The 288,358-nt window shown below is 38.1% G+C and overlaps 4 protein-coding genes and 8 long non-coding RNA genes across 16 annotated transcripts; 7 read left to right on the top strand and 5 right to left on the bottom strand.

Annotated features, from left to right (window-relative positions):
- Positions 1–44,793: 44,793 nt before the first annotated feature.
- LOC129739328 (uncharacterized) lies at positions 44,794–49,759 on the bottom strand. 3 transcript variants are annotated; one of them, XR_008735821.1, is made up of 4 exons: positions 49,608–49,759; positions 49,405–49,539; positions 45,121–45,370; positions 44,794–45,065 (listed from the first exon to the last, which is right to left on the bottom strand). XR_008735821.1 is itself a non-coding variant. In XM_055730739.1 (3 exons), exons 1-3 carry the CDS (start codon positions 49,633–49,635, stop codon positions 44,917–44,919), a joined length of 312 nt encoding a protein of 103 aa, XP_055586714.1. In that variant the 5' UTR covers positions 49,636–49,759; the 3' UTR covers positions 44,794–44,916. The 3 variants fall into 3 exon arrangements, 2 of the variants coding, with proteins under 2 accessions (XP_055586714.1, XP_055586713.1); XM_055730739.1 differs by lacking the exon at positions 45,121–45,370; XM_055730738.1 differs by lacking the exons at positions 44,794–45,065; positions 45,121–45,370 and adding an exon at positions 46,368–47,331.
- On the top strand, positions 48,381–48,940 carry LOC129739329 (uncharacterized). Of its 2 annotated transcripts, none has more exons than XR_008735822.1 (2): positions 48,381–48,630; positions 48,697–48,940. It is a non-coding gene; the product is annotated as an uncharacterized LOC129739329 (long non-coding RNA). The 2 variants fall into 2 exon arrangements; XR_008735823.1 differs by having other exon boundaries at positions 48,381–48,636.
- Positions 49,760–51,754: 1,995 nt separating the features above from the next.
- Positions 51,755–55,249, top strand: LOC129738837 (uncharacterized). The gene is made up of 2 exons (XM_055730142.1): positions 51,755–51,863; positions 52,541–55,249. The coding sequence occupies exon 2, from the start codon at positions 52,607–52,609 to the stop codon at positions 54,596–54,598; it is 1,992 nt and encodes a 663-aa protein (XP_055586117.1). The 5' UTR covers positions 51,755–51,863; positions 52,541–52,606; the 3' UTR covers positions 54,599–55,249.
- A 13,612-nt stretch (positions 55,250–68,861) lies between these two features.
- LOC129742443 (uncharacterized) lies at positions 68,862–69,665 on the top strand. The gene is made up of 3 exons (XR_008736538.1): positions 68,862–69,147; positions 69,239–69,474; positions 69,602–69,665. It is a non-coding gene; the product is annotated as an uncharacterized LOC129742443 (long non-coding RNA).
- A 9,166-nt stretch (positions 69,666–78,831) lies between these two features.
- On the bottom strand, positions 78,832–79,185 carry LOC129743841 (uncharacterized). The gene is made up of 2 exons (XR_008736699.1): positions 79,046–79,185; positions 78,832–78,980 (listed from the first exon to the last, which is right to left on the bottom strand). It is a non-coding gene; the product is annotated as an uncharacterized LOC129743841 (long non-coding RNA).
- A 16,353-nt stretch (positions 79,186–95,538) lies between these two features.
- LOC129739723 (uncharacterized) lies at positions 95,539–96,734 on the bottom strand. Its single transcript, XR_008735950.1, has 3 exons — positions 96,119–96,734; positions 95,819–96,064; positions 95,539–95,747 (listed from the first exon to the last, which is right to left on the bottom strand). It is a non-coding gene; the product is annotated as an uncharacterized LOC129739723 (long non-coding RNA).
- A 15,443-nt stretch (positions 96,735–112,177) lies between these two features.
- Positions 112,178–223,771, bottom strand: LOC129757123 (uncharacterized). The gene is made up of 2 exons (XM_055754251.1): positions 223,568–223,771; positions 112,178–112,743 (listed from the first exon to the last, which is right to left on the bottom strand). The coding sequence occupies exon 2, from the start codon at positions 112,696–112,698 to the stop codon at positions 112,228–112,230; it is 471 nt and encodes a 156-aa protein (XP_055610226.1). The 5' UTR covers positions 112,699–112,743; positions 223,568–223,771; the 3' UTR covers positions 112,178–112,227.
- LOC129737782 (uncharacterized) lies at positions 119,379–119,783 on the bottom strand. Its single transcript, XM_055728945.1, has one exon. The coding sequence runs from the start codon at positions 119,781–119,783 to the stop codon at positions 119,379–119,381; it is 405 nt and encodes a 134-aa protein (XP_055584920.1).
- Positions 190,228–191,842, top strand: LOC129757133 (uncharacterized). Its single transcript, XR_008739628.1, has 3 exons — positions 190,228–190,334; positions 191,527–191,638; positions 191,700–191,842. It is a non-coding gene; the product is annotated as an uncharacterized LOC129757133 (long non-coding RNA).
- A 4,023-nt stretch (positions 223,772–227,794) lies between the features above and the next one.
- On the top strand, positions 227,795–228,348 carry LOC129740084 (uncharacterized). Its single transcript, XR_008736097.1, has 2 exons — positions 227,795–227,984; positions 228,060–228,348. It is a non-coding gene; the product is annotated as an uncharacterized LOC129740084 (long non-coding RNA).
- A 1,448-nt stretch (positions 228,349–229,796) lies between these two features.
- On the top strand, positions 229,797–230,789 carry LOC129740715 (uncharacterized). 2 transcript variants are annotated; one of them, XR_008736350.1, is made up of 4 exons: positions 229,797–229,927; positions 230,016–230,153; positions 230,216–230,388; positions 230,452–230,789. It is a non-coding gene; the product is annotated as an uncharacterized LOC129740715 (long non-coding RNA). The 2 variants fall into 2 exon arrangements; XR_008736349.1 differs by lacking the exon at positions 229,797–229,927 and having other exon boundaries at positions 229,958–230,153.
- A 51,219-nt stretch (positions 230,790–282,008) lies between these two features.
- Positions 282,009–282,811, top strand: LOC129740708 (uncharacterized). Its single transcript, XR_008736344.1, has 3 exons — positions 282,009–282,201; positions 282,280–282,483; positions 282,586–282,811. It is a non-coding gene; the product is annotated as an uncharacterized LOC129740708 (long non-coding RNA).
- Positions 282,812–288,358: the final 5,547 nt, after the last annotated feature.

Below are 288,358 nucleotides of genomic sequence, written 5' to 3'. Positions count from 1 at the left end.
TCAAAAAGACGTAATCGTATATGAGCTCACAAAAAATTAATCCAATGTCTCAGTAAAATGGACGGCTTTAATTTATTGCTAAATAAATGAAATCAGAGTTACTTTTAACTGGGCGAAATTTCACTTTCTTTATTTTTGCACTACTATGACCGTTAAGATAACTAACAGCTTCGGTTTAAGTTTTCGCACTTCTTGAACAGTAATTTATGTAAGAAAATGCATCACTTATGTCCAGTCAAATACAAGAACATTCTTGACGATCTGTCTTACCCAGCAGTATTGATTCTAGGCATCTCAAAGCGGGTTACTTTCACACATCACTTTAGCATCCAGCTGTTTAAAACTATGTATTTCTAACAAATTTGAAGGAAAAAGATAATATCTAACTTTTATGATTATTTTTTTAATGCAACATGATGAACGTTCGTTCATCAAGTTTCAAACGAAACTTCAACAGCGATTTTCTTGAAGCATGCTAAGCAGCACATACGACCTTTAGAAAACTGACTGAAACTTAGTCAGCTTTGTTTTGACAGTTCTCTTTGGTGTGTTTGGAGTCATCAGGTGGCCCAGCCGAAAGACAAAAAATGGTTCAAAAAGGGTGTTGGGATTTTTACACAACTTTCGTGGGCTAGCTTGTATGTCTGTTCTCTGTGCTATTACTTGAAATTCAAATTAAACGGTTGATTGGCTTTTTATTAAAATTTATGTGAGAGTGTTTTCTTCTCGATCGGTTGCAAAATCTAGATATTATGGCAGAAACATGTACTATTTGTTTATGTGCACGACTCCTTTGCTTGACCTTCACACTTAAATTGGTATCAATCAACTGCCTCCAACAAAATTATTGCACAAAACACTGAACTTTCAATGAAACCCTCTTTTTCTGTCCCAGGGCCCGAAATTCGATAATTGAAACACATTTTACGTTCCTCAAAACTCCCTTGTGCCATTTTTTCTTTTCAAATTATGTGTAAAATAACGTCAGGAACTTGAAAACAGTGAACAGTGAATATAGACGCCCCTTTCGCCGACCCTTGACACGGAACATGCTACCTGGAGTCAATTGCTCATAATTTATAATTCTCATCTGAACATTTTCATCTCAATCCGATGCATGATCACGACAATATCGCGAAAACAGTGAGCGACTGACATGGACGGCCTTTTTTTTGACCACGATTCAAAACTTGACACCTGAAATCAATTATCTTTTCTGTTAACCTCCCATGTGTCAATTTTCATTACAATTCTATGCTCAATCAAGAGAATATCGTAAAATCAGTGCCCCTTTTGCCGATCCCTGAGTCAAGATTTGAAACCAGAAAGCAAAAGAACGTCCCTCAAAACTCCTATGCGGAAATTTTCATCTCAATCCAATGTAGAATAACGTCAAAATCGCAAAAACGTTAAATTTGGGTATGGACGACTCCTTCAGCCAACTTATGATCCGCAATTCGAATCTTGAAATCGATTGCTGGTCCTTCAAAACACTCATGAGCTAATTTTCATCACAATACGATCTATAATAACGCCAATATCGCAAAAACATTAATCAGTAAATATGGATGACCCCTTTGGCCGACCCCTGACCCTAAATTTGATAACTGTAACTGATTGTTCGTCTCTCAAAACACTCATGTGCAAATTTTCATCACAATCCGACTGAAAATAACGTCAATAACGTGAAAACAATATTTGTCTTGTATGGACGATCCCCTTCAGAAGGGGTCGTCCAAAAATCTAAAAACATTTTTCATCATTCCTGGTCCTAATGAGCATCCATGCCAAATTTCAGATCTCTAGCTCTTAAGACGGCTGAGTCTATAGAGGACAAACAAACAAACAAACAAACAAACATACAGATAATTGCTTTTTATATATATGGGTCATTCCATACCAAGTGACCATGAAAATGCAACGACCCTCGTCGATTTCGCTCAAAATCAGTAGGGTGACTTATTGTGTCGCCAGTCCAGCGCTGTAAAATCAGTTGAGCGACAATGGATTTTTTTCGGAGTAGGTACGTTAAACCTAACGTCGGAAGTAGTGCGCTGGAATCGCACGGTGACCCGCCATCCAGCGCACTACTTCCGACGTTAGGTTTAACGTACCTACTCTGAGAAAAATCCATTGTCGCTCAACTGATTTTAAAGTTTTTCCCTGTAACGACAATATTATAACGTTAATAAGAAAAATCCAAAGTCCCCCCCTTTTTTGAAAATTTGGCAATTTTTGCCAAAAAAACTGTTTTTGTTTTTTTAATATCTCAAAAACGGTAGAAGTCACAGAGAAGATAGGACCATCCCTATAAAGAATATATTATAAGCTATCAAATGAGTTGATAGAAAATTTTTGGCAGTGTTGCCAAACCAGATAATTTTGCATTTTAATACTTAAATTGCGATTATCTCAAAATGCCCCCACTTTTATTTTCGATTTGATGGCGCCAATGGATTCAGCGTGAAATTTTACATAAGAATCACTCATTCACTCAAAACAATATGAGCCGTTTTGGAGATATCAAGTTTTTAAGATGGGAAGTTCGTGAAATTTCACCGTTACGCCAATACATCTTATAAATACGCCTCCGAAAGGATGGATCTGCTTCCGCATATACCACAGGGTCCAGCAATTGAACTGCTACATTACTTCAACAGTAATTATTTCGTTGCACGCGAAACAGTATTGAACGACCCCTCGTAGCTTTGTTTTCATAGTCTTAGGCCGATGACATAGTGAGTGCGATGCGATGCGAATTGGCGGAAAATTTACGGACGCAGCCTACGCGAACTCGAGCGGCGGAACAAATTGACATCTGCTTCGCCGCGTTGAGTATGTCAGGTTTAAGCGATTCACATACATTTTCATCAAATGTGGTTCACCGCATTGAATCGCATTCGCCGCATCGCATCGCATCGTATTCACTATGTCATCGGCCTTAGCCTTAGCTATCATAGCACAGTGGTGCAGAACATCAATCTAGCTGTACAAAATTAATAGCGCTCAGGGATGAAGAGATAGACGTTTGATGTCTTCAGCAACATTGATCAATTTAACATGGAGCATATTCTAGCATCAAAATTTTTGCCGAGGGGTTCACCGATAGCGAGATAAAAATGCTATCTTTTCTATTTTTCAAATTAGGGCTTTGATGTCTTCGACAAAGTTGTTTATCTGATCAAAATACATAAGTTTGTTGAATATGTCAAAGTCCTATCACATCACTCTCTGGAGTTACAGTCAAAGTAAAAAAAAAATCTCTTGAAAAAACAGTTTTTTAAACCTGACACGTTGAAGATTGGATGAAATGATTCGCTGTCTTCGAAACAAAGTTGTACCAAGCCACGATCTACAATTGACTCTGGTATAATAATGATTTTAGAAGTTGCTGAAGCCCTACAGAAAGCATTTAGTGTATTTTACTGGCAATTTTGGAAGGGTTGTCCATCGAAAAGTGCACATTTTCACAACACCCCCTCTTTTGTGATTATTGTTGAGGATAAGCGGAACCATTTCCATTTGAAATAAGCGGGGGAATCGGTGGAGCTAATATAGATTTGAACGATCGAAAATACACTTTTTATATAAAAATTTCCTATTTTACTTATAGAAGAAACGTTGAAAACATTAAATTTATTTATAAAGTGTTGTAGTTTGGTTTTAAATATATTTTGTTTTATTAAAAGACATTAAAATTCGATTTTTCAAATAATTTAAACTCCAAAACAATTAATGGAACAAATCTGTTGAATTTGGTAGAGCACTAAATTAGTATTTGATACCACATAAATGAATGATAGAACCGGGTTTGCCAGTACACAGTACACATGGTTCCGCTTATCCTCAACAATAAACACAAAAAAGGGGGTGTTGTGAAAATGTGCACTTTTCGATGGACGACCCTTCCAAAATTGCCAGTAAAATACACTAAATGCTTTCTGTAGGGCTTCAGCAACTTCTAAAATCATTATTATACCAGAGTCAATTGTAGATCGTGGCTTGGTACAACTTTGTTTCGAAGACAGCGAACCATTTCATCCAATCTTCAACGTGTCAGGTTTAAAAAACTGTTTTTTCAAGAGATTTTTTTTTACTTTGACTGTAACTCCAGAGAGTGATGTGATAGGACTTTGACATATTCAACAAACTTATGTATTTTGATCAGATAAACAACTTTGTCGAAGACATCAAAGCCCTAATTTGAAAAATAGAAAAGATAGCATTTTTATCTCGCTATCGGTGAACCCCTCGGCAAAAATTTTGATGCTAGAATATGCTCCATGTTAAATTGATCAATGTTGCTGAAGACATCAAACGTCTATCTCTTCATCCCTGAGCGCTATTAATTTTGTACAGCTAGATTGATGTTCTGCACCACTGTGCTATGATAGCTAAGGCTAAGACTATGAAAACAAAGCTACGAGGGGTCGTTCAATACTGTTTCGCGTGCAACGAAATAATTACTGTTGAAGTAATGTAGCAGTTCAATTGCTGGACCCTGTGGTATATGCGGAAGCAGATCCATCCTTTCGGAGGCGTATTTATAAGATGTATTGGCGTAACGGTGAAATTTCACGAACTTCCCATCTTAAAAACTTGATATCTCCAAAACGGCTCATATTGTTTTGAGTGAATGAGTGATTCTTATGTAAAATTTCACGCTGAATCCATTGGCGCCATCAAATCGAAAATAAAAGTGGGGGCATTTTGAGATAATCGCAATTTAAGTATTAAAATGCAAAATTATCTGGTTTGGCAACACTGCCAAAAATTTTCTATCAACTCATTTGATAGCTTATAATATATTCTTTATAGGGATGGTCCTATCTTCTATGTGACTTCTACCGTTTTTGAGATATTAAAAAAACAAAAACAGTTTTTTTGGCAAAAATTGCCAAATTTTCAAAAAAGGGGGGGCTGCCATTTGGGGGAGGGTGGTCCGATTCCCCCAAAACTTTGGATTTTTCTTATTAACGTTATAATAAGTCACCCTACTGATTTTGAGCGAAATCGACGAGGGTCGTTGCATTTTCATGGTCACTTGGTATGGAATGACCCATATAGATTTCATAGTCAAGACGACTTAAATAAAAAAATATGAAATTCAGTCGTTGACGTTTTGTTGGTTTTCAAAACTAAAAGCAACAATATGCTTAGTTAGCTAAGCATAGAATACATTAATAGAAAAATCTATATTTGTTTTAACTCTTAAGGGTTGAAATTTTTACAAAAAAAAAGTCAAAACTCCGATTTTTTTAGGTTTTTTTTGTATGTTCTCGGCTGTTGACATACAAAAAAAAACATATGTTGAACTGTAATATGATCACAGTCATCCAATTTCATGCGGTCCCTTCTTCAGAGCATGTTGTGTACGAGTGAAGGATATCTAAATTTGGAAATATTAAAAAAGATCACGTATTCTAACAAATATGCATCTATACATTAAGAATTAAAACCTTCTTTTTTATATCAACTAAATGAAAAAATAGAAGCCGTGATGTCAGTGATAAGTTGTCCTTTGTTTCAACGTTTATTTAAATCTCTTTTCAAACGATTTTTTTAAACGTCCTTGGTCCTTGACATCCCTTCTCTGTTCCAAACTACTCATTGGTAGTGCAATTTTCTGCACACTCATTTGGCGCAACACCTTAAACTTGTAAAATTGACCCATTATTGCGAACAGCCGAGATCTGTCAAAAAAAGTGTCGTTTCCTCGAGTCAATTTTACACATTATTTAGAAAAGCTGGCTTACTAAATAAAGGGTAGTTTTTTAACTTGTCATTCAGAATATAGAACTCTTTCTGCCGTAATCGATGTCGTTCGACGATTCAATGAATCAGTTAATGCTGAAAGATCAGTTCAGTTGATTGAGTTGATTGAATATTTTCCTATTCTGTAACAGGAGCATGAAAATTATACCTTGCCGAATACAGAAATTCAAAACAAACTGATTTGCTTTTATTATTTTCTTTCCATCCTTCTGACACTTTAAGGGCTAACATCAAAGGGCTGACATCGCAGAGCGGGCTTTCAAAATAATGTGTAAATTTTACATGCTTACATTACTAATTTTCACCTCTGTTTTGACGTACATGCTGTGTACACTATAAGGGGTACAAGGACTTTACATGAAAAAGGAGTTAACCCAGTCTTTTCCGATAACGGGTCAAAACTACACTATAAGGGGTTGCGCCAGATGAGTGTGTGCCGAATTTTTGACAGTAATATTGTCGCTGAATCCCCAAACCGGAGTTATCGTCAATGAGCGCTGGCGACATTTACACACTCATTTTGCGGAACCCCTAAAACTTGTAAAATTGACCCGTTATTGGGAACGTCCATGATCTGTCAAATAATGGGTCATTTGTAAGGGTCAATATTACACATGTTTTGGAAAAAGCACGAGTACGCTTAAAAACGTGTAGTCTTTGATCTTATCAAAATTTCGTCAGTCATTCGATAAAAAATGGTGGATGAAACGAACGAGGCACGATATATTGCAGCAAGTATTTCAATATTTGTAATTTATTCATAAAAATTCTTTATTTTAAATAGTGAAACATTTATAACTTTAGTTATTGTTTTGCAGGTCTGAAAAAAAAACGATGTGGCCGAACATTCCGGCATTCCGACGGCAACCTGCGGACGTGATTCATAAGAAAAAAAGGACAGATCTTCATTGCAGCAAAAGAAAATTTCGTCTTCCAATGATTGAGGTGAGTTTATTTATAAAATACTTGAATATTCCTAAAATTCTTTATTATGATTAAATTGTCCTCCACTTATCAGGGATCAAGGATTGAAAAACTCATTCAAACGAGCGACGGAACCTGCATCGCTCCGATTTTTGCTCATGAAAATGCCGTGGAACGCGAATGAGATGTGAGCGAGAATCTCCTGTTCTCACGAATTAATCCCGACCAAAACGAAAACACGAACAAGGTTCCTGATTCCTTTTTACTTTGCTTCCCTCTTCGCACACAAAGTCAAGCATCAACCCGACGATTGCGTAGCAGCGATCTGGTTCGTGAAAACTTTTACCAACCTGCTCATGAGCCGTGTTAGTAATGATATTATTTCTTACCGTGGAAAAATCTTCGTCCCTATGCGAAGCTTGAGCTTGAAAAAACACTAACAGCAACAATACTGACGCCAAGCCGTGTTGGCTTTCAATAGCATTGGCCAACAGAAATTGAAAATAAGAAGAACAGTGTGCATACGGCCGGTACAGCCAATCCATGTTAGTGATGTTATTATTCTTTCCAGGCAATTATGCCGAGCCAAAAGAATACTTTTGCTTCATGCTAGTGGCGTTATTATTGCTTCCTACGGAAGAATGTGCGTCACTTTTTGAAGCTACCAGCTTGAAAGAACATCAATAACATCAACAGCAACAGTGTACGCTTGTGTAGGGCTAGCCTTCAAACGATCGGTGCCCGGACGGTACGGACAGTTTGTCTCTGAAAAGGACAAGCTGAAAGATTTCTTTTTCTTTTTCTTTTGAACTGACGTACTTACTCCCCTAAACAGACAGCAAGCTTGGTATCTAAATTTTCACGAAGCAAATACGAGTCTCTCGTGATCCCGTTGCTCAGACTCGCTCATGATTATTTTGTAATACGAGCAACAAAGAAACAGCCGTCGTAGAATCGTTTGTGTTGCTATTCGTGATTGTATTGAGCACAAACGAAAAGCGAGCCGGCGGCGAAGCATTCTCATGTGCGTTTCGATGAGTGAGCGATTGCTTGCTATTTTTAATTTAAAAAATTAAAGGCCGACAAAATGTATTAATTTCCTTATATTTAATAAATAATTTTAATTTGGTGAAGTTGACTTGCTTTCTATTTTATTATTCTTGCACGCAACATTTCATATCATTCCAGCATCTGCTCACATCTCCACCGGGAGCAAGCGTTCGAAATAATGTGTAAATTTGACCCGACGATATGACGTACAGCCTATGTACCCTATAAAGGGTACAAGGCCTGTACACCAAAAAGGAGTTAACCCAGTCTTATTCGATAACGGATCAAAACTACACTATAAGGGGTTGCGCCAGATGAGTGTGTACTGGCGACACTCACTGGCGACAAGTTATTATCAGGACGTGTACAACTTCGGGTGTGTTCTTATACCAAAGATTTTTTATTTCAAAGGAAAGTGCTGCAAAAACAAAGGATTTTTTCCTTTGGTTTTGGTATAAATAAAAAATCCTTTGGTTCAAATGCATTTTCCTCTGTTTCAGAGATTTTTTCTTTTGAAAAATCTTAGATTGAAAATATTAATGCTTTGATACAAAAACCAGCTCATTTGATTTAAAGTTATTATATTTGCTCAAAGGTAATTTAGGTATAGATTTAAAAGCATTTATTCATTGAACCATTTTCCATTTATTCCAATTGGAAGATTTTTACCCTGTTGTTTCGAAGTTCCTATTAGGAGTTTGAATAATAAAAAATACAATTTTAGTTCTTAAATTCTATTTTATTCACAAACACATAAAACACTGGTTCACTATAACCGAGTAGGGTCCTTGATATCGTTGACAAAGTTTCGCATTCTCCGTGGGCCGGTCAATAAACTTCCGAAAGCCACTCCAGCTGCTGGCTGGTCCGACTGGTGATTGCCGTTGAAGATTGGGCCGAAAAAATACGACCGCGGGATTTGGGGAGGTGTTACTTTGCGCAGCTTTCTCCATGTTCGAGAGACTTGGAAATCTATCCGTCGGCCGTGGTCCTTTAACTATACAAGCGTTTTAGAAAACCTTGAATTCACTTAAATATTCAGTATTTATTAACTTACACTTGATTTTCAAAACGAGCGGCCGAACTTTATTCGATTTTTCGGTTTTCTGTTCTTCTTGCAAGTCAATGAAAAATATCTTCTAAGTTTGAAGTTTTTGTTTCAAAAAATTATTATTTTCAGTTTAAAATATTTTTCTTCGGTTGAAAGAAAATTTACTTTGTTTCTAAGAAAATATGCAATTGAACAAATTTCTTTTGAACCAAAGAATTTGTTTGAAATCAAAGTCCAAAGTTATTCAATTCAAAAAATGTATTCTTTCTTTCAAAAATTATTCTTTTCAATCAAAACTATATAATTCATTGATTCAAAGAAAACAGGAGCTGGATTCAAAAAAATGAATGTTTTGAATCAAAGTCAGATTTAATTCGTTCCAAAATTCAAGTTTAGTCTGCGTGAATACACGGAATCGTCCATCTTGTGACAGGCAATCGTAATCATAGGCATGTTAGGCGAACAATTCGCTGTTCAAAAGCGCTCCGTCTCCACCCCCCACCAATGAGAAACTTTTGGTACTCCTTGCCTACTGTTGCTCAATATGCAACCACCCGTAGCTGTATAGGCACGCTGGTTATTACTTTACAAAAGCGTTGCCAGTAATGATATTTCACAACGTCGCTAGTTGGCAAGGTTGCCGATCACCAGCGCGAAAACTTCGGATTTCAACTTCAATGACAATAGTCACTTAGAGACGAATTTCTTTTAAAGGGCATTTTTAAACGTACTCAAAAATCGTTAAAAAAAATCCAGCTATGATAATTAAAGAACAATTCATTTCTGATGCATGTGTCTAAAAGCTCTTAATAGAATAAGTGAATTTATCGGACATTAGATAGGCTGGTATGAATCATATCCTACTTTTTGGTGCAACGATCATGTTTTCTACTTCAGAAATTTCCCACAGGGAATTTCAAACATCACGCTAGTCGAGATAATATTTTAAAAAGATCTGTGAGCCGGTGCAAATAAAACCGGCTTTCCTTCTCTAGAAAAAGAAATTCGTGAAAATGCATAAAAAATCATTAAAATGTCTTTGTTAAACTGAAATAATAAAGATTAGCCGTTAGGATAGAAGCTACAAACCACCGCTTTCATTTGAAAGGGAAAATTTTGATATTTCTTTATTACTTTTTATTTGGTTCATAAATGCTTTTCATATGTGGTCGATTCCAGCCGGTTGCATAAGCTGGGATGCCATGCGTTTTAATTAGAATGGCTTTTCGTTGGTAACAATCTTTTTTTAATTTTTATATTTTAAAATTTAATTTGTTTGGAAGATTAAGAAACTATTTTCTTCATTTATATTAATACTCTACATAGCTACCTATAAATTTCAACTTCGTTTTTAAGGTTGCCGCTACAATTAAAGCAATTGCTTTGCAACCTTTAAAGCATAGCTCGAATGCTATAAATAAAATCATAAAACTTTTTTTCTGCAAAATTGACAAAAAAAAACTTTCGGTAATTCAAAGATACTAAATTTGTAAAATTAGGCTCGGTGGATCCTTATAATTTTAATTCTGAATTTTAGTGTTTCCCAGCTTAGTTGTTTTTGCGGTACTTTTTGTGTTAATATTTATAATAATCAAATATTTAGCTATTCAGATTTTGCTATATTTTTTATAGTTTCTTGTAATGTCCTGAAGATGTGAGATGTTTTTTTCTGGCAAGCACATTAAGCCATTGGAGGTTTTTTGAAGAATTTTGAGCTTGGGCATTTCAATGTTTGCGGTTCTTTTCCATGATTGCAAAACTTTGCATCAACGTTTTTAAGGGATTTTAAAAGTACATTACTGTAGGAAATACAATTTCATAACTTGCATGTCTTAAATCCTCTGAATACGAGCGAGACTCATCAACATATTTGGTCATAAAAAGTTTATGCTCATTCTGTAAAACTTTCATTAAACTAAGACATAAATATTATAATCAGATTCTTACAAGTCATTTTTTTTTATAATTTCTATTTCTTACAAGTCATGATAATACATTCTTCAGAAAGATGTTTTAAAATCAAAACTTTCATTCACAATCAATCAAAACGAAGAACCTCACTCGATAAAATATTAACTGAACGAGATTTCGCAACTTTGCTTTGGACATAAATAAAAAAAACAAGTTCTTATCATCAACCTGATTGTACTGAGCTTTTAATAGTATGTTCTCTATAAAAATGTTTAAAAAAAAGTATAACTGGCCTTTAACATTCATCAAGTACAACTGACAGTTTTTAAAAAGTCGTGGTATGTTCAGCTTTTCTGAACTATAAAACTTGTTTCATTGTTCAAGAGCTTGCACAAATATTATTCCATGGCATCTCTGCCTTCCAAAAAGTAGTTTTTCTGCTCGTGATTCTCAGTCTGAGAAAGCGTTGACATTCAAGACAAGAACCGTTTGTGATACTCACGATGAGATTACCTAGCATCACACTGAGATTCAAAAAGGAAAAATCTCACTCAAAAAAATCTCAATCTCATGAGATTTCGCAACCTTGATTTCAAGTAATAGCACAGAGAACAGACATACAAGCTAGCCCACGAAAGTTGTGTAAAAATCCCAACACCCTTTTTGAACCATTTTTTGTCTTTCGGCTGGGCCACCTGATGACTCCAAACACACCAAAAAGAACTGTCAAAACAAAGCTGACTAAGTTTCAGTCAGTTTTCTAAAGGTCGTATGTGCTGCTTAGCATGCTTCAAGAAAATCGTTTGAAATTCGTTTGAAACTTGATGAACGAACGTTCATCATGTTGCATTAAAAAAATAATCATAAAAGTTAGATATTATCTTTTTCCTTCAAATTTGTTAGAAATACATAGTTTTAAACAGCTGGATGCTAAAGTGATGTGTGAAAGTAACCCGCTTTGAGATGCCTAGAATCAATACTGCTGGGTAAGACAGATCGTCAAGAATGTTCTTGTATTTGACTGGACATAAGTGATGCATTTTCTTACATAAATTACTGTTCAAGAAGTGCGAAAACTTAAACCGAAGCTGTTAGTTATCTTAACGGTCATAGTAGTGCAAAAATAAAGAAAGTGAAATTTCGCCCAGTTAAAAGTAACTCTGATTTCATTTATTTAGCAATAAATTAAAGCCGTCCATTTTACTGAGACATTGGATTAATTTTTTGTGAGCTCATATACGATTACGTCTTTTTGAAAACTGGGCACTTTAAAGTTGATTTGTAACTTTTTGAACGGCGCAATAGATGGCACTGTTTGTAGTCAATTTCTAACGTATTTTTTGGGTGATAGCATTTGAAATTTTACACACTTTTTTGACGATTTTTTGTTCGAGCTTGTACATCTGTTCTCTGTGGTAATAGTAACAGTAGCGACTTTAAACACTGTTGAATTTTTCCCCCAAAATTGTCGAAAGAATGTTTCGAATTCATTTTCTAAACTCATTTTGACGTACTAATGATTTAAAGCGAAACGAAGTTCGTACGGGATCAGCTAGTTATGTTATAAATTGTTTAGCACCAAGGCGCCGAATTTGCAAATAATATTATAAAATTAAAGTGTTGTTCTCAACATTTATAAGGTAGTGTGTTGTGTACATAGACACTTTTTAAAACATAGGTACCACGAGCTTTAACACTTTCGTTATTAAAAAGTTTCAATAAACTCCAATCATTAAAGCGCTCTTATTTTTTTATATCAAAGCGTTTGGAGTCGTTCAACTTGGCGTGTCGCTAGTGTGAAAAGCAAATCACATTATATGATATTGCTGATCCACTCTTTTTTTCTATTCCTGCGATAGCTGATTTGGGCTCCCGTAGGGTACCACTGTAAAAAAAATTACAGTATTCAAGAAAAAAATGAGCATTGTTCTACATAAGGATTATTTATCGACTGAAATCAAAACGGATGAACAAGCGGAAAACATTTAAAGATGATTTAATAAAAAGTTGTCAAACAAACATGTATACCAAATATTATTATCGGATTATCTATTGTTTATAAAACAAAAAATTGTGTTTGCCTTGAGCTTGGTCAATCAGCGGTCGAAATCACGGAAAAATGAATAATAAAAAAAACTGTTTGCGATGGGGTCAATCAGCGGACAAATTCACGAAAAAAAAGAAAACGCTGTAGTTGTTTAAATAAGTTTAGAGTTCGACGACACGGTAGCGATCATTCATTGAATGTTGGATTTCGTGCTATGTTTTGCAGTCGGAGTTATCCGAATAAAGTTTAACTGAAAAGCGTGTAGCGTGTTAGCGTGTAGAAAACCGACAGATTTTATACTGATTTGACAGATCGCACAAGTTTCGCAGTTATGAGTGCGCAGTCCAATTTTTTGCGATGCGAATGGTATTATTTCCTATAATAGATCATTATCCGTACACAACTCCTTTTTTTAACTTCTCATATACGATTTGTTACATTTTAACGACAACATAATTGAATTCGATCAGCATATAAAGTATCAAAGACGCATTTATCGCATCATAAATCTTCGTCATGCCAAATTCGTTAATTCTCAGGCTATGGAAAAATGTGTTTTCGATAGTGTTCAATATTTTTTGTTTTGTCTGGGATTTTAACGCTCGTAATTAATTCAATCTCAATGAATACTAAGAATAATAATATTTCATTCCGATGACTTCATGTTTTGTCCTCTCTTGCAAAATAATGATTTGAAGATTGATTCAAGAATTCACTTCTTAACTTTTCAATGAAATTGAATTTTTTAACTGTGTTTACTGCTCCGGCTAGCCTACCGCACGGAAGGCTACCGTCGCTCGATTAGAAATTTTCCCAGTAACCGCAATACATTCAAATATTCCATAGATTCGTTACAAATTTAACTGTCGTCAAAAAATAGTAGGGGAAAAAGTGGGGAATATAGCTGAAGATTTCTCTAATGGGATTCTGGATTTCTGATTTTTTTCTAGATGTGATGCTCAGTGAATTTCGTTTGACATCGAAAGCTTTGAGCATCACAACGAAATTCATTGTGCTGCCTAATTGATACTCATCACGGTGAGTATCAATTTCAAATGATTATCTGAAATCTTGCAACTCTGGAAGAACCTCACTCGATAAAATATTAACTGAACGAGATTTCGCAACTTTGCTTTGGACATAAATAAAAAAAACAAGTTCTTATCATCAACCTGATTGTACTGAGCTTTTAATAGTATGTTCTCTATAAAAATGTTTAAAAAAAAGTATAACTGGCCTTTAACATTCATCAAGTACAACTGACAGTTTTTAAAAAGTCGTGGTATGTTCAGCTTTTCTGAACTATAAAACTTGTTTCATTGTTCAAGAGCTTGCACAAATATTATTCCATGGCATCTCTGCCTTCCAAAAAGTAGTTTTTCTGCTCGTGATTCTCAGTCTGAGAAAGCGTTGACATTCAAGACAAGAACCGTTTGTGATACTCACGATGAGATTACCTAGCATCACACTGAGATTCAAAAAGGAAAAATCTCACTCAAAAAAATCTCAATCTCATGAGATTTCGCAACCTTGGTTTTCACCATGTAACGGGTTAATAATGCAATACATTTTGTTTGTAAGACCAATATCAAAAACACATTGATTTGAGATAAACGACTGTAAATATTCATATAATTATATCCTTAATAGTTTTACCAAAATAAATAAGCATAAAATTAAATTATTTCAATTCGAAAACGAAAACATTTCGACATTCATATTTCAAGTGCCACCCCGAATACGAAAATATTGTAACACAACAGTTCCTGTAGTCGTTATAAAACGATAAAAAACAGCGTAAAAAAACTTTTAGAAAATGATACCTGATACCATAAAAAACATTGCACTTATCTTGAATTCCAAAACGACGGTCTGTTGAATATGGCGTTAAGTTATGTTACTGTTTAAAACTGTTAAAACCTTTATATGGAGGAACTGTACTACAAACAGTTTAAATAACGTCCAGAAAACGCTATTGGAAAACGTAATCAGACAACCAAACTGTTAATATTACAGTTTTTTGAAGAGTAATCTTTTATCAAAACAGTAACAGTAATAATTATCAAACGATTCAAAATAAGGTTTTCTCCAACGTTATCCAGAACCGTACGTCAATACCGGTCTCACACACACATAGATGGAAATGTTTTGGAAATTTTCGGATGTTTGATATCAATTCAACTTTTTTCACATAATCTTTATCTTTATTACACTTGGTTTACTTACAAATGGTGAAAATTCAAAACCTGTTGATACCGCATAGTTTGATGATTCTTGCAGAAAGATCCTACCCGGCCATGGGCATAGCATATGGATTCTCGTAGCTCCAGCGCTACGGAATGCTGGGAAGCCATCGTCACCCGGGTGATGAACGGACGAGGAAGCTGAAATTAATGTATGGATCATTACTCTTTTTTATATATAAAGAATTTATTACGTTAATATACTTACTGTAATTATTTCCGGTAGCTTCCGCAGAACGAACCAGCCAGTATAGAATCCCGCGATTTCGGCGGAGCGAAAATTGTTGTTGTTTTTTTGTGTGTTTATTTTCCAGTTGTCTACAGTGGTGCCGACTAGACCGATTTTTAAAAATTGTACCGATATGAAATTAAAATGTGAAATTTTAAAAAAAATTCTAACTTTTATGTTTTAAAGTCGGCCTTTTGCATTCATGCTACACTCCAAATTTGTAATTGTTGGTTGTTTTTTTATAACATGCATTATTTTCAATGACAAATGAACTAAAATTGTAATTAAAGCGGGCCACAGACTACACAGCATTTCTACAAATGCGATGAAATTCGATGATATTTTGTCGTTGTGAACACGATTTGCATCGTTTATGGCACTGCTTGAGTGACCGCGCAAATGGTTTGAATACAATCGGTAGGGATCGAAATATTTTGTACATACCCCCCTCTGTGGCATGGAGTTTGATGCTGCTTGTACAAAATCCAATCCATTTACTCAGCCCCAGCCGGGTGGAGGTGTTTTTTTGTTGTTGTTTTTGCTGTTTTCGCCAGCCATCGTTCTGTGTTTGCGTGAAATTTGTTTGTATCGTGTGTGGGCGAACATAGATCAAAAAATCGTCGTGGAATCATCGAATTTGCCTACGCCATTTGTGTAGTCTATGGCCCGCTTAAGTCAATGAATTCGTAAAAAAACTTTTATAATAATCTTACATAATGAGCGTTCTTGAAAGCATCTTGTAAAGCCGATGACATAGTGAGAGCGAATTGGCGAACGTGATCAATGCGAACTCAAGCGGTGGAACAAATTGGCATCTCCTTCGTCGCATTGAATGTCAGGTTTAAACGATTCACATACATTTCCATCAAATGTGGTTCGCCGCATTAATTCGCATCGCATCGCGTGCACTATGTCATCGGTCTAAATCATGAGCTTAACTTCTAATAATAAAAATATTAAATTATTTTCATAAATGTGCACTTATTTTGTACAAAACCAACTGGCATCTCTGATCGGGCGTTTCGTTGATTTTGACGTGCGAGTATGACAGAAGGATGAACGGTTTGTTCAACGGTCCGAGTTCAGTTTTAAGATTAATGAAAAATTTTAGGAAATCGTTCATATCATTCTTTCACCTTTCCAGATACCATAGCACGTTTTCACATGAACGTTCATATTTCGTTTGTTATCGTTGGCGAAGTAAAGTTTAGAAGAACAGCTACGTTTACAGATACAATCACTATTTCTGAAACCGTAGAAGTATCGTAGCGACTGTTGAAAATACGGTTTTTTAGTATGCGGGACCCTAGACGAACAATCATCAAAACCATTAGCACGCTGTTGAAGGCTTTAGATCAACCAACACACTTCCAACTTTAAACGTGTGGCTTGAGACGCCGTCTTTCGTAGACCACCGACGGCAGACTTTGTTTGCATCAGGTGAATGACCTCCTTCGGGATGCGTTGTGAACCTAAAAGTTTGGGGAAGAAAAAGATAGGTTTCTAATCTCGGATTTGGAAGGGGAAGACAAGGGCTATCCGAGAATTCGCGAGAGAGGATTTAATTGTTTAACTTCGCGATTCGACTAAGTCGGATCGGGTAGTTCCGGTCACGAAGTTAAGCTAATCCAGTAAGCCAGATGACGAAAAGATCTCCCGACCCATTTATTCCCGGTGATTAGCGTAGGCAAGATCGGTTATCTTTCGTCTTGAAAATTAGTTAGACTCGGTAAATTGAACACTTGTGATTTCCTTTTTCAGTACCCTCAGTTAATTTACCTTCTCTCGATTAGCCCACACTAGAGCTAGAAAGCATAGGTAGTGCAGTGCAAGTAGTGTTTACGACGTTTGTTCGACCTGAAGGTATGTTGTGGAGGTAATCACGCCAGTGAAATCCCGTGTAAAACGCCGCACTCTTTCATGCCAGATACAACTGCATAACCACCTAGAGGAAGTCGAGACACCACAAGGGTCATCAGCGGCACACGCCCCAGCCGAAGCGAACACCACTATTGCTGACGGCTAGCAGACACCAACACTCTAGCCAGGCAGCGATACACCTTAGTACCACCGCGCCGCGGTCTTCTCGCGACTACGAGAACCGCGGTCATAATTTTCATCGTCGTTGTCAACCGACAGCAGACCACGACGGCTAGCTAGAGTACATCTTCTCTAGCTGCGCCGTAATCGGCCGACCAAAAAGTGTAGCTGAATCACCGCAGTAGAGCTACCACCGTATGACCGTCAACTAGAGGGGTAGGCCAGGAGCGCCGCAGTAGTTCACCGCAGGACAACAAAAACGGTGAGGTAATGGCTGCCCAAAACCCCACAATTTAATTACCGAAAACGTGAGTACTCCCATATGAAGAACATGTTTCTTCTGCGATCGCTTTTAAAAACGTACGTTTTTCGCCCGCAACTTTTGCACAATTTATGTTGCGCGAGCGCGAGATTTTAACCGCTTCATTGAATCAGCGGGTTATAAAATTGTTTGGACTGGCAAGCCACATAAAAGTAGCCCTATCGTTGAAAAATTGTCATTCGTTCCACACGAAATAGTAACAAGTGGAAATGAACATCGGACGCATCTGTATCGTACAAACCACCTAACATCTCCACCACGAACACCACTAGAAAAGTTTGAGAGAGAAGTAAAAGCTTAGGCCTAACAACACACTACAAATGTAAACAAACACGGAATAAATAGAATGTTTTCGCACAAATGTAAGTCGGCTATGATAAGTCTCGAAGGAAACGAGAATCTGAAAATGCGCAATGGCGTATGATTTTTGACACCCTAGTTCACTATTCACTAACAGGTAGCGCTGATCAAATTGGTTCTTTTTGGTAAAACTTTGTATGGAAAAAAATCTACTTGCATTTTTCTTTTTTTTTCGGTGAGGGTGGCACACTTTTTGAAGAGTTCCAAAGATTTCCATTAATGTCCCGCATCATTTGCGCTCGGTGTTGATGCCGAATGAGGTGGTGAAAATGGTTTAAATCGCGAAAAACTTTTCGAATTTTTCCCGGTTTGTTTACTTTTTGGACGGTGGCAAAGTTGCCAGTTGCAGTATGTTTAATTTATTTTCGTAAAATTTTTGCCACAATTAATAATTCCTTAAACTATTATTTCTTTTATTCTAAACATTATTATAACTGAATAGAAACTAACAAACGCTGGGAGCTGGAAAACCGGATTTTATCTATATTTAGCATCTACATTGAAAAAATGACAAAATTTTACAACCGAACTGTGTTAAACTTATTGAATTTTCATATAGAGATACGTCGATTTCTAATTTACTAGAAATACTTTCGAAAACAAAGTTTTTCTAATATTGTAAACTAAAATATCTCAGAAAGATTAAATATTAATCAATTCAAATTAACCCAAAATTTCAGCTTATAGACGAAATAATAATTATTATTATTATTATTATTATTTCATCTGACATTCTGAGTCTACATGAATTCTTAACAAACTAAGGTAATTTAAAACTATACAATAAGAAACATCAACAATTTACATGAGTATAGCTGCGTAATAGATGAGATTTTCTTATGTTTGATTTGAAAGTCTCTGTGGACGTGTGAAAATCGTTTAACTGGTAGAACCAATTGAACACCTTAAACATAGCGCGTAGTGGCTCTTGTTGTCCGTAGTTGGTCCGCTGAAAGTTGATCCGAAGAAATTCCGAACTCCTAAAAGTACGAGGGCGTACATTGATATCGACCTGTCTAAGCAAGGCTGGACAGTCGATTTCTGCATTGATCAGCTTTTTCACAAAAACAGCACGTGCTATCACACGCCTTTCGTAGAGTGTTTCCATGTCTAAAAGGAGGCAGCGGTGTTTGTAGTCTGGAAGCTCGTTTGGGTTGTTCCATGGAAGAAATCGTAGGGCATACTTCAAAAATCTCGATTGAATTGCTTCGATTCTTTGAGACCAGTATGCTGTATGAGGGCACCACACAATTGAAGCTGTTTCAAGGTGGGAACGAACCAGCGAATAGTACAGCGAACGAAGGCAGTATGGGTCCTTGAACTCCTTCGATAGTCTTGTTATAAATCCCAAGTTCCTGTTGGCTTTCGATATAAGACCGTTCAAATGCTCACGAAATGTTATTTTTTCGTCGAGAATGACTCCAAGATCCTTAAACGAGGATACTCGTTCTAGCGCCACGTTAGAGATTCTGTATGTCCAATTAATTACATTAGTTTTGCGTGCGAATGAAATAACAGCACATTTTGACACACTAATTGTCAGCTTATTAATCGTGCACCAATGCTCAAATGTATCAATGATGGATTGTAGTATGGTGCAGTCGCTTTCGGATTTTATTTTGTGGAAAAGCTTCAGGTCATCTGCATAGCAAAGTCGGCATTCATTCGGTAGATTGAGCAGTATATCATTAAAAAAGAGCGAGAAAAGTAACGGGCCTAGATTGCTGCCTTGCGGCACGCCAGATGGATTGCAAAATTCAGTAGATTCATAAGATCCTAGTTTAACCGTCACTTGTCTGTTCTGGAGGTAGGACGCTAGCAAAGTGATGAAAGCTTGTGAAACACCGAGTTTATCAAGCTTTGCTAGTAGCAGTTGGTGGTTCACTCGATCAAATGCTGCCTTTAAATCTGTGTATATCGTATCAATTTGAAGTCCGTTCTCAATATTTTTTAGGCAAAATGATGTAAACTGGGTGAGGTTAGTACAAATTGATCTTCCGGGAAAAAAACCGTGCTGGTCAAAAGAAATGTACGTTTTAATTTGACTCAGGATGCTTTGGGTAATGAATATCTCGAATAGCTTTGAGCCAGCGCACAAAGATGTAATCCCTCGGTAGTTCTGTATGTCCTGTTTATTCCCTTTTTTGAATACAGGAAACATCGTAGATTTTTTCCACAGAAGGGGAAACGTAGATGATGACAGTGAGCGATTGAAAAGAAGCGCTAATAATTGTGATTAATCATTGAAAAGATTTTATTATTTGAAATTTTTTCTTATCAATTTATTGTTTTAAATATAGTTTTTGTTTGGCTTTTAAATGACACTTCAACCCAGCTTACATGAAACCGTAGTAGAAATGGTTACCCGCATGCTAAAAAACCATATCTCAAACAGTCTATACGATACATCTACGGCTTCAGGAATAGTGATTGTATCTGCAAACGTAGCTGTTCTTCTAAACTGTACCCCACCAACAATAAGAACGAGATATGAACGTTCATGTGTAAACGTGATGTTATCCGGAAAGGTGATAAAACGATTTCCTTCAATTTTAATTAATCGTAAAACTGAACTCGAACCGTTACACATATCGTTCATCCAATCTGTCATATATGACGTATACTCGCGTCAAAATGAACGAAACGCACGGTCAGAGATGCCAGATGGTTTTGTTTAAAAATTGGTACCCATTTATGAAAATTGTTTTATTTTTTAACTATCAATATACTAAACAAAGTTTGCACCTGATCAGCTATTGATTTAGGCTGACATAGTGCACGCGATGCGATGCAAACCGGCGAATGGGAATGAATGCAGTGAACCACATTTGATGGAAATGTATATGAATCGCCTAAAAACCTGACATACTATATGCGGCGAAGCAGATGCCAATTTGTTCCGCTGCTCGAGTTTGCATTGGTCGCGTTCACCAATTCGCTCTCAGGCCGATGACAAAGTGAGAGCGATGCGATGCGAATTTGCGAACGCGGCCTATGCGAACTCGAACGGCTATTGACGGCAACGGAAAATTGACATCTGCTTCGAACCGTTGAGTATGTCAGGTCTAAGCGATTTACATACATAACATACATAATTACAATTTTGGTTCATTTGTCATTGAAAAAATGCATGTTAATAAACAACCAGCAATTACAAATTTGGCGTGTAGGCTAGCATGCATGCAAAAAGACGACATAGAAACATCAAAGTTAAATATATTTTTTTTTGTTTTCACATCTTAGTTTTATACCGGTACAATTTTGAAAAATCGGTCTAGTCGGCACCACTGCCGACAACGGAAGAGAAGAACACAAAAAAAAAAACAACAACTCTACATTTTTCGCATTCCCCATAAGTTCTTCCATACCAACGGAAACAAACCAGCAACAAAAGTCCTCTCCGTGCGTCGGATTGAGATTTTTAAGACAAACCGGAAGACCAACTCCTGCGATGTTCGCAACTGGTAAGTTTAATTAGCATTTTGTGTCGATTCAATATATGAAATAGGTTTTTTTTCTTAAATTTCAGCGACGGGAGCTGGAGGAGCAATGGCGACACGCTGGGAGAACCAATGTCCAGCAGTGACAAGCAGCGAGCAGCTGCTACGCTAACGTCCCGCCCGTGTATTCCCGTAAAATAAGGCCTCCTCCTGGTGAAGGAGCTTAAAATGAAATCATATAACCGTAAGTGGTACAAGTGGAGTAAATAAAATTAATATTCATAAAATTTAGAAATGAGTTTGTTTTTCACATAAAGAAAATATTCATTTGCATGTGTGCGTGCTACATTCCCCTACGATTCAGAATACAGTATACTCATACATTGGAAGAACGTCAAATCGAATCGTTTTGCGACTATTACTGTTTAAGTTCAGTTACAAGGGAATTTTAAGAATAACTGTAACAAAAACAGTTCGATGCAAAAAATACGCTTCCGTAAGCGATTATTAGATTTTATCTAAACTGTTTCTAGAACAGTCTCCCCATACAATTGTTTTAACAGTTTTAAACAGTAACATAACTTAACGCCATATTCAACAGACCGTCGTTTTGGAATTCAAGATAAGTGCAATGTTTTTTATGGTTTCAGATATCATTTTCTAAACGTTTTTTTACGCTGTTTCTAATCGTTTTATAACTACAACAGGAACTGTTATGTTACAATATTTTCGTATTCGGGTATCCAAACTTACTTTTAAGACTTATTTGATCACCATCGCAAACATGATAGTAGTGATATTTAGTTTTTGTTGGAAAATTATAGAAATTTTGTCTCTACTTTTGTAGCTATTTGTTAAGTATAGTTTTGTTGTTCCTACGCTAAACCTTGTGGGTAAATGATTGTGAAATCTTATAGAGTTTTTGGATATATTCAGGACAGTGACAAAATCCAAAATGTCACATGATTAACCTTTCCAGAACGTATCCAGGCCGCACAAACCTGGACATATTGACCAAAAATCTTTGCAAAATCCGCTCATTGGAACTCAAAATTTTCAAATTAAAAACCGGGCTAATCAGTCCAAATCCCAATATTTTTATAGAATTTCAGGAATTGCGAAATTTAAACATGAAAAATTATATTTTCTCGAGACACCTGAGTGGCATTGATCTTATTTATAATTTTATAAAATGGTTATAAGTTCAATTTAATTAAGCAAAAATTGTTATTTGACGCAAAAATCATATATCGTTAGTTTTATAGGAGCTCGCCAAAATTGTGGATATATCCTGGGTAAAAATCGAGCTTTTTTCCTTCAAATACATACCACCCCCAAACCTCGCTTTCCTAATTTTTTTTCTTTGAAAATCCGCGTAAAACCAGCCTATCCGGTATCATTACACTAGATACCATTTCTTTAGAGGAATTATCCCAAAGTAATGTAAATCGAATTGTTGCCCAAGATTTTTAAGGAATAATGAAATTTTCATCAAATTGGCATCCCTGATAATGTTTTGAATTTCCGTCACCACGTGGTCGAAAATTGTTGTTTACATAAACACACGCTCCATTTTTCTCACTCATTTTGATTTATTAACTTGTTTTACATTTTACTCACATAATATGTTATTGTAGGAATTATTCATGTAATTTGTAATTTATTAACGCAGTTTGTCGGTTACAATTAACTGTTAGTTCAGGTTAAGGAAATCAAAAAATAGTTGGCTAGATTTTGAATGGTTTGAATCCTGAAACTCAAATGAGTGTTTTATCAGTTCAAATAATACAATCATTCAATCAATCATTCAATAGTTGTTTTTGAATACTGTTTATAACTTACACAGCAAACATCATTTTTGTTTCTTACGACTCAAAACAAATTTTCAGGTGTCTGGTATTCTGAATTCTAATATTTTGGCGCTTGAAAATGCTTAAATTCATTAGTTTCTAGTCAATTAATCATTAGTAACCAGTCTTCAAAGAGCAACCCATGTGCGTTGTGTAAAGAAAGTCATATACACACTTGTACAGTACCATCGAAGTAAGTGTTGAACTTTCTTATGGGTAAACATAGTTGAACTCAAGTGTAGTGTGCAAGTTGAAGTCCATGTTCAAAAATGTTCCAACAACTCAAGTAGGAAGACGGGTGGAAATTTGGTGCTGTTTTTTTTATTGATAACGAAAAGTGTTTAAATCAATCAAAAGTTCACCCGGGAAGAGTTTAGATAAAGAATGGTGATTATATAAAATAAAATAAATACCTGAAATTTTATCATTAGCGATTGCTTCTATTTCTTCATCAGGGCCACGAAAATTTACAAGGGCACCTCTATAACCAAGGTAACATATCAAAAGCCTGCGTCCTAGGTTGCGGCGGCCTCAGTAATCTCCAGGCAAGAATCTGAAAGATGACGGACAAACGAAATGGCTGTCTTTTCACCGTCTCCGGTGATGAAACAACTATGCATTCGGACTGCTGGATTTGGAAATATTTGAAATTGACGAACGCGGTCAATGCAAACTCAAGCGGAGGAACAAATTGACATCGATATTCTGATTCGCTGCATTTAGAATGTTACCTCAAAGCGATTTTTATGTGTGTCATTTGAGTCTTAGGGATTTCAATGGCATGTAAATGGGAAAGGTTTCAAAAGCTTCGCGTTCGCGAATTTTCGCATTCACTATGTCATCGTCCTGCTGATAGCGCAGGCGAGTGCGCTATTTTAGGCGAGATCTGAGTAATCTATAGCTAGCGAGAAAAGTTATCTACTTTTTACACCGATTATTCCACACATAAATAGCGAATATATAGCTGTCAAACTGGAGTTAGATTTTTAATAACCATACAAATTCTAAATTATCAGAATTAGAGGATTAAGTAAAACGTGAGTGAAATCAAAATCATTGTGTTTGTTTTGTCTCCAAAAGTCATCGATCCAAAGTTCGAACCATCCCCATCGTCGTCTCAAGTCATGAGAAAATCATGATAGGTATGCAGCGCACGTAACCATGACTCAAACTAACACTATTAGAATTTGATTAGATGCTATCATATTTTACCAAAGTTTCATTGTATTAAATAAATTTTACCTAAAAAACTAAGTGGAAGAATGTTGGCAAGTTGGAGAAATGGCTGCAACTGCACAACAAATCCAACCATGCAACGGACAATTTCTCAATTATTTGAATTTTTGAATGATTCAATTTATCTATTGACATCCGTGTTCTGATCCTCACACAGAACAATCTATGCCGAATATTCTGATCGAGAAGCTTGAAACTTAATGTTGGGGATGTCGAATACAATTCATTATTAACATTGCTTTTAATAAATGGTTACATTTGTAACTCAAAAATTAATCTGCAACGATCAGTTATTAAAAACTTATATTTCCATTCCATTCTAAATATTCGTAAACTGCATAATGTGTAAAGTTTTATAAATTTAAGTGTGTGTTTTAGATTAAGAAAAAAAAGTCAGCGTGTATCGATTTGAGTATACTGAAGTGAGCGTGCACTGAGAGTGGCGACTCCAAGCGGTCGCTAGTTTAGGGCGCTTCCCGACAAGCCTCATTAATTAAGGTATTGGGAAAAGGGGGTTACAAGTTGTTCCTTTTTTGTTCGCGTTTTTCCATTTTGGAGTTTTTACTGCGGAGACTGGCCGCGAATCCAGTCACGATCATTCCTTTGCTAAACCGGGGTAGAGGGCGGAGTCCTGTACGATGGCTTAAACCCTGGTAGTTTATCTTTGGGCCGAACAACAGCTAACTCCCCTTTCCACGAATTTCTGCAGGGTTTCGTCTCGTCTTCGGGGCGGCCTCAAAAGGGCCGAAGTACGAATCCCTTTTTGGAGACCCTTCCGCTTCTTTCCCAAAATAGGGAATCAACAGGAACTCGCGACCGAGTCTCATCAGCTGGGCAAACTAAGACAGGGTAGGTGGTCTTCCATCCGGAAGTGGCGCTTAAGCCACCCACTTAAAAACGGAAGTGTGTCGGGCCTCTCGTTATATTTGGCGCCCAACAATTCAAGGCATTTTTAGAACATTTCGATAATTTTATTTTGCAAAAGTCTTCAACCCTGATTTTGAGATTTAAAGAAAAAAAAAATCTAAAGGGTTTAGTTCCTAGAACAGTTATTCGGATATATTTTGAAAAAAGTACCATTTTCGATTGTTCATTTTTATTAAAATTTCCGGTCGAAAACACAATCACTTTTAGTTTTGCTTATTTATTTGGTCATTTTTTGTACAAACAATTTCAGTTAAATTTGCAGTTTCTTTTTACACTTAATTCATTACAACCTTACATTTCTATAGTTTTAGTTTCTTTACTCTAAGCATATATTTTGATTAATTGTTCAACTTTGATAACGGCTGAATCGTAAATTTTTTTTGGCACATTTCATTTCGTTTCGTTTTCGAAAAACGTTCTTAGGTTTTTCGTTTCAATTAGCTTTTTCACAATTAAACATTTTATTTCTACGGTTTTTCTCTAAGCTATCTATTTTTTTTTCGATAAAACTACTTAAAACAAAAAAATGGATGAACTCGAATCAGAATTTATATCGAAGGAAGAAGCAGCTTACAGAATACGCGAATACAATCGAAAGATGATTGAGGCATTCGAACGAGAGAAAGAGAAATGGAGGAAAATCATAGAGGAGCGAGACGAAATCATTGCTCATCTATCTACTAAAAGGGTAACGAAGACCGTGCGAAACCGACGTGTTCCGGAACCGGATTTGTACACCTCCTCAAGGGACTACCAGCCAACAAGCACGTCGGAATCTCCAGAGCGATATCCAACCAGAGGATGCGTTCCAGATCAGCTGCTCCAACCGCACGAAGACAACCCGGATACACCACCAACGTCAGACGGCTCGGTCCAAGTACGTCGTCCGGACCCACACGTAAGCAAGGCAGGAGAAGAACAGGGCCATACGTCGGAAGATAGGAAACCCTACTCCAACGGAGTTCCTACAGGTTTGCCAGTAGCAGGTTCTCCAGTTGAAATCAACAAAGTACAACACCGAGTTAGGCTTCCAGAACGACCGCCACTCCGTTCAATCCCGAACAACACCTCATCAGGAGCGCGTTCCACTAGACCGGGAGTATCTGAAAAAAGGATGGCAAATCATTATCAGGATTCAAAACTCCATCGAGGAACTAACTCTAGGTCGAACGGCTTAAAATGGCCCAACATAAAATCCTCATCGAAGCTGTTAAAAAGCAAACGGTTACGATTTCCTTGGATAACGGTAAAGGTACATCAGGGAGTGACGTGGAAGGACACAGGACAACGGAGCCAATCTCGAGACGCCGAAATTCGGGCCCCTAATTTGAAGCATCTCAAGAGTTCGTGTCACCAGAAAGTCGCGAAAAAACTTTCCCGTCTAAAATATCGGTCATCTCAATTTTTCGGAAAATTGTTACCGCCAATTAATAACACCTTAACTATTACAGCTATGCTCTTATCAATTAAGAGACCAGATTAAAAAAGAAACACCGATAGGGCACAGGCGAATTTCCGACGGACTCGCGAGAAAGGTGTTAACTATTCGAGCTGAGGGAACCGGAACCCATCTTCCAAACGACAACGTTTAACCGCGGATAACGAAGCGCGCATCTGTAAATAGTTAGTATTAAGTCCTAGTTCCCTAACAATTAATTTAAGTTAGTTTTAAGCTAGATTAATCAGATAAACAACTTACAGTTTCCCTTTAGGCGACTTTTTTGGCCCCATAGACAGGCTGCAGCACCAGTAGGCAAAGACCTCCAAACGTCTCACGAGCAATTGGATTACGGATATTGAGCCAGTCATCCTCCTAGGTCACCGAGGAAGCGCTTTCGAAGAATGCAAGGTTCATCCAAAAACACCCAGGGCAGCAGTTACTTATACGGTCGACAATTTCATCTGGGAGACGGGAGAAGAAATTTAATGCCGGATTTCTAAGTGGACTTACCTGCGACACAAGTTAAGGATGCATGAAGCCAGCAGTTTTTTTTTTCGCCACCCCCACAGGGTGCCTGTCCGGACGGATCATCATCCACGCAGAATGCACGCGCTCATCGGGTCCCGCTGGAAGAAGTAAAGAAACTGACTTACACCCTAGGTCGGAACGGAATAACTCAACCGACGGTCCTTGTTCCAAAAGAAGAGAACGCCAAGTTTCCATGCGTTGACGGCAAATTTGGTCGCAGCACCAGTTCTGGCCAGCAAATGTTCCAGATAGCTGGAAACTCCGGAACCACAGCACGAACAAATCGTCACGCGGCGAGATTTTCCGAGTTTGTTTTGATTTGGTTTGACGTTTTGGGGTTGCGGTTGCCAGTTATGTTTTTTGTATTTGAATGAGTGTCGGAGTTCATAGAGATGGATTCTGGTACAGGAATGTTTGATGAAAGGTTGAATGATATTTTTTTTTTGAGTGAATGAGTTAGTTTAGGTTAAGGTGGTACATCAGATTCTTAATAATAAGAATCTGACTTTAAGGTTTGGCTTCCTGTGAGTAAAAGGATACTTTAAGTTTATCGATACGAACAGGGAGCAAAATCAGCTTATTTCGCAGGGATGTGCGAAGATCCGTAATCTCGCTAGATGCAGGGGAAGGATATTTCGCGCAAACCTCGATACGTGGTGAGTCGTTGGACCATAAACTCCGGAATCGGTGCATCCAGGTGGTGGAGCGAATGGGTCCATACGACGTTTTCATTCCAGCAGTGGTGAAACTTGGAGCTCGAGGTAGAAGATTTTTCAATCCAGCAGTGGTGAAACTGTAGTATTTAAGGTTTTTTTTTTTTTGTGTATGAATGGGGTAGCCACAACCGCAGAACGTCACTCGGATCAAAACAATCAAGGGAAATCTTCGCAACATCGCAAGCAGAGCATGACATCCATTTTTTTCGAGTTCGAAAATAATTTTCCCTTTTTCTGCCATAGTTTTGTTTTGTTTTTTGGTCTGCTTCGTAGTATCATCGCAGTTTTATAGATTTTTTTTTTTTTTTTTGGCTACAGTTAAAATTCCTTTCTTTTTCACCTTAACAAGTAAGCCGTTAATAAGCAATAAGCCTTTTCTTTCTTCGTATTTTTTTTTTGTAAGTTCACATTTCTTTATTTCCTAGTAGTTAGCATTTAATTTTCCGTAATTTTATTTGGATTAGTATTTTTTTTTTGTAGATACTATTTTGATTTTCTTTTTGATTTTTTTTGCCAATTTTTTTTTTTCTTATCCTTTGTAGTTAATATAGTTGTAAATATTTTCCTCTTTCATGATAGAAACATTAAATTTTCTGAGCAATATTTTTTTCACGATTATTTTGCTTCTAAATCACTCTAGTTTCTAGGTTTGAGTTTTCACCTTTTGAACTAATTTTGCGATTTTCGCTGGAGACCGGAGACTCACGTCGTTGATGGTCAGTGGCAGGCCCGTTTAGGAGCTCCTGTAAATAGCGATGAGTTATTTAATTAACGTTGATTCCATATGACCCCGAAAATCAATAAATTAGTTTGAACTGACAAAAACGAACCTACGAAAAATTTGATTGACTTTGAACCTTCGATTCAAGCCAATCAAATTTTTCGTAACTTTAGCGCGGAATGATGTAACGGGTTAATAATGCAATACATTTTGTTTGTAAGACCAATATCAAAAACACATTGATTTGAGATAAACGACTGTAAATATTCATATAATTATATCCTTAATAGTTTTACCAAAATAAATAAGCATAAAATTAAATTATTTCAATTTGAAAACGAAAACATTTCGACATTCATATTTCAAGTGCCACCCTAGACGAACAATCATCAAAACCATTAGCACGCTGTTGAAGGCTTTAGATCAACCAACACACTTCCAACTTTAAACGTGTGGCTTGAGACGCCGTCTTTCGTAGACCACCGACGGCAGACTTTGTTTGCATCAGGTGAATGACCTCCTTCGGGATGCGTTGTGAACCTAAAAGTTTGGGGAAGAAAAAGATAGGTTTCTAATCTCGGATTTGGAAGGGGAAGACAAGGGCTATCCGAGAATTCGCGAGAGAGGATTTAATTGTTTAACTTCGCGATTCGACTAAGTCGGATCGGGTAGTTCCGGTCACGAAGTTAAGCTAATCCAGTAAGCCAGATGACGAAAAGATCTCCCGACCCATTTATTCCCGGTGATTAGCGTAGGCAAGATCGGTTATCTTTCGTCTTGAAAATTAGTTAGACTCGGTAAATTGAACACTTGTGATTTCCTTTTTCAGTACCCTCAGTTAATTTACCTTCTCTCGATTAGCCCACACTAGAGCTAGAAAGCATAGGTAGTGCAGTGCAAATAGTGTTTACGACGTTTGTTCGACCTGAAGGTATGTTGTGGAGGTAATCACGCCAGTGAAATCCCGTGTAAAACGCCGCACTCTTTCATGCCAGATACAACTGCACAACCACCTAGAGGAAGTCGAGACACCACAAGGGTCATCAGCGGCACACGCCCCAGCCGAAGCGAACACCACTATTGGTGACGGCTAGCAGACACCAACACTCTAGCCAGGCAGCGATACACCTTAGTACCACCGCGCCGCGGTCTTCTCGCGACTACGAGAACCGCGGTCATAATTTTCATCGTCGTTGTCAACCGACAGCAGACCACGACGGCTAGCTAGAGTACATCTTCTCTAGCTGCGCCGTAATCGGCCGACCAAAAAGTGTAGCTGAATCACCGCAGTAGAGCTACCACCGTATGACCGTCAACTAGAGGGGTAGGCCAGGAGCGCCGCAGTAGTTCACCGCAGGACAACAAAAGCGGTGAGGTAATGGCTGCCCAAAACCCCACAATTTAATTACCGAAAACGTGAGTACTCCCATATGAAGAACATGTTTCTTCTGCGATCGCTTTTAAAAACGTACGTTTTTCGCCCGCAACTTTTGCACAATTTATGTTGCGCGAGCGCGAGATTTTAACCGCTTCATTGAATCAGCGGGTTATAAAATTGTTTGGACTGGCGAGCCACATAAAAGTAGCCCTATCGTTGAAAAATTGTCATTCGTTCCACACGAAATAGTAACAAGTGGAAATGAACATCGGACGCATCTGTATCGTACAAACCACCTAACATCTCCACCACGAACACCACTAGAAAAGTTTGAGAGAGAAGTAAAAGCTTAGGCCTAACAACACACTACAAATGTAAACAAACACGGAATAAATAAAGTCTGCTTCATTTAATATTGGAACAAATTCTTTTGCTCATTGTGGCGCTCCTAGTGGACGGATTTGGAAACTTTTTTCACCCACGTGTCGGGAAATTCATTACCTTTCACCATGTATTTATGTCATAACACCAAACGATAGCATTTTGTAAACGACCGCCATGGAAGCCGAACGGAGAGATCAAATTGTGCACAGTTTTCTTACGAGTACGAGTACGAGAATTTCTTCGAAACAGCAATGAATAATTTTTTTAATTTTTTTTTATGAAAGACTAAAGAAAATGCTACATTTGTATGAAAAAAAAATTATGAATTCGTTAATAAATGACTGAACTACACGCAATTGTTTGTGTTCTAATATTAAATGAAGCAGACTTTACATCCGTCGAACTTGGTCAGCACTTGGTCGTACAGCTTTCGAGCACGGATTCTGGCCACATTGTTCTGCTTCAGCGTCCGATTTGGCTGTTTGCTGGCTCGGAATGACCTTATTCCTTCCCGGAGACGAATTCGTCGCACCGTACTGTGAGCGGCCTGGAACTTATTGGCCAAATCGCGGTCTGAGGATTGGGATTCCTCTTGACGGCCTTGATGACTTTCCCACGCAGTTTCCGGTCGACAGTTCCACTCCGACGCTTCGAATGCGGCTTCCGAGCCGTCGTCAATGTTTCCTTGTACTGCTTGATAACACGCCATACGGTATTTCTGAGCATTTTAAGCTGTTTAGCTAGCTTCGATGCCGACAACAATGGATTTTCAAGAAAACTGTGCACAATTTGATCTCTCCGTTCGGCTTCCATGGCGGTTGTTTACAAAATGCTATCGTTTGGTGTTATGACATAAATACATGGTGAAAGGTAATGAATTTCCCGACACGTGGGTGAAAAAAGTTTCCAAATCCGTCCACTAGGAGCGCCACAATGAGCAAAAGAATTTGTTCCAATATTAAATGAAGCAGACTTTAGAATGTTTTCGCACAAATGTAAGTCGGCTATGCCCAAGCAACCAAAAGTCGCGTTTTTACTTAACTCCGAACTCCAAAGTTCACATTTGGCTGAAAAAATGTATTACGGGAACCTCAGGTGACTCTTGTCGCGTAAAAGTTACTCAGGAACTTCCATCGCCCTTTGAAAGGTTAAACTATCGATAACGGAGCTTCTAAGCGCTTTTAATGGAACTTCTTTCAAGAAGGTCGATAGCGTTCGCGTTACATTCCAAAACGCACCATTAAGATACTTGAAGGCGTTTTAAAGAACCTATATGGGAAATCTAAGCGACATGTCAAAAATGTTTTTCAAGAAGGTCGATAACGTTCGCGTAACATTCTAAAGCGCACCATTAAGATACTTGAAGGTGTTTTAAAGAACCTATATGGGAATTCTAAGCGACATGTCAAAAATGTTATTCAAGAAGGTCGATAACGTTCGCGTAACATTCTAAAGCGCACCATTAAGATACTTGAAGGTGTTTTAAAGAACCTATATGGGAATTCTAAGCGACATGTCAAAAATGTCTGTCAATTTCTTGTCATGGTATTTTTTTTGTTTATATCTGTACTGATATTTACAAATGGAATTCAAGATTTTTTCGAATTTTTCTTATAAATGTTTAATAAGATATTCGAATAAATTTTTGATGATGCGAATTTTTGTTATGATTCATATTGTGTACTGAAAGTCCTTTGAAAGAAATAAGGTACCTTCTGTTGACCAACCCACTCAATCATCTCAAATGACATTAAGTTTAAATACTTATCATTACAGTGGCAATTAGCTATTGCTGGATTGGTCGAGAGGCTGGTGAGTTTCATTGCAACCTAGAGAGCAGCGGTTCAATTCTCTAGGCGTGTAAGCAGCTTTTGTAATCAAAACAATACAATTAAAATCAATGAGATAGACCATGATAGACCGGCAACCTAGCAATCTGACAAGTGGTTGTCAGAGCAATCTGTCAATTGGATTTTTTTTTCGGCGCGTAGAAGTTTCTTGACATTCTCTTAGGAGCTGAATAGCGTTCTCTACAGCCCCCTAAACGAACTTGAAAGTAGCTTTAAGAACTTAAATTTTGGGCTGATTAGCATTCTCTTCAGACACAAACGAGAGCTGATTAAGCTTCTATGGAACCTTTTTAAGGGAATTCTGGTTGCTTGGGTGATAAGTCTCGAAGGAAACGAGAATCTGAAAATGCGCAATTAATTAAGGTATTGGGAAAAGGGGGTTACAAGTTCTTCCTTTTTTGTTCGCGTTTTTCCATTTTGGAGTTTTTACTGCGGAGACTGGCCGCGAATCCAGTCACGATCATTCCTTTGCTAAACCGGGGTAGAGGGCGGAGTCCTGTACGACGGCTTAAACCCTGGTAGTTTATCTTTGGGCCGAACAACAGCTAACTCCCCTTTCCACGAATTTCTGCAGGGTTTCGTCTCGTCTTCGGGGCGGCCTCAAAAGGGCCGAAGTACGAATCCCTTTTTGGAGACCCTTCCGCTTCTTTCCCAAAATAGGGAATCAACAGGAACTCGCGACCGAGTCTCATCAGCTGGGCAAACTAAGACAGGGTAGGTGGTCTTCCATCCGGAAGTGGCGCTTAAGCCACCCACTTAAAAACGGAAGTGTGTCGGGCCTCTCGTTATAACCACCCGAAAGTGTTGCACCTTCCAAGCTGAAAACGAGCATGAATCGAGTTTCGCACCCACCTTTGTTGGTGTACGTGAAATCGGCAGTGTCAACAGAAAACATCAAGCTGTCAAAAATCCATTACAGCTGGTATTTGTTTTCGTTTGACTTCGAAAATTGAAATGAAATTTACTTTAGTTGATCATTATCTTTTAAATAATATGAAAATTTTAGCATGCATTTATACACTATGTTGAATTGTGAAGATTTCAGATTCATTTTGCTTGGTAGATTCGCCTCTGGCTCTGATGATAACTGTAAATGGCTCTGATGATAACTGCAAATGATGATCTCGCAAATACCTCGAGTACCTATTTCCGTTTTCAGATGACAAAAGAAAAATTTTTGGAAGTCAAATTGGCGAACTCAGATCGCGGAAATCGGGGGAGAAAATTTTGCTAACAGACCGAAACGAAATTCAAGCTCCCAATGCGGGGGTAGTCTCGAACTACCGTTTTTGAAGGGCAACGGGTGGGAATCCGGGACTTGGCGCAACCGAGCATCGTCACCCTAAGGCACAGCTCGAAGCAGAGTAGCTTCGATGCAGCTGAACGCTTCTTGCTGTGGAGACCAACTTATAGGACCCTCCCGAACAAGAAAACTTTTAGATTTGGGCGATTCCACCAGATCTTTGGGTTGGCCTTTTTGCACTCGGATTTGCTGTTCTTTTTCGGCATCGCCTGGAACTGATTGCAGCAAGCCTTCTGGGCACATTTCTTCTTGGAAGCGTTGTTTGCTTTGGAACGTGCCATCCAGGTGAAATTCTCCGCCTCTGTTGGAAACGGCACTGGTATTGAATCCGGAACAAGTTTCCGTTCTTCGGGATAATAAAGAGAAAAAAACAGCTCGAACGCAATTTATACGGTATAGAAATAAACCAACCAGCTGATATTTGTTTACATCGAGAAGCATGTGCTGTCAAAATTCATGATAGTATTGGTGAGAGCGCAAGCAACACCGAATATTTTCAGAGTGTTCCACCGTCACTTTATGGTGCACTACCAGTGGACTACTCATCCTGAAAACGAGCATGAAAACAGCAAAAAGTGCACTACCGGTAGTGCCCCGGTGCACCACCACATTCCTAACAGCACTGAAATATGATATTGACAACTAAAAAATGTAAATTCTCAACAGCACTGAATGTGTAATAAACTATTTCACATGACCCGGAACGCGGTTTTGTAATGTAAATCAAAGTTGTTGAATTTGTTTTTTGTCACAGACAAATCTGGACTGCTGGCATCCCAGCTGCCAATATGTGTTTACATTTGAGTCGCTCGTTCGAATTTTGTGTTTTCGGATGAGTCGATTCCATGCAAGGGGCTGAAGGAAACAAAAATTCCCGTACCAAGTTTTCAGTCAAGAAACCCGCAGGAAGAAGAAAAATGAAACGAGTGAAACACGTATAGGGGCAACATGGCGTCCTCATTGAAAAAATTTCAACGAGGCATTTTTTTAATAATTCTTAAAATTTTATCTGCGGCTCGGGAATGTCAATCAAAGGGATCTTTGGTAACATTAATAAATTATGGTTGGGCACAAAATGCAGAATTTTCAGCATAATCATTGTTAAAATCGATTCTAAATCTGCAGTATGACAACAACAGATGTGTTTGGCAACCAAAATGTTACCCTATTTCGAGTCTGTTATGGGGTGAAGTGTTTAATTTCGGGAACCACACTGACGTTCTGGTTCCAAAAATTTGGTACGGTTCGTTTGTATGCGATTTGACAGCTGGTTCAGTCCTCTGATTCCATGGATCGGGATGCATCGGGAGCTTGGCGAGTGCAAGAAATGGTGCAAAATATAAAAAAACAACAATAATCATGCCCAGCTAGAACTAAATTGTGTGGACCACTCAGACAACGATTTCGGGCTTGGAGTGTCGACGGTGGGAAGTGCTCGGACAGAACCCGTACAGTTCAACCGCCAGAAGCTTCGCGAAAATTCGCGTTGGATGCTAGACCCTCATACCTAGCCGGTCATTTCTGCTAAGGTATGTAAAAAAACCATCCAATTGTAGGATAATTCCACTTCTTTATAGATGGAAATTCATATTCCAGGTTACTTGGAACGCGAAACTTCCAGAGAATCAAGATCTTTTTTCGGGGTTCCTAAATAATTCCGAAGACATCCCGGCGTATTTGCATTCAACGGAACCATGTCCAGCCCCTGCCAGTACAAAATCCCAAATGGTACAAATGGTAAGTGCTCGCAGCTACCGCTTCCGCCAGAAATGTCGGCGAACATGTCGGCTATTTTTTTTGAAGAAAATGATATGTTAATCAACATTGTCGCACCAATTTTGCATTTATCATTTTTAAAAATAAATGTAAACAAAGTTCAATAAAACCATGGAGAAAAAGAATATAAAATTTCTTATTCTAAACGAAAAGCCGCCACAAAAAAAATCTGTAAAATTACATCACATATGATGCGACCGAGAAGAAGCGTCGTAAGTGTTGGAATTTTCCATGCGAGTTTAATTTTACACGTTTTTGAAATTTACAGACGTGTAATATTCAACTCGCACTGAACATTCCGTCATATATGATGCTTCTTTTTATTTACATCATATGTGATGTAATTTTCCAGATTTTTTTGGTAGTGTGTAGAGTTCAAACTGTAGGAAATATGAATGTAACTACACAGAAAAAAAATCTGAATCCTTAAAAGCACTGAAATTGAAAACCCTTAATATTACATGACATATAACGCGATTTCACACTGTAAATTTCCGTCACATATGATGCTTCTTTTTATTTACATCATATGTGATGTAATTCTACAGATTGTTTCGTAGTGCGAAATATTACATGTCACAGAAAATTACATGTCACAGAAAATTGCAAAAACTGAATCCTTAACAACTCTGAAGATTGAAGAATTGAATCTTACATGACACGGAACACGATTTTCTATTGTAAATTAGAAATGATTGAATCCTTGACAGCACTTAAAATGAAAAAAACAAACACGATAGCAAGTCGTAAGTTTTTTGACCTGTCGGATGTTTGCGCTGCCGTGTTGTTTGATTGTGCGTTCATTGTGGAATGGTAATTTTTTAGAATAAGTGGTTAGATAAAGCTAAATATGCTTCAAACAATTTGTTTTCAATCTAACAGATTCGCAAAGTCCGTTCCGGGAAAGACTCCGCCAGATGGAAATGGTGACGATCGTAGCCATGGTTGGCAAAAGTGGCAGATAAAAAAGTGGCAAAAGTGGCAGGCAATTTCAAATGTCGGGCCAGGTATTGTGGAGGTTAAAAAAATTTCCAAGGGTTAAAAACGTTGGGACCAGCAATAAACTTTTACCAAAGAGAAGTTTGTTGAAAGAAACACTATTTGTACTGAGTTGTGATGTGAAAAAACTGTAAAAAATTAGGTTTAAAATAAATATAATCTGGTATGTACAAAAAGATTGTTTTTTTTTATTGAGAGATCTTCTTTGAATCATATTACTAGAAAGTAAACAAGCAAAAAAATCCAATTGGAACGTTCTTTTAATTCAGTGGTGTAAACATTACATCACTTTTAAATTACACGTCTGCAAATTTTACAGGCGTGTAATATCCAACTTGCACTGAAAATTCCGTCATATATGATGCTTCTTTTTATTTACATCATATGTGATGTAATTTTACAAATTTTTTTGGTAGTGTGTACTTAAAAAATGACATTTGTAATAAAATTTGATAAAAATACAAATATTTTACATTTTGATAATCAAATTTATTTATATTACTATTAATTACCAACCATACCACGAATCGTCCCGCCTAGATGATTTTTTGTCTTTTTATTATTGTTTAAAGATACGTTCTATCGCCATCATTTTCATAGAAGATCATAAAGTAAAGATTAAACGTATCATACAGCCCGGGTCACGGCCGTTTTGGAAAAGAAAAAAGCCAAAAAAATGAATCGTTTATTTACTTAACAACCCGTTCCCTGTATCGTTATTTGTGTCTAAACGATTCCATTTCACGAAAAAACGATCAGTATAATCGTTCTTTAATAATCCAAAACTATTAAGGGAATGTTTTGGGTGTCTTGGGAAGAAGATAATGGGGATCGTTATCGTATGATACTGCTCCATGCGGGAGGAGCTCTACTTAACACAAAAACCGTTTTTAGCTTTTCAGTTTTCGTAAGTGTTATGTCTGGACACTTCCAGAATGAAACTAGTTTATACTGTAAACTATTACACTCAGGCAAATTCTTATTACAATTTTCATAAGATGCATCTTATGAACCGCTATTTAGAGTGTAAAATTGTTTTTCATAAGAGTCTTATGAAATTCTTTCAATTCTCATACGAAGTTCTTATGAACAATAGAAGAAACGGCATTGTGAAAAAATGATGAACACATTCATTCCATCAGTCATGCATTTCGTAGTCGTCAGAATCACTCGACCATTTGTAAAGTTACTGCTTTTACTGAATACTTTTATGTGATTTTATTCTTCTAAATGGTAAGTTTGAGTTGAAATTTATTTTTAGTTGAAAATATTTGTAAGCTAAATGGGAAAATTTTATGTTTTATTAACTTTTCAGCTTGGTTACCGGCAAAAAGCGCGAAGTCGAAGGTCCGAGGCGCAATACAACTTTTTTATGGAACCGGGTGTTAAAAGGCAGCTGATTGTCACCATAATACCATAATGTTTTTTCATACGAATGAAGCAGAAAATAAAATAAAACGAAAAATAATCTTGAATTATTTTAATTTTATGCGACATTTCTTTTCCTATAAGAGTATCTTATGAAAAGCAACAAACCCTCATTGAAACCGGTGTTCATCCTTTGAGTTCATTCCATCATAAGACAATCTTATGAATTTCATTGTTTTTTCTTATGGCGCCACTTCATAAGAGAATCTTATGGCCTACATAATAGGATTTTTCTGAGTGTAGTTGTTACTTTATTGAGAACAAAACTTAGACTAACTTATGTGCTGACAATTTCATCGTTTTTATAATGCGCAAGCTAGTAACCGATTGCTGTGATCAAACATAAATGGAAATTCAAATATGTTATGATTGCTTTGATCTAACATCTCCCCCCTTAAGGCATCCAGTACGGCTCGAATTTCGATGGCAAACGTCGTTCCCTTACGGGAGGTGCAATCGGAAGTGGCACTGGATCTGGCTGAGGTGGATCGTCGTTTCTGCTGTTGTCACCCGAATAGTACTCTGAATCGCCAGAGTCCATGTCTCCGTTGAGTGCTGGATTCGGTCCTACTGAAGAAACGGCTGGAGATGGCAATTTGGTTGGAATGGTCAATCCGAAATCATCAAAGAAAATGGAAAGTGGTGTTGGTGGATTTTCGAGATTGCATTCTGTTGTTCGTGTCTTGAGTTGGTTGATGTGGGAACGGATCAGACGATGTCGCTTTTGCAGGAACACGTTGTAGTTGACCTTTCCTACTTTCTCGATTACGGTTGCTGGTTCCCACTTCCAGGAGTTCGCTTGATGGACCTTGACGTAAACTAAGTCGCCTTGCTGAAATCTTTTGTGGACTGCACCGTACTTCTTGTTGATAGCATCGTCGTTCTTCCGCATTTTCCTTGGTTGAATCAGCTTATCGACCGGCTTCGCTTTGACTTGATTGCAAACCGAATCGATGGGAACTGACCAAAGTCCGAATTTTTCAATCCAGTCGATGCCAAATAGATTGAGATTCGGAGAAACTGTGACGTAGCATCTGGCATGGCAGGTTTTGTTGTTGACGCTCGTCTTGCACTGGAACTCACCTATCAGCTTAAGTGGTTTTCCCGACGCGTTGATGGCTTGAATTGATGGTTCCTTGAGAGTAGGCTTACCCAAGGTTTTCCATGTTTGCTTGGAGATTACCGTGATGTCACTTGCTGTGTCCAGTTGAAGATTGGTTCCGATGCCGTTGATATTCGCCGGAACAAACTTCCGCTTGTTGGGACGCTGAGTGATGTGGTTCACGATGTACACAACATTGGATTTGGCCTTTGGAGATTCCGTTGGTTTCTTTCCCCCGCCTGTAGGTTTGGATTTCGAGAGACAGCCACAGTATCCTTCCTTGTGGCCGACACGGTTGCATTGTTTGCACAAATGATTCGAAAAAGTGCAATTCCGAACATAATGCATCTGACCGCATTGCCAACAAGGAGTGCGTGGCAATTTATTTTCCGTCTTTGAAGATGGCTGCTGCTGGTGAAAATGTTGTCCCTTCTTCTCATGTACAGCGTGCACTGATGGTCTCGAGCTTGACTGGCGCTCGATCATGGTGGTGTCCGCTTTGAGATTAACGAGCCGTTGATATTCGTCAATCAAAGTTTGGAGATTAACGGGAACCTCTGCGGTTTCGTTCTCGATTCGGGCAAGTAATCTGGTTCGGATGTCGGCGTAGCAATGCGATTTGAGACCGCAAATGAAAACCAGACACTTGAATTGGTCAATCTTGACATTTTTGAAGTCAAAATCTTCACAGGCACGGTTGACCTTCCCTCCGTAGCTAATGATGTCCTCTGCGTCTGACTTGACGAGCTGCAGACATTGGTAGCGCTTGTTGAAGATTGAGGTCTGCGTTCCGAAGATTTTCTGAAGGATTTCGACGGTGTCTTCAAAATTGACATCTCGGGGAAGCTCTGGCAGGATATAGTTGCCGTACTGAGTGTGCGATGGTGTGTCCAACTTCCTCAGCAGCAATCGAACTTTGGCAGCATCGTCTAAGTTCTTGGCGTCTGATTCGAAGAGATCCGCATACCGGCTGTACCACTTGTCGAAAGTGATTCCATTTTCCGGGTCGAAGGAAAACTCGCTGATGTTCGTTGCCAAGGCTTCCAGAGTTTGCTCTGGGCTGCTAGGTGGTGGGGTTGGCTGGGCTAGCTTCTGGAGGAGTGCCGCCATCTGGAGTATTGCTTCCCGAATATCTGCCATCGCTTCAGGTTCTTAAATCCTCGTCGCCAATTTGTTATGTCTGGACACTTCCAGAATGAAACTAGTTTATACTGTAAACTATTAGTTGTTACTTTATTGAGAACAAAACTTAGACTAACTTATGTGCTGACAATTTCATCGTTTTTATAATGCGCAAGCTAGTAACCGATTGCTGTGATCAAACATAAATGGAAATTCAAATATGTTATGATTGCTTTGATCTAACAGTAAGATTTATAATGCAGTTTGAGCAAAGGATCTAAAAAATTTAGAACCATAAAATGACATTATCCTCACACAGATTGTCTTTTACACCCTTTACTCCACAACAAAGCAAACGGTCTAGATGCAAAACATTAAAAGGGGAAAAATGCGGAAAGCTATTCACTCACTACTGTAGCGAGAACCATAAGCCTTTGTCAAAAAATAGGGAAAATTTTATCTCCATCTCACTCACACATATGAGACATACAGTACAAAACAAAGGATGTAAAAAACAATTAGATGAATTTCATACTCCAGCTAGGGTCTATAAACAATTGCGAGCTATTTTTCCATGATAATAACGTCGTATCGATAAAAACATATTTAGAATGATCCTACGCATCGTTTTGACCATATAGACTTGGAAGATTCCTCGTGAATTTTAATTAGCGATTAATGGAAGATTGCAAAATTTTCAAACGGGGTTTTCTCTAAACGTCATAAATGAACATAGACCCTTTTCACGTGTTGGTGCTGAAATATGAATTTGAAATGAAAATAAAAACAACTGAAAACAATAATTCAAACCGTGAAATTTCACGGTCCCGGAATTATGATAAATTGTAAATTAACATTGATGTTCACGATCGTTGAACCATTGAAATTCAAGAGAAAACAATGAAATTCACAGTTTCTTTGAAAAAAGTGGAAGCTGAAATAACCATTCACTTCATAGTTTTGCGATTTGAAATGTATGGACAAAAGTTGATTTTTTCATTGTTAAGTTGCTTAACAACCCCCTTTTTTCATGGTAAATTTTGCTAGAACCATAAATTTCACTGTTTAAAAATATGAATTTTAAAGTCCTTTCATGGTTTCATGTACCATGATTCGTATAGTTTCAACCATAAAATTTATGGTCGCGTGAAAATGAAATTCATGGTCTTTTCACAATGTTTTTCTATTCGGGCTATAAGAGTAAAAAGGCCCACCTACAGAAGGTTCTGAAGTTCCCGTCCTAAGTATCCTATACAACAATATAGACTCAAAAGGGTTTTGCTCAAGGCTGGTTTAAGATAATCAGATCGTTTTGCACTGAACAAAAAAATCGTGATTTATTTTTACCGAAAAAAGGTTTTGAAATTGCATTTTTTAAAATAAAATAATCTAATCGTTTTTTTTTTAACCAAGACTTAAAAATTACCTATATTATAATTATTAGGTATAAACATTATAATCATTTCTCTCAGCTACGTTATGAATAAAGTTGTTGCGCTTTTAATTTTATCGATTACTTCTTCAAAAAACTGATGAATTAACCGCGCGCCCCTAAAATTTGAGAAATAGTAAGGTTTAGGGTAAGTGAGCCCTATTTTGACATGGTCCTTTTCTTGGCATGCCAACATATCTTTTCATGTTTTTCAGGTCCAAATTGAGCTTAAAAAATTTTGAATATATTTTCATTGCGAAGAGAATAATTTGTTTCAAATCTGTGCATACCGAATTTTTTGATTGTTTGTACTTTAATAAAGAAGTTATTTTTTTTTCAATCTGCATCCGAGGAAATTATGTTGGAAACCACCGTATGAAAATCAGATGAACTCACCTTTCTAGTGCAACTGTTAAATTCACATGCGCTTTCAAACGCGGACATTCATTTGAAAAATTTGCAATAAATACTCATGCTTACAGTTAAACTCGGCAAAAAATCAAAAAATACTAGAAAGTCTAAAGAGTGAATATTTATTTAGGTTTTGAATAAAAATTGAAAACTAATTTTGTTCCTTTTCTTGGCATGCAACTTCAATCGAAATACACCACCAGTGTTGGAAGCTAGAAAAAATACATGCTCATTAAAGAGGTATTTTTGGGCTGATGTTTTCCCTAAAACTTTATTTAGAACTACACACAAATGTTTTCATACTAATTGGGTTGTGTGATAAGACCGTTGCTATCAACTTAAGCTTCGGAATAAGTTGGAGAACATAAGTAATTCGACTAACTAAAAGTCATATACAAGCATTTTAAATGCAAAAATCGCTATTTGGGAACCATGAATCGAAGGTACATTGGTATGCGTGCGAACAGCATTTGCATTGCAGCGCAGACACCAGCAGCGTTGCCAGATTGAAAACTGCTCAAGTCCGTAGATTTTACGGAAATCGAAAAATGTACTGATTTCGACCAAATGAAACTTGATGACCTTTTTTTTTTTTTTTGGTCGTCAGGTAGAATTTTCATTTAACGCAGAATTCCTTGAATTTTTTCGATAATCCGTAGAAAATCCGTAGGAAATGGTGAAAATCCGTAGATCTCGAGCATCGATCCGTAGCTCCGTAGAAATGTTGAAAATCCGTAGAACTACGGAGAAATCCGTAGATCTGGCAAGGCTGGACACCAGATACCCAGACTGATCAGTGGCGCTTGAATCCATACAACTACAAGTCGCCCAGAATCATACGTCATCTGTCGGGGCATCGTGAAACTACTGTGCTCCATCAAGAAAAAAAATTACACTTGATAATTAACAAGCCAAATGAAAACCGTCTTGATTGAATCACCTATTAGTATTTGACTTCTTTCTCAAATATTTTCACTATCGTTTTTGTCTTCAATGTTAATTGTTTACTTTAATTTACTGTATCATAATAAGAGATGAATGGTATACAAACAATGACTGTTGATCAATTGAGATGAAAAACCCAACGTTATAGCGGTCCTTAGTTCAGAGCCAATTAATTTTGAGCTTCAGTTTTGATTTCAAAATTTATTTATCCGGCTGACTAACAGTATGAAAATTATAATGTCTGTTATAAATAATTAATTGAGTTCGGAATTGTTCGTCTTAATCTGAAAGGTTGACTGCGACCAAAAAGAAAAACTATATATAACTCCTTGAAAAACTTGAATTCTAATTTATCTTAACTGTTTCTTGGCTCGTACCTAGGTTTGAGAAGTGAAATAAGTTATTGACATATATTGAATAATATTTAAATGTGCTGAATGTATTGATGAGATCTTTAATCCTATTTGACGATGGAAGTGTTCGTGATATAATGCTGCTAGTTTCACTAAAACTTATAATTTTTTAGAAAAATAACCTCAAAAACGACCGTGTTTGTCGACCGGGTATTTTCCCTGCTCAAATGTGTGTGAGAAATAACAAAAAAAACAACTGTAATGACCATTTCGCGTGAGCTTTCATTACGTTGTATGAAACATCTTCAAAATTCACAGAAAATTGCTTCAAAAGATCAAAACAACTTTAAAATTTGTATTTCACATATGTTGTCCAGGCTACAAATATTCTAAATGGAAAGAAGTTGCTACTAGTTTAAGTCAATTTTTGTTTTTTTTTCGTAATAAAACTGTTTGTTTACATTTTGTTTCATACGACGTAATGAAAGCTCACGCGAGATTTTGGCATAATTCTGGACTGGACTGGAAAATTAACCTTAAAAGCGATCATGTTTTTAGACTTTTTTCCCCATCTTCATCCGTACACGAGAGCAAGTGCGCGTGAGAAATGTCAACTTAAAAATCTTTTATTCAAAAAAAATTATTGAAAAACTGCACTAAATTTGGAATATTTCAAAATGTGTGTTTCAAATCCATTTCTCTTTGCTTCCGAAATTTTTTCACCTTTGACATTCAACCAAATTCTTTGATTCAAAGTTTTATTAAAACCATATTTCGAAAGTAATTAGTATACTAAATGAATCCATTCTTCAAAAAGCTTTTGAATAAGGGTCCCCGAATACGAAAATATTGTATCACAACTGTTCCTGTTGTAGTTATGAAACTATTAGAAACACCGTAAAAAAACGTTTAGAAAATGTTATCTGAAACCATAAAAAACATTGCACTTATCTTGAATTCCAAAACGACGGTCTGTTGAATATGGCGTTAAGTTATGTTACTGTTTAAAACTATTAAAACCTCTATATGGAGACACTGTTCTAGGAACAGTTAGGGTATGGTTTATAGAACGCTTATGAATAACGTTTTCAGCGCATTGAACTGTTTCTAGAATGAACATGTGTATGCATATTTTAAACGATTTATCAAACCGTTAATCGAACTGTTAAGGAAATCGGAATAATTATTGTACGAATCGTTTGTACTGAGATTACTGTTTTATTTATAGTGCCTTAATAACGTAATCATTTAAAAACTATTAGATTATATCGTTAAACTGCTAATAGACGATAACCTCAAAACCTTTTTAACGCTAAAGAATGATGTTTACCAATCATCAAACTATTTGTAGTACGTCTAAAAACGCTTTATAGTTCCGTATTTGTATGATTCTGTTTGTTCCCCATAAAATTAAACCCCTAATTAACTATTTAATGGATTTTCGGATAAAATATTTCTTGATACAAATTTATCGATAACATTGTTTTATTATTGTTCGCTTTTGTTCTAATTCATTGAATTACATTGTGGTTACTTTAAGAAGTTAAAACTAAACTCACAAATCACTTCAAAATTTCATATTAAAGTCAATCAAGTAGGCTTACAACCTATAAGAGTTCAATTTAATTACCATCCAGTGGTCGACGAACCTTCCGTAAATTCGAAATTTTGTTGGCAATATATTTTTTTATTGTTGCCATTTGCGACGCTTTTCTAATTTTCAGAATATTGTATGAGCCTACCTGCATCGCTGTTCGTTCAGCTACCTTATCTGTAAAAAAATAATAATCAAAACAAATTCTGAGTTTTGTTTTTACAAAATTTACCACATATGAACTCTAGCACCGAACTTGGGATTTTTTCTCCCGCTGGGTACTTTAATGATCCATCTGGGTTTTTAATTTTTAAGAAACGATGAGAGGGCAAACCCGAAACACTCATCTGTCTCAATCGTTCTGCGCTCAAAATATGGATAGCAATCAAGCTGGCAAAAATACTATCCGTTGTAGCCCTTTGATGATAATTTTCGATATCGACACTCGAAATATCGAATTTGTCGTTCTCTGTGAACTTCACCTGCAAATAAATGTACGTGATCAATTCGGTGTTCAATTTAAATGATTGTATACTGTTTGGCATAATGGTCGTATGCGATTCGCTTAACGGTGGTTTGACATACTGGCTGTTTGACATAATAGTCGTTGAGCATTATGGTCATTGGGCATATAATTGAAGGATGATGCATTCAATGGTTGTATCTTTTAATCATGGTTATCGCGAATAAAATCACAATTACAATTAAAAAGTTTTGAATGAAAGTAGAAAAGTAGGCTTATCAAACATATTGACGTTTACTTTTTATGTTTTAGCCATTTGGTATGAAGGTCATTTCGCATAAAGGTCATTTGGCATAAAAGCCATTTGACAAAAAGCCATTTTGCATAATTTCTTTTTTCGTGTGATCACGTTGAGATTCACTTTTCGGAAAACGTTGCATGTCTTCTTTTCTTAAGTTTTGCAGCATTGCCGCAAACATCGAGGATGCAGGGGGTGAGGCGGCCCAAAGCCGCCGAGGCACCCCAATCCGAGGTGGCCGCCGACCCGCCGTCGGAAGCGGCGGCCTTATTGCATTGGTCTAGGTCTACTGGGGCCTCCTAGGTTTACGTGAAAGCTAGGGGTGATCCCTAGCGCGATAGCGCGAAGGACAATATTTAATAAAAGTTCGAACGCGCAGCGTGAGGAGGCTGGTGTTGACTTTTGTAGAACCGCAATAAGTGAGGCGTTTAGACCTAAGCTTGAACCACCTCCTCACGCTACGCGTTCGAACCTTTATTAAATATTGTCCTTCGCGCTATCGCGCTAGGGATCACCCCTAGCTTTCACGTAAACATAGGAGGCCCCAGTAGACCTAGACCAATGTAATAAAACCGCCGCTTCCGGCGGCGGGTCGGCGGCCACCTCGGATTGGGGAGCCTCGGCGGCTTTGGGCCGCCTCACCCCCTGCATCCTCGATGTTTGCGGCAACGGCGCAAAATTTGAAAAAAAAAAGGTAAGTTTATTTAAACAGTCATCACTCGGTAAGCTGAAATTATGCCAAATGGCTTTTATGCCAAATGGCCTTTATGCCAAATGTCATACTCCCCATTGATTATGTGCATTACTTCAGTTGAATGAAATGCAATATTTTGTGCCAGACGACAATCATGCCAAATGACCATTATGCTAAGCGAACATTATGCCAAACTAATTTATACCAAACGATCATCATGCCAAACGACAATTCTGCTGAGATGATAATATACTAAACATTTAACTATAATTTAATATTTCTTTTTTCGCAATTTCTATTTTCAGATGATATCAAAAGTATTTTTTCAATAAAAACATTACCTGGGAAATATTTCGGCGTTCTTTAAGATTCCGGAGTTCCTTGGAGATGGTCAGTGCGTATTCGTCTGTTTCCATTTTTTCCTTTTGTATTCGAACGACTTTTCTCTTTAATTTCGCTATCCGTTTTTTTAGTTTCGAATGTTTCGCTTCAAGTTGTAAGTATTCGTTTTTCCAATCAAGATCAGTGGTGTTTGCATCGTCCTGCATTACTGTGCCTGAACTCAAATGATCAACCATTATTATCCTTGCTGGAGTAATCTGGCTAACCACGAGTTCATCAGCTTTGTCCGAAATTGTTCGGACAGGTTCAATTGATGGTAATAAGCTTTCCTCTTTCAACCACTCGGTGTCTTCGAACATTATTTCAGATGAGATCTGTGCGTCTAAAAGTGCATCTGAATTCACACATACCATCGGTGGCGTTGCTGCTTTTGACACTTTGATCGGTTCGGAAGATGTGCTTTTTTGCGAAAGCTCTAGCAGCGGATCTCTTGAAAAAGCTCCTGAAGAATTGCTAGATAAACCGCAAGCCGAAACATAAGCTATTCCGGCTGGGCTCATTTCCACGCCCTTTGCGAGCAATCGCCTTTGTAAAATAACTTGCAGGTTATTTTCATCTGCATCGTCATTCCGTCGTAGTTTTGTAGCTAAACCAAAACAATATAAAAATAAAGTAAGATAACATATACATGTTTGTTTGTTTATTTGCATGCATGCATTATAACATTATTTAAAACAATTCAATTCACACTTCCGACACACGTCGGTAAATGTTAGTGTGTTCTCCCGATGCTCCGGAAAGATTTTCAAAGTTATGAAGCTTGAAAGCAGCTCAATATTAGTTTGTTTACTCACGGGTTTGATGATTAAAGCCTAGTCCACACTAGGCAACTTGGACTGCGATTTCGGTTGCTGAGACTTGTTTATGTTTACATTTGATGAGATTGTCGTCTCAAGTCTCCCGACAAGTATGGGAGACAAGATGTAAACATAAACAAGTCTCAGTAACCGGAATCGCACTTCAAGTTGCCGAGTGTGGAGTAGGCTTAATGATCATTAACCAGTATATATAATAATAATGTTTATTGGGCTTTTTAACCATTAAATTTTTTTTATTTGAACGTTAAAGTGCGAGAATAACTAAAAATTCATTCAGATTACGGTGATATATGTTGATATTTTTGAAAGAAATAAAGAAGTAGCAGATTGAAACGCAAAGCACCACGGACCAAAACATGGGGATTGTGATATTTTGAAAATTTTAAATTTAAGTTTCCATTGAAAATTAGTTTATTTTGCTTTGCGTGAAATTTGAAATAATATCATAAACATTGAATTTGGTATTGGATTACTGATTCATAAATAATTTTTTTTAAAATTTCGTTTTAGGATTCCAATTTAAACTTTAGTTGCTGATGCTTGGCTTTTAATAAATTTTCAAAGAAGTAATGATGCCTTTTGTAAACTCTACTCAAAACCGCCGAATTAAAAATACGTAAAAAATTCACCTGCAATCATGTATTCGCTTTTTCTTTAAACCATTTATAATGAGATCTTCGTATATAAATCTTTCGATTATAATTTGATCTACAGGTGAGCTGAATTGCGTGAGTGCATTACTTTCATTACTCTCACTAACTTTTATAAACAATTCAACTTTATTTGTTCACAAATTCATTCGATTTTTTTCGTTTGACTCAGTAAGCAGTAAATTTTCGTTTGACGAATTTTTTCGTTTCACTCAGTAAGCAAGTAAATTTTCTTTTAACCAAAGAAAAATGTTTTCAACGGTAAGGATTTCTTTTTTTTAATAAAAACTTAAAACTCGGAAGACATATTGGTTTGAGCAGAACTCAAAATCGAAAAATCGAATTAGGTTTGGCCGGTCGTGTTTAAAATCTAAACCAGTGAGCTTAGCTATATAGGAGGATTCAGAATGAAGAATGGTAAGTGTAGGTACATTAATCCGTCAATCAAAAAGTGATTTTCTATAAGCGCTTACATTGTTACAGAACCACCCCTATTCCTCTCCAAATCCAGTTGTTACTTTCGGCGTGACCTTCAGCGAAAATCACCAGTCAGATGGTGAGTAAAGCCAGCAACCGGAGTTGCTTCCGGAAGTCTATTTAGCGACCCATGAAGAATGCCCTTAGGCCAGAATGGCAAACTTGTCAACAAAATTTATGACCGGATAATTCAATTATAGTGACACAGTGTTTGTGTTAGTCTTTGTGAATAAATGATTCAATGAATAAATGCATTTTAAACTAAATAAAAATTACATTGTAGCAAACGAAAACAATTTTGTATCAAGTGAAACTGTTTTTCTATCAAAGCATTCAGATTTTAATTCAAAGATTTTTTAAAAACAAAACTCTTCCAAACAAAGAAAAAGGCATTTGAAAGAAAAGAATTTTTATTTAGCCCATAATCCAAGGAAAAAAAAACCTTAGTTTTGCGGTACTTTCCTATGAAAATAAAAATTCTGAAGGGGCCGCTCAAATATTACGTATCGCAATTTTCGGTAATTTTCAACCCTCCCACCCCCCTACGTAACACATTTTTATCAGATTTTCCATCAAAAATTCCTAAACCGTAACCAACTGCTATAACCCCTTACCCTTTCCCCCGCCCGTAAACGCGTTACGTAATATTTGAATGGCCCCATTTCCACTGCGTTCAAATTTCATTTTTTGAATTTAAGAAAAAGGTTTACTCACCAGAACGCAACTCATCCGGATCATTTTCGCTGCCGGGGTCCGGGTCCTGGTCGCTCTCCAGGAAAGTTGGCTTGCTGGCTGCCGGTTTGTCACCTGATACCGGATAAGACCTCGGTCTCTTCTCTTTTGAAGATCCTGAAAATAAATAAAAAATATTAGATTAGTTCTCAAGACAGTTAATTAACAATTCAAATTAAACATACCTTGTAGTGTTCCTTTTTTCGGACCCATTTTTAGAAGAAGAAAAATCGCCGCTTTGCTGGACCGGACGCTTTCCTAAAAATGGCCGTTGGTTGCAGTTGGTTGGATAGACGAATGGATAAATTATTACACATACACAAACCAAAAAATAACAATAAACACATTAATTCTAATGTGTGTTAGTGCGATTCTTCACTGGTATCAATCGTTTTTTTCAAAATGGTTTAAATTTTATTTTGAGTCATATAAAAAAAACAAATTTGGAAAGATATAAATTTTGCATATAAATATTTATTTGTAAAGTTAGCTATATGCATTATTACTTCAAATCTATTTTGGCTTAGTATGTGGATTTTTTTATACGGAAAGTTCTCAATAAAAAATTCACTTCCTTCTGAAAGTTTAGTCTCCATAATTTTCAGACACTTTAAACCGGAAAAATTCAAAACTGCGCAATAACATAAAGCAATAATAAAAAGTATTTTTTGTGTATGAAGCATTTATCAATTTCGTGTTCAATCATCCCAATCGATGCTTTGGCTGAATAAAATTAATAAAATATGCTTCCTCAATACCATCCGAAGCATCCTTTTACAGAATTACAAGGCATTCTCAATCTTCAATAGCATATATTATACATTCATCATTGAAAAGGCACTTCAAAATTGAGTAATTTCGCCGTTTAAGTATTTGCATGTATCTATTACTCGAGTATTTCAATTGTAAATGTGCCCCACCCAGGTTCGGAGCTTCCAAAAAAGTGAAGTAAATTGTTTTTTGTGAAGTTGTCTTGGATCAGTTCTGAGTCGGAAGCGGTTCCGAAGCCGGATGATTACTGATCGATGAGCGGATTTCGAAAGTTTAGTGCGATTCAGAGTGCTTCGCTGGGTAAAAGCGTCGGAAACAGGGAACCAAGCCCTAGCCAAGCTGTTGCTTCAGGAGCTATCAAACGGGCAACTCTTTGGGAAAAAATCGGCAGGGTATCGCAGCTCCGATCCAGGCTCACCAGAGAAAGGGAAGAGGAACCATCGGAGGTTATGGCCGTTGTTATGGAACCATGCACTCGGACAGGCTAAGATGGTCGATGAAGATTTCTTTGAGACGGAACCGAGTAAGGACACGACCAATTTCACACTACCAATATTGATGTACAATTTAAACTTGATGGTCGAAATGTGCGAACAAGATTTCGATAAACAGAAATGTTCTGCTAAGGACAGAGAAGAGCAGCTGGAAATTGAGGAAGAAAATCTAATTCTCATTACCCAATTCGGATAGGATGACATCCAGACTTTGGAGGGAGCGCTCGAGTTGGTGAAGGCTTTAGTAGAACCGGAAGACGGTTCAGTTTCACTAGAAGATTGTGAGAAGATCTTTTATCCAAATCCAGTGTAATTATCCTTCCGAGTACAAGGAATTTGGCTTAGCAAATTTAACTCCAGATGTAGTTTCCCCGCTCAAAGCAGCGAGATTGAAAAAAATGGAACCCGTTTATTGATCCCACACGCCGTTTAGAACTTATCAAAAGCTACCATTCAATCCTTGTTTTCAATCAATGTTTTCAGTTTATATTGAAGTACTAACTGTATTAGAACGATTTTTGAGATGAGCTGAAAAATGATGAAAATGCATATGGGATAGTCTTGCGAACAGTGTTAGTTAGTGTGAACATCTGAAAACAGCTGTTTTATTTCGTTTTCGGTACGTACACAGAGTATTCATCAATCGAGCCAACAATTTGCCGATTGCTTTTGTAAATATGCGGAATCCTAGAATGAGCTACGTATTTCGTGACAGTTTTTCACGAAAGAAAGTTTTACGAAAGGTAAAAAAAATTGTGAAAACTTAAGAAAACTTAACACTAATACTGTACATTTATTTCAGAAACAAGGCAAAGTGACCAAACGCAGCGTTACCATTCCTTCGTTTTTGGGTCCGCAAACCCTGCTCAGTACGGAGATTCAATCAAGTTCCGGATCGAATGTTTTTTCTGACCCTAATACTAATATCCGCCCAGAAGTCGTAAGATGATCATTAATGAGAACATAGTATTTCATCAATCCAAACCTAATGGCATTTCATATTTATTTTACAGAAAGACTCAAAAAATGAGGGCCAATGTCTTGAATTAGACAATACATCTTCTTCCCAGTACCTCCAGAATATGGAATCTATGAACATAGATTCAGTCAGAGTCAGAAAGTGTACTGCACGAGGAAAATTTTAAAAGTTCTTCGAATGAAACTTTGGGAACTGATGTAAGTTTGGGAATATTTTAACCCTTTAATGTACATATATAGTGTTGTTTTCCAACAACACTAACTTAAATCAAATTATCTCTGAAACGCGTGAATATGTTAAAAATTTAATTATTTTTTGATGTAAAAGTAAAGGTTTTATCGAGAAAAAAACGTTGTTACTATCCAGTTTGTTGGGCGTTATCAATCATAAACACCCTTTTGTACTCTTTAAAAAATATTTCTAATTTCTAATGAATAGGTAAATTAAAATTTTGACAATTTTGACGAGTTATAACTCTATTAAACATGGACATTGCTACCTTAAACTTATTATGTATTTTTATTATGATGTAACAGTATCAGAACTTGATATATTGATTTAAAAAAAAAGTCATGCTCTAAAGAGTTATTTATGAAACATTTAAGATTGTCCTTTAATAGGTCGTGAGCCTACTAGGTTGAATTCAACAATTGAATAAAAGCAATCATAAATTCTGGTTGAATTAAAAGGAATCTGATTGCTTTTATTCAATCGAATATAACTCTCTGATTACAAATTGTTTCTGAGAAAGGTGTTTATAAATAGCATGCATGCAGTTTTTTATTATTCGTTTTTACAATGTTTTTTCTGGTAATCAACAAATTCAACAATTTATTTTCTTATTATTACTAACCATTATTATTTCTCTTTCCAGGAAGAAACGCCCGACAATGATATCTATCATCCAGGTTTAAACGTCCGTAAAACAGAAATATTATTCATGTTAATGAATATATTCATTAAACATAATTTGACGAACTCTGCTCTAGAGGATATATTATCGATGCTGAATATCATCCTTGGTTCTGACATGCTACCAAAGACGTTCACCAAATTTAGTGAATTTTTCTCGAAAAATGCATTTTCGCGTCACTACTTTTGTGAGGTTTGCATAAAATATATTGGAACCGAAAAAACAAAATGTTACAAATGCGACAAAGAAAAATTACATTTCTTTATTACCTTTGATGTTGTACAAAATTTGAAAGATGTTCTTCTCAAAAATTGGGAAAGTTTTGAATTTTTTTGGCGCAATAACATGAACCACACTAAAACAACCGATATGGTGACTGCCAAAGTAGTTCAAGAGCGCAAGAGAACTGACAATAACAGTATAACTCTGAGTCTGAATACGGATGGTGTAAAAATTTTCAACTCAACGGCAAAAAAATCTCTTTGGCCTATACTACTGTGCATCAATGAACTACCACCGACTGTGCGTTACGCTAAAACAAATGTTTTAGTGGCTGGGCTCTGGATGAGTAACAAAGAGCCGGATTTTCATATGTTTTTAAAACCTCTAAGTGCTGCATTAAATGAATTCCAAACAAATGGTGCAAATTTAAATGGAAGAGAAATATCGACAATACTAATAACTGCTTGCTGTGTCGATACCATTGCGAGATGCAAACTGCAAAATTTCAAACAGTTCAATGGCTACGAAGCTTGTGGATACTGCTTGCATCCAGGAACTATTCTGGGAAGACAAATTCGTTATCCTTACCGGCGGAATGTAACACTTCGAAACGAAACAGACGTGTTAAAAGCAATGGCTATAAGCGATGCGAAAGGACAGGCAGTGAACGGTGTTAAAGGGATATCACCCCTTATTTTATTTGAAAAATTTGATGTTGTGCGAAACTGCCCTATAGATTTCATGCACTGTATTCTGCTTGGCATATGTAAACAACTTTCAAAGCAGTGGTTTGAAAATCCCAAGTGTAAAGCGTACATTAAAGCACGGATTCCCGAAATCGATAATATGCTGATTAATATAAAACATTTTCATGAAGCCTCCAGGAGAGCAAGAAGAATTTCAGACCGTCATAATTGGAAGGCTAACGAATGGCTACAGTGGCTTCTGCATTATAGTAAAATATGTCTTCCGCAATGTCTACCAGGTGCATTTTATGAACACTTCCAACTTTTAGCTGTTTCTGTAGCAGAGCTTCTTCAAGATGAAATTATTGAATCCACATTTTTAAGATGTCAGCAGCGGTTAGAAATGTTCGTAGAACAATTCGAGCAACTATACGGATCAAGAGAAATGACCTACAATGTACACCTATTGACTCATTTGGTGCAATCAGCAAGGGATTATGGCCCCCTTTGGGCGTTTTCACTGTTTCCATTTGAAAATATCAATGGTGTTTTAAAAAAATTTGTTAAAGGACCAAACGAGCCATTGATACAAATAACAAATCGTTGTATAATGGCACATTTACAAAACACATCGTTTGCCCAATTTTCCAATCCTAGTGTTAGGGATTTTTGCTCCAAAAAAGTAACAAATAAGTCGTCTAGAAATGAACTGATGGTTTACGATCTTCAAGGTTTATCGAATAAATATAACAGTCTTCAACAATTCTATGTAATCGATAAATTATATAATTCTAAGTTTTTTTTCAAATCAGTTGAAACAAGAAAGACAAAAACTAACAGAAACGGTCACAACAATTGTTATTTCTCGATTGTTGAAAACGATGCGGAAGTTTTTGGAGAAATCCAAAATATTCTTTCTGATGGTAGCCAATTTTATTTTGTTTTCAAAAAAATCATCATTCAGAGTACAAATGAAGCTCTTTTTAAATACCAAGTTCAAGATGAAATTTCATTGATACGCGTTAATGATACTTTGTCGAAATATTTGACAATTGATTTTAATGGAAGTCGATATATCGTTAAACTATGTTACACATTGTATGTTGATTAGAAACATGTTAATATTGTTTTTTCGCTATATTCTTAGTACCTTTTTGTCATGGTTATTAAATAATGTTTATGACTTCATTTAAATGCAGTACGATATTTCTGTATTGGTCCGAATTCTTCGAATGTTTTTATATAGTTGATCGGTAAAAATCTCCTGATAGCCACTGTATCCTAATCAAATTATATACCGCAGCAGGAACAGTAATCGTCATGTAGGTTTCAAAGCAGGGGCTGCTTTTGAATAAGATATCCAGTTTGCAACATGTTGAAAGTCAATAACTATTTCTAAGGAATGAAAAATTGCAACATAAATTTACACAATTTCACCTCATATATTACTGAAATCAAGGAAGCGCTTCAGGCGACGTTGTGGATTCGACTTAGAATTAGGATTTTAAATTTTAACTGTGTTATTGTTTGATTCTTCAATCTATGACTTCAAATTTTAGTTCCATTCCCTGGAAGCTATCCGTTATGGATCGAAATAATTTTTACGATTAGCAATAATAATGGTTCAACCACTTAATAACGTTTTTGGGAACCGTTACTTTAAACATAAAAGTAAATGTTTAATTTGTATCGGTACTTGGAATTTGGCCAGATAAGGTTTTACTGAACAGCTACGTTCACATTAAAAGTCACTGATTATGGAAGAGTAGATTTATCGTATTGACTGTTCGAGATATAGTATTTTGGCATGCGGGTCATTTTAATGTTCCTTAACCGATGCCAACTAAACTTATATATCGATTTCAATGCCTTTCCACACCACCAAAACGAATTTTGAATGGTAAAAGAACAGTTCTTTCTTGATGCAAACGTGTGACGATGATTAATAATGGCTTTGATGCCACAAATAATACAAACGCAAACATAATTATGATGATGGCAACATTAATGCGTTGCAAAATTCGGAAAAACCCATTATATTTTCCCCAAAAGATAATCAAAAGACGAGCGACTTACATTTATTCCTTTCTGCATGCTGCTGACCCGACTTCCGGGAACCTTTTGTCGGAGCACCTCTCCGAGTGCCCTGCCATCTGGAGGCTGTTGACCAAATTGCGCAATTCGTGGTTCGCTGACACGCGACCCTGCGCGTTCCGGCTTGGGCCGCTGAACCCGCAGATCCTCCTGCTGGATCCGGTTGTTCCGGTGATTCTCCGGAAGAAATGTGTTGTTGTCATCCGATGACCAAGGATGTTTTTCCCCGGTTGCAACCGGGAACGCCTTCCGCTGATTTCGCCGATCCCTCGACGCCTGATGCAGCAAAAACTGAAAACCGCCTGATGCAGCAAAGACTTGCTGAAGATTTTCGGCAAAGGTGGCCTTCTGCCCCAAAAAACGCTCCCACGACTGGCAAGGAGAGTCGAGCACCCGTTAAATTTTCTTTAATTTTCTTTCGTTTCGAGCAATGCGTTAAATCCGGAGCCGAAGTATCAGCAAAAGGTGTTAAAAAATGTGACGAAACAAGTGGCAAAAAGTGTCCAAAAAGGTGTCGAAAAGTATCCAAAAGGTGTCGGAAAAAAATGTGCCAAAGGGGCGTCCAAAAAAGGGGTCCTATTGGGACGGAAAAGTGGGGTTAGAAAAAGGATTTGTTGAAAGAATCCAACCTCTACTCACTTCCGACCCCTTTCCGATATTGCTGTGTCGAGCGCCTTGTGATTTGCTGGCGGATGGTGATTTTCGGCCTGTGGTGCCTTTTGGTGCTTTTCGGCACTTTCCCCTTGGGGAATTTTTCGCCCTGTGTGGCTGACGCGTGAGCGCTACCTGCAATTAAGGGCTGTTTTTGCATTTACTGGGGCTTTTTAATTTTCGACCGCTTACCTTGGTCCGCTCCGGGTGGTCCTTCTTGGCCCTTCTCCCCTTGGGGAATTTCCGGTGCGGATGGATTTTTACGCCGGTTCTGAGCCTATCGCACCCTTTTCCTCTTGGAGGGAAGCCGGATTATTTGGCCCCGCCTGTTTAGTTGTGCTTTTTTGGCACCACGGAGAACCACTCCCGACGCACGCGATACTTTTCCACGCCACTTTTTTTTTTCCGGTGCGGTGATATTTCGCGGTCCGTCCCGAACTTTTCTGCCTGACGCGCAAGTACTGCCAACTTGCAGAACCAAAATCCTCCGCGGGTGACAATTCTCGCCTCCTTTTCTTGTGGCCGACATTCTTGTTGCTCAATCCAACAGTGTACCGATGTTTGGCTGACAAGCCATCATCCCTCTGGATTTCTTTCAGCTGTTTTGGTTCAGTGTCTGAATGTTTGTTTATTATCCCCTAGGGGTGATCATGTGCATTTCAGGTGTGCACGCTCGTGCGCTCTTGAAGGGAAATGGGTTAAAAGTAATAGTTTGCGTATTTGCTCCTAACATCGTATCAAAATTTCTATACATAGAATTAAATGTAACACAACATTGCTGCTTGAGGAGAAATTTTCATGGATCATGATAAGGATCCATGAAAATTTCTAAAATTTCTCCTCAGGATTTCGATGGATTTAAACGACTACTCTCCAGGTAAGCTTGGAGGCAATTCACCCTCTAGAAGGTGTCTACAGCTCAATAAACAAACGATATACAAACGGTACTCAAAACCAACTTGACTTGGCAAATGTACAAACACTAATAAAACTCTAAGCCAACGAATCATGGCAGATTGTGTCGATAATTACCAAGAATATGGCAAATTTTCCATCGAATCCTTATTCAAAAACTTCAACGTTAACTTCCACCTAAGCAGCTTAACAATTATCCTAGATCTAATAGTCATTGTGAAGAATAATGACAGAGATCTAACACTAAGGACTTAACGAAATGAAATTAGGTGGTACTGGTTTTTTACTGGTTAAAATAAAGCAACAGAAGTCTAGGGAAAAGAGGGATTTAGTCCTCTAAGTTACGAAGAGCCCAAGATAGAGGTTTTACCGCGCCTCCAGATCGCGTTCCTTTTGAATTTTCTTGGCAACCCCCTTTGACAACTGTGCATGATCCTTAATATTCGAATATTATGCGATTTCGCATTAGTAGAGACAGTTTGACTGTCGGCACTTATTCTAAACGATGTTCCTCTACGTATTTCATGGCTCTGACCTCAGTAGGTCTCGTGATTCTTGTAGATGATATTGGCAGATTCTTGATTGGTTCGACGACCAATTCCCTGTGACCTGTTTCCAGTCCACAGGGTGCGATTTTTCTCGCTTCGCGAACGGCGCACGCTATGGCGTGTCTAAACGCTTCAATCCGATAGTATCTCGGCTTCCTTGGCTTGCAGTGGTAGTGGCCAAAGGTACCGATGATGTCGTGGACTTAGTCGGGAGGTCTTAATCAGGAGTTCTTTATCGGGAGTTCAAGATAAGTTGAAGATGGTTATGATCGGGTAGTCTTAATCGGGAAGTCTTAATCGGGAGTTCATGGTTGGTTGAAGATATTTTTGATCGGGTAGTCTTAATCGGGATGTCTTAATCGGGAGTTCATGGTTGGTTGAAGATATTCTTGATCGGGTAGTCTTAATCGGGTTGTCGTAATCGGGATTGTTTATAGATGTCGCTATTCGGTTCTTCTTTCATCCAGGATGCTTGGTCGAATCATGGTCCTCCGGACTAGGAGAAAGTCAAAAGGAAACTTGCAACCTCTTTCAAGCAACACTGGGCGTTGTCCTGTTGATACTGTGCTTGTTCAGCAGTGTTCGTGTTTGTGGGATAAGATCGGATGTTGCTGCTGCTGCGAATGAGCTCCCTCAGATGGCGCCTTCTTCCGGAGTCGTCGAGCGTGGCAGATGGTGGTGGTGGTGACGATAGACGTGTTTTTGCATCGACGAGGATTTTGTTGACTACCTTGGGTAGCGGACGTAGCTAGACTTGTTACTGTACTCACGAGGAGGTAGATAAAAGATATTGCTCACTGCGTTTTCCAGATGCACGATTTTTCCCGATCGGCCTAACGGTGTTTCCTGCGCTGTTGCGCTTGGTTGACAGGCTTTGGCTGTGGTCATAGCTAAAGGTTTTGTATTGATTCGGAGATTGTTAGGGTAGGTGGATGATCTCCTAGTTGTAGTAGTAACGACTGGCGTGTTTTGACCTCGAGAGGTTCTTGTTAACTGCCTTGGGTAGCGGTCATAGCTCGATTAGATAGGCGTGTGGGTTTCGATAGTTAGCGAGAGAAAGTCGATATGGTAGTAGCGGCCGTCATGATGTCTACTCCTCACAACTTCTTCGCTTAACTGTATTCTATGGTGCTGAATCCTCTTCGTGATGTCCTGACAATCCTTTCAATTGCAGCGACGTGGTGTTTGGAGCTGCTGTACTTGACTTTCCGAACATTCCAATATCCCGAACCTGGATGGGTTCTCTGCGATGGTGTGTAGCGCCTGGCTACGGTGGCTCACCAGTACTACTATCCCCAGCGCTGCTACGCTGCTTCAGATGACAGGATTGCATTCTGGACAATGAGTGGCGGCAATCCCACGCAAGGTTGCCAGCCCTCTCCAAATTCTGACGAACTTCCTGGCAGAGTTCCCAGAGTCCATTCAGCCGACGCTGGTCCCGCGCAAGGCCGTTGTCTCCTTCATAAACGCCTACTTCGTGGTGTTCGTCGGTGCCCTAGCGACGAATTAGCATCAGCTGTGCTTCATTGAGTTGTTCGTATGGAAGAGTTCTGCATTATTTACTCCGAGTTGTTGGGGGCGAGGTTTCAAAGATGATGTTGGTCCTTCAGCCTTCTCCATTTCGTGTTTTGTGCTCCGAGTGAGCTTGTGGTCAGCGTTGTTGCTTACATAGCTTGAATGATTAATCAGGTTTGATGTCCTTCACATGGTAGCGCCCACGCTTTCCTGTGACGACATCCTCTAACATATACAAATTCGCTCCCAGTTTCTCCTTCACGATGGCAGCGATGAACTTCGGATCCAGCTTCTTGTTTATATGATCCGCCTTCGACGATAGTATAAATGAACGACGCCATACTAGCTCGCCTGGTTGGAACGAGACAATCCGCTTTCGTAGATCGTAGCGTTCCTTCGTTTTCTCGTGGTTTTTCTTGATTCGCTGCTGGATGAACTTGTGAATCCTGTTGATCGTGGACAACCGCATCTCCTGCGCGACCTTTGGATCATCTGACACGTTTAAGTCCTGCTGAGTGTATAGATCCGTATGCAGCAAAAGTTCCCGGCCGAAGTTGGCGAAGTGTGGACTGACCCCAGTGGATTCGTGCTTCGCACTGTTGATAGCGGCGGTGATGGCTGCCAGATTCTTGTCCCATTCGCGGTGATCTTCTTCCAGCAAGGAACGAATACATGTAATGAGAACTCTGTTTACCCGCTCGGCGTTGTTGACCTGCGGTGCGTAGAATGCTGTCTTCATGTGGATGATGTTGTGACGGCTAAGCAGCGCTCGAAAGACTTGTGACTCGAACTGCTTCCCGTTATCCGACAGAACTATCCTCGGCCTAGGGAATTTCAGGAATACCTTTTCCTCGAGAAATTCGACCATCTTGGTTGAATCGGCTGCCCGCATCGGGTGGGCAATGACGTATTTGGTGATCCAGTCGACGATGACCAGAAGAACTGTGTTGCCTTTCTTGGATCTTGTGAGCGGTCCGACGAAGTCGATGGATATTAACTCCCACGGCAGCTTTGCTGGCTTAAGTTTCCCCATCTGCGGCATCATTTGCTTGTTGGGAGCTTTGCTGGCTTTGCACGTAGCGCAAGCCTTCACGTAACGAGCGACGGTGTCCTGCATCTTCGGCCAATAATAGTGTTGTTGAAGTTTGTGCCATGTTTTGTGGAAACCTAGGTGCGCGGCTGAAGGCGAATCGTGAAAACGACGAATCAATTCTGCTCGCTCTTCCTCTGGAACGATCTTCTTCCATCGATGACTGATGACACCCATTTCGTCTTTGACCTGGCAATTCTTGTAGAGTTCTTCGTTTGCTATTCGGAAGTCTGGATACTTTCCGCCTTGATTCTGCACCTGCGTGATGAGGTTTTTGTACCATGGATCGTGTACTTGCGTGATTGAGAAGACCAACGAACAAACTATCCTGGACAATGCGTCTGGAACGATATTACAGCTGCCTTTCCTGTATCGTATCTCGAAATCGAACGCGTTGAGCCTCAACAACCACCTGCTCATCAGGGCCGTTGGATTCTTCAAAGTCTTCAGGTAACTGAGGGCAGAATGGTCACAGTAGACCACAAAGCGTACTCCTTCGACGTAGCCACGGAACTTTTCAATCGCTCGTATTACGGCCAGGCATTCCTTCTCGGTCACGGTGTATTTTCTTTCCGAAGAAGAGAGTTTTTGTGAAAAGTAGCAGATTGGGTGTTCGTTTCCGTCGATTGTCTGCGTCAACACGGCTCCAATTGCCATATCGCTGACATCGCAAGAGATAGAAAATGTCTTCGTATAGTCCGGCATGGCTAAGACCGGAGCTGTTACTAGGGCTGACTTGAGTTTCAGAAAAGATTCCTCGGCTGCTGCTGTCCAACGAAACTTCGTTTTCGTTTTCGTAAGCTCGGTGATGGGAGCGGCAATACGGGAGAAATCGGAGATGAAACGACGGTACCACCCACACATTCCCAGAAACCGTTGGACTTCCTTCCTGGTTGTAGGTACGGGGAATTTGACAATACACTCTACTTTCTCGTCGTCCACCTTCCAGCCTCCTTCGCTGAGAATGTAACCGAGATACTTGATCTGCTGACGGCAAAACTTGGACTTCTCGGCCGAAATAGTAAGCTTTGCTCGATGTAGTCTGGCTGCGACTTCCTTAAGGACTGAGATGTGTTCCTCAAACGATTTGGAGCATATGATGATGTCGTCTAAATAATGGAAAACGTACGGTTCCATGTCCGCAAACAAGTGAGTCATAATCCTCGCCAGACCTTGGCTGGCTGTGCAGAGCCCAAAAGGGACCACCTTGAATTGAAAGTGCCCTCGGGAAGGTACAGTAAATGCCGTCAGAGGCCTCGATTCCTTGTGAAGCGGCATTTGCCAAAAAGCATCTTTGAGATCTATCGACGATATGAATGAACAGCCTCCTAGATTGTTGATAATCGAAGAAATCTGTGGGATAGGGTAGCCCTCGTTAACCATAATGGAGTTGAGATGCCTTGCATCCAAGCAGACGCGGTAATTCCCGTTCTTCTTCTTGACTGCCACGAGCGGGTTGTTCCACGGCGAAAAAACTGCCTCCTCGATAACATCCAACGAGATCATCCTGTCTACTTCGCGGTTGACCTCCTCCAGGACATACTGGGACATTGGGTAATATCGCTGCTTCCGTGGCGTGGCGTTGCCCACATCTATACGGTGTTCATAAAGCTCCGTTCTTCCCAATTTCCCCTCCTCGGCTTTCGGGAATAGCTTAATTGTCTTGTTCAGTATCTGGCGTTGTTCTACCGATAGTTCCTTCATCGGCTCTGCTTCAAATTCTTGCTCAGTAATCATTGAACAGCATACTGCTTTGACTCCGAACGTTTGCCAAAAGTTCATGCCCATGATGGCGCAGTCAGGCAGACTTGGCACGAGAAGGACTGGTAAAATTTCATTTCGATTATTGTATGATATCGGTAGACGTGTGAAGTGATTGATTTTGTGTGGAGTGCCATCCGCTGTCTTGATCCCACCATTCAGTGCTTCCTTTCGCAGTCCAAGCTCTTCTACAATCTGTGCTTTACTGCCACCTAACAAAGAACAGTTCGCACCACTGTCCAACAAAGCTGTGATTTTCTTTCCTAAGATGTCCAGAACGGCGTGTGGACGATTGTCATGTCCGGGATTAATTATAATAGAGTTGATGTTTTGTAAATCGGGGGGTATTGAAGGTTGATTGATGTGTTGCGAAGAATCTGGCCCTTCATCTACCACTTCCTCGCTGCAGCGTTTTCCGCTTCGCTGTTACAAACACGACAGCTGCGTAACGTGTAACCTTTTCGACCGCATCTGTAGCAAAAGAGAATTGCCTGTGCCTTCGTGCAATCCGGAAACCTATGCCCCTCCTCATCGCAGTTCCAGCAAAGCGCTGGACGGTACGCTGTATGCTGAACAGGATCTAGATCGTACATGTTGCTAGCTGCTTGCTGAAGCTGCTGGTTCTGGAGCTGCGGTTGGTTGTGCTGTTGAAATTGCCGTTGAGGCTGCTGCTGTTGAAGCTGCTGCTGCCGCGGCGCCCATTTAGCTTGTTGTTGCAACGGATGTTGTATTCGATAGTTCTCCGCTTGACTGCCTTGCCGATTCGAAAAATTGTACTGACCTGTCGAAGTTGTAGGCGGTTGCAAACGCTGTTCCTGACGCTGTGGAGAGTTTTGCTGCTGTAGCCCTGTGTTGAAACGATTCGGTCTGCGCTCCAGTTGAAGCTTCATGGCACAAACTTGCTCGTACAACTGTTCGTATTTCTCCTGCCAATCGACGAAGTCTTGTGGAGTCGTGTGCTCCTCTGCCTGTTGATAAGACGTAGTCGGTTGCTCCGTTACCACTCTTTCTTGATTATCGGTTTCCACTGCATGAACCCTGCTGAAACGCTGCTGTTGATGCTGCGTCGCTTGTGCACGACCCGGCGCCGGTGTAGCGAAGTTTGGTTCCAAAAGAGCTGTATGGGGTATTGGAATCCTGCGCTGTCTGCTTAACAACAGCCTGGTCTCATCGAAGTTGCTGCATACATCCAATAACTCCACCAGTGTTCTCGGTTGCCGTGCTGTAACGATGGTAGCGTACTCCATGTTCATGTTCTTCTTCACCATGAACATCATTTCCTCCTCGGTGAGTGGCGGCTCGATGAAAAGAAATAATGTTGAAATGTCACGGTAGAATTTGCCAAAGGGTTCATCGGGACCTTGATATCGAAAACTGGCTTCTTGTCGCAGTATTTGTGCATATCCATTCGGCAAGAACTCACGACGAATCTCTCGCTTGAATGCTGACCACGAAAGAAGAAGACCTTGGGCTAACGCCCTGGAATACCAATCAAGTGCGTCCTCCAACAGAAGATGCTTTACTGAAGCAAGAATGGTTCGATCGCTGAGCCCTTCGGATCTGGCGAACGTCTCGACCCTGTCGAGGAAAATGTTGAGTGAAGTTGTGTCCTTTTCACCCCGAAACTTGAATGGCCAGTTGTGAATCGCCTTCACCATCCGCTGCTCCTCGTGTCCGAAGCTTCGGCTGGAGTGTGGAGAACTGCCACCCAAATTTCGCTGCCTCCTCTGCCGATGTTGAAGATCCACACGCAGCTCGTCGATAACGTCTACGGACCTTGAACACCCTTCCGCTTCAATGTTGAAGTTCGTTGGACTCCGGACGTCCTCCTGCACTTGCTGCCTTCCAGCTAACCCTTCGACCTGCTCTCGTGCTGGATTTTGTTGACCTGTAGCACCTCTTCGTCGATTTGGAATCGCTTGACCCCAGCCAGGATTGTCGTCTTCATCTCTGCCTTCCGCTATTTCACTGCTAGGCTCACTTAATCTACCACTTAAATTTCCCGAATCACTGCGCACCACTTTGTTGACAGCGCTGCTGATTTCGGAAATCAACATCTCGACCAAATCGCTTAAAATCTTCCGCGCTTCCTTCACCGAAGAGACCGGAGGTATTATTGACAAACGTTGCCGGTAATGTAGCAGCCTCGACCGAGCGCAAGCCATTTGCTCCGAGTTGCCATTCAGTATTGCCGAATCTACAAGATTTTTTAATTCCTGAAGTGCCATCTGACAGGCTTCAATATTTGATTCCGGAGACATCGCGTATTCTGAACTAACGTAATTGGTTTCTCTTAAAATGTCCTCTTGGACCAGTGCCTTTAATTTGACCACCTTGGCACGTCTGGTGCCAGGGGCTAGGTTTGTTGCATGGCGCAAGGCCAATTCATATGATATTTCCTCGTCATTGAGGTGCAGTAATTCTATTCGAGAATTCATAATAATGGATCAAAACACCAGTAAAAGTGTGTTACTAAACGAAATTTAACGACGAACGATACGATGTTTTTCAAAAAGAGAGCAATAATAATAATAATCAACGAATAATAATAATGATTATTAATTAATGATAATAATCATAAGCATATCCACAAAATAATTACAATATTTGTGACTAGCTCATAGTAAATTCATCGAACAATCAAAACATAACAAGGTTCGATTTAGTTGGGCGCCATTTGTGACGGTGATTAATAATGGCTTTGATGCCACAAATAATACAAACGCAAACATAATTATGATGATGGCAACATTAATGCGTTGCAAAATTCGGAAAAACCCATTATATTTTCCCCAAAAGATAATCAAAAGACGAGCGACTTACATTTATTCCTTTCTGCATGCTGCTGACCCGACTTCCGGGAACCTTTTGTCGGAGCACCTCTCCGAGTGCCCTGCCATCTGGAGGCTGTTGACCAAATTGCGCAATTCGTGGTTCGCTGACACGCGACCCTGCGCGTTCCGGCTTGGGCCGCTGAACCCGCAGATCCTCCTGCTGGATCCGGTTGTTCCGGTGATTCTCCGGAAGAAATGTGTTGTTGTCATCCGATGACCAAGGATGTTTTTCCCCGGTTGCAACCGGGAACGCCTTCCGCTGATTTCGCCGATCCCTCGACGCCTGATGCAGCAAAAACTGAAAACCGCCTGATGCAGCAAAGACTTGCTGAAGATTTTCGGCAAAGGTGGCCTTCTGCCCCAAAAAACGCTCCCACGACTGGCAAGGAGAGTCGAGCACCCGTTAAATTTTCTTTAATTTTCTTTCGTTTCGAGCAATGCGTTAAATCCGGAGCCGAAGTATCAGCAAAAGGTGTTAAAAAATGTGACGAAACAAGTGGCAAAAAGTGTCCAAAAAGGTGTCGAAAAGTATCCAAAAGGTGTCGGAAAAAAATGTGCCAAAGGGGCGTCCAAAAAAGGGGTCCTATTGGGACGGAAAAGTGGGGTTAGAAAAAGGATTTGTTGAAAGAATCCAACCTCTACTCACTTCCGACCCCTTTCCGATATTGCTGTGTCGAGCGCCTTGTGATTTGCTGGCGGATGGTGATTTTCGGCCTGTGGTGCCTTTTGGTGCTTTTCGGCACTTTCCCCTTGGGGAATTTTTCGCCCTGTGTGGCTGACGCGTGAGCGCTACCTGCAATTAAGGGCTGTTTTTGCATTTACTGGGGCTTTTTAATTTTCGACCGCTTACCTTGGTCCGCTCCGGGTGGTCCTTCTTGGCCCTTCTCCCCTTGGGGAATTTCCGGTGCGGATGGATTTTTACGCCGGTTCTGAGCCTATCGCACCCTTTTCCTCTTGGAGGGAAGCCGGATTATTTGGCCCCGCCTGTTTAGTTGTGCTTTTTTGGCACCACGGAGAACCACTCCCGACGCACGCGATACTTTTCCACGCCACTTTTTTTTTTCCGGTGCGGTGATATTTCGCGGTCCGTCCCGAACTTTTCTGCCTGACGCGCAAGTACTGCCAACTTGCAGAACCAAAATCCTCCGCGGGTGACAATTCTCGCCTCCTTTTCTTGTGGCCGACATTCTTGTTGCTCAATCCAACAGTGTACCGATGTTTGGCTGACAAGCCATCATCCCTCTGGATTTCTTTCAGCTGTTTTGGTTCAGTGTCTGAATGTTTGTTTATTATCCCCTAGGGGTGATCATGTGCATTTCAGGTGTGCACGCTCGTGCGCTCTTGAAGGGAAATGGGTTAAAAGTAATAGTTTGCGTATTTGCTCCTAACATCGTATCAAAATTTCTATACATAGAATTAAATGTAACAAACGAAAGTCATTTTTATTTTCTTGTCGTTTTATGGATTGTCAAATATCGTATGTCTGTGTGAGTGAATTCATTTAATGTTTTGGTTTTGATGTGACGAATTCACGTTTGTTTTATTTTACCCATGGATAAAAACAATTACACGTGCGATATTTAAAAAATGATTCGAAATTTAACCAAAAAAATAATAATGAAAAAATAACTTAACAACAGAACATGAAAATATTCTTATTAAACAGACTCGGATAATTGAGATTGTTTGTCAAGAATCATTATATGTCATATGAAATTGTACTAAATTTGCAGGAAAATGTATCATCTCGAAGCCAAAAATATTTTTTTCACAACTGCCTCTTCCAGTGGGCGGTAAAAGGGCTAGTTTGATATCCAAGTTTAGTTTGATATTTCTTTTCAAAATATCTAACTAAACTTGGATATCAAACTAGCCCTTTTACCGCCCACTGGAAGAAGCAGTTGTGAAAAAAATAGGACATTTCTCGAATGTGACTGAACTTTTCATAGAACGGGAAGTTTTAGAATTTATTGTAGAAAAAAGTAAATAAAAATCTGACATAGGTTTTTTGTTGTAGATGGTGACTTAATGGTGTATTTCGTTGTTGCGAATTTTATTAAGCTTCTTCTGTTAACAAAACATTGCTTTACAAATTTTGTAAATATTACCTCTACTTTTGTTTTATCCAGTTTTTGTAAACCTCTATAAATGCGGCAATTCGGCTAGGCGAAGGGTTTTGAGAAACTCTAACTGAAATGATTATTCAACAAAATTTTGTAAGAATCTCATCCATTCAACTGATTTACCAGTTCTAAACAGAAATATAATTTAAAGCCACATTCAATATACTGTAGTTTTGCAATATACAATCAGTGGAATGTTTTTACGATGTCATTTATCGTTTTCTCAACAAGCCCTAGATCGTTTTATAACTATTTACAAATAATTGGGTTGTCACAATATTTTTCTACTTGGGAAACTTGAACTTACCCTTGGCGGAGGTTTCGGGGTTAACGAAATCCTGCAGTTGAAAGTGATCTTCACACATGAAGCCAAAGATGTCATAAAATGGTTATTTTTCAACCACAATGCAATAAGGAAGTGGTGCAGAAGATCTCAAGTTTTCATTCAATTTTCATTTCTGTCGAATTCGATGTATTTTTTATAAGCTTTATGATTGAATTCTAACCACATTTGATTAATGCGGTTTGGTTAATTCAAAAACAGTTCTTCAGTGGTTTTCAAAATATATCGTGTTATTTTTTTCTATCAAAAGTAGGTAATCAAAAACGACCTTGTTCATCGCTAGATGTAAAAAAAACAAATAGCACAATGCAAATGTGTGTGTGATATATCGAGATTATTCCTTTTGTGTATGTGGCCGTTAGTTTCACGATAACCCGTAGATAGCGCTGCGGAACAAGCGCCAAAATCAGCCTTCAGTGGTCAGTCTGGGTATCTGGTGTCTGCGATTGCAGTCTGCCGAGCAAAAGCCACGTGGTCTCCTACAGAACACAGTGGTTCGAAATATTGAAAAAACTAAGTTAAATTAAGCATCTCACAACTTAAGTCACAAGACTTAAGATGTTTTTATTATCTAAAAATTGTTAGATCGATGGCAATTTATGACTTAAGTATATAAAATACATAATTAATTGAGTTTTGGAATCGTTTTCTATTGCTTGGGAACCATATACCTACTCAGATTTTATTTTTTGGAATTTTGTTCTAATTTTTTTCATGGAAACAGAAGTATGAAGTTCAGGAAAATATCGTTTGCTTTCCAATTATTCCTTAAAATATTTTATGTGAGTCGAATTAAAAAAAACTGTTTTAGCAAGGTTTACATTCTAACATCTATTTGACGTGTCAAACCACTGCGCAACACCCCGGGCATTCGAGATCAGGGGTGCCAGGTGGTTTCATCAAAAATCAGGACAACGCGAAGTTAAAAATCAGGATTTTTCAGGACACCTCTTGATTCATAAAATAATAAAGATTTCTGCTTAGATTGCATAAATAAAGGCGCAATGCAGGTGCTGTAAACGCCTTGATTTATGCAACATCAGTACGCAGCGTGTTGGCTGGCCGGTAGTTCATATCGCAAAACATCATATGAATATCATCTGAACCGAAAATTACCATGTGTTAAATGAGTTTAACTATTTTCTAATCTATTTATTCGATTTTCTCATAGTTTAACTACAAATTCGATCAAATTTAAGAAGTTTTTATGAAAATCAGGACAAATCAGGACATTTTAAGAATAAATTTAAAAAATCAGGACAATTCGAGAGTTTTTGAAAAATCAGGACGGTCTCTCGAAAATCAGGACAAATCCTGATAAATCAGGACACCTGGCACCTCTGTTCGAGATGGCTCTTGCTACACGGAAAAAAATGCATGGGCTTTTCAAATACAGAGTCATGATAATTTTACTATATCCATCATTTAGTATTTTCAACCATGATTTAGTATTTTCTACCGAAAATCTGGGCGATAATACTACGACATAGTATTTTTACTATGCGAACTTTGACAGCTCATAGTAATTTTCTCGTGTCTTAATTACCATGCGCATGATATTTTGATATTACACAATTCGTGTTCTTGAAATTACTATGCCCATGGTAATGTTGAAACACCGTCATTTGTGTTGTCAAAAATACTATGCGCATTATAATTCATAGTAATTTTACTATGTGCTTCGTTCGAGTGTTTATTTTGTACGGGTCAGCCGTTCGCGATTTCGGAACGCGAACAAAAATTATCGGATTTTCGGTTTGTCGGATCGGGAAATGTATTCCCTCAGGTGAGTAAATTGTGTTTTTTTTTGTTACTTCTAATTAACTGCTTATGAAATATGCTAACAGAACAATTTTCCTATATTGTTGATTTCCCAGATTGTGTCGTCGACCGGCTGGAAAAGGGCCTCAACGAGCCTTTGAACCCGCACCCGGAGCGGCACAGCAGATTAGTCTGTCGGCGAATGCGCTCGTGTTCCTCAACCTCCCTCGATTTCGGATATTGGACAACGTCGGAGGACATTGTGACGATAGCTGCTAACCGGTGAGCTGGCGCACTGTTTGCGGAACGCAATTTCAGCACATCTGCCGAGCCGTTAAATGCAGGCTTTTAGGTGAGTGAAATTGTGTTTTTATTTTCTAATTATTTTACTGCTTGTTAAACAAGCAAACTGAACAGTTATTGTACGTTTTCGTATTTCTTATAATTAATTGTTTCCCGTTTTTTCATTTTCATTTCAGACGCTAAGTGTGAAGCAACCCCTGTGCCCCATTCGTGGGTGGTGCACCATGAATTGAAGTAAGAAAAATAATTTAAATAAATAAAAATTTTAATTTGTAACAAATGAATTTTATTTCGAGGTCTTTATACAATGCCGCATGGTAATTTTGTGATGTATATCATGATAGGGTACTCATTTTAATGTGTTATTACGATAATGGAAAATTGCAATTTTACAATGCTCGAAGTAAAAGAGCTCATTCTATCATTGACAATTTTACTATGAACGTAGTCAAAATTACTATGCGCAGCCAAAATTAACACAAAGTAAAATTACTATGTGCATGGTAATATCAAGAACAAAACATTATTGACTCAAAAATATGGTTGCGTGTTGTTCATTTAAACCACGGATCTAGTAATTTTACTATGCTTTTTTTTTGTGTGTAGAAGCTCATAATCTCAGCTAACAAATTCAAAAGGGCAAAATTTTTAAATACCATTCAAGGAATTTCTCAATTTCTTACTTTATGAAGCCAAACAATATGAAGACAGTTGTTTGGTAGTGAATCGCATTGCGGAATTTCTGGACTTCCGACTTTTTGAAATGAAAGCTTATTTTGTGCTTCCCTTTCAACCAAATTCCATCAATGTTTTCAAAAGCCTTTTTGTTGTATGAGTGAAGCCCGGTGTTCCATCGTCGCATAGAACTTTACGCTCAGCTGACGTCATTCTGTCAGTGGCCTTATATTCAGGATAGCCAACGATTCTGTTAACTGTCAATTGAGCATTGTTGGAAAAGATCTATTGCACATTGCTGGTGGCCAAGAATCGGATCATCGAAACGGCAAACAATTGGTACGGCGGCCAAGTAATTGGAGCACCGCAGTGAGTACTTTGCATGCATTTTACTCACATTAATGAAAGTTCCATAAAGAAAACATATTTTTGATGAACTCTAAGCAAGTTAGCAAGCAAATTCTTCAAAGGAAGTTATATGGTGCACTCAACAGGAAAGTAGGAATGTCGAAAAAAGGGTAAACCATGCCTTAGGTGCCAAGGTCCGGTACATTTAAAGCTTTAAAGCGAAACAAAAAACTCGGTCGTCGTTCCATCGGATATTTACATAAAATTTTCTCTCGCGCCCTGACCCGACTCGTTCTACGGTGATACGTTCGCGGAGGTGAATTGTTGCCGACCGGGAATATAAAGTCAGGATGGGAGAACATCCTGACCCAGGACCAGGAGTCGTTGAAGTTGTCCTGTGCACGGGCAGGACCCGTACCCTAGCTGTATTCATCAAGACCAAGAACCGGATTTCATCAAACAGAACCATAAGCCATAACATCGACAGAAAATACCAAAACCCGGAAGCCAGAGAGCAACAGGATGCATTTATGTCGATTGGGACCCGAAATCAAACCGGCTGGGAGGAATTCTACTTCAAGAGTAGCTCCAGTTGGAAAAATCTACGGAAAACTGCTGAAGAATTTTTGAATTTTCCGAATCAAAGAGTAGCTGCTGCAGGATGTGGTAAATTAACGCGGAATTAAAAGTTTAACAGAAAAATAGTGATAAATAAAGAGAGATTCAAACAGTTATATAATAATTTAGTGTTTTATTTCTTCGCTAATAAAAAGAAATTTCTTAAGGTAATGAAGGCTATGAAGTTTCCTGGGATTATGATACGAAGCAGAATAAAAAACATTTTTTAGTTTTTGATTATGTTTTTCGTGGAGGTTGAACAACTGATGGAGCTGTTTGAGGCGAAGTTCAACATCTCAGTAATTTTAAAGTACGGCTAGCTGGTGACTTCTTTGGTGTCATTAAATCCTCTCAAATGTTTACCACCAAATGGAGTATTTAAATACTCCATTTGGTGGTAAACATTTGAGACGATGCCACACATACACATTTTGACATTTCGATGGGATTTGGACTGTCATTCCCAAGTAACAATTTTAGTTTTATAATAAACTGAAAGTGTGCTTCAAAACTTTGCTATAAAACAACGTTTGATTATATAAACCCCATTAAAACATCTTTAAAACACCTATAAGTGTAAAAAGGCCCACCTACAGGAGGTTCTGAAGAGAACATTATAAGTGCACTATACAACAATATGGACTTGAAAGGGTTTTGGCGAGAGCTGTTTTAAGGTAAAAAATTCCCGTTGCAGAAAACAATTTATTTTGTGAACTAATTGTTCCGAAAAGGGTTTTGAAATTGAATTTATAAAAATTGAATGATCTGACTCAATACCAAAAAAAAATATGGGCAGAATTAAATAATGAGATTATCATTATGTATAAATAATTATTATGATGTTAATCGATTTTTTCATCATGATTATGGGTAAAGTTGTTGCGCATTTGAATTTATCGAGCAGTTTTTCGAAAAACTTGCAAATAAATCGCGCCCTCCTGAAATTTTATGAAATGAAAGAGCTAAATAGACATTTTCGTTAATATTTAGTTGACTTCGATTCACTTCAATATCATTATTTGTTTTGGTCTATGCCGTATTTAGTAGAATATTCAATTAGAACAAACATTATTTCAAGCATTTTTTGGTAATTTACGCATATACACCAATATTGAATGAGAAAATATTCTTAAATTTTCATGATTTCCTCCAAAAATGGCGGTTCAATCAAAATACCAACTGAGCTTGAAGAAATCATTAATAGACCCAACTATTCTTGAGAAAAGTCATCTGAGGAGCAAACATTCTTTTGCAAAACAATTTTACCCCTTATAAAACCAAATGATCTATTCGCGGATCTCACCAAGAGTATTTATTTCAGTGCAACTGACAGTTCTCGAAAGAGCACAAAAACAAAACAAAAAAGAACAATAAGCAACCCAAAACAAAACTTTCTGAAGAATTTCTCCAGTTCCTACAGAAAATTTGATTGAAAAGATCCAAATTCTCTATTTCTGTGCTTGACTCGAGGATTCAACGTTCTAATAATCCTACGAAAATGTTCAGCAAATTGCGGATGGCTGTTGCCTACTGGAACCACTTTCGTCTTAAACGCGGAGTCTCGACGTTTTTTATTTCCCAGGTAATGTTTAAATGCTTTTTCATATTAAGTATACAGTTTCATAAATTGTGCAAATTACAGGTTCGACTAAAATATGACTCCTGGGGTAGAACTGAGAATCGTATTTTGACAAAAGCGACCACCAAAACCGGTTAAGAGCCCGCTAAATAAACCGGAAGCTGATGGTATTCAATTTTAGGACCCGAGGACACAATTAGGAGATTCTAATCGTTCGCTAAAAGTTAATAAGCGCGATAGGGGTTCCGAAGAAACTCAACAGAGAAAGAAAATGAGATTATCATATCATTATATTTTGTGAAATGTATAGGTAGTGTATAGTGTAATGAACAGGTATTTCTTATTACCTTATTAAGTTTATTTCACCTCGTAACTCTATTGAATATAGAAAACATTAATTTGAGCTTTTCTAGTTTTGTTTTATTCAGAACACATAAAACTTTCTCAATAAACTAATTTGACTAATGAGATTCACGACTGCATTTATATATTTTTTACTTTAAAAGCAACTGCAACCAATCCGGTTTCCAGAGGATTAATCTGGTTTCCAGTGGATCAATCCGGTTTCCTTGTTTTCCTTGTTCGTGCTTGGTGACAAAACTCGAGACAACTGAGTCTCCCGAAACAGCTTCTTCCTTCATCGGGGGGAACATAATTAGTCAAATACTCCATTTGGTGGTAAACATTTGAGACGATGCCACACATACACATTTTGACATTTCGATCGAATTTGGACTTACATTCTTTGTTGGTTTTCTAGAGAGGTTTTATAATTGCTTTGTAGTGCTCTACTAAACCAAAAAAATTAAAGGTTATAAAACATTCTTTGTTGTTGTTTTCTTCAAGGTTGGTTTTCTAGAGTGGTTTAATAATTGCTTTTTAGCGCTCTTCTAAACCAAAAAAATTAATGGTTATAAAACCAACACAAAATTTGACAGGAGTTCTATAAAAAGATTCTATAGTGGTTTTTAAGCTATCTTAAAGGGCAATCATATAGAGTTCCTTGTAAATTACGTTATAAAGCAAACAATACTTTATAAATCCCTTATACAACAACTATTTTTTTTTTATAAAACCATTCAGAGTTTAAAATGTTGCTTGGGATTCTTTGTTGGTTTTCTAGAGAGGTTTTATAATTGCTCTGTAGTGCTCTACTAAACCAAAAAAATTAAAGCTTATAGAACATTCTTTGTTGTTGTTTTCTTCAAGGTTGGTTTTCTAGGGAAGTTTAATAATTGCTTTTTAGCGCTCTTCTAAACCAAAAAAATTAATGGTTATAAAACCAACGCAAAATTTGACAAGAGTTCTATAAAAAGATTCTATAGTGGTTTTTAAGCTGTCTTAAATGGCAATCATATTGAGTTCCTTATTAATTACGTTACAAAGCAAACGATACTTTATAAATCCCTTATACAACAACTATTTTTTTTATAAAACCATTCAGAGTTTAAAATGTTGCTTGGGACGGAAAGTCTGTCCAGATTCTACACCTATGTATGTATGTATGTGGTTAAACCCACCAGTGGCTGATAGGTCTTTCGACCCGAGTCGGTACGGGAAGTCTCGATCGCACACTGAAAATCGAAAATACCCAAACTTGAGAACTGCCACCCGCCAAACCTAAGTTCAAGATTGACAACTTAAGTTTGTGTAAAAATCACAGCTTGCCAATAAGCCAAACTTGTTCTTCAAGCAAAGAACTGTTTTTTTGGGGGGTTTTTGTTGTAAGCGCATCTGATTCTGTTACCTCCATCGTGGCAGATTTAAGTTTGGGGGGTAAGTTCAAAACGAAGAACTGTTTTTTTGTGGGATAACTTTTATTCCCGCTTCATTCGGAGAAAGTCTCACATATACGATGATGTAGCTGCCTCTCTCAACAACTCTCCGGTGGTCGAGCGTTTAGCATCCTGAGATGGTAATCGCAAAGCTATTGCAGGTATGGGTGCGATTCCTGTACCTGGCGAAATTTTTTTTATTTTGATTTCCATTTTATTGTGGTATCAGATTTTGGGGGATGAGTTCTCCTTTAAGAGCTTAACTTTGTGCTATGCCACCAATAGCCAAACCTGTAGGGAGGACGTTTCATTCGGGTTGGCGGGGACAGTTCTCAAGTTTGGGTTTTTTCGAGGTTCAGTGCACGTTCAAATATTGTCCATGCTTAAGTGCACCTGCAACGGTTCAGGTCTAAATATTGGTTTTAGGTATACCAGTTTTAGCAAAATTTTAAATTTTGGAATCGGCTAAAACACGCGCTCCCCACCGGTACACTCAGAAATGAAAAAAATATGAAAATTATTATATTTCAATAACTCCGATATTTCTCTGACATTAATATCCAGAAATATTAAAAAATAACTATTTCAGATATTTAAATTTATGCATCCGAATAATTTCTTGGCGTGTAATGATCCAATGCATAAAATTTAATAACCGAGAAATTATATATTATTTTGTTCAAACAAACGCTTTGTGCGTTTGAGTCCCAACTAAACGGGTATGAGCACATGCTAGATTCTTCAGTTGCTAAATGCCTTTCAACTTGACTGCATGCAGATTCCATTCTCTTTAAATATTTATCTGAATCGTATTTAAAAAGGATGGACTCAATTGCAGCATATAATATTACCAGCGAAATGCACATGTTTTTATGCTATGGTCAATTATGCACATTGACCATAGAACATGGACGAAAATCAAACGATTTTCGTTTGGTTTTTCTGTTTATTTCTGCTTTAAGCGTTTGCCTTTACGTTACGGCTCAAACTTTTATTTCTGACCACCAGATGTCGTTCCATAACATTTCTCAATGCATAAATTTTAATCGCAGAAATATTTCCCAGTGAGAAATATCCCAGTAATTACACCATGAGAAATATCCGTGTGCGTAAAGAGGGAGATATGTGAAAATACCTAAAATATAACTGTTTGATATTTTATTTATTTCTGAGTGTATGATAGCAAATTTAAAACGGGTACACTTTTATTGCAGAGACTCAATAATTGAGAGGAAAAAACTCATTTAAATTGAAAAATTACTAAGTTTTGAGTTTTACACCGTCATTATTCTACCAGGATTTCATTAACTTAAAGTATTTTTAATGAAGTTTGTTAGAAACAAGTAGAATGGATTGATAATTGAATGTTTTTCTTTTTCCAATTGACTTCGACCGATTTCTTCCAGGCCGTAACGAAACCCCCTGTCGAGCTGGATCGGTTTTGACTATTTTGACTAGTTTCAACTTGCTTCATTGACAACGACCTGACTAGTTTCGACCAAAACATTGGCTGCCTGCTTAGTTGGAACAAAAAAAAACATTTTTCCTTCAAAAATTGACTCATTTTGGGGTGCTGATTCCAAATATTAACTTAGTTTATCAGTTCTTGTTTTCGAGATTGTAACAAGTGCTCGGTTAGTAGTGTCAGTGGTAGTTGATCTCTTGTTCGCGATAGAGTTAAATGTGCCAAGAAGACGTTTTGTTTGTGGAGAAGCCGCCCTGCGTCGAAGTTCGCCCCAGAACCCCTACGCACCAACCTGCACGTCAACGCTGAATAACAGGAGTTGGGAACTTCACTACCAGATGGCAGTGGAGTAATGCGGCGAAAAGAGCGAAGCGAATAAAGTATCGGGATGGGGCGAAAGAACGATGATGTCAAACTTTACGCGGCTACGGGGTCAACGAACTGCCGAAAATCGGCCATTTCACTAGTAAAAGCCAAACGGAGCACAACACAGAAAACGTGTCCAAAAGTAAAGTGCCATTAGTGAAAGTATTGGAATCCGCAAGTACCGAATTCCCCGGATATCCAGGTAATCCTAAAACCCATACCCCGTAGCAGCAGTGACCACCGTTCTCAGCGCGTTTCTAAACCCTATCCCGATTTCCTAACAGGACCCCGAGGTTTTACCTTAGTCGCAGACGCCTTTAGTCCTGTGGCTTGGAACGAAATCCGCCATTGCTGCCTTTGCTTCCTGACTCAGCAGCAACACTCACCTGTGCGCTACCGGTCTACCAACGGTTAGCTGTTGATACCTTGGTCCGTCAACAAACCAAGTACCCGTCAGTGAGTCCGGTAAGGTCACCCGCAAGAGCACCCTATCGCCGTGGCTTGTTACCGCCGACTATCTGCCGCAACCGTAGGGCAGCCGTCCACCACCTATAATCAACCTGGTCCGGAATTGGAGTAGGCAAGAACCCACAACCACCGTAGTGCAGTGTCGGAACGTACGGGAATCCAACGACCACCAAGTCCGCAGGTTTGCGACGTAGTGAGGCCGGTTCGACGAAGGAGGTGGGTCGCCATTCTAACGACCGAGGTGCCATTGCAGCAAACAAGAGGTAGGAGGTAGCGATAAGGGGTGGGACAGAGTCCCAAGTGTGCACAAGAAAACCTAAATTCCAAAAGGTGAAAATAAACGTGGGAGGCTTTCTTTGTAAATTAAAGTGTTTTCTTGGCTAGCCGAATCGCTCGTAGCTTAAGCCGACCCTGCCACTCAGAAATAAATAAAATATCAAACAGTTATATTTTAGGTATTTTCACATATCTCCCTCTTTACGCACACGGATATTTCTCATGGTGTAATTACTGGGATATTTCTCACTGGGAAATATTTCTGCGATTAAAATTTATGCATTGAGAAATGTTATGGAACGACATCTGGTGGTCAGAAATAAAAGTTTGAGCCGTAACGTAAAGGCAAACGCTTAAAGCAGAAATAAACAGAAAAACCAAACGAAAATCGTTTGATTTTCGTCCATGTTCTATGGTCAATGTGCATAATTGACCATAGCATAAAAACATGTGCATTTCGCTGGTAATATTACATGCTGCAATTGAGTCCATCCTTTTTAAATACGATTCAGATAAATATTTAAAGAGAATGGAATCTGCATGCAGTCAAGTTGAAAGGCATTTAGCAACTGAAGAATCTAGCATGTGCTCATACCCGTTTAGTTGGGACTCAAACGCACAAAGCGTTTGTTTGAACAAAATAATATATAATTTCTCGGTTATTAAATTTTATGCATTGGATCATTACACGCCAAGAAATTATTCGGATGCATAAATTTAAATATCTGAAATAGTTATTTTTTAATATTTCTGGATATTAATGTCAGAGAAATATCGGAGTTATTGAAATATAATAATTTTCATATTTTTTTCATTTCTGAGTGTGAGGCATAAATACTAGGGAGTTTCAGCACCGCTGAACCCGCTAGCCGACACATATGTTATAAGATACCTTTTGAAAATAGGTAAAAATTCATTAAACATATTTGTGCTTTTGTTTGGGCAAACTAAACAGATTGGCAAACATGCTCCTTTTATGAATTCTTAAGTAAAATTTTCATGATTATCAGTAGTTTGTAATGTAACAGACGGCTTTTTATGTTATCGAACAATATATCATATTCCACGGTTTTTATATTAAAACCGTGAAATATGATATATTGTTCGTGTAGATTTTAAATATTGTTAATAAATTTTGACAAAATCGGTCATTACAATGATATCCAAATTTTTTTATTTTTTTCAAAGTTTATTGTTATTTTGCGTTAATTTCATTAGGATGCTTCTGTTATTTTCTTTTTCTTATTCATATAACGTTTGAACTCGAGAAACGCTGACTGGGCTCACTAATTCATTGAGGCCAAAAGCTATTTATTAACAAATAAAGTCAAGAATAGTGTGACATACATTTTTTCACTTGATACGGTTTTTGTTAACATGTTTTCTCAATTTATGTTACTTATTGACTGGTTTTGGCGGGAAAAAACATTCAAATAATTTCTCAAACAGAAACACACGCAGAAAAATATATTTTAGAAACAATAAGATTTCGGCCAAAAATAATAAAATTTTTGGTTGGGAAAAGGCACAAATATATTTTTGGTAACCCTGATTAAAAATATCGATTTAATTTAAACTTATCGTTTAATTGGAAATAAAAATACACCCTTTTTAAAAATGAATCAAAATTTCTATCGAAATAAATATTTTTTTGGGTAAAACGCATAAAATTTTCTGGAATCAAGAGAATGAGAAACCAAATCAAAATAACAACAGTTTCAAGGTTTGAAATAGTTTTATTTTAAATTAAAATGAAAAGCAGATGAATTTGGTTTCAAATTTATTTTAAATAGTAAGGATTTTCATAAAAGTTTATTAAAAAAAAACCACCAAAAATAACATTTTGTTACTTTATTTACTTCGGTTTTCACTTATATTCTTCCGATGGACATCCACTCTGGAGTTTTGCCTGCTTCGACTTGCACGAAAGATGGGAGGGAAATGCAAAAAACCCATCTCTTAGAGTTGGCCTGCCGTTCATTTTCCTGAAAACAAATTGTTATAAAAATTATAAATCTACAATAAATCTCAAATCTCTTGAATATCTCACCTTAATCGAAGTATAAGGATCCATAAGGAATGAATCCAACGCTCCTTTGGGAACTCCGGGCCAGACCCCCAGCACAAAGAACTCAAGCTCCGTTCCTCTTTCAATTTACAAAGAATATTTTTCCACGCACTTTTTTTTTCTTTTTTTTTACTTATCGTTTAAAAGTTACACGGTCATTGAAAACAATTCTTTTTCGTTTTAAAACAAACCAGATTTCAAATAAAAGTAGCAAAAAATGTGAGTGTACGAATAACAATATTTTTCGTTTATTTGAATTCAGCTTTTTTCTGAAAAGTATTGAAAAATCTGAATTAATAGTATAAAATTAAACAACAATACGTTTTGTTGAAACCAATCCCCGTTCTTTTTCTGCGTGCAATTATTACACCCTATGCTACCCAAACATGTGTGAAAATAATCATCACTGGCTAAAGTTTTCTCACAGTGAACCCTAAACGTCAAAATCGGTCTGTCGTATAATTTGAAATCCTGTTCCAAATAAGGCATTTCCCCACTTGTCAGACGAACAGCTGATTCCTCATGTTTACATTTTCTCGGCATATCGTCGTAGGGTAAACATAACAACAACATTACGTATGTTCAATGACCAGATAGTAACGATATGAAATTGGCAATGCAATTGTAGTGGTTTTGCAAGCGCACCTTGGTGAGGAGCATATAAATTCTTTGTTTAATGATTTGTAAATTCATAACAAGTTGAGAGATGAAGGTTTTTTGATGCTTTTAATTAAAGAAGTTTTTAAAGGAAAGCATTGAACAGTGCTTATCATCAAAGATCAAAATGGCGACCAGTTGGTGTTTACATTTTTCAAAACAAAAACAAAAAGCTACCCTACCACAATCTGTCTCAAGCCTCGTCCACACTCGGCAACTTGAAGTGCGATTTCGGTTGATGAGACTTGTTTATGTTTACATTTTGGTTGCTGAAAGTCTCCCATACTTGTCGGGAGACTTGAGACATGCATCTTTTCGTCTAGTTAAAAATGTAAACATAAACAAGTCTAAGCAACCGAAATCGTAGTCCAAGTTGCCTAGTGTGGACTAGGCTTCAGGAAATACTCTATTTGCATGAATTTGGAACAAAGGCGTATAAGGGCTGTCCCAACGGTAGATGCAAAACACGGTTTTCGACCACGCTAAAACATTTCGGCTGGCACCGGTGGCGTAAATTGCTGTTTTAGCACAGTTATCGATTTCAAAATTCCCAACAGTTATACGCCTTTGTTCCAAATTCATGAAAATTTGGAACAGGATTTCAAAATATACGACAGACCGATTTAGTTCACGGTGAGAAAATTTTAGCGAACAATGATTTCTTTCACACATGTTTGGGTAACATTGGGTGTGATAGTTTCTATAATAGTTTCTTTTTGAGATATTATTTGAATGTTTTTTTTTCACTTCAACCACCCTATACGTAACATAAATTGAGAATAGATGTTAATAAAAACCATATCAAGTATAAATAATAGATGTCAAATTATTTTCGATTTTATAAATAAACTAGCTGACCCGGTGTGCTTTGCTACACCCTTTAAAATCAAATGATATTTTCAAAAATTATTTAAATTTTTATTGTGTTATTGGCATTATTTTATATCAAATTATAACATAATTTCTAAGCACCCGCTGGAGTTTAGAATTGCAATACAAAGATAAATTAAACAAATATTCTAAATCTTGCTCTAAAAATTTGTGTTAAAGATCTGATAATTTGAATCTGTCTGGAGGGTCTCAAATTAATAAAACGCAAACAATCTAACTTATAAAATATGGTTGCTTTTTTTATATGTTCTGGATTTATGCTAAAAAATTGATAAGAGAGTCCCTCCCCTGTCCTTACCTTCACCCCCTGCTTAATGGAGGTCGTGATTTTTAATAATCAGACCTATTTTTTTTTTCGTTTCCAAAAATCCTCTTATATCAAATTGGTTGATAAGGTTTTAGGCTTTATATCAAAACGTATATGGAGCCTTCTCCTTTCTTCCCCTCTCTACACTGTAAAGCGTAATGATCTATAACAATCGTAGAAACATATCTCGTAACCAAGTTCCTTTCCATGCCATATTTGTTTCCATTTGTTGGCTTCGTTAACATAAATTGGGAACTTATATTTACACTATTGTATTGGGCTCACCTCCCTCTTCTTATGTACCTACTCACTGAAAGGAGGATGGTGTGTCAGATAATCATAGAATCAAAGGAAGGAGTGAAGGATATCAAATATTCATAGAAGCATTTCTCGTACCCAAATATCGTTCCATGCCAAATTTGGTTACATTTGCTGTTGTAGTTTTTGAGTTATGCTGTAAAAATTGTATGACACTCTCCTCCCTCTTCCCCCTTTCCTCCCCCCTGGAAGAAGGAAGGGGTCTCAAACAATCATTAGAAAATGTCACGTACCCAAATACCCGTCCATGCCAAATTTGGTTCCATTTGTCTAATTAGTTTTTGAGTTATGTAAAAAATTATAAAAGAGGCCCCTCCCCCCTTTGTTTCTCCCTACTGGAAAGAAGGATGGGTCTCAAATAATCATAGAAATATTTTTCGTATCCATATACCCTCCCATGCCAAATTTGGTTCCATTTGCTTTATTTGTTTTTGAGTTATGTAAAAAAAATATGAAAGAGGCCCCTCCCCTTTCTATTGGAAAGAGGGAGGGCTCTCAAATAATCATTGAAATATTTTTCGTATCCAAATACCTTCCCATCCAAAATTTGGTTCCAATAACTTGATTAGTTTTCGAGTTATATAAAAAATTGTAAGGTAGCCCCCCTCCCTCCTTCCTATCACCCCACTGAGAGGAGGGAGGGGTACCTAATATTCATAGAAATATTCTTCGTTCCCAAATACCACCCCATGCTAATTTGGATACCATTTGCTGGATGGGTGCTCGAGTTATGCAAAAAATTGTCTTTTGTCTGGGAGGCCCCTCCCTCCCTTATTGAGAGAGGGAGGGGTCTCAAACCATAATAGGAACCTTCCCCTGCCTCCAATACCCCCACTTGCCAAGTTTCACGCAAATCGGTTCAGTAGTTTCCGAGTCTATAGGGAACAGACAGACAGACAGACAGACAGACAGACAGACAGACAGACAGAAATTCATTTTTATATATATAGATAAGAAACTTTTCATTAGGGCTCGACGAATTAGTTAATCCAGTCAGCGTTCTAAAATTTGAAAAAAATAAACGAAAAGAAAACTTTAATACTTTTTCGATGAGGTAAAATAAATGTTTATTGTTATTGTTAATATTGAGAGATTTTTAGTTTCGTATGGATTGCTCGGAGTTTTCGTCAATATCAGCATATTTTTCTGTATCCATACATAAATTTGCAAATAGTGAAACAAGTTTTTGTCAAACAAAAATGTCGGCCAATCAAGGGAAAATTTCCTTTGACTTTGGGATAAACATTTCTCGTTTCCTTATCAATGTCAGCAATAACTTGAAAAAAAAAATGCTCTTTCATTTCATTTTAACAAAACTTTATTCCATTGATTCAAAGCAATTTGATTGAATTAATTGAAGAATTGTTTCAATTGACCTTTTTCCCTCGTTGTGTAGTCATTTTTGCTTTTAAATTAATGAAATCCTGGTAGAATAGTTGAAATCATTGTTCTGTCAAAAAGAATATTCGTAGAATTAATTTTAAGACAATTAACCGTGAAACTCAAAACTTATGCAATTTTTCTAATAAAATGGGTTTTTTCTTCTCAATTATTGAGTGTCTGCAATGAAAGTGTTTCCGTTTTAAATTTGCTCCTACACCGGTGGGGAGTGGGTGTTTTAGCCGATTCTAAAATTTCAAATTTTGCTAAAACTGGTATACTTAAAACCAATATTTACGCCTGAACCGTTGCAGGTGCTCTAACTGTTGGGAATTTTGAAATCGATAACTGTGCTAAAACAGCAATTTACGCCACCGGTGCCAGCCGGATTGTTTTAGCGTGGTCGAAAACCGTGTTTTGCATCTACCGTTGGGACAGCCCTAACTCACCAACAATATTTGGGGTCCGTTACAAGGGGTCCGTTACCACTGGTTTGGGATAGGTTTGACTCACCAAACTCTCTTCCGACTGTTCGAAACAAATTTAGAATTATGAAAAGGAACCAGTATCCTTCTCATGATTCCATATTTGCCGAGATACTCCGGCTGGCTTGAACCCACAATCCATTGTATATCAGTCTTTCGTTCGCTTGGTGACCTATCCAACCCCCCACGAATCCCCTTGAATAGAGTTAAGCTATTTTAAATACAATAATATAAAACATTTTAAACATCTTACCTTTTTACCATTTTAAAAGGATACTTATTTTCCAACCATAAAAGGCATCGGGAATATTTAAAGGGTTTGACTGGTCGCAGCATGCCGAAATTGCTGTAGCAATCGTCCAAACATATTTTTTTCCTACACCAGCATTAGTTCACCAGTTTATTTTGAAAATAACAAAATATTATAGCAATTTTAATATTCATGCTTCTAACTTGATGTCTTCATTAAGTAGCATCCAAGGATTTGGACTAACAAAAACTTTTCACTAAATGTGCAAAAATGGAACCACAACCCCTCGTTTCTTTCATCCGTTTTTGGGAAGCAGGATACGAATTTCAACCAGGTGAACATGAGCTTCGTTCAACCGTTGGTAAAAATCGGTTTCAACTGGTTTCTGTCAACTGATAGATGTTCAACGAGCCAATGTTTTGGTCGAAACTAGTCAGGTCGTTGTTCAATGGAGCAAGTTGAAACTAGTCGAAACCAATCCAGCTCGGCAGTAGGATTAGTTTCGACTTGGTAGAAATCGGTTGAAGTCAATTGGAAAGAGACAGGTGATCAACTGTCAATCCATTTCTACTTGTTTCGACCCGTTTCTACTAGACTTCATTGAACAGACATATGATGTGTGTTCAATGGAAGTTAGTCGAAACAGGTTGAAATAGGTCGAAACAAGAAGGAATGGATTTTGACAGTTGGTAATCTGTCTCTTTCCAATTGACTTCGACCGATTTCAACCAGGTCGTCCGTTGAACATACTTAGGTCGAATTCACAGTGAGCGCGGTGCGAAGTGCGAAGCGAATTTCCAATTCGCGCGAAAAACCGCTTCTCATTGAAACACGTTGAAAAAAACATCGACCGGCCACAGTGCAAGCGAATTTTCGTGCGAAGACCCGGCTGGATCGCGCGAATTCATTCTGTTCATCTGGACATACACTGAAAATATTCTCTCGGAAATGTTTTATCGTAAAATGATTTATCAAAAAAATATTTTTCAAAAGTTTATTTATTTAATTATCATTGCCGTTTCTGTGTTAGTAATAAAAAATGTACGGTTTTTTAGCGCGGATTTTCGAAAAAAAAAAACGCGGTTTCAGTCTTTATCAATTGAAACAAATTCTAACTGGCAATAAACGACCGGTGGCATGGAAGCCCCACAATATGTGTATAGGGCGAAGGGGCTGAACGGATAGAAGTTGGAATTTGTTATCCGACGCCATCTTGAAATCCAATATGGCCCCTTCCACTCAACTTTCAAATGCTGGAAGTGACTAAAAGCAGATGAAACTCTTACAATATGGGTATTGGATGAAAGTACTCAATAAGTAGAAGTCGAATTTGGCTGTCCGACGCCATTTTGAAATAAAAGATGGCGGTTCCCGCTTAATTCAAAATGCAATAAAGAACTGAAAATCGTATGGCCATCCACAATATAAGAAATGAGTGAAAGGGATAAAAAATTTGATGAAAAATTACTGACAAAAATTTAACAAAATTTAAAAAAGCATGAAATGAATAAACAAAAATATGACAAGTGTTATAAAACTAAAGTAATATTGACAAAAATATAACAAAACTGTGGGAAAATATGAATAACTATTACTAAAATTAAAAAATATGACAAAAAAAATAGAGACAAATGACAAAACTTTGAATAAAACACGACAAATGTGGTAAAATAATTATGCCAAAAATATGACAAATTTAAAAAAAATAGACAAAAATATGAGGAAAAATTCACAGAAATAGCAGCAAAACTATGACAAATGAGAAAAATAATGTATGGCAAAATTATAATCAAAATTTGACAATATGACCTGACAGAACTAATATAAGGACCAATATTTGTCAACAAATTTACAAAAATGACAAAATAATAACAACAAATTTACAATAAAATCACAAAAATCTGACAAAAAATAAACACAAAATTAAAAAAAAATGACATAATGTTGAATATGTTAAAAATGTAACTCAGTTGGCAAGTTAGTTCCCTCCTAAGCCAATGTCCGTGAGTTCAAATACAAGAGTAATCATCGAATGCAGTTGTACTGGGTAAGACTTTCAGCACTGACCACACTGACTTGACTCTAAAATATTTAATAAATTGATTGCTATTCAATTAATATTTTATAATAACAACTAAATGAAGTCACCAGTAACTTAAAGTTGATAAGAAATAAAACACCTAAAATATGCCTCCACTTCCACTAGTGGCTAAGAATCGAATGACCCATTTATTCTTTCGAATAGATAGAGCGATCAACGCTCTCTCTAATTTTGCATATAATCTTCGGATACAATTCAGTTCGCATAATTCGTTTTATATAAAAAGTAGGATACTACAGACTCTTAGAACAAAAATTCAACCATTTTCTGTCTAATTTTTTGTTGTCAGATTTTGCAGGTTCGCAATACCGACGGCAGGTGGCGAACCTGAAAAATTTGACAAAAAATGCCCTGTAGGAAAAATGGTCCTGTTTAGCCCGATTTTATCGTAGAAATTGCGTGTTTTATTTTTAAAGTTGGGTGGCATTTCCTAACTGGCGAAGCATTTCTTCAAATCGATCCATGCGCACTCTGGAATCGACATTGCGTACTGTTGGAAAAATGATTTTTTTTTGTTTTTTTTTCTGGAAAACTTATCCAGAAAACGAAATCGAGTGTCCAGTCAGTATGGTCAGTGCTTTCAGTATGAAGAGAAGATGTTAAAACGACTAAAATCGAACGAAAAAAGACAAAACTCACAATCAAATGAACAAAAAATCTGACAGAACTATGACAAAAATACGAAAAATGAAAACATGACAAAATTATTACAAAAATTAAAATAAAATGACAAAAATCTTACAGTACTATAACAACCTTTGTCAACTGTTTGTCATAATTTTGTTTTCTTATCGTTGTTTTGTTTAATTTTTATCATATTTTTTCATAGCTTTGTTACATATATATTTATTACATTTGTAAGATTTTTTTCATAGTATCGCCAGATTTTGTGAAAAAAATCTTACAAATCTTTTTTTCATAGTATCGCCAGATTTATGTAATGAGAGAACTAAGCAAGCCTTGGTCGAGTGCGGTGTTGTTTTTTTTTCGCCTGTGCTAATTTTTGCTTTTGAGTGTCCGAAAAAATGAAAATTTTGAAATTTCGTTTATTGTAGGAGTGAAAATACATATATATCAGAAAGTTTTTCGTGTTCGCGTTGAAATACTACCTAGCAGGACATGTGTTTTAGTTTTCAAATTCACTGGAAATGCTATAATTGTGTGCTCGTGATGGGTTTACAGAAATGTGGTTCTCGTTCGTGTTTTCCGATGTTGTCCTGTTTTTACCCCTGTGTTTCTTTTGTAATTGGCGAAATATTGTTCCGAAAAGTTTACTGATGCGGCCGCATTGAAGAATAGTTTAAAGTGATTTTTAACAAAATGAAAAATTCGAAAGCGATTGAGAGATTCTTTTTCTTGAGCTTGTTTATCGATTGTAAATTGTTAATGAAATATTCGCGGAGTATTCAGGAAAGTCTTGTTATAAAATTCAAGCAAGGAGCAATATGAATCAGTTTTTGCGAAGTCTGAAAAAAAAAACTTGTATCGGATTGTTAATTTCAAACCATGTTGTGCTCGTCGTCTTGGTTTTGTGGTGCTGTTTTATCATGCTTGCTAAACGGCTTGCCTTGCTGGGATGCAGTTTGCTGTTCGGTTGCCTTTGCGCACCCAATGCAAAGCTAAGTATTTTGTTTTAATTATTTTTTTCCACATACTAAAAAATATCAGGAAAATTATGCCTAGTAAGCATTTGTTTAAGTTTGCAAAAATCTGAGTTAAAATGTTATTTGAATCAATATCTACCTTAATAAAAGGAAGTACACAGACGACGAAGATACCATATAGATAACGATATATAGCGCTGTTTTATTTTTCTTTACCTCTATACTTTGCTTTGAATTTGAAGTTTTGATTTTAATTGGTAAACCCAATAGTTGCTGATTTTATGAAACTTTTTTCCAGTCATCAATTTTGAACAAAATTGTATATGCATACGAATAATGTAATATAAAAAAGAAATGTTGATCCTTGCAGACTATTGAATGGTAAAGTAAAAGTATGAAAAACTTCTGCTTTTCTCCACTAAACTTTTCGAAACAGTTTATTTCGAAAGATTTAGTGATTGCACTAATCATTATTTCCTATTTTTTTCAAATTTCGTTTCAAGAGCGAGAAAAGGCGCTATAACCAAGGTCCATAGAAATTCTAAACTTTTAATGGCATTTATTATTGATTAAAAACCTATTTAACTAAATGTAAATTTAATTTTTTTTAAATTACTGAAAAAAAAATAATATATTCTACAAAGAAAATTAAAGTTTTCACTGATTTGTGGTTTGAAAGAATTAGAGATGTTTTCGAAAATTTCCGTTGCAGAAAAATTACTAAATGAAATACATATCAATTGATAAGATAACCTTTCAAAAATATATTTATTGCAAGGATACTTTGGTTTTCTTCATCATATTTTTATTATTTCAGATTAAATATGTTTTTAATAAACTTAACTTTCTATTTATTTACTATTGATGAAAAAGACTTCTAAAATGTGAGGCACAAAATAGCATAGAATCAAAGAGTTTTCAGAAATGCAATATTCATAGAAAAACAATTTGGAAAAAAATTGTGTCATTTTAAGTTACTTTCCGTCTTCAACCATTAAAGCCCATTCGTAAACTCTTTGGTTCAACAGGGATCATGTATAGGAAAAAGAGCTAGTTTATCAAGGAAGAAATTTGGATGGTATTGATTTGCCTTCAATATTTTACTCGATCCATTTTATTTGGACGTTTATAAAATGCCTCAGAGAAATAGGAGTTTCCTTAGGAAATGTCTAGGAGCATAGAAGGTGTAGGAAACTCATGATCGCACCATTTACCAAAATGGATCCTGATCTTCACCTTTCACCAACTAACACAACCCCTTCCTTGGATACTTGAACATGGATTCGCAGACGTATAGACGGTTTCCATAGTTTGTGATACTAGCTTAAATCTGGTTCTGACTATTCCAATTTTTTTTTGGAGTGCAGTACCGAGAGGTTGCTGGTTGAACTTAAAGAGTATCTTATTAACAATCCTTCCTTTTTCCCCATTGACTACTAGGACGTGGCCGGCGCTGTTATTAATCATATAAAAAGGGAGAGCATCAGTTTTGTACAATGAGAATGACTGCTAATCCCAAGCACCATTCTTTTGGACTTTGTGCAAAATTGATGGCCTCGATTAATCACGGAGTAGCAACCATTGGCGATGTGGAACTTGTTCTGCTTAGCCACGCCAGCGATCATGGAATTCGAAATGTATAGTTTGAAAACAAATGTAAAAAATACGAAGTTCCTCTAGAATCGTTTAAAAAAAACCTGTAAATGAAGCATTTGGAGTTCAATGATTTAAGGTGGATATGAGTAGTCAACCAAGCTAAGCTAAGCTAAGCTAAGTATCGCCAGATTTATGTAATTTTATTGCAAAATTTTGTCATATTTGTAAATTTTGATAAGTTATTATATTTTTCATATTATTATTTCAATTTTCATATTTTCCATAATGTTGTCAAGTATTTGTTAAAGTTTTTATTTCGAGTTTTGGAATTATTGTTAATTTTTTGTTATTATTTAGTCAACTTTATTAATTTTTGTCAGATTTTTTTAAAATTTGGTCAAGGCTTTGCCATTTTATTGTCAAATTTATCATAGATTTGGTATATTTTTATCAAATTGTAATATTTGTGTCACCTTTGTCATATTTCTATCAAAGTTTTGTCAGCGTTTCGTAATATTTGTTGTTATTATATTGTAATTTTTTTTTTATTATTTTGTCCTAGTTTTGGTAGATTTTTTTTCTTGCGATTTTAAGTCATTTAAAATATTCAAAAGTTGAGCGAAAGCTGCCGTATTGGATTTTGAAATGGCGTTTCATAGCGTCAGACTGCAAATTTCGACTTTTTCTAATTGATTCTTCTCACCTAATATCCATATTATGCTTGTTTTATGCGATTTTCAGTCATTTAAAGCATGTTGGTGTTAGGCTGAAGCCGTCATACAGGATTTGGGTGTCAAAAATCTATTCTCCGACGTACTCATAAAGTCCAGGCAATTCATGACCTTAAGATTCCTTTTCATAATCCCCGCGGTCCTAGAACGCGCAAGGTTTTTTCGCGGTTTTCCGAAGTTGACGTGGTTTTTCGGAATTAACGCGGATTATTTTTTTTTGGCGCGGTACGTATCGCTCGCTCACAGTTTTGATTCTGAAAATTAATTTGCAAAGATTTTTTCACAAGTGATTAATTTTTGCAAAACAGAAGGTTTTTTTTTCAGTGTTGAACCGCTTCGCAATTCGCGTACACTGTGGCCGGCCTTCAAAAATGAACTTGCGAAATTCATCCGGTGAATGAATATTTCGCTTCGCAGTTCGCTTCGCGCTCACTGTGTTCGTACCCTTACACCAATACTAATGCGTGTTTTGTGCGTTTTGCACACGAATTTCTAGACAGACCGAAACAGATCACGCGAAAATTCAGACGCGTATCGTAACGGGCTAGAAAACAAGCTTATATGCATGGAATCCTTAAATGTATTAAAAAAAAAATTTCGTAATATTAAATGAGACTGAACAAGCGATGATGGGACAATCTGAATTTATTGCAGAGTTCTGCGACATTTTGGCGGTTTGCTTTTTGTGGACGTGTTCACATTAGTAGACCATCTTGGTCTTAGCCGTCCGCAAACAAAAGATGAATAACAAAAATTGCGTGGACTTGTTTCAAACGCATTCGTGAGGTAAAACCATTAAATTTCTTATAAATAAGTACTGTGTTCAATGAAAGTTGGTCGAAGCAGGTTGAAATAGGTCGAAACAAGTAGGAATGGATTTTGACAGTTGATAATCTGTCTCTTTCTAATTGACTTCGATCGATTTCAACCAGGTCGTCCGTTGAACATACTTACACCAATTCTAATGCGTGTTTTGTGTGTTTTACACACGAATTTCTAAACAGACCGAAACAGATCACGGGAAAATTTAATTTAGGTTAACAAATTCTTAAATCAAACTCTTTTCACACAAATTTTTCGAGGCCGAAAATTAGCAAAATTTTGCTCAAATTTGACCAGCTAGAGTTTTAGCAATCAATAAAGCAATATTTTTTAACTAATATTTGAGCAAACAATTAAAAAGTTAGCCGCTGCAATTTTTACTAATATTTTTAGCAAAGCCCGGAGGAAAAGATAGCTCGTTAGATCTGAAATTTCAAAATTTATTTTTTTTTTAATGGGGGAATGTTTGATTTATCATTAGAATACACAAATAACTTCATTTTAATTTTATTTTATTTTTTTTTAAACATCATTTTAAACACTTTTTTTTTTATAAGTTCCATTCCTTCCTTCCGGCGAGTGAACTGCCAAATGACCAATCCTATTCCACGATCGCACCGGGGTTGTTCCGGTAGCAGCGGATTCAAATTTCAACTGTTCGTTTCCGGACTGTTGCAAAAAAACCCGTCATTTTTGCCATCGGTTGCAACCTGGAAAGAAAAAAAAACAATTCACTCGATTAAAACTCGGAAAATCTGTACACTTTTGAATCGGACCTTACCTGTAAGCATCCGGTGTTGATTCAGCTACCATTTCGTCATGGAGTTGGCGGTCACCACAAGCACCACCAGCAACGAACATCCGCACTTAATCGCCACCGACCGCCGACTGAATCCAAACATCCAGAGCACTTGACGATAATGAAATGGCGAAAACAAAACAATAACGTGCTCTCTGTCTGACACACACGCTGCATGTGTGTTAATGTGGTAGAAATGAATCCTGCTTTCGAGCTGGATCGGTTTCGACTAGTTTCGATCGATTTCAACTTGCTCCGTTGAACAACGACCAGATCTGTTTCGACCAAAACATGAGCCTATTGAACAACGACCACTTGACAGAAACTAGTTGAAACCAATCGCTACTTACGATTGAACGAAGCTATGGAGTAACTTATCAATAAGCCTTACCCATGGATCTGATTTTCGTGACCCGAAACACTCTCAGCACTTTAAGTTCACAATATTCCAATGGTATTCACTTAAATCACTTTATTTTGAAACATAAGATTTTAATTTTTCAGAGCAAACAAAAAAAACATGCTCTTCGTTTTCTGTCCAGATTCTACACCTGTACAAAGAATAATCCGAAATGTGCCTCCAGATAGGTGTGGTCTGGATTCTAGCTTTTCGATGGTCGAATTCTCACTTGCTCTCCTTTCTTGCAACAATTCAGCTCCGGGAATTGATAAAATAAAATTTAACTTGTTGAAAAACCTTCCGGATGCCGCAAAATTTCGCATGTTAAATTTATTTAATCAATTCTTGGAGCACAACATCGTTCCCCAAGAGTGGAGACAAGTGAGAGTAATTGCTATCCAAAAGCCGGGAAAACCAGCGTCTGATCCCAATTCGTACCGTCCAATAGCGATGTTGTCTTGTATACGCAAATTGATGGAGAAAATGATTTTGTTTCGTTTGGATAAATGGGTAGAAACAAATGGTCTCCTTTCAGATAGGGTAAAGGACCCTGAGACAACGGCTTAAGGAAGCGTTTTTCATTATTTCAATAGAATTGCCTTCCACGTTGGTTTAAAACTGATGTTTAGTAATTGAACTATATTTCTAATACTGTTTTATGAAACTATGAAGGAAAAATATCAATTCATTACGTACTTTTTAGTCAATTTATGATTTATTTTCCTCATTCAAGTTCCTTCATTGTCGTACCAGGTTCCGAATTCCGTCGTACAAGGAGACCGAAATTGTCTCAATTTATTAGACCCTCTTCAGAAATACATTTAAAATTTTGCGGTTGCGATTCATGCAATTGGCATTAGCTTACATCGAACGGATTAACCGCACAGGATAACAGCAGAAGTTCTTTCAAGTAACCAGTCGCAATAAGCCATGAAACTACACAGTAAACGAAAATTACCGAGTTCGGTAATTTTTTTACCGAAATTCTAACATGTGTAAATCGGTAAACCGTTCGGTAATTTTTTCATGGCAGAGATGTGACAGCTGTCAAATGTTACAGCCTTTTTCGGTAAAAAAATACCGTAACTCGGCTGATCATTATTTTTATTTATTTACATAGTATTCCGTCTTACGACATAACTTGACGAACATAATTCCTAAAATTCACTCGGTTCATAGCAACCGTTCTCCAATTTCTCGGGCACCCCACGTTCGCCAGATCACGCTCCACTTGGTCTAACCACCTCGCTCGTTGCGCCCCCGCTCGTCTTGTTCCTACCGGATTCGTAGCGAACACCTGTTTTGCAGGACAGTCGTCCGGCATTCTCGCAACATGTCCCGCCCAGCGTATCCGGCCAGCCTTCACCACCTTCTGGATACTGGGTTCGCCGTAGAGTCGCGCGAGCTCGTGGTTCATCCTTCGCCTCCACACTCCGTTCTCCTGTACGCCGCCAAAGATGGTTCTTAACACTCGTCGCTCGAATACTCCGAGTGTACGCAGGTCCTCCTCGAGCAATATCCATGTCTCGTGCCCGTAGAGAACAACCGGTCTAATGAGCGTCATATACAGGTTACACTTCGTGCGAGGGCTAAGTCTTCTCGACCGCAGTTGCTTGTGGAGTCCATAGTAGGCACGACTTCCGCTGATAATTCGCCTCCGGATCTCACGGCTGGTGTCATTGTCTGCGGTCACCAGTGAGCCGAGATAGACAAAGTCTTCGACTATCTCCAGCTCGTCGCCGTCGATCGTGACCTTGTTATTACTGGACAAGCGGGTTCGGTCGGTCTCGGATCCGCAGGCCAGCATGTACTTCGTCTTGGACGTATTAATCATCAACCCAATCCTTCCTGCTTCGCGTTTCAGTTTGCGGTAGATCTCCTCCACCGCCGCAGATGATCTGCCGACTATATCAATGTCATCGGCAAAGCAGATAAGTTGACTGGATCTGTTGAAAATCGTGCCCCGCATTTCGCCCACCGTTCGTCGAATAACGCCTTCTAGCGCCACGTTGAACATCATGCAGGATAGACCATCACCTTGTCGAAGCCCCCTGCGCGATTCGAATGAACTCGACAATTCACCCGAAATCCGCACACAGCACTGCGTTCCATCCATCGTCGCCTTGATCAGTCTGATCAGCTTCCCGGAAAAGCCGTTCTCGTCCATGATTTTCCATAGCTCGTTACGGTCGATCGTGTCGTATGCGGCTTTGAAGTCGATGAATAGATGATGCGTAGGGACTTGGTGTTCACGGCATTTTTGGAGGATTTGCCGTAATGTGAATATCTGGTCCGTCGTAGACCGTCCCTCCATGAAGCCGGCCTGATGACTTCCCACGAATCTGTTTGCTTGTGGCGTTAGGCGGCGGAGTAGGATTCGGGTCAACACTTTGTAGGCGGCATTGAGGACAGTGATCGCTCGGTAGTTCTCACAGTCCAATTTGTCGCCCTTCTTGTAGATGGGGCATATTACCCGCTCCTTCCACTCCTCCGGTAGCTGTTCAATGTCCCAGATCCGGATTATCAACCGGTGTAGGCAATCGGCCAACCTGTCCGGGCCCATTTTGATGAGTTCCGCTGCGATGCCATCCTTTCCAGCCGACTTGTTTCTATTCAGCTGGCGAATGGCTTCCTTAACTTCACTCATCGTTGGGAGTGGCTCGTCTTCGTCGTTGGCTACGCCGGCGATGTACCTTCCCCCACCGTCTTGATCTCCTGCATGTGCGCCGTTCAGGTGTTCATCGAAGTGCTGCTTCCACCTTTTGATCACCTCACGATTGTCCGTCAGGATACCCCCGTCCTTATCCCGGCACATTTCGGCTTGCGGCACGAAGCCTTTGCGGGATGCGTTGAGTTTCTGATAGAACTTTCGTGTTTCTTGGGAACGATGCAGCTGCTCCAGCTCCTCGAGCTCCTCCTCCTCCAGGCGGCGCTTTTTCTCCTGGAAAAGTCGGACTCGCTGCCTCTTCCGCTGTCGGTGATTTTCCACATTTCGACGGGTGCCTCTTTGCACTACTGCCGCCCGCGCGGCATTCTCTTCGTCCATCACCCTCCTACACTCCTCGTCGAACCAGTCGTTCCGTCAAGATCGCTCCACATAACCGATGACGTTCTCCGCAGCACTGTTGATGGCTGTTTTGATGGTATCCCAACAGTCCTCGAGAGGGGCTTCGTCAAGCTCGCCCTCTGCCGGCAGCGCTGCTTCGACCGATTGCGCGTAGTCTGCCGCGACCTCAGGTTGCTTCAGTCGCGCGATATTTAACCGAGGCGGGCGCCGGTTTCGCGTGTTGTTCACTACGGAGAGTTTTGGGCGCATCTTCACCATCACCAGATAATGGTCCGACTCGATGTTGGCGCCCCGACAAGATCTGACGTCGATGATGTCCGAGAAGTGCCGGCTGTCGATCAAAACGTGGTCGATCTGTGATTGAGTTTGGTACGGTGATCTCCAGGTGTACTTGTGTGGGAGGCGGTGCTGAAAAAAGGTACTACGTTAGGCCATTCGTTTGGAGGCGGCGAAATCGATAAGTCTGAGGCCGTTTTCGTTGGTCAGCTGGTGCGCACTGAACCTTCCAATTGTCGGTTTGAATTCCTCCTCCTGGCCGACCTGAGCATTGAAATCCCCGATGACGATCTTGATATCATGTTTTGGGCAACGGTCGTATTCACGCTCCAGCTGCGCGTAAAATTCGTCTTTGTCGTCACCGGTACTTCCGAGGTGAGGGCTGTGCACGTTGATGATGCTGATGTTGAAGAACCGGCCCTTGATTCTCAACCGGCACATTCGTGAGTTGATCGGCCACCACCCGATATAGAAATATATTTTTGTTTATATCGATAAAAAAGACTACTTGGAATTTAACTTATCGTTAATTTTAGAGTAATATAGGCCCTTTTTGAAAATGAACCATAATATTGCCATGGAAAAAATAAAACTTTGGGTAAAATTCAAAAAAAGGAATTTTGAAAGAAAATTCATTTTTTTGAATAAAAATTACAATTTTGTTTGTGGTTTTGAAAATAAAAGATTGATTTGTAATGATTCAATGTATTTCATATAAATTAAATAAATAATGTTAGTTGATATTTTCAGATTTACATTATTATACAAATGATATTTCTATTTATGTTTCTTTATTTATTACCATTGAAAACGGGGTTTCACTTCCAGTCCGCCTGGCTTGGGAGCAACACAATGGAAAACCGCCGATGCTGCTAGTAGAAAGGCCAACTCTGGAAGCAGCTTTTCGTTCTTGACTTTCAAGAGTCAGCAATCTAGAATTACCGTCCTTGCATGCCAGATCGACGGAATAAGTCCTATGGAGTTGGAGGTCGAGGTCTATCTGGAAAATAAATGATATTCATGGTCATTTAACTAAACTTGCTTTCAATTTTTATTTAAAAACTAACTAACCTTCCATGCAACAAATATGCGGGTAAAAGAGAACCAGTCGTTCTTTCTACCGCTCTAAAAGCCGGACTGTATTCCGCCACGCACCCACCAAGAATATGCGCCCCTTCGCGCCGGCTTCCGAACACTTCCAAACCGGAAAATTTTTCACAGCAACTTCTGCTACAATGAATTCCATTTTCGTAGCGGCGTGTTTCAAATGCTTCCATTTTCCAATCCTGAATATTTGATTATCGGTACCGGGGTTCTCTGCAAGTAAAATAAACTTATAAGATTGAAAAAAATCAAGTTTCAGAATCTTACCGATGACTGGCCCAGAAAAAACAGTTGTCCGGCTTTGTGCCACAAAGCTCGTCGGTCATCTTATTATTGCTTTTGTTCAGTCGGGTGTTCAAATTTTTTGATATTTTTTTTTCTTTTTGTCATTCTCAACTTATCGTTTACACGTATAATGCATAAAACCGAATTTTGGTTTCAAATTAAACCAAATTTCATTTGTAAGTGATAAAAAATGTGTGTGCATAAATAACAAAATTTTGTTATTGATCACATTCGATTTTTCTGTGAAAGTTATCAAAAAATCTGCATTAAAAATATCAAATAAAATAACAAAACGTTTTGTTGAAACCATCCCCCATTCTTTTTCTGCGTGTTGCACCGTGGGACCAGTTGATTTTGTCGACGAGCCGTGACAGTCGCTGGACGTTCTGTTGACGATGAACCAATGTACGACCACAGCTGATTACGGCTTGGATTCCACACGGCTTTCCCGTTTTCGTTCTGGTTGCCGTATCGCCACGGGAGTCGCCCAATGTTGCACACTTCGGTGGCCATGCTTCCGGTTGCTGGGGCCTCACAATTTTTTGCGCTCGTGAATCGTGAGCGCTCCAGTCAAAGCACCACTCTCCTCCAATTTTGCCAAAAAACTGACCCCCGGAAACATCGATGACAGGACCAGATATTTTTCTTTTTTTTCCGTTTTTCGTAGACTGTGGGCTGTCGGGTTTTTCTTTTTAAAGTTCGATACAGTGGGCCAAATCTGGTCGAACAAGTTGATTTGTTTTTGATTAGGGTTGGGTTTCTAATTGTATTTTTGCTCAAATCACACCATAATAAAAGTACTAAAAATCAACTGTAACACAACATTGCTGCTTTGGTAGAAATTTTCATGGATTGTGACAGAAATCCATGAAAATTTCAAAACCACGCCACAAGGAGTTCGAGGGAAAGAATGGATCGACTACATTCCGAGCATACCTCGGAAGCGTAACACCTACTGCAGAGGTGTCTGAAACTTAATACATAAAACATAAACACATCATAATAAACTCAAAGCCAACGAATCTTGGCAAAAATATCTTCACGCCAACGAATTATGGCAAAGATTAAACTAAAACTAAAGACGAAACTCAACGCCAACATATCTTGGCAAATTATGTCGATCTATACCAGCAGACCTGGCAAAAATTTCCTCGAATCCTGTACCAAACGACTAAAAAACTTTCACCCAAGCAGCAAAACAAGCATTTAAAATCATGTAGCCATTGAAGAGAATAATGGCTGTGATTTTACAGTGAGGACTAAACAGAACTAAAAGCAACAGTTATCTCAGGAAAAGAGGGATTTAATCCTCTTAGTTACCAAGGGCCCGGAATAGAGGTTATACCGCGCCTCCAGATCGCGTTCCTTTTGATTTTTCCTTGGAAACCCCCTTGATAACTGTGCGTGCTGTATTTTAGTTCCAATAAATAATTAAAGTTGATTTTAATTGACAACAATAACGAATAAATAACACAAAAATTATGATAAAACAATAATATTGTGTGATATATGAGATGAGCAATAATGAACAGTACAATTATCGAAAACTAAAAAAAGCATGATAGTTGTACGTGGACGCTAAGTCCCTAAAATTCTCGAACTAGTAAAAGTGGTTCGATTTAGTTGGGCGCCATTTGTAATGGGAGGTTTCTATGGTCGTCGCCACAAATGAAAACAACGAAAACATAATTTAAAAATTTTCTAATGGCCACATTTTATTCACCCACCCAAGCTCCCGACTATTCTAGTCAATTTGTTTTGGAGTGTAGTTTTGCATGTTCCACTTACGGTTCTGTCTGCCTCGTGGTTGCCCCCGAAGCGCTCGACGGCCTGGCCATGATGCTGCTGGTGTTGTTGTTGCTGCTGGTGTTGTTGTTGCTGCTGCTGGCACCAATTGCGACGCACCGAATTGTCGTGCCGGATGTTGTTGTTCTGCTGCTGGTGCTGCACTTACCACACAGCCGGAGGTGTGGCTGACATCGAACCGATGGCGCGCACGACATTGCCGTGTCGGATGTTGTTGCCGAATTCGTTTTTCTGCTGCTGGAGTTACCGCAAAAGATACTCCGCCCTGGCGGAACGGACCGTTCTCTTTGCACCGATTGAGTGGAGCTACAGCTGCCGGATCTCTTGCACCGTGGGACCAGTTGATTTTGTCGACGAGCCGTGATAGTCGCTGGACGTTCTGTTGACGATGAACCAATGTACGACCACAGCTGATTACGGCTTGGATTCCACACGGCTTTCCCGTTTTCGTTCTGGTTGCCGTATCGCCACGGGAGTCGCCCAATGTTGCACACTTCGGTGGCCATGCTTCCGGTTGCTGGGGCCTCACAATTTTTTGCGCTCGTGAATCGTGAGCGCTCCAGTCAAAGCACCACTCTCCTCCAATTTTGCCAAAAAACTGACCCCCGGAAACATCGATGACAGGACCAGATATTTTTCTTTTTTTCCGTTTTTCGTGGACTGTGGGCTGTCGGGTTTTTCTTTTTAAAGTTCGATACAGTGGGCCAAATCTGGTCGAACAAGTTGATTTGTTTTTGATTAGGGTTGGGTTTCTAATTGTATTTTTGCTCAAATCACACCATAATAAAAGTACTAAAAATCAACTGTAACAATTACCGAATAACCGGTATTGTTGAACCGAAATGTCTGCAATTATTACCGATAGGCCGGTTATGTTTAACCGAAGCTAGTAAATATGTACCGAACAACCGGTAGATTTTACCGAAATACCTAAAATTATTACCGAAAAAACTGTAATTACATTTGAAATATCTTTAAATTTTACCGAAAAACCGTAATTTTTTTTACCGAAAAACTGTAAAAGCTCGATAATATTTACCGAAAAACCGGTAATTTTTAACGAAATATCGGTAGTTTTTACCGAAATTTCTGTAAATATTACCGAAATTGTAAAATTTTCGGTAATTTCTAACGAAATCCGTAATACGTTCGGTAAATTCAGCATATGATGCAAAGCGCATAACGCGAGATGATTCGAGTTTTCAGAGGATACTTCAAGCAAGAAATTTCAATTCTAAGGAATCATATGGTCGTTAGAGACTCAGTCAAATCGATGTTTGTGCGTAAAGTGCAAGTGTCTTCTGGAAAAAATGTTTAAGCCCGTGTCCCCTCACGTTGAACGCCGTGCGATATTAATACACCGCTTTAGGCAAAAACATCGATCCGACCTTCTATGTCCATCCGTGTTCCTCAGAATTGAGATTTCTTGCTTGAAGTGTCTTCGGGATACTCGAACCCTCTTGTGTTATGCGCTGTGCATCATAAGCTGAAATTATCGAACGTTTTACGGGTTTCAGTCAAAATTACCGAAAGTTTTGCAGTTTTCAGTTTACCTCATATAACTTTTTTGCTTATCCATATTCGACATAAAGTTCACTAACAGTCGTGAGAATTTTCAGAAGAGAAGAAAAGAAAATACATGATGAATTTATTGAAGATTTATTTATTTGAGAATTACTTATTGCAAAGACTGCAATCAACCGTGTTGGTCTGTAAATGAAACAATGTTAAGAAACATTAATTACACATTATTAAAAATAATTCAAAAGAGAGTTCACTCACCTGAATGCTGCATTCATTTACCCCTTTCTTTTCCTGACTTTCCGGTACCGGTCCGTTAGTACGGTGATCCCAGAAAAAGCAGAAATGCAGCGGGATCAAGCTCGACTCAGTGGGGCACTTCTGCGACTCTACGATGTCGCTTTTGCTGCAACTAAGACGGTTCCCGATGGAGCTGATTTTAGTAGTAATGGTACGACGATTTTATTGCTTCCAGGTCCAACTACCGCCCAGCGACAAAATTGCGTTTCCCGAAACAATACAATTTTCTATTTCACACAAACACTATGTTTACAACGGGCGAAGCAAAAGTTTTTAAAATGGCTCGCGCGCGCATACGACAAAATGAATCTTTTCTATTTCACTTTTCATTTTCTACATGACGTTTATCAGAGTGAGACAGTTGCGCTTACAGCTGCCAGAAAAAAATACATCAAAATTTGACTTTTGTGCTGACAGCGACACTGATTTACAGTTTTCGGTGTTTTTTTTACCGAAAATTTTTTGCAAAGCGTTTTGTTTACATAAAAATAAACGAACATCGGTAAATCAAAACTCGATTTACCGAACTCGGTAAAAACAAGACGTCAGATTGGTGGATTACCGAAAATTTTCGAATTACAGAACTAGTTCTGTAAAATAAATTACCGAACTCGGTAATTTTCGTTTACTGTGTAGGATAGCTTTATTGTAAACAGGTCTACCATTGCTTGGCTAATGCATCTGCAGGCAGCAAAATATTATACCTTCTATTCAATTATACCGAAATTGTCTCAAACTATTGTCATTGAAGTTGAAATCCAAAGTTTTCGCGCTGGTGATCGGCAACCTTGCCAACCAGCGACGTTGTGAAATATATAAAAAATATCATTACTGGCAACGCTTGTGTAAAGTAATAACCAGCGTGCCTATACAGCTACGGGTGGTTGCATATTGAGCAAAAGTAGGCAAGGAGTACCAAAAGTTTCTCATTGGTGGGAAGTGGAAACTCAGCGCTTTTTGACAGCGAATTGTTCGCCTACCATGCCTACGATTACGATTGCCTGTCACAAGATGGACGATTCCGTGTATTCACGCAGAGTAAACTTGAATTTTGGAACTAATTAAATCTGACATTGATTGAAAACATTCATTTTGAATCCAACTCCTGTTTTCTTTGAATCAATGAATTATAGTTTTCATTCAAAAGAATAATTTTTGAAAGAAAGAATAATTTTTTTGAATTGAATAATTTTAGACTTTGATTTCAAACAAATTCTTTGATTCAAAAGAAATTTGTTCAATTGCATTTTTCTTTAGAAACAAAGTAAATTTTCTTTCATCCAAAGAAAAATGTTTTAAACGGAAAAGAATAATTTTTTGAAACAAAAACTTCAAACTTAGAAGATAATTTGGATTGACTTGCAAGAAGAACAGAAAACCGAAAAATCGAATAAAGTTCGGCCGCTCGATTTAAAAATCAAACCAGTGAATCGGTGTAAGCTATAAATAAGGAGGATTCAAGATGCAAAGTGGTAAGTGTAAGTTAATAAATAGTGAATATTTAAGTGAATTTAAGATTTTCTAAAACGCTTGTATAGTTATAGGAACACGGCCGACGGATAGATTTCCAAGTCTCTCGAACATGGTGAAAAGTAACAGCTCCCCAAATCCCGCGATCGTATTTTTTCGGCCCAATCTTCAACGGCAATCACCATTCGGACCAGCCAGCAGCTGGAGTGGCTTTCGGAAGTTTATTGACCGGCCCTCGGAGAATGCGATACTTTATCAACGATATCAAGGACCCTACTCGGTTATAGTGAACCATAGTGTTTTATGTGTTTGTGAATAAAAAATAATTTAAGAATTTAAATTGTATCTTTTTATTATTCAAACTCCTAATAGAAACTTCGAAACATCAGGGTAAAAATCTCCCAATTGGAATAAATGGAAAATGGTTCAATGAATAAATGCTTTTAAAATCTATATCTAAATTACCTTTGAGCAAAGATAATAACTTTGAATCAAATGAAACTTTGTATCAAAGCATTAATATTTTGAATCAAAGATTTTTTCTTTTGAAAAGATTTTTCAAAAGAAAAAAACCTTGAAACAACGGAAAATACATTGAACCAAAGGATTTTTTATTTATACCAAAACCAAAGGAAAAAATCCTTTGTTTTTGCGGCACTTTCCTTTGAAATAAAAAATCTTTTTTCTGCGTGTTGGTATAAGAACACACCCGAAGCTGTACACGCCCTGATAATAACAAACTGACTTGTCGCCAGTAAATGTCGCCAGCGCTCATTGACGATAACTCCGGTTTGGGGATTCAGCGACAATATTCCTCCCTCATGAGGTTTAGATTGGAAATTTTGCGGTTGCGGTTCATGCAAATGCTATTATTTACTTCGCACGGATCAACCGCGCAGGATAACGGCAAAGTTCGAATGAGATATCAGTCGCAATAAAATGGTCTTGCCAAGAAATCTCAAGGTAGCGTTATTGTAGCTAGGTATCATTGCTTGGCTAAGGCAATTGCAGGCAGCGCAATATTAGACCTTATCACTCAGAAATAAATAAAATATCAAACAGTTATATTTTAGGTATTTTCACATATCTCCCTCTTTACGCACACAGATATTTCTCATGGTGTAGGGTAACGGACCTATTTTGGACCGCTTTGGGAAGTGACTATGCTATTTTCTAAATTAATTAAGTATACGTTACAATTTTTGACTGTTTTATCCGTTCATTACGAAGATCAGGGCTTATTCTATCGAGACATATCGTCGTTTGTTGTAAAATAACAAGATTTAAGCCTAAAAACTCGATTCTTCGATCATTAGACTGGTCGATATTTTGGACCACCAGGTTTCTATTTTGGACCACCCTTTGGACCTATTTTGGACCACCCATAAACCTAATACGTTTTTTTCTAAATTTTCTTTATTCACTACAGCGATCGATACGCAATTATGCGAATGACTCAGTTAATTTTTCTCTTTGTTATCCTTGTGGTCAAGTTTGGTTTGTTCACGTTAATTCATTCCTGAACTAACTTTCTTCAACTTTTGCCTAGCCACTATTTAGGTACACTTGTTTGTTGAATATTTCTTACACCAATCTTTTTTTTCTAAAACTTATTATATTGTAAAACAATAATTTACGAAAAGATTAGCGTAAAAACCGAAATACTCCTCTGTAAAATATTGTGTTTCATGTTCATGTTTTGAAAATCGCGACAGCATCTTGACGAAATTTGTTCTGTAATGTTAAATACTGGTCAGTTTGTTGTTCTTAGGATCTTTAGGATCAATTTTTAGAACGCAATCTTCTTCAGGTGACCCAATGATAAGTAAATGAAGTCTGACATCATCAACTTCGTGACATCGATTGATGCATTTTGATTTCCAAAACCTTAGCAGATTTGGTTTGGCATCAGTTCTGTAGAATACATAGATTTAAAAAAGACAAAAATGTACGAGAATTATTCGATCTCTTAAAAAATTTTAAAGCCGGAGCTTATATTTCGTCTCTTCCATGTAAAAGTATTCTTGGTTATGTAACCAAGAATATTTTTATCTAGAAAATCAACCCTGAATGGTTGTTACTTTTAGACCAAACTGTCAATGGTATTTCATGAAGGAAAAAATAGGTTGAGCCTAAAAAATAACGCGACTTAGTAAAAAAACGGTGCATGTCCACTCCACATTTTTCAAGTTTTTTAACTTCTTTAAGCTGTAACTTCTGACAACTGCTTATCAAACAGTTGCCATTAGTGTGGATTGTTAAATTATTGTGGTTTAAAGCTTTATAGCTTAGCTAGCTTAGCTTGATTGCCTGCTCACATCCACCTTAAATCGTTGAACTTGAAATGCTTTATCAACAAAACTCAATTTATAATGTATGTATATTCCTCCCTCTTTTCAAAACCTTGCTAGATTTAAAATAAATTCCTTTTATAAAATCATCATTACAAGCTTTGCATTTCAAATCCCACGATCGCAGGCGTGGCTCAGTAAAACGAGTTCTACATCGCCAATGGTTGCTACTCCGTGATTGACCGAGGCCACCAATTTTGTTCAAAGGTCAAATGAATGGTGTCTGGGACTGACAGCTCATTCACATTGCCCAAAACTGATGCTCTCTCTTTTAACATCAATAACGGCGCCGGCCACGTCCTAGCAGTCAATAGATAGATTGGAAGAAAGAGAAAGGGATAAAAGAATGATGTCGTGCTTTAGGACCGAGGTCACCTCTGCATCCTAGCAAAATAATTTTGGTTTGGAGTACGGGTATAAGGATTTGATCAGGAGGCACTTTTGACTAGTGCAAATAGCTTTGGTTGTAAACCTTATCTTATATACTTGTGTTGTTTCATTCAATTGAACAAATTACGAGATCTAGAACTTTTAATTTCTTACTGTTTATTTATTTCGATAGAACAAGGTTTTAAAGGTTTTATTAACTCTGTTAAAGTTTGAAAAAATAATAAATTCAAACCTGATCGAATTCAATGAAACTTTAATTCAATTTTAACTGAAAAAATATTTGAATAAACCTTTCTAAACATTATTTAAAAAAACATACTTCAGAAAATTTTCTTATTTTTACTATAACCAAATAAAATGCTATTTTTGTTGCTTCCTAATCTGCTTTACAGCGGAACACAATTTTGACTTGGAGTTCAAGCTGATCAAGAAAAACGAATAGAACAAATATTTCTAAGGTAAGCCCGTCAGGGATCCAACAAACAATGAAAATAAAGCGAGCCTTGAACCTCATTTTCCATGAACTAAATGAATTCTTACAAACCATGGAATAATAAAACCATCACAGTAATTCAACAAAACTCTCAGCTTAGGAAAAAAATATTTAAAGTAAAGTTCCCACGTATGTGGATATAACATTTGTTGATAGGATTAAATTCCTTCTGTTTTCTGTTTCCCGATTTTTACTAAGTAGCACAACATAAACCATAATTAACTCCAAGCAATAAAAAGCTTAAACTGAAATTCCGAGAAACAAATTAAAAACAAAATTGCAACTGACTACCTAAGCAGGTTACGCAAATTAATACATAACCCACTGAACGGATTAAAACGGGTAAAAGAAACATCCTACACAAATAAATAAGTCGCGGGGGAGTCGGACACTCAAACACGTCCTTGCTCGATAAGTGCCGGGCGAACCCGAACTACTTAATATTTTAAATAACTGCAATTATGAAAATAAAACTCAAAATATTGGAATAAAATAGATAACATTAAGATTGTTATCAAAGTATGTTTCCAGATGCGTGAATGAAATGCCGCAAACACACATCGAGCTGGTTGGCCTTCTTTTAACAAAAACTCTAATGGATTATGGAACTATATTCAGGTGTTTGTTTCATTTTCCCCGCACACAAAGTGTACAACTAAAGTTAATGAAAAGAAAGAGTGAAATTGAAAAATGCCATTGGTTTAAAATCCCTGAGAAAATAGAGAAAAAAAAATGCCATCATGGAATATCCTCACCGGGTTTTTCCGTATTCGTCAGAGAAGTTGCCTTTTCGCCACCCAGTGGCTCATGTCAAAAGGTACTCCTGATCTAGGTGCGAGGCGCAAGGTATCCTTCTGGCACAGTCACATACATCACTTCAACACAACACGAAAAATCCCCGATCAGCCAAACAAAACTATAACTTTTCTAGAAAACACAATACGGCAGGACCAAAAACGAGATCGACAGAAAACGCGACCGTTCTCGAGCACAGCTTGCTGCGAGTCCTGTTAAATTATTGTGGTTTAAAACACAAAAAGTAAGTTAAGGCAATAATTGGCTTGGTTTTATGCCGATTGAAGTAAACCCCGTCTAAAGGCGGGTTTGGGCTTTAGCGAGTTGATTAAATAAATATGCCAAAATAATACCAAAATTCCAAATTTTATTTTCAAAAAGTCCTTGAAATAGTGCACAAATTTTTTTTTTTATATCGTCGTACAACGTTTTATTAATTTCATGAGCATTTAACAGCAAGTATAATACCCTGGTTATATTGAGTGGTCCAAAATAAGTCCCTAAGGAATTAAGTAGGACCTATTTTCGACATGGGTCAAATTACTATCAAAACAAGTTTTTTTGTTCGTCGAGCTTGCAAACTACTTTTCAAGTGTTTTTTCATAGCTGTGAACATGTTTGTAGTTGTTAAATTCATCACAGCTATACAAAAAACTTCTTGAAAGTTGTCTCCAATAATGACACGTTCTCCTGAAATGGGCTTGATTTGGCCCAACTGTGAAAATTCAAAACTTTATATTCAATTTTCTCTCCCTTACCTTCTTAATTATATAGAATGTTAAATATGATTAGAATCATAAGAAGTAGCTTAAACTATGTGTGCTCAAAATTTCCATGATTAAAAAGATTTATGAGCGAAATATTGGAAAAGGCTGAAAGGTGGTCCAAAATATGTACCCGGTCCAAAATAAGTCCATTACCCTAATTACTGGGAAATATTTCTGCGATTAAAATTTATGCATTGAGAAATGTTATGGAACGACATCTGGTGGTCAGAAATAAAAGTTTGAACCGTAACGTAAAGGCAAACGCTTAAAGCAGAAATAAACAGAAAAACCAAACGAAAATCGTTTGATTTTCGTTCATGTTCTATGGTCAATGTGCATAATTGACCATAGCATAAAAACATGTGCATTTCACTGGTAATATTACTTGCTGCAATTGAGTCCATCCTTTTTTAAATATGATTCAGATAAATATTTAAAGAGAATGGAATCTGCATGCAGTCAAGTTGAAAGGCATTTAGCAACTGAAGAATCTAGCATGTGCTCATACCCGTTTAGTTGGGACTCAAACGCACAAAGCGTTTGTTTGAACAAAATAATATATATAATTTCTCGGTTATTGGGATTGGGCCTGCTAAAAAGAATAAAGCCTGCTCTTTACTCTTACACAGATTTCCATAAGAATGACAGCTAATCGGAGTGAAATTGGAGTGAAGGCTATTTCTCTCTCTGTTTAACACACGAGAAATTGTATACCGGGACTGCGAGCGCGCCCATCGCCCATTAAATTTTATGCATTGGATCATTACACGCCAAGAAATTATTCGGATGCATAAATTTAAATATCTGAAATAGTTATTTTTTAATATTTCTGGATATTAATGTCAGAGAAATATCGGAGTTATTGAAATATAATAATTTTCATATTTTTTTCATTTCTGAGTGTACAAATTGAATCCACCCTGCAAATGTATTTTCTACCAACACACTCTCTAACAGACAGGGCTGCCATGATCCAGGATTTGTCTGTAAGATAAAATTTCATAACATTCATACAGACATTTAACACAAATTACAATGCACTAATTTACACAGAAACTACTCATATTTAAAGAACATCAACATTTTTAATAGAACTATATGTTTTTCTACGTAATGAGACTGAATAGTAAGACATTGAAGGAGAGGCAGAATCACATTTGCGTTTTGTCAACATGTGTTTTCTTATACATGTGAGAACCCTGGCGAAGGATATCGAACCAAAACAACGCCACGTTGATGCGTGTAATGCGCATTAGACTGGTTCAGCTCATCTATTCGAGTTTTTTTTTACGAGCGATTAAACTTTTCGACTTTTTCATTCAAACTGTAATATGTCAAAAATGACAAAACATCTTTTGTTGAAAATTCACTGAGAATTCATAAAATATGAAGCAAACATGAGTCAAGTTTTAAAACTTATAGGGGCTGTCCATTAATGATGTCACGCAAAATTTGGGAAAAATTTACCCCCCCTCCCCCCTCCGTCACATATTGTCACAAATTCCGTAACCCCCCTTTTGTATTACGTCACGTTTTCCTACCCCCCCCCCCCCTGGAGTAAATTTTCAACTCATAGAAATTTGATTAAAAATGTTGCTTTTTTAAATTCATCAGATTTATTCAAAGAATTGAAAAAAAGGTTAACAACTTTTAACAAGCCTTCAATCATTGCTTAAAACAAATTTCAATCATGAGTCCAAGGATTATGTTGATGACTTTCCATATCAATGACCAAATCTCTATCCAACCATCCAAATCTAGTTCCTCTTTTTAATCCATTCGCAATCCAAATCTTCTCCACAGGTTAGAATAGCCAACCAATCCTGTTCACGTTTTATTTTTTTGTAATGATAAGTGATGTCACGCTCAAGCTGACCCCCCCTCCCCCCATGTCACAAATAGTCACAAAAATCAAAACCCCCCCCCTCCCCCCTTAACGCGTGACATCATTTATGGACGGCCCCATATGGTAGGAATCAGCATAAAAAAGGGGTTCGATTTTGTTTTATTTTGAACGACTTTATGTACAAAAAATCATATCTTCCGATTTTCCAAACTTGTATTGAGATCCAAACCAGAGACTCGTGAACTCTTATTTCAAAGTTTAAATTATTCATTCATCTGAATTCTCTTGTCATTTTGAACTTCAACGGGAGTTTTTTGCATCGATTTTCCGTGCATCGTCAAAATTCAATAGAAATCGAGGTTATCGGTCCAGGAATTGATTTTGTTTTCCTCGAGTAGTTATTGATTCCCATTTAGAGAATTTCTAAAAACTGAAGAAGTTTAGGTTTTAGTTTTCAAGGATCTCTCAGTGAACATTCTGTAGAGCAAAGCGTTTGGTCGTATGTAAGATATTGCAGTTTGAATGAAACAAGTTGAAAAAGTCTAATTTTCATATAATTGATGTATCTAATGTTGCAAATACTTGAGAGAGGTTTAGTGTCATCAAATAATCGAACCAAAAATAATCAAATCTTAAAATATAAAATTATGAAGAAACAATGTCATTGGAGTTGAACGTTAGAAATGTGTAAAGTTGGAGATATTCTTGCGTGCACTCAAACGTCTATTAAATTATGCACGGTACTGGTAGTAAATAATTTGTAAAACACCAACCACTTAGCTTAAAAAAGCCATCAATTCTATGTTCATTTAAAACCATGCATTATAAGCAATGCTGAATACATTGAAGTAATTTATCAATATAAAAAGACTTTTTGCACTTATCTCCCAGCGCATCTAGTTCCTAGCTTCAAAATTACTTTATTGTGTTGTGAAATACTTAGAAATCAATTATGTTCATTCTCTATGAGTCCGACTGTGGTCAGCAAAAAATAGTAAAAATGAACCGGTCTAATTCCAATTCTTGCAAAACGGTTTCCTATTCCTGTCGCAAAATTACGACGAATTATGGGGGCCGAGCGATTCGATTTCAATCGAATATTGACAAATTTATATAGTTCAGATTAGTTTGAAATCATTTTTCTAATTTTATTTCAACACTTTTCTGTTGAATTTGATGATTTTGATTGTTATATGAATTGACAAGAAGCGTTAAAACAAAGAAACACGTTGGGGGGATCACTAAGTTCGTCTTTCAATATGGCGGAGTGTGCCAGTAATTAATTTCACTTCGAGATTTCAAAATCAAATATCTCAAAAAATAGTTTTAAAAGTGACAAATTTGTGATAGAAAATAAATTCACAGGCGTAAGTTTATCATGTGAAGTAGCCCATTAAAGTGGAAAGTTATTTTTCGGCTCTAAAACATGCATTCATGAATTAAGACGAATAAGAGGGATACGACGGAGGAGGGTACCCCTACCCTACTCAATTTGGGTTTCGAAGGGGCAAAGGGACAAACGATTGTCTTGCTTTGCTGTCTTCAGAGATACAAATGGCGTATGCAAAACGTGAGCAAATGGCTTCAGTGTTTCTAGACATAAAGGGAGCTTTTGATGCAGTCTCAATAGAGGTTTTGTCAGACAAGTTGCACTCCCGGGGTCTGCCTCCTCTATTGAACAACATCTTATACAGCTTGCTTTGTGAGAAACATCTGAACTTTGCTCACGGAGATATTGCAGTTAGAAGAACCTCTTGCATGGGCCTCCCGCAAGGTTCATGTTTGACCCCACTTTTGTACAACTTTTACGTAAGTGACATCGACAGTTGTCTCTCTGAAGGCTGCACTCTAAGACAACTTGCAGATGACGGCGTAGTGTCTGTCACAGGATCTACTGAGTCTCATTTGCACAGACCCTTACAAGATACTTTAGACAGATTGTCTTCCTGTCTTAAGCGCGGACTTGGTCTCCCATCTTGGGTACAGCCTTCGTTGCAGGTCCGGATGGGAATTATGGCCAGAGGCCCCAGGTGGACTTTATGGCGTAGGGGTACATAGTATCATGAGTCGTCCAATTGCACCCATGGACCCAGAGTAGCATACTGGGGGAACTCGGTCGCTCGCCGTGCCTTGGAATGCAATCCGTAAAAAGGATTTACCACCTGGGTGATCAACTAATAAAAAAAAAAGATTGTCTTCCTGGGCTTTGGGGCTTGGGATTGAGTTTTCCCCTCAGAAAACGGAGATGGTTGTTTTCTCTAAGAAACATAGACCTGCTCAACCTAAGCTTCATCTCCTAGGCAGAACGATCACTCAATCGAGGTGTTTCAAGTATCTTGGGGTTTGGTTTGATTCCAAGTGTACCTGGAGAGCTCACATTGAGTATCTGAAAGGAAAATGCCAACAAAGAATCAATTTTCTCCGATCAATCACTGGCACCTGGTGGGGACCCCATCCAGAAGATCTTTTAAAATTGTATCGAACTACGATTCTCTCAGTAATGGAATATGGTAGCTTCTGTTTCCAGTCAGCTGCCAAAACTCACCTCATCAAATTCGAGCGTATCCAATACCGCTGTCTTCGCATCGCTTTGGGCTGTATGTCCTCAACGCACAACATGAGTCTTGAAGTTTTGGCAGGAATGTTCCCTTTGAAAGATCGATTCAATTTACTATCACTTCGGTTCCTCATCAGGTGTGAGGTCATGAACACATTGGTGATTGTAAATTTTGAAAGGCTACTTGAGCAAAATCTTCAAACCAGATTTATGTCTATATACCATACCCTCATGTCAATGCAGGTAAACCCTTCTTTGTATTCTCCAACTCGTGTTTGCAGCCCTGACTACGATAATTCTTCTGTCCAGTTTGATTTGTCTATGCAGCAGAAAATTCGTGGAATCCCAGATCCGCATCGCCCACTTCTGATTCCAAGAATTTTCGAAGCTAAATAAAGACACGTCGATGCTGATAAAATGTTCTTTACCGATGGATCACTTATAGAAGAATCAACGGGATTTGGAGTGTTCAACGAAATCTTCAGCGCCTCTTACAGTCTCCAGTCACCATGTTCTGTGTACATCGCAGAGTTAGCTGCTATCCATTGCGCTCTGGATAGTATCGCCACACGACCTGTTGAACACTTTTATATTATAACTGACAGTCTCAGCTTCGTTGAAGCAATCCGTTCAATAAGACCAGGAAAATACACGCCGTACTTCCTCGAGAAGATACGTGATACGTTGACTACTTTATCAAGACGTTGCTTTACCATCACCTTTGTCTGGGTCCCCTCACATTGCTCAATAGTAGGCAATGAGAGGGCGGATTCTCTTGCAAAGGTGGGTGCGATGGATGGCAACATTTACCAGCGTGAAATCGTATTCGACGAATTCTACTTCTTGGCTAGGAGAAACTCTCTTATCAACTGGCAACGCAGATGGGACGAGAATGAGTTGGGTCGGTGGCTCCACTCAATTATCCCAAAGGTAAGCCTTAAACCCTGGTTTAATAGATTGGACCTGAGTCGAGATTTTATTCGTTTATTTTCCCGTCTCATGTCCAATCATTATTCCTTGAATGCGGTACTCTATCGTATAAATATTGCTGGCAGCAATGTATGCGGTTGTGGCCTAGGTTACCATGACATAGAGCATATTGTTTGGTCTTGTGAGGACCATCTTGTCGCTAGAACGAGTTTCATAGACTCCCTTCGGGCCCGAAGTAAACCACCCAACGTTCCAGTAAGGGATGTGTAAGCTGTGATGGACTTGGACTACATGTTCGAAATATACCTTTTCTTAAAAGCTATTGATCTCCGTCTATAATTCTTTTTATTTTCATATTTCCCTATCTATTTTCTATTCTCTTCAAAAAGTGTTCAAAAAGTGATCTAGACCTAAGCAAACAATTGTAAAAACAAAACGAGTTTGGCTCCTTAAAGCCTCAAGGTATGAGCCGTTTCAAATAAAGAAATTACAAAAAAAAGGACTTCATAAGTTTTATTAATATATTACATTTATTAGTTATTATTTTATAATGTAGTTTATCAGCTGACATAGTCAATTGAAATATATATTTATAAATAAATCGAAAGATTATCAGGAATTCATGATGGCACACTGCGCACATGGTCGCAGTACTGCTCAGTTCAAACAAATTTCAATTCAACTTTTCACGCCGATAATTTATCAAATCGAATCGCATTGTCATGTGCCAACACTGGCTGTATCCTTTTTTCTTTCTGAAAAAAAATAATAGAGTGCCATTTAAATGGAGTACGTTTGGAGAAAAACGAACTGACCTATCACGCATATTAAATTAAGGATTTGAAAAAAAGTATTGGAATCAGGTTTAATTTCCGTCTCCACTGTCACTGTCAGTATCATCTTCTGAAGATGACGACGAGCTGCTTGCCATATTTTCCATGTAACTGTTGACATCGTTATTTAGTTGTCGGTGGATACGTAGAGCGTACCGAGTTATTCTGCGATTCAAATTTGGACTAGCTACAGCAGCTAATCGTGAACTGTTGGCGACTTCCGAGACTACTTGATTTGTTGCAGTTCCTGTGATTGTGGCTGATGAGGAAGATTGAGATGACGACGTGCTACTACGAGTATTGTATGTATTGCCAGTGCTAGAACCACTACTTCCAGCGATAGTTTCTGCAGGTCGATTAGGATTACTGCTCTGTAAGGCGTTCAAATCGTTCCGGCGAATTAGCTGCTGCCGTAAAAATTCTTCCTCGCGCATTTTTTTAAATTTTTTCTGAGTTTCAGCTATTTTTTTAATCATTCCATGGTGCTGCATTACTTTCTTCATACATGCTTCGCAAACGGTTTTCGGCAGTGGGTCTGATGGAGAAATCTGGAAATAGACATAATTAAAAATGTATTCAATGAAATCAAACAATATACACGACGATTCTAAGGCTAAAACCTGGTAAGATTTTTCAACATTAATATGCGCAGTATCTGGAGAATTTGCGCAAGAGCTACAGTATAACACTTTGTAATTGTAATTGTTCTTTATTGATTTAACGTCAGCCCATCGATATAAAATCATAGTTAGGGTCAAGGAAATATAATTTGATAGTAACAAGTGAATTAATCAATTCTTATCTCTTTTGTAAACAGTTTATATGTATATTTGAAAAATATTTTATGCATTATTCAAACTCCTCATTTCATGTGAATGGCGCACGTTTTGTTCACTGTTTAGTTATTAAATAAATTTAATAAGTAATTTTTTTAGATTCACCCTAAACTGATAATTCCCCTTTGAAATAACAGTTGAGTAGCCGCGACGATTACGGCCCCCCTCTTACTAACCCAAAGTTAGGAAAAATACTCCCGGCACATAAAAACTTCATAAGTAAAATGCCTTAATAAAACCATTTGTAAATATAGACAAACATCGTCTCAACCAATTATTTATAGACTGAATAAACGTGAACAACATAAAATTGACGTTAAAAACCCAGTACGAAACGGCAATCGAACCCATGCATCCAGTGGACCTGTTGGCGCATCATGCGAATCGCTCGGCCACCGAGACGTACACTCAGAAATATCCAGAAATATTAAAAAATAACAATTCCAGTTATTTAAATTTATGCACCCGAATAATTTCTTGGCGTGTAATGATCCAATGCATAAAATTTAATAACCGAAATATTATTTTGTTCAAACAAACGCTTTGTAATTTGTGCGTTTGAGTCCCAACTCAACGGGTATGAGCACGTGCTAGATTCTTCAGTTGCAAAATGCCGCTCAACTTGACTGCATGCAGATTCTATTCTTTTCGAATTTGTGAATCATCTTTGAAAAGGATGGAATCTATAGCAGAAAAGAATTTTTAAAGGGAAAGTGCATTTGTTTTGTATGCTATGGTCAATAATGCACATTGACCATAGAACTTATACGAAAATCAAACGATTTTCGTTTGCTTTTTCTGATTATTTCTGCTTTAAGCGTTTGCCTTTACGTCCCGGCTCAAACTTTTTTTTCTGACCACCAGATGTCGCTTCCATAACAATCATCCCATTTCTCAATGCATAAATTTTAATCGCAGAAATATTTCTCAGCGAGAAATATCCCAGTAATTACACCATGAGAAATATCCGTGTGCGTAAAGAGGGAGAAACGTGAAAATACCTAAAAATTAATTGTTTGATATTTTATTTATTTCTGAGTGTACATACATACGTCATTGTGTCATGCCATTGAGCTGCCGCTGAACGAAAATCATAATACAAATGAACACGAATATGTATATGTATATACATATTAATCAGCTATCCGAGATATTAACTAAACAGTAACGCTACAAAGTGCTCCATACAAGAGTTTAGAGAATTTGGGAAGCTTTTAGGAACAGGCATATAATTAAAAGGGAATTAGCTCCTAATGTTATTTTCCAATAATTATTGGGCAAAATTTTGTCATGAAAATGTACTTGCAAGACACGCCGACGGAAAAACATTAGATTTTTTTACAAAATTTTTCGAAAAATGTGCAAACAACTCTCACATAAGAGCAGACATTCCAGAAGTGCGTTTTTCATAAATGAAATACCGCTCTTAAATAAATCTATAAAAAATCTAAATCATTTTAAATCTTCTTCCAGTACAAAAAACAACTCAAACACTCCATTCATTCCAGAAAAAAACCATCAAATTTGCTACTTTGGTTAACAGAAAACAGGATAAAATTCCAGTTTTTTCAACCAGGTTTTTTCCTTGTTAGAATGCTTTCCGAAACAGAACTTTCTTAAATTTAGCTTACAAATATCTCCAATGATTTTTTTTGAATGAATGTTTTTGTGAAAATATCACTTCTTCATTCAAAAACTTTTAAAATACTAAGGTGTGTTTTCAATCGCAAGAAAAACATCAGTTTTTGAAACTCAATTTGTCGCTTAGTAGCTATCAATATTTTTTCGAAAAATATTGAAAACACTAGAAGAAGACCTAAAAGCTAGAGTTGATTCTACTTACTTTTCAAGAGATCTCTGAAGTAAAAAGCCGTAGTAAAATGAGTTTTAAATTCATCGAAAATTTACACCCTTTTGTTTACCTTTTTTCCTAACTACTGTAATATAAATGTGAATTTAATTCAGTGTTCCTACTAATACATACATGTGCATTGTCGTAGGGATCTTTTATGTTCAGCTAGATAGAAACTGCGCCAGTCCTCACTTGCTACTAAGCCAACACGGTGCACTTTTATATTCGTGCTTTAATAAAACTACCGCTTTTAAATGGTTATAGTCGCGTTTTATTACATGGTGTCAGAAGTGGGATATTGTTGAATATCCCACCAGTGAGTTTGGTTTGATAAAACGTTTATGCAAACTCTCAAGTCTAGATATCCCATCTAATAAAAACGATTTTGTTAGTAAGTTTCGAGATATTTTCGAAGGTTTAGGGAAATTTCCTGGTAAAAACTCTATTGTTTTAAAACCCAATTCCGTTCCACAATTGCACTATAAAAAAAGAATACCTCTTGCTCTACATGATCGAGTTAAAGAAGAATTAAAACTCATGGTTGAAAAAGGAATAATTTCTCCAGTAGATCCAACAGATTGGGTTAGCAATATGCAAGTGGTGGAGAAGCCTAATGGCAGCTTGCGAATCTGTTTGGATCCGAAACCTCTAAATAAATGTATCAAAGGGAGCATTACTTAATTCCAACACAAGAGGATTTACTAAATCGTTTGTCTGGTAAACGGGTATTCACGGTTATGGACCTGAGCAGTGGATTTTGGCAAATGGAGCTTGGTACTGAGAGTTCTAATTTGACTACCTTCATGACTCCTTTTGGGCGTTTTCGTTGGTATAGGGTTCCGTTTGGCTTAAATAACGCACCGGAGATGTTTCAGCGACGAATGGTCAAGATTTTTGGGGATATTCCCGGTGTCGAAATTTATTTCGATGATGTCGTTATTGCCGGTGAAAATGAGACTGAACATGATCATATTTTATCTGAAATAGTTGTACGAGCTCGAGAAAATAATGTCAAATTTAATTCTGACAAATTGCAGTTTCGTCAAGAACGAGTTAAGTTCATGGGTCATTTGATTGGTCAAAATAAAATCTGTCCGCTTGATAAAGATGTTCGTGCAATAACGCATATGCCAAAACCAAAAAACGTTACCGATTCTCGCTTGTTGGGGTTACTCAAGTATTTGGCTAAATTTATTCCCAATTTAACGAAGCGCACTACTCATCTGCGTAGTTTGACCCACAAAGGTGCTAAATGGGAATGGAACGATAACCATAATAATGAGTTTGAAGATTTGAGAGAGTCATTGGGGAAACCACCTATTCTTTCTATGTTCAATCCTACAAAGCCATGCAAAGTACAAACCGATAGTTCGAAAGATGGTTTGGGATGCGTACTCCTACAAGAAGATGGTTCTATAGCTTTTGCTTCTCGCACGTTAACTCAAAGTGAACAAAGGTGGGCTCAAATTGAGAAGGAACTATTGGCAGTTCAATTCGCTTGCACACGTTTCCACAATTTTCTGTATGGTAGAGACTTTGACGTGGAATGAGATCATAAACCGCTAGAAAGTTTAATTAAACGAGATATTGATGATGTAACACCTCGACTGCAAAGATTGTTTCTGGCACTTCTTAAATATCCAGGTTTGAATCTTGTGTATGTGCCAGGTAAACAAGTCTTAGTCGCCGATTGCCTTTCACGTGCGTCTTTGCCAAATACTGAAGATGTAGACGAAAAACTTGAATGTATCGTTCATTCATTAACAAAACGCGCATGTATGTCCAAAGACAATTACGATCGTTACATTAAAACTCTTGAAAATGATGAGAGGTATTTGCGTATTGTTAGGTACGTTCAACAAAGTTGGCCCTCGTATCATACATTGGACGATCTAAGTCAACGTTTTTATAAGTATCGCCATGAATTGCATTACGAAAATGGTCTATTATTTAAAGATCATAGATTGGTTATTCCAAACGAACTCCAAGGTCTTATCTGTAAATGGCTTCATGCCCCTCCTCTAGGTGTTGAGAAAACACTCGCTCGTGCAAGAATGCAATTCTTTTGGCCTTGCATGATCAATTGGTAGAGAAATGTATGGTGTGTGAAAAGTTTAAAAGAGCCAACCAGAAAGAACCTCTTGTTCAAGACGCAATAGCCGAGTACCTATCCAGAAAGTTTCAACTGATTTGTTCGAATATGGCGGGCGAAACTGGTTGGTTGTGATAGACGCATATTCGGGTTTCATCTGCAGCGAAAGGTTACAAGATAAAACCATGGCCAGTGTGTGCCATGTTTTCGAAAGATATGCTATGGTTACCCCTCCCAGATACGTAGTGACAATATACCATTCAACTCACTTGAATACGAAAAATATGCAAACAAAAATAACATACTGCTACAATTTTCTAGCCCTCGATATCCGCAAAGCAACGGACTTGCCGAAAAAGGAGTGGCAATAGCAAAAAACATTCTTAAGAGGTTCTATGAAGAAAGGGATGTAGATCAATATCAATATCGCCTACTTGAGTACAATACAACCCCAATTGCAAGCATGCAAATGTCTCCAAGCCAACTATTCTTCGGGAGACAAGTTTAAACTCGTATGCCAATCAATGAATCACAGATAAAAATGAATCTTTGTTGTTAAGAACAAGTGTCGACAATTCGTTCGTTCGTCTAAAACACGTTCAAAAGAGAATAAACCAAAAAACGTATTATGACCGATCTACTAAGCCGTTACCTTTGTTAACACCTGGCCAAAAAATTATGTTCAGGAAGAACTGTCGAGAGTGGCGTTATGGAACGGTGACCCGTGATGTCAATGGTCGTTCATATATAGTGCGTGATAGCTTCGGAAATCACTTCCATCGTAATCATCGATTTATATCCCCAACAGTCAATAATGAAGATATCCAAGAGGAGCTCATTGAAGGTCAAAATTTGCCAAGCGATCGAAACCCATCTTTCTCAGAGGTTGTATGTGCGCCAGAGGGAACTGAAGATTTTGTTCATAAGAGTACGATTGATTCTTCTCCTAGTTATCTCGATTGTAGAAGTGATACAGACGAATCTGAATTTTTAGGATTTAGTAACACTGAACCAGATGATGAGTCTCACTCGTCCAATGCTGCGGTCGAGTCCGCTATCGGTCAGTGGCAATCTTAAACATTCCATCTCTTGAAAGAAAAAGAAAGCGTGTAATATAAATGTGAATTTAATTCAGTGTTCCTACTAATACATACATGTGCATTGTCGTAGGGATCTTTTATGTTCAGCTAGATAGAAACTGCGCCAGTCCTCACTTGCTACTCAGCCAACACGGTGCACTTTTATATTCGTGCTTTAATAAAACTACCGCTTTTAAATGGTTATAGTCGCGTTTTATCACAACTACAAAACGTGAAAAATTTACCTGGCAACGCGGATCATCAACTGAAAAGGGTACTATTAAGAGCAAACGCACCAATACGGGAGTATACGCGGCCCGGTTTTGCTCATTTCAGCAGACCGATTTTGGTATACACACTCGTTCGCGCACCGGGCGGAAGCATTTTTATTTTTTAATTGAGCATTGCACTGAGAAAACTTTTGCAGAAAATCTTAAATTAAATTTTCGGAGTCGATAGTTTTTTCGCTTAAATTTTGATAATAATCATTAATAACTGTTATAACCTATGATTTATGGTTTTACGTTAAGCGTGTCGGTTCGGCCGCTAACGTTTGAGCCGAACAAAACAAAAGCCAAAAACACAGTTGAAGAGTTTAAATAAACTGGCGAGTTAGTTCTGGGCTTCAACAAGTAATAATCGTGTTATAATTTGTATCCGAAAACGTAGAATTTATAGTGGCGACGAAGATAAATTTAAGTGATAGTGAGCTTTGTGGGAGGGGCAGTGGTTCACAAAGATACGGAACGATAAGCGAGGGATTTCGAACGGAAATAATTAAACACGCAGAGTTAGCTTGTACAACTTTAATAGACAAAGAACAAAGCGGGAATGAAACAATGTGTATAAAGCGATAATGGAACACGTATAAAAGTCAGGGTTGTATTTACGTCACCTTCGACCGGGGGTCCAACACTCCTCCTCGGGAATATCAACCCTAGATCGACATTTCGGCTGGAACCGAAATCAGTCCCAATGCTGCTACAAACTGCTTCATCTTCACGGAACCAAGGGGCTTGGTCAAAATGTCCGCTACCATGTCCTCCGAAGCGCAGTACTTCAACTGGATTTGACCTGTGCTACACAGCTCTCTAGTGTAATGGTAGCAAGTATCGATGTGTTTGGATCTTGTATTTTGTCGATCAAGGTTGGCGAAATCCATACAACTCCGGTTGTCCTCCAATATCAGCGTCGCTTGGTTCTGAACCTCTCCTAGATCTGCTAAGAATGCACGGAGCCATACTGCTTCTTGAGCGGCGCAGGATAGTGCGACGTATTCGGCCTCCATAGTTGATGTTGTCACACTATTTTGCTTGCGACTTACTCAGCTAATTGTCGCTCCACCTAGCTGGAAAAGGTATCCGCTGCACGGCTTACGATCACTGACGTCGGTTGCCCAATCAGCGTCACAATAGCCCATTAGATTCAGGTCTTGCTGCTTGGCTCCTAACTTCAAAGCGTAGTCTTTTGTAGAATGCAAATATCGCAGAACTCTGCGAGCTTCTGTCCAGTCCAGCTCCGATGGACAGCTAACACGACAACTCAATATTCCTACGCTAGCAGTGATATCTGGACGACTGTTCACTGATACATACAACAACGAACCAATTAAGCTGCGATATTCCGTGTTGTCTGCTAACGGTTTACTCTCTTTGACCAATTTGTGATAACCAGGATCCATAGGGTACTTGGAACCTTTGGTGTGCTCTAATCCGAATCTTAAAAACATTTTGCTTAGGAACCCATCCTGTCGCAGATTGTAAAAACCATCGATATCCTTCCAAACTTTCATTCCCAAAAACGAACTTATTTCGCCTAATTTGGAAATTTTTAATTTCGTCTGCAGCGATGCTTCAATTTTCGCTATTTCCTTCTCATTTCGACAAACGACAAGGATATCGTCAACATAAATTAACAACATAAAAAAAAAAAAAAAAAACATCTAGAGTTAAAAGATGTAGCAAACTGGGGGGACGCGGTGGCTCGCCGTGCCTTGGAATACAATCCGTAAACCGGGATTTACCACCTGTGGTTACCAACTAAAAAAAAAAAAAACATCTAGAAGCCATCTAGGTGATGTTAACTAGGTGCACTATTTTCATCCCTCGATGTCCAGCGACAACAAGAAGCGTTCGAAAGGTGGACTGCAGTGCCACGGGGGCAAAAACCTCGTCAAAATCGGTTCCAAATCTCACGGTCTCACACCTTAAGATTGCATTTATTCCGCTCGGGACCCTGATCCTCCGAACCACAGAAAAAGTGCTAAAATGTCACGAAATTCGAATGAAAACTCCCCCGAATCTCGTGAAGCTTCGTTTCTCCTGAAATATGGGATTGAATGTATACGAGTGCACAGGTTCTCGAACAATAGTCCTGAACGTTGGGAGAGCAATCACCTGTACCATCGGGGCTTTTCAGTTGTCACGCGTTCCTTGTCATACCGAGTCTTTCTTTCCTTTTCTAGCGGATGAGAATTGTCGCATTTTGTCACATTTACTTTGTATTTAGTGCAGTTCTCGAAGCAAAGCTGAAAGTGGCGCTAAGCAGAGGTGAACAAGTTGCTTGTGGAAGAATTGCTGGACGCGCGATGGCCCATTTGGAAAACGGTCATGGCCCCAAAACAAATAACTGGAAGTTGCAAATTCAAGGCTGTTTGGTCAATAAACGGCAAAGCTGCGTGATCTGCATCAGTCGAGTTCAACACACGAGCCGGACATCGTGGAAATCAAATTAAAAAACAAAATCACCAAAAAGTGAGAAAAATGAAAGCTGCTGATTTTCGTAATCGTGTGAAGTGAAGTTTTAAGTTCGTACGTATCAATTAATTAAAAAATAAATTTGTTTGAAAACTAAACGCTTTTTTATCAATCCTGCATTCTTTTTCGAAAAAAAAAAACCCAAACCGAACTCACAGGACAGTATCTGAAATCCTTGCCAATCACGGGAAAACCCTGTTTCGAACCTGTGTGGGGCATAAACGGATGAACGCATACAACAGCACATTCTCTCTAAGTGAACTAGTGTGTCCTCCTCAGTTAGGACTCGGCAGTCGATCAGGTAAGCCGCGTATTGGCGTGGCGACTCAGGATAATAAGGTGGGTGATTTCCAGTGGATATTTAGGCCTACACATTTGGCGACCGACAGGCGGCATAAGGCAATTGAATATTTCGTCATGGTTTCGCGCTGTAGATGTGCAGAACCTGTTTCGGAAATCACCCATCAAAAACAGAAACAGTTGGTAGGTGAACAGTGTTGCCAAAAAGAAATATTAGTTGTATCATTGTGAAAAAAACGAGTAATGTGATGCAGTGTTGCTAAACAGTTATTCTAAGAGGAAAAAAACATAATTGAAATATTAAATACGAAGAAAGTGTATAAGTGATGCAAAATTTAAAAATTATAAAATTTTAAAAACTGTAATTTTTTTCGAAAAAAAGTGAAATGGATTGCGTATTGCGAGGACCGCAATAATAAATAAAAAGTGTGTTGGGAGGCCCACTTTCAAACAAAGAATCAATCAGCGTGTTGGGAGGACAGCTGAGATCAGATTGCGTGTTGGGAGGACCGCAAAAGTAAAGTGTGTTGGGAGGACCACTTTAAAACAAAGAATTTATCAGCGTGTCCGGAGGACAGCTGAGATCAGATTGCGTGTTGGGAGGATCGCAAGAGTAATTAAAAGTGTGTTGGGAGGACCACTTTGGTACAATGAATCAATCAGCGTGTCGGGAGGACAGCTGAGAAGAGATTGCGTGTTGGGAGGACCGCTAGAATAAATAAAAAAAAAAGATAATCGATAAATTTACTTTTTTGTCGGGAGGACAATTTTGATCAGATTGCGTGTTGCGAGGACCGCAAAAGTAAAGAAAGTGTAATAGGAGAACCACTTTGATACAAAGAATAGATCAGCGTGTCGGGACCACAGCTGAGAAGAGATTGCGTGCTAGGAAGACCGCAAGAATTTAAATAAAAGTAAGTCGGTTCAATTACTTTGAAACAAAAGAAAGAATAACGTGTCGGGAGAAAAACGAAGATAAAATTGCATTTAAAATCAAAGCTGATTTCGTGATACTCAAAAAGTGTTTTACTTCAAAACAAAACAAAAATTACATAGTGTTTCTGAGGACAGATGAAAAAAGAATTCATTGTTGAGATTGTCGCAAAATTTAAATTGAAAAAATGGTTTTAACTGAAAAAGAAAAATAGAACAACATTTCGAGAAGTCAGAATGTAAAATTCGCGTCACAATAATTTTGAGTTGTGATGAAATGATCAAAGGTTGCGCATTGGAAAAATCCCAGAATTAAGGTAATTTAAAAGCAAGTTACAATGATTACCAATCACAGTAAATGTGTTGAGAGGATATTCTTACCATGTCTTATGATACAGTGAATCAAGAGGTTTTAATACTTCAAAGGGAGTTAGAATAAGCTTATTTTAAAAAAGAGTCTTAGGAATAACAGTTTGATTGATTATTGTATTGGAAAAAAGCACGCATAATGGAGCGACTATCGAAATGAAAGAATTTCTTTTCATCGATAACTCAACAGAGAAAAAAACTTTCACTCCAATTGACTAAATATGTGATAAATGCGATTAATTTCAAGATAGGAATCATCTTTCACAAAGTGAGTTGAAATAACAAGTAGAGTGTGTTAAAAGAACACTTGATGAATATGAATCGAAAACAAGAAATATTTCTTAGGAGCAGCTATTTTAATTGTTCCTGAAGTGTTCATATTGAATTTCAGAAACGGATAAATTTTGTAAAATAGAGCGAAATGTTTGTTGTTCTGGGAAGTGAATCAAAACATCAGTTAAGTTGAAGAATGGAAGTTTTTGTTCATGAACTCTCCTAGTATAACGATTCATATTTTTCATGGAGCAGAAAATCTGGTAAAAAAAACGAATACAGCAAAACATAGAAATTGTTTAGGAAAAAAATCAAAAAGAAATAAAAATGCAATGATTTAAAGGGAGATCGAATCACACATGAAAAACGAATTTATTCAAATATGATTGGCAAATACATAATAGCGAACGTATCATCGTAATAACTAGCGCACACAACAAGTGATCCCCACACCCTTCGGGTTTTTTTTTAAAGTTCGAAATAACTTTTTCGGAAAAATTTCAAATTTAAGATGTATTAAAATATGGCAACCCTGGTGCAATATCCTCATGTCTTTCATGTGTTTGTTAGCATAAATTCAGTGATGATACTGTGGTGTGCGAGTGCAAAAGCTGCGATTAATAAAAAATACGAGAGAGCTGAAACGCGATTCGCCCATGTTTCAACTGCCAATTAACCGTGAGCATGTATTCGTATATTCCGGATAACAGCATCCCGTTTGCGTACATTGAAACATTGTATGAAATGCTGGAGAGGGAATGTGGTCCAGCCGCCCGACAAATAACCAGCAAGGGCGCTCATTACCACATCTAAATCTGTATTTGTGGGAACAACAACGTTGGCGTCTGCCAGTGCTCAGTGGTGGGAGAAAATGACGTCAAAGAGAGAAAACGACATTTGGCGAGAAGACGGCGTCGCTCAAGCAATCCTTGAGTAACAAAAAGATGTCGAGAATGCCCAGAACAAACAGCGTCAGCAGACGTGGCGCGTAGAATCTTCCAAGCATTTTTTTGTGTGTATACATTCAGGCGTTTTGATGTGCATGTCTATCAACAGGCGCATTCTAGTAACTGAAGTGAATTTTACGGTATACATGTCTTTTGCGGAGTTAAAATCGTTGAAACCTCTCAATTTTTCAAACATATTAAACGAGATAGTTCATTTCATGCGTTTCGTGGGCGAAGTGCCAGATTTCTAGCCTCGGAGTTTGAGAATAGGTAGCTGGAAAAAAATAGAATTTGTGCAGAACAAAGAGAAAAATTACCTAAATATTTCTACAAACCAGAATCATTTCTTACCCAACATTATGATTTCTTTGTTGGTTTAATATCAAAAACTAATTCTATTTTTAAAGAAAAATTATCCCCTAATTTAAATAATAAGTATTTGAAAAAGATGAAAAGCAATTTCAAATAAGGTTATAATATGCACAAAATACAAAATAGTAAGTACATAAAATCGAGCATATATGGTAAGACAAAATGGAGTTTTAACTGTATTGCTTACACTAAAGTTCAATGAAACAGGAATGGACGTTTTGAGTTGAAAAAAACATCGCTTGAGAAATAGAAGGCGTTGTTTCTGGAATGGAATATACATTACTTTAGCATTTGAATGGAGATAAAATTCATAATTGTAATAATACTATTTTTTTCAATAAAATTGTTTTTTTCCTGAGAAGAAGAGAGATGTGTGGGGCATAAACGGATGAACGCATACAACAGCACATTCTCTCTAAGTGAACTAGTGTGTCCTCCTCAGTTAGGACTCGGCAGTCGATCAGGTAAGCCGCGTATTGGCGTGGCGACTCAGGATAATAAGGTGGGTGATTTCCAGTGGATATTTAGGCCTACACAGAACCTACAGGCTAATTTGACAGTTGTTTTCCTGAGCTATTTTTCTGTCCCGAGATTGTCCTGTAATTTCAGCTGTTGAAAATACAGGACGAAATAGTCCCGACCACAGGAGAAAAGATTAAGTGTGCACGTTCCGATTGTTGGTTTTATTACATCTGCTCTCCGCTTAAAAAGTGCCCGTTGGTGTTGCAAAACTTACCTGGCGCATAGCTAGCTGTTCCCATCTTGGTTCGTTGGATCTGAGGCCCATCATCCGTCCGGAATACACATGCAGGACATCCCATCGGACACTCTAACTGGATTTTGGTGCAGTATCAAAAACGAAATTTCTTTTCCGTCTCTTCTTCTATTGTAAACAAACAACTGCTGTCAACAATCTCACTGCTCACTTTCATCAGCGATCGTTCCCGGTAACTGAGTCAATCGGGTGTTGTGCTTTTACACTACCGGCCAAAAGTTTTTGCACATGGTGGAAATATTATAAAATGGAAGACGAGGAAAATATATTCTGTTTTATTTGCGAGAGTTTGGTGCAAGATACAACGAAAGTGGTTGAGTGCGTGCACTGCCACAGAGCAGTACACTTCCGATGTGAGAAAATTTATGGCAACAGTATTATGAAAACCAAGAAGAACCCGTTTTTCTGTTCACCGGAGTGCATCGATATGTTTACCCGTGTTTCCCAAGCAGTTAATCGTACCGATTCTGTTAGTGACGATATTAGGAAGCTAACAGAATATGTGCGAGGAATCAAAGAGGATCAGTCGTCAGTTCGGAGTGAAGTTCGAGATGAATTGCTGAAAACCCGTGCCGTAGTGGACAGTTTGGTTGAAACTAACAGAAATATAGAAGAATCGCAGGAATTTCTTTCGAACAAGTTTGAGGAACTTAGAGGAAATTTCAAATCTATTGGGAAGGCAATAAGAGAAATACAATCCGATAACGAGAAGCTTAAAAACACGGTTAGTGTCTGGCAGCAAAAACATTATGATTTGTCGACGAAGGTGGAACGATTAGAGATGGAACTGGATAAAGCTAACAGAAGTGCTTTAGAAAAGAACGCGGTCGTGCTTGGGCTACCGATGAACGCCCAGGAGAATGCCATACACACTTAATCTTTTCTCCTGTGGTCAGGACGATTTTGTCCTGTATTTTCAACAGCTGAAATTACAGGACGATTTCAGGACAGAAAAACAGCTCAGGAAAATAACTGTCAAATGCGCCTGTAGGTTTTAAACAGTTTCCTCCTGTAATTTGCAGGGAGTTCCGAAGTATTCCTGTAGGTTCGGAATGGTTTCTACCAGATAAATATTTAAATGGAATTCGGATATTTCTACACTTTACATAACAAAATCTTTTTTTTAATATTATTTAAATTTATTCACAATTAATAAAACCTAAATATTTCTATTTTAATTTTTAATGTATACAAAAAATTCTTTTGCTGCGTTTCCTAGAGGTTGGTTATTTTTGTTAGGTTGACCTGAAAACAAACAACATGCAAATCTTAGTTTTCAATAACTTTGAATTGATTTAACATACTAACCTGCTCCAGCGCCATAATTTGCTGTTGATCTCAGCGGATTTAATCTAATCGTCAGGTCCTCCGGTGGCCTAATTTTGTAAAGATCCCCAGCAGCCAGCGGCGGCTTCACCGGTATCATCGGCGCACTCAACATTTCAAGCAGTCAGCATTGGCTTCATCGGTATAGGTATAGAACGATGCGAAAACCAATTTTTCAATAAGTTGGTTCTTACCCGTCAGGCTTTCTGCAACTACCGCTATTTCAACCGAACGACTATTAGTTTTGTTGAAAAGGGAAAATCATTTTGTAGATTACGCATAAGATAGAAAAGGATGGACAATAAAACACGCGACAGAAAACTTTTGACAGTAGTAATTTTCCCGCAATACAGGACGATTGTTAGAGTGCCTGTGCATTCGTTGAAATTATGTCCCGAATTTCAGGAGAAACTAAGCGTCCCAAGATTCGGAAGGGTTCTCACACGAACTTCGAATAAATTCAGCCATTTCCCTGTTGTTCGGAGAGTCATTATCCCGAGGGGAAAATTTGCAATCTTAGTGTGTAGACACTGTTAAAAAAATAGCAGTTGCAGTAGGATGCCCCCTGAAGGATGGAGATGTTAGTGAGGCGAGACGATTGGTGAGCAGGAATTCATTGACCAGAACTGCACCGCTTCTTGTGTCTTTTGAGTCCACTACTACCAAGGAGCTCCTATTTCAGAAAAAGCGTGAACATGGAGTGTTGCAAGCAGCGCAGATTGATGGTGTATTCGCAGGATCGACAAACAAAATAACAATCCGAGATGAACTAACAACTTTTGGGAAAGAATTGTTGACGGAGACAAAAAACGTGCAGAACGAGCTCGGTATAAAATTTGTCTGGCCAGGCCGAGATGGAAAAATTTTATATAAACGCCACGAAGGGGCAAAAATTGAACAGATTGGGAACAGAAATGACATTCGCATGCTTGCCAAATCCACCCAAAAACGCTCTATGAACCACTCGGCTGATTTTGAAACATCCAATACTACACTGCCAGAAATCTCTTCACCGAAGCGTGTCAATAGAGCAGGAGACGTGTAGAAAAACATGTTTTTTTGTATTTGCTTTTTATGATGCTACGTAAACTTTAAGAAAATAATGGAAAATAAAAATATATATCACGATTTATTAAACTCTTTACGTGAGAATAACCGAAATAAAAACAATCGTAATTTTATAAGATTTCTTCAGTTAAATGTGAGAGGCCTAAATGATCCCACCAAAATGGATTTTATTAAAATATTCCTACACACTTAATCTTTTCTCCTGTGGTCGGAACGATATCGTCCTGTATTTTCAACAGCTGAAATTACAGGACGATTTCAGGACAGAAAAATCGCTCAGGAAAACAACTGTCAAACTGTCCTGTAAGTTCGAAACGGTTTCCTACTGTGGTCTTCTAAAACCTCCTGTAAGCTCGAGACGGTTCCTTTCCGCGATTTATAGGGGATTCTGTTTTTTCCGCGATTCCCTTTAGTATTCAATCTTAAATTAAAGGTGTTCCTTGTATATGAAAAAAAACAATGTTTCATTTTTTCACACACTGATTGATTTATTTTCACAATCTTTTTTAGCACACAACACAAATTGATACTTACAAAATCTATGCACTCGACTCGAAAAACCGCTTTTCCTTATCCATTAGGCTGAAGAAATTGTTCAATCGGATCAGGGGAGGCAGTCCGGGAGGTCGTTGGTGATTCCCCAAAGGTGTTGAAAATCGGCTAAACAAGCGCTGTACGTTTGTCTCGGTGCTACTGAGACATTCTGTTGAAACCCTAGGGCCGGGTGGTGAAGAAGCCGGTGAAACGATCGCTTAAGGCAACGAAATTATCTGCGGGGCAAAGTTTCGTTAATTTTGTATGGGCCAACAGATTAGACAACTGCAACTTACCGAATCTCATCCGGATGATGCATACGACACGGCCGATGGAACCGGAGATGCCTTTTACGTGGCTCCCGTTGGGTTTGTCTTTAATCGCGGATAAAATTGTTTATGCAAAATCTAACTATTCGAATTTAGAACAACAGCAACGAACGGTAACAGCAAAAGAAACAACGGACTGAACTCTTTCGCGGCTTTTACTTCTAAGTACCAGTAAGAAAGAGAAAGAAATTCGGTTGTTTTTTTTTTAATACAGGAGTGCAAGAGAAAGAAAATTTGACAAGAAATGTGTCTACTGGGATTCAGGAGCACATCTGTCCTGAATTCACAGAGTTAGTTCGAGTTCCTGTGTACTCGTAGAAATGTCATCCTCAATTTCAGGAAAAATGAAGTGTCACGAAATTCGGGTGCGTTTTCGTGCGAATTTCGTGAAAATTGAGCAGTTGCCCTGTGGTTCGGAGAATCATGGTCCCGAGCGGAATAAATGCAATCTTAGTGTGTAGAGCAATTCCCTGTATCAGTAGATGTTTTGGTCCTGGGGGAGACATGGTTGAAAGATGAGAAAATATCTAGCAACAGTTAATGGATACCGCAGTTTTCATTCATGTCGTCCTGATTCGAGCAGCGGAGGACTTGCAATTCTTATTAAAGATTCGCTCATAGTATCAGAGATTCAAAATGTACACGATGATGGCTTTCATTACATACATTTGCGCATTGAACCGGGTGGCTCACCAATCGAATTCCATGCAGTTTACCGACCCCCTTCTCAAGATCCACGTATCTTTTTTGAAAAACTAGACTCCATACTCCCATCTTTGAAGCCTCACTCCCAATTATTGATGCTTGGCGATGTCAACATTCCAGTTAATAAAACAAACTGTCCGGTAGTCGAGCGATACTTAGATCTTCTGAGATGCTACGGTTGCCAAGTCTCCAACACAAATATAACCCGTCCAGCAAGCTGCAACATTCTTGACCACGTTGTGTGCTCAGATTCGATAGCCGAAAAAACCTTAACCCTTCATTTCTTGATTAATTTTTATTTTTTCTCGAAAAAATTCTCAATAGTGCGCAATGATGAATACATGAAGGGAAAAATAAGGAAAAAATATTATTTTTACATATTTCGGTTATTTAGCAAAAATATTAATTGTTGCAAATTTGCAACAACATGAAACGGTTACACCTTTTTTTTCTTCACACTCGACAACTGGAAATAAATGCTTATTCCTAATTTCTTTTGCACTAATCATAGTTTTCGCACAGGAACTTCGCAAATCTAGATTTCTGGACACCGGAAAGTTAAGAATTTATCTGGGAGTAGTTATGTATGTTGGTTTTCCACCATGGGTGCACGGATTCACCGCAGTTTCTGCCTAAGTATGTGCTCACATGCATTCTTGGACCGACCCCATGGCTTCGTATGTAGGTATATTTTGGAAGAACGAGTGAATCAGGTTACTTAGAGGTATTCCGGCATCCGTGCATATACCTGGCCAGCTGGCAGCTGGTTAAACATTCATATAATCAGTTATAAGAGGAAACACATCTTACCTGTCGGCTTCTTATGGGATTCGAACCCAAAAGTTGTCTCGCCGATACCGGGAATCGAACCCAGCCTGGCACATCGGAACCAGACTCGCACCAGCTTATCCACTAGACTACAAAGACTCTCGAGAAATTAGCTAGGAGTAGTTATGCGATAATATACCACCTACTGAGGAAATTATTCCTTACGTTTGCTTGAAGGTGCTAAAAAAACGAACACACACATATAGTATCTCAGTGAAACTTCATGTTTCTTTGAAGAGATCTAATTTACTCAACTCTAAGGCGTACATCTTTCAAGGATTTTATGGCTAGCATCTTACCACCAGACCACGGAAAGAGCACTATATGTGCCGTGATCGGGATTCGATCTCATGGACTCTGGCTTGGATGGCTGGAACGCTATCCTCTAGGCCACGACCGGCGGCAAAATGGAAAGCTTCTTACCTATACAACTTTTCTGAACATAACCTTGAACAAATCAACACAAATCAATTCCGAAAACGTATTTAAATTGGTTCTGATAAAGATTCTTAATCTAAAATCATACCATAACTATATGCCAGTTTTAATAAACAAACTTGATATTGAAGAGCAAAGTCTCAATTTAGTTTTGAAGGAATGATCCAATTACAAATTACATTAAACTATTAAATATCATTTGTGAGCAAAATTAAAAGAACAATAAAGATTTTTTCGGAATGAGCATTAGAATTTGGAACATGATTCTAAAATTAGAATTCAAACTTGAAATCAGTTTAAGAATAAAAAAGAAATAAAAATAAAACTAAATTCGAGAACAAAAAGTTTCAATTTAAAATCAACTTCCAGAGCTTCCAGGAAAAGGTTGATTAGTATAAATAAAGAGCATTTTTCGTCGATTGATAATAAGAAACGGCTCATACTTTAGTAAAAAATAATGAGCATTGTAATTTTCAATCAAATCATTCATTCATCTCTAAGAAAAAAAAAGCAAAACAATACTTCAAACCTCGTTTATCGAATGTTGGCAGATAGTACTGAATTTTCAAGTGGAAAAATAAAAAAGCGTATTCGTTGTTTGTTTTTAGATTTTTAAACTCTCTGGATAAAGCCCCGTACTTGAGTTTGAATCACGTTGAATAATATAGAACTTTTGAAAATTGGTGTATGCTTATTTTGCAAGTTATGAAGGCATCCGACATTTTTTTTATTCAAAATATGTATTTGTTATACCAATGGGCCGCGGGAAAAAAAAATCAAAATAATGTGTTTTACATACGCTGAATTACAAATCCTAAATAAGTTAATTATTCGGACCCGTCCTAGTTTAAAGTTTGATAAATTTTGAACTTTTTATAATATTTTTCTAGTTTTGATAACGGTTTAGAGCAAAACTTTTATTTTTTTCACCTCGGGGGCCCTCTTTATTCAGGGGGGGGGGGGGGCAATTTTTCTCATCCCCCCCTCTTAATACGGCCTGAACATGATAATAAATCATTAATAACGAAAACATTGTCATCGGGAAACAAATACACTGTTTAACGATGCAAGTTTCGAAAACACACTATGGAACCCATATAACTAGCTAGGGTACTACCGTTGCATGGTGTTGCATATTTGCAACAGTTATTGAAAACCCATTATATCCGAGAAAAAACAAAAAAAAATCTCAAATTTTGTTTATTATGTAAATTACTTTAGTGAGAATACGAAAATATTTTTTTTGAGTCGAAAAAAAATTCTCAATATGAATTACACTAGGCCAAAAATTTGAAAAATTAGGCTTTTTCCACATTCCATATTTTACAGATTCAAGTGGGTTTTTTTGGTTCCTATAAACACTAAAAATATTTTTTTTTAATTGAACGTGATCTTGAAATTATAAATATTATTCCCATCGAAAAAAAAATTTACTTTTTAGCTAAATGTGAAGTTTAGAACAGTTTTAATTAATTGTTGCATATTTGTAACTTTATGAAACGAAGGGTTAAACGAAACAGCAGCACTCGATATAAGCGATCATAGCCTAGTGTTGACTACAATAAATTTAAAAAAAAAAACAATAGCTTATCGAAAACTAGAAAAGGTTATTGTCCAGCATGAACAGATCAATGAGGCCTTCCAAACCGAGATCCATAACATACAGGCGAACAGTCCCGCAGAAAAACTAGAAAAACTCTGCTTGTTATACAATCAACTGAAAGATAGATATTCCAAGACAGTATCTGCCGAAGTTAAAATCAGGGGTTACTGTCCATGGATGACACTAGATGTATAGAAGCTGATGCGGATTAAGGAAAAAGCTTTTGCGCGATGTAAGAAGTACCCTACCAATGGCGACTTAAAGGACATTCTGTTCCAGGTATCAAAACAACTTAATAGTGCTAAAGCTGCGGCGAAGAAGAGTTTTTATCACAAGGTTTTCCAGAAATCCACCCATAAGGAAATATGGAAAAACTTAAATAACCTGATAGGAGCAAATGAAACACAAACAGAGAGGATTAGGATTGAATTGAATGGAGTAATCACGGAGGAAGGGAAAGCAGTTGCCGATGCGTTCAACCATTACTTTGGTAGCATTGGAACTCAACTCGCAGCTACGATTCCTCGAAATGTTCAGAGTAGTGTAGAACATACCACTAGCAGTAACAGTAGATATATACCTTCGACCAGCAACTGAGCAAGAAGTTATAATAAAAATCGGGAAGCTAGATCCTTCAAAAAGCCCGGGATCAGATGGAATTCCACCTCAGTTTGTTAAAACCAACCATCTTATTTTCGCACCTTTAATATACGAAATTTTCAACCAATGTATTCAAAATGGAGAATTTCCGGAGTTCCTTAAGATAGCACGAGTTATACCTATCTTCAAAACAGGCAAGAAAACCGATTGTAGCAACTACCGCCCCATATCAGTACTTTCGGTTTTCAGCAAGATTTTGGAACAGCTTATAGCAGATCGTGTCTTGACATTTTTGAAGCACCATAGAATACTGTATAGTTACCAATACGGGTTCCGTGAAGGATCGAGTACTCTGACAGCTGCAACTGAACTGGTCGATACCATCCATGAAGCTTTTGACAATCGAAAGTTTTCAGGAGTCTTGTTTCTGGACTTAAAAAAAGCTTTCGATACGATTGACCACGCCATTATGCTTCGGAAACTGAGTGATCTTGGAATCAGAGGCAACGCGAATGCTCTTTTCGCCAGTTTTCTTGCCAATCGGAAGCAGTACGTGCAAACAAACCAGTCATCTAGTGACCTCGGAGACCTGTGTGTAGGAGTTCCCCAGGGCAGTAATCTAGGGCCACTTCTTTTCATTCTATATGTGAACGATTTGCACAAACTACGTTTGCATGGTAAGCCTAGGTTATTTGCTGACGATACATCGTTGTCATACGAGAACTCCGATGCTACGACAATAATTTGCCAGATGTCAACGGATCTAGAAAAATTGAAAGCTTACTTCGATGTCAACCTTCTTTCACTTAACCTGGATAAGACCAAGTACGTTATCTTCAGCTCAACCAATCGGCTCTCTTCCTACCAGGGACAGCTTCAAGTTGATACAACTGTCATAGAGCAGGTGAAAACCTTTAAATACCTGGGTCTTCATTTCGATGAACGCTTGAGATGGGACACACATATTGATTGTCTCAGAAAAGACCTTAGTGCCATACACAGTGTTATATGGAAGATATCTCGATTCGTACCTACTAAACAACTAGCTACCCTGTATCATGCATTTGTGCAATCCAAGTTGCAATACATGGTCTCTATTTGGGGAGCTGCAAGAAAAAATGACATCAAACCACTACAAGCTATGCAGAACCGATGCCTCAAAGCTGTGTACAAACGCCCCAGACTTTTTTCCACATACAATCTATTCCACGAAGCCCCTCCATCCATATTACCAATAGCCGCATTACGCGAACTTCAAAGCGTAATTCAAATCCACAATAAGCTACACAACCCACTTTTCCACCACAACCAACAAATCCAGCAGCTAAATCACCGTTTTCCCACAAGGTCAAGAGGAAATCTGATACATAGAAGAGCTAATACAGAAAAAATGAAGAAATCTCCAAACTACTTCAGCAAAATTAAGTATAATGCTCTACCAGCGTACTTGAAAGTCATATCAAACAAAATAAGCTTTAAACGCCAAGTCAAAGCTTACCTAAAAACCAACTTGGCAAGCTACTTAGTATGATGAAGAAATAAAACCAACAAAACTGTGAACTAGGTGACACACAGTTCGTAAAAAGCCCCCTTAACAGAGTGTAATCTCACTGGGGGCCTTGCTTACTCAAGTTCCTCACTCGTATTATATCCGTCACTAATCTCCACAATATCACTATTTTCTGTATTTCCTTCTCTGCCAGCCACCTCCGCCACAAAACCACCCGCCACGAAACCGCCCACCAACCCACCTCAACACCGCCTACCACGAAACCACCGACCACAACGAAAAGTTTACGAAAGAAGAAGAAATAGTGTAAAAAAAGAAAATTGTGTAATCCAAGAACTGTAAACCTTTATTATTTGAAAAAAAAGATGAATAAATGTGAGGAGGTTTTATGCCTTCGGGAGAATGGTTGGAGAACAAGACCAACTCCCGGGGGCTTTTCCCTGCTCAATAAAAAAAAAAATCGTTGACTGCACCCTTGTGCGACGAGTCTGGGTTTGAACCTATCCACGTTCCCGTTGGCGTCAATCTTCTTTTTATAAACCCACTTGCTGCCAAGGATGTTACAATTGGCAGGCGGATTTACAAGTTCCCAGGTCTGGTTCGAGAGTGAAGAGTCGTATTCCTCCTGCATCGCTTTGAGTCACTCCTCCTTTTGGGCACAGGTAGTAGCACCACGAAACGACGTTGGCTCTTCATCTGAGATTGCTGCCAAGCCGACAACGTAATCCTGGTACCTCGCAGGCAAAGTACCCCTGTTCGATCGACGTTGACGCTCTTCTCTGTTATCACTATTCACTTCTTCTTCACTAGTTCCGGCGGGTGGATTTTCGCCCAGGAACAGATCATCAGCACTCTCGAAAGCCCAGTTGGGAGCAGGATTCTTCAGCGGCGGAAAATATATTTCTTCTTCTTCACAAATAACATCACTTTTATTGTTCACTTTTTGTTCAACATTTATCTCGAAATTCTCCATGAACTTCGCGTCACGACTTATGGTGATTCTTTCGGATTCCTTGTCCAGGAAACGATACGCCTTATGTTGGTTGGAATATCCGACGAATATCAGCTTGCGAGCTTTCACTTCCATTTTTCTCCTCCTTTCGGAAGGAACTCGGACCCAAGCTTCACTTTCGAATATCTTGAAATGCTCGACCGATGGTTTTCGCCTATACCAGCGTTCGAAAGGGCTCATCCCAATAGTACGGGATGGAAGACGATTCTGAATGTAGATTGCTGTCAAAATCGCTTCTCCCCAATATTTTTCTTCGAGACCAGCATCCAACAATAAACACAACACCATCTCTTTAAGATAATGATTTCGCCTCTCCGCCACCCCATTCTGTTGCGGCGAGTAGGGTGCGGACAACTGGCTCACTATCCCTTCCCTCTTCAAAAAACTTTGCAGATCAGCACTGATAAACTATCCGCCTCCATCTGATTGTAGAACGCGAGGTGTTTTTCCTACCTGCGTTTTGCAGAAAGCAACAAAGTCTTTGATTTTCTCTTCAGAATAAGGTAAACAAACCCCATACGGGAGTTATCATCGATCAACACTAGATAGTATTTGTTACCACTGGGAGATGCTGTCATCGGACCACCAAGATCAGCGTGAATCACATCCAAAATTTCTTTCGATCTTCGATCGCACTTTTTCGAGAAAGGTGCTCGAGACATTTTTCCTTGAACACACTCTTTGCACATATCACTCACACCACAATCACGTAGCCGCATCCCATCAGCTGAACCTTTGTTGAACACGGATCGCACCGTATCCATATCTCTGTGCCCGAATCTTCTATGCCAGGTGTGTTGGCATTCAGGAGTATGAGACTGCTGCTCACTCACCATTGCTGCTGCTATTGTACACAAGCGGTACATTCCAGCAGATAGATCACCTACAGCACATATTGTTCCACTTTTGTCCACGATTTCACATCCTTTTTCGGTGAACAACACGTGAAATCCTCTACTAGCCAGCGTATTAACGGAAATAAGACCAGACTTGTAAACCATCGACATTTTCTCTGACAGTCGCACAGTCTGCTTTTATCAGTGTCATTGTTCGTGCCATCAAACGAATGCGACCAAACATTTGCCGAACAGTCGACTACCATCAAACGAAACGACATTCATTCTTCTTTGTGTGATTGTCGAACAAAATTTCGTGTCTTGGTACACGAGAGCGATAATTTGATGGTCAAACGACCATAATTCCCGACAGTTTACGACATCGCCTATCTCTTTCACGCTGCAGAACTTACAGACTCAATAAGCAAATGCAATCTTTTCTATTCACTCCCTCCTGTTGAAAAAATAATTCGCCACTCTGCAGCGCCGGGTGATGTTTGGATGTGTTAGTCGAACAATGTGGAAGATTATTTACGCAAGAGGGATGAAAGTCGAACGACTAACCACAACAAAGATCAAAATTTCATTTGACATTTTTTTGCTCTCCGATCAAACAATTGCGCTCTCCATGATTGTCACGAACGATGTGTTGTGGATGTCTCCGAAAAAAATCAAACGATGGTGACCAATTACAAGCCTGAATAAGACTAGAAGACAGCCCGGGGACAAAAAGTACGCCCGAAAGTTCGACTTGAACCTCGTCACCACTCGCGGTTATCACATCTAAAATACCTCGTCCAATTCCATGAACGGCAGCTTTTTCACCGTTTGCCAAAAGAACACTCGGCACTTTTGTTTCACTGAGTTCTTTGAAAAAACTTTTTCGGCTGGTCATGTGACGTGTCGCTCCACTGTCAATGACCCACTCAGTCGAGATACTCTTCCCAACCCCAACTAACCAGGCACGGGGACCTTCCACAACAGTTTCTACTTGCTTCGATTTGGGGCGTTTCTGCAATTCGGGGCAATTGTTTTTCACGTGTCCCGGTTTCCTGCACTGATAACACACTCTGGGACCTGTGTTGCCAGCTCCTCGACCAGCAAATCGCTTTTTATTAAACACAGAGAAAGCTTTATTGCTGCCAGCTACACCATCCGACCGCTCCCGACGCTTTTCAGTCTCCGCAAGCAACTTCGATTTGACAACACTTAGTGTCAATTCTTCACGTGGCCGCTGCTCTAGAGCAGTTGTCAAAGGATCATATGAGTCCGGAAGAGAACATATATAATAACATTGCCACTTGCAAATTTTCGGGAATCGCTTCCCCGATATCGGCAATCCTCTGCAGCAACTGGCTGAAGGATTGGATGTGCTGCTCCATGTCGCCATCTTCCGCAAGCTCTAAATGCATGAGCTTCTTTAGCAGGTAAACTTCAGACACTTTATCATGATAATTCTTCAAGGCCACCCATGCAGCTCGGGCTGTAGCTGCATTCTGGATCAGCATGGCCTGGCTATCGTCGACACAAAGTCCAATAGTAGCCCTGGCCTTATGATCCGCCTTCCTCCATTCCGCGATAACTGGAGTGGGCGCTTCGTCCGTGACGACGTTCCATAATTCTTCCCGACAAGCATCATTTCCATCTTAAATTTCCACGACTGATAATTTTGGGAATGGAAATCGCGTCGTGTCCGCCATTTTGGAAAGGCAAATTTAACCGGCACTAAAAAACCGAATTTTAGATCACTAACGACGATAATTTCGTATTCCGTACGAATTACCACTTTTCGATTACCGAGGGCCCATAACCTGTGGGAGGAGCAGTGGTTCACAAAGATACGGAACCTGCCTGCCTGCGAACAAGTGTTCGGGAAGATTTTTTTCTCCTGTTGAAATCTTTAACATCGGCGGAAAGCGTAAGTGGATCGCTTAAAGTGACCGGAAAAGTTCGGAACAGATTTAAGCGAAAAGTAATATAAGGGCACGGAAAAGTTCGTCCCAGGAATTCCGGTGATTTCCGGCATCAAAACCGTAAGTAAACGACAGCAAACAGATCAGTGCGAAACCCATTTTGTGAAATAATTGAAGCCATTGTATTGTAAACAAGCAAACAGATATTGGCTTGTGTTTCATTTTCCGCGCGTTCCTCTTGAACATTACTATTAGCACTGACCACACTGACTTGACACTTAGAACAAAAATTCAACCATTTTCTGTTTAATTTTTTTTGCCATGATTTTGTAGGTTCGCAATTTCGACGGCAGGTGGCGAACCTGAAAGAATCGACAAAAAATGCCCTGTAGGAAAAACGGACCTGTTTAGCACGATTTTATCGTGGAAATAGTCAGTTTTTATGTTACAGTTGGGTGGCATTTCCTAACTGGGATAGCATTTCTTCAAATCGATCGATGCGCACTCTGGAATCGATATTGCGTACTGTTGAAAAAATTATCCAGAAAACGAAATCGAATGTCCAGTCAGTACCCAGTCAATTATTATTCTACCTGACTTTTTTTAAACGTGTATTTATGGCAGTTAACAGACAGTTCAACCGTCGAAATTCTTAGTATTTGTGAGTTTTTCACCCTGGAATCGAAATCTGTCACTCATACATCTAAACTTAATGTTGTTCATGCGTATGCTACACAAACAAGATGAACCAACCTTCTGATTGTTCATCTTGTTCATGTTTTTTTCTGCAAGTGTGAGGTGATGGCTATCATGGCTGCCCGGCGGCCATAATGCAAAATTTAGAAAAAATCATGGCTGCGGAAGTGATTCCAGAGAAATAGTTTAAGCGAATTTGTATAAATTCACATATATATCTGACGCGTTTAGATAAAATTCAATTTAAAAATATCGTTCAACGATAGAATTTAGAGCATTAACGATTCTGAACAACTATATACCGGATTCTAATGTTGGAGTAAACTATCAAAAATGCACATTTTTCGGATAGCAAAAAACGATAAACGTATAACAAACAATTGACAAATTAAAGTGGTATAGAATTGAAAAATCTAATCGCGCCCAGATATAACCCGCGAATTCTAAGTTAACGCAGTTAATATTTAAGACCGTTGCGCTTATTCAATTGGTTTTAGATTTAAGCGTTTAAGGCTTTTGAACAAAAAATTGCTAATTTTACACCGATGTAGCAGTGCGCACTTTAATTTCCACTACGGGATGTGACATCACGGGCAGTCAGTCAAATAAGCATTGAATGTAGGTATGATAAAAATCCAACTTTTATGCAGCAGTAAAAGTTATGAAATTTTTATTTTTTCCGAAATATTCCAATCTAGCAACCCTGACATCAGAAAACCGACCCAGCAACAACAACAACCAACAAATCGAAAAAGCATCGTACGTGTTGGGTTGAGGAGAGGTAGACGGAAAACGGCATTAAGATTTCAGTAAGCGACAAAGGGAGATCACATATTTAGGACCTAGGGGAGATGAGGGCATAACGAGCACCCGAGGCATAATGAGCACTACTTTTTTCTACGAAAGTACGTATTTTCTTAAATAAATTTTCATGAGGATTTGTTTCGTACTTCCTATAGTATTAATTTTTCACAAAAAAAAGGAATCTCCTTATCATCTTTACAGAGATATTTAAAAAAAACTAGCTTGGTTCTCAAGTTACGAAAATATTATAATTTTTGAGCACCACGAAATAAGCTCTTATGATCTTAAAATAACCTTGATCTATAATGTACGCACTGCAACATGATGTACACATTTTTTCTCAATTTTTACCATCATAAAATTTTTGATTTTTCACATTTATCAATTTTAAATCACGTTTTTACTTAAATTTGTTGACTAGGGGCATATAGAGCACCATATTATCGAGGCATAATGAGCATTTTCTGCCGTAGAATCTAGCAGCGAATTAAAATTGATTTATAGCGCCACACCTTGACTAGTTTTCATCCGACGATTTAGCCTATTGGTGAGGTGTCGGAGAGGTAATCAAAAGACTAGCGTTAGATTTCTGTTCGAGATGATTTTTTTCCATTTACAATTCATGATCGATTTTTTTATTGTTACATTATACGGCTAGTAGCATCATCCTCCGAACAAAGCACATAATGTATGAGCGTGCTAGTGTTTGTATTCTACAAACAGACCTAGATTATTTTGTTATTGCCAAGGATGGAAAAATTCGTTCACCAGCATGAACGCTAACGATTCTCAATCACCGCTCCGTTCACGATGATAGCATCGGCGATGCGAGCGTGAACAGACGACCGCTGACTGGTCGGATTGGCAATCCGAATGAATGAATTTTTAAATACGTTCGGGTGAACGAACCGATGGCCGAAACATTCGCCGCAGTTAACTGGATCGTTTTTTATTTTCACCACGACGTTCGTTGGGTGAATTGATTCGCAAATGATTGTCGAAACACAATCGCCAAACGAGATTGCACGATTGCATTCGCGAATGTTTCTGTAACCGGTAAAGGATTGCACCATCAGGTGCTTGTTTTTCGGCTAATTTTGTGCGTGTTATAGCCCCCGCGCTCGCTGACGGTTTGTTTTCTCATGATTTTATTTTAATTTTTGTTCGAATAAGAACATTCAGCACTTTTACACATTCCGCAGATAACTAAACTGACAAAGGGGGGTTTGAACAATGCCGCGCTCGCTGACGGTTTGTTTTCTCATGATTTTATTTTAATTTTTGTTTGAATAAGAACATTCAGCACTTTTACACATTCCGCAGATAACTAAACTGACAAAGGGGGGTTTGAAAATGTCCACTCTTGTTTACGAAGCCTAGGGATTTAGCTTTTGGCTACTGGGACATTTTTTTAACCAAAATTGCCAAATAATCATTTAATTATGTTGAGATTGCAAGAATACATAATACAAAATTATTACTTTTATATGCGTCACATAAAAGTTATAAAATCTCACACATGAATATTGTAAGCCGACATAGCACTCAAATATCTGCCTACATCTAGGCGATTACGTGCTTGCCTACTTGAAGGCGTTTTGTTTTGTTCGAATTGGTTTTCGGATGGAAATAAAAAATTGTGAGGTACTGGCTCGAAATTTTTTTTAAATTTGTATTGTTAATTGAAACAACTATAAAAATGCTAAGCCTAATACGTATGTTTCGCATTCGTATCCCATTGGGACATAAAAGCGAATTCCGCAACGGAAAATCAGCAGATAAGACGACGTTTATTCGACTGAAACAATATCGACGGCTTTGATCGACACCAGGCCTCCTATTTTCAAACCCCCCATTGTCAGTTTAGTTTTCTACGCAATGTGCAAAAGTCCACACTTTTACTAGTTATATTATGTGTATAGCACCAAACCGAATAGCGACAGTAGTACTAGCGACGTTTTTTACTAGCGAGATTCCTGTCGTTCGCAGGTTCGTTATTCTTTTTTCAGTCCAGTAGGCGATTTCAATGTAGTATTCGAACTTTGTTTACGTTAATTACTGTACATTTTTCCTAGGCCATCAACAGCATGCTTCAAGTTTCCTAGGAAACTTGCAATGCGTCGTTAATAATTTCAACGTCGCGACGTATGCGACGTGTCGCTAGTAAGCAAAGCTGCTATGATTATTAGCGCTCATATTTTGGATTTTTTCTGTATGCATAATATGTTGAATGTTCCTATTCGAACATAAATTAAAATAACATCATGAGAAAACAAACCATCAGCGAGCGCGAGGGCTAAAACACGCACAAAATTAGCCGAAAAACAAGCACCTGATGGCGCAATCCTTTACTGGTTACGGAAACATTCGCGAATGCAATCTTACAATCGTTTGGCGATTGTGTTTCGACAATCATTTGCGAACGTCGTGGTGAAAATAAAAAACGATCCAATTGAACGAGGCGAATGTTTCGGGCTTCGTTTCGTTCACCCGAACGTATTAAAAGTTCATTCATTCGGGATTGCAATCGTTAGTGTTCATTCTGGTGTGTGAACTTTTTCCTTTCCCGATTGCTTCGATTGGCAGTTAGAATTGAATGAGTTCACCACGGATTGCAGATTGAATGTACTTCGATCCGATTTTTTCCATGCTTGGTTATTGCTTTTTTTGATGAATCTACGACTCACCTGACTTCATCGAATTGAATTCGCTGCTAGATTGCCCCACATCTTGCCCTGATTGATGGTGCTCATACTGCCTCAGGGGGGGTTCTCATTATGCCCCCACAGTGGCTGGTTTTCAGCTTTTGGCAAAAATTTTTAAAAGGCATTTTTAAACGTCATTAGGCAATGGTAGATAAATTTTGATTTTAGTGATGTTCCAGTCAAGTTATATTTTTTAATTTAATTTCAGAGGACGAACAATTCAAATTCGAAGGTGCTCAAGTCGTGGATTCAAGAACCTTTTGGTTGGTTCATGGTTGGTTACATTCGATATCGGAAAGTGGACGTGCCGTGGTCCAAATGCCTGAAATGTGATATATTCCGCGAAACTGATTACAGGGGAAATGCGGACCGCAACAAAATACAGTAATTTTTTGATGAGGATGTGTAAAATAATAGATTTTAGGGTTGTTAAGTGATAAGTTTTCAAGAACAATAAAGTTATTAAATAAAATTATTTACATGGAATTAAGAAAATATATTCGAAACTTTTCGCATGATCAAAAAAAAATCTGAAAAATTGAAACATGGGAGCTGGGTGTGAGGCGTTTACCAATACTAATGCACAAACCCACACTTTCAAGCATGACAGATGTTAGCATGTATGTGTCATGTAGTCATTCTGAAACGGGAAAATTCATTCCAAGTAGAATCGGCTGGGCCATTTTCTACTTGGTTGCCTGCAGAAGTTCTAGTAGAATTCTACTAGAATGGCTACTAGAATTCTAGTAGCCCTAGTAGAATTTTTATTAAGCGGGTATGGTCAGTGCTATAAGGTCGAATTCACAGTGAGCGCGAAGCGAATTTCTAATTCGCGCGAAAAACCGCTTCTCATTGAAACACGTTGAGAAAAACATCGACCGGCCACAGTGCAAGCGAATTTTCTCGCGAAGAGCCGGCTCGATCGCGCGAATTCATCCAGTTCATCCGGACATACACTGAAGATATTCTCTGGGATATTTTTTATCGCAAATGATAATTATAAAAAAAATCTTTTTCAAAAGTTTATTTATTTAATTATCATTGCCGTTTCTGTGTGGGTTATGAAAAACGCACGGTTTTATAGCGTGGATTTTCACAAATAACGCGGTGTCAGTCTTTTTCAATTGAAATAAAATCTAACTGGCAATAAACGACCGGTGCCACAATATGTGTATAGGGCGAAGGGGCTGAACGGATAGAAGTTGGAATTCGTTGTCCGACGCCATCTTGAAATCCAATATGTCCCCCTCTATTCAACTTTAAAATGCTGGAAGTGACTGAAAAGCATGAAACTCCCACATCTGGGTATTCGATGAAAGGGCTCAATAAGAAGTCGAATTTGGCTGTTCGACGCCATCTTGAAATCAAAGATGGCGGTTTCCGCTTATTTCAAAGGGCAGTAAATAACTGAAAATCGCATGAATCATCCACAATATAGGTAATTAGTAAAAGGGCTTAAAAAGTAGATGAAAAATGATTGACAAAAATTTTGAGAAAACTGCAGAAAAGCACTGAAAGAAATTAACAAAAATATGACAAGTGTTAAAAAATAAAGTAATAATGACAAAAATATAACAAAACTGTGGTAAAAATATAAATCACTATTACTCAAATTAATTGACAAAGGACAAAAATTTGAAAGCACTATGACAAAAATATGACAAACAAAATAATGACAAATGAAAAAACTTTGAATAAAACACGACTAATGAGCTGAAAAAATTATACCGAAAAATATAACAAATATTACAAAATTAGACAAAAATATGAGAAAAATTTCACATAAAAAGCAAAACTATGACAAATGTGAAAAAATATGACAAAATTATAATCAAAATTTGACAATAAAATGACCTGACAGAACTAATATATGGATAAATATTTGACAACTAATTTACAAAAATGACAAAGTAATAAAAAAAATCTATATATATAAAAATGGATTTCTGTCTGTCTGTCTGTCTGTCTGTTCCCTATAGACTCGGAAACTACAGAACCGATTTGCGTGAAACTTGGCAGGTGGGGGTATTGGAGGCAGGGGAAAGTTCCTATTGTGGTTTGAGACCCCTCCCTCTCTCATGAAGGGGGGGAGGGGCCTCCCAAACGAAAGACAATTTTTTGCATAACTCGAGAACGCATCAAGCAAATGGTATCAAATTTGGCATGAGGTGGTATTTGGGAACGAGGAATATTTCTTTGAATATAAGCTACCCCTCCCTCCTCTCAATTAGGTGATAGGAAGGGGGGAGGGGGGTTACCTTACAATTTTTCTTATAATTCGAAAACTAATCAAGATATTGGAACCAAATTTGGCACGGGAAGGTATGTGGATACGAAAAATATTTCTATGATTATTTGAGACCCCACCCTCTTTTCAGTAGGGAGATATAAAAGGGGGAGGGGGCCTCTTTTATATTTTTTTACATAGCTCAGAAACTAATTACGCAAATGGAACCAAATTTGGCACGGGTGGGTATTTGGGAACGTGACATGTTCTAATGATTGTTTGAGACCCCTTCCATCTTCCAGCGGGGAGAGGGAAGAGGGGAGGGAGGAGTTTCATAAAATTTTTACTGCATAACTCAAAAACTATAACAGCAAATGGAACCAAATTTGGCATAAAACGATATTTGGGTACGAGAAATGCTTCTATGAATATTTGGTACCCCTTACTCCCTCAAAGAGGTGGATGGAAAGGGGAGGAGAGTTCTCGTTCACAATTTTCAGCATAACTGAAGAGCTGATCGAGCCAATTGAACCATATTTGACATGTGAGGGTATATAGATACGAAACAAGTTTCTATTATAAATTGAAGCCCCACCTTTTTTCAGCGGAAAGATAATTTTGGCATCAAAAAGTATACAACTACAAAAAATACTTCATGAATATTAAGCTCTCCCCTCCATTCAATGGAGAGAACGGAAGAAGGGATGTTACTTCCTTTCAAGTTTATGTTTAAGTTGGGAATATAGGAAGGGAAGAGGAAAGCTTACATTTAACTTTTTTTTCAAAATCCGAGAAAAGGACAAAAATTAACATGGAAAATCATTTTGGTATGATTCTATGATTATCTGACACACCATCCTTCTTTCTGTGAGTAGGTACATAGGAGGATAGAAGTGAGCTCAATACAATTTTGTTAGCATAAGTTCTCAATTTATGCTAACGAAGCCAACAAATGGAAGCAAATATGGCATGGAATGGTATTTGGTTACGAGATATATTTCTATGATTGTTATAGACCCTTATGCTTTACAGTGTAGAGAGGGGAAGACAGGAGGGGGCTCCATATAAAATTTGTTGTAAAGCTTAAAAACTTATCAACCAATGGAACTATATTTGATATAAGAGGATTTTTGGGAACGATAAAAAAATGGGTATGATTATTGAAGATCACGACCTCCATTCAGCAGGGGGTGAAAGGAAGGACAGGAGGGCTCTCTTATCAGTTTTTTTTTTGCATACATCTATAACATATCAAGCGAAATCAACCATATTTTATAAGTTAGATTCATTACATACAATTAATTTGAGACCCTCCTTTTTTAGAGCGGATTAAAGTTATCAGATCTTTAACACAAATTTATAGATCAAGATTCAGAATATAATTTTAAGTTATCATTGTTTTGCAATTCGCTGCAGCTCTCATTTATAGCGATTGCTTATGAATGATGTTATAGTTAGATTTAAAATTATGCCAACAAAACAATAAAAATTTGAATAATATCTGAAAATATCATTTGATTTTGAAAGGTGTAGCAACGCACACCGGGTCAGCTAGTTAACAATAAAATAACAAAACTGACACATATATAAAACTATAAAAAAAATATTTCTAAGGTGGTAAAAATATGGCAAATATTTGACATTAAATTGAAAAAAATAAGACAAATGGGCTAGAATATGACAAAGTTCTCAAAAAAAATATGACAAAAATTTGACAAAATAATGACAAAAATCTGACAAAATTATAAAGAATAAAATAAAAAGATAACAAAATACTTTTAAATACATGTAAAAAAAATTACAAAATGATGGCAATTACGACAGTAAAATAACAAAAGTTTATCAAAAAATGACAAAAATCCTAAAATATAATGAAGAATGTGTTATAAATATATGGCAAATATGAAGAAAAAATGACAAAATATGACAAAGACAAATCTATGGGCTTGCGATATGTGTAGCTCAATTGGCGAGTTCAAATACAAGAGTAATCATCGAACACGGTTGTACCGGTAAGACTTTCAGTATGAAGAGAAGATGTTATTATATTTGTCATATTTATATTTCATTTGTTATATTTTCAATAATGTTGTCAAATATTTGTCAAAGTTTTTATTTCGTGTTTTGTTATTATTGTAATTTTTTTGTTATTTAGTTTAGTCAATTTAATTAATTTTTGACACATTTTTTTAATATTTTGGTCATGGATTTGCCATATTCTTCACAAAGTTTCGTCAGCGTTTCGTAATTTTTGTTGTCATAATCCTGTAAAATATCTTTTCATAATTTTGTTATGTTTTTGTCATAGTTTTGGTAGATTTGTTTTCATGCGATTTGCAGTCATTTGAAATATTTTAAAGTTGAGCGGAAGCCGCCGAATTGGATTTTAAGATGGCGTTTCATAGCGTCAGACTGCAAAATTCGACTTCTACTAGTTGATTCCTTTCACCTAATACCCACATTAGGGGCTGTCCACATACCACGTGGACAACTTAGGGGGGGGGGGGGGGGTTATGGAAATGTCCACGCTTGTCCACGGAGAGGGGGGTAGGGGTTTGGGTCATTTCCACGTGGACAAACTTACTTTCACAATATTTTCTTAAGGTGAAAAAATATTGAGATGTTTAAATCATAATCTTAAATTTCAAAGCTTTCGTGTTTAAGCTTGAACAATAAGTAGCTACTTGAGGCAAGTTTTAAATATGATAGTTTAGAAATTTAAAATTTATAAAATAATTTTAAATCGGGAAATGATCAATTCTTTTTTTTTTTTTAAATCAGCCATTTCAATAACAAAAAGGCAAAAAGTGGTGATTTCTAACTGTCAAATTAGATTAAGAAAAAAAAACAATTTCAATTCTGTCCACGTGGACATCCGGGGAGGGGGGTAGAGGTTTGCCAAATGTCCACGCTTGTCCACGGAGGGGAGGAGGGGGTCAAAAATCTTTTTCTGTCCACGTGGTATCTGAACGGCCCCTTATGGGTGTTTTATGCGATTTCAGCAGTGTTTTTTGCCATTTTCGCCATCTTGGTTTTTCGGAATTAACGCGTTTTTTTTGCGCGGTACGTATTCCCCGCTCACAGTTTTTATTCTGCAAATAAATTTGCAAAGATTTTTTTCACGTGTGAATAATTTTTGCAAAACACAGAAGGTTTTTTTTCAGTGTTGAACCGCTTCGCAATTCGCGTGCACTGTGGCCGGCCTTCAAAAACGAACTTGCGAAATTCATCCGGTGAATGAATATTTCGCTTCGCGCTCACTGTGTTCGTAACCCTTAGGTCGAATTCACAGTGAGCACGAAGCGAAGTGCGAAGCGAATTTCTAATTCGCGCGAAAAACCGCTTCTCATTGAAACACGTTGAAAAAACATCGACCGACCACAGTGCAAGCGAATTTTCGTGCGAAGAACCGGCTCGATCGCGCGAATTCATCCAGATCATCCGAACATACACTGAATATATTCTCTCGGATATTTTTCATCGCTAATGTTAATTTATCAAAAAATCTATTTCAAAACTTTATTTAATTATTATCGCCTTTTCTGTGTATGAAAAATATGCGTTTTTTTAGCGCGGATTTTCGCAAATAACGCGTTGTCAGTCTTTTTCAATTGACAGAAATTCTATCAGGCAAGAAACGACCGGTGGTATGAGAGCCGCACAATATGAATATAGGGTGAAGATGCTGAGCGGATGAAAGTTTGTATTCGTTCTACGACGCCATCTTGAAATCCAATATGGCCCCTTCCACTCAACTTTAAAATGCTAGAAGTGACTGAAAAGCACATAAAACTCCCGCAATATGAAAGCGCTCAAGTCGTAGAAGTCGAATTTGGCTGTCCGACGCCATCTTGAAATAAAAAATGGCGGTTTCCGCTTAATTCAAAATGCAGTAAATAACTGAAATTGCATGAACCATATAGGTAATGAGAAAAGGGGCTAAAAAGTAGATGCAAAATAACAGACAAAAATTTAACAAAAATTTTGAAAAATCTGCAACATAGCACTGAATGAAATAAACAAAAATATGACTAATGTAATAAAAAAATAATAATGACAAAAATATAACAAAACTGTGGCAAAAATAAACAACTATTATTTAAATTTGACAAATGACAAAAATTTGAAAGAACCATGATAAGAATATAACAAACAAAATAGTGACAAATGACAAAACTTTGAATAAACACACGACAAATGTGGTGAAAAAATTATGCCAAAAATATGACAAATATTTTAAAAAAATCGACATTATGTGAAAAATTTCACAAAAATGGCAGAACTATGACAAATGTGAACAAATATGACAAAATTATGATCAAAATTTGACAATAAAATGACAAAAACCTGACAGAGGTAGTATAAGGACAAATATTTGATAACAAATTTACAACATCCGAAAAAAAAATAAAAAATATGGCAAATATGACGAAAAAATGACAAGATATGACAAAATCTAGACAAAATTATGGGCTTATGTAATCATCGAACACAGTTGTACCGGATAAGACTTTCAGTATGAAGAAAAGATGGTAAAACGACTATAATTGAACGAAGAAAGACAAAACTATAAAAATTTTTTTTAATCAAATAAACAAAAAATCTGACAGAACTATGACAAAAATACGACAAATGAAAACATGACAAAATTATGACAAAAATTAAAATAAAATGACAAAAATCTATCTGACAGTTCTATAACAAACCTTTGTCAATTTTTTGTCATAATTTTGTATTTTTTATCATAGTTTTTTACATTTTTATCATATTTTCGTCATAGCTTTGTTATATTTTTATCACATTTGTAAGATTTTTGTTGTAGTATCCACAGATTTATGTTATTTTATTGCAAAATTTTGTCATATTTGTAATTTTTGATTAGTTATTATATTTGACATATTTTTATTTCATTTGTCATATTTTCCATAATTTTGTCATATATGTGTCAATTTTTTTTTTGAGTTTTATCATTGTTGTTAATTTTTTTGTTTTTATTTAGTTAATTTTTATTAATTTTTGTCAGACGTTTTTATATATTTTGATCATGGCTTTGCCATGTTAATGTCAAATTTATTGAAAGTTTTGGCATATTTTTCTCATATTTTTGTTAATTTTTTTTCACCATTGCCATATTTTCTTCAAAGTTTTGTCAGCGTTTCATAATTTTGTTTTCATAATATTGTAATTTTTTTTAATAATTTTGTTATATTTTTGTCATAGTTTTGTTAGAATTTTTGATGCAATTTTCAGTCTTTTACAATATTTTAAAGTTGAGCGGATGCCATCGTATTTGATTTTGAGATGGAGTTTCATAGCGTCAGATTGCAAAATTCGACTTCTAACTAATTGATTCCTTTCACCTAATACCCACATTGCATTTTGATGTTACACGGAAAAAAATGAGTGGTTATCTCAAAGACGCTGTCATGATAATTTTACCATTTCAGTACTATAGTATTTTCAACCACGAAAAGTTTAACATCGATTTTGTAAAAGTGCGCATGAAACAATATTGAAATTACTATGTACCTGGTAATTTTCGATAACTCTCAATGTTTGTTGTCGAAAATACTATGGTCATGATAATTTCACCATAATTTCTATTACAACTAGCGTCCGCATAGTAATTTAGACATTGTGGCACCAATTTATAACAACAGAATACTACGCACATGGTACTTTTAAGAACAAAACATTATTGACTCAAAAACATCAGTGCGTATGATAATTTTACCATGCAAAACATTCTTGTTGTTTACACTAATTCAGGATCATTAATCATCAAACCCGTGAGAAAAAAAAACTAATTTTCAGCTGCTTTAATGTTTCACAACTTTGAAAATCATTCCAGAGCATCGGGAGAACACACTAACATCGACCGACGTGTGTCGGAAGTGTGAATTTTAATGTTTCAAATAATGTCATAATGCATGCATGCAAATAAACAAACAAACATACCTACATAGTAATTTTACTATTTAAATCAAGCTCCTCGCTCCTCCTAATATTTATATAACACATACTAGTTTCATCATGAAACATATTAATTTTACTATGGACGAAGTAAAACAATGCATCATTTCATTGACAATTTTACTAAAACGCAGTCGAATTTACTATGCGCAGCCAAATTGAGCACATAGTAAAATAGCTATGCGTAAGGTATTATAAACAACAAAACATATTTGACTCAAAAATATGGTTGCCTGTTGTTCATTTAAACCACGGATTTAGTAATTTTACTATGCTTTTTTTTTGTGTGTAGGCGGAAGCCGCCATCTTGGATTTGGGCGTTAAAAATCTGTTTTACGACGTCCTCATAAAGTCCATGCACCGAGTGTTCATGTCCGTAAGGTTCCTTTTCATAATCCCTGCGGTCCTTTAACTCGCAAGGTTTTTTTACGCGGTTTTCCTGGATTAACGTGGTTTTTCGGAATAAACGTGGATTGTTTTTTTTTTTTGTTTTTTGCGCGGTACGTATCCCCCGCTCACAGTTTTGGTTCTGCGAATTAATTTACAAAGATTTTTTCACGCGTGATTAACTTTTGCAAAACTTTTTTTCAGTGTTGAACCGCTTCGCAATTCGCGTGCACTGTGGCCGGCATTCAAAAACGAACTTGCGAAATTCATCCAGTGAATGAATATTTCGCTTCGCACTTCGCTTCGCGTTCACTGTGTTCGTACCCTTAGGGTACGAACACAGTGAGCGCGAAGCGAACTGCGAAGCGAAATATTCATTCACCGGATGAATTTCGCAAGTTCGCTTTTGAAGGCCGGCCACAGTGCACGCGAATTGCGAAGCGGTTCAACACTGAAAAAAACCTTCGGTGTTGCAAAAATTAATCACATATGAAAAAATCTTTGCAAATTAACAAAACTGTGAGCGAGGGATACGCACCGCGCAAAAAAAAAAACCAATCCGCGTTAATTCCGGAAAACTCAATCAATTAGTAACAGTCGAATTTTGCAGTCTGACGCTATGAAACACGCCATCTTAAAATCCAATACGGCGGCTTCCGTTCAACTTTAAAATAATTTTAATGACTGAAAATCGCAAAAAAAATCTTCTAAAACTATGACATAAATATAACAAAATTTTGAAAAAAAAAATACAATATAATAATAACAAATATTACGAAACGCTGACAAAACTTTAATAAAAATATGGCAATGGTGATAAAAATATTACAAAAATATTAGAAAAATATACCAAATCTATGATAAATTTGACATTGAAATGACAAAGCCATGACCAAATTTAAAAAAAAAAAACTGACAAAAATTAATAAAAGTTGACTGAATAATAACAACAAATTAGTAATAATGCCAAAACTCGAAATTAAAAACTTTGACAAATATTTGACAACATTATGGAAAATATGAAAAATGAAATAAAAATATGACAAATATAATAACTAATCAAAAATTACAAATACAGACCCCGTTCGTTTTTGGCAACACGCCCGAAAATTTCATGTTGCCAAAATCGAACGGTTTTTTTTGTCACTTTTTCATTTTTGATTTTTAATTCAAATTAGTCAAAATTTATGTAAAACCTTATATTAGCATACAATTTTTCAATTTGACTCAATTATATTAGTTATGAGCATTAAACATGGAAAAATTCATGTTTTTACTGTTTAAAACTATCATAATTAAGCCGAATGAAAAAATTTCATGCTAATATTACGTTTTACATTAATTTTTATTTGTTTAAAATGAAAATAAAAAATAAAAAAAAAGACAAAAAAACGTCTTTTTTGGATGTTGCCAAAAACGAACGGTTTTTGCTCGGATGATAAAAATATATGCAACAAAAGTATGAAAAAATGTTACAAAACTATGATAAAACAAAACTATGACAATTGACAAAGGTTGTCATAGTACTGTAAGATTTTTGTCATTTTATTTTAATTTTTGTCATAATTTTGTCATGTTTTCGTTTGTCATATTTTTGTCATAGTTCTGTCAGATTTTTTGTTCATTTGATTGTAAGTTTTTTTTTATAGTTTTGTCTTTTTTCGTTCGATTATATTCGTTTTACTACCTTCTCTTCATACTGAAAGTCTTTTCCAGTACAAATGCATTCGATGATTACTCTTGTATTTGAACTCACGGACATTGGCTTAGGCGGGAACTTACATGCCAACTGAGTTACACATATCACAAGCCCATAGATTTTTATAGATTGTGTCATTTTTTCGTCGTATTTGCGATATATTTTTTACATATTCATCATTAATAAATTATTATTATTATTATTATATGTTTGGATTTGTCTTTTTTTTTTTTAATTTTGTGATTTTTATGTCGTATTTGTCATCATTTTGTCATTTTTCTTACATATATTTGAAAATATTTTGTTATATTTTTATCTCATTTTTCATAATTTTGTTAGATTATTGTCATTATTTTTGACAAATTTTTGTCATATTTTTTTCAAAACTTTATCATATTCTAGCCATTTTGCCTTATTTTTTGTCAGATTTTTGTGATTTTATTGTAAATTTGTTGTTATTATTTTGTCATTTTTGTAAATTTATTGTCAAATATTGGTCCTTATATTAGTTCTGTCAGGTCATTTCATTATCAAATTTTGATTATAATTTTATCATAAATTTTTTTTTTCTCATTTGTCATAGTTTTGCCATTTCTGTGGTTTTTTTCTCATATTTTTGTCTAATTTTGTAATATTTGTCATATTTTTTGGCTTAATTATTTAACCACATTTGGCGTGTTTTATTCAAAGTTTTGTCATTTGTCACTATTTTTTTTGTCATATTTTTTAATTTTAGTAATAGTTATTCATATTTTCCCACAGTTTTGTATTATTTTTGTCAATATTACTTTAGTTTTATAACACTTGTTATATTTTTGTTTATTCTTTTCAGTGCTTTTTTGCAGTTCTCTCAAAATTTTTGTTAAATTTTTATCAGTAATTTTTCATCTACTTTTTTATCCCTTTTACTGATTTCTTATATTGTGGATGGACCTTACGATTTTCAGTTATTTATTGCATTTTGAATTAAGCGGAAACCGCCATCTTGTATTTCAAAATGGCGTCGGACAGCCAAATTCGACTTCTACTTATTGAGTACTTTCATCCATTACCCATATTGTGGGAGTTTCATGTGCTTTTCAGTCACTTCCAGCATTTTAAAGTTGAGTGAAAGGGGCCATATTGGATTTCAAGATGGCCTCGGATAACAAATTCCAACTTCTATCCGTTAAGCCCCTTCACCCTATACCAGTGATTGAAATCCTCACCAATATTCTCATCAGAGGCATTCAAAATACACACTTTGAGGCCTCGCATAGCTATACAGGAGACGATACATATACATTCATTCAAACCTCCCCCCATGAGGAGGATCTGCTCTGAGAGACACTATCCGTTTGCTGCCCCGAACGAACTCTCTCAACGTTCGGTTGCTACATGATGCATGAAGAAGACGAGGCACACATACTCATTTACGTTGTTGAATTTGAATAACTCGAGCCGACCGCAAAGGTTGAGGCAACAACAAAAACAACCGAACTTATTGCGTTGCACGGCCCGCAACGTATGGTGAAAGAGGGGGGAAGAAAAAGAAATGAAAAAACTAGCTGCCTGCGTGCGGTTGCTGTGCAATAATAGCAATAGCAGAAAAACCTCACGCATTCGATCCAGGCACAAACGAGGAGACTCGGGTTTGCTCTGCCTTTTGAATTCGGTTCCCTCAAGGTTGTGACAGGAGAAGAGTGAGAGCCATTCGTTTGGTTTTTTGGATTCGCTGCCTCGAATGTATATTGCTTCATGAAGGCGGCCATGTTGAGAGCGTATACATCATCGGTTTTGTCGTTTTCGCTGCCTCAAAGCAACCTTTGCTTCCGAGTAAAGCGTTGAGCGAGAGATGGTTGATCAACTCATGCTCAGCAAAATTCAATCACTGCCCTATACACATATTGTGGGGCTTTCATGCCACCGGTCGTTTATTGCCAGTTATAATTTGTTTCAATAGAAAAAGACTGAAACCGCGTTTGTTTCGAAAATCCGCGCTAAAAAACCGTGCATTTTTCATTACCAAAACAGAAACGGCAATGATAATTAAATAAATAAACTTTTGAAAAAATTTTTTTTGATAAATCATTTTACGATAAAAAATATCCGAGAGAATATTTTCAGTGTATGTCCGGATGAACAGGATGAATTCGCGCGATCCAGCCAGGTGTTCGCACGAAAATTCGCTTGCACTGTGGCCGGTCGATGTTTTTTTCAACGTGTTTCAATGAGAAGCGGTTTTTCGCGCGAATTGGAAATTCGCTTCGCACTTCGCACCGCGCTCACTGTGAATTCGACCTTAGAGTGGTGCAACAAAAAGAAGATTTTAATTGAATTGAATATTAACACAGCAGATTTTAGTACCGATTATTGTCGCTTATTTTTAAACGAAATAAAAGAAAAGATAATAAAAATAATTTTGTTGAGTGACAAAAAAAAAACTTAATCGATTAAAAAAATAAAGAGTTATTAATTTTTATTTTTACTCTCGACAGAACTTGGCGAATTCCGAGTGGCATACAAAGCGGTACCAGCTTCGAAGTTTTCGAAAGCGGTTTTTAGATGGAGTCGGGTAATTTTCCCGAATTTGGTAAGAGTGTCAAACTTGTTTCAAATATTGGTTTTGTTTGATTTTTTTTCTTCTTCTTCTATTGATATTTACTTGTAATTTTACAAATCATTTTGAGCACTTGGGTTTTTTTTCAATTTTTTACAAAAAAATGGCTTCCGCAAATGCTTTAATTGGCACTATTGAGCCTTACAGAAAAGGAACTCCATTTTCTGATTGGGTGGAGCGTTTGTGGTACTTTTTTATTGTTAGTGGTACAACCGATGACAAAAAAAAAGCGTACCTGATCACCCTTAGTGGCCAATACGTATTTTCACAATTGAAACTATTGTTTCCGAATGGGAAGTTAGATGAGGCGACTTACGATCAATTGGTTGAAAAACTTAAGTGTCGTTTTGACAAAACCCCACCCGCGAGAGTTTTACGGTACAAATTTACAAAAATATCGCAAGAACAAGGGAAGTCGGTCGAAGATTTTATTTTATCTTCAAAAATGGAGGCAGAATTCAGCAAATTGGGAGAAGATAAAAACGAACTGTTATTGGACAGAATCGTGGGAGGTATAAAAGACGAGCAACTTAGGCTCCGTCTTTTAAACGAAGCAGAATTAAATATTGAAATGTATGGGAACATCCATAAATGACGTAGCATTTGAGGGGGAGGGGGGGAGTTTGACTTTGTGTGACGATGCGTGACGAAAGGGGGAGTAGGGGTTCAAGTAAAGCTACGTAGCTTTAATTAAATATCGAGAAAAAAAAATCCAAATTGAGCAAAATTATGCCTAATTCAATCCAGTCTGAACATGTAGCTTTTGACTCCTACTGCCCGACTGTTTTCAAGCGTATCAAGGAGCGTACATGCAAGAAATGCAATTTATATTTTGCTTCAAATGTGCTCCAATAGGAGCATAGCAAAATCTACAAGGCCCCAGCCTCGGATAGAAAGATTGGTCCAAAGCGAATTGTAGGCAAAAGAGGACACGAAGTGCTGGTCATCACTCCGGAGGACGATAGAGAGTGAGTGGAGGCAGCTGACATCGCAGATGCAATTATTCCAGTCGAACAGACGATGGAGGAAAGCTGCCCAACAATTTCATTGGAATCCCTAATGGAGATAATTTGGACCGACGCAACTGATTGAATACTTACTAGCTATCCTGTTTGTTGAAAGGTAGCTTGATTTTTTTTGACTGATTGATATGCTTTTTTAAACTTCCATTTATAACTTTCCTTTTTTTTGTTATTTTTTGTATTATTCTTGCAAAATTCTGATAATAAAAGTAAAAATTAAAATTTTAAAACGATTTTTAAAAATTGGGGGGGGGGGGGGGGGTGTTATTAAAGCTACGTTATTATCTAGGGGGGGTCTATGACTTTGTGACGAAAGTCTACGAGGGGGAGGGGGGCGTATAAAAACTCAATGAAAAAGCTACGTCATTTATGGATGTTCCCTATGTATATCTACCACCCAGCTAGCAAGGCGCAGCCAGTAGCAGCGAGCAACTTTTTTTTATAACTTGTTCAAGATTCAAAGACCAAATCAACCAAAATGCCTTTGAATGGACTGTTCCAAAGGAAAAGACGTACAAGCAGAGGCACTTGAACTTCTAGGTAGGGATAGGATTAAGTTTTCTCCATCGAAAGAACAAATTGCAATCACAAAATCTCTGAGTCGAGCTGTTATAATGAAGAGCGCTCCACTGGGTGTGGAGACGAGCCCGTCTTTAATCCACGATTCCTTAAAATGAGGTAGCCCAATGCTCTCCTCAAAGAATCGCTTCATTAAGATGCTCGGATGGATCCCCCAAGCCCCAATTTATGAAAAATATTTACAATATAATTAAATTTATTTAATTACCTTACCCTCCCGATCTGAAAAAAAATAGTTCTATTATTTCGGTAAAAAATGTAATGGAAATAATAAAATACTATAAATAATGACTTTTTAGAGGAGATGAGATGCTTTCATCTTCCACTGTTCATATAACCCTCCTCTTTTCAGTTTTCAATTACTGCTCTCCCGCTATAAGATACACTCCTGCTCTTCCGCAATGCGACCCGGAATTTTCCAAAACTTAGCTGGCAAACTACCACGCTATCAATCTCATTTTTTGCTCACACCACATTATAACTTGCTGAGCGCGATTATCACATCCTTTGAAACATTAGCTTGATTTTGACCTTTAAAAAAAACCCTCACTATCGAAACCGCCTACTCGCTTACAAAATAACTTCCCACTTATCGAGTCAATTGTATTCACACATATCCTGACGTATCACAACAGCCGCTCTCTCCCACTTAAGGAGCCGCCTGTTCTTAGCTCTGAGAGCCTTTCACTCCGCTCTTCAATTTGAAATAGCCCACGTTGATACTTAAATCGGTAGCCAAGCGCTACACTTACACCGTTACAAGCTTCATTGCTGATTCGGCTGATTCCCTCATAGCTATCGTAGCACACGACACCCTTCTCACCACAGCTATACAATCCCTCTCCTTTCACTGACCATAACCGTGTCGGATATGCGTTGAAAATTCGCACGCACACTGCTGATTTTCATCAGCACTCAGGCTGATGTCATGCTGAAACAACTAGCAACGCGACCTACAACGCAACGTTCACACGACTAACCAGCTCTCATTTGATCTCCATGGAAATCGCGCAGACCTGTCATACTGGTCGCTTTGTATAGCGCGACCAATCTGATGCCAATGTATTTTGTAGCGCGACTAGTAGGAAATCCAATAGGAATATTGTTTTTTCTCGATTTGAAGCAGTGATTCCGGGTTTTAAGCACAATAGTACGAAGATCTGTCCGAACTTGTGATAATAAACTAAAAAATATCTTAATCGGCGAGAAAATTTTCATGAATTCTTAGTTCCGGCAAAAAACAAGGAATTTTGTCTGTTCAATTTTCGGCATTCTTGCAATCTGGGTCGTGATTTGATGAGTTTTTGATGGCTCCCGAAAGAAAGGAGACGATTCAAAGCATTATCAGATGTAGAGAAGTGATGATTTGTAGGGAATTTCAAAGTGACAGGTCGCGCCAGCATGACATACCAATGCGTTGCAACGCAATCTTATTGGAACGTTGCGTTGCGTTGCGTTGCTAGTTGCTTCAGCATGACATCAGCCTCAGTCTCGCGCAAGTTAAACGCGATTCCAAAATTACACCTCCATCCATGCTCTTGTCGAATCCATTTACAGACAGCCTTTAGCCGCTCTCTCCCAACTTTACACGCACGCCCTTCACTTCACTTTGCCCTCCACCCAACCTTTTTCTTCACACCCGCAAAATCGGTTTTGAAAATGGCCTCCGAAAATGCCGAATGCGAGTCTACCGCACAGCTTTTTACATCTAAACGTTGATTATTGCCTTTAAACAGCACCATACTTTCCGAATAACTCACGCAATATCGCTTGGAAAGCAACGACCAGATTTTACACTGAACCCAAATTCACACTTAAAATACACTTGAGAATTCACTTAAAAGTAAGGGACAAGTGAATTTCTTCGTTTCAAGTGGCTCATGTACATTTCACTTGACTCTCACTTAAGTTTTAAGTGAACGATCCAATATCCACTCATACATCACTTGAATTTTAAGTGACTGGCATTTGAAATTCTATCGTCGACCGACTGCACTGGGAATCATTGTTTTTATTTTGGTTTCAATTGAACTCAACGGAGCATGTAAGTAGAGCAAAATAGTAATTTATTGGATTCAAAACAATAATATTTTTTTCAGAACTTGCTGACAATGTTGCTTGGAGCTTGCAGCAATTCACCAAAAAAGCAATTAGAACTGGTGATAGAAAAAAATGTTAATTTTTATGAGAAATCATGGCAATGTGGCGATTAACGGTTTATTGTAAGTTATTATCACAAATAAATCACAGGTTGTATATTTTATTACTCATTTTTCTTGTATTTTTCAGATTCGGATACAAAATAGGTGCCGGAGGAGCTTTTCGCGATGATTATTGCTTCTCGGAATCGGAACATTTTTTCTGCTAAGGAACTGTTGGACAAAACAAATAAATTAAAGTATAATTATGAATGTCTGATTGGTTAAAATTGATTTAAATAAATACATCCTTTGAAAAAAATCATTGTTATCTGCTCGAATACAAAAAATATCACAGAAAAATTGCTTTCACAGAAAAATTTGGATGACCTGAGCATACACTTACAATCCACATGCTTGATCACTTTCAATTCACTTGACCGCTCACTTAAGAAGATTTCACTTGACTGTCACTTAAAATTCACATGAATTTACGTTTGGCGAAAATTCACTCCAGATGTCACTTATATTTTAGATGAAAATTATTTTCGGTGTAAAGGTGCACTTACAGTTCTTTCGAACGTGAAAATGAAAAAACTTATATTCTTCAAAAACTCGACTATGCTGCATTTCATGGCTGCGAAACTAGGTGGAATAGATGCGGAATGGTTGAACGATTATTTTTGAACTGATTTCCTTGTTCAAAGCCCTTTAATATTAATTTTATTTCAATTCCCCCGATTTTCACTGCGGAATATTTTTTCCGCGTTCACTGACATTCTGCTCGAAGTGTAAACGCACTGAGCGAACGTGAAAACGGAAAACGAACAAGAGTGGTGAATATAAATTCCGCGTTCATTTTCACGTCCGAATGGCAATGTGCATTCTGAAAAAAATTTCACCGATGACGGAAAAATTTTTGCTTCATAAAAAATTAGTTTTTTTTTAATTTGTAAGCACATTTGAAGGCAATTAAAGGCTTAAAATACTACGAGTTTGAAATGAAACGCATACGATTTTTTTTTTTTAACTTTTAAAACCCGCTTGGGCATCATTTAATTGCACCTGTTGGAAGAGTTTCTCGACGAATAAATGTACCTGTTGGAAGAGCTTCTCAACGAATAAATGTAAATGAAGATCATCGAATGGCCAGATTCCATTGAAATAAAAAAAAATAGATTCCGCTTTGTTCAAATGTGTGTTTCAAAAAAGGTATGGAAATAATAATAAAAATTTATGAAATCGTTCAAAAATAATGTGTTTTAAGGAGAACTGAAAAGCAGAAAAATTAACAAACAAAAGAGTACTGATGCATTTTAATTAAATAAAAACCTTTTCAATTGTTTCACTAATTAAAAGTAATTTTGAAATTTTTTTTTGTCAATTTTTAATCAAGAACAAAAAATGGCTATCCTGTAGAAGTTATATTCATAACGTCCTTTCAATAAGTTTTTCAAAAGAAACGAATCGCTAAAGCTAGTTACTCCTTGATCGATAAACACTTTTTGGGAGTACTTTAAATTCATAAAATTTAATTTAAATTCATTGTATTCAAAGATAAGAACTTTGGGATTATTTGATTAAATCAATCGTTTTCAAAGCTGAATCTGTTTTGAAGAAGAACAATATGTTTTTTTGAGAAATTTGAATTTCAATTTGAGCATTGGTTCGACAAGTATCGATCGAAACATTGGTTGAATGATCTGTCATTTTCCGATCAAAGCCAATTTCTACCCGCAGTTGAACAAACCTCTTACTAATTTTGAAGATTTGACCGATTTGACATTTCACTGCGGAATATTTTTTCACTGTGGTGAGTTCACGTTCACGTTCGAGTTCGAGTTCACAAGAACTGTAAACCGGGCTTAACAAAAGAGCACACGCGCGAAAAAAAAATCCGACCACCGCGCAAATCACGTCTGTACACGGAAAAAAAATTGCATGGGTTTTTCAAATACAAGATCATGATAATTTTACTATATCCATCATTTAGTATTTTCAACCATGATTTAGTATTTTATACCAAAAATCTGGGCGATAATACTACGACATAGTATTTTTACTATGCGAACTTTGACAGCTCATAGTAATTTCTTTGTGTCTAAATTACCATGCGCATGATATTTAGATTTTGCACGTTTCGTGTGCTTGTAATTACTATGCGCATGATACTTTTGACACATCGTCCAGTCGGTTGCATTTTCGGTACCAGGAAAAAATAATGTTGCCCCGAGGGTACGTCAATTTGGAATCTCCGGCGTTAATAAGTTTTCGGTCGATTTGTGATGTGCACCTGGGGCAAGCCTCACAACACTGATGTGACCAGTCGGCTGATGACTAACGACCCGGCGGAGGAGGCAAACCAACAAGAAACTGTTGCTGTTGACGAAAAAGCCTCAACGAGCCTTCAATCCGACGCACCCAGAGCCGAACAACATAACAGTCTGGTTGGAAAATGCTGTTTTCAGGTTAGTGAGATTGTGTCCTTTTTGTTTCACATTTTTTCGAATCTTGTGTAGGCAAAAAAGTTTGACAGTTTTTTTTTTATTTTTTTTTTTTTTGAGTTCAGCGAATGCTGTTCTCGAGTTCCCCAACCGTGGGAACTTCCCTCGATTGTTTATCCAGTGAAGATTTCAGCAATTGGCCAACGTCGGAGGACAATAGGAAGGATGGTAACGGGTGAACTGGCGCACTTTAAGCGGGACGCAGTTTCACCACATCTGACGGTCCGGTAAATGCAGTCTTTGAGGAGAGTGAAATTGTGTTTTTTTAACTAATTTTTCTACTGCCTTTGAAATAAGCAAACTGAACAGTTTTTCTAGTTCCTATAATTAATTGTTTCCCTGTTTTCTAATTTTCATTTCAGACTCTAAGTGTAATTAGAAAAGCTGTAAGCTTCGATGCAACCCCAGTTTCCCGAACGTGGATGGTCGTTAAATCATAAAATGAGTTAAAAAATATAAAATTTTTAATTAGTAACAAATGAATTTTATTTACAAGCCTTTATATCATGCCGCATGGTAATTTTGTAAAGTAGACCTTGTACGATACTTCTTTTAATGTGTTATTTCAATAATGGAAAATTGAACTTTTACAATGCTCGAAGAAAAATAACTCATTCTATCATTAACAGTTTTACTACGAATGCAGTCAAAATTACTATGCGCAGCCAAAATGAACACAAAGTAAAATTACTATGCGCATGGTAATATCAAGAACAAAACATTATTGACTCAAAAATATGGTTGCGTGTTGTTCATTTAAACCACGGATTTAGTAATTTTACTATGCTTTTTTTGTGTGTATCCGCTTACGGACTCTCTCGGAATGCAGAATTAAATATTGAAAAGGCAGAAAATATTATTATGACATGGGAAATGGCAAAAAATTGCGCGTCCGCTATGGAACAACCAGGCCCTAGCGGTGGTTTAGTTGGAGCTGTGCGAGGAGCGATAATGCGTCCGGTAAGAGAACGACTCGGTTATAGACCATACTCTGGAGATCGGGGAAAATATAATAAAAATCCAGGTGGTTACAGTTTCCGCGAAAACTTTGGGGATAAACGGCCCTTGCTGGAAAAACGATGTGGATTCAACAAACCCGACTACTCCAAAATCAAATACGGATTCTGTGGAATTCTTGGTCATCCTACACGGAAATGTTTTGCAATGAAGAACATTAAGCGGAATGCAATCAAATATGTTGATGCTCAACAAGAAGACAAGGCTGGCAAAGCACTAAGCGATCTCATGGCCAGGATGCGTACATCCCAATCGAATTCAGATTCGGATTCTGCGAAGGCGGAGGCTCTGCGAAGTAGTTCCACCTCCCCGCGTGGTGTAGAGTGGAAACGTGTCTGCTTTATGCAGATGTACGGCCGAGAGAACTAACCTTCCCCCCCCCCCCCCCCCCCCGTCCCCTCTTATGAAGACCCTCGCTATCGAATTTCGATCACGGCAATGGAATTTCTATCGGAAACCGACTCCATTGGTGAAGGTGTAAAGCTTAACCGTGCCGATGTACCTGGAAGGCTGGCGGGTCGTTAAGTCACGCCAGTCTCTAACGGTTGCCCGTGGGGCACCGGGACACACCCCACAGTATTCCAGTCCTTGCTGCGCTAAGCAGGTCACTGGCGCAGTGGACCGTTCGTTACCTAGCTACTCGTGGGATTCAAAATGAGAAAAAATTCAAAAGAAACAAAAAGAGACGGAACGGATAAAGGCGAGAGCCCGAATCCGTTCGGCGGGAGTAGCCTTAGGCCTATGACATATGGCCGATGAGTGCGATGCGATGCGAAACGGCGAATGCGATTCAATGCGGCGAACCACACTTGATGTATGTGTTGAATGTATGTGAATCGCTAAAACGCATCGCTCTTACTATGTCATCGGCCTTAGGCGTTCGCCGGTTAGGCAATCTGCCAACCCGGTGGACCCGACGGCGACGTCGGTGAAAACACCGAGCGATGTTCGAGCGGACCCGTACGAAGAAGTACAGGAAGCGCTGGAGGAACTACTGAGCTCCCCGGAACTCCAAGATCCGGGAGCTCCAGTAGAGTTGGTCACGGCCATGGCTGGCATCGCTAACCTTGTGGAATGTGTGAAGGGAAAGTCCAACATCCACAAGGAAATACGCGAGAAGCTAGCCAGGGTGATGCAGCTTTTTATCGCAGCCAACAAAGCTGTGGTGGAACGTCTTGCGGAGCCCGAGGCCAGACCAAAGGAGCGAGGGCCGGTAGAGACCCCCAACATCCGCCCGCAGAAGGTTAATGCCTTTGCCCAAACTGAGGGCGTCCTTGCGTTTGCTGGCAACAGTAAACGTACGAGAGGGTCTCCCGGGGAACTCAGACCCGGTGATCCTAAGAAAAGAGCGAAGGATCCGTCTGTCCGGCATTATCCTGCGGCTAGCGCTTCCAAGCGGGCGGAAGGCCCTGCAGTAAAGGCAGGTGATCCGACGAGCGCGAATACCGGATGGCAAACGGTATCGCGCAGAAGAGGAAGGCCCAAAGGTACGGAGACGGGAAAAGCCAAACCCCGACCCCAACGACGCAAACGTCGCGTCAGGGAGAGAGGAGAGGCGATTGTCGTCAAAGCACCTGAGGGCACGTACGCAGATATCTTGCGACAGATGCGTACGAACGAAGACCTCGCCGATCTAGGCAAAAAAGTTCGGAAGATCCGTCGGACACGCACCGGCGAGATGATCCTCGAACTAAAGCGTGGTGCTCGAAACTCCAGCGGGACCCTTACGGCTAAGGCAGCCGAAGCCCTTGGCGACAAGGCTGAGGTGCGTGCCCTCTGTAATGAGGTGACCATCCGGGTAAAAAACCTGGATGAAGTCACGATGGAAGATGAACTGCGGGTGGCACTGGTCGAGCAGTGCAAAATCCGCTCAGACCAGATGTCGGTTCGTCTTTGAAATGCCCCCCCCCCCCCCCCAGATCTGGCATGCAGATTGGGCTGGTCAAACTTCCGGTTGCAGCAGCAAACGCCGCACTTAGGTGTGGGCGGCTAAAGGTGGGATGGTCTATCTGTCAGATATCCATCCCCCAGCAACCGGACATGTGCTTTAAGTGCTTGTCGAACGGTCACAAGTCGTTCGACTGCACTGGGCCAGACAGAAGCGGCATATGCTGGCGCTGCAGCGAAACCGGCCACAAATCGACTAACTGCAAGAAGCCTGCTAAATGTCCTGTCTGCGCTGGAGACCATGCTGCTGGCAACCCTAGGTGCCCCGCCTACAAAAAGGCGCAGGCGGTACCACCCCGGGCGCCAAGAGCATAGAGGTCGTCCAACTTAACCTCAACCACTGCTACACAGCACACCAGCTGTTGCGGCAGATGACAGTTGAGGAAAAGTTGGACACCGCGCTAGTGGCAGACCCATATCGCAGAGCAGATATATTGATTATCTTTAAATAAAAATTCTAACCTAACAAAACATATTTCAGGACACGGATTAGAAGACCCCGCTTGAAATTTTTATAGAAACACAAAAATCATCATAAAGTCAATGCTACCGGTTCATAGTAATCAGCCACAACAAACGAAAGCTGAAAAAGCATATTGCTCTCACTATCTGGAAGCGGTCCTCGCACAATCTGCCGGTAAGTTTTTATTTTCATTTGAATAATTTGTAATATAGCCTTGCAAGGAAAAAAGGTTTGTTACTGAATTAACCATTCTTTTTTTAGATTTTTTATCATTTCGGTGCGAAATGCGAGATACTATAACGATCGTTTTTTTCACCATCCGGAAGGAGCTGGAGCCGGCTGGACTACTTGAAAAACATCACCCGCCGGTAATAAATAAATTATTCAACCCCCCGTAAACGAACAGCCCTGGGTATTGTGGCACTGATATGTTGGCCATTTGCTGAAGCTACGGATCTACAAAATTCCACCCAGGCATATGGGATCACCACTTCCGGAGTTGTTCGGTACCGAAGTTAGGTTATAACTATATACTTTTCTCATTTAAATTCGGTGGAGGTCGTGGGGGATAAATCACTTTTGCTGCTTTAAATGTTATCGGGTGTTTCGGCTACTGTTGGTGTTCGCCTAGCGCTAGGCACTAAATTACTATGATGAATTGAAAATAAGAACAGAAATACAGACAATAATATAAATAACATATTTGAAAAACGTGTTTTGCTTAATTTTGTCGATAATTTTTTAATATAGTTCAATATTGCTATTGCTGTTTAGTTACGGTTCAAAAATAACCATTTTTTACTTCCCCGCTCTTTTTGGTTACCTTTGAAAAATATTGCGGTTACTGGGAAAATTTCTAATCGCGCGACGGTAGGCTTCCGTGCGGTAGGCTAGCCGGAGCAGTAAACACAGTTAAAAAATTCACTCTTACTCAGTAATTTCATTGAAAAGTTAAGAAGTAAATTCTTGAATCAATCTTCGAATCATTATTTTGCAAGAGAGGACAAAGCATGAAGTCATCGGAATGAAATATTATTATTCTTAGTATTCATTGAGATTGCGGGCGTTAAAATTCCAGACAAAACAAAAAACAATCTACATTATTGAAAACACATTTTTCCATAGCCTGAGAATTAACGAATTTGGCATGACGAAGATTTTTGATGCGATAAATGCGTCTTTGATACTTTATATGCTGGTCGAATTCAATTATGTTGTCGTTAAAATGTAACATATCGTATATGAGAAGTTAAAAAAAGAAGTTGTGTGCGTGAATATAGGAAATAATACCATTCGCATCGCAAAAAATTGGACTGCGCACTCATAACTGCGAAATTTGTGCGATCTGTCAAATCAGTATAAAATCTGACGGTTTTCTACACCGCTTTTCAGTTAAACTTTATACGGATAACTCCGACTACAAAACATAGCACGAAATCCAACATTCAATGAATGATCGCTACCGTGTCGTCGAACTCTAAACTTATTTAAACAACTACCGGTTTTCATTTTTTTTGTGAATTTGTCCGCTAATTGACCCCATAGCAAACAGGTTTTTTTATTATTCATTTTTCCGTGATTTTGATTGCTGATTGACCAAGCTCAAGGCAAACACATTTTTTTGTTTTATAAACAATAGATAATCCGATAATAATATTTGGTATACATGTTTGTTTGACAACTTTTTATTAAATCATCTTTCAATGTTTTCCGCTTGTTCATCCGATTTAATTTCAGTCGATAAATAATCCTTATGTAGAACAATGCTCATTTTTTTCTTGAATACTGTAATTTTTTTACAGTGGTACCCTACGGGAGCCCAAATCAGCTATCGCAGAAATAGAAAAAAAGAGTGGATCAGCAATAACCATATTTCTACTTCTCCCCGAAAAGTCATTTTATGAGTTCTCATGGAGAACTCATAAAATGGCATTTCCCGGGAAAAGGTCAAAAACGGTTATTTTTGAAACATAAATGGTTTATTAATTTCTAGCGTGTACTTATTTTACAAAAAACGAGTACTGTTTCGCGGAAGATCTATAGTTGATCAATTTTCAATACGAGTGGACTGTATCGATTAAAAAGGGACTAAAGCGACCGAAATGAAAACGCGTGCTTCCGCTAGAGCTCCTCTTTCACAAGTGTCGTTTATTTTCTCAGAACAGTGTTGGCAGAATGATAGAAACTACATAGTTAACAAAATTTAGACATAACTGGGTTGTACATCCTCCCGAATGCTGCTTCCAACCTTAATCCTCTCCTTCTTCGTCCAAAGGCAGCAAACATATATTTTTAACCCTTCATTTCATGAATTTTTATTTTCCGTTAAAAATAATTTCAAACAGTTGCAAATGATGTGTACATCAAGAAAAAAATTTAAAATAAAGTACGATTTTTTGCTTTTTCTATGCACTAATTGTTGCCAGTTTGTTACTTTATGAAACGAAGGGTTAATCGCTCGTGTGGTTGTAGAATCTTTGGTTTTGAGACTGACTACCCGGACATGACCATCCTTGCCAGGAATCAGTTAGTCGATCTGCGCCAAATTCCACTGGAGCGGCGGTAAGTTGTCATCGACAAAATCAGAATTGTAAAAGATTCCCGGCTCAGAGATGGTAAATACCAATAGAGCCTTCAAATGTAGTGGTCAAATAAAAAAAAAAGTTGTCGTCGACAATAAGGACCAGCGAACCCTTTCTGAAGTTGGTGACCTTGAAGTTACGTTGTCGACGTTGGAGTTCTTGGAGGTAATCTGCTGACCAGGTTTTCCAGAATTTCTGCTTCATATCTTGAACAATTTGCCAACGGGAAAGCTGATTCATCCTCAAGTCGTGGTACGATGGTTCCAATATGGCTTGAAATTCTCTTCCAATTAGGAAGTGGGCTGATGTTAAGGCTGATACGTCGGTCGGGTCGTCGGAGGAAGGAGTGGCCCGTGTTGCCATACAGACAAATACGCAGACATATCCTTTGGTCAAGACAAGCTTTCTTATGGAGGCTAAACTTTTGATATAGAAAGGACCAGCAAAATCGATGCCGACGGTACGGTTGGCCAATCGGGTAGTCTGCTGCTGCTGCTGCTGCGAATGATCTCCTTCAGACGGCGCCTTCTTCCGGAGTCGTCGAGCATGGCAGATGGTGGTGGTGGTGACGATAGACGTGTTTTGCATCGACGATAAATTTGTTGACTACCTTGGGTAGCGGAAATGAGGGCTTACCCCTGTGGATTCATGCTTCGCACTTTTAATGGCGGTGGTGATGGCTGCCAGGTTGTTGTCCTATTCGCGGTGATCTCCCTCCAACAAAGAGCGAATACACGTGATGAGAACTCTGTTCACACGCTCGGCGTTATTGACCTGTGGAGCGTAGAATGCTGTCTTCATGTGGATGATGTTGTGACGGCTAAGCAGCGCTCGAAAGACTTGTGACTCGAACTGCTTCCCGTTATCTGACAGTACTATCCTCGGCCTGGAATACCTTTTCCTCGAAAAAATCGACCATCTTGGTTGAATCGGCTGCTCGCATCGGGTGGGCAACGACGTATTTGGTAATCCAGTCGACGATGACCAGAAGAACTGTGTTGTCCTTCTTGGATCTGGCGAGTGGTCCGACGAAATCGATGGATATTAACTCCCACGGCACCTTTGCTGGCTTGAGCTTCCCCATCTTCGGCATCAATTGCTTGTTAGGAGCTTTGCTAGCTTTGCACGTTGCGCAAGCCTTCACGTAACGAGCGACGGTGTCCTGCATTTTCGGCCAATAATAGTGTTGTTGAAGTTTGTGCCATGTTTTGTAGAAACCTAAGTGCGCGGCTGAAGGCGAATCGTGAAAACGACGGATCAATTCTGCTCGCTCTTCCTCTGGAACGATCTTCTTCCATCGATGACTGATGACTCCCGTCTCGTCTTTGACCTGACAATTCTTGTAGAGTTCTTCGTTTGCTATTCGGAAGTCCGGATATTTTCCGCCTTGATTCTGCACCTGCTTGCGAAGGTTTTTGTACCACGGATCGTGTACCTGCGTGATTGAGAAGACCCATGAACAAACTATCCTGGATAGTGCGTCTGGAACGATATTACAACTGCCTTTCCTGCATCGTATCTCGAAATCGAACGCGTTGAGCCTCAACAACCACCTGCTCATCAGGGCCGTTGGATTCTTCAGAGATTTCAGGTAGCTGAGGGCGGAATGATCACAGTAAACCACGAAATGTACTCCTTCGACGTAAATATCCACGGAACTTTTCAATCGCTCGTATTACAGCCAGGCGTTCCTTCTCAGTTACGGTGTACTTCCTTTCCGATGAAGAAAGTTTTTGTGAAAAGTAGCAGATTGGGTGTTCGCCTCCGTTGATTATCTGCGTCAACACGGCTCCAATTGCCATATCGCTGGCATCGCAAGAGATAGAAAATGGCTTCGTATAGTCCGGCATGGCTAAGACTGAAGCTGTTACTAGGGCCGACTTGAGTTTGAGAAAAGTTTCCTCGGCTGCTGCTGTCCAACGAAACTTCGTTTTGGTTTTCGAAAGCTCGGTGATGGGAGCGGCAATACGGGAGAAATCGGAGATGAAACGACGGTACCACCCACACTTTCCCAGAAACCGTTGACCTTCCTTCCTGGTTGTTGGTGCGGGGAATTTGACAACACACTCTACTTTCTCGTCGTCCACCTTCCACCTCCTTCCTTCTTCGCTGAGAATATATCCAAGATATTTGATCTGCTGCCTACAAAACTTGGACTTCTCGGCCGAAATAGTGAGCTTAGCTCGATGTAGTCTGACCGCGACCTCCTTGAGAACTGAAACGATTTAGAACATATGATGATGTCGTCCAAATAATGGAAAACGTACGGTCCCATGTCCGCAAACAAGTGAGTCATGATCCTCGCCAGACCTTGGCTGGCCGTGCAGAGCCCAAAAAGGACCACCTTGAATTGAAAGTGCCCTCGGAAGGTACAGTGAATGCCGTTAGTGGCCTCGATTGCTTGTGAAGCGGCATTTGCCAAAAAGCATCTTTGAGATCTATAGACGATATGAAAGAACAGCCTCCTTAATTGTTGATGATCGAAGAAATTTGTGGGATTGGGTAGCCCTCGTTGACCATAATGGAATTAAGATGCCTTGCATCCAAGCAGACGCGGTAACTCCCGTTTTTCTTCTTAACTGTCACAAGTGGGTTGTTCTATGGCGAAAAAAACTGCCTCCTCGATCACATCCAAAGAGATCATCCTGTCTACTTCGCGGTTAACCTTCTCCAGGACATATTGAGACATTGGGTAATATCGCTGCTTCCGTGGCGTGGCGTTGCCCACATCTATACGGTGTTCATAAAGCTCCGTTCTTCCCAATTTCCCCTCCTCGGCTTTCGCGAATAGCTTGATTGTCTTATTCAGTATCTGGCGTTGTTCTACCGATAGTTCCTTCATTGGCTCTGCTTCCAATCCTTGCTCATCAGTAATCATTGAACAGCATACCGCTTTGACTCCGAACGTTTGCCAGAAGTTCATGCCCATGATGGCGCAGTCTGGCAGACTCGGCACAAGAAGGACTGGTAATATTTCTTTTCGATTGTTATCAGAGGTGCAAAGAGATCCCGTCATGTAACATGCAGTGCCGATTCTAACAGCCGGACGTCAGCTCCGAAAAAATCATCTTGCAAAGTTGCAAACTGATTCTTTACCACTTACGTGCAGAACGTAGAACGTGTCTGCAAGTTAAAGTCAACTGATGACTGCACGTTCCGAAAAGTTCAAAAGATTCTCCGAAGTTAGGATCACTTGCAAACTTGCAAGCCCGAAGATAAAATCCCTTGAACCGAACAGAAAGAATCATTTTCAAAGATAGCTACAGTCTGCAAGTTGCTTGCTTGCAGCGCGGCGATGTACGTTTGCAAACTTGCAAGTTGAAAGATACAGAACGGTGGACTACGTGGACTCGTTCTTGTGCGGTTGGATTCGTTCCACTAACCTAAGACCGACCGAACCGAATCCATGGAGGAAGAAAATGATAGGCCGAAGAACCACCGACCCAGTTGCCGTTCAGCCATCGAAGCGTGTGTGCGTGCGTAGCGTATGTACATGGCTATCCGCATGGGTCGATTCACGATGACATATTCTCCCTTCTGTGGTGACAGTTCGCGTGTCCTGTTTACAAAATTTTACGAACGAGAAATGGGGTGCGGCGAAATTTTTCTTGTAGCTGCATGGTCAAGAAATTTTACTCAAAACTCAGTTTAAGGATAGCAAAAAACCAAGTTCCATTTTGTGAATTAAATTTAGCGCATTTTTTGGTTTCTCATGTTTATCTCTTTGAAAATGAACAGAAAGTTGAAAATTCGTATAAAAATTCGAAAAGGAGGTATGTTTATTAAAATGTTTCAACATGTTTTCAAAACCCTTCTTCAACAAATTTGTTCTGGACCAACCCACTTTGCATTGAATATTCTGGGAAAGTGCGTCTACATGAAACAAAAAATCCCATCAAATGTCCAAATGTGGAAACTTCTAAAGAATTCGAATGTGCCGAATCGATTGTCCGGAAATTTCTTGTGTTATTTTGACCGGAAGCTGTAAAACAAATGCACATACTTATACGACAACACTATTCAGGGACAGAAGAATATAATATAAAAAATTCTCCGGAAAATATTCCGAAAGAAAAGGCTTCACTATTATGAATTTTTACGATATGATATTTTCGAGAAATAAAAATAACGTCAGTTTGTTTAACCACTAATCACACTGACATGAGACTTATAGTACAAAATTCCTCTCAGTTTTTGGCTAGAAGCATCCATTGCGCGGCAGCATGAAAATTTTACTGGTATCGACATTTTCGTTAAGTTTCGAGCAGCACCAAAAATCGAAATCGTGTGTCCAGTCAGTGGTCAGTGGTTTAACTTTTAAGCTAAAGTCCATTTATTCCAGCTGGATTTCAGCTGGATTAACAAACAAAATGATTGATTTTTCATTATTTGATACTTATTTTTCATTATTTGATTGGCTGGTAAACGGTGGATAATGTGCAACACGAGACCCCATAGTGGTCATATCACCTCTTATTCACAACTCCTATCTCTACCTCCCCGTGGTACCGGCTGGGATGCAAGTAACCTAAGCGGAGATCGGGTACCCAACCCCGGTGGATGCTTTGGTCGCATGCAGACTGAGAAGGTGGCCGCACGCGTCTGTTCCCCAGGTCAGGGGCCTACCTTCCTACCTAAGGGTCCAGCGCCAATTGACCGGCGCATAGGGCTGAGATAAAAGATCTCCACTGCTGGCGATCCGGAGCCAGCGTCTTCACTTGCTGCCAGCCAAGGTTCTCGTCAACTGTGCGGATTTCAGCGGATAGACTTCGCCGCCACGAGCTTTTGGGCCTGCCTCTTCTTCGATGCCCATCTGGATTCCAGTCAAGCGCCTCTCTGCAAATCTCGTTTTCATCTCTTCGCAGCGTGTGCCCAATCCATCTCCACTTACGTTCCCGAATCTCGATTTCTAGCGCCTTTTGATGACACCGGCGATGAAGTTCTACGTTTGAGATCCAGTTGCCAGGCCACCAAGCGCGGATGATGTTCCGCAGGCAGCGATTCACAAAAACTTGCAGTTTTCGCGTCGTCACCGCATATGTGCACCAAGTTTCACACCCGTACAGCAATACGGATTTGACGTTTGAGTTGAAGATTCGGATCTTAGTTCGTAGAGAGATCTGGCGTGACCGCCAGATGTTTCGGAGACTCGCAAACGCAAATCGGGCTTTTCTGATCCGGGTTTCGATGCCCTTCTTGGTACCACCATCAGGCGTAATCTGGCTACCAAGATACTAGAAGCACTCCACTGTCTCAACCTGTTGTTCAGCTACCACGAAATTGGAACGATTTTCTGTATTGATTTCCATCGACTTGGTCTTTCCGACGTCGATTTTGAGACCTGCTGCCTTGGAGCTTTCGGTGAGGTCGTCAAGTTTGCTCTGCATGTCTTGATGTGTTTGGGCGAGCAAAACAATATCGTCTGCCAGGTCAAGGTCGTTCAGTTGCTCCATGGTTGAAGGATTCCACGGCAATCCTCGGTTTGGTCTACAGTCAATCGATCCAGTCAAGATCTCATCCATTACGATGAGAAAAAGCAGCGGTGACAAAATACATCCTTGTCTCACTCCAGCAGTTACCGGGATTGGTTCGAACAAGACACCGTCGTGCAAGACTTTGCACGAAAATGCCTCGTACTGTGCTTCGATGAGATGGACTAGTTTCTCGGGGACCCCTCGTCGTCTAAGAGCAGCCCAGATGTTTTCGTGGTTTAGTCGGTCAAATGCTTTTTCGAAATCAACGAACACCAGCAGAAGAGAGTCCTGGAATTCGTTGATTTGTTCCAGTATTATTCGTAGCGTTGTGATGGGGTCCACACATGATCGTCCGGATCGGAATCCAGCTTGTTGCCGTCGGAGTGTAGCGTCGATTTTCTCCTGGATCCTGTTCAGGATCACTTTGCAGAGTACTTTAAGGGTTGTACAGATCAAAGTTATGCCACGCCAGTTACCGCACTCTGTTAGGTTTCCTTTCTTTGGGACCTTTACTAGGATACCCTGCATCCAGTCGGCCGGGAATGTTGCAGTATCCCAAATGTCAGCAAAAAGACGGTGCAACATTTGTGCTGACAAGGCAGGGTAGGCTTTGAGCATTTCAGCAGGAATGCAATCGATTCCAGGCGCTTTGTTGGATTTCATGTCCTTGATTGCCGCTTCTATTTCAGCCAGCGAGGGCGCTTCCGAGTTCCAGGTCAGGGGCGGCGTGCAACAACAACCGAGCGTCTGTTCTCCAGGTCAGGGGTGGCTCAAACAGCGTCTGTCTCGCAGCGAGCGGCTGAATTTATGAAATGCGGCTCCCGCCAGCAAAGTCCAAGATGGCAGCCCCATCGCGGGATAGGGACTTTAGGCTAACAACCTACTGCTCCTGATATCTTGTATTGTTACAGAAACTGAGAGAAGAAATGACCGAATTGGAACTTTGGCAACGACTTTTAGCATGAAAACACGGACTAGAATTGGAACTTGGAATGTTTTGACCCTTGCCCAGCCAGGAAAGCTGGCTCAACTTGCTAGAGAAGCTAGCCGCCTCAAGCTAGAGATATTGGGACTGAGCGAAGTCCGTTGGCCTAACACTGGAGAACACAAGACACAGTCCGGGCAAGTACTGCTTTACTCTGGCATACGAGGAGAACATGCTACTCGGGAACGAGGAGTTGGTTTCCTGTTAAGCCCGCAGGCCCATGCGGCCCTCATAAGATGGGAACCGATAAACGAAAGAATAATCGTAGCCAGATTCAGAACACGGGTTAGAAACCTTACAATGGTCCAGTGTTATGCGCCAACTGACGTTGCCGATTTGCAGGAGAAAGAGCAGTTTTACAGTCAACTGAACAGCGTGGTTGAGAGAATTCCGAAGGGTGACATTCAAATTCACTTAGACGACTTCAACGCAAAGATTGGCTCCGATAATCAGGACTTTGAGCGCATCATGGGGCGCCATGGTCTAGGACAGATGAGCGAAAACGGAGAGCTGTTTGTAGAATTTTGTGGCAACAACAACATGGTGATCGGTGGATCGCTCTTCCCCCATCGACCAGCACATAAGGTCACTTGGGTATCCCGAGATGGCCGAACAGAAAATCAAATTGACCACATCTGCATCAGTCGAAAATGGAGAAGGAGCCTTCTTGATGTCCGCAACAAACGAAGCGCAGACATTGCATCTGACCATCACCGCGAGATACGACTGAGAGTTGCGCGTGTCCAACGGCGCGAGGAGAAAGTCGGGTGTCGATACGACGTCCGCCGGTTAGAGAGGTGAAAAGGGCATACGTTGAACAGCTAGAATCCCGAGCCTCGGAGCTGCCGACAGACGGAACAGCCGAAGAACAGTGGTGTGGAATCAAGAATGCCTTTATCACGACGAGCCATGGTACTCTCGGTAAAGTTTGTGGAAGACGAAGTGAATGGATGTCGGATAAAACCTGGAGCATGATCGATCATCGGAGAAAGGCGAAAGTCGGAATTGAGCAGGCATGTACCGGGTCAGCCAAAGCAGCCGCCCGCTTACGATATGCGGAGCTGGAAAATGCAGTTAAACGAGCTTGTAGACGAGACAAGAGAGCCTGAACAAACTCCCTAGCCGAAGAGGGAGAAAGAGCCGCCGCCATTGGAGATATCCGATTATTATATGATATTTCTCGCCGCCTTAGTGGTGCAAGGACTAATGCAAGAATGCCGCTGAAAACCCGAGCAGGTCAGCTGCTGACAGATCGAACAGATCAGCTCAAGCGTTGGACTGAGCATTTTGATCAACTTTTCCGAGTTACAAATAGCAATGGCCAACAGAACCCGCAGCTCGAGGCGCCCAAAGTAAGTCGCATTAATGGCGTCAACTCGGAAGCGCCCTCGCTGGCTGAAATAGAAGCGGCAATCAAGGACATGAAATCCAACAAAGCGCCTGGAATCGATTGCATTCCTGCTGAAATGCTCAAAGCCGACCCTGCCTTGTCAGCACAAATGTTGCACCGTCTTTTCGCTGACATTTGGGATACTGCAACATTCCCGGCCGACTGGATGCAGGGTATCCTAGTAAAGGTCCCAAAGAAAGGAGACCTAACAGAGTGCGGTAACTGGCGTGGCATAACTTTGATCTGTACAACCCTTAAAGTACTCTGCAAAGTGATCCTGAACAGGATCCAGGAGAAAATCGACGCTACACTCCGACGGCAACAAGCTGGATTCCGATCCGGACGATCATGTGTGGACCACATCACAACGCTACGAATAATACTGGAACAAATCAACGAATTCCAGGACTCTCTTCTGCTGGTTGTTACATTTAATCTTATCTGTTATATTTATGATACGATATGAGCGCATCAGCAAACATTTTTATTTTAAACCCATTCCCTCATAAATGATTTACAGCATGCGTACACGAAATAAGCAAATAATTTATATTTGCAATCATCAAAACGTTAAAACACTGGAAAAAATAATAACGGAACAATTTGCCCGCCATGGAACAACCTGGTCTGGAAAAAAGTCAATGACAAATTGGCACCGAAAAGTTGGCATCACTGTTTGAATTGTCAACACGACAAAAAGTATTTCCGGAAAACCGCGCAAAAGTGCAAAAGTTCGCGAGTGAACGCTTCGTGCGCCATTGCGTTGAACGTCGCTACCCGAAAAAAGTTATTTCCTGCGAATCAATCAGCTACGTTCCGCCAACCGGTCGGCAGGAACCGATTCGGGGCACACGCAACGAGGCAGTCGTTGTTCCGTCAATTGGTCGCCAAGAGCCGGCTGTTTTCAAGCCGGGAGTGGACAAGTCCACAATAAAACAACAATCCAGAGCACGAAGAGATAAGTTCCACCAAAGGGGTCGGCCAAATCTTGTCCTTGCCAAACCGTGAAACGACGGGAACGGACATAGAACACAAGAAACCGACAGGTAAGCGCTGCATCCTAACAGCCTGGACGAAAGACATTTATGTCACAGTGCTTTTTGCCTCTTCTAGAGTCGATCCGCTGGTTGGCAGGAACCGACCTCCACAGAGGCGAAAAAGGGCCAAGAAAGAAAAAGACATCCTCCAAAAGGGGTCAGCTTCAACTGTAAGTACTAGCAAAATCAATGCCAAACTAGCTCGCGCCTGACAAGAGATTTTGTCTCCCCAGGACCCCTTTTTTTCTTTTTCGTTTGATTCGTTGCTTCATCCTAAACATCACCCTTCACGCCACCTCGTGGAAACTCATTGGTGCGGCGATTTGGCAACGATTTGTAACCCATTTGGGGAAAGCCATTGCCGTCATTTTCTCGTCGTATCATCGCAACATTTCGACAAGCATTTGTGGAACATTGGTGGAATCTTGGCACCCGTCAGGAACGCCATCTGGTGGAATATCGGATCACTAATCGATCCTGATCGTTTTCGTAACATTATCCGGGAACAACCGAAGGAGAAAGAGGCCATTTCATCTGGGATTGGAAATCAAGTTTCCACTCACACGTTTTTTCCCCAGCGAACATTTGTCATCATCCGGAAGGAGGAGCCTCTTGCATAGCGGCTCACATTCGCCTTCTCCATCAACCGGAGGGCACACCTATCGGTCTCTAGCCCATTGTGCAGCAGTTCCGGGAATTCGCCTGGTCTCAGCATTCCTTTTGGCGCTGATGACAAGTCACCAGCAAGGTGCTTTTTCAGTCACGACCTGCAAGATTGTGAGCATTGTTCGACAGAATTGTTCGACGCGAAGCGATCAGCGAAGCGCAAGCAGGCGCGAAAAATTAAGGAAATTCGGTCCGGAATTGTGGTCCGGCATACTAGCGGCGCAACAGCTTTGCGCAAACTCTGGCGAGGAGCCAGGAAACGAGCGGTGTGGTGCGAGGAGGTCCATCCGAACCGTATCAACCAAACAACAAGTCCCGCACATAGAGCGACAGCAACAAAGGAGGCCATTTCGCAAGATCGGTTTGCGCAAACGAAGTGGGAAATCAGCAAGCCAGTCAGCGAACACATCGAGCGCTGGGTGCGGCACGGGTGAGGTCATCCGAAGCGTGTCGCACAGACCGGGACAGGCAATTCACATCGTAGAAGAGGCGGCGCAAGTCTGTGCTGGCAACACGAAGCATGACTCATCATCCGAAGAAGTCTCCGTGGGTGGCGAAAGACCAGCATACGTAAGTCGCTAAAAATCTAAAATTTTATGGGGGGAAAATAAAATGGGTTCTACCTAAAATGCAACAATGTTGAAGTTGCCCACAAAATGTTTGCTATTTTGTTATTTTTATTTTGTGGCATCGACCACGAACATCCTGTCACATGGTGTTCGTTGATTTTGAAAAAAAACATTTGACCGACTGAACCACGAAAACATCTGGGCTGCTCTTAGACGACGAGGGGTCCCAGAGAAACTAGTCCATCTCATCGAAGCACAGTACGAGGCATTTTCGTGCAAGGTCTTGCACGACGGTGTCTTGTCCGAACCAATCCCGGTAACTGCTGGAGTGAGACAAGGATGTATTTTGTCACCGCTGCTTTTTCTCATCGTAATGGATGAGATCTTAACTGGATCGATTGACTGTAGACCAAACCGAGGATTGCTGTGGAATCCTTCAACCATGGAGCAACTGAACGACCTTGACCTGGCAGACGATACTGTTTTGCTCGCCCAAACACAACAAGACATGCAGAGCAAACTCGACGACCTCACCGAAAGCTCCAAGGCAGCAGGTCTCAAAATCAATGTCGGAAAGACCAAGTCGATGGAAATCAATGCAGAAAATCGTTCCAATTTCGTGGTAGCTGGACAACAGGTTGAGACAGTGGAGTGCTTCCAGTATCTTGGTAGCCAGATTACGCCTGATGTTGGTACCAAGAAGGACATCGAAACCCGGATCAGAAAAGCCCGATTTGCGTTTGCGAGTCTCCGAAACATCTGGCGGTCACGCCAGATCTCTCTACGAACTAAGATCCGAATCTTCAACTCAAACGTCAAATCCGTATTGCTGTACGGGTGTGAAACTTGGTGCACATATGCGGTGACGACGCGAAAACTGCAAGTTTTTGTGAATCACTGCCTGCGGAACATCATCCGCGCTTGGTGGCCTGGCAACTTGATCTCAAACGTTGAACTTCATCGCCGGTGTCATCAAAAGGCGCTAGAAATCGAGATTCGGGAACGTAAGTGGAGATGGATTGGGCACACGCTGCGAAGAGTTGTAAACGAGATTTGCAGAGAGGCGCTTGACTGGAATCCAGATGGGCATCGAAGAAGAGGCAGGCCCAAAAGCTCGTGGCGGCGAAGTCTAGCCGCTGAAATCCACACAGTTGACGAGAACCTTGGCTGGCAGCAAGTGAAGACGCTGGCTTCGGATCGCCAGCAGTGGAGATCTTTTATCTCAGCCCTATGCGCCGGTCAATCGGCGCTGGACCCTTAGGTAGGTTAGGTAGGATACTTAAATCATCTAATTTTCTTTTTAGTTTTTTTATCCCAAAATTGAGCTGAGAACTTTTGCTAAAAACGTGTAAATGATAATAAAATGACGACCCAAATGTTTGCTTTTCTTCCTCAGCGTGTAGAATTGGAAAATATGGAATCAAAACAGGAATCACGAAATGTCAAAAACAGTGAGGCCAGGCAGTGCGTGAATCGACCTATAACGCTCGGCGCGCCGTACTACAAAAGTAAGAGCATGTTGGAGTTGTTGTTGGTGCCTTCGTGCTCGTTTCGTTTCCTTCTAAGACGTATTCGAAAGGAAGTGGTGCCCAAATTTTATTTGAGTTTTCAATAATCATTCTAGGGTGTTTAAGATAAATCATCAAAGCAAATACTAACTGTAGGAACTATAGCTTGCAGTGATTAAAAAAATTATTTAAAAAAAAAAGTAAAAAAAGTTTGAAAAACAAAAAGTAAATGAATCTGGTTGCACTGGTAGATAAGGGACTCATTTACGCAGAGATGCCAATGTGCCTGATTTTTCAGGCATTGCCTGATTTTTCGAGGCTCTGCCTGACAACCTGATAAGCTATTGAATTTCCCTGATTTTTGAAAATATGCCTGATTTTGCCTGATTTTTGCGAATGTCATGAAAAATGGGTAGTATGGAACAGGAGTAGGTACTATAGCTGAAGTGAAAAAGTGGCTGAATCAAAGCAATCGAAAGGTTCTCGTTAATTCTTATTTAAAAAAAGCATTTCAATGGAATCTTTCGATTTTTTTTTTTTTGTAAATTCTTTATTTGAAACGGCTCATACCTTTAGGCTTTAAGGAGCCAAACTCGTTTTGTTTGATTACAATTGTGTGCTTATATCTAGTTCACTTTTAAAGAAAAAAGAAGATAGATAGGGAAATATGAAGATAAAAAGAAATTATAGACGAAGATCAATAGCTTTTAGGAAAAGGTATACTTCGAACATGTAATCCAAGACTATCACACCCAGCATATCTCTCACTGGAACATAGGGTGGTTTTCCTCGGGCCCGAAGGGAGTCTATCAAATTCGTTCTAGCGACAAGATGGACCTCGCACGACCAAACAATATGCTCGATGTCGTGGTAACCTTGGCCGCAACTACACAAATTGCTGCTAGCAATATTCAAACGATAGAGTACCGCGTCTAAGGAATAATGATTGGACATGAGACGGGAAAATATACGAATAAAATCTCGACTCAGGTCCAATCTATTAAACCATGGTTTAAGGCTTACTATTGGGATAATCGAGTGCAGCCACCGATGAATCTTTCGATTGCTTGATGCAGTAGAATTATTCAAAAGCAACTAGGCTCACAACACATATTAGAGTAAAAATGTGTAGCGATGACCAAAAAAAAAAAAGTTCATCACTTTGACCGAAATTTCCGTTACTTTAACGTTGCCTGATTTTGCCTGAATTTTATTTCGCCAGTTCCCTGATTTTTGAAAAAAAAATGTTGGCAAAAAAACGGAAAAAACGGACAATAAAGCAGTTAGTAAAGGTTGTTGACGAGAAAAATCGTGTTTTTATTCTGTGCCGAAAAGTTTGTGGGTGTTCCATAAAGTGTTTCGATACGTGTTCCGAAAAATGGAATGGGAAATTCACGACAATGGCGCAAGCATCGGTGGCGGACCTGATGCTCCCAAGTAAGTACATGTTCAGTGAAAAGTGGAAATAAATTTGTCTGAAATAGTTAGTGTCCTTGTTATTTTTTGAGTTGCATTGGTATGAACAAGATGGCCATTTTGCTGCCCTTATGCCTTGAAGTTACGAAAATTGTACTGATACATTCAAGATGGCGATTTCCCTGCATGTTTATTTTCCTTAGGAATAAAATAAGCAACGACATGTATGTAATTTTATCTATCTGTGACAGTTGTGGGATTTTAATACAAGAGTAAATCAATTTTATACGATTTCGTGGTGTGTTTTTTTGCAAGACGAATATTGAAAATTTTGAACGGCAGACAAGATGGCGGATACTCAGCACTAAAATATTCGTTATTTTTGGATCAAATCAAATGCCTCTCTATTTTAATAGTATGCAATATGATAGTAAAAATCCAAAAAAAAAGAAGACGAAATTATTTTCTGGAATTTTAAGTATGATGCATTAGAAAATTAAAACAGCTTTGTTATTTATTGAGTTGATTTCTTGTTGCGAGAACAGTGAAACGGATCAAGAAATCACATGAAAATTTGAAATATTTTTTGAGAGTTCTTGTTGCGAGAACAATGATCAGGAACAATGGATCACGGATGACGAATTTTTTTCTTGTTGCGAGAACAGTGAGACGGATCAAGAAATAAACGAAATTTTGTCAAACGCGATGACGGATTCTAAAAGCGTTTCTCGACTGTATTAAAATTCATAAAACGCTGAAGCGGATATGATAGGCAGTGCTTTAGCTTTTGGGATAGCCTCGAGTGGCACGGAAAAATATTATTAAATATTTATGAAAATAAATCTTTAAAAAAAACAAAAATGTACCTGGAAATTAAATGAAATATGTGTGATCAACAATAAATAAAAAAGATATTGGGTTTCAAATTATATCATAATGGTTTGCTTGTAGCCTCGAGTGGCATCAAACTGAATATTTTTTTAAAACAATTTCACAGCTTTCTGGTGTTTGGTTGTAAGCCTTGAGTGGCACCAAATAAAACTTTAAATTAATTTTTAACATAAAAATGAAACAAACTTTTAAGTGAATGTTAAAAGCAATAGCATCCGTGAGCTTTGCTATAGCCTCGAGAGGCACGGAAGAACATTAAAGTAAAAAAAAATGTTGAATCAAAGATATATGCAAAAATGCAGAAATAGATTTTCCAATCAGCAACAATTGCTAAAAAAAATAGAATGTTTCAGAATGACAGCATTTTATTGCTGAGAGCCTCGAGTGGCACCCGATAAAATTGAACTAAAGTGAATAAAACGCTGGAGCGAGAAATACTGAAATTAAAAGCATTCTTCAGCTTGTAAGCCTCGAGTGGCACATAATTACCTAATAAAAAAAAATTAAAGAATTTTTAAAGCAATATTTGGCATTCTTTAGCTTTGCTAGCCTCGAGTGGCATGAAAAATTAACACAAATGAAAAAGCCTGGAGTAGCAAAATAATAGAATAAATTTAATACTTACGACAGCACTTTGCTGAAAGCCTCGAGTGGCACCAAATAAAATAATTTTTTTAAGTAGTTTCACAGCATCATTTTGTTATGTTGTAAGCCTCGAGTGGCACCAAATAAAATTTAAAAAAGCCTCAAGTGGCATGAAACAATTTTTAAATGAACCAAAAGATTGAAAACAAATCTATCACGAAAATTTTTAAAAAGACATAACGGCAGCATTCTTTTGCTACGTCTCGAGTGACACCGGATAAAATTTTTTTTTTTTTGAAAATGAAAAAAAACATTTAAAAATTTAAAAATTCACTGAAACAAAAAAAAGGCCTGGAGTGGCAAAAATAATTTAATTAAAATATACATTTATTGAGAGCATATTTCACTAAAAGCCTCGAGTGGCACCTAATGAAATAATGTTTTCATAAAAAAAAAAGAAAATCTTACGTTAAGGCTGATTTCAAAACAACAGCATCTTTGTGTTTTGCTGTAAGCCTCGAGTGGCACAAGTAAAATTTAAAATAATGGCATTCTTTAGCATTGCTAGCCTCGAGTGGCATGAAAAAATTAACACAAATGAGAAAGGCCTCGAGTGGCAAAATAATATAATAAATTGAATACTTACAACAGCACTTTGCTGAAAGCCTCAAGTGGCACCAAATTAAATTTTTTCTAAGTAGTTTCACAGCATCATTTTGTTATGTTGTAAGCCTCGAGTGGCACCTAATAAAATTTAAAAAAAGCCTCGAGTGGCATGAAACAACTTTTAAAGGAACCAAAAGATTAAAAAACTTTCTATCTAAAAATTTATAAAAAGACAATGCAATGAGCAACAACATCAATGAGCGAAATTATAACAGAATATTCTTTACGGCAGCATTCTTTTGCTGAAGGCCTCGAGTGGCACCAGATAACATATTTTTTTTCTTGAAAATGTAAAAAAACATTTGAAAATTTAAAAAGTCACTGAAATAAAAAAAGGCCTCGAGTGGCTAAATAATTTTATTAATATATACATTGGTAGCATATTTCGCTAAAAGCCTCGAGTGGCACCTAATGAAATAATGTTTTCTTAAAAAAAAAGGGAAAATCTTACGTTAAGGCTGATTTCAAAACAATAGCATCCTTGTGTTTTGCTGTAAGCCTCGAGTGGCACCATGTAAAATTAAAATAATTCTTCAACAAAAAATATAGATTTCAAATACTTCTATAAGCTTTGATACAAGCCTCGAGTGGCATGAACAACTTTGAAAAATATCAAAATTATTGAAAATTAGTATGGCGAAATTATATTACGAAATTAAAATTGGCAAAAAAAAACGTTTGCTAAGAGCCTCGAGTGGCATATAAATATTCTATTGCTGATTGATTGCTTATCATGAATAAAAGCCTCGAGTGGCAAAATATCAGACAATTAGCAACTGTTGGTTTGTTGCAAGCCTTGAGTGGCTTTATATATGTTTCTCGAAAAATACAGTACCTAATATTTTTTTTTTTTGAAAATTTACAAACGGAATGTATTTTATTGTTTCTTTCCAAACAGGGGACTTAAGAAAAAGTCTAAATCCAAAGTTCATGTATTAAAAAAGGCATTGGAAGAAGAAAAGGCACACAATGATGCGTTGCTCTTGAAACTTAAAAAAGCTCGTCGTCAGAACAAAATGATTCTTGAATCGTATGGAATATCTTCCGGACAGAAACATTCAACAATGCGGGAGGAATTTCAGGGGCACTAATTGAATGAAGCTTCATTCTCCTTATCACCCTCTATAAATAATCTGTCCTTTGCTTCTTTAAGTGTTCCGGAATGTAAACCGGTCACTGATGATGGAGAAATCGATAAAAAGACCTTTCAACAATGGAAAGATCATTTGGAATCTTCAATGCTTTTGACTGGTATATGTGACGAATTCACAAAAATTAACGTTTTCCGTATAAGGGCTGGTCAAAAGCTGTTGGACGTGTTGGAGAACACGAAAACGCAGCTTAACTCTCCTGATATCACAACTAATCCATATTCTAATGCGATGCATCGTTTATGTAGCTATTTCGGTTCTCGGGAATATGCTTTCATGCAACGTGAAAAGCTACGTACTATGACACAACATAAAGATGAACCGGATATTAAATATGTGAAACGCGTCGTAGAGGCAGCCAAAGTTTGCGATTTCGACGAAAATCGTGTATGGATAGTGTTTCCGACGTTATCCAATTTCATGCAAAAAAATCCTAAAGTTAGAGAGGTCACTAGACAAATTTTAAGGAAGGGAGGAAGCTACATTGATCTGTTGGATAAAGTTCGCTCAATTGAGGTAGAGAAGATGTACGAAAATATCTACTCGAAGCATAATCAGCAGGCACAACAGGTAGAAGTAGCAGCAGTCACGCAACAGGCACTACAATCAGTATTCGGAAGTAACAGAGGTGGTTATCGGGGTAGTTATCGAGGTGGAAATCGTTATGGCAGAGGAGGAATGCGATCAGTTACAAGAATTCCCTTTAATTATCGAAGTAATGCGGACAGCGGTTACACACGTTCTTTGAAATATGAACGAGGCTCCAATAACAGGCTGAATTGGTCGTCACGAGAATCGTCCCAAGGTTTTACTGCAAATCAAGCTTGCTGGAGGTGCACTAGTCAGTTTCATGAAGCTCACGAGTGCTCTGCACAATCCAAGTTCTGTAGAAACTGCAACGAGCTAGATCTTGAGCGTGCTTGTTCAAGATATTCTAAAATGAATTCCAACAAGACTGGTGAGCCATCTACTAAAATCCCTAAAATTGCGGCTATATCGATGTTTGAAAATGAGAAAATAACTGAAGATGATGTAAGTGCAGAATGAATTTTCCAATCTTAAACTTTCATTTGTCATAATTTTTTTCTTTTCATAAATTTTAATATTTGATCAATATTTCGTTGAGTTTGGAATTTGTTGAAATAAAAAGAAGTTTTCTTCCAATAGTTTTTTTAAATTATACGTTTCAGAACGTTGCATCTTTGGTTGCTCCTATTGGTAGCTGTTCGCCCGAAAAGAACGAAGAATTAATAACTGGTTATATTGCTGGGGTACCTATAACTTTCTTGATTGATTCCGGGGCTGAAGTTAATACAATCAGCGATTCAAACTTGAAGTTTCTTATGAACCATAGCGATTCCAGAGAAGCATTATTTTCTATGGCAATGGGTTCAGACGTACCTCTTAAAGCATACGCTTCACCCAATGAAATACCTGTAATTGCATCATTTATAGCAGAATTAACTATATCTCATGATCGTCCAAAATTCAGGGAAAAGTTTTATGCGGTTTCTAATGGCAGGGCTCTGTTAGGACGAAGTACAGCCCTGAGGTATAGCGTTCTGCAATTGGGTTTGCAAGTCCCAATATTAGGAGCTGGAGGAAATGTTGAAGCCTCTAAAGAATTTCCGGGAGAAATATGTGCAGTGTCTTCAGAAATATTTCCTAAGTTTAACGTTCCACCAGTTCAACTTTCATATGATAGAAGTCTGCCCCCAACAAGAAATGTTTTTACAAGTATTCCACCAGCGTTCAAACAAGAAACATCTCGTCGACTTGAGGATCTTCTTTCGTCAGGAATTATTGAAGAAGTTACTGAAGATATGGACAAATCATTTTGTTCCTCTCTCCTTGTGGTCCCGAAAGGAAAATCAGATATAAGATTGGTTGTCGACCTAAGGGGACCAAACAAATGCATTCTACGCACACCTTTTAAAATGCCCACTCTAGAATCGATTTTGGTAGATCTGAATGGAGCGTCTTGGTTCTCGACAATTGATCTTACCAGCGCTTTCTTTCACGTAGAATTACATAGCAACTCTAGACATCGCACCAATTTTTTCGCTGGGAGTGGGGGGGGGGGGGGGGGGGTTTCGATTCGTGAGGTTGCCGTTCGGACTTTGTAATGCGCCTGACGTTTTCCAAGAAATTCTTCCAACGATTGTTCTTGCTGATTGTAAGGGTACCCGAAACTATTTGGATGATATCCTCATCTATGGTACATCTAAGGGTGAACATGACGAAAACCTTAAAGAAGCCCTTCAACGTTTAAAAAACAACAACGTCCGTATTAATATGTCCAAATGCGTATTTGGGCAGGAATCGGTAAAATTCCTAGGTTTCGTGTTGTCCAAAGATGGGATGAAAGTAGAAGATGAAAAACTGAAAGCGGTGAAACAATTTCGCAGACCCGAGACACAACAAGAGGTCAAGAGCTTTCTGGGACTTGTAAATTTTACAGAAAGGTTTATTCTACATCGTGCAGACAAAACTGAAAAACTTAGGCGTCTAGCCAAGTCCGATCGTTTTTATTGGACTTCCGCAGAAGAATACGAGTTCAATTTCCTCAAAAATCAGGCACTGCAAGAAATAGTGCGCTTGGGGTACTTCATGGAATCGCATAGAACAGAACTTTTCGTTGACGCCTCACCTTCGGGATTAGGAGCCGTTCTAGTTCAATTCAACGATAAAAATATTCCCCGCATAATCTCCTGTGCATCCAAAGCATTATCGGAGGTTGAAATGAAGTATCCCCAAACCCAAAGAGAGTCACTCGCTGTTGTATGGGGAATAGAACGCTTCGCATATTACTTAACAGGAAAATTCTTCACGGTCAGAACCGACTCAGAAGCGAATGAATTTATATTTGGTCAGTCACACAAAATAAATTAAAGATCCATTTCGCGAGCGGAAACCTGGTCGCTTAGGCTACGGTCTTGCAATTTTGAAATAAAACATGTTCCAGGCCATTTGAATGTTGCCGATGCCCTTCTAGATTGTTTGATAGGACACAGGTTGACGAACCCTTTGACGAGACAAGTGATAAACATCTACTGTATTCAATTAACTCCGGCACTATGGATATTTCCTGGCAAGACATCGAAATGGCATCAGAATCAGATGAAACCTTCAACGAAATAAAAAAAGCTAGGATTTCCGGAAGATGGCCACCAAATCTGGTACATTTCCAAGCTCATTCGAAAGAATTCCGTACTGTTGGCGCTACATTATTGAGAAACGATAAAATTGTACTCCCAAAAAAAACTGCACACAATCGCTTTGAAATCAGCTCACCAGGGCCATATAGGCAGCAGTGCTATATTGGGTCACCAAAAGTAATGCGCGATTACTTTTGGTGACCCAATATGAACAAAGCTAACGAAGTCTATGTGAAAAACTGTAAAACTTGCTTGATACTGTCTCGCAAAAATCCGCCGATACCCTTGTCTAGCCGTGATTTTCCAGAAGGACCGTGGGAAATACTACAAGTGGACTTCTTATCCGTAAAAGGGTTTGGTTACGGAGAATTGTTAATGCTAGTTGATACCTACTCGCGGTTTTTATGTGCTGTAGAAATAAGACAAACTGATGCGAAGTCTACAAATCGTGCACTTACCGAGATTTTTCATCGATGGGGTCTGCCGCTCATCCTTCAGAGCGATAATGGCCCCCGTTCCAAAGCGACGAGTTCATAGAGTTTTGGCAAAGTAAGGGAGTGAAGGTGAGACAATCGATCCCACTATGTCCACAGTCAAATGGCTCCGTAGAAAGACAGAATCAAGGAGTTTTAAAAGCTTTAGCTGCAGCTAAAAATGAAGGACGACCTTGGAAAAATGCTTCATTTGAATATGTCCATGTTCATAATACCAGAAAACCACATGCCAGACTAGGAATCACTCCATTCGAGTTACTAGTTGGTTGGCAATATCGTGGTGTATTCCCATGTATGTGGGATATTAAGGAAAATAAGATCGACCTTCAAGAGATTCGCGATCGCGATGCTGTATCAAAGCTAGTGAGCAAAAGTTACGCAGATTCTCGTAGAGGAGCTACTGAATCAGGGATAAAAGAAGGCGATACAGTAATGATGTTGGTCCCCAAGAAGTGTAAGTCAGACCCAACTTTTTCCAAAGAAACGTATATTGTTTTGAAGCGTATTGGGGCCAAGGTTGTTATCAGAAGCGATAGAGGCGTGCAATACGAAAGAAACGTTCAAGACGTCAAAGTAGTGCCTCCGGCTGTTATTGACTATGACTCTGAAGATGATTCCTCGATCGGTAGTATTACAAAATCTTGACAGAGAATATGATCGATTCACTTAGAATGCGAATATTGTTATATTTATTTCCAGGTTTCGATTATTCAGGAGATAACAATGAGCAACCTATCCAAATAGACGAACAGGAACATGTTACTGATAACGAGGAAGGTGGACAACATTTTTCGACTGAAGATGGTAACACCAATGCTGATCCTATGGTAGAAGTTCAAGGAAATTCATCAAATCGGCCAACTCGTAACATCAGAAAACCTGAGAAATTCAAGAACATGTTTTTGTATCATATTTTTAGTTAGAGTAGAGGAGAGGGAAGATGTAGGAACTATAGCTTGCAGTGATTAAAATAATAATTTACTTACTTACGTACTTCAATTATCAAAATTGCTACCTACACTGATGGACATTAACATTTGAAACTTTTAGTGTTTTGATGAAATGTTCGTCGTTTTTACATAGTCTATACTTCTTATGGAAGAAAAGTTGAGTATAGGATATTTTAAACCCTTAGATAGAAAACATTTCCTAGAATCTATTCACATAAAAAAATGCAAATATCACAAACATTTTAGAATTAATGTAGATGCGATGAGTTAGCATGTGTCGAGTACTTTTGTCCATCAGTGTAAGTTATCGTTTAAAAGTTTGGGATCACCCCGCAGTATGATGTATCGGCCAAAAGTTTGTTATAGGTCTTCAAAAATTTGCAACTTTATTTCATCTTTATCCCTGATTTCAAGCAATGTTTCGCTAATCTGTTAAGCTTATTTGTTGGTTATTTAGTATAAAAAAAATCTGCTTCATTAAAACTTCAAGTAAAGATTGATTATTTCTCGATAATTTTTACAAAGACTAAAAAATGTCTGAAATTTGTATCACCTATAGCTTTGTCATCAACTGTTGGGCTTAGTATGAAACTTTTGCCAAATTCATACGATGAAAAGATATGCAATGTATCATATATTTGCTGATATATGTCCACCAAAAATTGTTTTCAAGCTTTTGGCCGGCAGTGTAGGTACATCAACTACTCTAGGGATGAATGTCTGTCCGACCACACGGGAAAATGCCAAAATTTAAATGAAACCGTAACTGCGTAATCTTTGCCCTTTTATAACTTCGGATCTAGTGCAGTTTGGGTCGACGATCGAGGTTTTTTTCGCTTGAGTGTCTTCCGCACCAATTTGTATTTGCGCTTTATTAGTATTGGTGTACCAACACATAGCCGACCCAAAATGATGTACGGAAAAGATGTCCGTTAAAGAGACGTTTTTTGTGACGCGAGATCCGTTCGCGAATTTCAATTTACCCCCCTATAGAGTTGCCGTAAGACGTAATTCTACGTCAAAATAACGGCGAGCAGAACGAGAAACCAATAAAGTTCATTAACGACTGAAGCTGGAAAAAAAACGGACAATAAAGCAGTTAGTAAAAGGTTGTTGACGAGAAAAGTCGTGTTTTTATTCTGTGCCGAAAAGTTTGTGGGTGTTCAATAAAGTGTTTCGATTCGTGTTCCGAAAAATGGAATGGGAAATTCACGACACTAACTAGTTTGTTTTGATTATAACTTTGTCATCTTACAAGATATTTATGAATACAAAAGTGTTAATAAAAGCTTATCTAAAAAATGATGGAAAGTCATCTTTATTGTTTTATAACACAGCTGCGTTAAATTCCTTTGAAGGTGCGGACCGAAAAATTTAATCCATTTTCCATGGATAGGATCACTTGATAAAATAGAATCACATATTAAAGATTCAGTACTGAGAGTAGGGTTGCCAACATTCACAAATTCAAGGAGCTTGAAAATAAAAATCAAGGAATATCAGGTTAGCATAAAATGATCGAGCTGAGTGCCTTTTTTGGTCACCGTTGTAAAATGTTATGGAGTTGATACACATTACCGTTAATAGTTCTATTAAATTAGCTAAGTGCTCACTGTCACTTCAACCTTTAAACGCGATGTTATTTGATTTCATGCCATTTATTCATATTTCGTATCAAAGATTGACCAACTTTCACACGTTTAACTGACGTAATATAGCGTTTTTCAAATATGTGATTCAGCAGTTGTTTGAAAATCTACTTTTTTGGACTTGTTTTATTTAAACTTTGATATTTGAGATACTTATCAAAGCCTTTTGCAAAAATTCTTCATAGTAGTTCTCGCGAAGTTAAACTTAAAAGTGGCAGATTTCAAAAGTTCGTTACGAAAGATACGCAAACAGTTTTAGAAACTTGAATAAAAAATTCCGATTTGTATGGAAATGTTCATTCATGTTAATCAAGACCCCGAGAAGACGTGAAAATAGTATCGCTCAAATTCTGACAGCTTTTCTGCGCCGCGGACGGAGACGCCGTCGCGCCGAAGAGAGAAAAACAGATGTAAACAAAACGGAAAACAACACCGGGGCTTTCTGAGGAAGAAGTCGGGTTTCAATCTAACTTACGAGTGGAAACTGTCTGATGAGGTCATCGGATGAGGTCACGGGAAAGACGGTGAAAATTGATCGAAATGTGCTGGTGTCTTCCGGATCTGATGATTTTGGCAGGTAAGAATTTCTTTTCCACTGATTCGATTCCATCCATTAATTTAGTTAAATAAATATGTTAGAATAAAACCTTAATACGACTTTCAGGAGTTGTTTGTGCTCGTGATCTACCTTGGCTACACACCGTTCTTCAATCTGGAACATGGCATAGAGTTTTTTCGAAAGTACCTTTTGGGCTGGATGCTTTCATGGACATCATCGTAACATATTTTGAACAGACGCTTCCTCCAGGGCAGTTTGAACTCAGCCTTCGTTCTTATCGAGCCGATTAAAAAGCACGGACGACGGGAGAAGACGGATTCTTGGATCATACCGGTTACATCACCAGTTATTGAAATATTCCAGGTAAGAAATTGAAAAACATTTCTACTTAGTTCAGTTAATTTCTGTACTTTAGCTTATACCAATTATCTTTCTTAAATAGAATCCTAATAATAAAAAAGGTGGTATTTAAATTTCGGTATCGAATTTTGAAAACGGCAAAAGCTCCAAAAACACTGTTTCGAGTAGTGAACCTTCATATAAGAGAAGCGACATCTGATCCCTCTTTAAATAAAATATTTGGCAACATCGCCGAAATCTTGGACAAAAAAATCCCCAGCACTGTTTTCTGGCTCAATGTTCAAGCTCTAAAGTGATTTATTTTTATTTATTTACATAGTATTCCGTCTCACGACATAACTTGACGAACATAATTCCTAAAATTCACTCGGTCCATGGCAACCGTTCTCTCACCCCAAGCTCTAAAGTGAACGCTCCTTCAATCCAACAAAACAACATTGAACTCGATGCCCGAAGGATCGCGATAAACGGTATGAATGACTTGAATTTCGTTAATCATCAGTTAGTTTTCTAACCAGAACCACGATTCACCAAAGCATTGACAAAAATTGCACCTAATCATAAATTCATATCACCAGCTAAAAAATTATCTGTTTGAACTATAACAACAATCACAATACCTTCCTTGGTTGAGTTTTCAATAAGAAAGGTAAAAGCTCTGCGACAAAATGCTCGAATCGATTGGAATCGATTTTGTCAGTTCTTTTGCTCGATTGGAATTTTGTGTTTCAGATGTCACTTCTCTTATATACAGGTTCACTAGTTTCGAGAAATGTTGTTTAAGTGAGATTAAAAATATTTTAAGGATATTTTAAATGGTCACAATAAAGAACTCGTATTTTTGAATGCTTCAATTAAAACAATTGAACAGATTTACTAATTTACGTTCTGATATTTGATATATTTGAAAAACTTAGTTATATTCTGAATTACATAAAGCAACAGCCTGTTTAAGCAGGATTTAAATCCATTTTCCTTTTTCTACGTTTCTAATCCAAACTCAAGTTCTTTATTTTATGTCTGCACACAGAAAAATGTATCACTGAATTAATCGTGATGATTATGATAAGGAATTGTAAAAGAATTCCTAACATTATTTTGAAAATTTTGTTTTTTTTAATAATTATTTTTTTACCATACATGTTTCGAATATGATGTTTAACTGTAATTAACCATTTGCTTTCTTTATTTGTAGGTCCCTCGCGTGGCAGAATTTTCAATCAATTTTCCTTAATTACATTTATTAGAGCTTTGGGTAACTAGGTAAACACTTTTATAACAACCCTGGATAAGGATATCCATAGAAGGTGAGATGCTTATCAATATTTTAATCACCGGTGGTAATTTTGTTTTTTCATATTCATATAGAATTTCAATACAATGGACGAAGACCATTGAAAGATTTTGGATTGCTGTGCGGCGCTCTTAGAATCACTGGTAAAACTGCGTTCTTCAAAGGCAAATGCAGCGAACACATACTGAAGATCACGCTGCTTCGAAAACATATAGATATAACGTAAGTATAAAAAATGTACTGGTTAACAAAAGCTGGTATTGACCGTTTCTTTTCTGCCACGCAGGCACCAGAAAAAGACATCTACAGCGCATCATCGATTTAACCCTACACAGTTAGAAAAATGTAATCTTACATTACACGTAAAGCAACCATCGCTGGAAAAAATATGAAAAAGAGTATAGCATCTTTGTATTTGCGAGGAGATTTACATGCAAATCGCATGCGAATCTCACGCGGTTCTAATATTGAATGCTCTTTCAAGAATATTTACATGAAGTAGCAGGTACAGCACACATGGTTGTCAACAAAGTCTTCGGTCGTTTGCTGATTGTTCCTGCGAATTGCCTTCTCCAAATTGAATGGTTCAAAATAATGATTTAAGGTAAGCTTGCCAGATTGCCCGGTTTTATCCGGGTTTGCCCGGATATTTGATGCAAAATTTCGAGAAAGTCCGGTCCGGCCCGGTTGCCCGGATATCGTGAAAAAAGTCCGGATATTGCCCGGATTTTTTCACAATTTTCACAAAGGAAGCAAAATAAAATCAAAGTTTTTGTGTAAGTTTCAGCAAAATCGATTAACGGTATGAAAATTTTCAACGGTTGTTTCAAGGAATTTAGCTGATTTACTTTTATAAACTTTTAAATATTTAAGTGTTCCAAAAAGATTTTGGAGGTCTGCAATTACATTAATAAAATATTAATTTCATTTTTTTGCAGTTTTTCTTTGCTATTATATATAATAACACCTAAATTTTGCCCGGTTTTTGCCCGGTTTTTGGATTTGAAAAATTGAAATCCATGCCCGGATTTCGCCAGGTTTTTTTTGAAAAAATGCCCGGAATTGCTAGGCCCGGATGGGAGTGGAAAAAATTCTGGCAACCTTAATTTAAGGTTAGTAAAACGTAAATTAAGATCAATCAATTCATTGCATGAATGAAATTGATTACTAAGAAAGATCAATTGATGATGTTTTTCCGTTCTCATGTTTATTTTTCAGAAAACAACAGCTTACTTCGGATGCATTCCGCAGCAAAATCCACAGATGGAATCCTGCCAGATGTAAGAATAGAATTGCAGAAAGCCCCGACTTGCTTAGCCTGCCCACAAACAAGGCTGTTCAAATCGCAAAACATCATTTTTTTCGGCTAACAACACGCCATTCGTCGATGTCGTCGTCGGGGGAAGGTAACAAATAAATCGAACTCTGTGTGATCTGATGATAAAGTGATCTTGTTTTCTTGTTCAGTTTGAATGTATAATGATTAATAAATATGTTATAAAAAACTCCAATGTTTTTCTTATTAGATTAACAGCTGTACTTGAAAGTGATATTGGAAATGTAAACCTACAGTAAACATAGCAGTAGAATTGCGATAGGAAGTTTACATGTATTGAAAAGTATTGTTACATGCAATTGCCCGATTCCTTTCTACCCATGTTGTTGCATGTAATATTACGTCGATTTTTCTAAGTGTGTACAAGAAGTGCCTTGCCTCCTCGTGGGAATTCTAACAGGAACCTGCCAAGCAATTCAGTCCTGCGGCATACGTTCATTGATATGCGAATCGGTTCTGTTCTGCCATCCGGTTTGTGGTCGCCTATGATGTTATCACAGTTTTAAAATTGATCCCAAAGACTCGAATCTATGGTCGATTTATGTGCTTGGAACATGTAAAGTTTCTGGTGAATTTGTAAGAAAAATAATGAAAAATAAATTGTTAGTATCAAAGTAAACAAAGTTTTCTAATCATGCCACAAAATGAATGAAAAGTGTAATATCACATCATTTATGATGTAAAGAAAACGAAGCATCACAAATGACGGAATTTTACACGTATTTAAAATTTTACGGTTTTTAAATTTTACACGTCTTTTAAATTTTACACGTCTTTAAAATTTTACACGTCTTTGAAATTTTATACGTCTTTGAAGTTTACAGGCGTGTAAAATTTAAATCGCACTGAAAATTCCGTCATATGTGATGCTTCTTTTTCTTTACATCATATATGATGTAATTTTTTTTTTTTGGTAGTGTGTAGTTCTCGCGAAGTTAAACTGCAGATTTCAAAAGTTCGTAACGAGAGATACGCAAACAGTTTAAGAAACTTGAAACAAAAATTCCGATTTGTATGAAAATGTTCATTCATGTTAATTCTTTAGTCAATCTATTTTGATAAAAAGTACATAAGTTGCTGACTTTGAAACATAAATCAATAATTTATTCCGTTTCCATACACACTTAGAAAAATCCCTGTGAGATTACATGGAACTGCATGGGTAGAAGGGAATCGGCTATTTACATGTGATAAAACACGTCATTCCATGTAATTCTTCTTGAAAAACCCTTGGAACATTACATGCAACTGCATAGGTAATACGGATCATTTCATGTAATCTTACTTGAATTGTACAAATACATCCAAAACTTTATATTGAATGAAAAGTAGATTTACATGTACTTTTGTTTACAGTATATCTACATTTTCTGCCACGTTTTCTGTATCGATCAAAGCAAGAACAAATCAATAGGCAGTATAATGAAATGAACCCGGAGGAGTAAAACCAGTTTTGCAAGAGATAGCAAGTTTTTTACCATTTTGCATAGACTGCAATGACTAGAAACTGAGTGAATCTTCAATATGAGATAACTATATTGCCTACAACATCAAATTCAAAGAAATCGAGTGATACTGAAGGTGGACTAAAAATTAATTATTGTGTAGCATTGGAAGAAAAAATTCTAACTTGAATATTAATTGTTGAACTAGGAATTTTTCATCAATAAAGAAACTAAGTAGACATCAGAGGATAACATTGGAATTTATTTTACCTATACCGAAAAATTATTGTATGGTCACCCAAGAAAGTTATTTACAAAATTCTTCTTTCAAATAATATTTACACCAACATTTCCAATAATTTCTTATATATCAACAGCTGTATAGTTTCTTAATCAGTTTCGTTCTCATTCGTTTTTTTACAATGGAAATAATTTAATATAACCTTCGTTCTTGTCACTCGTCCATCGATGAACCGTATTTTTCGCACCACAGTCAAAAACATTGAAAATGAGGCAATTTTCTTACACATCTGAAAAAATAAGAAATCAATTTTAATGCAAATTACCTTGCTACGCGAAAATGAAATATTCGTATAATAAATGTATTAAAAGAAAACTAGTTTGAAAATTTGTAATTGTTTTTTCAATAATTTAAAGGCCAAAGGCATTAAAACTCAACTCGAATCAGGGGTAGGAAGGAAAGATCTTTCAAATTAATTTTGAAAGAATGAAGTTCATTGCAAAAAAAAACTAAATAACACGTCGTTTAAATGTCGTAGCCTCACTGTTAGAAAAATAGTCAATTACAAACCAACTAGCGAATGGGTCTTGACTGATATAATTTAATACTGTAATACAGAACAATTTTCATGACCTTACAAAGTATTTTTAATCAATTAACATTTTTACAATAGCAAAGTAATAGCAATTGTTGATCTGAAATTTTCCAAACATTGCTTTTAGCCAATATTAGAAAATATGCAACTGCCACATCGCACTAAATATTGTCTAGGTCTGACTAAGTATAACATTTGTTTTTATATTTGTAATTTAACACAATAAACAGAATAAAAGATGCAATACCTTTCATAATGTTTGATAAATTCTGCCATTGATGTTTTGAGTTACAGCGACTGCTCGAACTTGTTGAGCTCAGAAATGCCATCCTACATCTCCTTGATGGAATCTAATACGTTTGCGCCCATACGACAGTTGTCCGATTCGGGTGATCCTTCGCAAGTTTCCGGACTCAAAATTCTCTTTAGTCCGGACAGGGTGATCCACTCTTTGGCCTGGATTTTTTTGTACTGGACCTTCCCCTGGCAAGCGACCGCAAAGGTTGTAGTTGTGGGTGAATACATTGGCGAAAGAGTTGACAGAACCGAAGTTCGCGCCCCGGGTGCTTGTCTTGTTGAATGTCTAGTGATGGTCTTCGATGATAGTATTATTTACACACATCAGCGAACCCAGACAAGGCCTCGGTATTGATAGCATAGATACTGACTCCAAGATCGTGGTTTTGGAAAAGACGGCATTCCTTGGCCAGAACGGCGTAAACCATGGTGCTGATTTGTTCGGCTCTACTCGAAATTTCACTGTGGGTATAATAATGGAATGTCAACCGAATAGCACGTAAGGATTAATATCCTGATATACTCACCAATTTAAAATTCTTAACTTTATTTTACAACTATAAGGCATTACTAAGTATATAACAAAATACAAAAAAAACACTTAGGTATATAAAAACATTTTTCAGTTGATTTGCATGCAAGGTATCAGAGATGGAGATGGAATGAAATGTTTTTGATAGATGTAATTTTCCATGGGGCTTAAACCAATAAGGTACATTTAGCCAATGAATTTAAACCATTTAAAAATAATTATTTTAGTTGGGCCTCGTATATCGTTTGTCGAATATAAACTGAAAATTCATGCAGGCTGCAGAATCACAAACGACCTTTTGAAAACTGTTGTTTCGAAGTTCGACAGAAACGAAAGGCATAAAAAGAGAACTAGGCGCAAAGTATGTGGCGCTTCAGGTATGGCATAACCACAGACTTATAGAATTATTTTCTTTTTCTCATTTGGATGATCGGAAGCTAATTTTTTTTTCACAAAGTCATTATTCAATAATGTTAGTCAAAGAATTATTCAAAGTTTATGCTGATACAACTCAAATAATGAAAAATATCTTCAATTACGTATTTTTAAATAGAGCCTTTTATCGATTGAGCTAAAAAACAATATTCTTCTTTTACATTTTTAAAAATTATTTCTATCTCTTTTCTAATACATGCGTATTGAGCCAAATGAACTACCTAAATGTGTGTTCACTGTGGGCTCGTTATTATTATTCCATTCTGAATAAATATCATTTTTAATGAATGATTCTCGTTTCTGGATTCTTGTTAAGGAGTAAAGATAAAAAAAATCAACTAGACACTGTTATGTTCAGGATAAGGTGAAGCCGGAAAATTGAGGTAAGATATTTTTATATGTCAAGTAAAAGCCCATGTTAAATGGATTATCGACGAATTCATTTCAGATTAAATCCATCGTAAGGATGATGATGAAAACCTACTCTTTTCTCAATAAGCAGGCTTATAGAACTTAAAGTATATAAAGTGTGTAGGGCAGAAGATCGAAAAAAATAAATGTATGACTGAAACGCTAAATATTACAACAAAAAAAGAAAAGTTTTCAAAATGAGGACAACGACAAGGAAATTTATAAAAACTACCAATTACGTTGAATTAAACGGTGAGTAACTTGAATTAAAAACCTATAGTTGACCCACAAACTTGTATGCATAAATTTAAGATCTCCATACCGTTACTTATAGTGTAAATTATATAAAAGTTGAATATGTTAATGTTTACTTACTTGTACTTCAAAAGGATAATTTATCTTCTATGTTGAACGTTTTTCGGTAACCAGTTTAAGCATTCCACTCTTTATCGGTGATTTAGAAAAATATATTTTTCAAAACTTACGAATTTTCTGTAAAAGGAAATGTTAAAACTTGAAAAATCCATTGTTTATCTGTTCAATAACAAACCTTGTGAAATTGATAATTGCACCATCAAACAATTGGACTATGGCTATTTAAGACGCATCATTCCAAAATCAAATCTGAAATCAATTTTTACTGAGTTCTTCACATTAAAAGTATCGCTTTTATTCTGAAAGTGGCTAGATATGAAAATTTTTAATTCTTCTTTCTGAGCAATTGTTTTCTCATCCGACACTGACTCTCACAATTTCTCCATTTATACTTCATCTGTGGTTATACTCACCGTCTTCATTATCATTCAAATAATATTCACTGTAGACGGCTTCCTTGAACCACAGAGAACTTGAACTGTTGTGTAGGACGTTCATAAAAATTTCGTAACTTTCCGCAGTCATTTAGTAAGCATCCGTTTCATTTTAATCCATTAGGGTTTTAATTGGTGGCCGGCAAACTAAAAAAGAATCACATTGATTTATTAAAGGAGCTTTTTTTTACCTTCAATTACCTTACTATGTTGTGCTTACTGAATTAAAAGCTGCAACTCCAATTGTGATCCAAATTTCAAGTTTAATTGCGGTATAAAATTGTTTGATAAACTTTCTCATTTGAAAAATAACAATGGTACGAAGTGGGTTCCGGTAATAAACATTAAGTACCAAAGCTGCAATCACATAAGAAAATTATCCTCCGACAATCATTTCAATTCGAACTAGCTGAGACACAATATTCACAACTGAATTCAACTTCAACTGTTCAGACAAAAAAAATGTACACAGTTTCAATTTTAAACACTCGTTTCAGTTTAAATTCATCTTGACGAACTGTTCGCGACTTGGTTCAATTACAAATGGCTGACCTTTTTGAAAACCTGAGCTCACTAGCTTTGACATGTAAATGAGTTTGCATGCATTGGCAATTTACATGTTTTGTTTGAATGGTTTCACATGAAACAAGCTTCATAATTACTTGAAAACACCCGATTCCTTTCTACCCATGTTCTTACATGTAGGGTTACATGGATTTTCAAGAGATTTTATGTTCGATTTCAAAAACTCACGTACGTAATATTACATGTTTTTTATCTGTGAATTTACAATACACAATAAAATAAAATGTGAACGGAACTTTACATGAAACGAGCTTAAGAATTACATGAAAATACCCGATTCCTTTCTACCCATGCTCTTACATGTGAGGTTACATGGATTTTCGAAATTGGAAATATTTGTTTGTGTTTTTTACATGTCTTTGCGAGCGATTTTAATTTTCGAGTTCAAAAATGCAAAATTCCGTGCAACGTAACATTACATTTTTTTTTCTGTGTACTTCTTATTTCTAAGATAATGCAATCGGCTGATTGATGGGTGAAAGCGTGATATGTTTAACCGTGAAACGTCCAGCTTTTTATAAGCAGCAGTGCAAGTAATTTTGTCTTTGAAGTCAAAGAAATTTTGTTTGTTTTTTCCTTCTGTTGAAACGAAATACTGATGAAATTTTATACCAAAATGAATTATAGATATTTTTCAAAGTATAAGTTAAAACGCTTTACAGGCTTCAGCAAAGAAGTAAAAAATAATATATAGTCAATGATTGATTTATCATAGAACTGTTTTTCAAAAGCCTTATCAATAAAACTGGATGCGATAGACAAAATCTGACCAAAAATTCGAGTTCAGGACGCCAAAATTATTTAAAACCAGTTATAAAACATTGATAGAAGATTTGAATCAAACAGAGTGTGAAGTTTTTGAGTTCAAGGTTGGAATGACGACGAGCAAGCACTGAATTTCCATTGAGTTTTGAACCGATCTGTACAAACTTTCTGTAAAAACCAAAAAAATCAGGCAAAAGCAGGCTTATTTCCAAAAATGAGTGTTGCATGCAGACCACAGAAGAAGACATGACTCCCAAGATTACTTGGTAAAGATAACGTGATTCTTATACATTGTTGGGGCCATGAACAAGCCTACACGAGCACTGGGCTCACTGACGGCAGCTGACAGCTCTCGTCAGTGGAGACAGCATGAGTGAGAGAAAGAGAAGATTAATGTTTATGTTTATATCCACTTTTAGTTTCCGTCGCGACACACTAATGTACAAATTTTATTAAGTTCCCAAAAGTTCGTTTTATAATACAATGGTTTTAAGTTAAACCCCGTGTTTTATGTTCCGTTATTTTAATATCACGGTCACCTCCGCTCGGAACGTAAAATACATGTATAAGCAAATGAAACTGAATTCTAAATTTGAAATTTACACAATTTAATCTGTGATCCTACTAATCAAGTGATCCTGCCTTCGGAAAATCGATTGAATTATTCGGGACGAAACTTCAAAGAATTTTAACGCAGCTCTGTTATAAAACAATATACATGATTTTTCAACATAGTTTGGATCAGTTTTAATTAACAATTTTGTGTTCATAAATAACTTGTAAGATGACAAAGTTATAATCAAAACAAATTTGCTTGTATTAGCTTTGATGATTTATATCAATCACCCTGGTATGATAATTGAAAACTAAAATAACAGTTGGGCACCACTTCTTCTTTTCGAATCCGTCTTAGAAGAAAACGAACACGAAGGCACCAACATCGACAACCAGGGTTGCTAGCGATTTTTCGTTTTGAAATTCCAAAGTTTTTCCCGGTTTTCCCCCGGTTTTTTTCCCGGTTGAAAATGATGATTTTCCCGATATTTTTATAGTTTTTTGAATAAAAAGTCATGGTAAATTAGGAAAAAATCAATGATAAGCCCTCAAATTTCTAACAATTGTTTTTCAAAACTTGTTAATTTGTAAGAAATCATGACATGTATTTCGACTTAACACGTAGTATTTTCGTATCAAATTGACAGTTGATTTTTTTTGGAACGAATCCAACGAAATTGGCATCTATTCATTGTTTTGCTCCATACATTCAACAATTATGTAAAAACAAGTCCAGTTAACTTGATCTTGATTGTTTTGAGCCACTGTGAGAATTTCCGTTTTTCTAGAATTTTCGTTTGTTAAGAGTTGTAGCAAAAAATTGTACAGTTTGTTGAGAAATATGTAGAAAATACATCAAAACATAATATCAAATCAGCTTGTTAAATTGAACAGGGATTTGTCTGACAAAACTTAAAATCATTGTTAATCTTGAAATATCAAGTTTCATTGAGATCATGTATGTGTTTGTGTTCGTTTAAAAAAAAAAACTTTTTCTGAAATAAAAAATTGAAGTTTCAATAATGGAAAGTTAAACAAAAAAAAAATTATGAGAAATTTATTTTCCATCAAAGTCTTATGAATTTGTTCGAAGGAAAAAATGTATCTATAAAATTTACCATGTATAAAGATTTTTGAATTTTGTTTGCATTTAATCCATGGGTTCTTAGTTATTTTGTTTGAACATAATGTCAGCAAGAAATAGAAGCTATTAGCGCGGTTTTTCATTCTAATATAGAAGATCATGATCTTTTTGCAAGATTTTTATTCAAGCCACAGATAACTATCTGCAGTCAAAACGCTTAATAATACATACCTTTATCACCGGTTCTAGAACGTGAAATTGCTGTGGTTATTATTATTATTATTATTATTATTTTTTTTTTTGTAGCGTTTAAATAGCTGTGGGAAGCTGACGCTGAAAATGAAATTGCTGTGGTTATTATTAATCTAATATCATGTTTGAAAAATGTTCTTTTACAATCATTTTGCAATTTTTTTATATAGTTAGTTTTTTGACAAAGTTGTGTTTGAAATAAAGAGTAATTGTTGAAATCAGTTAATTTTCTTACTAAAGTTCTTAAATTTCAACAACAACAAACTCAATTCTAAAAAAAGTTATTTTATAATGTAAAATGAAGCTCAAGAAATAGCCATTCTAGTGCTATACACACGGATAAAAAACTCTATAGGTTGTTATCAAAATTCGTATGGTTGGCTCATCTATATCACATATTTTTGGTTGAACGCATAATATTACTTAATCAACATCGATAACTACAAACAAAATCTATATATTTTTCTCCGTGCAAAATATTTTTAAATAATGAAAAATAAAAATCGGTTCTCCAGTTGAGAGGCGCTTGGAATGGGTCATATGCAGAGATGCCAATATGCCTGATTTTTCAGGGATTGCCTGATTTTTCGAGGCTCTTCCTGACAACCTGAAAAGCCATTGAATTTCCCTGATTTTTCAAAAAATGCCTGATTTTGCCTGATTTTTGCAAATGTGATGAAAAATGGGTAGTAAGGAACTAAATTAGGTTCCATTGCTGAAGTTAAAAGGGAAAATGTGGCTGAATGAAACCAATCGAAAGATTCCCATTAATTCATATCTTAAAAAGGGAATGAAAAGGAATCTTTCGTCTTTGATTCAGTAGAATTATGCAACCAAGTAGGCCCACAACACAGTAAAAATGTAGAGTGATGACCAAAAAAAAAAAAAAGGTCATCACTTTTAGAGGAATTTACGTTACTTGTGTAGCCTGATTTTGCCTGATTTATATTTCACCAGTTCCCTGATTATTGAAAATATATGTTGGCAACCCTGGTCATATGTTTACCAGTTGCTATGGTCATAAAACAGAAGTGCCCCACCCCCTTCTCACCCACAATCGGAGGGATTTTTTTTCAACAGTTCAGCAATAACACTCCATGTCGCTATTTTTCTACAATAATTGCGAACGAATCGAATCCAACGACTAACGAACGAACGACCAAGCAACATACAACAGAGCAGGATCATTCAAAAAATCATGATTATGAACACGCATGATTCGATCCGATCGCAAGTTGTAACACACCATGATCGGGGAGATTCGGGAGTTGTATCCTTCGAGATTCGTGGCTTGTCGTAACCACGCGCATCAACGTTTATAATAGATATGGGATAGCGTTGCGAGTGCACGCAATAGGATTTTTTCTGTTCTTGCATCTTCGAGTCTCTGGTAACTCTCCACTCTCTGAGATCTCTCCATGCAACATAAGCAGAACATATGGCGTCGCCTGCCAGTAGCAATTGAAACAAGTCCGAATTTTTTTTTTCCGAATGTTGGTCGTTCGTTGTTCAAAATCGTTAGAAGCGATTTTTTTACATCGCTGGACCTAAGACATGAGACATGAGACGATCTGAATTGCACACTGTCAAATACCTCACTATATTCTACTATTCTATTAATCTAATTGATTTTGTCTTTTATCTCAAAAATAAACTATCATTGTACGAATTTTTTTTAATAATCACACGCAGCGAAAAGTAGTGCCATTGAGATAAAAAAAATACATCTTTGATTCAAAAACCTCATGTACATTGAAACAAAATCCATTTTCCTTAATTCAAGTAAATTTTAAATTGAACCGAATTTTTATTTCATTAAACCAATGTTCCAAATTTTTGAATCAAAAGATTTAAATTAAATTCAAGAAATTTTTTTTTCGACTCTGAATCAATGTAAAAATTCATTGATTTACATAGATGAACTTTCTTTTGAATCAAAGTATTTTTCGTCAAACAGTCGACACATTTTCATTAGCTTCTGTTTAGTGAACGGGTCGGGCGAGAAGTTTTTCCGACAACTAGTCAGACCATTTCATCTCATGCCGCGCAACAGTCAGACAGCACCGAAATCACAAGATCCGGCGTAGGAAAGTCTTAACAACTAGAGGCCAAACGATAGTGGACTCCTAGGTAGGTCTATCAAAATCAATTTAATTTCAAATAAACCGTCAACCTAACAAACTTTTTCAGGGCAACCATTTATCCAACTAATCGCTTCCGATCCGGTCCAAGGATCCATCTGGCGTCAAAACCCTTCATGAATTGTTCGAAAGGAACTGTCCGCCAACAAACATCGTTCAGTAAGTACTTTCCATTCATGCAATAAATAATTTTAATTTATTTTATTGTTACATATTTGTGTACATTTTGTTCTCCTCTTTTTTTACAGATGTGCCGGTTCAAAACTCTGGAAAAATGGACTGTGTGAACATGAACTTACAAATAAATAAATGTTTTTAAACAATAAGTTATTTCTTTTTATTTCCAATTGGACGAAAATTAATATATATGTAGTACTACAATTTTTAGAAAAAAACATTGAATTGAAGAACAAATGCTTTAAAATTGAAACCCAAATAACGTTGGAATAAACGAAAATTTCATAAAATTAAACGAAAAGGCTTTTGAATCAAAGCATTATGTTATTTGGAACAAAGAAAAAGTTTTGATTCAAAGGAAAGCATTTCTTTGAAACAAAAGAAAATGCATTTGAATCAAAGGAATTTTTGTTTGTCCCAAAATCAAAGGAAAAAATCCTTTGTTTTTGCGGCACTTTCCTTTGAAACTAATTTCTATTTTTCTGCGTGCATGGTTACGGTACGAAATACCGCGTAAAAAAACCTCAGTGTATAGCTAAATTGTATTGGATGAAGGAAAAAAAAAATAAAAATATATATGTAAATATATGTAAATTAGACTGGCCCAAATTTGTATGGGATGATTTTTACAACATTTTTTTCAACGCGGCACCCCCTAGATTGGTGCATTTAGGTGAAAAAATGACTTTCTGAAAGTTTCAGGTCATTTGGCAGAAGCACGAGTGTTGCAATTGAATTTTATTTTTAAGTTAATAGTCCCTAAACTGATACGATACGAGCAATTGGCAAAATTAACACATTGAAGCCCATCCCCACGTCGAATATAATCAGCGTGTATGGAAAATTAAACCAAAACTAGACAAAAAATGCCAAGCGTGCAGGTTTGGGTTCAAGGCACCCAATTCGGGGAAAAGAAAACGGGGCGTGCAACAAAGGTTGTCAAAAATTGCCACGCGGAAAAAACGAGTCATCGGCAAGACAGTGTGCGCTTCGGTTGTCGATCAAATACGCAGGCGGCGGGATTTTATCTGGCGCGACAATTCTCCACACAAAAGGCATATTTCCGGGCTCTAAGATCGCGTTCTGGTTCGGTCGATCGGTTGCGATTATCCCCGCAGGATACACGGGAGTGTTCCGGATATTGTGCGCGAGGCTTTTCCGGACTTTCTCATGGTCGAATCGAATCATACTTATTCGCTTCCGATGTTTTATCGGCCACTCGGCCATCACACCTTGGCACCACTAGCAGGGAACCCGATTCCGTAACCGCATTACTGTTTATCCATTGCTGGCGACCGCTATCCGAACCAAGCGGCTAGCTAGGCGTCGAACGCACGTGGAATTTTCGTGCCAGCAGTACTAGTTCTGATAACGAAGAGAGAAGGAAAAAAGAAAGGCAGGCAGTCCGCCATCCAAGACACGCTCCACCAGCGCGTCACCCGAGACGGAACCGGCACTCGAGGCGCAGATGCGGGAGAACCACCAGCAACAGAAGAGTGAGACACCGCCGAACGTGAAAGCCTCTCGCCAACAACAACAACATCAGCAGCCCCCTGGTAGACCCCAGGAGGCTCGACAGAGGTAGGGCGGAGGCACGAAATACAGCAGCAGCCCCCTGGTAGACCCCAGGAGGCGCCACAGAAGTAGGGCGGCCGAGCAGCGGTGGCCAAAAATGGTGAGTACACGCTGATTCGGGGAAAAGGGGGTTCGAAGTGTTGCCAAAATAGAAAATTTAGCTAAATTCTTGAATCATTCATTTATGTGGCCGACCGACCGACCACAAACAGCTTCCATAATAAATGGCGCCCAACAAAACGAACCTATTTATTCAATTATTGTTCGTTTAAGTTACTTGATGTTAGTAATCACAATTTTTATTATTATTTTGTGAATACGTTCATGATTATTATGATTATTATTGTTTGTTGATAATCATTATTATTATCGCTCTTTTTTGGAATATCGTATCATTCTTCGTATATTATCGTATCGTAATTTTGTAATCTGTAAGTCCACATTTGTCTGGTTTTTTGATCCTAATAAACCTAATAAAGAATGATGAATAAACAAATTGATTTGTATCATCTTAATGATGAGGAGATGGAATATGAATTGGCCTTGCGCCATGTTACAAATCTAGCCCCATGCTCCAGAAGAGCTAGGGTTGTCAAGTTAAAAGCTCTTGTCCAAGAGGACACCCTTAGAGACACCATTTATGTTAATTCGGAACACGTAATGTCGCCGGAGTTGAACATAGAGGTCTGCCAGAGGGCAGTTGTAGAATTGAGGAATCATGTTGATTCAGCCACGCAGAATAGAAATGCCGATCAAATGGCTTGCGCGAAATCGAGATTGCTTCATTACCGGCAAAGATTATCACTGATTCCAGTGGTCGCGAGTTTAGAGGAAACGCGTAGGGTCGTGTGCGAGCTTGTAGAGACGCTGCTAGCTCAGATAGAGTGCGTGAACAGTGCAGTCAATATGGTGCTAAGTGAAACGGAAAACACTAGTCTTTCTACTAGTGTCCCGACCATCCAGGCAGAGAACAGTAGCAGTAGGGATGCCTGCGATGCGTTGACGATTCCACCGAGGCCACAAGCAGCCGGAAACGATGAAGGAGCACGAGCACGGATGCAAGAAGCGGATGTTGAGCCGTCTTCTCTTCCGTTCCAAGGAGGCAGACAAGGACAGAGGGACTCGGAGGAAGTAATCATCCGGAGGTCGGGTAGTTCGGCTGGGCTAGCTGCTGTGAACGTTCTGGACGAACTGCGGTTCGACATTCAACAACGACAAAGAAGGCAGCAGCAGTTGAACGACAGCTTTACAAACCGAAGTGGTAGCAACTACGACAGGCGGATGCAGAAGGCGATTCACAATTGGCCTTTCAAGTTCCGAGGCGAAAAGGACACCACGTCCCTCAACATTTTCCTAGACCGAGTGGAGACGTTTGCCAGATCAGAGGGAATCGACGATCAGACACTTCTGGCTTCCATAAAGCACCTGTTGCTTGAAGACGCCCTCGACTGGTACTCAAGAGCACTTGCCCAACGTCGCCTGTATTCCTGGCAAGCATTCAAGCAAGAAATTCGACGGGAATTCCTGCCTAGCGGGTATGCTCAGATCCTGAGGTTGGAAGCCAGCTTCCGTTTTCAAGGTGCCAACGAAACGTTCGATAAGTTCTTCCGTGACATCTCTACACTATTCCGCTTCATCGATCCACCACTTACGGAAGAGGAGAAGTTGTTCATAGTCAAGAAAAATATGAACATGGACTATGCAACAATAGTAACAGCCGCTCAGCCTAAGACACTGATGGACCTGGTCAACGTCTGCAGCAACTTCGACGAGACAAGGCTATTACTGAACCAGCAGCGTAGGATTCCAATTCCGCACAACAGCTTACTAGAACCGAACTTCGCAACACCAGCAACAACAAGTCGATCTCAGCCACATCAGCAGCAGCGCTTCGGGAGATTGCAAGCAGTGGAGGCGGACGAGCAGTTGTACGGAGCCACGTCATACTCAGCACCATCGCATCGGCTTCCAATACAACAGCCACGCTTCAACAGAGTACATGCGGTGGAGAACGAGGCCCAGCAAGGTGCGGCTTCAATGTCAGCTATCCAAACTGAAGCAGATCTAGTGGATCCAGAAGAAGCAAACGGTTTGCAAGGGGACTTCAACCAGCTGTACGAGCAAGTTTGTGCCATGAAGCTTCAACTGGAGCGCAGATCGAATCGTTTCAATACAGGACTACAGCAGCAACACTCTCAACAACGACCGGAACAGCGTCAGCAACCGCCTACAACTTCGACAGGTCAGAACAATTTGGTGAATCGGCAAGGCAGTCAAGCGGAGAGCTATCGAACACAACATCCGTTGCAACAGCAAGCTAAATGGGCTCCGCGACAGCAGCCTCAACAGCAGCAGCTTCAACAACAGCAGCTTCAACAACAGCAGCCTCAACGGCAATTACAACAGCACTATCAACCACAGCTCCAGAACCAGCAGCTTCAGCAAGCAGGCAGCAACATGTACGATCTAGATCCTGTTCAGCATACAGCGTACCGCCCAGCGCTTTGCTGGAACTGCGATGAGGAGGGGCATAGGTTTCCGGATTGCACGAAGGCACAGGCAATTCTCTTTTGCTACAGATGCGGTCGAAAAGGTTACACGTTACGCAGCTGTCTTGTTTGTAACAGCGAAGCGGAAAACGCCGCAGCGAGGAGGTGGTAGATGGAGGGCCAGATTCTTCGCAACACAGCTATCAACCTTCAATACCTCCCGATTTACAAGACATCAACTCTATCATTATCAATCCCGGACATGACAATCGTCCACACGCCGTTTTGGACGTTCTTGGAAAGAAAGTCACAGCTTTGTTGGACAGTGGTGCAAACTGTTCTTTGTTAGGTGGCAGCAAAGCACAGATCGTAGAAGAGCTGGGACTGCGAAAAGAAGCACTGAACGGTGGGATCAAGACAGCGGATGGAACGCCACACCAGATCAATCACTTCACACGTCTGCCAATATCGTACAACAATCGAAGCGAAATTTTGCCGGTTCTACTCGTGCCTAGCTTGCCAGATTGCGCTATCATGGGCATGAACTTCTGGCAAACGTTTGGCGTCAAGGCAGTGTGCTTCTCGATAATGAACAATGAAATTGAACAAGATGCAGAACCGCTGAAGGAGCTTTCACCAGAACAGCAAAAGCGACTAGACCAGGTGGTACACACATTTCCGAAGGCAGAAGATGGTAAACTAGGCAGGACGCAGATCTACGAACATCAAATCGACGTCGGAAATGCGCCACCAAGGAAACAACGGTACTACCCAATGTCGCAGTACGTCCTAGCGGAAGTTAACAAGGAAGTCGACCGAATGCTATCCCTAGACGTGATCGAAGAAGCAGTGTTCTCACCGTGGAACAATCCACTGGTAGCGGTGAAGAAGAAAGATGGCAGATACCGGGTATGTTTAGATGCAAGACACCTGAACTCAATCATGGTGAACGAAGGTTATCCGATACCGCAGATCTCCTCAATCATCAATAACCTCGGAGGATGCTCGTACATATCATCAATTGACTTGAAGGATGCCTTCTGGCAGATGCCGCTCCAACAAAAGTCACGACCCTTAACAGCCTTCACTGTACCATCCCGTGGTCACTACCAATTTAAGGTTGTTCCTTTCGGTATCTGTACGGCAAGTCAAGGACTCGCAAGACTAATGACACATCTTTTCGCGGACATGGAGCCATTCGTCTTTCATTATTTGGACGACATCATTATCTGCTCCAAAACGTTTGACGAGCACGTAGCAGTTCTTCAAGAAGTGGCAACCAGACTACGTCAGGCGAATCTCACCATTTCTCCGGAAAAATCCAAGTTCTGTCGCCAACGCATAAAATATTTGGGCTACGTTCTCAGTGAAGGAGGATGGAGGGTCGACGAGGAAAAGGTGGAGAGCATCGTCAAATTTCCAGTTCCAAGTACACGAAAGGAAGTTCAAAGATTCCTAGGCTTATGTGGATGGTATCGACGCTTCATTCCAGAGTTCTCACGAATCGCTGCACCAATCACGGAGCTCACGAAAGCCAAGATCAAATTTCGATGGACTACAGCAGCAGAAGAAGCTTTTCTCAAACTCAAGTCAGCTTTAGTCACCGCTCCAGTACTTGCGATGCCGGACTATACAAAACCGTTCTCAATAGCATGCGACGCTAGCGATGTCGCGATTGGTGCTGTATTGACGCAGGACATCGAGGGAGAAGAACACCCGATCAGTTATTTTTCCCAGAAGCTATCTTCGTCGGAGCGAAAATACACAGTCACAGAAAAAGAGTGCTTAGCAGTTATTCGTGCGATAGAAAAGTTTCGTGGGTATGTAGAAGGGGTACGCTTCGTCGTCTACTGTGACCATTCCGCCCTCAGCTACCTGAAAACTTTAAAGAACCCCACAGCCTTGATGAGCAGATGGCTTTTGAGACTCAACGCGTTCGACTTCGAAATCAGGTACCGGAAGGGCAGCTGCAACACCGTACCAGATGCGCTATCCAGAGTAGTCTGTTCGCTAGTGTTTTCGATTTCCGAGGAGAATGATCCATGGTACAAGAACATCGTCAAGCAGGTGGAACGGAAAGGCGATAAATATCCCGACTTTCGTATCGCAAACAACGAGCTCTACAAAAATTGTCATTGCAAGGACGAGGCTGGTTTAATCACGCATCGATGGAAGAAAGTAGTTCCGGAAAACCACCGAGCAGAACTCATTCGGCGATACCACGACGCACCATCAGCAGCGCATCTAGGCTTCCAGAAGACGTGGCACAAACTACAGCAGCACTATTACTGGCCAAAGATGCAGGACAACGTCGCCCGTTACGTCAAAGCATGCAATACGTGCAAGGCTAGTAAAGCGCCCAATATAAGAATGATGCCGCAGATGGGGAAGCTCAAGCCAGCGAAGGTCCCGTGGGAGCTAATTTCTATCGATTTCGTCGGACCGTTAACCAGATCCAAGAAAGGCAACACTGTGCTGCTAGTAATTGTCGACTGGATCACGAAATACGTCATCGCTCACCCGATGCGAGCCGCTGATTCGAGCAAGATGGTCGAGTTTTTGGAAGAAAAGGTGTTCCTCAAGTTCTCCAGACCAAGGATTATTTTATCAGATAACGGCAAGCAGTTCGAGTCGCAGGTGTTTCGGGCGCTGCTAAGCCGTCACAACATCATCCACATGAAGACCGCTTTCTACGCACCGCAGGTCAACAACGCCGAGCGAGTGAACAGAGTTCTTATCACTTGTGTTCGATCGTTGTTGGAGGAAGATCATCGAGAGTGGGACAAGAACCTGGCCGCCATCACCGCAGCTATCAACAGTGCGAAGCACGAATCAACCGGAGTCAGCCCGCACTTCGCCAACTTCGGCAGGGAACTTCTATTGCACACGGACCTCTACACTCTGCAGGACTTAAACGTGTCGGACGATCCAAAGGTCGCGCAGGAGATGCGGCTATCCACGATCAACAGGATTCACAAATTCATCCAACAGCGGATCAAGAAGACCCACGAGAAGACAAAGAAGCGCTACGATCTACAAAAGCGGACTGTGTCCTTTCAACCGGGCGAGCTAGTATGGCGCCGCTCGTTTGTTCTTTCTTCGAAGGCGGACCATATCAACAAGAAACTGGACCCCAAATTTATTCCAGCTATCGTTAAAGAAAAGCTGGGAGCCAATCTCTACACTCTGGAGGATGTCGTGACCGGAAAGCGAGGTCGCTACCACGTGAAGGACATCAAACCAGACTAAGATATTCAAGCTATGTAAGCAACAACGCTGACCACAAGCTCACTCGGAGCACAAAACACGAAATGGAGAAGGCTGTAGGACCAACAACATCATCTTTGAAACCTCGCCCCCAACAACTCGGAGTAAATTATACAGAACTCTTCCAGTCGAACAACTCAATGAAGCACAGCTGATGCAAATTCGTCGCTAGGACACCGATGAACACAACAAAGTAGGCGTTTATGAAGGAGACAACGGCCTTGCGCGGGACCAGCGTCGGCTGAATGGACTCTGAGAACTCTGCCAGGAAGTTCGTCAGAATTTGGAGAGGGCTGGCAACCTTGCGTGGGATTGCCGCCACTCATTGTCCAGAATGCAATCCTGTCATCTTGAGGCAGCGTAGCAGCGCTGGGGATAGTATCACTGGTGAGCCACCGTAGCCAGGCGCTACACACCATCGCAGAGAACCCATCCAGGTTCGGGATATTGGAATGTTCGGAAAGTCAAGTACAGCAGCTCCAAACACCACGTCGCTGCAATTGAAAGGATTGTCAGGACATCAAGAAGAGGATTCAGCACCAGAGAACACAGTTATGCGAAGAAGTTGTGAGGAGTAGACATCATGACGGCCGCTACTACCATATCGACTTTCTCTCGCTAACTATCGAAAGCCACACGCAAATAATCCAGCTATGACCGCTACCCAAGGTAGTCAACAAGAGCCTAACGAGGTCAAAACACGCCAGTCGTTACTACCACAAACAGGAGATCATCCACCAACCCCAAAAATCTCCGAATCAATACAAAAACCCTTCAGCTATGACCACAGCCAAAGCCTGTCAACCAAGCGCAACAGCGCAGGAAATACCGTTAGGCCGATCGGGAAAAATCGTGCATCTGGAAAACGCAGTGAGCAATATCTCTTATCTACCTCCTCGTGAGTACAGTAACAAGTCTAGCTATGTCCGCTACCCAAGGTTGCCAACAAAAGCATCGCCGATGCGAAAAACACGTTCATCGTCAGCACCACAACCATCTGCTTTGCTCGACGACTCCGAAAGATGGGCCCGTCTGAGGGAGCTCATTCGCAGCAGCAGCAATATCCAATTTTGTCCCACAAACACGAACCCTGCTTATTCAGCACAGCATCAACAAGACGAATCAGGACAACGCCCACGGTAGCTTGAAAGAGGTTGCAAGATTCCTGCTGACTTTCTCCTAGTCCGGAGGACCATAGCTGACCAGGCTTCCCAGAAATAAGAAAACCGAACAAGTACATCCACAATGAACTCCCGATTAAGACCACCCGATCAAGACTTCCCGATTAAGACTACCCGATCAAGACTATCTTCATTCAACCACGACAACTCCTGATTAAGACTTCCCGATCAAGACCAGCTTCAATCAACCATGACAACTCCCGATTAAGACTTCCCGATCAAGACGAATCTACCAAAAGTTATCTACCAACTTTGTCAAAACCACAAGCTATGAGATCACCATCTACCACGGTCCACACCCCAAAATACGCGCAGCGGAACCACAAATTACCCTCGCCTGAAATGGTGTCGACAGTTCAACTGTCCGATTCAGACTTGACCACAAATCACCAACCTCACAAAATGATACATAATGGATCATGCACAGTTGTCAAGGGGGTTGCCAAGGAAATATCAAAAGGAACGCGATCTGGAGGCGCGGTATAACCTCTATTCCGGGCCCTTGGTAATTAAGAGGATTAAATCCCTCTTTTCCTTAGACTTCTGTTGCTTTTAGTATAAACCAGTTAAGTTCCCACCTAAATTTCGTTTGTTAAGTTCTATTTGTAAGATCTAGGTTATTATCTCTATCAATAACCATTTGATTTTGGATTTTCGTATGCTGCTGAGGTGGATGTTATTAAGTGGATTGTTTTAAGGATTCGAAGGAGTTTCTTTCTGCCAGATATACTGGTAATTATCGACACATTTGCCATAACTCGTTGGCTTTGATTTTGTTATAGATTTTGCCAAGACTCGTTGGCGTAGAGATCTAGTTTATTGATTCGTCTTTAGTTTTGAAGAAGCTCACCACTGCAGGGTGAATACAAGTGCGAGGTTTTCTCGACACAGCCGTCGATTTTCATGTCTCCTTCGAACTCCTAGTGGCGTGATTATGAATTTTTCATGGATCCTTGTCATGATCCATGAAAAATTCTACCAAAGCAGCAATGTTGTGTTGCAATTGAATTTTATTTTTAAGTTAATAGTCCCTAAACTGATACGATACGAGCAATTGGCAAAATTAACACATTGAAGCCCATCCCCACGTCGAATATAATCAGCGTGTATGGAAAATTAAACCAAAACTAGACAAAAAATGCCAAGCGTGCAGGTTTGGGTTCAAGGCACCCAATTCGGGGAAAAGAAAACGGGGCGTGCAACAAAGGTTGTCAAAAATTGCCACGCGGAAAAAACGAGTCATCGGCAAGACAGTGTGCGCTTCGGTTGTCGATCAAATACGCAGGCGGCGGGATTTTATCTGGCGCGACAATTCTCCACACAAAAGGCATATTTCCGGGCTCTAAGATCGCGTTCTGGTTCGGTCGATCGGTTGCGATTATCCCCGCAGGATACACGGGAGTGTTCCGGATATTGTGCGCGAGGCTTTTCCGGACTTTCTCATGGTCGAATCGAATCATACTTATTCGCTTCCGATGTTTTATCGGCCACTCGGCCATCACACCTTGGCACCACTAGCAGGGAACCCGATTCCGTAACCGCATTACTGTTTATCCATTGCTGGCGACCGCTATCCGAACCAAGCGGCTAGCTAGGCGTCGAACGCACGTGGAATTTTCGTGCCAGCAGTACTAGTTCTGATAACGAAGAGAGAAGGAAAAAAGAAAGGCAGGCAGTCCGCCATCCAAGACACGCTCCACCAGCGCGTCACCCGAGACGGAACCGGCACTCGAGGCGCAGATGCGGGAGAACCACCAGCAACAGAAGAGTGAGACACCGCCGAACGTGAAAGCCTCTCGCCAACAACAACAACATCAGCAGCCCCCTGGTAGACCCCAGGAGGCTCGACAGAGGTAGGGCGGAGGCACGAAATACAGCAGCAGCCCCCTGGTAGACCCCAGGAGGCGCCACAGAAGTAGGGCGGCCGAGCAGCGGTGGCCAAAAATGGTGAGTACACGCTGATTCGGGGAAAAGGGGGTTCGAAGTGTTGCCAAAATAGAAAATTTAGCTAAATTCTTGAATTATTCATTTATGTGGCCGACCGACCGACCACAAACAGCCTCCATAATACGAGCTGGCGCAAATGACTTGAAATTTGTATGAGATTTTCGGCAAAATGTATGGAAAATCGACATACTTTCACTATTTGTGTTCTAAAATATGTTCCCAGTATGCTAGAAAGCTCAGAATTTCAGGAATTGTAGTTCAAACAATGACAAACAAGTTTGTAGAAGATTGTGACGCAATACGAGTGGACTGTAATGAGTTATTTGCAATTGAATGTGTGATTTTTTTCGCATTTCATCGATATATCGTAAACGGTGTATAGCTGGACTATAAGTACTAACTTGATCGCATTGTCACACAATGAGAATAACAGATAGAAAGTTTGTGTTCTCGGTAGTAGTAGCTTATTTTATAACAAGTACCTATCTTTGCAAAAAGTTGAAAGAAAGGTTCGAAAAACTGTGAACTGCTGCATTGTTTTGAGTATAAAAAAAAGAGTTTTGGTTTAAATGATCTTTCTTCAAAATTTTTGGCGTTTATATTACATTGGTAATCAATAAAAATGTTTATTCATATCAAGCAAGTATATTAAACTAAGATGCTGAAAGTTTTCAACAATGAAGATTTTTTGCGATGAATAATGACTACACCCATAGAAGAGGTTGCAAAAATCCAATGCCTATTTAGCATATCTCTGTGCCGATAATGCGCTGAAATGTGCACTGTGCCGAAGACGGAATGTTTGTAAAACCGTAACTGGCATAAGGACTCGGCTCCCAACCAAAATGATGACCACTAGATTCAAGCGAAACAAGAAAAACATTTTATGGGATTTCCTTCCTATTGGATAATTCACCCCAGAAACAAGAAAATAAAAATTAAAACCACAGCCACCGTAGTGAGAATCGAACTCAAATCACCAATTGTATCGTCTTGCCAGTCCGACATTCTAACCAGTGTACTATTCGAACTACATGCAGGACGAGGTATATTTGTCATACCCTTTCTGTTACCGATCAATCACAAAAAAACGTACAACGGCGGCTTCCCGGCGTTTGGCCTCCTTTCAATGCATTCACGCTCTTTTTTTTAAACTCAAAATTAAGTATTTTTGGTTCAAAACAGCACTTCAGTGGCTTCCCTCAACTTTGAGTTTGTCTGGGCAATAGCAAAACTAAGTTCTGATATGCATACTCAATACTAAGTTCGGCAGCCGAACTCGAATTTATCCTTTTTTTTCGAGGGTAGCTTACTTTCAGGGAATTAAAGGATGATTAAAATTTGTTGTACCCGGATGTTGCTGTTCCGGTACATTGCATTGCAATTGCAGAGCGGTGGAAAAATTTGACACTCCCGGTCAAAGAAAACTTCCGGATGTTACTTCCTATGGGAAGTAAACAACATCCGGAAGTTTCCGGACATTCCTAGCCGCTCACCATATGATGACAATGACGGACAGAATTTTACGCTGACACGGTGAACATGCATTCCTTCATAGTCTTCCGGTAATTGTTCCGGAACGACAAAATTTTGCGACGTGTTCGTTGGTTGCTGTTCCGACTCGAACTGAACTCGCTAAGTGTTTTCAGTCCAACAAAGAGAGTTCAATTTTTAGTTCATAAGGTCGAACTCAGCTTTGCTCCCTCGCCGAAGGAAAAAAACGGATCAATTTTGAGTTCGCAGTTCGAACTCCATTTTGAACCATCGCAAGGAGGAAAAAGGGTACTTAACTTTAAGTTCATAGAATCGAACTATGTTTTGAACCTCGGTCGTACTTAATTTTGAGTTAAAATAAAAGAGCGTGTTCCTTTGTCTTGCGATGGAAACAGGAAAGGGAACGGGAGTGAAGGAACGGGAAACCCATTGAATGAGAACTGTGCTTTGCTTACTGCCTGCTATTACATACACACGCTACATATACACAGCTGCTAAAGCCGGGCAGCTTCTCCGGTGTTGTTTGCCGGTGCATTGAAGGAATGTTTTTGTTGTTGCTTTTGCTACATACACACGCACAGCTCAGCCGTGTTTGCTGGTGGATTGAATTAGAAGGATGTTTTTGTTGTTGCTTTTGCTACATTCACACGCACAGTGCTCGGTTCGCTGGCTGCCTGGTGTTGGCCGGTATTTATTTCCATCCTTCTTCGGCTTGTGTGGCGATGGGGAGGGACGCGAAAACGTTTTTATTTTGTTTCATTCAGACATACGCAATTCGGTTGCGCTGGAGGTTAATGCCGGCGGGCGCAAATCGAATCAGTGCCGGTCGCGTTATCTTCTTGTACCAATGATGCTATGAAATTGACTACACGCCATTGGCACAGAGGCTGAATTTTGGGTGTAATTATTTGCAAAATAATTTATTTTCGTGGGTGAGAAGTTTGTTTTAGTGGGAAATAAGCTTGACCCCTCTTTCTGCAGTGTCATTTACTACCTTTAAACTGCTTATACGTTGTTGCCCTATGTTGAATTCTTTGATAGTCTTCCAATGCTCAGGATATATTGTCAAAAAACCTTTTGGTGTATCGTACCGATCGAAAAGTTTAAGCGACTCTGAATTAATTAAATCATTCAACGTTAAATTTCTGGATTCATTCATACCTTTTACCACAAGTTTTTTTATTTCTTTAGTTGACTTTTTTGACAATGCTTTAACCATCATACGTTTCTCTTCGAAGGTCTAAATGCCCCACAATAATGTTTGTAAGAGCTTTTTTCGGAACTTTTCGGAGGAAACAAACTTTCTATTTGTTATTCTCATTGTGTGACTATGCGAAAAATGCGAAAAAAACACACATTCAATTGCAAATATTTAACTCATCAGAGTCAACTCGTATTGCGTCACAATCTTTTACAAACTTGTTTGTCATTATTTGAACTACAATTCCTGAAATTCTGAGCTTTCTAGTATACTGGGTACACATTTTAGAACACAAAGAGTGAAAGTATGTCAATTTTCCATACATTTTGCCGAAAATCTCCATACAAATTTCAAGTCATTTGCGCCAGCTCGTGCTTCTGCCAACTGACCTGAAACTTTCAGAAAGTCATTTTTTCACCTAAAGGCACCAACCTAGGGGGTGCCACGCGGAATATAAGGATTTTTTACGTTATGGGCCAGTCTAATGTAAATATGTAAATATCAAGCCAGTATAAAGCTGTCCACACTTACCCCAGGTAGGGTTTAAAGACAAAATTTTAGTTTTTTGTGAATCTCTTTTTTCTTCATTTTTAATCGCCGTTTCTTTTCCTAACTGGTTGTTTCGAATGTAAGGATTGCAATTTGCGATTGAAAAAGATGCACATCAACTCGACATCGTAGTTGAAAATTTGCAAACAGTCGTTTTTTTTTCACAGTTAAGCCCGGTTTACAGTTCTTGTGAACTCGGACGCGAACGTGAACGTGAAAAAATATTCCGCAGTGAACTGTCAAATCGGTCAAATCTTCAAAATTAGCAAGAGGTTTTTTAAATGATAGACCAAAATTGGTTCCGATCGGTAAATGATAGATCATTCAACCAATGATTTGATCGATTCTAGTCGAACCGGTGTTCAAATTCAAATTTCTTAAGAAGTATATAAAGAAACAAAAATAATTATTGTTCCTCCTCAAGCCATATATTCAACTTTGAAAACGATTGATTTAAAAAAAAATCCAAATGTCTTTATCCGTGAATACAATGAATTTAAATTCAAATTTTGAGTACATACTCTCAAAAAGTATTTATCGATCAAGGAATAACTAGCTTTAGCGATTTGTTTCGTTTGAAAAACTTATTGAAAAAACGTTATGAATAACTTTTGCAAAATAGCCAATTTTTTTGTACTTGATCAAAAATTTGCCTTAAAAAGTTATCCAAATTACTTTTTTATAAAAGGAAACAATCGAAAAGTTTTTATGAAATTTAAATGCATCGCTTTACTTTTGCTCATGATTTTGCTGCTGCTCAGATCTTTAATAAAAAAAATTGTTTTTGGAAAATGTCAAGAATTTTATTTCCATACCTTTTCTGAAGCACACATTTGAACAAAGCAGATTCTACTTTTTTTTAAATTTCAATGGACTCTGGCCCTTCGCATGGTTCTTGTTTACATTTATTTATTTTTTTTATTTTTTTTTTTGAGAAACTCTTCCATCCAAAAGGTACAATTAAATGATGGCCAAGCGAGTTTTTAACATTAAAAAAAACTATCTAATGCGTCTCATTTCAAACTCGTAGCATTTTTAAGCATTTCATTGCTTTCTAATGTGCTTGCAATTTAAAAACTAATGTTTATGGAGCAAAAAAATTTCCGTCATCGGTGAACAATATTTTCAGAATGCACATTGCCATTCGGACGTGAAGATTAAAGGTGCATTTACAGTTCTTTCGAACGTGAAAATGAAAAAACTTATATTCTTCAAAAACTCGACTATGCTGCATTTCATGGCTGCGAAACTAGATGGAATAGATGCGGAATGGTTGAAAGATGATTTTTGAACTGATTCCCTCGTTCAAAACCCCTTAAAATTGATTTTATTTCAATTCCCCCGATTTTCACTGCGGAATATTTTTTCCGCGTTCACTGCCATTCCGCTCGAAGTGTAAACGCACTGAGCGAACGTGAAAACGGAAAACGAACAAGAGTGGTGAATATAAATTCCGCGTTCATTTTCACGTCCGAATGGCAATGTGCATTCTGAAAAAAATTTCACCGATGACGGAAAAATTTTTGCTTCATAAAAAATTAGTTTTTTTTTAATTTGTAAGCACATTTGAAGGCAATTAAAGGCTTAAAATACTACGAGTTTGAAATGAAACGCATACGATATTTTTTTTTTAACTTTAAAACCCGCTTGGGCATCATTTAATTGCACCTGTTGGAAGAGTTTCTCGACGAATAAATGTACCTGTTGGAAGAGCTTCTCAACGAATAAATGTAAATGAAGATCATCGAATGGCCAGATTCCATTGAAATAAAAAAAAAATAGATTCCGCTTTGTTCAAATGTGTGTTTCAGAAAAGGTATGGAAATAATTATGAAAATTTATGAAATCATTCAAAAATAATGTGTTTTAAGGAGAACTGAAAAGCAGAAAAATTAACAAACAAAAGAGTACTGATGCATTTTAATTAAATAAAAACCTTTTCAATTGTTTCACTAATTAAAAGTAATTTTGAAACTTTTGTTTGTCAATTTTTAATCAAGAACAAAAAATGGCTATCTTGTAGAAGTTATATTCATAACGTCCTTTCAATAAGTTTTTCAAAAGAAACGAATCGCTAAAGCTCGTTACTCCTTGATCGATAAATACTTTTTAGGAGTACTTTAAATTCATAAAATTTAATTTAAATTCATTGTATTCAAAGATAAGAACTTTGGGATTATTTGATTAAATCAATCGTTTTCAAAGCTGAATATGTTTTGAAGATGAACAATATGTTTTTTTGAGAAATTTGAATTTAAATTTGAGCATTGGTTCGACAAGTATCGATCAAAACATTGGTTGAATGATCTGTCATTTTCCGATCGAAACCAATTTCTACCCGCAGTTGAACAAACCTCTTACTAATTTTGAAGATTTGACCGATTTGACATTTCACTGCGGAATATATTTTCACTGTGGTGAGTTCACGTTCACGTTCGAGTTCGAGTTCACAAGAACTGTAAACCGGGCTTAACGCGGAATTCATATTCACCACTCTTGTTCGTTTTCCGTTTTCACGTTCGCTCAGTGCGTTTAGGGTACACTCAGAAATAAATAAAATATCAAACAGTTATATTTTAGGTATTTTCACATATCTCCCTCTTTACGCACACGGATATTTCTCATGGTGTAATTACTGGGATATTTCTCACTGGGAAATATTTCTGCGATTAAAATTTATGCATTGAGAAATGTTATGGAACGACACCTGGTGGTCAGAAATAAAAGTTTGAACCGTAACGTAAAGGCAAACGCTTAAAGCAGAAATAAACAGAAAAACCAAACGAAAATCGTTTGATTTTCGTTCATGTTCTATGGTCAATGTGCATAATTGACCATAGCATAAAAACATGTGCATTTCACTGGTAATATTACTTGCTGCAATTGAGTCCATCCTTTTTTAAATATGATTCAGATAAATATTTAAAAAGAATGGAATCTGCATGCAGTCAAGTTGAAAGGCATTTAGCAACTGAAGAATCTAGCATGTGCTCATACCAGTTTAGTTAGAACTCAAACGCACAAAGCGTTTGTTTGAACAAAATAATATATAATTTCTCGGTTATTAAATTTTATGCATTGGATCATTACACGCCAAGAAATTATTCGGATGCATAAATTTAAATATCTGAAATAGTTATTTTTTAATATTTCTGGATATTAATGTCCGAGAAATATCGGAGTTATTGAAATATAATAATTTTCATATTTTTTTTATTTCTGAGTGTACGAACACAGTGAGCGCGAAGCGAACTGCGAAACGAAATATTCATTCACCGGATGAATTTCGCAAGTTCGTTTTTGAAGGCCGGCCACAGTGCACGCGAATTGCGAAGCGGTTCAACACTGAAAAAAACCTTCTGTGTTTTGCAAAAATTATTCACACGTGAAAAAATCTTTGCAAATTTATTTGCAGAATAAAAACTGTGAGCGGGGAATACGTACCGCGCAAAAAAAAAACGCGTTAATTCCGAAAAACCAAGATGGCAAAAAACACTGCTGAAATCGCATAAAACACCCATAACGTGGGTATTAGGTGAAAGGAATCAACTAGTAGAAGTCGAATTTTGCAGTCTAATCTTAAAATCCAATCCGGCGGCTTTCGCTCAACTTTAAAATATTTCAAATGACTGCAAATCGCATGAAAACAAATCTACCAAAACTATGACAAAAATAAAACAAAATTATGAAAAGATATTTTACAATATTATGACAACAAAAATTACGAAACGCTGACAAAACTTTGTGAAAAATACTACAAAGGTGATAAAAATATTAGAAAAATATACCAAAACTTTGATAAATTTGACATTAAAATGGCAAAGCCATGACCAAAATATTAAAAAAATGTGTCAAAAATTAATTAAATTGACTAAACTAAATAACAAAAAAAATACAATAACAACAAAACACGAAATAAAAACTTTGACAAATATTTGACAACATTATTGAAATGAAATATAAATATGACAAATATAATATTGTCAATTTCATGAATTTTTAGACTACTGAGAGAATCTGATTTGACAGATAACAATTCCGCACTCACTAACACCATCATATTGTTTATATAAACTATATCATGTGCTAAAAGTTGAAAAGGGACTATATGAAAAAAAGACCAACATCAGAGTTCAGTTACTTCAAATTATTTCTACCAAAAAATCAACTTTCATACGCACCGTTGCCGTCTTTAACAAACTGCGCAGATTGCACCTATTTAGACCCCCGTGCAAATAATTTGCGCGCAGTAAAATTTGCTCACAGACCTATACATAGACAATGACAAATATCGATATTCTTTACATCTTTGGATAAATTGTATTAAAAACAATTGCGACTGGTGTGTCAGTAAAAATTGTCAGTGAATCCATAATTTTTTGGCTAATTTCAGTATTTCGAAAAACGCCCGAAATGCATGAATTATTTGTTCCACTTACATTCTTGTACCCTAATGTACAGAATGCATTCTGTTTTCTGTTCGTTTCTTTTCATTTGTTGATGGGTCAATTTTCGTTATTAAACTTTTGGTTCGCATTTCATAATAATTTTCGCCAAAACAATAACGATTGTGCCGTTTGGAAATGTGATTCGAAAATCAGAAGCGAGCAACGGCTGATTTGAAAAACTGACACTGGTTGTCTATGTGTGAGTCAGTGCGAAAATATTTCTGCGTGGAAATTAGTTGCACAGGAATCTAAATAGGTGCAATTTCCGCAATAACATCTTCTTTTCATACTGAAAGTCTTACCCGGTACAACCGTGTTCGATGATTACTCTTGTATTTGAACTCGCCAATTGAGCTACACATATCGCAAGCCCATAGATTTGTCTTTGTCATATTTTGTCATTTTTTCTCCATATTGGCCATATATTTGTAACACATTCTTTATTATATTTTAGGATTTTTGTCATTTTTTGATAAACTTTTGTTATTTTACTGTCGTAATTGTCATCATTTTGTAATTTTTTTTACATGTATTTAAAAGTATTTTGTTATCTTTTTATTTCATTCTTTATAATTTTGTCAGATTTTTGTTATTATTTTGTCAAATTTTTGTCATATTTTTTTGAGAACTTTGTCATATTCTAGCTCATTTGTCTTATTTTTTTCAATTGAATGTCAAATTTTTGCCATATTTTTACCACCTTAGAAATATTTTTTTTATAGTTTTATATATGTGTCAGTTTTGTTATTTTATTGTTAATTTTTTTTATTACTTTGTCATTTTTGTAAATTAGTTGGCCAATATTTATCCATATATAAGTTCCGTCAGGTCATTTTATTGTCAAATTTTGATTATAATTTTGTCATATTTTTTTTTATTTTTGTCATAGTTTTGCTTTTTATGTGAAATTTTTCTCATATTTTTGTCTAATTTTGTAATATTTGTTATATTTTTCAGTATAATTTTTTCAGCATATTAGTCGTGTTTTATTCAAAGTTTTGTCATTTGTCATTATTTTGTTTGTCATATTTTTGTCATAGTGCTTTCAAATTTTTGTCCTTTGTCAACTTTTAGTAATAGTTATTTATATTTTTACCACAGTTTTGTTATATTTTTGTCATTATTACTTTATTTTTAAACACTTGTCATATTTTTGTTAATTTCTTTCAATGCTTTTCTGCAGTTTTCTCAAAATGTTTGTTAAATTTTTGTCAATCATTTTTCATCTACTTTTTGAGCCCTTTTACTAATTACCTATATTGTGGATGATTCATGCGATTTTCAGTTATTTACTGCCCTTTGAATTAAGCGGAAACCACCATCTTTGATTTCAAGATGGCGTCGAACAGCCAAATTCGACTTCTACTTATTGAGCCCTTTCATCGAATACCCAGATGTGGGAGTTTCATGCTTTTCAGTCACTTCCAGCATTTTAAAGTTGAATAGAAGGGGACATATTGGATTTCAAGATGGCGTCGGACAACGAATTCCAACTTCTATCCGTTCAGTCCCTTCGCCCTATACACATATTGTGGCACCGGTCGTTTATTGCCAGTTAGATTTTGTTTCAATTGAAAAAGACTGAGAAAATCCACGCTAAAAAAACCGTGCATTTTTCATAACCAACACAGAAAAACGGCAATGATAATTAAATAAATAAACTTTTGAAAAAGATTTTTTTATAATTATCATTTGCGATAAAAAATATCCCAGAGAATATCTTCAGTGTATGTCCGGATGAACTGGATGAATTCGCGCGATCGAGCCGGCTCTTCGCAAGAAAATTCGCTTGCACTGTGACCGGTCGATGTTTTTTTCAACGTGTTTCAATGAGAAGCGGATTTTCGCGCGAATTAGAAATTCGCTTCGCGCTCACTGTGAATTCGACCTTACACTTCGAGCGGAATGACAGTGAACGCGGAAAAAAGATTCCGCAGTGAAAATCGGGGGAATTGAAATAAAACCAACTTTAAAGGGTTTTGAACAAGGAAATCAGCTCAAAAATAATCTTTCAACCATTCCGCATCTATTCCACCTATTTTCGCAGCCATGAAATGCAGCATAGTCGAGTTTGAAAAAGTTTGAAAAAATAGTTCACAGTATTGTTTAAATAACCATCGTCCACACTTACCCCGTGTACCTTAATTCAAATGTTGGCAAAGCCTTTACAACACGTAACAATCCTATAGGTATATCTCCTATAGCTTAATCTTACCAAACTGACATTTCACTCTGACTATTGGGTTAGTTTTCAAAGTTTTCCAAAAATTAGACATTGTACTTAGTTGTTTACGCAGCCTGTTGGTCACCATAATCAACTTGACAAGTCAGGTTGAGGAAAACAATAAGTTTTATACAATTTATTGTATACAATAAAATAACAATTACAATATTGTACTTAAGGAGTACAAATGGTTGAAGTTTTATAACACTGTACCAATACATGAAAAGGATGTATCTCCATATATGGCGTATCGAGAAACACGCTTCTGAAAAAAAATACAACCTATTTTAAATCGCTAATTAAAAATCACTTGAAATTTTCTGCAATTTTTGACAGTCAAACGATTTTTAGAAGCATCCCCTGTATGTTTGAATAGAGGAATATCAATTTTCATGAAAAACGTCACGTAATATTTTGTCTCTCTTGTTTATATACCCTTTGCTATTTTCTCATTTCTAGCTTTAGTTTTAAGCTCATTTGCAACTATGTTTTTATGTGGAATAAAGTGTCAAATCTTTACCAACACATAAAAAGGATCAATCTCCATATATAACGTATCGAGAAAAACGCGTTTGAAGAAAAAAATACAACTTATTTTAAATCGCTTATTGAAAATCACTTGAAATTTCAGCTTTTGATGAAAGACAAACGATTTTTAGAAGCATTCCCTGTATGGTGGAATAGAGGAATAACAATTTTTGTAAAAAAAAAACAACGCGCTATCGTAGATAGAACCTAGCTCACGTAATATTTTGTCTAACCTGTTTGTACACCCTTTGCTATTTTCTTATTTTTTGCTTTAGTTATAAGCTCGCATTCATTTGCTTTTTATGTTGAATAACAAATCAAATTGATTATTTTGAGTTTGTTTGCGGAGTAGTAGCAAAAAATTGTTCCGGAGTAAAGGGTGTATATCAATGTGATGGCAGTTCTGGTTTTAGAATGTTTATAGGTAGATCGTTTACTGAAATTGAGTTTTTAATGTAACGGAATACTATTTTCTCAGAAGGGTTTTACCGTTCACGGTGTGTTCGTAAACAGTTTACGAACGCGCCGTAAGTAGTGCAAATGTTGACCTATCATGAGGTTTTTGTTTACTTTTGGAGATAGATCCTTTTCATGTGTTGGTACAGAACAGAATTATGTGAGAATGGATTTGGAAAAATGGAATGTTTATTACCTTTACGGGAAGATAGCTGTTGATTTTTTGTTCCAATTTATGCTCCTTGCCTTCAGCTCCGTAAATAAAGATGACCGATCTGTGGATTTGGGAACATAACCGGCACAGGAAACCGGTAATGCACGCTTCTTCTAGACTGCCCATGACGCCGGATATTGCTAGTATCGCTCAAAAATCCGTTAGGTTCCACAATCGAGTTTGTAAAAACAATTTCGTTTCCGTGGAGTGAAAAAGTATGATGGAGCTGTGCTCAGATGGTTTTGTTAGGTTTTTCTTCTTGATTTTTGTTGTGACGGTGATTGACAGCTAACACGAAAAAACTCAGCTACTTACACGGAAAAATTGGGTTATTCATAAAAAGTGTAGCACTTACACCTTCAAAATTATTAATCGGTTGTTGCTCAAAAATTGTATTTCACTAATGCAATTTTGGGTAGTCAATATACAGATGTAAACTAAAATTCGATTATTCACACGCTAGAAATTATTAAACCATTTACGATTCAAAAATAACCATTTTTGACCTTTTCCCGGGAAATGTCATTTTATGAGTTCTCCATGAGAAGTCATAAAATGACTTCTTGGGGAGAAGTTCGAATATGGTTATTTTTCAATCGTAAGAGACAGCACCCTAGAAGTAGGGAAAATGGTTATTTTTGAACCGTAATTCGGAAAGCAGAATAGCAAATTTGGAAATTTTCAAAATTGTAGCTAAAAAATTCAAACAAATACGAGTTTTCATTTTTTATATTTTATTTCTTGTTTGTTAAACATGTATGTTAACTGTACAGGCTTTCAGGTTATCGACAGTGAAAGATTCCTTAACAAAACTGTTTTCAGATTCTGCTCCGTCAGAAGCTTTTCTAAATGCCGCTTTTTTTACGTTCGACTGGTTTTACTGATGGATGTGGCCAAAAAGCATCACCTGCTAGCAGTAATAAAGCCAAAGTTAAATTCCTCCAAGATAGCCACCAAATCCAAAAACGATTCTAGTCACAGAGCGGGGCAGCACCGGAATTAATGGACCCATTCACCCTACATGGGCATTCCGACAGGCTGAAAAAACACTCCAATCCGTCCAATGGAAAATACTACCGAAGTGGAACGGTTTTCCGGTAACCCTAAAAAAGTTGTTTTCAGAAAAGAATTTGAAAAAAAAAAGTTAGGAATTCACATACTTGACTTACTTGAGAATGCTAACGCTCGAGTTTTGGTCCATCCAGGCCAGGGTGGTGCCAAAGCTGTAGGCTCAAGCCAGCTTCGGAGTGTTTCCGATGATCCAGCTGTCATTCCGAGACTTCCGAAACGGCTTCTTGACATTTTGATCTGAAAGATCCATGTTGCAGAAAATTCAGTTAGGAAAAAATCCCGACAGCAAACAATTCTATCAGTTTCACAACGGCCAGTCCGACCCGATTCAGGTTTCCGGGTGGTACGGAAAATGACCGTACCAGCTTTTCAAAGCTCCCGATTGAAGGAGATCCTCCAGATTTCAGCATCCTATTCTGGAATAAACAATTCGAAATTCAGTTCTAGTTTCGATCACCTATAGCAAATAATTGACTTCCTTCAGAAGAGGATGTTCGCCGTATGATTTTGATCCCTAAAGCAGTATAAATTGATTAATATTTTCTCCTCGTAAAACGCACCCGGTTGCAGAATCAATCATTTGCAAAATGGCGGTGATGAGGAACAAAATTTTTAAGCATTTTGTGGTTAATGCTTGAGAACTACCAAATTGGTTAAAAAAAATTCTAGAAAAATAGTTGAAAAATAACCATATTGGAGGTTTTGAAGCAAAACTCATAAAATGGTTATTTAAGAACCAAAAATGGTTATATAAAAATGAGCGTGCAGCTCTGTATAAAAGTTTGTTGTTGTTGGAAAGCTTTGGAAGGGGATGTTCAGCATCAACGGTGTCATATATACAGATTTTTCTGTATTATACAGATTTTTCAACGTCAATACAGATAAGATACAGATACAGATTTTTATACAGTTTTTTGAACATTAATACAGATTTATACAGATTTTTTAGAAAATCTAAATCAATTGTTGATGAAATGGTTTCCACGGGCTAACTGAGCTAAATCTTTTTAAACCTTTATCTTTCGAACTGCAGTATACTGCAAATGCTTGCAACAGCACATATAATTTATCCAGACCATTAACTTCTACAAGTAAGCTTTTGTGAAGACTGTAACCATCATTTGTTATAGGTTAGTAGGACCTTTAAGAGTCTCTTTTTCTCAACAGCATAACTTTATTGTTTTCACGGCGAATGATAGCCCACCCAAACAGAGTACACAAATTTTGATAATAAAATCAGTATAAGACCTCTTCTCCTTAAGTTTGATATATATATATATATAGAAAATTCTTATTTCAGATTCAATTAGGTTTGCATCCTCAGTTTTTTAATTCAAAACTCTTTAACTGAATAAACTAGGAGAACACTTTAGAATTTTAAAACAAATTCATTTCTTATACGATATGCAGTAATTTTTTTAAACCAGTCCACTTATTGAAACCAGTTTTAGTTCATAAATACAGGAAAAAATCAGGCGTGATGTTTCTTAGATGAAGCTTTTCATAGTTAGTCCTTAATGTGCTAAGGATTTAAAAATTAGATTTACAATTTTATCGATAACACATGGCAGAAAATTTCAAGCAATATAACCCGAATAGCCAAGACCATGGTATTAATATAATAACAAAACAACGCTTTCCAATTTAACAATCAAGTTCATCGTAATTTCTAAATAATTTTCAACCAATGATTAAACATGAAACTATCATAATTTTGAAAGTCACCGTGAAGTACATCGTAAATTTATAATATTTCATAGTTGACATTTCTACCAGAATCATGGTTTCACAGTACTTTTCTAGTGATATTTATTGTTACAATGTAATAAGGTAAGGTAAAATGAAAATCCAAACTATGCGAACATTAGTAAATTTTTGCTTTTTTTGCATTTTTGCAATTTTCCGTGCAGAGAAAATTTTTCGCGCTCAAACTCATTTTCTCCAAGGGATTTTTTTTGTGATTGTCGCGGCCGTAATCAGCTAATCCGGACTAGTTCCGAAATCGAGATTGCGGGATTTGAAAAGGAAGACGACCTTTCAACTCCGGTGATGAGGGTGAGTACTTTTGTTATAATATTCATTGATTTGTAGAGTTATGAAACTGATAGGTACAAATTTCTTTAATTCCAGAAGCTGGCAAAATTAGTTATGTTCCCCGCTCCAGCTTCACGTGAGGCCCGCATACGAAGGCTGCTGACGTGGACAGGATAGACGCCGATGCAAAACGATATCACGCGGATTGGTGGTCTGGTTGACTGATTAGCGGAAATTTTGCCGTGTCCCAGGGAATGTTCATGGAGTAGAGGCTCAAGAGCCACCAGTGTTAAAGTGGAACCATACTATTTTCTTTATTTTTTTTAAATTACCAGTTTTTTTTTAACAAAAACCAAAAATCTGAATAAATTATGGAGCAAACAAACGGAACAGTTTTTTTTATTTCAAAAGAAAATATAAACTTAAATGAAAACAATAATTCAAACCACGAAATTTCACGGTCCTGATATTATGATAAATCATGAAAAAACCTTGATATTCATGATCGTTGAACGATTGAAATTCAAGGGAAAACAATGAATGTTACAGTTCCGTTGAAAAAAAGTGGAAGCTGTAAATATCATAAACTTTATCGTTTTGTGTTTCGAAATGTATGGAAAAAAGTTGATTTTTTCATTGTTAAGTTGCTTAACAACCCCCTTTTTTCATGGTAAATTTTGCCGATACCATAAATTTCACTGTCGAAAAATATGAATTTGACAGTGTATTCATGGTTTCATAAACCATGATTCGCATAGTGCAAACCAAAAATTTCATGGTTGCGTGAAAATGAAATTCATGGTTTTTTCACAATGTTTTTCTATTCGGGAAGAGTGGTATAAGCTCTTATTTTAAATATAAATACTAAAAATAGGTTAAAAAATGCATTCAATAAATTTATGCGCTGGCAAAACTACATGACAAAGATATAAAAAAAAATTGTTTCAATTTAGTTATCGACTTTCTCGAGGACCGCGAGTAATTTTGACTTTGTAGGAAAAAGTTTGTTCCAATTGAAAAAAAAAATGGAAATTTTGAACTAAATTTAATGAACAAAATAAATCTTTCATATTTCTTGAGGCACCAGTCAAAACGTTTTGTAGACTTTGGCAAGGTTGGGAAATAAGTTAAAATCCTAAATATCAAATTCTCAAAAACTTTTTTGAATGATGCCAGATTTATTATTTCGTTATTATTAGATTTGTTAAAGCGTTGTGTTTCTGAAACTTAAATATCTAAGCAAAATTGATTGAATGAAAGACAACAGAAAGGTTTGAAATCTGTTGTACGTATTCATGTAGGTTTATTTTTGGGGTTTAAAAAAAAATATTAAAATGTCTTTTTGAAATCGATTGATTTGAATTTAGGAACCCAAAATCTGTTGAGGTGTTGCTCTGTTGAAATCAATACTGATGTTATGAAATCGCTTGGTACATCTTTGTACCTGAAAATGATCACATTTTCATATGTGATGAAAGAAATTAGAGAAACATGAACTATCAAAGAACGAAAGAACATAAGCCGTAAATATCATGAAAATTTCGAAAAAGATACAACGGCTCACCGACAGGACTTGAACCTGCAATCTCCGCTTCGGTACAACGGCGCGTTAGCCAATTCCACCACGGTGAACGTGATGGAACCGGCGAACACGAACAATCGAGCTCTGCCGATCAACTGCTAGACCTTAGGTGTGTTCAACGAAACCCAATCGAAATCAATTGAAATGGATTGACAGTTGATCAGCTGTTTTTTCAATTGACTTCGATCGATTTCAATTAGACTGTTGGTTGAACAGTCATTCACTAACACTAACACGCTATGTTTGTTGTCATTTTCTTATTCAGCTGTGCTTTTTGAGGTTTCGAGATTCTTTCAGCATTTAATACAGAAAGTTTTAGGCAATTTAATCAAATCAAACGTACCCACTGTATTGTTCGCCATATTTTTAGAATTTTAGACGCGTGCGTTCATTAATAGTCGTAGATCATTTTGTCCGATAACTTCGTTTGTCATCATTATTTAACTGACGTATTTTTTTTCTTTTTCCAGTACGAAAACGGTTCTGGGAATGAAATTCCTCAGAGATGGATGACTGCTGCCAAAACAAGACGGTAGACAGATAAAAACAAATCCGGAAGCCGCTGACGGAAGTTTATCAGAGGCACCAGAATTTAAAAACAGAAAAAGGTTAGTATTTTATTATTTATGTAAGCAGGTTATGAGAAAAAGTGATTATTGTTTTTGTTTAGGTCCCCAATAACTAAACAAACATTCCGGGTAAACATTCCGGTTCCTCGGGTCAGTCAGACGGGTGGCACAGCACTAACAACAACACCAGTAGCAGCTACAGCATCTTCGGCGTTCACCGGACACTCCATCCCATCCTTTACGGCGTCTACATCCCGGTTTTTCCGATAATAGGGTAAGTTTTAATGTTGATAACTTGTGTTTTTTCCTGACGTTCATTGATTCTTTGTTGTTGCAGCTTAAACATGACCAGGCCCAGTGCCCATTCGAACCAGCTAGCTTGGCGGAAGACACCGTAGACGGTGCAAATGCTCTTATCACAGCAAATGCAATCGTTGCCACTAGGAGTGAATCTGGCTGGTAATCGAGGCGAAGGCGCAATTGTTGATATCGGATTCCAATCAGTACAAAACGTCCAGGGTCCTCTAGCCTTTCTTGAGAACTGCTAGCAACTTAGATCCAGTGAATGTAGGATGGTTGACGGTCATGCGGTCGGAAAGTTCGCAGTTCGATTTCACCTTCACCCAATTGTTTACTGCGAAGTCATCCTATCTGCAATCCGGATTTAGACTTAGAACGACGCTATTTGAAGAACAAAGATGAAGGATTTGTGGTGAGTCTTTTTTATTTCAAATAAACTTAATCTTAAGTGCAATGTAATCCGATGTTAATGTAATCCGACGATTGTTTCAGATCAACTATATATCCAAAGATTGGTACCAGTTCGATGATACGGTGATGGACACCAGACGCACCAGACTGACCGTTGAAATGATTACATGGTGTAGATAGATGTGACTAGAACCGGATCTGCTTCTTAAAGGAATTTTGTCATAAAATGCAGTTCAACGATGGCGTATTTAAAAGTAAGTACCTCCATTTTTTTTTATTTATTGTTTAAATTCTATCTTAAAGTTGCTATAGCATTTTGATCGACAACCTTTCTTTCACTCTGTTGTGTGTTAGCCTACTTGGCTGAATGATTCAACTGAATAAAAGCAATCGAAAGATTCCTTTTAATTCAACCACGGTAAATGAAAAGTTCAGATACCGGTATTTCGATAACAACTTACTATCTTTTTCAGTGAGCGTTTTCGATCGATCATTCGAAAACGCTCACTGAAGAAGATAGTAAGTTGCTATCAAAATACCGGTATCTGATCATTTCATTTACCGTGGTTGAATTAAAAGGAATCTTTCGATTGCTCTGATTTAGTTTCACACTCTTGATGTCCATCTAGAGATAGAAACCTTCCTTGAGCCAAGTCCACACTAGGCAACTTGAACTGCGATTTTTGATATGAGACAAAATTTGTTTTCTGTTGTTGAAAAAATTAATTTATATTTTGAATCAAATGTGTGCAAATCAATCAACGAAAAAATCCTTTATTTTCTCGGCACTTTTCTTAAACCTAAATACTTTTCGTGTGTACTTCTTCATTCTCATGAACGTTTCAGAGCATGAGTGTACTTCTTAATTCTCATGAACGTTTCAGAGCAGTTAATTGTACCGGCGTATTAACTTCGAGAAAATGATTGTTGGACAACTCCACAATGCAGCCGGTTAGCAACCCGAATCAGTTCGAAGTGATGATTCCCAGAATTTTTACAGAAAATTTATCGATAATATAGTTTCCGGTTAAGTAGCTTAAGTTCGGCCGAGCATGCCGTTTTGTTTTTGAACTGGTAAGTGGAGAAGTCACGATTGGAATTCCTTTTTTTAATAATCGCTTATACTGGTACCTGCCTGGAATATAAACTTCACACGAGTTAGCTGTATTACTGAAAAAACTTTACACTCACCAACGGGGAACGTGCAAACTTAGATTTTTTTCACAAAGTTGGGTTTATTTTTGCCAAAATTATGAGCTTTTGTTTAATAGTAATTTATTAAAACTACTTTTGTCACGCGTTGAATAATAGCTGGTAACGTTTAAAGATTTCCGAGGGCATATGAAAGTTGAACTATCCGTTGGCAATTGCCCTTGTGTACTTTATTTGATTTTTTCGCTTCAAACCTCGGAACAAATTTAGTTTATTTGAAATTTTTTTAAGAAATGTTACACGATATCGTCATATCATTTATCTTTCATTTTACAGTGTACGCGTCTGTCTTTGTCGAGGACCAGGTGATTTTCATGGCTGTCCAGAACGTGCTGAAATCGGTTCGCACCGAGCATCTGTGCGGACAATCGTCGATTATAACCGACGACGACGACGACACCAACGACTTTAGCCAGGCTCGATGCCAAAGTGATTTGAAATTTAAAAGGTATTCGATCTGTATTGCGTGCAGTAAGCTACTTATTCGAAAGTTACTAGGCATGAGTTAGCCGTTTAAACTTTAATTTTTATTTAATAAGAAATTTAAACAAAATCGAATTTTTTATCTACTTTGTCAATCAAAAACAGTAATTGATATAATTATGTCATTGTCAATTTATTTAAAAATATTAAATCAAAAATATATTTGAATTTCAACTTCAAATACAAATACACGTATTCAGACTACTAATTTGTTAAAAAGTTTGACTGAACATATAATACCCATCTTTTCATCATGTGTTTCATTCAATGTGATAATAAGAATTCAACAGACATCATAAATAAAGTCAAGTGTTTTTATTCATAAACATAACCATAAGTTTTATTTCACATTAACGCGTAGTTTATAACGTTTCCTTTTGTAATTATTACTGAAATACCGGTTGTATTTTCCGAAAAATGTAAAATTTTTGGTTATAGTAATCGATTTATTAGCTTTATCGATTAAAGTTATGCTCTTGTATTAAGAACATTTCAAGATTATGGAAATTATAGACTGATACGAAATTAGAAGAAATCAAAAGACTTTGAAAACGAGCGAGTAGAGTTTTATTCAGAAGTGTTTTCATCGCATGTCATCAACGAACATTCGTTTCCACTGCCAGCTACAGTTGCTTAGAGAAACACTTCGTGAATTACTTTGGAGTGATGGGGTCAACTATATCTGACAGAACCACTTCAAAATAGTTGATCGGTGCTAAATAAATCGATGACGTGCTGGAAAGGCTTCTATATTAAATTCTACTCTTCCATTTTCAACGTCTTTTATTCATTCTTACTTTTTATCCGTCTTTAATTTTCATAATCTTGAAATGCACTTAAAGAACATAACTTTCACCGATATAGCCAATAAATTGATTAACATCACCGAAAATTTTACTGTTTCCGGTAACTATTACCGGCATTTCGGTAATAATTACAGAACATATTGTAAATAATACTGAATAATACAGATTTTTCGGTAATTATTGCAGGTATTTCGGAAAAAATTGCCGATACATTGGTAAATTTTACCGATGGTTCGGTAAATTTTACCGATTATTTTAAAATTTTTCGTAGAAACTTACTGGTATTTCGGTAATAATTACAAATATTTCGGTGAAATATACTGCTTGTTCGGTAAATATTGACGAACTTTTACAGGTTTCCGGTAAAAAAAATCACGGTATTTCGGTAAAATTGATAGATATTTCGATAATATTTACAGGTTTTTCGGTAATAATTTAGGTATTTCGGTAAACGTTACCGGTTGTTCGGTACATATTAACTAGCTTGTATAGTATATCGGTTAAACATTACCGGCCTTTCGGTAATAATTGAAGACATTTTGGTTCAACAATACCGGTTGTTCGGTAATATAATGAGCTGTCATGTTAACAACTGTCAAATTTTGACAGATGATCAGCCGAGTTTTGGTTATTTTTAACCGAAAAAACTCCGTAATATTTGACAGCTGTCACTTCTCGGCTATGAAAAAATTACCGAACAGTTTAACGAACTCCACATGTTAGGATTTCGGTAAAAAAATTACCGAACTCGGTAATTTTCGTTTACTGTGTACGAGTGTGGAGTTGTTGTTTTCTTGGAGGATTGCCAGCTGTTCCATGAGCTGACGAACTTGCGCTTCGAGTTCTTGGATCCTTTTGTCTTTGCCGGTTTCGATTTGTTCCGCCTGAGCCCGCTGCATCGCCGCTCTCTGGTTTAGAAGACGGTTCCGGTACTCCTTGGCGGCCTCTGTTTGAGAAATTCCGAGGTTGACTCTCAGTCGGACGATTGCTTGCTCCTCCTGGAAAACTGGGCAGTTTCGATCCATAACAGAGTGATTGCCCTTGCAGTTAACACAGTGCTTTGGGTTTGGACATTCCTTGTGTGCACCTGCGGCACCGCAATCAATGCAAATAGCTGGATTTTTGCACCGATTCTTGGTGTGCCCATAGGTTCCACAGTGGTAGCACAATAACGGACGAGGATAGTAAGGCCGGGTGGTGACTCTCAAAAAGCCAAAATAAATGTATGGTGGAGGAATGGTGCCGTTTAGTGTGAGAACCATCGAGTTAGTAGGAATGGATTGTTCACCGGATTTCTTAAGAAAGCGGTACACCTTAACGACGCCTTGATCTGCCAGGTACCCTTGAAGTTGGTCATCGGTCAATCCGCCAATGTTATCGCAAGAAACGACGCATTGACAGTGGTTGAGAGTCGGATGATATTCGATAGAAATGGGAGTTTCGTCGATGAGTTTGTCCATTTTGAGAAGCATGTTGATTTGCGTAGGGCTCCTGACTTTTAGAAGGTAGTTTTCCCCCCGGTCGGTGGGATTTCCGCCTTCGATTCGTCCGACAAGCTGTTGAATGCTGGTGGAAATGATGAACGGATTTTTGGGGAGGTTGAATCCGGTGGCTGGTTTAAGACGGAGAAATTGGACATCGCCGTGTTCCCCTCTGGGATCCATCCAAGATGGAACAGTTCTCAGGTTCCGATTTCCTATTGGGTTTGGTGTGTTTCCCCACACCGGGGGAAATTCCCCCATCGTGCCAAAAGAAGCGATAAACTTTTTCGTAGCACCAATCTAATTCAGTAGCACTCGCGAAAACTCAAACGAATTGGATGTCCGTGTTTTAGAAAGCACTAACGCGAGCGAAAAATTAATCACGATAACGTAAGAAAAGAAACGTCTGCACGCGACGACAGTTCGAGACGGAATGATGATGTTCGAACCAAGGCCCTGCTGAAGCAGCTATTTGAAGTGGAACCCGACGGTCGGAAAATAACTACGAGTCACGACATGGCGCAGTCGGCAGGTGAGGATGGTGCGGAAGAGTCATCGAACATTTGCGTAAAAAAAAAAGAGTTTTAGTCTTGATACTTGTATAGGTTATTGAGTGAGGTGTGGTAATAGTAAGAACAGAGCGAGTACACAGTAAACGAAAACTACCGAGTTCGGTAATTTTTTTTACAGAACCTGATCTGTAATTCGAAAATTTTCGGTAATTGATGGATCTGACGTCTTGTTTTTACCGAGTTCGGTAGATCGATTCTTTATTTAACGAGGCTCGTTTAATTTTATGTAAACAAATCGCTTTGCCGTACATTTTCGGTGAAAAAACACCGAAAACTGTAAATTAGTGTTGCTGTCAACACAAACGTCAAATTTCGAGCGCACATTTTTTGCAGCTTTGAGCGCAATCGTCTCTTTTTGATAACCGCGATGTGTTAGTGGCGTCCCGCAAAACGCCAACCGTCTCGGGTTTGTTTGCGAGCGGGATGTTTTTCATCGAGAAGCCATGTTGAGCAGTTGTGAGTAAAAGTGCATTTTTTCGCCAACGGTAACCTAGACACATACAATATGAAAAAAATAATTCCAAATTCGGAAAGTCAATCTTTTTGGAATGGTTCCGCTGTTGCCGGCTACGATGGAAAACTCTGAGCTGGTACGATTGGCCCCGGTAAAAGTAAGTACTCATTCATTTTCCCTTTGCAAGAAATTGGTGGTGGTGTCCCTCTTGTTGATTTTTTTTTCTTTGACCCTAACTATGATTTTATATCGATGGGCTGTTTAATCAAAGAAGAACCATTAAGTACTAATTTCAATTCTATTCAATCGAATTCAATTCCGATAGTAATTTGTTTTATTTTCCGTTTGTCTAGAAAAACTAGCTTTCAAGTGTCCGGAAGTACTGGAGAACCTGACTGTGGAATAGCTGGAGGTGGAGGTGACGAATCAGACTCAAACAGAGGTTTTCCGTCGTTTTTTTTTAAATATAATAATGTAGTAATTGAATTGACGTTTGTATTCAACAAATGTCTTAAATAAATGCAAGTGTCTATTCATAATTATTATCACTAGTTCAGTTGTTTCACATTAACCCACAATTATCTTCATTTTAGGCCTATAATTGCAAATTTGATATTATAATGCCGTTGCTGACGGCGCTTCAGGCAACAAATGTTAACTTGACATATACTCTCTAAAAGTCAACTGTGCTCTTAAGAATCGTCTTCTGGAAATGCTGGTAGTTATCGAAAACTGTGAATTTTCGGTTCTTTATTTACCGAAAACTGTAAAATGTTCGATAATTTAAGCTTATGGCGCACAGCGTTTTGCGCGAAATGATTTGAGCCTCGAACCATCTCGCATAATACGTTGGGCATCATTAGCTTGAATTACCGAACGTTTCACCATTTCCGGTAAACGTGAACCAAAAAATTAACAGTTTTCGGTAAATTTTACCGGCATTTCGGCATTACAGATACTTCAGTTAAAATACATATTTTCGGTAAAAATAACTAGAGTTTCGGTAATGATTACAGATATTTCGGTAGAAACCACCGGTTATTCGGTAAATGTTACCGAACTTTTTCAAATTTCTTGGAAAGTCTTACCGGTGTTTCGGTGAGTTTTACCGGAAATTCGGAATTTTTTTCGGTATTTTGGTTATAACTACAGGTATTTCTGTATTATCTACCGGCATTTCGGTAATTATTACAAGTATTTCGGCAATTTCTACCGGTGGTTCGGTAAATATTACCGAACTTTTGAAGCTTTTCGGTAAAAAAATTACAAAATTTCGGTAATATTTATAAATATTTTGGTATTAATTACAGGTATTTCGGTAATAATTTTAGGTATTTCGGTAAACATTACCGTCTTTCGGTAATAAGTACAGGCAGTTCGGTGGCAATCTACCGATTGTTCGGTAATATAACGTTAACAACTGTCAAAATTTTGACAGATGAAAAGATTTGATTAGCCGAGTTTCGGTTATTTTTACAGAAATAGGTCCGTAATATTTGACAGCTGTCACTTCTCGGCCATGAAAAAATTACCGAACAGTTTAACGAACTCCACATGTTAGGATTTCGGTAAAAAAATTACCGAACTCGGTAATTTTCGTTTACTGTGTAGGTCTCTGTGCACAACATAGAAACGAGAAGTTGATTCGACATGTGTGAATAGAGCGAGTAGGTCTCTATTCTGTTAAAATATCGATGCCTGAAGGCTGCCATGTGCAAGAGCGAGTAGGTCTCTGTGCCCGATAAGAGCGAGTAGGTCTCTATGTCCGATAAGAGCGAGTAGGTCTCTGTTATTGAGCGAGTAGGTCTCCAAATAGTAAGAACAGAGCGAGTAGGTCTCTGTGCACAACATAGAAGCGAGAAGTTGATTCGACATGTGTGAATAGAGCGAGTAGGTCTCTATTCTGTTAAAATATCGATGCCAGAAGGCTACCATGGGCAAGAGCGAGTAGGTCTCTGTGTCCGATAAGAGCGAGTAGGTCTCTGATTCAAAATGCGAGCGAGTAGGTCTCAAAATTTTGAAGATAGAGTGAGAAGGACTCTGAATCGATATGAGGGCGAGTAGGTCTCCATATACAGGTTACTAGTGAAAAAAAAAGCAAGCAAAGAAGAAGAATTTTTAAAAAGAAAAACGTTATGCAACAAATAGGACTAAATTATTGAGAAAATCTAAAGAACATGTTGTTTTCTGAACAAATATGTTGAATTTTCAAAATATGTCGGTCTTCTTTTCACAGATAAGGCGAAGAAGAAGCCGCCGATACCGAGCGGGAAACAACACGGAAAAACCAAAAGCGTCAAGGAATTGATGGAAGACCTTGAAAAGGAACGAGCGAAGAGTGCACTGCTAGAAAAGGAGCTTCATCGCAGCCGAAAGATGAACGACGAGCTCCAATCGAACCGTAGCGGTTTGCTACCGAGTACTCCAAATACGGTGTCGAGTTCGAGTTTGGAAGAAACCAAATTGGTTTCTTCAATGAACCAACTGGCTGTGTCGTCCATCAAACTTCCGGAATGTGGGACGGCAGATGATGGCGAAATACATCGCCAAATTTTTGAATCGTGGAAAGATTTGCTAATTGATTCCCTTAAACTGGCAGGGATCGAGGATGAGGCGACGAAATTTATGGTATTTAAGGTAAAGGCTGGCGCTCGGTTGCTTGAAATATTTAAAAGCGCCAAATCCCAACCAGACGCACCTGATGTCGATGCCGCCCCATTTTCGAACGCAATGCACCGTCTCAAGGCATACTTTGGTTCTGGAAGCGATGTTATGCTTATGAGACGAAGACTGGCTCTCCTAGTACAAAAATCCAACGAATCCGATTTGGCGTTCATCACGCGGGTCGGTTCAATTGCACGACTTTGTGAATTCGGACCCGAGAAAGAATTTGAGGAAATCGAAACACCATGTATATCCCGCATGTGATCTTTCCCTCTATTGATCTCTCTTGTTTCTCTAACCCCACCCATCGACTCGGGATTTTAGCCGAGCGAGCACATGGTCGATTGCTTCGGGTTTGCCGCAACTTACGGTCAGATGAAGAAGCAATCAGTGCCGCTCAAGGTTCCGAGCAGACCAGTTACACAGGGAGGTGTTGCTCTGTTGAAATCAATACTGATGTTATGAAATCGCTTGGTACATCTTTGTACCTGAAAATGATCACATTTTCATATGTGATGAAAGAAATTAGAAAAACATGAACTATCAAAGAACGAAAGAACATAAGCCGTAAATATCATGAAAATTTCGAAAAAGATACAACGGCTCACCGACAGGACTTGAACCTGCAATCTCCGCTTCGGTACAACGGCGCGTTAGCCAATTCCACCACGGTGAACGTGAAAATCTTCCAAAATCAATTAAATATTAAAACATAGGAAACATAAATGACTTTCCCTTGTGTAACTTTCAATCATAACTTGAATTCTTAAGCATTTTGCCTTCCGATTTAGACAATTAAAAACATAGTTTAAAAGTTTTCTGTATTAAAATGAAAAGATGCTCAACAAATGCTATTCAAATGTGACAAACTTTTAAAATTTGTCCTAAGGTTGTTAGGTTGCGGCCAACAAAATTGCATGTTTTCATCTGGTGTGAGTTAATTAGCCTTTAATAATAATTTTATATCTAACAAAAAAAACTTTGCAATCTAGATCAGAGATGAGCAATTCGCGGCCCTCGAGACCCCAATGTGCGGCCCGCGAAGCCTTTCCGAATTGAATTATTTTCGCAATTTTTGCCTGGTTCGTTAGATATCATAAAATACCAGCCAATAAACCAGAAATAGTTGATACGGCGATGACTCGTTTAAATATGTAATTTACGTGTTTCTGTTTGCATTTATCCCTCAATCATTCATATTGGTAACTTTTTTCCAGAAATGTAACATTCAATGTGTTTTTCAAAGAGATAAGTGCAATATCATTGTCAGAAATGAAACATTGGAGTTTATTCTTTTTTAAAATAAAATTTTCCTTATTTTTCCTAACTAAATGAAAGTCGGCCTCAAATGGTGGGTTGACATCCTGGAAGGAATGACAAACATAATTCTGGTCCTCACTCGTTCCTACCTCACGCCTCCACGAGTCATATGATCACAAATGACAGCCAGCTAAAAGTGCACACGCAGCTGGCGGCGAAGCCCGGTCAATGTTGTCAACTCGACAATAGCAAAGTGAGGAGGTGCCCCAATCCTAAGGCACCGTGACGATAGGATGTATGGCTGGAGGGAATCTCAGTCGCTAACGGAACCTGTGGGGCACCAGGGCGCACCCCACAGTATACAGCCCTTACTGTGTTACAGCAGGGCAGCTGACCTTTACTTCCCTAGCTACTCGTGGGATCAAAATATGTACACAAACAAACAAATACAAAACAATACAAGTGCCGACTGCTCGTCTCAGCCGGATAATATGGAAGTCACAGAAGGTGAACTCGAAAGACAGCTCTCTAACGAGTCATTCACGGGAGTGCCATCCATCTCATCTTCCGCATTAGATTCACCTGCGGAAATTAACGACGAGAGCGACGATGATGGGGTTAATGTCACCATCAAAACAGCAGAAATGCCGAAAAAAGATAAAAATCTTGACACACGGCAGCTAAGTGGTGCGGCCAAGAGAAGGCTAAGAAAGCTTATGGCCAAGAACGTACCATATGAAGAGGCAATGCGCCTAATTTCCACTGAAAGGAATACGCCCCCTGCAAAAAATGTAAAACGGGCGCGCAGTGGAGATAACGATGGTTCAAACAGTGTGGAAAAATCGAGAGCCAAGAAGGCCAGAGGGCCACAAGCCCCTGCGAGACAGCCATACGAATCAAAGCAAGCTCGACCACAGACCAATGAGGGTCGTGAAGGTCTACATAGGGCCAAACGCCCAATGAGACCAATAGAGAAAATTAAAGGAAAGTCCAAGCAAAGTTCCTCCTATAGTGAGGTTGCTGGTTCTGTGAGGGTAGGCATATTAGCCAAAGATTACCCCAGCACACAGCTGAAAACAGAACAACTGAAAATGGTACAGCAAGCGATTAAACGGGCTGTTCTCGGTCAAAGACAGGAGAAACTTAAACCGAAGTTCGCTCAATGTTCGTACAAATCTGGTTTCATGGTTGTGACGTGTCTTGACCAGGCTACATCGGACTGGCTAAAGCAAGTTACACCATCAATCAAGCCATGGGTAGGAGCTGAGCTAGTCGCCGTTGGAGATAATCAAATCCCAAGATCGGAGATCCTGAAAACTCACCTACCTGGAGCTGCCGAGGACGATATCGGTACGATTCAGGCTACAATTGAAAGCCAAAACGATGAGCTTAGCACTGAAAGCTGGAGATTCTACGATATCCACAAAAAGAACGAAGCTCTCGAAGTGGTTTTCACCGTAGACGAAACCTCGATGAAAGAGTTGGAGAAGAGGAACTTCGTCATATACTATGGATTTGGTTCCAGTAAAATCTGGAAAATAACCAAGAGAAATCCAGAAAGCAGAGCTGTTGAAGGGAACACCACCGATAAAGCTGCTCAAGGACCCGGGCAGCCTAAACAGGGCCTTGTAAAGGACCAGTCGGCGAAAGACCAGGTCCAACCCACAGAAGGAGAGTCGATTAGCAAAGGAAATACTTCGGCAACACTCGATCTCAAAGAACCAGAGTCTAAGGACCAGGGCCAATCTATGGACCAGGGACAAGACTCAGGGACAAACGAGATAAATGAGAATAGCCCCAGTAAATCCAATGCAGATTGCTCACCGGAAGGGACTAGGTTGTTGAACATGGGCCCACGCTTGGAACAAGATCAACTTAAACCAGGCCCGAGTGGAATGAGCAGTTTTAAAGGTAAAGTAACCATCAACAAACCTGCAAACAAAAAACTATCAAGAAACCCTAGCACATGGAGCAAACCAAAAGGAGGAAAGCAAACATGTGCAAATGGCAAAAAGCCGGTGCTTTGCCCCACCACCACGGGCAAAAAACCCCAAAAATGAGCACCCTAAAATGTGTTCAGGCGAATCTTCATCATGCTGTAGGAGCCTCGAGTACACTACTTAGAAGATTCGTCTCCGAAAACCTGGACCTTGCCTTTATCCAGGAACCTTGGGTTAACAAGGGTAAGGTACAAGGGCTTTACACGCCGAATGGTAAGATTCTTTACGACGAAAGAAGCGCTCACCCAAGGGCTGCTTTACTAGTTAATAAAAGAATTAAATTTACTCCCTTTACAGAATTTATCGACGGAGACATCACGGCTATACGAATGGAAATACCGACACCGAAAGGTAAGCACACGGTAAGTGTAGCCTCAGCGTATTTCCCGGGAGATAGCACCGATATACCCCCACCGATGGTAGTAGAATTCATGAGAAAATGCCGGGCACAAAACCAGCAGTTTCTCGTCTGCTGCGATGCTAACGCTCATCACACGCTGTGGGGAAGTACAGACATCAACAATAGAGGTGAGTCTTTATTAGAGTTTCTTTCACAAAATCATATTGAAATATGTAATGAGGGAAACAAACCTACGTTCACAACGGCGAACAGACAAGAAGTCCTCGATTTAACTCCATGCACACCACTGCTTCTAGGGAAAATAAATAACTGGGAGGTGTCGGATGAAGAATCACTGTCTGATCACAGACATATTACATTCGACATAGTGGGAGGAGAAATAATCAGGGACGTTTATAGAGACCCTAGGAACACCAACTGGGATCTCTACAAACACACACTTGAAGTTTGTAAACCTCTGTTGGATGTGAAAATACGAACAACAAAGCAATTAGAGGAAGCTTCAAACAGTTTTACCAATAAGATCATATACGCTTTCGAAGCAAGCTGTCCACTGATGGAACGTGTTTCGAACAGAAGAGTTCCTTGGTGGAACAGACAACCAGAAAAGTTAAGGAAAAAAACAAGGAGACTTTTCAACAAAGCAAAAGCTGACTCAAACTGGGATGACTATCGTAAGTCCCTAACGGAGTACAATAAAAATATTCGTAAAGCTAAGAGAAGTAGTTGGAGGCACATGTGTGAATCCGTTCAATCTACGCCAGAAGCTGCCAGGCTCCAGAAAGTTCTATCTAAAGAACACTCAAATGGACTGGGTCAATTGAAGAAAAACAATGGGGAGTTCACTACAGACCCAGAAGAAACACTTCAATTACTACTAAGTACGCATTTCCCAGGATCCATTGAAGGGATAGAGATTGTAGACACTCCGGCTGGAAGACCCAGCTCTCCGCAAATCGCGCGCCATCTTTAAACCGTCAATGGTTGACTGGGCGATAAGTACATTCGAGCCATTTAAAGCTGCTGGTGAAGATGGAATTATACCAATCCAAATACAGCAAGCAAAACAAATGGTAACACCTGCCTTGGTAGAGATGTTCGTCGCCAGTATGACCCTCTGTCATATTCCCACTCAGTGGAAAAAGGTACGAGTTATCTTCATCCCGAAACCAGGGAAAAAAGATAAAACTCAACCAAAGGCATTCAGACCTATAAGTCTGACATCCATTATCATGAAAATAATGGAGAAGATACTTGACGAGCACATTAAATCGCAGTATCTTAGCTCAAGTAAGCTAAATAATTTCCAGTTCGCTTACAAAAAAGGTATGTCAACGGTTACGGCCTTAAATACTTTAACACAAAAACTAGAAAAGACCCTAGAGGCAAAAGAAATAGCACTCGCTTCTTTTCTAGACATTGAAGGGGCATTCGACAACGCATCTCACAGTTCAATCGAAACAGCTATGAAAAGACGAGGATGCCACTCGGCAATTGTTGACTGGACTAGTACCATGCTTATAAATAGAACCATCTATGCAAGCTTGGGAGGACTTACAATCAAAGCCACTCCAACAAAGGGATGTCCCCAAGGTGGGGTTCTATCACCGTTGTTGTGGTCATTGATCGTGGACGACCTCCTAAACAAACTTGTATCTATGGGTTTCGAAGTTATTGGCTTTGCAGACGACGTAGTAATAATAGTTCGGGGAAAATATGAGAATGTGTTGTCAAACAGAATGCAATCTGCACTTAACTACGCACTATTCTGGTGCAGGGAAGAGGGACTGAACATTAACCCTTCCAAAACTACTGTGATAGCATTCACTACGAGACGAAAAACTGCACTAAAACCACTAACATTAGACGGGGAAGTGCTAAACTTCGAATCACAGGTGAAATATTTAGGCATCATACTAGATTCAAAGCTATCATGGAATCCGCAGATAGAGCATGTAATAGCCAAGGCTACAATAGCTCTATGGGTTTGCCTCAAAGGAGTAGGGAAAAAATGGGGACTAAGGCCGAAAATTATCCATTGGATATTTACAGCTATAATAAGACCCAAAATCTCGTATGCTTCTTTAGTGTGGTGGACCAAAACTGTGCAAGCTACGGCCCGGAAGAAACTAGCGAAGCTTCAAAGAATAGCAACCCTAGCTATAACTGGCGCTATGCGAAGCACATCAAACGAGGCTCTGAATGCACTACTAAATATACTGCCACTACATCAATTTATTGAGTTAGAGGCAGAACGTAGTGCCTTGAGACTCTCCAAAAACAAAACTCTCTATGAGGGGGATCTTACAGGACACCTTAAAATCCTAAAGATATTTAAAATAAACTCACTTATTGTGAAGAACGATGACTGGATGGAACCCGTTTTCAACCTAGACATACCATACAATGTAACTATCAATAATAGGGACGTGTGGGAGTCATGTGGACCTGCGGTTCCTTCCGGATCAATAAAATTCTTTACTGATGGGTCTAAAATGGATAATAGAACTGGGGCAGGGGTGTTCGGACCTAGACTCAGGATCTCAATTCCTATGGGAAACTGGCCAACAGTATTCCAAGCAGAAGTTCAAGCAATTTTAGAGTGCACTTTAGCCTGTTTGAAAAGAGGATACAGGTACACAAGTATCTATATATTCTCTGATAGTCAGGCCGCTCTTCGAGCACTAAGTACCTTCACATGTTACTCCAAGCTAGTATGGGAGTGTATTGTTGCAATAAGAAACCTGGCCATACGGAACAGAGTATTTTTATTCTGGGTTCCAGGCCACTGCGGTATCCTAGGGAACGAAGAAGCAGACCAGCTAGCTAGGGAAGGATCTCAGGGCCTGTTAATTGGACCTGAACCTTTCTGCGGAGTATCTAGGAGTGCCTTGAATATGGAACTCAAGAACTGGGAAAGCACCACTATTGTCTCCAACTGGAGAACAGCAGAGGGAGCAACTCAGGCGAAAAGATTCATTGAACCAAGCGCACGACTCTCCAAAAACATGTTGAACTTAAGTAAGCACGAGTTAAGAACTTACACTGGTCTATTGACAGGACACTGTCCAACAAAACAGCATCTCAAAAGGATAAACATTATTCAAAACGACGACTGTCGGTTCTGCGGGTTCGAAAAAGAAACTGCAGAGCATCTCTTATGCAACTGCTGCGCCCTCCTTAAGAGGAGAGAGCGTGTTCTTGGGGCAAAGTTAATAAGCGCACAAGACATATGGTTGCATATCAGCCCTAAGAAGGTTATATCATACATCTTTGATATCATACCCGATTGGGATAAAATGCTTAGTCAGCAATCAACTGTCACTTCAACCCATAGTGCAGGTGAGCCTGATAGCATACAGTAACGCGGGGTAATTACCACAATAGATCAACTACTGGTCGCAGTGGGCTCTCCCCTACAAGGAAAAAAAAAAAAAAAAAAGTCGGCAAACGCAAATTAAAAAAAATCGGAAGAATATTTATGAGCACATAATGATGATTTTCATATTTTTGTCAAAGATGAAGTTGTATGATAAATTAACTCAGCAGAAAATTTTTTTGAAAACATTATTATTTTATCAAATTGGAAAAAATGCTAATTTCGTTAGCAATTGAATTAAAACTCAGCATGAAAAGTGCCGGAAAAAAAATTACATTCATGATAAAACCCTGTATTGTAATTTTGTATTTGATTCAAAAAATCTGTGGAAATATTCTCTGAAGTTATACCAAACGTTCAAAAATTCAGTCTTTTCACTTGGTAAATAACAATTCATATTCAAAACGTTAAGATATTTTCTTCAACAGGCCTTCGAAATCTTTTCCCAGTGGCACTAAAGTTTAATTAATAACATCTATTAAAAAATGCTAAAAAACAATAAAGAATGTAGACTCTCCTAAAATTTGCTTGGGAATCTGTGAAATTTTTGTTATTCCCAGGATTTCAGCAAATTTGGTTGACCCGTTATATTGAAAATGTTTTTCGCGAATTGCAGGAAAAAATCAGGGCTTCGTAGGGCCAATTTAAACTGTGGATTTTTTTTGGAAATACGTACAAAAAACCGAAATTTAGATCAGTGAATTTGAACCACAAGATAGATACATAGCTCCAGAAGACTTTAAAAGAAAGTAATAAGTAGATACCGCCAATTAAGATAAAAATGATTATTATATGGAAAGGCGTTAAACGTGTTTGTGCATCGTACGTTTTTATGGAAAAATGTGATGCAAATGATGTCTATGTTTGGAAGAACGAATGTTTGCGAAGAAGTTAAAGCACAGAGAACAGACGTACAAGCTAGCCCACGAAACTTGTGTAAAAATCCCAACACCCTTTTTGAACTAATTTTTGTTTTTTGGCTACGATTACGCCTTTTCGAAAACTGGGCACTTAAAAGTTGATTTGTAACTCTTGAACGGCGCAATAGATGACACTGTTTGCAGTCAGTTTCTAACGTATTTTTTTGGTGATAGCATTTGAAATTTTACACACTTTTTTGACGGTTTTTTGTTCGAGCTTGTACGTCTGTTTTCTGTGGTTAAAGTTAAGTGAAAAACTATTTTTTCTAAGATTTAAAATAAATTATTTGAAATAAAAAAAATCGCTTAAAATTTGTAATTATTACGATTTAACTTTTTATTATCTAGCAAATCTTTTTGTTATAATCTATAGAGTTCGATAAATGATTGACGAGTTTTATTTCATATTAGCGCGGCCTGCCGAGAATATTCTGAAATAAAACTGGCCCGTTGGTTCAATAGGTTTCTCGCCCCTGCTGTAGATAAAGTTCAATTAATGAAATAAATTGTCAATTTGTGAATAATGAATACGTTAAAACCATCAAAACTGATTTCCAAATAGCATATTAAGCGATAAGCTTACATAGAAAACAATAATATAAGTTTTTGGTCGTTAAAGTTCAAATACAGATAAATACAGATTTTTTCATGAGGCCGATACAGATTTTTTAAAAAACCATCTGACAACCCTGTTCAGCATTGAAATTGGGCGAAAAAGGAGTGCAAGTCATCGTGGTGGATGTTTTGTTTTTTTTAATGCGGAAATTGTTTTTTAAATATTTTAACTTGTCGGCTGTATAAATAAATAGAAAACCTGTGATAATAAAGATCTGTGATATACAAACTGTGATATTTACGGTGATCGTCTCACAAGTGCCGTGGAATTTGGTGTTCGTCCTAAAATGAGCGAGCAGGATGCTGCTCCTGATGGAGTAGCATCAACAACACAACCGCTGAGGAGTTCCGAGTCGATAGAAAGAATGGATGACGAGACTGCGGCAACACAACTTAGCAAAGGAGGAAACAATAATGAAGGAACAAGAACCGAACGGACCTACATCAACTATAACTATCAACCGGGTGATTGTCGACCTTACCGAGTAGTTGTGGAAAATACAGACACGGAGAGACGGAAAGTAGTAAATAGACTACAAATCGGAATCCTACTACATCAAAACGGGTTTGATAAATCAATTGATGACATCAGGAAAACAGGTAGAAACAAGGTGACGGTATATGTTGGGAACATTAAAGATGCGAATAGGCTAGCGAACTGCAAAAATTTGCACCTGAAAGGCTATAAGGCGTACGTACCTAAACAATTTGTAACGGTAACAGGAGTTATTTCTGGAATACCGCTAGAGTTAAAAGATGATGAGGTCAAAAATTTTATCAAGGCAAAGGCAGAAGTTGATTCGGTGTTCAGAATGAATCGCTTCAAAGACAAAAAAAAGAACCTACATACAAAATGGGTGTAGTTTTTCGTAGCAATATTTTACCAACTGACATAAGTATTTATTCCGTAATTCATAGAGTCCAGCCATACGTTAGAAAACCAGTCATATGTTTTAAATGTCTACGTTACAATCATTTGTCCAAAAACTGTAAAGAGTCTAAACAAAAATGTCCCAACTGTGCGACAGAGCATTCAGCCGACAATTCATGTAATATTTTAAAATGTTTGTATTGTGATAATAATAATCATAAAACGACTGACAAGGTGTGTCCTAGGTGGAAAAAAGAAACGAGTATACAGACAATAATGGCAAAAAAATGTATGACTTACCAGGAGGCCAAACAATATTTTGAAGTTCCTACAGAAAATATTTTTGATATCCTGATATATCCTGAGGGTTTCTGAAGAATTTCCAACACCAGCAGAATCATACTCTAGAGTAGCAGCAAGTGGTACAGGTTTCCCTCAACATTTACAACAAAAAAAACAATGCATGGAGTCACAACGAAAAAAGGAATAGAGCAAGAAAAGAAAACAAAACAAATGAAGAAGCAGAAATAGTACCAGGTGTAGCAAGTCTTTTAGGAATGAACCACAAAGATTTTGCCAAAAAGAGGAAAATGGAAGAAGAGCCAAGTGGTATGGGACTGTTCAACAAGCACAAAACTGGAGAATTAGAAAGGTTGAGAAAGGAAATAGAAGAGTCGGTTAAAAAACAATCACAAGAAGAGTGGAAAAAACTATTAACAGCAGTAAATATGAAACTTGAAACTATAACAAAAGCTCATGGTAAAACAGGAGGAGAAATAACAGCATGCATTATGGGTGAACTCAATAGAATAGGTGGTCTGTCAGGAGACAGCTAAAAAGAAAGAATGTTCAAGGTGTTACAAGCAAACATACAAAGTCTTTTTAGGAATAAAAATGAGCTTACTCACGAATTGGTTACCCACAATTACGACGCGGTACTACTATCCGAGATTTGGGTTAAACCGGAACAAATTTCTACAGTAAGGTGGAACATACAAGGCTATCATCGTCTACTAGCTCCCAGATATGATGGATTTGGAGGTGTAGGAATATACCTGAAAGATGAATTATGTTTCGAAAATATTCAACTGACGAGGTCAGACGATTTTGAAACACTAGGACTGTTTATAACTAAGCTGAAACTAGCTTTAGCAGTAGTTTATATTAATCCAAGAATAACAATAAATAACCTAGAAACATCAATATCAATATTCTACAACGAACTGTCAAAATACGAAAAAGTACTATTAGGAGGAGATTTTAATAGTCACAACGTAGTTTGGGGATGTCAAGACACAAATTCTAAAGGCAAAGTTGTACATGATGCCATTGTAAACTCAAATTTGATGCTAATAAACACGGGAGTACCCACATTTATACCTCCAGTAAATAATCAAAGACCTAGTGCGATAGATCTTACACTATGCTCGACAAATCTTTTTGATAAAGTTCATTGGAATGTAGCTGAAAAGACGTTTGGAGGGAGTGGTCATTTGATGATTGAAACGTGTTTAGACTTGGTAGTTGAATCAAAACAAAAGTGTTATTTTGACAGAAAAAAGATAATAGAGGAAATATCACAAACTAAACACTGGGATTTTGAAAACTTGAAAGATTTGTCGAACCTTACTAAAAACATAAGAAGTAAACATAAAAAAATAAGCAATCACACTCCAAAGTACTACTGGAGCTCTGATTTATCCCAATTGTATGAGCAGAAACAACACGCTCTGCGAGAATATTATAAATGCAGTAACAGTGAAAACTTGATTCGATGGAAAAAAATCCTCAGCAGTATTTTTAAAAGCAAAAAACCAACACATAAAAGATAAGATGATAGAACTATCTGGTTCTATCGATCCCAGAAATACTCGAGAGAATTGGAAACTAATAAAAAGACTAAAACTTCGCCCAGTAACCAACCCCAAAAACAATCCAATCGTTAATAATAGAGAAATGGCTAAACAATTTCTCATCAAAAACTTCGGACCTTCAACTACAGTAGAACCCCTTCAACCGGAAAATAACACAAGAACAAATATAATTAACTTCCAGAATTGGAAAAAATTTCTAAAAAATAAATCACAAACATCGTCCCCGGGTACCGATAACATTGACTACGGGGTATTGAAAAATTTAGATCTACAATCCATATCGAAAACTATTGATTTGCTTAATGAAATGTGGAGAAAAGCTATGTTAGACGAACACCTGAAAGAAATAAAAATAATCCCAATCCTTAAACCAAACAAACCACCTAATGAAGTTAGCTCTAGCCGACCTATTTCACTCCTACCAACCTTAGTGAAAATGCTAAATGCAGCTGTCCTTGAAGACGTACAGGAAACGTGCAAAATCAACAATATTCTTCCAGATCTTTCCTTCGGATTCCGTAAAGGAATGTCAACAGAGCATTGCCTAACTTTCGCAACAAATCTGATCAAAGCAGCAAGAAGAGATAAGTATACAATCATCGGTGTTTTCTTTGATTTCTCAAATGCTTTCAATACAGTGGATGTGAAAAAACTTTATGAAATAATGATAAACAATGGTTTCAAAAAAGACACATGTACATGGATTTATAATTTTCTTAGTAATCGGAAAACATTAGTCTACACTGATCAAGGAATTGTCAGTCAAAAAATCTCTACTGGAGTACCACAAGGAGATGTAATGTCACCTGTACTGTTCAATATATACACTGCCTCATTACACAATACAAACCTTGATCCTGAAGTAACAACTTTACAGTTTGCCGACGATTTTTTCAAAATCGTCAAAGCAAAGTCATTGGATTTAGCCACGAGAAAAATGCAAGCAGAGATAAATCAGTTTGTAGAAAAAGCTACAGAGTTGGGTTTACTACTTAATAGCACGAAAACTAAAGCAATGCTATTTAAAGATAGTGACAAAAAACTCCAACTGACGATGGCAGGTGAAAATTTAGAAACAGTCAGAAGTTACAAGTACTTGGGAATAACACTTGATCAGATGCTTAGATATGGTATACATATCAAAACGCTAAAACAAAACATTCTAGATAAACAAAACATGCTGAAGATTATTAGTGGAATCAGATGTGGTGGTACACCAAAAGTAATGATGCTTTACCATAAAGCCTTGTATGGTAATTTTCTGAATTACGGGGCTGTTGTTTACGGGGCATCAGCCAAAAAATACTGTGATATGCTAGAAGTAACTAACAGACAATGTTTACGTATAGCTACAGGATGCACGAAAACTACACCCATAAACACTTTAGCTGCTATAGCTGGAGAAGAACCCTTGTCAATCAAAAGAGATTATTTAGCCAAAAAACGAATAGCCTTACACATACACCGGAATGATTTAATTGCTCAGCAATTACATTCGTTAGACCTGTCAAATATACAAAATGAAACCCAATATACCTTTATAGAAAGAATATACCTGCAAAATGTCCAAAAATTCCAAATGATATACACCGAAACAAAACCTGATATAGAAATTAATGTCAAAGTTGAAGAACAAATCATAGGTTCAGGAATGAAAAAGAAAGAAACATCTCCGATTGTTCTGAAGAAAACCGCACAAGAAATGATAAACAACCAATACGGCCACTTAGATCATTGGTACACAGATGCTTCAAAAAAGACTAATAAATGTGGAATAGGAATTTACGATGCGACCTCCGGAAACAGTTTGAGCATGGGTTTAGTCAATGATGTAAACATTGCCACAGCTGAATTATTAGCAATAAGAGTAGCGCTGGAACAGGCAGAAAATAACACAAACATTGGAGTAGTTATCTTCACAGACTCACAAACAGCTTGTAAAATTATCAAAAAAGACCTAAAACAACACAAATTTGATCAAATCACTCACGACATATGTAAACTTGCCACAACTAAAAGAACCATCATTCAATGGATACCCTCCCATGTCGGGATAGAGGGAAATGAACACGCAGATTTACTAGCAAGGACTAGAGGAACAGATATTGCTTCAAAATAAACTACGTTTAGATGATACGTACAGAAGATTTAAATATGAATCTCTCGAATGTACAAATTCCTGGTATAAATACATGGCTATCCATGAGAAAAAAGGAATGAAATATTATGAATTCCAATCGAATTTCAGTAGGAAACCATGGTATTGGAATATGGACTTTAGCAATATTCAAACCCGAATGTTAAACCGGCTAATAAGTGGACACGATTATTCACCATACTATTTGGGAATTATGAAAATACGAGATACGAAACTTTGCGAATTGTGCCAAACGAATTACACTACAGAACACGTTCTCCTGCACTGCGTGCAATTCAATCATATTAGAAATCATTATGATTGGGATCGTTTTTCCAATCTGATCGAACTGATTCAGAATTTCGAAGAAAGCAAACTGAAGGAAATACTCAGTTTTTTGAAAAAAGCAAGAATTAAAATTTGAAAAACTCCAAGACGACAAATCGAAAAGAAAAAAAAATTACATGAAGGAACACCCTAGGCTGAAATAGCAAAACCAATGAAAAGTGGCGGTATAGAGTATCAAACTCTCGGCCAAGCTGTCAAAATCATACATACATACATACAGCATTGAAATTTTCTTTTTTTGATTCCCAGTTGTGCTGTCAACGAAACGTGTTGTTTTTTTCGGCTGGATTTTTATTCTCGGGGTTTAATTAGAAAATCGTTCTAAAAATCGTGATTTTGGATCGAGGAAGTATAGTTTGGAATAGTGATTATAGAGAAACAAACATTCAGTTGTTTTTGGTTGTCACGGGCCAGAAAAACTTTTTCAAAGTGCGGGAGGACGCTTAAAACAAAGTGAGGTTAAGTGATAAAGATGAGTGTACTAGAGCCTGGGGAGGGCAAACTCCCCAGCCCACCGAATGAGTCAGTAGGCGAAAATGCAGGAAATAAGAAGACACCGGAAAATTTTGTTTACACCAACATGGATTGCGGTCCATACAGGGTGTATGTTGAACTTCGGAACCCCACGGAAGAGACACCAAAAATTAACAAATTTACTCTCGGGTCAATGCTGCGATCAAAGGAATATTTCAAACGTTTCATAACGGATATGAAATATGCTGGACGGAACAAAATTTTGATTTTCATGAGCACATTCAATAGGGCGAATCAACTCGTTAAGTTTTTAAACGAACCTGACCAACCATACAGAGCTTACGTACCAAAACACCTGGTGTGCATCACAGGTGTATTGATGGGCATACCGGAATCAATCAAAGAGGAGGATATTTTGGCTGACATCGAGTGTGATGTACCAGTCCTGGAAGTAAAGAGACTGAGCAGATATCAAGACAAAAAAAAAGTTCCGTCAAATAGGGTGAGCATCACATTTCGAGCTAATGCTCTACCAGATCGTGTCAAATTGTTCTGTTGTGCAGCACGAGTGAGACCTTTCATACAGAAAGTAGTGGTCTGTCAAAATTGTTTACGGACCAATCACAGAACAGACAACTGCAAGAGCGCAAGGCGTTGTCAGAACTGTTGCGAGAAGCATGACAGCGAAAATGATTTTCGAAATTGCCAGAGCCAAACGAAATGTGCCAATTGTAGAAGTGAAAATCACACTTCAATGAGTCCGGATTGTCCAGAAATTAAACGACAAAGCCGGATCAAATCCCTTATGTCCAAGCGTAACGTTACTTTTGTGGAAGCAGGTGAACAAATCCCTAGATACGGGGCAAACATGTACGATATTCTCAACAATGACGAATTTCCAACATTGGACGAATCTTACCGAAGTATTGCTGGAAGCAGCTCAACATTAGTGGAGCAATGGGCGCAGACCAACAACGAGAGGACGCCCATTCGTCCTGCAGTCAAAATCGGAAATTCTAGCCAGTCAACGCAACAGAAAGGAGTTAAGCGAAGGAAACAGGAGGATACCAGGGCATTCCAGACAACAGAGCAACGGAATGCTATCATCGAGGCAACGAGCTCAAACCGTCGGATGGGAGCAGCTACAGGAAACCCGTATAAAGTTGACGACAACGAACGTTTTGAAAATACTGTGCAGCAAATGCTCAACAAGCTTCGAAATGAACAACAATCAACACTTATGAGATTCTACGCCGATTTCATCGCGCAAGTCGGCGACGACGAAGATGCGAAAGCAAAATTCAAACAGTGTACAAGGAAGTATTTCGATTTGGCCAGCGAAGTCATCAGCAGGTAATCATACATCGTCACCAAGAAGGTAAGCACCCCCATAGTTCAAACCAGTAAAAACTCAATCAACAAAATGTATAACGAACTAAAAATATTTCAATGCAATGTCCAAAGCTTAAACAAAAATAAGTGCGAAGTCTATAGATCTATGGTAGATGGTAACTACGATTTTGGTTTACTATCAGAAACCTGGATTGACCCCCTTTTGGAAAATACGAATAAATACAAAATTAACGGTTACCATCACATATCGAGTTCTCGACTTGATGGTTATGGTGGAGCAAGCATTCTACTAAAAAAAAGTTATAGCTTCACAGAAATTAAAGTACCCAATTTATCTGAAAAGACGCAGATAGTCGCTGTTTCAATTTTAAGTTTAAAAATACTTCTAGTATCGGCTTATATCAGTCCCTCGATTCACTTCAACGACTTCAAAGATGATATTACCCGTTTGTTTGATAAAATTGAGCCATTTAGACAAATTCTCCTGGGCGGTGATTTGAACTCACATCATAAAGACTGGGGCAATAGTCATTCTGATAAGAAAGGATTGTTCTTGCTTGAAAAAATCAGCGAACTGAACTGTACCATTCTGAATGATGGATCACCAACCTTTGTTCCTGTAATGCTCAATAAACAACCATCAGCTATTGATTTAAGTTTTTGTCTCTTGGATTTACCTTGCCAGCCAAAATGGAAAGTTCTATCCCACGGTGTAGGAGGAAGTCATCATATGGCAATTGAAATTATAATAGAATATCAAAAACAAGGTCAAATTCGATACATTTATAATAAAGGCAATATATTGAAAGAGGTTGAAGAGCTTGAGGACTCTGAGGTTTCAAATATAACTGATCTTAAAAACCAGATTTCAAAAATTAAAAAGAAAAACAGAAGAAAAGACAATAAAGTTCCGAAGTATTGGTGGTCAAAAGATGTTGAGGAAGCTTGGCAACAAAAAACTGAAGCTCGCAGGCAATTTAATAGACAGTCGAATTTAGAAAACCTATTAATATTTAAACGAAAATCTGCGATATTTCAAAGACGGAAAAGGGAGGAAATGAAGGCCAAATTAGACGAATTTATCGATGAAATTGGACCCTTCACGAGTTCTAAAGAACTCTGGTTCAAAGTTGGAAGACTCACAGGTAAGCGAATTAAACAAACTGAAAATAACACTCTAATTGACGATCCCACTGCGGCCAACCTGTTTCTGGATAAGCACTTTGGCCCGCATGAACATCACGACTGGATTAATCCGTATCCTATCGCTACCAACGCAATCATCAACTTTAGTAAATGGTCCAAAATTCTCCATTCAAAAAAAGTTCATTCTGCTCCCGGTGAAGACGGTATATCATATGAAATCTTACGTAAACTTAATCCAACGGTAGTATCAAATATCATAGCAGAACTTAACCAAATGTGGATGAGAGGGTTTCCTAATGACGAACTAAAAACAATCAAAGTTGTGGCTATTCCTAAGCCTGGTAGAGACCAATCAAGTCCGGAAGGAAAACGGCCAATAAAGCTTAGTTCTTTTAGAAATGGGACAGTTACGAATGCCTGTATCTAAAAAACCATTCGTTTGAACGAAATACTTTCTATGAAGAAAAAGAAGGTAATGTTATTATCTTTCATGAAAAAATTTGAAAAAAAATATTTACCGTTTTTTGCTAAAGAAATTTCTACTTTATTCTTGGTATCTCCCATTGGCCGGCGCACACTTTTTTCAGCCATGGTATTGATCAGTTTCTCCAACTTATACTTCGTAAAATCTATATTTTAGGTAGCTTCACCCTCCTTCTTCAATTTCTGATACTTTTTGGTCCAATACTTCTCTGGAAACTGGAAACTGGAAGCATTTTAGTGGATACAGTTGTTTCGAAATGATCAAATTATATTATTTTTGACCACATTTTTGAACGTTTTTTTTTCGGTACCGGTTTTACAGCTTGAGAGTTTTGGAACTATCAAAAAATGGTTGTTTGAGGTTGGATTTCAATGAGTCATCACTAGGCAACACTTTCAGCTTATCGGAGAAAATTGTTTTGGACATTTCAGCGATCTACCCTAAGTTTTTCGTTTATTGAAAATTAAAAATGCTGGTATGAGACTTGACTTCCTTGATGATCCTTAACCGTTGTTGCCGATCATGTGCTTCTCTCCAATGCTTGATTTTAACTTTGTGGACATTATTGACAGTGTTTGCATACTTATCCACCACAAAAACTCAGTAATTCTTTGAATAATCAACGGTGTTGTCAGCTATCAACTTGATAATGACGTATTTTCAAGGAAACTGTGCAAAATTATTTTTTTCTTTTTCTCTTGCATCGTACATATCTCAAAAACGCGTAAATTTTAAATTTTGAAAAAAATAGGGCGAATAGTACTTTTTACAGGCAACAAAATGCTGTCAAAATTTTCAATATTCAATAACTAGTTAACGAGCTATTAGCAAATGAAAGTGTCCCATTTCTAAAAGAACTAAGCTTTATCACTCGTACCCTCACTCACTAAAATCGTCAACTCAGCTGTGTTGACAGATCTACAACGGCATCTAGAAACCAATAAGATCCTACCAGCAACCTCGTTCGGGTTCAGAAGGAACATGTCCACAAACACCGCTATTTGTTACGTTGTGAATGAACTTAAAAGAAATAGCAGAGAAAACAACCTTTCAGTGTTGATTTGTATTGACCTTTCAAACGCTTTCAACGCCGTCAGAACAGACACATTACTGAACACACTTAGCAAATACGCCGTTCCAGCAGACCTTACAACATGGATTGGTTCGTTCTTGACCGATCGTAAAATAAATTTCCATACTCGAACAACTATTATATCTAGAAGGATAAGTAACGGCTTGCCCCAAGGCGACGTTCTTTCCCCGACGTTATTCAATATCTACACGGCAGAGCTGCATAGTATAAGCACAGAGAACAGACGTACAAGCTCAAACAAAAAATCTTTAAAAAAGTGTGTAAAATTTCAAATGCTGACACCCAAAAAATACGTTGAAAATTGACTTGAAACAGTGCCATCTATTGCGCCGTTCAAAAGTTACAAATCAAATTTTCACAGTTCTCTCTGGTGTATTTGGAGACATCTGGTGACTAAGCTAAAAAGGAAAAATTGGTTAAAATGTTCGTTGGAAATTTTACACAAGTTTCGTGAAATAGCTTGTACGTCTGTTCTCTGTGGTATAAGTATCGAAGGTGTGACCCTGGTTCAATATGCCGACGATTTTGAAATCATAGTAACGGCAAAAAAATGGGAAATTTTAGAGAATACAGCTCAAGCATTTATTAACCTGTTCATAGAGGCCTGTGAGCGTTTGAACTTAAGTATTAATCCCCAAAAAACCAAGGTAATGGTTATTGGTCGCACCAAAAGACCATTTACGATTTTTGCTAATGGTACCAAACTCGAAACTGTAGAAAAACACCTCTATCTGGGTGTGTACTTAGACAAATCCCTTAATTTCGGAGCTCATATTGTAGTGAATATAGGGAAATAAAGAAAAATAAAAAAATAAGCGTTGAGAAATATATCATTAATTCATATTAGAAAATAAATCCTGTGCAGGAAAAATGTCTGCTGATTAATATCAGTGATCTTAAATTGTAATAAAATTACACATTTAGATAATAAGAGTGTTTCGAACAAGATGAGAGAATGAGAGTCATTTAGGTGAGATGGTTATTAATGAACGCTAAATTTGAGAATGAAGAGCTAACTTTGAAAAGGAGAGTAATGTTGGGTGCATACGAATGAAGGATGAACTTGGAGATCAGTTTGGAAAATGTTGGAAGAAAATATGGCTGCGATTTCAAGAGTGCAGTAAAATCGGGAAAAGCGAAGGATCGGTTACGACAATTGGCGCACACACTACCAAAAAAATCTGTAAAATTACATCACATATGATGTAAATAAAAAGAAGCATCATATATGACGGAATATTCAGTGCTAGTTGGAAATTACACGCCAGTAAAATTTTGCAACGTGTAAAATCAAAAATGATGTAAAATTTAGCAACGTGTAAAATAAAAATGATGTAAATTATAAAATCACTGAATGTTGGAAGAAAAACTTTCCAATTGGAATTTGTTTTGTTTTATTTATTGTTAATATGATTCAATACTGGAATTTTCACGTCTGTTAATAAAAATAAAACTCATCTATAATTAATATGATTCATTTTATTAAGCGGCAAAATTTTTTTTAAAACACATTATATTTTATTTCTTTTATTTTTTCCGCGAAGTACCAGATCCTATGTTGAACACCGTGGATCCGCTTCCAGAACCGCATCCCTGTTTTTCGGATATCTCTGGGAACCATCAACACCGATTAAATTACTCGCGCGCGGGGAAAATACTTTGGCACACGACTTGACTTAACAGTTTTTGTCACATTTGTCTGGTCTTGTTCTTCACAGTTTATAATTTTACATGACATTATCACGTTCAGTGTATTGTAATATTTCATGTCGTGTAATTTTGAGAAATTTCCAATTCAGTGTTGTTGAGAATTTCGTGTGACCAAAAAAAAATTGTAAAATTACATCACATATGATGTAACGAAAAAGAAGCATCGCATATAATGGAATTTTCAGTGCGAGTTGAATATTACACGTCTGCAATCTTCAACAGACGTATAAAATTTGAAAGACATGTAAAATATTAAGACGTGTAATATTTAATTCGCACTGAAAATTCCGTCGTATGTGATGCTTCTTTTTATTTACATCATATGTGATGTAAATTTACATCAAATAATCGCGTTCCGTGTCATGTAATATTTGTGTCATTAGAATTCAGTGCTGTTAAGGGCATCCGCAGCAATCGCGAGCAAAGTGAAAATGCTCACGAGTTTAATCACTTCCATACCGCACCGGGTGTTAGTATGAAGGTGAACAAAATAGGGCCGTTGCCGTCGGGACCGACAAAATCACCAAATTTGCTCACTAGAAAGGGGCGAGATCAAACATGCACTGAAAAAATTCTACCGTTTTAAGCAGAATTAAACAAACGAACGGAAAGCGGAAACTTTTTTTTATTGCGCAAACACTAATTCCATGAAATATTTCCGAAAAGCCCTTCAAGTCCGACGATTGCTTTCTGAAAATTTTGATTGTGCATTCCGTGTAGTAAACATTTTACAGACTTTTACAACCTTGAGTGAAGCTTCAAGGATTTTTCTCGGAGTAATAATAATCGAGACAGTGCGCTGTGCAGGATCTTTGTATCCAACCGTATGGGTGGCATTCCATTACTGTCCCTACCAATTCGGCTTTCGAAACGAGGTCTCTCAATAACTTTGCAACTAATGGGACCCAGTTTTTCGGAACAGCAACTATTTCAGTCAGCACGTTGGGCAGAAAAAGAAGTGAAAGATTTAAGCAGAATTAAACAAACGACGTCGCAGCGTGTGTATGTTTGTTGATATTCATTTTAAGAAAAAATGTGTATGAGATTAAAATTGTGGATGGATTTTTTTTAAATAACCAGTTGAATTCGCAATTTCGTTACATTTTTTCGGGTTTATCCAGGAATTGAACGAGAAAGTGCAATTGCTGGTTCTGATGGTGAGTTATTTATTTTGTATTTTATATTGTTCAGGACTCTCTCACTCAATTTCAGAAAAACAAACTCGAAGCATCGTATTTTATGACCAAAAATGATCATGTAACATAAGAAGAGCCGTTTGGTGGACGACTCCTAAAATTTACTCGGTCCGTATTAATTTAAATTAAGATTTTCTTCAAAAGTTTTCTCAGTGCAATGCTAAATTTAAAAATAATTATACTACCGCCCGGTGCGCGAAAGAGTGTGTATCCCAAAACCGGTCCGCTGAAATGAGCAAAACCGGGCCGCGTATACTCACTTATTGGTGCGTTTGCTCTAAGGATTCAACTGTTTTTATTTTGTAAATTTACATCAATAAATCGCGTTCCATGTCTTGTAATAATAAAGGTTTTCAATTTCAGTGTCGTTAAGGATTCAGATTTTTTTTCTGTGCAGTTGAAGCTCCAGAAAGGTAACTACACAGAAAGAAAATCTGAATCCTTAACAACACTGAAATAGAAAACCTTTATCATTACATGACGTGGAACGCGATTTATTAATGTAAATTTACAAAATAAAAAAAAGTTGAATCCTTAACAGCACTGAATTCTAATGACACAAACATTACTTGACATGGAACGCGATTATTTGATGTAAATTTACATCACATATGATGTAAATAAAAAGAAGCATCATATGTGACGGAATTTTCAGTGCGAATTAAATATTACACGTCTTACATATTTTACATGTCTTTCATATTTACACGTCTGTTGAAGTTTACAGACGTGTAATATTCAACTCGCACTGAAAATTCCATCATATGTGATGCTTCTTTTTCGTTACATCATATGTGATGTAATTTTCCAACATTTTTCTGGACACATAAAATTCTTAACAGCACTGAAATAGAAATTTCTTAAAATTACACGACATGGAATGTCCTATACATTGAATTCGAAGTTAATTAATATTACAATACACTGAACGCGATGATGTCATGTAAAAATACAGACTGTCGAAAACAGGCACACACAAATGTCAACAAAGTGTTGCGTCAAGTCGTGCACAAGAGTATTTTATTAAAACAGTTTTTCCGCGATTAAGTTAATCGATCTTACTGGTTCCTGGAGATCTTCGAGAAGCAGGAATGGAGTTTTTGAAGCGACGTTACTAAATTCTGGATCCGGTACTTCAGGGAAGAAAATAAAAGTAAGAATGTTACTTCTAACAAAAAATATTTATGAGATAAAAAAAATGCCACTTAATAAAATGAATAATTATAGAAAGATTTCATTTTTTATTAAGAAGTGAGAAAATTCCACTATTAAATCAAAATAGCAATGAATGAAACAAAAGAAAATCCTATTGGAATTTTTTTCTTCCAATATTCAGTGATTTTATAATTTACATCATTTTTATTTTACACGTTTCTAAATTTTACATCATTTTTTATTTTACATGTAGCAAAATTTTAATGACATGTAATTTCCAACAAGGACTGAAAATTCCGTCATATATGATGCTTCTTTTTATTTACATCACATGTGATGTGATTTTACAGATTTTTTTCGTAGTGTGTATGGTGATAATGGTGATAAATAAGTTTATCAAACAACCCGCTTTCGCTTATGACAAATGTTGTATCGATTTTTTTCTTCAAACGAAATTTGAATGACGCAAAATGGCCGCTTCAGCGCATGCAAAGTTGATTTGAATTTTGAAAGAAGGCCGAATGCATCTATGGACGTGTTAAATTGTTATGAGGCGATGAAGAGGGGAATATTTGAATAACGCTGAATTAATCCAAGTCGATAGGGTTCAATTGGCGTTTGCATTGTAAAGCTCTTTGATGTTCCCGCTAGGATTTGATTTTCGAGATTGGTAATGGAGGCGCTGTTGATTGTCCCCGTGAGGATCTGACACGCTGAGATGCACTTCACAATTGGTTTGGCTCCGAGAGGCGTTAAATTTGGGATTGGTGGGTTCGACTGAGTTATGTTTATACGAGCTCCGGGAAGCTTGGCATAGTTTTCGTGAGGATTTGTCTAAACTAGCTCCGAGAAGCTTATCATTATCCCCGTGAGGATTTGTCTATACCAGCTCCGAGAAGCTTATCATCCCCGTGAGGATTTGAAAATTCAAAAAATGTAAGTAATGTAAGCTTTGAGAATCTATAAATTATCCCTGTGAGGAACTGATGCTCTGAGAAGCACCTTATAATTAGTTTGCTCCGAGAAGCGTTTTTTTTTAAGTTGGTAAGTTTGAATAAGTGATGTCTATACCAGCTCCTACCCAGCAAGAAAAAATTCATTCCCGTTCATCGATTCCGCCTCCAAATGAATATATGGGTGGTTTTCCGAAGGCGCAGCGGCTTTGAGATTCCGAACTTAGAATATTCTCGGTCTTTTTCTGTAGAAGTCCAACTTCACGCACCCACACAGCTTTAAATTACTTGTTTCTTTCGAATGTACGCAATTGCATTTCAATGTGTTGGCTCACGGTCCGTTCATTTGGTTCAGTAGCGTGGCGGCTGGTGTTGTTGATATTGCTTGCGAAGACATTCAGTTTCACCCGTGCTTCGATGCTGTGCGGACGTGGCGGTAGTTTTTCTATAGCGTCGTGCGTATGTGGAATTGGCTACTGTTTCATATATCAGTGTTTTTAAGCTTTACTTACATATGTGATGAAGTGATTTGTGATGATGTGAAGTATTTGAAAAAAAAAAACGAGGATCGGAATATGAATGTAAGTAAACAAAAACTTCAATTATTATATTGTAAATTGATTAACATGTTTTGAATTTAAAATTGAATTCTGAAATAAGAGTTTTGAAGAGTTTTGTATTTAATAGTCTGAATAACCAATAACCAATAAATTCTGAAAAAAATTAACTATTCGTTTAAAATCAGCAGTATCATGCAATGAAAAATTGAAATACAAAAAAATTAAACTATTCCTACGAACAATTTTGCAAAACACCATCAAAATTTGAATTATGTTATACAAATAACATGTTTTGATTCTGTAATTTGGATTATTTAATCCAAAAAATTAACATAATCAAACATTTCAAAATACAGACCCCGTTCGTTTTTGGCAACACGCCCGGATGTTTATGTTGCCAAAATCGAATGTTGACAAAATCGAACGGTTTTTTTTTTTGTAACTTTTTTATTTCAAATTTTTTTTAGACGCGGTACTCTATCGTTTGAATATTGTTGGCAGCAATTTGTGTAGTTGCGGCCAAGGTTACCATGACATCGAGCATATTGTCTGGTCGTGTGAGGTCTATCTTGTCGCCAGAACGAATTTTATAGACTCCCTTCGGGCCCGAGGAAAACCACCTAACGTCCCAGTGAGAGATGTACTAGCTATGCTAGATTTGGACTACATGCTCGAAATCTATCTTTTTCTAAAAGCTATTGATCTTCGTCTATAATACTTTTTATTTTCATATTTCCCTTTCCTATCCTCTTTCTCTTTAAAATAAAAGTGTTAAGCTAAGCAAAATATTGTAAAAACAAAAAACGAGTTTGGCTCCTTAAAACCTGAAGGTATGAGCCGTTTCAAATAAAGATTTACAAAAAAAAAAAAATTTCAAATTTTTATTTCAAATTATTCAAAATTGATGTAAAACCTAATAAGAGTATAAAATTTTTCGATTTGACTCTGTTACTCGGAGAAGCTCAGTGGGTGGGAATTTAAGGGATAGAAACAAACAGGAACTCAGGGTCGTTTATGCGTCACAGTACTTTCTTCGGAGGAACTCACCATAGGGAAAGCCACAAGCGCCGAGACAACCAAAGGCGTAGGCGGGTGAGTACCTCGCATGTCCCCAACCGGTGCAACTGAATATTTTTCAAAAGGGCAGAGTTGGTAATTCCCATAGGAGGCCGATCTGGAGGGAAGAGACAGGGTGGGCCTTTTCAGCCGCAAACGGAACACGAACAAAGTTGGTGTAAAAGAATTTAAATTACTCCACTATTGAGAAGCTTTTAGGGGTTCATTTTACAACATTATTTGGGGTTTATTAATAGCTATTTTCCCTAGCGACGTCACATGACATTGTTTTTATACTTGCGGTAAACATTGTGCACTGATAGGTTAGGATTTTCAGCTCTCGATGACCTCGATGTACGGCAGATGTAGATGATTCCAATCGGGAACGGCCGGGTAGGTTATTTCCGGCAAGATTATCATTGGCTCCTTACCGGCGTCCCGGAAGGGCCCACGACAAGCACCGAGATGTCAACGGCCTCGTCGTCCTTGTACCCATGAACAAACGGGTAATTTGATGAATTCGTGGATCGATCGGTATTTGGCGTTCCGATCTCCTCTTTCTGTCCGTTCTGGATTTGAGCCGCGTCGTGTGCTGTGCAACAAGCAAATAAACAAACAAAAAAAAGGCCCTCTTGGACCTTCCAAAGAGGTTATGATATCTGGTGACGTCATTCAATGTGCACGTGTTTTACAATATACATGTTTTTATAGTTTTCAGTAAATTTACCTTTTTTTTTATGTCGTATTTGTACAGAATTGTTCTTTTCACTAAATGTTGAGTGAATTTTAACCGCTTTTAGCTATTTATATAAATACAAAAATTTTAACGTGTTTTCTTACAAATGTAACATTTTACAACTAACCGTACTACTTTTTATACATTTTTAACGAAACCGCACACTTTTAACGGTTTTAACTATTTTTTTGTTGATGCTTACAGGTAATTTTAGCTTATTTAACCTGTAAATAGTAAAAAGTAATTTTAAACACTCTTACACCACATTTCACAAAAAAACAACGTACTCTAGCAACGACGCGCACTTCCGACTTCTAAAACGGTCACGAACAGAAAGAACTTCCTCTGCGATGCCGATTTGTAAAAAAGACGTCGGCAAGATTTGAGAGAATTACAAGGTGCGTCGCTCTCCGGGTGGTGACACTTCCCCGTCACGCCAATGGATGACCGACGCCCATGGATAACCCAGAAAGAGAGTGACTGTGCGCGATGACAGATAGGTGGGATGTCTGCCGTTCTGTTTTCGAACGACTGTTGTAGCGTTCTCCATAAAGGACAGGGATTATTGGATTTTGTGACGGAGTCCACAATAAAAAAAGTAACCACGGTTACATTACCCCATCGTCCCTTTTCAAAATGAATGGTTACCCATTCATTTTGTCCCAAGAGAGATGAATGAACCCGTGTTTTTGTCTAAACTTCATTTTGATTAAGCAAAATAAAGAGTCAAACGATTGAACCATATTTATTCACATTTCGCATGTTTTCAAATCACCGTGTGATTGAAACAGCCCGTGATTTCAGTTCAGTGTTATTCGCTTTGAGCGACCAATATTGACAGTAACTCACGAGAAACGTCAATTCAGAAATAAATCTCAATGAAGAGGAATTCAAGAAGAAGAGTATCAAAACATTCAAGTGGTGAAAGTAGAAATTTTGAAAGCTTTCAAGTATCAAAACCTTATAGTGGCTGCTCGATTTTCAAAGGTAAGTCCTATTTTTCGCAGTATAAGTCCCCAATTAGCGCTAATTTGGCAGATTCTAGTTTAATGATTACGTTTTTCTATCTCTCTTTCGTTTCAGCTAAAACTGCAGTGGAGAAATACCCGGAAACAGTGGAATACTTTAGGAAACATCGTCAGGTAGGTTTCGGTTGTTTCGGTGATTTTGTTTGCTTTGTTCTTGCAGAACAGTTTCGCAACACATCCGAAATGGTTGCTGTGCAAAAGTCGAGGAAAATAATCTTGTTTCTGTGTCGTTTCAGCTCTTCGCATCACCAACTAGTACTGGCCGAGATGGAAGGAAATCAACATAGAACGAGCTAACCGGTGAGTTTATGTATCGTTTTAAATTAAGGGTAGTAACTTTTGGTGTTTTTTTTTTGCTTTTTCTTTTTCTTAGGTACCAGGTTTCAAGTCGGCAGACGAGAAGACACCGATTGACTTCCCGGATGCATCGGCCAACTCGTAGGAGCTTGTTCCGAGCCGAGCAAGGACCGTACAAGGAGTGTAGCAGGGGCCAAGTTTCGCGTTGTACTTGTCGACGGCTGAAGATTGGCGAAAATTTCGCTTGAAAACTTGTTGGCCAACTTCATAAATCGGTGCAGCTGTTTTATACCGTAAATCGTAAGTCTTCTTCATTTTATTATAACTTTTTTTTATATTTTTAGAAACTAGATCTCGAATAAACTTGTTCGTTTGAATATGTTGCGTTTGTCGATCATTATCCGAAATTTCAACTAGATCTCTATCGACGCGGTGTTCCTTACCGGAATTAACAATTTCGTGCCCGAATATAGTTTTGTAAGGGGAAAATCCCGTGGCACTATGAGGCGTACTATTCAACGCGTGTTCAATTTCGGAAATACGCGAATCCCACTGCGTCTGATCAGTCCTCACGTAAGTCCTGATGCAGGCGTTTATTGTTCGATTCAGCCTTTCTACCGGATTAGACTGGCTGTGGTAGCGGGAGTTGGTCCAGTGTCGAACATGGAACTTGTCGAGAAAAGCCTTGAAATCTTTCGACAGGAAAGTCGAGGCGTTATCAGAAATCAGGCATTCCGGTGTGGAGTAACGTCTAAACCAGTTTTCTTCGAGCAATTTGCAGACAAGTTGAGTGGAGATTTTCTTCACCGGAAATAAGAGGCAAAATTTGGAAAAAATGTCCATCACTACAAAGAGGTGAATATTCCCTAGCTTACTCCTGGGGAGTGATTGGATGAAGTCCAGACCGATGATTTGGAATGGCTTCGTGGCAATCCTTTGGTTGCCCATCGGGGGGTGTTGAGATTGATTGGAGGGTTTACATTCTTTACAAATCATGCATTTCTGAATGTATGACCGTACCTGTTGTGCCATTTTGGGCCAGTAATATAATTTTTTGATTTTCGCGAGGGTTTTTTCATATCCTAAGTGTAACGAGTCGTCGTGATTTTCTGTTAAGATTTGTCGCTGTACATCTTGTGGCACGCAAATTTTCCATGAGAATTGATAGTCGGTAGTTGGTTCATGAGAAGACATCAGTTTTTTAAGTATGCCGTTTTCTATTCTATAATCCTTATAGTTTTCAGGGTTTTCATGGACTTTTGCGACCATGGACAGGTACCAGTTTTGCTGACCCGGTGAGACATGCAGTTCTTCAACCGCTCGAGATAACGCGTCCGGCACGATATTGTCGGAACCACGTCGGTGTTTAATCTCAAAGTCATATCTTTGTAATTCAATACTCCACCTGCACAATCTGGAAGAGGTTCGCCAGCTACTTCGTAAGATATACGTGAGAGCTGATGCATCAGTATACACTGTAAATTTCGACCCTTCTACGTAGCATCGAAATTTCTCAATCGATTTGAGAACGGCCAGTGCTTCCTTCTCGGTTGCGCAATATCTTTGTTGGGTTGTTCCCAGCTTCTGAGAGAAGTAAGCGACGGGTTTTTCGACTGTGTCATAAAACTGAGTAAGCACTCCAGCTATGGCCAGGTCGCTTGCATCGCAATGTATACAAAAAGGCCTGCTGAAGTCAGGGTTTGCTAAAATAGGTGTGCTGATCAACAGTTCCTTTATTTTAACAAACGCTGCTTCAGCTAGGTCGTTCCACTTAACCGATGTGGGCTTGCCTTTGAGAAGGTCCGTTAGGGGCTGTACAACTGCACTGAAGTTCTCAATGAATTTTCGGTAGTAGTTGCACATCCCTAAGAACCTTCTCACGGCACGGAGTGATTTAGGCCTCTCGTAGTTGACTATTGAGTCGACCCTCTCAGGGTTGGGTCGCAATCCCTGTGGACTTAAAATGTACCCCAAATATCCTACCTCAGACACGCAGAATTGGGATTTCGAAATATTAATTGACAGATTAGCCATGTTCAACCTGGATGCAACTTCACGAAGGCGGGCTAGGTGTTCACCGAATGTGTCGCTTACCACAATGATGTCATCAAGGTAAACGAACACAAACGGTTCTAGCTCGCCTCCGCCCAGTATGCGATCCATTAACCGGGCTAATGTGGCCGGGCTGTTGACCAGTCCGTAGGGCATCCGGCGGAATTGGAAGAATCCACGGCCTAGCACTGAGAAGGCTGTAAATTTTTTTGATCGGGGGTGTAGAGGAACCTGGAGAAAAGCCTTAGATAAATCGATCGTGGAAATGAACTGAGATGGACCGAGACGACTGAGAATCCTGTCGGCGTGGGGAAGAGGGTAGGAATCTCTAATGGTTAGTTCATTTAGCTTTCGGGCGTCGATACACAGTCTAACAGTGCCGTCTGCCTTGTCGACGGGAACCAATCTCAACGACCAATCGCTGTAGGATCTTTCTATGATCCCACATTCCAGCATTCTGTCCAATTCGGCATTTATTTGGACTTGTCGCTTCGGAGATACTGGAAAGGGGTTTATGCGAACTGGTGACTTGCTTTTGGCTTCTTCGGTCAGCTCAATACGGTGGGTGATTAGCGGGGTGGCATCTAATTTGTCATTAACGGCTATTTTAAATAAACTCTTCACTTCTTCCAGTTTATTCTGTTGTTCAGGTGAGAGATGAAACCCATCCTGTGAACACTCAACTTCATCAACCGAGATTGGTAGAAGTGATGGTACGATTCCAAACGTGACCCAAAAATCGACTCCTAAGATCAATTTTTGTTTCAAGGATGGAATAACCAACAGATCTATCAATTTAGTTGAATCGTTAAAAGTCACAGGAGTGCTCACGTAACCTACAACTTTCAAATTTTGACCGTTTGCCGTTACAACATCTAGATCGGCTGGGAGGACTTTTAACCGACAGATTTGGATAAGATTTTCGGCTCCTTGGCCTAATATACTTTTATTAGCCCCACTGTCGAGGAGACCGATCAGTGGTAAACCGAATATTGTCACTTTGGCAAACGGCCGACTGTCATTTTGTAAATTAAGGATCAATTCATTCACTTCTGAACCGTTAGAATCAATGTAGTCGGTGGGGTTAACGATTTGGTACCCAGATTGGACCAAATCTACGGTGGGGTCGATTTCTTGTAAGGGATTTTGATCATTTTGGGAAACTACTTGCCCTTTCAAGCAGTTGGTTGTAAGTTTTTTTTACAATAGGGGCAATCATTGGTTTCGAAATTCATGAAACCACAATTTCGACAGAATACGTGGGGAGGTTTTTTACAATTTTTGTAATGGTGACCAGGAAGCCTACAATTGTAGCACCTTCCTTCCGGCAACGGTAGATAGTTGGACAGTAAAACTTCGAGACCATCAGGAGGGGGATTTTTCCTACGGGATTGATCTAAGAAAGACTTCTCTGAGCCACGATATTGCTGCTTCGGTTTCTGAATCTCTTTCCACGGTTCCGATTTCGAACTCCCATAGAAGTAACGCGATTTTTGATTCGTTGTTTCATGATTTTCGCGAGTTTGTGGTTTCGCGCCGGTTTGAATTTCGTTCACCTGATTACGTACACGCGGAGTTTCATCGATAGCTTGAAATTTGTACCAGAACGTAGCATCCAACTGTCTACCAAACGTTTTGAGATCAGCCAAATTGTCGATCTTCGATGCTATTGCGTACCCGCGATAATCAGAACGCATGTTCCTGAAAATAATCTGAAATTTGCGTTTTTCAGATACCGATTTTGTAAAGCCATTAAAAATTTTCTGCATTTCAATCAGGTAATTTTGGAATTTCTCCTTCGGACCTTGTTTACGCGCTATCGCGCGCATTTCACTTACATGATCGTGGTCCGGTGACAAAAACTCATTTTTCATTTTAGGACCAATTGTTTCCACGACGCGAATTCCTCGTTTTCGATACCGGACATGAACCAAGTTTTTGCCGGCCCACGAAAGAGATTGATTGCCGACCGGAACAGTTCTTGCTGGGACATATTTTCCGAATTCGCGGTAAATTCGATTTCCCGGATGAATCGCATTAGGCCTTGGCCATTATCTTTACCGTCATACCATAAATTCCAATCCGAGACGGGTCGGCCCCTACGCGGAGGAGGCATCACATCGTGACGTGACCTACGTTCGCGACGACGAGGAGTAGGAACACTAGAATCCGAATCCGTTGGTAAAACCCAATCTTCATCTGAGTCAGATCGTTGGAGGCGCGGTGGAACCCGATTATTTTTCTTCATTTTAATGCGCTTCACGTAACGTTCTACTTCTTCCGAATCCGATAAGCGTGCGCGATGCCTTTCAGTGGATTTCAATTTTCGCGGCGAAAATCGCGGTTCGACTGGATTTCGACCTACAGCTCCTTCTTCGCTACTTTCCCTCTCACTCATATCGTCCGACCTACTACTCTCTCGCGGAGATTGATGTTTTGGTTTCCTACGGGAGGATTTATTCTGCGACAAACTTAGATTTGACAACGATTTCGCAATGTTCACCAACAGTTCCGACTGAACTTTCTGTAAGGTACCAATGGGAGAAAAGTGGGCCTGAAAATATCGGAGAATCATTGCCTGTAACTGATCCAGAACTTTTAAATCTGGCTCTAGCTCAGCGACTTCCAGAGCTCTGGTGCATCTGGCGAAGTAGTGCGCTAGTCTGGTTTTTAAAGTTTCTCTAATACCATCAAAGTGCACCCTGTGCTCGAGAATATCAGCAATATTTTTCACTTCGCAATCGATCAAGTATATTTCCTCTTCTACAGTTTTGTCCCAACGAGAATATTCAATATCCGGGTTTACTTCATTCTGTTCTGACTTTAGACGATCTTTCAGACGACGAAGAAGTGCAGCCCTCGAATCCTTTTGAGCAAAAGGAACTGCTCTGATGGTCAATTCATATGCCATTTCTTGTATTGATAAATGGTGAGCCAAAAAATTAGCGTAGATACTTTTGATTTCTGAATCCATTTTATATTTATTAATGTTCTAAAAATATGAAAAAAATATAAATGTAAATAAAGGTAATTTTTTTAATTTGATGATACTATCACGAGTTCATTAATATTGAACACAAATCTATCAACAGCAAATAAATAAATAAATTTTTCACCACTTTCACAGTAACTTTAAATACTAAATAAATAATTTGTATATTAAACTATTCACAAATCGTTTGGAGGACGATGCAAATCCAATCGGGAACCGATTTTCATCCCTCTCCGGGGGATGCGAAATGTAATCCGTGAACTAATTTTTAATGCGGGCGCCAGAATGTTACTCGGAGAAGCTCAGTGGGTGGGAATTTAAGGGATAGAAACAAACAGGAACTCAGGGTCGTTTATGCGTCACAGTACTTTCTTCGGAGGAACTCACCATAGGGAAAGCCACAAGCGCCGAGACAACCAAAGGCGTAGGCGGGTGAGTACCTCGCATGTCCCCAACCGGTGCAACTGAATATTTTTCAAAAGGGCAGAGTTGGTAATTCCCATAGGAGGCCGATCTGGAGGGAAGAGACAGGGTGGGCCTTTTCAGCCGCAAACGGAACACGAACAAAGTTGGTGTAAAAGAATTTAAATTACTCCACTATTGAGAAGCTTTTAGGGGTTCATTTTACAACATTATTTGGGGTTTATTAATAGCTATTTTCCCTAGCGACGTCACATGACATTGTTTTTATACTTGCGGTAAACATTGTGCACTGATAGGTTAGGATTTTCAGCTCTCGATGACCTCGATGTACGGCAGATGTAGATGATTCCAATCGGGAACGGCCGGGTAGGTTATTTCCGGCAAGATTATCATTGGCTCCTTACCGGCGTCCCGGAAGGGCCCACGACAAGCACCGAGATGTCAACGGCCTCGTCGTCCTTGTACCCATGAACAAACGGGTAATTTGATGAATTCGTGGATCGATCGGTATTTGGCGTTCCGATCTCCTCTTTCTGTCCGTTCTGGATTTGAGCCGCGTCGTGTGCTGTGCAACAAGCAAATAAACAAACAAAAAAAAGGCCCTCTTGGACCTTCCAAAGAGGTTATGATATCTGGTGACGTCATTCAATGTGCACGTGTTTTACAATATACATGTTTTTTATAGTTTTCAGTAAATTTACCTTTTTTTTTATGTCGTATTTGTACAGAATTGTTCTTTTCACTAAATGTTGAGTGAATTTTAACCGCTTTTAGCTATTTATATAAATACAAAAATTTTAACGTGTTTTCTTACAAATGTAACATTTTACAACTAACCGTACTACTTTTTATACATTTTTAACGAAACCGCACACTTTTAACGGTTTTAACTATTTTTTTGTTGATGCTTACAGGTAATTTTAGCTTATTTAACCTGTAAATAGTAAAAAGTAATTTTAAACACTCTTACACCACATTTCACAAAAAAACAACGTACTCTAGCAACGACGCGCACTTCCGACTTCTAAAACGGTCACGAACAGAAAGAACTTCCTCTGCGATGCCGATTTGTAAAAAAGACGTCGGCAAGATTTGAGAGAATTACAAGGTGCGTCGCTCTCCGGGTGGTGACACTTCCCCGTCACGCCAATGGATGACCGACGCCCATGGATAACCCAGAAAGAGAGTGACTGTGCGCGATGACAGATAGGTGGGATGTCTGCCGTTCTGTTTTCGAACGACTGTTGTAGCGTTCTCCATAAAGGACAGGGATTATTGGATTTTGTGACGGAGTCCACAATAAAAAAAGTAACCACGGTTACAACTCATATATTTTAGTTTTAAGCAGTAAATCATGGAAAAAATCATGTTTTTACAGTTAAAAATTATTATAAGTAAGCCAAATTGAAAAATATCATGCTAATATTACGTTCTACATTAAATCTGATTCTGACATCTGAATCTGAATCTGAAATCTGAATCTGAAATCTGAATCTGAAATCTGAATCTGAAATCTGAATCTGAAATCTGAATCTGAATCTGAAATCTGAATCTGAAATCTGAATCTGAAATCTGAATCTGAAATCTGAATCTGAAATCTGAATCTGAAATCTGAATCTGAATCTGAAATCTGAATCTGAAATCTTAATCTGAAATCTTAATCTGAAATCTGAATCTGAAATCTGAATCTGAAATCTGAATCTGAAATCTGAATCTGAAATCTGAATCTGAAATCTGAATCTGAAATCTGAATCTGAAATCTGAATCTGAAATCTGAATCTGAAATCTGAATCTGAATCTGTAATGTGAATCTGAAGTCTGAATCTGAAATCTGAATCTGAAATCTGAATCTGAAATCTGAATCTGAAATCTGAATCTGAAATCTGAATCTGAAATCTGAATCTGAAATCTGAATCTGAATCTGAAATCTGAATCTGAAATCTGAATCTGAAATCTGAATCTGAAATCTGAAATCTGAATCTGAAATCTGAATCTGAAATCTGAATCTGAAATCTGAATCTGAAATCTGAATCTGAAATCTGAATCTGAAATCTGGATCTGAAATCTGAATCTGAAATCTTAGTCTGAAATTTGAATATGAAATCTGAAACTGAATCTCAAATCTAAATCTGAAATCTGAATCTATGTTTAAAGTGTGAACATTGAATCTGAAATTCATCTGAATTTGGAATCTAAATCTGAAATCTGAATCTAAATTTTATGAACATTGAATCTGAGATCCATCTGAATCTAAATTTTGATTTCTAAAATAACCTTATGTATTTTATGCAGTCAAATTGCTGGATTAACCTTTTTTTTTTTTGCGATTTTCATTATTGATAAATGTTGGGATGTATATATTATTTTTTTGTATTCATACTTTATTAAAGTTTTTGTCCATTTTCAGATGAATTTTACATACACATGAATTATTTTCATAATTGTAAAATCTATGATTTTTTATAGAATATATTTGAACATTCATAAAATTTCTTTTTGAATAAATCTAGTTAATTCTACAACGAATCTGCAAAATTCGTTCGTTTCAAATCCGAAATTCCTTTTTTATGTCCCGGCAATGGTTATGTTCATGTTTTGATTGTATTTCATTTTTAACCATTGAAATAAAAAATAAATTGAAAAAAAAATCTTTTAAATTTTCCTTCCTTTTTTCCTACTTTTTTTTTTTTTTTTTTTTTTTTTTTTTTTTTTTTTTTTTTTTTTTTTTTTTTTTTTTTTATGCGGCAGCTTGTGAGAAATCACAGGGCCCTTTTGAGGCCAAAACTTCTCACCGCGGGGGAAAGCTAGGTAAATGAATTGGGAAGGAGTTGGGCGAGACCGTAATACACCAGAGGGACTAAGCACTGGCACTCAATTGAACACTGGTTGCTCCCTGATAAATTAGAAGGTCAGGGAGCTGTATTACGAGCAAAGTTAGGGTTTTACTATTCATTATGTAATTGTGTAAATGTGTTGCAGTTTGGATGATACGATATGTAACGCTGTGTTGTGTAATGTAACAGACAAATAATAGCCACTGTGGGCTGAGTTTTGTTGTTACGATGTGTAATGCTGTGTTGTGTAATGTAACAGACAAATAATAGCCACTGTGGGCTGAGTTTTGTTGTTACGATGTGTAATGCTGTGTTGTGTAATGTAACAGACAAATAATAGCCACTGTGGGCTGAGTTTTGTTGTTACGATGTGTAATGCTGGACTGTGTGATGTAACAGACAAATAATAGCCACTGTGGGCTGAGTTTTGTTGTTACGATGTGTAATGCTGTGTTGTGTAATGTAACAGACAAATAATAGCCACTGTGGGCTGAGTTTTGTTGTTACGATGTGTAATGCTGGACTGTGTGATGTAACAGACAAATAATAGCCACTGTGGGCTGAGTTTTGTTGTTACGATGTGTAATGCTGTGTTGTGTAATGTAACAGACAAATAATAGCCACTGTGGGCTGAGTTTTGTTGTTACGATGTGTAATGCTGGACTGTGTGATGTAACAGACAAATAATAGCCACTGTGGGCTGAGTTTTGTTGTTACGATGTGTAATGCTGGACTGTGTGATGTAACAGACAAATAATAGCCACTGTGGGCTGAGTTTTGTTGTTACGATGTGTAATGCTGGACTGTGTGATGTAACAGACAAATAATAGCCACTGTGGGCTGAGTTTTGTTGTTACGATGTGTAATGCTGTGTTGTGTAATGTAACAGACAAATAATAGCCACTGTGGGCTGAGTTTTGTTGTTACGATGTGTAATGCTGGACTGTGTGATGTAACAGACAAATAATAGCCACTGTGGGCTGAGTTTTGTTGTTACGATGTGTAATGCTGTGTTGTGTAATGTAACAGACAAATAATAGCCACTGTGGGCTGAGTTTTGTTGTTACGATGTGTAATGCTGGACTGTGTGATGTAACAGACAAATAATAGCCACTGTGGGCTGAGTTTTGTTGTTACGATGTGTAATGCTGGACTGTGTGATGTAACAGACAAATAATAGCCACTGTGGGCTGAGTTTTGTTGTTACGATGTGTAATGCTGGACTGTGTGATGTAACAGACAAATAATAGCCACTGTGGGCTGAGTTTTGTTGTTACGATGTGTAATGCTGGACTGTGTGATGTAACAGACAAATAATAGCCACTGTGGGCTGAGTTTTGTTGTTACGATGTGTAATGCTGGACTGTGTGATGTAACAGACAAATAATAGCCACTGTGGGCTGAGTTTTGTTGTTACGATGTGTAATGCTGTGTTGTGTAATGTAACAGACAAATAATAGCCACTGTGGGCTGAGTTTTGTTGTTACGATGTGTAATGCTGGACTGTGTGATGTAACAGACAAATAATAGCCACTGTGGGCTGAGTTTTGTTGTTACGATGTGTAATGCTGGACTGTGTGATGTAACAGACAAATAATAGCCACTGTGGGCTGAGTTTTGTTGTTACGATGTGTAATGCTGGACTGTGTGATGTAACAGACAAATAATAGCCACTGTGGGCTGAGTTTTGTTGTTACGATGTGTAATGCTGTGTTGTGTAATGTAACAGACAAATAATAGCCACTGTGGGCTGAGTTTTGTTGTTACGATGTGTAATGCTGGACTGTGTGATGTAACAGACAAATAATAGCCACTGTGGGCTGAGTTTTGTTGTTACGATGTGTAATGCTGGACTGTGTGATGTAACAGACAAATAATAGCCACTGTGGGCTGAGTTTTGTTGTTACGATGTGTAATGCTGTGTTGTGTAATGTAACAGACAAATAATAGCCACTGTGGGCTGAGTTTTGTTGCTGCGGTATGTTATGTTTTGTTGTGTCATATGTTTAGTAAACAGATAATGTGTTATGTAATATTGACCCATTGACCACTGAATGATGTGTAATGTAGTGTAAAGTGTAAATTTCCGGTCAAACAATCATTACTGATCGGACCAATGAATGCTTGGTGGGGCGTTTGTAAAAAGCCCTGGGGCCAACACCATATCTCAGTTCACTTGCATTCTAAGTGAACTGAGGGTGCTCCTAAGTATCGAAAAGTGTGATAATATAACCACGGAAAGGATACTTAGGCGTCAAGGCATACCCAATTATATCAGAGTGATATAATTGAGCCCCCCACCACGCCCAGGGATTTTCCTTCCTTTTTTCCTACTTGCTTTTAAAATGCTGAAATCCGAAACTCCTTCTTCAATAAACGTATCCAATAATAAGAAAGGGTAAATTCAGAGAAAATCATTAAGTATAATAATGTAGAAAACATTTTCAAAATGACAAATCAAACAAAGTTTACTGTTGATCTTTTTATTGCAAAGTTCTTTGAAAAACATTTTTGAAATTTCATTATTTTATAAACATAAATTTATTGCAACTATAGAGTGTCGTTGAAATACAATCATCTTCTTTTTTTTTAAATCTTTTGAAAAATAACTTAAATGCACTCTGTTAAAATTTTCAAAAGATTTATTTTCAATTTAATTAACCGTCATCATTTTGAAAATTTTTCATATTTATTTATAATTAAATTCAAACGATTACAATTATTTTCAATGGGCTCTGCAGAAAAGTATAGAAAAAACGACGAAAAACTGTTACAGCGTAGCTCGGATCCGAATCCCATCCTATGTATGCACCCTTCGGGCATCGTGCTCTGGTACGATGTCCGAGGGGCGTTTCTTCCGCTTTCGGAGCTTTCGGATGAATCACAAGGAACTCACTCGAAGGTCGCGTTCACTTCCGGCGACTCCGGCTGCAATTCTTGTTTCAACTGCTATTTCGCAGTTTCGCTCCGAATTTATTTCGCTGCGAAGCGGAAAATTCATTTCAAAAATCACTGGGTAGAAGCTTGGCATAATCCTCGAGAGGATTTTTCTATACTAGCTCCGAGAAGCTTATCATTATCCCCGTGAGGATTTATCTATACCAGTTCCGAGAAGCTTATTATTATCTCCGTGAGGATTTGAAAATTCGAAAAAATGTAAGTAATGGAAGCTTTGAGAAGCTATAAATTTTCCCTGTGAGGAACTGATGATCTGAGAAGCACTTTATAATAAGTTTTGCTCCGAGAAGCATTTAATTACTCTGAGAGGTAAATTTTGGTTTGTTCCGAGAAACCCAACTTTTGAGGATGGGCAAATGGTCCCTGGGAGGACGCAGGCTCTGAGAGGCCTTTATGAACAGGTTACCAGGTTACAAGATTTTCAATGATTTCAAATGAATATAGTACGGTCGTTCCAGTGAGACACTACGCTCTGAAAAGCGAATTATGGTCACCACCAGGGCCAGCAGGGTGGAGAAGTCCCTGTGATATCGAAGTTGTCACTAAGAATCTGAAATCAATGTTTTGAAATGAAAATTTTAATTTTTTTTTTTTTTTTTTTAACAATTCTTTATTTGAAACGGCTCATACCTTTAGGCTTTAAGGAGCCAAAACCGATTTTGTTGTTTACAATTGTTTTCTTAACTTAACACTTTGTGAGAGGAGAAAGGAAGATAGAAAGGGAAATATGAAAATAAAAAAGAAATTATAGACGAAGATCGATAGCTTTTAGAAAAAGGTAGATTTCGAACATGTAGTCCAAATCTAGCACAGCTAGTACATCTCTAACTGGAACATTAGGTGGTTTTCCTCGGGCCCTAAGGGAGTCTATTAAATTCGTTCTGGCGACAAGATGGACCTCACACGACCAAACAATATGCTCGATGTCATGGTAACCTTGGCCGCAACTACACAAATTGCTACCAGCAATGTCAAAACGATAGAGTACCGCGTTTAAGGAACAATGATTGGACATGAGACGGGAAAATATACGAATAAAATCCCGACTCAAGTTCAATCTATTGAACCATGGTTTAAGGCTTACCTTTGGGATAATCGAGTGGAGCCACCGACCATCCTCATCCTCGTCCCATTTGCGCTGCCAGTTGACAAGAGAGTTCCCTCGTACTAAGAAGTAGAATTCGTTGAAGACGATTTCACGTGGATACGTGTCGCCTTCCGTCGCCCCCACCTTTGCCAGAGAGTCTGCCTTCTCATTGCCCACTATCGAGCAATGAGAGGGAACCCAAACAAAGGTGATGGAAAAGCGACGTTGAAAATTTTAATATTGAATTTAAAAAATCTATCGAAAATTCATGTCATATAATAAAAGACTGAAATTGGCATTCAATAAACATTTGATATTACAAGATGTACGATTTAGGTCGTTATAATCGGTTATTGTTGAAGAGGAAAATATTTTTAAAAAATAATTATTTGACTCCAGCTCCGAGAAGCTTAACATTATATCCCCGTGAAGATTTGATTAGATTTTTTTAATTTGAGAGGCTAAAAAAAAATTGTCCCCATGGGTATTCGGTGTTCTGAGAAACATTTAATGCTTCAAGAAGCTATATTAATGAACCGAGAAACAAATTGGTATTTTGCTCCGAGAAGCATATACTTGGAAAAGACTAGCGTCGAGAAGCTCATGTTAACCTTTGGAAGGTGAATCCAGTACTTAGGTGGAAGGACGGAAGATGTGTGAATCCAAAATGAATTAATTGTCAAAAAATTAACGCATTCCTTGTGAGAAATACTTTGATTTTATTTAAATATCGTAATAGATTTTTCCCGTGATACTTTACGCTCTGAGGGGCTAAATATGGTCACCATCAGGCTAGTTGAATCCCTGTGAATATCAGAATATTTGACAGTATGAATTTAATTTTAGTTCATGATAAGCATAAAAAAAAAACAAGTAAAAGTGTGGCATCAATTGAGAGTTTGGATAAAAACGTAAAAAAAAAATCGAAATTAAATAAGGTCTGCGACATTGATCTGAATTTTGAACATAGCACCAAGCTAGAATCGAAATATGAATTCTCACTTTGGACTGTATCTTGAGTCAGAAATATGATGGAAGCCTAATAAAAATGAAATTTGAACCCAATCTAGAAATCTATCACTTGGAATGAAATGCTTTAAAGTTTGAGATCTAAAACAAACACGTTAAACTTAAAGATTTTGAAGAAATCTAAGCTTGGGGATGAAGAAATTGAATTATGATCTTGGAAATCGACCTGAGGTCGAATGGACTTCGTTTAGTAAAAAGGCTTGGTATAGAATTATTGAAAGAAAAGAAGAAGTATTTTTATTAAAACTGATTGACCAAAGTTGATAATAATAAAAAATAAATAAAATAAAAAGATTGAATTGTAAAAGCTCCGCAAACGCTTACCATTGTTCTCGTGAGTATCCATCGTCCTGGAAGAACAACTTCATAGTTTGCATCGAAAAGCATTCATTTGCTCCGAGAAACATATTCTTTGAAGAACAAATACTTCGAGAAGCTCATGTTATCCCTTGTGAGGTTAGTCGTAGCTCTATGAAGCACGGTATCTTTGGGATGCCGATCTAAATCAATTTCCAACTCAATTTCTGTGAGTAATATTTTCATTTAAGTTAAATGTCAGAAAGTTATTTCCTGTTGGACACTACGCCTTGAAAAGCAAATTATAGTCAACACCAGGATAGTTGAGTGTCTGTGAAGGTAGAAAATTTATAGCATTTTATTTAAGTATTGTGTAACACCTATAAAGAAAGAAAAATAAATAAATTATAAGCGATGGAAATGATATAATAGTGAAAATCAACATTCAACGAGATGAACTATAAAGAAAATGTGAGACTTAAACCCTCACGGATGAAGTTGTTAAAGAACATAGACATAAGAGTATGTAAATCAAAGGCAATCACAAACAATGATAAAAGAATTCGAAGTGCTTATTTAAAAAAAAAATGAGGTCTGTGACACTATTCTGAATCTTAAGCTTGAGTTTTGGAACGAATAACAATCAAACCGAATGGAGAAATGAAGTCCTTTTTGAATCCAAATCTAAAGTTTGATAGAGGTGAATAGAGGATAGAAACCTGAACCTTATACAAAACTTTAAATTCTGAGTCTTGAAATCGAAATTTAGAGCAAAGGTTGTAAATTTTTCTAAACACTTGTAGTAAAATTGTTGAACAAGATAAACTGAGTAAATTTGAGGTCTTAAACAGACGTCTGGTTGTGAGACCGAACTTTCAGATCTATATTTTGGAGAATGAAATATCTTGATTTTGGAAATCGAAGTTCGAATCGAAGCTCCGTTAGTAAAAAGGCTTGGTATAGTATAATTAAAAAAAAAGAATAATTTTTGTTTGAACTCATTAATCAAGTTGAGCAGTTAAAAAGAAAAAAATGTATAACAGCTCGAAGAAGCTTAGCGTTATTCCTGTAAGGAATTGAAGATTAAAGAAAAACTAAGTTGGTAATAGGAGTTCTGAAATGCCTTGAATTCAGGATTCAATGCTCTACACTGCAAAAAAATCTGAATCCTTAAAAGCACTGAAAACGAAGAGCCATAATATTACATGACATAGAATGCGATTTCATAATGTAAATTTACAAAATAAAAAATAATTGAACCAATAACAGCACTGAATTTGAATCACACGGATATTACATGACGCAGAACACGATTTCCTAATGTAAAATTCCGTCATTTATGATGCTTCTTTTTCTTTACATCATATGTGATGTAATTTTATAGATTTTGTTCGTTCACAGAAAAAATGAATCCTTGACAGCACTGAAACAGGAGAACAATAATATTACTTGACATGTAAAACGATTTTGTCATGTAAATTAACACAGCTACAAAATGAATCCAAAAAAACATTGAATTTGTAGAGTAATTGACATGGAACGCTATTTTCCAACGTGAACACAGCGAAACAAACCAATAGCACGAAAATTGAATGACAAAAGCCTTCAGTGTACCCTCGGAAATTTGTGTTTGTTTTGAAATCGTGATCCCGAAATTTGTTTTTTCGCTAGGTAGGATAGTAGTTTTCTCAGTTCGTTGTACAAGGAGTGAAAATCGCGATAAGAACACCAAGTCTACTGCTGAGTGCTGATGCCATCATTCGTGCCATCCGGCTGTGACTATGCCAAAATCGGTTGTTGGAGTGGAATGGAGTTGTTCCGAATTTAAAATGGTGAGAAAAATCGAACATTCAACTAAGTGAATCGACAGTTATGTGTGAGCAGTAATATTTTTAATCAATAATCCCGTCCTATTTCAGAAAATTCCTCCAATTTGACGAAGGGATATTGTGACCTATTTATTCAATTTCATCCTTCACCGGGAAGTCGCATCCTTGTGGTGTGTGCAGGTCGTTGGTATGCGGAAAAGGAATTAATCGATCACCATTTCAACTTACTTCATGAAGGTTCCCTGCAAGTCATTCCAGATGGCTGGGTGCACCGTTTCCGTCTGGACAAATGCCTCTAAACAATAATCCGAAAAGTTAGACAGAACTTCCCCGGTTAATTTTTGCACTCATCAACTAACGGTACCCATCGGTTCAGGTGTTTGTTATCTGTTTGCACGGTAAGGTTATTTCTTTTATTTTTCTACCCTTTGTAATTCTTTTTTTGGATTATGCTTCCAGCACTGAGCAGGCGGATTAATCATCCCGAAGATTCGTTCGAGATGAGGAATCGTTTGGATGATCTGACTCATGGAAAGAAGCAATATAGAAGAGTTGCATAAGTGTAACAGCTGCCTCAAATTTTTGATGGTTTGTCACTGGAATATGTGGAACCCCAAAGGTGGAGGAAACGGCTGGAAAATGCTTATAAGGAACCCAAAACATCTTCGGGAAGAACAGAGGGCTCGAACACGCTTGGAAGTAAGTTGCTCCATTTAAATTGTGGTTAGTTAAGTTTTAAGCTGAATACGCATAGGAATCTTTGTCAACTCAACTCAACTCAATTCTGTGTTCCAATTAATTTTACCACATAAGCCACCGGCAGAATAATTAAACTTGATTGTGTTTTCTATAGTGTTTAATTTTTGTAATTGACCCTGGTTAGAATGTAATTCTTAAAAACACAAAACAAATTTAAGATAAGCACAAATTTTGTAGATATGTGCAAAGGCACTGTTATTAAATTTCATTCTACAATGCACATTTATTGTATGAATGCAGCCGTTTAGCTGATGCCGAAATTTTGACATTGTTACATATGTGTAGAAAATCGCGGATAAATTTAAACTAGGAACTAGGTGGTTGCCTGACGAGTCAATTAGTAACAGTTTTATTATTCTATAGAACAGCAGGATGGCAGGAAGCTTTATGTAGAAAGGACTATTCATTGACCATTGTGTGTCGCGAGTGTTATATGAGGTAACAATCTTTTTCATTTACCTTTTCCCTTTGTTTTGTTTCTTTGAAACAGTACTCACTACATGCTATGGTCTTCAGATGAAATTTGGCGGATGTGAAAGTAAAAACATAAACCCGGATATGTGTCTCACACACAGTGCATCCGTCTACGAGGTGAATGATCTGATATCTTAAAACACTCCTCCATCAAATGAATATCATGCAAGTTGATTCCTATAGCTAAATTCCGTCCTACAACGAAAGAATCATTAAGGATGACAGGATATCGATTATTCTAAATAGGTGAGCATGAGCTGTTTTTTTTAAATATCATAACATTAAATGTTTCAAAATAAAAATATGCATAGATGGGTGCGTTGCTAATCAACTTCATTACTGTTTCAGGTCGCCTGAGCTAACACAGATTGTTCGATGCGGATCTAATCAACTGATAATAACCTATTTATTATTCATTTTCCTTCGACATCCGGTGCATCTATGCACACAAATTTTTCGACTTTCGCGATGAAGAGATGGACAAGGGTCGTAAGAAAAACCTTGGATAGCCGTTCAAAACCGCCGTAGGGGTGCGCTCTTCACCAACATGGGAAAGCACATCGAAAAACCTGCTGCCATGGAACTTGGTTTTTATTGATTTTTAAGGTTTCTGTTGAGTGTTGTTATGAAAATGTAAATTAATTTCAATATAATCTTGAAAAGCAATAAAAACAGCATTATTTATGACTGGAATTCTTATTGGAAATGGGAAAGCGCATAAAAATTGTAAAATTACATCACATATGATGTAATCAAATAGAAACGTCATGAAAGACGGAATTTTCCATGTGAGTTTAATATTACATGTTTTTTTTATTTACAGAGGTGTAATATTCAAATTGCACTGAAAATTCCGTCATATGTGATGCTTCTTTTTATTTACATCATATATGATGTAATTCTACAGATTTTTTTCGTTGTGTGTAGAAAAAAACTGCATAGGTATAGTTTGCTTTGAGAAGAATTGCTCCGAGAAGCATATCCTTTGAAAAAGGCCCTGAGAAGATAAGTTGGTCGCCATCAGGATAGTTGAGACCCTGTGAAGATAGATCTGAGAATTTGCATTTTTTTAATATTGAGTTTTGTTGAAAGAAACTCATTATGAGTATTCGAAAGCATTAATTGATAATAGTAAAAAAAATGACTACCTTAGGATAATGTAAACTACATGAAACGTGAGGCTTGAACTTGAAAGAATATTCACTTAGAGCACCGAAAGTTTAATTCGATTCTAAATTAAATATCAAACAATTGTTTTATCAATGAGGCCAATAACATTTATCTGAATTTGTAATCCGCGTATTGGAAGTAACAATCAAACTTTATCAAATCTCAGATCTTTATTATGAGATGTCTACAGAAAAATCAGAACCCTATATTTGAAATTCAAAATATAAATCTTGAATTTAAAATTTCGATCGAAAATTGTTTCATCAATTGCAAAAGAATGGAATGGATATGTTGAAAAAGGATATTAAAAATTAAAAATTGAGGTCTTAACCACACACTGCATGCCAGACTGAATCTTATAATTATCTGTAACCAAATCAAAGGCCGACGGTTGGTTCGAAGCTACGTTCCGTTTAGTAAAAAATAAATAAAAATAAACGCTGTAGAATTATTGATAAATTTTGAGTCACGATCTTCTAGAACTTAGAAGATTTACAACACACAGTACGAACATGACATAAATTGGAAATATATAAAAAAAAGAAGTCAGTCAGTCTGTTTGAAGCCAACATTTGAAATTCTGTAAACTGGATTTATGATTTGAATTTGATGTGTAAGTCTAGACTGTTATTTTGAATCTAGATGATAAAGATGCAGATGATAAAGATCTGAAGAATGAACTGTGTCATAATCTGAAAATACATCTGGGTCCGATTATGTTGTATTTTTAGGAATTGATACAATGAATTGTTGGTGACGATTAACTAAGATTTTAATTTGAGAACATCTAAGGTCAAATTCGACGATGTAGTCTGAAATTGTTTCTGTGAATGCAAGATTTGTGATTCAATTTGAGTGGTAAAGGAGTGAAAATCTAAAATGAATGTTGTGATCAGAGGTTAGATTTTGAATATGAACTATTAAATAGATCGGTATAGTCAAACGTGAACTATCTATAAGCTCTTAGAAGAATATTGTGTCTGATATTCGGAGTACATGTGCTGAATCTTGAAAGTAGCAAGTGACAGGAATGTCCGTTCCATTATTTAAAAGACTTGGTGAAGAATTGAATTTTTAAACAGTAGGCGATCAACATTAAGATAATTCTTATAATCTGATATTTGAATTGATTCTGGGTTTCAGTCCAGGAGCTAAATTAGTTACCTATGTATTTGTATGTTCCGTAAACTACGATTCTTTGATTCTGAGCAAACTATAAATTGGGACTCAAACTTTAATCACTTGAACATGAAGTCTGAATTTGAATTTGAAAAATCTAAACAAGTCTGGAAGCTTAATTCTGAAATGCTCAAGTTTTGTTTTCGATGAATTTCTTCTATAGAATTCCGTTTATTCGTTGGACCGTAGCGATAAAAAGCAAGAATGCAGTAGTACTTGTGATCAACTGGACAGAGGGTGGGTCCCCAGTCTGGGGCGGCAGTATAAGTTGGTCTTCGATTGAAGGCAAATGTTCGTATTGAAGTGTGAGACAACGTGTGGGCCCTTATTCTGCGCCGCGCGTGACGTGATGATTCTCACCTCACCTCGGAGTCACCGTGACATTTGTCACCTTATTCCCGAAGTCGATGCGGGTAAAGTGACAGTGGTTCATTCTAGGTGAGTGACCCAATGAACACATCTGTCAAATCGGAAAAATGTTCTTGGTTTGTTTTGATTTCGACCACGATTCTAAATTTCGGAACAAAATTAAACAAAAGTTAGTTGAAATTTCGGTGCGAAAATAGTCGCGATCCATTGGTCCTCGTTAAGCAAACATTGTGAGGTTTGTGACAAAGCTGATGTAACATAATTTTCGGGAATCGACAACTGCTGCCCCGACATACCAGAACACCGGAAACCAGATCCTGATGGTACCAGTTGAAAAATTACTGGACGCACCATCGATATTTGTGTGTTCGAAGAGAGCTGTTGATCAAAAATCGAAGGTTCCAGATTGATATGAAGCCAACGGCAATTCGGCTAAATACGGAAAGGATGGATGTCCGATTCGAGCCAGTCAAAGGGTGTTTATGTTTGGCGCTCTATAAGAGGAATTCCGCTGACGGCTTAGATGGATTATTTCAATTCTTCGATGGCAGAGGAACGAAAATAACCAAACATGTCCGCAAGGCAAGGTCAACAATAAAAACCAGAGGTAAAAATAATCCGAAAATTTTTAAAGTTTTCGGCCTAATTTTCTATTGTGCTTTCTAAGACAAATTAAATATTCGATGGAAATGTTTGAAACATTTAAAAAATGCTAGAAAAGTTGTTTTATTATTCCCAAAACTATCATACTTTAATGTGATAAACTTTCAAAAGCCTGATTATTCCGCTTTACACAAATTTTTAATTAAATTTCTAACTCGTCACCACCTGAAAAGGTACCGACAATTGTCACCTAAAATCGTCACCCGAATGCGACGATTCTCACCCACGGTGACTACGAGAATATAGGGTAAGAACTCACAAAGTTCATCCGAAGTGACGTTCCTCACCTAAACCTGGGGGAGGAAGACTGAAATTTGCTGTATCGTTTTCTGTATCGTTTTTTTACTGTTCGGCAGAAAGCCAGCAATTGTTGAAAAGATTTGTAATCGTTCAAATTTTAACTTTAGATGATCAGTTTCATGTAGCGAGTCATGTAACTCAGTTGTTTAGCTGCTAAATTTAGATTTAGCTATTTTTAGAACAACTTTGAATCTAACTATTTTCATTTATCAGCTTCAAAACTTTGACGAAATTTGAGCGACTCAGTACGCCTAATCATGCAAGAATTTGCCAGAGCGAAACAAAATCTAATTGAATCATTGTTTTAAGCAAAACAAGTGCTTTTCAGTATCAAACAAGTTTTATTAAAAATCACTAAATAAGAAAGTAAAATTTCGAACCTTCGCACTGGTCGCCCGCATAGGTTAATACGATACTCTAAATCTTCCGTATTATTGCTTTCTGATTACATTAATATTAAGGTTCACTGATGCGTCTTGGCTCGACGTGCCTGTGCTAGAACGGATAAAATATTATTTCTGGATGATACGATCAATATTCTTAAACACAAATTGATTATTTTTGCAACGCACCGAAATGATAAAAAACTATTTCTGAAAGATACAATTAATGGTCCTCAAAATAAACTGCGTATTTTTGCAACACGCCCCAATTCATATGTACTGTCAGAGAACACGCGGTAAGATAAATTAGAAAAAAGTCTTCGGGGAGTGTTAGTCGTTTAGATTTTACGGATCCAATTTAAAATCGAGGATCACAACAGTCCAAGCGTAGAGGTAAGTAAACTCAAATAAAATTAATATTATTACGCGAAAGATTTCAATGTTTTTTTAACCGCACATTGTTCTAGGTTTAGAGGAAGAACCCTGCTACCGAAAGCAACAGGAAGCAACACCACGTAGCAGCAGTGCGAATCTGAATCAGCCAATAGTGCAGCAGCAGTGAAAAAACTGGCATCCGCATGATGTTATCAACGACCGAGCGGCCACTTCTTCGAGATGGTCAAAACCAAATCCGATCATTGCAAGCAACACCCATGGGTATGCTGCATACGGTGCTACACACAACATCCAAAAAATGTCAGGATATGATGAAAAGTAAGATAAGTATGTGACTCAATAACTACGAATAAAATAAATGTTTTAAATTTGATGTAAATCTTTTTCATTGTATCCCAAAACCAAATTAAAATTATGTTAAATAAACGAAAACCTATGAATCTTTTTATTGTTGAATGAGGATATGCTGTATCGTCATCGTTTTATGGATGGATCATTAAAAAAAGATAACACGTATGATTGAACTGGTTCGAAAAAATTAATCTTCATTTAATCGTAACTCTACTTAACGACCCGTTCACTGTATCGTAAAGTGTGTCCAGACGATTCCAATACTATTTATTCAATCGTCCATTTATAATCCATTACTATTAGAGTAATCTTTATGGTGTCTCGGGAAAAAGATTACAGGAATGGTCAATTTAGGATACTGATTTATGCGGGCGGTAGATTGATGAGAGAAATTTGACGTTTGAAAGATTTTTTTCTTTTTTTATTCAGTCTTCCTCCCCCAGACCTAAACCGACTGCTGGAATAGAGTGACTTGGGTGACTCTACTATCGTCACGTCACTCGAGGCGCAGAATAAGGGCCGTGATCAATATATCATTAAAGAGTTGTGATTGATCGTAGTCCAAAAACTGATAACGGCATGCTTGGGTGACGATTGAATCGGTATTCGGGCACAGATGGTAAGCAGGAGAAATTGGATGTTTTTGCCAGAGGTATAAAGGGAACGGTGGCGGAAGAGTGGGAGCTGGCATTTGGGTTTACCTTTTCAATCATTCTAAAGTGAATGAGTCTTCCACTTGTACAGCATTGAAATGATTTTTTTCTTTCGTGCTCCACTTAGTACCTCATCCCGGTACAGAAATGCCTTACACCGCTTATTTCACTGTTCTCATTTGAACTGGAGACTCGTGGGTGTTTCCGATATTCAAATAGCACTGTTGCGGAAGTCCGAAGGTTGATTTCCGGATTCCCTCGGAGATATGAATTGAAGACTTTTGAACAGATAGCTGGAGAGGATACAAAAAAACGATTGATGACTGGAAAATCCGAAAGTTTTGTTTTGCTTTGCGATATTGAGGTAAGCGTTACTTTATAGGTTACCCTGCATTACGCTGTCAACAGAAGTAAATTACACTGTCATAGCATTTCACACTTCAACGTGTAAAATTTCAAACGTTCTTGAAACAACTTGACCAACATGCGTGAAATGCGTAAATGCGTGAAAGTACTGCTGCACATGATGTAAAATACCGTTCAAACAATTGATGTACCGTCAACCGGGGTAACATGCAACGATTTTCAACTTCAATTGTATCTGGAACATTTATGTTTGTAGGGAATCATAATGCTTGTGCATTAAAAGTTTTAAGG

This window comes from Uranotaenia lowii, chromosome 1, assembly GCF_029784155.1.
Source record: "Uranotaenia lowii strain MFRU-FL chromosome 1, ASM2978415v1, whole genome shotgun sequence".
Lineage (NCBI taxonomy): Eukaryota > Metazoa > Arthropoda > Insecta > Diptera > Culicidae > Uranotaenia > Uranotaenia lowii.
Note: the sequence above shows the minus strand (reverse complement) of the source record. Positions and strands in the feature narration are given on the sequence as shown.

Coding starts and splice junctions, on each gene's coding strand:
- LOC129757123 (XM_055754251.1), bottom strand. CDS start 112,698: ATGAAGAAAGTAATGCAGCACCATGGAATGATTAAAAAAATAGCTGAA.
- LOC129739328 (XM_055730738.1), bottom strand. CDS start 49,635: ATGGGTCCGAAAAAAGGAACACTACAAG. Junction 49,540..49,607: donor GAAAAAAGGAACACTACAAG/GTATGTTTAATT, acceptor ATTTATTTTCAG/GATCTTCAAAAGAGAAGAGA. Junction 47,332..49,404: donor TCCGGATGAGTTGCGTTCTG/GTGAGTAAACCT, acceptor GTTTTGGTTTAG/CTACAAAACTACGACGGAAT.
- LOC129737782 (XM_055728945.1), bottom strand. CDS start 119,783: ATGTTTTTAAGATTCGGATTAGAGCACACCAAAGGTTCCAAGTACCCT.
- LOC129738837 (XM_055730142.1), top strand. CDS start 52,607: ATGTTAATGAATATATTCATTAAACATAATTTGACGAACTCTGCTCTA.